The sequence below is a fragment of the Cynocephalus volans genome, chromosome 2 (assembly GCF_027409185.1).
Source record: "Cynocephalus volans isolate mCynVol1 chromosome 2, mCynVol1.pri, whole genome shotgun sequence".
In the NCBI taxonomy this organism is placed as follows: Eukaryota; Metazoa; Chordata; class Mammalia; order Dermoptera; family Cynocephalidae; genus Cynocephalus; species Cynocephalus volans.
In genome coordinates this window covers 185,036,144-185,322,629 of record NC_084461.1, presented here as the reverse complement: position 1 = coordinate 185,322,629, position 286,486 = coordinate 185,036,144, and the positions used below count along the sequence as shown (strand labels likewise).

Genomic DNA, 286,486 nt, shown 5'->3' with positions numbered 1-286,486 from the left:
CAGTGGAGAGAGTGACAGGAAGCAAGCTGCCCTTACGAGGGCACTAACCCCATCAGGTCAGGGCCCCACCCTCATAACCTCATCTGAACTTGATTCCTCGGAGGCCCCAAATACAGCCACACTGGGGGTTAGGGCTTCAACACGTGATCGTGGGGGGACACAAACATTAAGCCCACTGCAGCAGGAATTGTAAGAGAGTGAGAATGAGAGAGAGCAGCACAGCAAGACTGAGCGTGTGTGAGCCAGCCAGGGCCCTAGAGAGCCGTCGCGCTGCTTCCAGAATCTTCTAGGCCCTCCCCAGGAAGAAAGGCCACTTCTGACTGGGTGACTTCCAAAAGCTGAGAAGTTCTAGGTGGGGCCATGTGGTGTCCCTACAAGGCCCATGTGTGAGGACACAGGAACAACGAGGGATACTTTGTGAATCACGCGAGGTGCTGTGCTCTTTCCTCCCTACACCTGCCTGTGGGCCACGCAGGCAGCACGAGCTCTGTGAGCCTCAATTTCCCCACCCATAATGGCAAACATCTGACTGTTGCTTCCTTTCTGGAAAAATCTGCAGAGTTGTCAGAAGAGAAGCAGGGCTGTGCTCCTGAACAGGTGCATAGGAGACTCTCAGGAGTGGCTCAAGACTGCATTGGAGAATCAGTTGTCAGCTTTCTGGGGGAAAGACCATTGTCCTGGGACTGGGACTGGACTTAAAGGACCTGGAAACCTCAGTGGCAAACAGTGCATAGTTTGACTGATACCCCCCCAGTCTGGCTGTGCTCACCCCTCCCCATGCTCCCTACTCCCCTCCCAGCCCCAGCACCCCCTAGACTGACCTGATTTGACCAGCCCTTTCTATGTGCACAGAGAGGACCTCCTCCTCCTCCTCTTCCTCCCTCCCTTCCTCCCTAATCTTTTTTTCCCTCATCCCTCCTCCCTTCTAATATTTCCCCCTCAATATAAATGCAACACATATTCAGTGTAGAAAAAGTAAAATCTACAGAAATGTACAAAGAGAAAACAAGACCCATTCATGTGACTCGCAGAGGGGACACCAACAGTGTCAGGGCTGCTCCCCTCTGTGTGCAGGCCTCGTGCTAAGCCCGTGGCACAAAAACACATGAAATCTCACAGCCATCCAAGAGCAGGTACTGTCACTGCCCCCATTTTTCAGATGATGAAACTGAGGCTTGAGTACTCAGTCTGCAAGTGGAGGAGCTGGAAGGTGGAGCTTGCTCTCTGGTCGCTGCCCCTTTCTGGTCCCTGTCACCACAGACCCAGCAAGACAAAGGGACCACATGCTGTTCCGTGGTGCTCTTCCACTTGGCATCACAAAGCAGGTCTCTCCCTTCTTCATGGCCTCCCTGGAGTGGCCAAAGGCACTGAAAGAGAGCAGACCCTGTTGCTCCACCTCTTGAGGGTAAAGACTTCAGCACAGCATGGGAAGATTGAGAACACAGGAGGCAAGTTTGATCAATTTCAGTGGAAGAGCCAGTGGTCAGCAGAAAGGAGTTTGTCCTTGAATGACCTTCCACTGGAGGTGCTAGAAAGCACTGTGTATATTTTAAGTATACTTGGTGTATATGCTGGAAGTTGACCACTGAAATGCGCCAAAAGGAACAACAGAGCATGTGCAAGGCTAGAGTTACATAAGAGTTATGTGATTGGGCACCATCTCCTTAGATAAATATTCATAGACAGCATGAATATGTATAGATAACCAACTGTAAAGATAGAATCCAGAACCAGAGCAAGGCTGGAGCCAGCCTGTGCTTTTCCTGTGAAGGGTGTATTCCTTACTCTTTGTATTAAACTCCTTTTTCTTTCTACTCTGATTCTGCCCTTGAATTCTTTCCTGCGGCAGAGTAAAGAACTTGATAAGGGACAGGGTCAAAAGGTCAATGACCTAACCTCCCAGACCCTCTCCCCTGGTAACAGTTTCACGTGGCTGGTGGGTTCAGCCCCTTGGGGCTTCACCCACTCCAGGTGGGAAGTTGCTGTAAACACACACAACAGAGACCTGCTTGTGTCTTGGCATTAAATCTTGAAAGTGCTTTTTAAAAATGGAGGCGTAATCTGCACATAGATTAGTGAAGTGCTCAGATCTTAGTGCATACAGCGTGAGGGGTTTTGACAAATGTATCTGGGTAACAAATACCCCAATCAAGATCGGGAACATTTTCCCGGCCCAGAGAATTTCCTGACTCTTCTTGCTAATCTCCCCAGAGGTACCTACTCTGCTGACCTCTATCACCAAAAGTTAGTCTTGTCTGTTCTAGAATTTCATATACATGGAATCACATCATATGTGCCCTTTTGTGTCTGGCTTCTTTCACTCAGCATCCTGAGTCTGAGATGCATCTACGTTGCTGTGTTTATCGACTCAGTTCATTTTTATTGCTGACCAGCATTTTGCTGTACGAATATGAATACACCACAGTTTGTTTATCTGTTCACCTGTTGACAGATATTTGGGTTGCTTCCAGATTCACGTTATTACAAGGAAAGCTGCTAGAAACATCTGTGCACAAGTCTGTGTGTGAACATAGGCATTCATTTCTCTTGGGTAAATCCCTACAAGTGGAATCTTGGGCACAGGGCAGGGGTTTGTTTAACTTTGATACAAAGAGACTTCAGCCTTTACTGTCTAGGCTAATAAAGATATTCGTAATTTAAAATAGCTAGCTTAAAAAGCATTCATTTTTGTCTTTAGGATACAGGCTTTGATATTTTGGGGGGCAGATTGGTCACCCTCTGTATCCAGTTATGTTAGTGCTCAATCACTCGAGACCCACCTACCAGTTGAAGGTGAGGAGAGGGTTTTCAGGTGAGGAAAAGCTCATGTGGAATTTAAAATTTGTATTAATAGCTCAAAGACAGGAAACTGGAGATGACCTAATCAGAGACACCAACTCCCCTTTCTGAGGGGTGAGCAGACCCGGCCCCAGCAAGCAGGAGCACTTCGGTGGTCCAGGGCCCACAACCAGCCTCTTCGTTCAACAGAATCCTGATGAACACATCTGGGCTGCATGCTTGCTGCCTCACTTGGGCTGCACTGGGCAACCAGCTTGCCCGGAACAGGTGGGCTGGACAGACCAGGCTGCCCAGTGGAAGGGCCAGTCAGCCCTGGTTCTCCCAGACTGGATGCTGGGAAGAGGAGACGGGGCAGGGAAGGAGGGGCCCAAGCAGAAAAACAAGGAGAAAGAGAGGTGGCTATCCCCACTTCCATCCCTGTCTCATGCTCACGGAGGAGTTTCTGGTATTGTCACTGTGACCCAGCCCCTCTGGGGACCAGGGTCCCAGGAGCGGAACAGGTTAAACATAGCCCAGATAGTACATCCCAGAGAAATAGAAATAATCGTTCTGAGTGGAATCTAATAAGCAAGAGGCCAGTTTTCTTTCAATCATTACCCATCATATGAGTCACTGAGACACTGGCTGGAGTTTCCGAGGTAAATCAGACTTCCTGGATGATTGTGAAGTCGGGTTTCTGGGGCTGTAGTGGGGGCTGGGGGTGGCGAGCATCCTGTGACCCTCCAGGCCAAAGAATAGCTGGAACTTGACATATTCCCAATGTGTTGTGCAGGACCAAGCATTTTTCTTTTTTACCTGTTTCAGCAAAATCCTTATGAAAAAGTCCTTAAGCTCGTTCCAAATGATTAACTTAGTTCAATGTCCATAATTCCATCTCGTTGGCATGTTTTCCCTATTAAGAGGCTTCTGAGGGTCTTTCCCCTGTAAGCATCTTCAGAGGGTCTTCCTATCTGTGTATTATTTTGGTGTGAGTATTCGTTGCTATTTTTTCCAGTGGCTTGTCTATGGGTCTATGCTATGGTAGAGGGTGAGATCAGATCTCCCAGAGTCGTCCGATAATATCAATAACAATGATAGCAAACATTTGCTGGGAATGTACTTGGTGATGGTTCCCATCATCCCCGTTGATACCCCCCTCCCACGCCAGCCAATATGTCTAAGTATCAATGGTGGGCTTGTTATGTAATGGCCTCCAAAGATGTCCATGTCCTAGTCCCCAGAACCTGTGCCTATATTACTTCACATGGCAAAAGCAACTTTGCAGATGTGCTTAACTAAAGGATCTCCAAGTGGGGGGTGGTTATCTTGGATTATCTAGGTGTTCCTGATGTCACCACAAGTGTTCTTACTAGTGAAAGTGGGAGACAGGAGAGTCTGGATCAGAGAGAGACATGGAAATGCTGAGCTGCTGGCTTAGAAGGTGGAGGAAGGGGCTGCTAGCCGAGGATGTAGGCGGCCTCTGGAAGCTGGAGGCAAGAGACAGATGCTCCACTAGAGCCTCCAGAAGGTACCAGCCCTGCCGAAACCTTGACTTTCGCCCCTTAAGGCTCTTTCAGTTTTCTGACCTCTGGAAAGGCAAGAGAATAAATTTGTGTCACTTTAAGCCACTCTGTTTGTGGCAATTCATGGCAGCAGCAAGAAGAAACTAATACATCACTCAAACTTAACTTTCAGACTAGTCCCTCGGTCCCTTTTCCAATCAAATTGCTGCCCTTGAGCCTCTTTTACGGAGGTTCTAGAACCACCACTCTCCCCACGTGCCAGCAACATAACCAGGCCTTCAGAGTCATTCTGTTTCTTAATCCTCTTACGTCTCTTGGATGTTTTAGGTATTGTTCCCATTTTGCCAATAAGGGGACTTTTGCCTAGGAACTTTGGCTTTATCCAAAGAGGATGTCGCTCTTCTTACCCCAGCAAGACTCCCTGAGTTGCCGCCACTGGAAAAGTTTGGTCCGGGCATGTGGGATCCAGAATCAAGGTGAGATCCCCAGACCTTGGAAAGTGTTTTCCCCAGTCCCATGCCCAGCAACTGGTGAATTTCATCTTCCAGGTGTGACAGGGCAGGGCTTGCTATATTCTTCCTCTGCTCGTCTCGCTTTGCACATATCTGAACTGTAGTACTTACACCAGGCTGTGGGGACAGGAAGTATGTTTTGGTCATTCATTCCACATTGGACCCATATTTATCGAGCATCTACTATGCACCAAGTAGTGTTCTAGGTGCTGGAGATACAGCAGCAGGCAAGAGAGACCACAATAGACCAAAAGTCCTGCCCTTGTGGAGTTATGTCCTAGGAGGGTAGACAGACGGTTACATAGCAAACATAGTAAATAAGTAAATGATATGATATGTCAGAAGGTGAAGGGTTGCATAGGAAAGAGCAGAGCAGACAATGGGGGTGGGCGTGCCACATGGGGGTGGGGGCTATGAACTGAAATTCAAAAGGAGTGGGGCGCAGGCCTTACTGAGAATGTGACATATGAGCTAAGACTTGAAAGAGATGAGGGCACAAGGCATGCAGAGGTCTGGGGGATGGGCTGCAGGTGGGGAGACCAGCAAGTGCAAAGGCCCTGAGACAGAAATGTGCCTCGTGTGTTCAGGACCAGCAAGAGGTGCAGAGAAGCCAGAGCAGCCAGAGCCAAGGGCACAGCAGTCCACTGGGGCAGAGTGTAATGAGGTGGAGCCGGATCTTGCAGGGCCATATGGGGGCATTGTTGTGACTTTGATGTCAACTCTGAATGAAACGATTTAATCCCAGCACCTAGTGTAACTCCAGGCCCCCAGCCACATGGTAAATATTTAAGTAGATAAATAAATGTGTGAGCAAGTAGGACACCAAAATGGAAATTGTTCAAAGACTGATATGAGGGGAAGGTGGTAAGAGACAGAGGTTTCTTTCTTTTCTTTCTTTTCCTGGCCCCTCTGAATGCCCCGTATTAGCTTACTAGGGCGCTGTAACCAATGACCACAGTGGGGTGGCTTACAGCAACAGCATGAACTCTCACAGTTCTGGAGGCCAGAAGTCTGAGGCTGAGGTGGCGCAGGGCCATGCTCACGCAGAAGTTCTCTCTGGAGGGAGCTGTCCCGGCCTCTCCAGCATCTGGAGCAGCTGGCAGTCCTTGGCATCCCTTGGCTCATAGCGACATCGCTCCTATTTCTACTCTGTCTTCACATGGTGGTCTCCTCTGTGTGTCTGTGTCTTCATGGCTTCACGTGGCCTTCTTATAAGGACACCTGTCACTGGATTTGGGCCCACCCTAATCCAGTATGATCTCATTTTAACTTGATCACATCTGCAAACACTCTCTTTCCAAATAAAGTCACATTCCCAGGTAATTGGGGTTATGATTTGAATATGTCTTGAATATGATTTGAATATGACACAATTCAACCCATAACAGGGCCCTTATCTGTTGAACATTTGTCCCTGTGCATGTGCACACGTGTGTGTGTACATGTGTAAATTTGTATTAACTTACAGGCTTACATGTCAGACTGCTTTGGCATGTAATTTGCCTGTTTCTCCAACAGCCAAGCCACAAAGCTCACACTGACTAGTGATGCGCAGGCGCTGGCACAGCACAAAGCCCTAGATCAGAATCTGCTCCATGGCAGGAGTGAGCCTGGAGAGAGAACCCCCCGAGCCTGGCTCAGGGTTGCAGTGGGCTCATTCCTTTCCCAAGCCACAGGCTGTATGCCCCTGTCCTCAGGCAGGGCTCACAGAGTGTCTTTCGACTGCTCCAAATCTCTCCCTTTTCCCACCAGCTCCACAGAAGCGGAGGTCAGAGCTCTGGAGGAAACCAGGCAGGTGATGCGTGTGACGGGGCTGTCTGCCAAGGACCTGTGAGCTGGCCAGGGTGGTGGATGTGAAGCCAGCTCTGCAGAGATGCCCAGAGCAAGGAGCTGGGACGGGTTACCTAGGGCTTCCAGGACATCAGTTCCGATGGGAGGAAGTGGACCAGCCTGGACCAGGGCTCACCAATGAATAGAGTGAACTGTGCTCGGGGACTCAGGGCTGGGGGGTCTTTGCAGCCTGGCTTCCTACCCCCACAGCAGCACTTGGCACACACGGGAGGCTCAGGAACGCGAAGGTGGGTTCTGACGAGCTCACCTGATTCTTCCCAGGCAGTTAGTGGGGATGAAAGTGTTAACCCCCTCAATTAAACTAAGAACCTCTTTGATGATCATTTCTGAAGGATGTAGACACTTCTTTTCACCATGACTACTATGGACTGAATGTTTGTGTCCCCCTCAAATTTCTGTGTTGAAAACCTAATGCCCAGAGTGATGGTGTTTGCAGATGGGGACTTTGAGAGGCAATTAAGTCAAAAGGGTCACGTCCTCATCGCCCCTATAAGAAGAGACAGGAGAGCTCTCTCTCTTCTTCTCTCAGATGCAACAAGACAGCTGTCTGTAAGCCAGAGAGAGAATCCTCACGAGGACCCAACCTTGCTGGCACCCTGATCTCTGACTTCCAGTCTCCAGAAGCATGCGAAATAAATGCCTGGTCTATGGTATTCTCTTACAGCAGCCTGAACTAAGACAATGACCAAATAAAAATGAGTGTACCTGTCACCTAGTGCATCCGAAATGTAAGGGAGGCTCATTGGGTCCAGATTTAGACTGCAGAAATGGAGAGGCCTGTCCCTCTGCTGCTATGTGTGATGGAAGCTCGGCAGGAAGTGCCAGGCAGAGCAGGCTTGGGCATGTCACTGGCTGTGTCTGGGGAGGGCGTGCAGTATGCGTGCATGCCTCTGGGACCTCAGTGTGAGTCTTGGCTCTGCCATTTACTAATTGAAGAATGCTGGACATGTTCTTTACTCCCCTCCAGCCCCTGGAAATGGGTAGGGGGAGTGGGGAGAGGGGGCTGGATGGGGCCTCGTTATCCTGCAGGGGGTCCTCTGCTGGCAGGATATTGGGCAAGGAAATATACTCTCCCCATAGCCTCCAGAAAGGAACAGAGCCCTGTTGACACCTTGATCTTAGCCATTAACTTTGTGGTAAATTGTCATAGCAGCAATAGGAAACTCATACAACGGATTTGAAAGTCCTTGGCAAATGTAAAATGCCAGCAGAGGGGAGATACGACACTCAGTTCAGCCAGCTCTAGCTCCACCGCAATGCTTGGGTAACAGCTTACCAAGAGTGGGACAGATCTAAGTTCAAGTGTCACCTCCCCTCTGATGAGCAGTAGGAACTCTGGCCTGATACTTTTCATCTCTGAGACTCTTTCCTCCTCTATAAAAATAGTCCCTACCTCCTGGGATTATCAGGAAGATTTAAAGAGATAATGCGTGTGAAACAGTTAGCATGAACTTGCCCAGGGTGAACTTCAAAACAGGGAAGGTAATGAAGAAAGGGCAGCCCAAAGAGGAGTTTCCTTGTTCCGTTTATAAGTGACCCCTAGTTATAGATAAGATTGGTAAATGATAGAGATGAGTGGATGGATGGACAGACAGATGGATAGAGAGATATAGATAGAGAGATATAGAGGTAGATGGATGAGAGAGAGAGAGAGAGAGAGAGACTGCGAAGGACTTAGATTAGAAATAGTTTCTTAGATGTGCTAGAGAATATCCATAAGCAGTTTATTCATAATAAGCCCAAACTAGAAAAAACAAATGTGTATTGGCAAAAGAATGGGCAAGCAAATTATGGTACATTCATACAAAGGAATACTATACAGCAAGGAAAAAGAGCAAATGACAAATACACCCAACAATATGGATGAATTTGAAGAATATGTGGAGTGAAAGAAGCCAGACACAGAGAGCACACCCTTTGAGGAGCCCTTTATATTTTACTGAGTTCTACATCTTCATCTTCAGGTTAAAAAAAAAAAAGACGAATCTTAGTTTGTCTTTAGGCACAAGTAATTGTGATGATAAAAGTCCAAATAGTGGTTATTTCAGGGGTCTCTGACTGGAGGTGGCACAAGGGAGCCCTCTCAGCCACGGTCATGTCCTGTGTTTTAATCTGAGCAGTGGTCACACAGGTGTATATATGTAAAAATGCATCAGCTGGACATTTATTTATTTATTTGTTTATTCATTTATTATTTTTGGACTGGTAACAGGATCGCAACCCTCGGCACGGTGTGGTCCGCACCACACTCAGCCAGTGAGTGCACCAGCCACCCCTATATAGGATCCGAACCCGCGGCCCCGGCGCTACCAGTGCCACACTCTCCCAAGTAAGCCATGGGGCCGGCCCCAGCCGGACATTTAAGATGTGTGCACTTTACATGTGAAAATTACACCCCAAGAAAAATGGATAAAAAGAAGTGGTTGACCCTACACCCGGAGCCTGCAGAGGGGCTTAATAAATGCTTTTGTAAGGAATAAAAGGGTGCCTGCTGCTTCCGGGGTCGCCCAGTGGTGGGCTCTGGTTTCCAGACGCCCTGAGTAGCTGAGTTGTCTCCAGTGTCTTGGGGTTTGTCACAGGAGGAAGAGCAGCTGTGAGCCGGTGTTGTTGACTTGGCAAAGGGCTTTCCCCCCAGTCACCCCATGTTACCCCTGTGACCCACAGGCAAGGTAAGGAAGATGGCTTCTTCCATATCTGAGTCCAGCAGGGAAGCCACACCCTCCATGCACTTGCCCCCACCTGGCTTCCCCACCTGTTGGCGTTCAGAGACCCTGTGGTCATACCCAGGGAGTCACCCAGCCGAGTGAGCCACTTCCTGCCTGAAATCTCCATCTCCTCCTCCTCCTCCCCTTCCTCTTCCTCCTTCTCCTCCTCCTCACTGGGGAGGAAGAGAATGCCCAAGTGTCCCCACCACCAGCTGTCCCTTGGTCTCCATCAGCCTAGCGTCCCAGCATATCTGTTTCCTCCCACCCTGCAGCTAGGACTGCTGAGCAGAGCGATTTTCAGATCAGACAGAGCTGGCAAAGGCTCATGCCATGGCAGGGGCACGAGCCAGGCAACCATAGCTTGTAAACCCCACTGGAGTCCCCAAAGCAGCTGTGGTCCACAGGGGGCCTGCCAGTGCCAGTATATCTGGGACTGAGTGGGCTTTACTCGAACACGCATGGGGACTGAGAGACAGTGTCCAGCTAGGGGTACCCTCTGTGTCCCCGAACTCCTGCTGAGCCTCCCTCCCACTGGTGCTGGAGATCTCAGGGTCACTCCAATTGTGGGTTGAAAAGAACTTTCTGGAAGGCATACTCAGCATCCCCCTACCACCCAACCTGGAGCCAGGCATGAAGAACGATGGTGGTCAATGTGGCAGCTGCCGTTGAGCTGACTTTGAACTTGAACTATTTTGAAATCCAGATCATAAATTTCCAGCCCAGCCTGGGGGACGCACCTTAAGGTCTGGGTGTGGAGTTTGCCGAGGAGGCCCGTGGTCTCCAGCACAATGCGGCATTTACAGAGCCGCCTTGCTCGTGGCGGAGTGTGTGCGCGTGCGTGTGTACCTGGGGACAGAATGTTTGTGGACGGTGCCAAAGGGAGGGCTCGTACATCTGGAAAGTGTCAGGTTTAATGCCCAGAGCCACGGGCCAGGTCAGCTAAAAGTACATGTTTGCTCCCAGCCGCAGCTGTGCAAACTCCTGCTGCTCGCGCTTTGCTGGGCTCATGTCAAGTTCCCTCAAAGACAGTGGCCCCTTTGTCAGACTCCATTCCAATCCCCTGTCTCAAAGTCCCTGGCCTGCCACGGACCCCCGCCATAAACAGCTGCGGGGCAGCATCTATCTGAGGCTGCATTCATTCCGCCGTGAGAAGGAAAATAGTGCGATTTAGCGTTGCATGTCTCCGGCTTGGCCACCAGAATGCACCGCCCCCCTCAAGCCTCCCTGTCTCCGCTGATCACTGATCATGCACCCATCACCTGGGTCGTCCTGAGGGTGCTGTGAACAGCTGGGAACAGATGCAACTCTTCCCTGCGGGTAGCAGTCTGCCCCATGTGCTTCACTGTGCTTGTCGCTTGGAAAATCCTTTCCTGGTGGATGTTTGGCTTGTGCTCGGAGGCTGATAGGAGCACATCCCTATGTGTGTGTATGCATGCATGTGTGCGTGTGTGTGTGTAAGCGTGTGACTGTGTGTGTATGCGTGTGCATGTGTAAGTGTGTGCATGTGTGTGCATGTGTGTGCGCGTGTGCAGATGCATGTGCACACACATTTCTGCATAGGAGGTAGGGATAGATTAGGGATCAATGGGAGAAAGCCAGTGCCTGCCTGGGTTCCCCCTGAGACACAGCTTGAGCTTAGGTGTGCTTGGGAGCATGGTCCCAGGAGCAGGAGTGAGGGATGGGTTTGAGGGCAAGGGAGGAAGGGGCACCATGACAAGGATGCCCAGCTTGTGCTCGGTCCTGCAGGAGCTTCTGAGGAGTCTCAGGAAAGCAACCTCACAACTGTCCCTGAGGAGAATGACAAAGGGAAGCTGCTCTCCCCCATTGGTCATGGGTGGCCCTGTGTATGTGGCCCCCACCCCCCAACTCCTCGATTTCTCATGCGAGGGCCTGGCGGGTTCCTGCAGGTGTGATGCACACTGCAGCACCAGAGGAACCTGGAGGAGGAAACAAGGAGGTGCACGGTGCTCACAGAGGTGACGGCCATCCCATCGCACCTGCAGCTGCTCACTGCAGCTGGAGCAAGACGTGGGTTGAGAGGAGTCCAAGTGGCCATGGAGGCAGTGGGTTACAAAGAAGCCAGTAGCTCAGGTCCCAGGGCCGGAGGCTGCCTGCTCTGCCTCATCCCAGGATTCTGCTCTTCCCACCGCCACAGCCCCATGGGAACAATGAGTGATGCTCTGAAATGGCCAAGGGCTTGACCCTCTTCAGCCAAAGGGTTCTGGGGCTTTCCAGTCTTAGACCTTTTCGCCAGGAGAACTGAAAAAGGTCTGAAAAAACTAAGCGGAGACCAGGCCCTCAATGGTTTCTCAACAGTCTTGGGAGGAAATTGTCACAGTTTGCACAGCTAGTTATTTTTCAGGTGGAGAGAGCTTGAAGGTATTGACAATTCAATGTCCTGGGGTTCTGTCTGCTTTGGGGGGGTAGCACCCCAACCAGCTTTTTTTTTCCTCCATTACCCACATTGCAATTGCTGTTTGTGCCTCTCTGGTGGATCCATGTGATGATGATGGCGATGACGATGGTGATGATGATGACAATGACGATGATGGCGATGATGATGATGATGGTGATGATGGTGATGCTGCTGCTGCTGTTGATGATGATGACGATGATGGTGATGATGATGATGATGACAATGACGATGATGGTGATGATGGTGATGATGGTGATGATGATGGTGATGGTGATAATGACGGCGATGACAACGATGACGGTGATGATGACAGAAGCCAACATTTCTACAGCGCTTGCTTTTCACGTATCAACTCATTCCATTCTCACAACAACTCTATGTGGTAGATGCTATTATGATCCCCATTTTGTAGGCAAGGAAACTGAGGCACAGAGAGGCTAAGTAACTCATCCAAATAATAAATAATACATTAAATGGTGATTTGTAGGTAGTCACTAAACACGTACGATGCCCCAGCTGTTTCATGATCTTGTGACAGACCTGAAAGGTAGGCCAGATGCTGTTATGATCGTCCTGTAGTACACGTGAGGAAGCATGAGGCCCAGAGAGGTTCAGTAACTCACCCAGGAACACCCAGCTAGTCAGTGGCAGAGCCAGAATTCAAACCCAGACTCCTTTGGTAGAGCAGGCACTTAAAAAAAATTAATAGATTATTTTTTAGAGCAGTTTCATATTTAGGGAAAACTGAGCAGAGAGTACAGAGAGTGACCATATATCCCCTCTCCCCCATCCCCTTCTCCCTGCCCTACAGTTTCCCCTATTATTAGAATCCTTCATTAATGTGATACATTTTTACAATGAATGAACCCATATGAATACATTATTATTAACTAAAGCCCATAGTTTACATTAGGACTCACTCTTTGTGTTGTACAGTTCATGGGTTTTAAGAAATGCGTAATGGCATGTGTCCACCATTATAGTGTCATACAGAGTAGTTTCACTGCCCTAAAAATCTCATGCCCACCTATCCATCTCCCCCCACCCCCAGCCCCTGGCCACCACTGATCCTTTACTGTCTCCATAGTTTTACCTGTTCCGGAATGTCATAGCTTTGGGATCACACACTATGTAGCCTTTTCAGACTGACTTCTTTCACTTATACTGCTAGTATACGCCTAACGTTCTCCCGTGTCGTGTCACGGCTTGATGGCTCATCTCTTTTCATTACTGAATAATGCTCTGCTGTCTGGACGTGCCACCGTTCGTTTCTCCATCCACCTACTGAAGAGCCTCTTGGTTGCTTCCAGGTTTGGTTAATTGTGAATAAAGCTGCTGTAAGAGCCAGACACTTTCACCCACAGGTTTCCCTGTTCTCCTGGTGAGAAGGGCATTTCAAGCAGATGAAACAACGTGAAAGCTACATGACATAGCAGGGGCTGGCAGATTCAGGGGACAGCACTGCAGCACTGAGGTGAGAGGGGGCAGGAGGAGCATGATAAAACAGAACAGAAGTGGCTAGAATGGGGTCTTGTATTATTAAAATTGCGATAATGGTATTGGCTACCATTTACTGAGCACTTACTATGTGCTGGGGCCAGTGCTAAGTGTTTTCCATGCATGATCTCGTTTGATTTTCATAGCAACCCATAAGTAAGGGCTGAGAGTATCACCATTTTACAGATGAGGGCACAGAGGCTCAGAGAGGTGGAGAGACTTCCCAGAAGCCACACAGATTGTCAGTGGTGGATCCAGCTTTGAACTCAAGATAGCTGCTGTGGAAGCCCTGCTCTTAACCAGGACATTATACTGTCGCCTAAGGAGATTGATTTTAGCCTACAGTAAGGGTAGATATCAAAGGGTTGAAAACAAAAAGAGAGGGACAGCTTTATCCTTGAATTTCAAAAGAGTCCTCAGCTAGCTAGTCGAGGATGGGTTGGCGGCAGCAGGAGGGGAGACCAGGAGTCCAATTAGGAAGTGATTTCACGAGCCCGGGGAGGGGTGATTGGAGTCTAAACTATAGCACTGCTGTAGAGTTGGAGATGAGGGACAGAGCCCAGAGATATTTCAGAGAGAGGGGCTACAGGATGTGGTGGTCAATACAGGGAGGTAGTTGAGGGTGAGTCTGGGGTCTCTGGTTCACCAACTGGGGGGAGAAATGGAATGCAATTCATCTGGCGTGAACACTGTGTCTGCACTCCTGTATGTACCCAGCAGGTCCAGGTCACTCGTAAGTGTCCAAATTATACCCCACAGTTCTCAGAATGTTGATATATGAGATGATTGGACTGTTGTCAGTTTGATAATTATAGAAACTATAGTATTGTGAAAATATCCTAATTTTCTAAAAAGGTAGGGAGGTGTCTACTCTTCATATAGTGGTGGATTATATTATTGTTTGAAATAGCAGCTGCCCCTCCCTATGGGCTCCACCCTATAGCCCCGTCTGTCCATGCTCCACTGATAGCAGATTCGACCATGTGAATTGTTTTGGCCAATAGAGTGTGAGCCAAAGAAACATGATTTCCTTTTAGGAGAAGCCCTAAGAGTGACCACAGGGTCCTCCACTTTTCTCTTCTCTCTATCACAAGACTGGCATGTCCCCAAGAGGGGCTGCTCCTTCAGTCTGTATCCCCAGAATGAAGACTGATCTGCAGAAAAACTTCAGCCAGCCTTCAATGGACATGCAGTGTGAGCAGCACCTTTGCTGTTGTAAGCCACTGATGCAGTGTGAGCAGCACTTTTGCTGTTGTAAGCTACTGAGATCTGGGGGCTACATGTTACTGCAGCATAACTTAGCTTAAGCTGACAGATACAGTTACGAACAGCACCAATTTGAATTTAGAAAATAAAAGAGTGATCTCTGAAAGTCCATATGGGTTCACTGAGAACAAGTCAGACCTGTCGAATGCCTTTTACTTATTTGATAGGGTTACAAGAGTGATAGATCAGAGGAACTCTGTAGCTATAAGGATGTCTGACTTTCAGCAGGGCATTGACAGAAACTTCCAGGTTGTTTCTCATGAACAAGATGGAGACATGTGAGCTCAGGAAGAGCATGATTAAGTAGTTTCATGGCTGCTGGAGTGACAAAACAAGGAGAGTTGATTTAATGTGGCCAATGCCAGCCTGCAGCAAGGTCTGTAGTGGTAAGCCCTTGTAGTGGACTCTGCCCTTGTTTCATTCAGCTCGATATTCTTACTAACAACTTTTCACAAGGTCTTCAAAGTCAGGCTGATTACATTCAAAAGTGATGCAAAAGTGGGAAGAATAGTCTAATAAGCGGTGAAATATTTTTGGCAAGGCAGAACAAGATGAATTGTAACAGAGATCAAACAACAGCTTAAAAAAACCAGAAAGACTGGAAATAGAAGTCATGGATTTATAGCAGCATGTGTGAAAAAGACAGGACTTAGTTGACCATAATGTCAGTGTGAGCTATTATTAAGTGCCAGAATTCACTGAGCATTCACAACGTATCAGACACTGTGCTAAGTACTTCACACAATTACCTCATTGTACTCTTCACCATGACCCTGGTTATTTCATGCTGAGCTTTGCACAAGGGTTACATTCATTGAATCACCTATAGAAAAAACAAACATATAAATTTTTCCATAAAGAAACTCCCAGGAGCTAGGTTCCTCTCCGTCTGGAATGCAACGGCAGTGGTGTTTTCTATCACTTCTTTTTAAATGCTTTTAAGTGAAGGATTCAATTTAATTCAACAAATATTAATTGAACACCTACTATGTGCCAGACACTTTCGGATGCTGGGTATTGGTTGGTGACTAAGACAGATAGAGTCCCTTCCACCATGGAGTTGCCTGCTAGTGTAGAAGACACAAAAAAGTAAACCCCATAATTTCAGGTGGTGATATGTTCTATGAAGACCACAAAACAGGGTGATGGAATACAGATTTACTGGGGAAGGAGGGAGGGGCAATTAGACAGGAAGATCAGGGAAGGTATCCTGAGGAGGTGACATCTGAGCAGAGCCCTGAACCCTGAGAAGAATCTAGTCCTGGGTTTCAAGAAAGACATTTTCTCACACTCCACTTCCCCTTTGATTAGAAACCTAGGTGTGAAGAGGAACAGCAGAAACACTACCTCCTGAGCCCAGGCAAGCGGAGAGATTATAAGAAGCTTCCAGGTATCCAGCTGACTTCTAAGCAGAGGCTTCACCAGGGTGCCTCATCGTGCACAGAGTCCAGCAAATGTACAGAAAATAAGTCTGAAAAGGGAGTATTTTCCTTAGCTTGGGTTATTTTTGCAGCTATCGAGTTTCCTTGGATTTGAAGAAACCCTGGGAAATTATTTGCTTAACAAGAGCATTTGATATTTCTCAGTCTTTTTTTTTTTAACCTTCTTTCCCTTTGCTCTTATTTTTCTTCTCTTTATTTGGATTTTGAGCAAAAACTTCCTACCCACTGTGACATCTTCCTCACAAATGTCACCAAACTAAGTAGGCTAGAAAAACAGTAGTAGGAAATACAGGGAGTGGCTAGGAATCATGGTAAACAGCAGCCTGGGAACCTTCCAGAAGAAAGTAATATCAGCAACTCTGACCTCGGATCATGTCAACAAATTGCTCCAAAGTCAGGTTGGCCATTTAAGTGCCATGGAGGGTAGCCCCTTGCAAGACACCACTTTCTCCTTTAAGTCCCCCAGGATGGGGAGTGGCAATTCCACAGGCCTCACCTGTCATTTCCTTCAGGGAGCAAAGAAAGGGACACTCTTTGGGACCCCTCTTTTGTGAGGAGTTGGTAATAGAGCATTTTGTGTTCAGTAGTCACTTGGGGAACGGTGGCTGATCCAAAATTCACCCAGCAATACTAAACTTGACTTAGGTCTGAACTCATGAAAGATGGTGCTCTAAATTTCAAAGGATTAAAAGAAGCTCCTGGAAAGGGTAATTAAGCCCTTGAGCTTTTTATTTAAAGAAAAGAAAAAGAAAAAAAAAAGATGATTTTTGAACCAAAGAGCTGCAAAAAAAAGTCAAATGTGAAGGGAAGTGTGTCAAATATGCCTTTAGACATCTATTTGGGACAAAATATGAAAGGTAAAAGAAAAAAAGGTCTTTATCATTTGTCTGCTCTAAGAATTACGGCGAACCTTATTAAAGTAAGATAAATTTAGCTTATTAAAGTTTTATCGTTTTAGATCTTTGTTCAAGATGAACTTCCAATCAAATCCCCCCCTACTCTCCTTTTTAAAATATAGAATTGTTGATCCTGTGTCAAGTGGCTTGACTTCAGGTGCCCTTTTTTTGGCACCTATTCAATTACCCTTGGAAAATGAAGCCCTCCTGTCCTTCCTTCCTTCCATCCCCTGCAAGACTGATGCTACAGAGAGAATTCATTCATGTCCCTGTTCCAGCTGATATCTAGACTCCACTGTGTTGAGATCCCCTTCTTCTAGATGCTTCTATATGAAGGAAGAGCCCCTACTTTTCACCTTCCTTGTTTTTTCTCTATTGGTCAGGATAAATAATACCAGCTGCTGTAAGAAACAACCCCCACATCTCAGTGGCTTATCACTCGCCTGTCAGCCAAGCTCTGCTCCACACAATCATCCAGGGACCCAGGCTCCCACCACATTGTGGCTCCAACTTCTTTACACCATTGGAGTCATCTCCCTTCTGCCAGTGGATGGAAAATGGTTGCAAGGGAGGTTTCTAGGAGCCAAGACCAGTAGCAGTGCCTGTCAATTCTATTCATGTTCCAGTGGCCAGAACTCAATCACCTAACCAACCACAGACGAGTCTGCGGAATAGAGGACAGCACGTATGGTCCCCTAGAGGAAGAGAACTTACAAACTGCTGAACATTAGTGATGTTGCTATACTTTCTGCCCTGTTCCTCTTCTCTCTGGTATCACATCTCTGTTCTGGTTCATTTCTGCATTGGTGAATTTAGCTAAGGCCATTCAGGCTGCTGCAACAAATTACCATAAACTGGGTGGCTTCAACGACAAACATTTATTTCTCACATTTCTGGCAGATGCAGCATCTCACGAGGACCCACTTCCTGGTGGTAGATGGCCTCCTTTGCTGTGTCCTCACAGAGCTGCGAGTGAGAGGACGCTCCTGCCTTTTCACATAAGGGCGCTAATCCTATACGAGGGCTCCACCCTCATGACCTAACCACCTCCCAGAGGCCTCACCTCCTAACACCATCACATTGGGGTTTAGAACTTCAATAAAGGAATTTGGGGGAAGGGGACACAGACATTCAGCACATATCAGGCACCCACGTTTTTCCCTAGCAGGTAATCCTCACCTCTCCTACACTCGGTTTACCAACTTTCTGTTCCTTGGTTTAGAACAGCCTGCATGTCAGAAATGTTCTTTAAGTGAGAATCCATGTTCACTTTGGTTTGCTCCACAGAGGGATGTGTATGTGTCTGCATGTGTATGTGTGCAAAATATTCACCCAACCTGAGTGAAATATAAATAACATGGCTAATTTCAGAGACACATTCAAGAGACTGACACTGACAGTGACAATTTGAGATTCCATCTATCCATCCATCCATCTGTTTATCCACACGATAGTTAATGAGCCTCAAAAGCATGGTAGGAAGTACTGTGCAGAAAGAAACATGTACAAGGCACGCTCTCTGCCTTTGAGGAGTTTATAATCCCGGTGGGGAAATAAGAACTAAACACATGCAATGCTAGCAGAAATGCCAGGCCCGTGCATGTGGGGACAAGCAGGAGCCGCTCAGGAGCGGAGGTGGTGTGGGCCGGTCCCCACGCGCCCTCTGCTCCCTTCCTCTCTCCGCCCACGGATGCAGGATGCAGGGAGCCTTTCTGCAGGCAACGGCTTCTTCCCCAGCCCCCTCCACAAATGTCCTTCTTTTTCCTCCAGTTCTGCATAACTGGTCTCTTCTCCTTTTCCCATCCTTTATTCTTATCTGTGTTTCTCTTTTTATTCCTCCCTCTTTTCCCTGTGCCTCCCTTCCTGTTCTTCTCCGTGGAAAGAACACTGCAAGTGTGTGCTGGCCTCAGGGCCTTTGCACCTTCAGCTGGTTTCCTCGGCCAGGAATGCCTTTCCTCAGGTTCTTCACAGAGCTGGCTCCTTTTCATCATTCAGATTCAAGAGCCACCTCTGAAGGCACCTCCATGGCATGGCCTCCCACGCGAAGCACCTCCATCCTGGTTATTCTCCACCCCTTCACACCGCTGTGTTTGTACAGCATTTATAATTCCCTGAAATTACCTTGTTTAATTATTTTCTCTTCTCCCCACACCCTAGACTGGAAATTCCATAAAAATGGAGACCAAGTTTGACTTGTCCCATGCCTACGGTACATACAGTAGGTGCTCAATTAATAACTGCTGATGGAATGGAAGACAGACCACAGCTGCTCCAGGAAGCCCCTCTCCCCTTGTCTCAGTCTCTCAGGATGCGCCAGGGGCATCGCTGTACCCTGGCCCGCAGCACACCTGCCCTCCCTGAGTCTGGTATCCAGATCCGCCTTTCCTGGAGCCCCGGCCCCACGACAACGGCCTGGGACCCTCTCATTTGTTCCTCCCTCGAAACCCTTTGTCTTCACTTTCGGCAGAAAAACCACACGACCAGAATATTTGCCTGGACTTGTGTCATCCTTGAGCAATGAATAGAAATGGTATTTGTTTGTCATACTTTCTGGTGCACTCACCCTGGGGACATGGGAGGACAGTGGGCTCCTGATAACTATGCTCCCTCCCCTCGGTCTCTCTGAGCTACAGGGAAACAGCTCTGTGTTGGCTGAAGCTGCGGAAGACTTGCCCTCGCTCCTGAATGCCTTTCAGCTACTCTGGTCTCCCCCTGCTCTTACCTGGCTGGACTTTGTCTGACATTGTTGCTAATATGCACAGATGTCCTGGCTGCTGATTTATTCAAATGTAGCTCAGAACGACGGGTCAGTTAATGAGTTTTCACCGTAATGGCTCTTGAAAAGCCATAGCACTTTTTGGAAGACTCTTTTTTTTGTTTGTTTATTTCCAATATAACCACTTTTTCATTTCTAAACACACTAAATCAATAACTGATATTTTGGCGCTGGACATTCAGGCAGACATACTCACCAACTTCTGTGACATCATGGTTTCTAGTCAGAGAAAATCATTTGAAACTCATTTGGAGGGTGCACCAGATTGGGAAGAGCCCCAAACATTTTGGTTTGTTTAGATTCGCCAAGTGAGAGGCATGGGGAGGGGGCGGCTTCCATTCTCCTAGTCTGTTGTGCGTGGGCCCCGTTTCCACGTGTGTCAGGCACTGACTGTTGTGTTGGCTTTAAAGGTGTTTGTATTTAACTTTAAGTGTGGCTTGAGAGCACGACAACCATGAGCCCCTAAAAAGTTGGAAAATGGTAAAATGGTACAGAAAGATGACTGTGTTAAAGGGGATTTATTGTATCTCACTGGCATCTCCCGAAAATGGATTTCCTCACCCTCCTCCACAACCCACCACTCACTATCACAGCAGCTGGCAAACTTTTTCTATAAAAGGCCAGATTGCAAATATTCTAGCCTCTGCAGACTATGCGGTGTCTGTTGCAAGAGGAAAATATAATAACCATGGTCCCTAGGGCTGTCCTCTAGTACAATGCACTTCACCGATGATTCAAGCAGGGTTTGCAGAGGTTGAGGCTTGTTAGGGAACAGGATATTCCCACAGTGTCAAAATATCTTTCAGAGATTTCTGATGGGTGGCAAAGGGAAAGGTACCTTTAGAACAAGGAAGTGTGGTGGCTACCACCTCAACCAAGTGTTTGGCCTTAAAATGACCAATGGACCCTGTAAAAGTCCTGCAAAAGTGTTCATCCTAAATCTAATCCTGAGAAAGCAACCAGATCATGAGACACTCTACATAACGACCAGCCTGAACTCTTTAAAACTATCCATGTGGTGTGGGAAAGACAAAAAAAGACATGGGAGCCATCAGAGCAAAGGAGCTAAAGCAATGTGACTATTAAGAACTGTGAAGGTTCTGAAGTTTTACCTGGCGGGACGGCAAAGATGTAGCCTGCTGGTCTCATGGATGCTGGCAGAAGACACGAGACTCATGGGTCAGAGACAAAAGGCGTTACTACTCACAGCAATAGCAGTGGCCAGAGTATAAGCACTTTCTTGTGCTGGTTCCCTGAGTCCCAGTTCCCACAGGACCACTCAGAGAGGGGAGGTGACACCTGCACATGCAGTGGTTTGCACTACAAGGAGGAGCCCTGAGTTTAGGGAACTCAAATTTTTTTTTTTTTTAAAGATGACTTGGTGTTGTCAGCACCATGCTCACTCAGTGAGCTAACCAGCCATCCCTATATGGGATCCGAACCCACGGCCTTGGTGTTATCAGCACCACACTCTGCCAAGTGAGCCACGGGCAGCCCGGGAACTCAAATATTTTATAATGGATAATAGGCCTGCCTGATCTTTTCTCCAGAGGGCAAAATTAGTTTTACAATAGTGGACAGTAAGCATGCCTACACTTTGAGTTGGAGGGAGACACTATCTCTACCTTTCAAAGCTGTTCTCCATACAAACACCCTTGAAATGACAGTCTAGAACAGAGGGCAGCCAAGGCCTCTGTCTGCAAGATGTGAAAAAAAAAACGTGAGACCCATGGGTAATGTCCCCTAACAATGACTACTAAATGCAGTTAGTATTGGAGCCTGGGGTTGAATAAGAAAACAGCTTAAAGGACACTGTTAGGAAAATTGGGGACATTTGGATATGGAATAGAGAGTAGGTAATATCATTGTACCAATGTTAAATTCCTTCAGTGTGATTATGATATTGTGGTTCTGGAGATCATCTTGGGTCTTATAAGGTATTGCTGAAGGATTCGGGGGCTGAGGGTTATGACATCTACCACCAACTTTCAAATGGTTCAGCTAAACAAACAGATAACAAATAGTACACACACACACACACACACACACACACACACCCAGGGTAGAGAGAGGGAGAGGGAGGCTGAGCAAGACTGAGAGAGGTCAGATGCACCAACGTGATTACAATTGATATATCAAGGTGAAGGAGTTAGGGTTTTCGTTGTATTATTCTTTCAACTTTACAGAACAAAAATCCGGAGGGGACCTGGCTTCCCCAAGAACGCACAGTTGGCTCACAGCCAACCCTGGATTGGGGCAGCCTTCTCCTGACTTTAAGGACTGTGTTTTTACTACACTCTGTCACTGATTTTATCCCTGCCCTGGCTTAATTAAGTGCTCCGAGGACATAAGTAGGTTTTTTTGTTTACTCAAGCTTGGGAGAAGCTGGCAGAAAAGGCCTTTTCAGCTAAAAGTTCCTTAAAGCCCAAAGATGTGAAGCGGCAGGTTTGCAGCCAGGGAGAAGCCTCTCGGCTGTGGGTGTCTCTGCCCACAGCTGTGAAGTGAGGCTGTCAGCCCCATTCTGGAATGAGAAAGGGGGGTGGGGGGAGCTGCAGGAATTCCAGGCTGGGAGGTTGGGTGGCAGACCCTTAAAGCCGAGTTTTAATTATTTCACTGAAAGCATTGGGAATCCTGAGGCTGTCCCAGACACACGCATGCAAATGTCAGCAGAAAAATATATTCCCACATCAAAATGCACTTGCTTCTGCTGGTGAGGCAGGTGGTCAAGAGCTGGTTTTATGAGTGGATGTCCAGGGCACGGGCCTCAGGGTAGGAGCCAGCGGGCGGGCCCTGACCCCCAGGCAGACAGCTGCCCAGCAAAGACGGAGATGAAGGCTCAGGGCTAAAAACAAAGAGGTGAGTCACTGTTGCAGCTATGTGCAGGCAGCGACGTCTGTGGCTCACACTGGGGACTGAGCAAGGGCATTGTGGAAAAGTTCCTCAGGTGAGACCATGGAAAATACGATTCCCTGAGGCAGGGTGGGCACCCACTGGCCGAGCACCTCGGCTCAGCCGGGGATGCATGGTCCCCAGCATCATGGCTGTATGGCCACCGCTGGCCTTCCATTAAAAACCAATTTCTCTTGATCACATGCCCTGGTGGAAAAATCAAATAGTAGCTTTAAAGAGCTTGTGATTAAAAAGCCACCATCCCTCACTACCCTTTTCCTCCTCTGTTAAATCTTCCCACATTAAGTTCTTCTGCGGGCTCCTTTCAAACACTGTTGACTGTTATTTCTGGGTTCCCGAAATATAGACAATTTCCAGAGAGTTTCTATATAAAAGATAAAGATTTAGCTCATATGGCACCCTTCTCCTCTTTTCTTCTAAAAAGTACAAAGGGCCTTCTAAAAGTTCATGGAATAATACAAATCTCTCCGTGAACTTTTGGAAGTACCTTTCTATATATATACGCATATGTATGCATATGTGTGCATGTGCATATGTGTGTATATAGGGGTGTGTGTGTGTGATTAAAAATTGATTACCGTGTTACTGCACGTGGTGATTAAAGCAGGGGTCGGCTAAGCCCAGGGAATTTTTCCTGGCATTGTGCCGAGGGCTCAGCTCGTGCCTGGCACATCTAGAAGCATATCCTAGTTATGCTTATATGTAATCCTCATTTAATCCCTATGGTATCACCCCTGCCTTATGGATGGGGATGGTGAGGCACAGAGAGGGCAGGCAAATTGCCCAAATCACACAGCCGGGAAGTGTGCCCATAGCAGGATCCTTTCCTTTGATTGGGAGCTGCCACAGGAGGGTGAGCAGTATTACCAGCTGTGTCCATCACAGAGGTGGGAGAACCTGCACTCTGTGGGCCCTGTTGCTCTGCCCAGGAGTGCACCTTACTCTTGCTGGCAAGGATCCCCCATCTGGAATTTGAGGGAGAGAAACACATGCAGCTCTTGAAACACGAGCAGGTAGCTCTGATCTTTCCGCAGGTGCTGTATGTGCCCTGGGGGAAGGAGAGGTGCTTTTCTGTGGGTATGGATTTTGACTATGGCTCATGAGTAGGAGCACCTGCTTGCTCCAGAGAGGCCCCTGAAGGATAACAAGAAAGACTCTGCCTGAGAGTTTTAACACTTGCCCCTGCTGTGTGAGTTCAGGCAAAACACTTACCTACTCTGTGCCTCTGTTTTCTCTTCTCTAAGGGAGACATAACTCTCCATATTCTGCCAATTTTTCCATTTTGTGATGTCAACCGTTTGGGAACTATGAAGCAAGACAAGTTTGATTAAATGAGCAGCCAGTGACTTCTCCCCAGGAACTGTGTATCAGGTAAGTACAATCCCACAGACCTCACAGCATGGTGGGCACAGCCCACCGGGAAGTAGGGTACCGAGCCCTGACCTCGGGGTACTTCCAGCACAGTGGGTAAGAGCCGGAAGTGATCTGTGATCACCAGGTCGCATGTGCAGGAATTTTGTTTTCTTTCTTTCTTTTTTTTTTAAAGATGACCGGTAAGGGGATCTTAACCTTTGACTTGGTGTTGTCAGCACCACGCTCTCCCAAGTGAGCCACGGGCCGGCCCTAGGATTTTTGCTTTCAATTCAGCCTGGGCCTCTGGGGTCTTTGGCATGCTCCCCAGATGGGCCTGTTTGCTTTGGAGTTTTCTCTGCAGGTCACAGAAATGCCTTGTTGTCAGGCGCTGGGACCTAAGCCCTCCTGCCTCACCCATTTTACGAACAGCATTCCCCCATGTCCATCCTAGCAGCCTCCAGTCTGGCTTTCCACTTAGTAGCTGTGTGACCTCAGGCAAGCCCTATAACCTCTCTGAGCCTCCATGGCTCAATCTGCTTTATTTTAAAATGGAAACAGTATGCACCCATCTTGAGTGTCAGGATAGTGTACAGGGTTCAAGTGCAAGATGATGGGTGTGCAGAGACTTTTGTAAGCTGCCCATGAATGCACAGCTCTACTTGTATGAATGTTACTTCAATGCTGCTTGGAACAAGTGTTTAAGGCTTTCAATGAAAAAGACTTTTTCTCTCTGCGCCCTTCCCCTTGACCCTCTGGCCTTTCTCGCAGCATTGAGCTTCCTTCTCACAAAGCAGCCTAGGAAAACCCCCTGGTACTGGGATACTGGGTGAGGCCCCTAGGGCTTGAAGTCACCTTAGGTCACTTTTCTTTCTCCCAGTTATGTGCTAAGTAAAAGCAGGTGACTTCACAAACCCTTGGATGAAACTCTCCTTTGTCAGGCTGTGTGGTACAGGGTCTCCTTCTCTCTCCAACATGGGACACACCTTCAGGACCTCTTGTCAGGGGTACCCCAACATCCCTTTTCAATTAAATATATTCTTTCTCTGCCTGATTTCTCTCCGTCTCCAAACTGTCTTCTTTTTAATCCAACTTTGGAGGCAACTTGGATCAGATCATTTCTAAAACCCGCTTCAAAACCTCTGCAGATTCCCTTCCCCCAGCAGGTAAATTTCAAATCCCTCAGCACAGCATAAGGGTCTCTGTAGACCTGGTACCTGCCTTCTCCGTCCCTTCCTGCAGCACCTGGCCCAAAGTAGGCAGATCCTGAAACAATCCTTTTTTTGCTCTTCTGACCTCACATTTCAGAGGTTCAAGTCCCTTTTCCCCCTGAGACTGGTCAAGAGAGCCTCCCCACCCACCAAACTAGCCCCTAGCTCAGGCGAATTTATGGAAATTTGGCCTTTCCTCCCTACTCTGACATTTGCAGACCATCTGGCAGTGTGAGAAATAGAAGCTTCCACAGTACTGGCTTTCAGTCAATGGGCAGCCCCCAGCCTGCCGCGGTGGATCTGAATAGATCAGAGGTCACTGTCACTGGGGTCATCCATGTGGGCTGCTAAGTGGGTGTTTGACATTTGTAGCGCAGTCATGTTTTTCCTGCCACTTGGTGTATACACATCTCCAACGTTATTCTGCACAGGGCAATCCATTTCAGTGAAAGTTGTGTGTGGGTGCAGGGAAACTTCCAGAACCCAAGTGCAGAAAATTTGAGAACATGGCCCTCAAACATGGAAATCATGAGAAATCATATTTTACTGCAATATTTCAAGATGAATGCCAACAATTCAAGATGAACAAAATATCAAAAATTTTTAAAAAGTCAGGACAACCCTGCAGTTTCGAAACCCTGCCCCGCAAGCCTCACCCTCATTTCCGCCCTGTTTTCGGGTTGCTGCCAAAAGGCCCTTAATAGTTTCATGTCAAAGGCGTTTCTCCAGGGCAGCCACCCAGTGGAAGCAAACGCTCTCCTGGGGGACCTGGGTGGGTGAGCATTTGGGGAGAAGGTGAATATCAGTGTGCTGATGTTCTGGAAAGAACACTCTCCTTTTGTCCTGGGGATGTCAGCTGTTCAGCCACCCATTTCTGGTCAAGTAGCCCAAGGACTGAAGAAATCCTGTCTTGTCTAAGAATGGAGGCAAAATGAGTTTGTTGTCCTATTTTTTTTTTCTCCAGAATGTTCTAGATATTCATTCTGATTAATATCCGATTAATTCTGTTTGGGCAGCAGACTTCCCTTGTTCTTCCATGGTTGATATGCAAATGGATTGTAAATCCACCTGATAACCTCTGCAGGCTCTTCTGAAGTGTCCTTTGCCCCTGCTGTTCCCTCTACCTGGAATGCTAATTCTCTTTGGCTGTTCAGATCTCCTCTTAAAATGTCACCTCCTCCAAGAAGCCTTCCCTGCACACCCAAGCAGTTAACTGTCGCTCCGATTATTCTTGTTTGCAGCACCTTGTTCAGTTCCTTCAGTCTTCGTTTCCTGATGTACTGACATCTCCCTTGTCAGACTCGCACTCCAGGAGGGCAGGAGCCTGGTTGTCTTACTCATGAGGGTTCCGAGCTCTAACCAAGGCTGGGTGCACCGTGGGGACTTGACCAACCTTGATGGAATGAAAGTGCCCTCCGTTTGGGGGTGTCTGAAGAAGCAAACCCCGACACTCCCCTTCCCAGCCCTCCAGTCTTGGACCCTCACTGCTGGGAAGACAAAGAGTCAAATGGAACTAGTGTAGGGTCCGTACTTTCGCCCCTCCTCCTTCCTCCGCTCTCTTCCCAGTAATATTAGCTTCTTCCACATTCCCACTTTTCAAAGCAATCTGCCAGCACCCCTAGATCCCCTGCTTTGTGAAGGTGAGGCTGGATCCCCGGGTGTGGAGCGGGGTGCGTCTGTGTGGGAGGGAGCTGGAAATGCAAGGACAACTCCTCAGTCATCTGATGTGACAGTGATAAGAAAGGGAGGCAAGTGTCCTCCTCTTTTGGGAGGAAGGAAAAGAGGACAAAGGGGCAAGACGCTTGTCCTTAAGCAAGAACCTGTTTGGAAAAAATGCAGGAACAGCCAGAAGAGTAAAGGATACCAGGAAGTGCTTCTAATCGCTCCCTCGACTGCCCCCACCCCAGATTTCCACACAAAGCTTTCCACCCCAAATGTCCAACGGGTTGCCCTTGCCCGTCGGGATAACCGAGGCACAAGTGCGGTGGCAGGTGGCCCTTTAGGCCGTAAAGAAAGGGATTGGGCATTCTGGAGAAGCGAAGGAGAAGTCTTGAAGGCTCGTGGGCATTTAAACATCTTGTCCCCCACCCTGTCCCACCCTAGATTGTAAATGACAGAGCTTCAAAAATTGAGAAGTTTCTAAAGATGCTGTTATTGGGACTTCAAATGCGATGGAAAAACACCTCGAATAGCCCCACGAAACGTTATTATGATTGCGACCCGCATTACTTCGGATGACTCGGGGACCCCACAAGTCCCCCCGGGGCCCGCGCCCGGGGCGTTCATTGCGGGGACAGGGGACACACACACGCCTTGGCCGCGCGGTGCCCTGGGCGCAGGAGGGCCTCGGCGCCGGCCCGGGGCGGTTGCCCACCGGGGCGGGGAGAGGAAGGGGGAGGGGGAGGCGCCTAGAAAAGGAGGCGCGGGCCGGGGAGGTGCGGAGAGGGCCGGGCGGCGGGAGCGCCTCGGGGCTGGGCCGGCCGGCGGGAGCGCAGCGCGGCGCCGCGGTGGGCGGAGGGCGGCCGGGGCTGGCTGGAGCGCGGCCCGCGGCGGCGAGCGGGCGGCAGGCCCGGCGGGGCAGCGGGCGGCCGCGGCGATCGGGGGCGCAGGGGGCGCCAGGCCTGACCGCCGCCTCCCCGCTCTGCCCGCAGGTCGCCGGGCGCGCGGCCCTCGCCCCGCCGCCGCCTGCCCCGAGCCCCGGAGCGCGGTGGAGGAGCCCCCCGAGGAGCCGGGGGCCCGCGCCCGGCGCCCCCCAGACATGGTGGGCCACCTGCATCTGCAGGGCATGGAGTACAGCCTCAAGGAGCAGAGCCGGGAGGGCTTGCTGGACAGCCCCGACTCCGGGCTGCCCCCCAGCCCCAGCCCCAGCCCGCCCTTCTACTCCCCGGCGCCTGGCATCCCCGACGCCCGCGCGGGGGGCGCCGGCGCCTCCTCGGAGCCCCCCGGACCCAGCGAGACCAGAGCGGTAAGGACGCACCCTCGCGCAGAAACCGGGGCCGGGCCGCGGGTGGGTGCGGGCGGCGCTCGCCGCGCCCCCAAACGCGCTACTACTGCAGGAGCCAGGACTGGCTTCCCTCCTTCTCACCCACAGAGGTGGCACAGTGACAGCCACGCTCCCCAGGTGGGGATCAGGGCGAGTAGGTGGGGGTGGTCTAGCCTGACCCCAGGACCTGCAGACCTTTCCTTCCAGGGGGCCTCCCTCCAGAGTGATTCGTTTTATCATCAGCAGTAAAGGGGGACTAGTGGGCAGGGGGTGAAGGAGTGTTTGAAATTCCCAAAGAAGTTGGCTGCTCCTAGGTGGGCTTGAGCCCCACGGCCGAAGCATGCTGCAGATGTCTGTACCCAGGTCCCCCTGCTGCTCCTGACTCAAGTCCTTGTTTGCTGTCCTGGCGCTGCCAACATGAAAGTTTTTTTTTTTTTTTTTTAAAAACCAAACCCAGACAGGAACCCTTCCTTCCCGGGATGTTAAGGGATGTTGACGTGGAGCTGAGGCGGTGCCTGGGGAAGGCTGGAACCCCAGGTCAGGAAACTCAGGAGTTTTGTCTCCTGCCAGACTCAGCGCAGGGTTTGGGTGGACTTGGTAGGGACCCAGCTTGGTGGCTGGACTGAGGCTGGATGCCCTGGAGGCCCGGCGGGCAATGCGGGTAGAGCGGGCGCCTTCGAAACTTGTGTAAGTGACAAGTCGAAATGAGTGGAGGTTGCTAGCAGCCCCAGTGGCATTTCCCTGTTCCTGACTGCTCCCTGGCCTGCTTGCTGCAGCCTTAACATCTTTTCTGCTGGGACTTGTGTGCTAGCACGACTCAACTTTCCGGGGGCCCCAGGGATGTTCACCTGGTACTTCACAGGACAGGAAATGGCTCCCCCAGCTGAAAATCCTCCCTCCCCACAGCCGACAGGAACTAACGAACGATTTCCCCTGCCTCAAGCCTAATGACTTGAATTTCATTTGTGCCTCCCTTGTTGCTGAGTCCAGTGGGTCCCAGACTTGGCTGCCTGTTGGAATCACTCAGGAAATCTTTAAAAAAATATACCCATGCTTGCCTCCCGCCCCCAGATATTACAGGGTACAACTTGGGCATCAAAATTTTTAAAATTTCCCTAGGGAATTCGAATGGGAACCACTCTCTTAGACCAAAATCATGCAGTGAATTTGAACTTTGATCTCTCTTTTGTGGGGCTGGGTGGTAGAAGGGAAATTGAGGACTTCCAAGAGTTGATAGAGGTGACCGAGGCTGTGTGTAGTGAACTTGATCTGTTGTCTGAACAGGCCAGTTTTCCTGCAAGAATGTCCCAGACTTGGCACAGTTAATAGAGGGTTTTTGGGCTGCACATGCTGGGAATAAGTCCCTGTAGTGTCTTACACAGTGGGGCTCCGAGAAAAGGGACAGCCTTCTTGATTCTTTGCATGACCCAGAAGCCTCCTAAAGAGGATTTCTGGATGTTTTCTCTGCCATTCAGGTCAGCCAGCAGCAGCCACAAGAACAGTGCGCCTGGCTGACTTGTCTTGGCTGTTCTGTTTGACTTTATTTTTTCCCCTTTCTTGCTAACTAGATGCCAGGTATGGAACTGTGCTGCCCTGATCTTCTAATTTGGCTTGAAAGCAAAGCTTGGTGCTACTTCCACACAGATAATGATACCTGGCATTTAGCTAGCCCTCACCATGTGCCAGGAACTGTCCTAAGCCCTTTACTTGTATCAGCTCATTTAATTTTCACAATATTCCTATAAAGTATGCACTCCTATTATCCCCATTTTCCAGAGGGGAAAGCTGAGGCACAGAGGTTAGCAACTTGCCCAAAGTTGCCCAGCTGGCTAGTAGCTGTGCTTACGTGCTAAAATAGAACCCAGGGAATCTGGTTCCCTGAAATCTTACATTATCATCCTTTTCACTGTGGAGCTAATTAACAACTCGAGTGGGGTTTTTTTAATTGAAAAACAAAATGCCTCTGTACCTATGGGGTTTGAGGTGCTGCTTTTAATAAAAAGAGAGGAAGTGGTTGCCAAGGACAACCTCTTCTCAGCTTTGGGGCCTGCAGCTGTGGCCCCGCCCACCTACCCCATTACTAGCGGGGCAGGATGCCCCACCTCCTTGTTAACCCATGCTAAACGATGCTAATCTGGTGTTTAACAAGACCCTGCTTGCCTATGACTGGCCAAGAGTGCTTTGCAGGCACAGATGTAGGCGTCTCAGGAGCAAGAGATGGAAACCTTTTGTGCATCTTGGGGCTGATGGTTTCAAATGCCTCAGGGAGAGGCTGACGGGTAAGCTGGGCCAGGTTGCCTCTGGTATCCTCTCAGCTTCGTGTGTCATTCCATACTGGTCTGGATTTCAGCCTGCTTTGTGCAGGGTGGGTGTCTTTGTTCTGACACCCAATTACCAACACTGCCTTCCTGATCATAGTTGGTGGCATGCACCTCAGCCAGGGGGGTGGGCTGCAGTCCTTTCCCCAAACCCTAGCTGCTGAGGTCCTCACCAGCTTGTCACCCTGTCTATTATGCTGGATGTGCATGTCAAATTGGCCTACACTTCCCTTCATCAGAGGTCCCATTCCTTCCTAACCCCTGCAGCTTTGTTTTGATAGGCTGGACTTGCCTTCTGGACAGTCCCCCATTGGTGCAGGGTATCTGGGCAGAGGCTGGCTGCAAGGTTGCCTTCAAGATGTAAAAGGCATTGGGGACCAGGCTGGGAATGAATTAACCCTCCTTCCTCACCTGACCTTGGGTTTTTCTCGCTCACTCTTGGAGCAAAGGTGGGGGAAATGTCCCGAAGACTCCCAAACCAAATGAAGATCTGGGAATCAGTCATGTGTCCCAACAATATTTATTGAGCACCTACTGTGAGTCTCCCACTGTTTGGAACCATGGGGGACATAGTAGTGAACAAGATATTCAAAGTCCTTGCCCTCATGGAACTTAAATATGTGATGCAGTAGCAGGTGGATTGATAAATGCCCTTAAGACAAAAAGCTGGGTGAGAGGTGGAGCAAGTTTAGACAGGATGGTCAGGGAAGTGACATTTAACAGAAACCTGAAAAAAAAATCAGGGAGTGAACTTTACGGTTCTAGAGCTGAAGTATGTCTCAGTCCAAGAGAACGGCAAGTGCAAAGGTCCTGTGGCAAGAGCAAGACGGGTATGTTCAAGGAGAGAATGAGGGGCAGAGGTAGGAGAGGCCAGGACAGTGCTTCTAGGCTAAGCCAAGGCTGGGAATTAAAATTCCATTTGGTCTCTTAAAAATGTACTTGTGACTTACATTTTTGTTTTTTAAAATCATGAACTCCTCCAGCTCCCAAACCAGAAACCCAAATCAGAGACTGAACTGAGGGGTGCCCACCAAGGACACAGAAAGTGGCCTTTTGCATCTGTGCAAGACACGTCTCAGAGCAGGTGGGGCCCAGCTGTCCAGCATGACCCAGGACAGCCCAGGCTGGCTTCTGGGCCTGGGGGGGAGAGGGTTGCCTGTCACCTGCATTCATCCCACAAATAGTTAAGCCAGGCCAGGCAAGGGACAGAACCTTGAACGAGACAGACACAGGCACTGCTGACTTCCAGCTCTCAGGGCCTGGACTGTCGTTGTGGGTGTCCTTCCTCCCTCCTCCCCACTCTGCCTTGCAGCACTGTGGGCACTAGGGGGTGGAGAGAGTAAGGATGGGTATGTGTGGCAGACACCCTCTCCCCAAGTTAGCATGGGCAGTTTGGGGAACCAGCCCTGTCCTAGCTTACGGACCTTGGGAAGACCTCAAGTAGCATTTAGGATCTTACCTTGTGGTCTCTGGGGTGCATGGGCAAGAGAACAGCCCCGTGTGGCAAGCGAAGGACTCAGTCTACTATGGAGCGATGACAGGAGGGGACAGGTCTGAGCTTTTAGCACCTCCCCAATACAGAGATGGGGGTCCTCTGGCTCTGGGCTCTACCTGCAGCTGGTTTGCCTGGCCCTTGTCATCATGTTGCTCCTGTCACACACAGAGCCCACCTCTCCCCATCCCATCTCTCCTGGTCAGGGTGCATTTCTGAGTGACACATTTGAGAATTTCCCTAAGAATGATGGGCTGTCTCCATGGACCCAGATTCTGAGAGAAGCCCGTGTGGGTCAGATCTAAGCAGAATCAGTGGTGAGAGTGAGGTGTCTTTACCCATTCTTAAAAATTTCTCTGGGGTGCCTGGCCCTTTGAGACCACCTATGGTCACAGCTACCTATTAGGACCTTGGCTGTCACCCTCAGGACTCCTGGATTGTCTCATTTCTCTGTTTCTTGTCTGTGATGGTGAGTGCAACCGGTTATGAGAGAGGAAAGTGAAGGGAGCTAGGGAGGAAGTTCCCCGGGGTTGGGAAGAACGGATGAGTGAATGAGTGGATAGATGGATGGATGGACGGACACATGGATGGATGGATGGACAGACAGATGAATGGATGGATGGATGGATGGACTGGAGAAACAGGAATCAGCCCCCAGGGCCCCCAGCAGGCTCACAGGCATGTCTCTGCAAAGGTGTCTAAGCAAGCTCAGGTGGAAGAGAGCCAGATGTGTCAGGCCAAGGTGGGAGGAGCCCATTTGCAGAAAGGGAGGCTGTGAGGAGAAAGAGGAGGCAAAGCCAGAAACGCTGGCGCCTGCTTTCAGCCGGCATCTGCTTGATCCTGGATGAAGTGCCCTCCAGCGGAAATGTACAAAAGTCTCTGACAGCCCCAGGTCTCCAGGCGGGCTCACGTGTCTGAGTAATTCAACTTTATCTGCAGCTTTAGTGTGAAAAGACAACAAATAGGCCCACACCCTTCCACGTGCTCTGGAAAGCAAGGATCGAGCAGGAGCCACTTTCATGGGGAAAATGTTGCTAGACAGGACCTGGCATCGACTGTCCTGGGGGCAGGTGTGGCCTGTCCATTTTGCCCCTCGGTGCTCCTGGCCTCCCAGCTGGGAGATGGTACATGAAGTGTGACATTTCCTTAAGTGACCTTGAATCTTAGGATGCACAAAAAATACACAGGGAATATCTGTCTACCTTGCAGCAGATCAGGCCTCTGTAAGAGCAGGGTTTGGGCACATTATTCTTTGTGTACAAAGAGCAGGTCACTTTCTTGGAGGCACCTGGTCATTGTGAACTGTGTCTTCCGGAAAGGCCCGTTTTCTGCATCTTCAGGGGAAGTGGGATCCCTTCAGTCCCCCACAAGGTGATTCTTGTGCCCTAGGATGGTGGCCTCACTCCTGTGGCTGGCTGGCAGAACCTAGCAGGTACCTGAACCAGCTTCCTCGGCTGCTGTAACCAAAGTCCCACAATGTGGGTGGCTTAAAACAACAGAAATTTATTCTCTCACAGTTCTGGGGGCCAGAAGTCTGAAATCAAGGTGTCAACAGGGCCAGGCTCCCTCTGAAGTCTCTGGGGAAAAATCCATTCCATGCATCTGTCCTGGCTTCTGGTGGTTGCCGGCAGTCCTTGGCATTCCTTGGCTTGTAGATGCATTACTCCATTCTCTGCTCCCATCTTCACATGGCCTTTCTCTCTCTGTGTGTCCCTGCATCCAAATTTCCCTCTTTTTGTAGAGACACCAGTCTTTGGATTGCATCCACCCTAACCCAGTGTGACTTCATTTTAACTTGATCACATCTGTAAACACCCTCTTTGCAAATAAGGCCACATTTGCAGGTCCCTGGGTTCAGGACTGAACTTGTCTTTGTGGGGGACACAGTCAGCCCACAGCAGTCAGTTCTGCTCCCTCGAGTCCATCTGGCTGACCTGTCTTAGGGAGGGAGCCCATCCTGAGCACAGCGTCCGATCTGTGCTGTGTGTTTGCTCATGGTTTCACTGTTCCAGGGGTTACACCTTGGGCCTGTGGGGTCTGTGCTGGGCCCTTGATACTTTGTGGCTCTCCAGGGCTCCCCGTAAGCAGGCTGTGTTCTTTCCATGGCCCCACTCACCACCCTGTTGTGCCACGTTGGGGAAGAACAACAGGAAAGAGCCCCTTCTCCACTGCCCAGGACTTGCCAGCAACAGTCAAGGGCGGGAATTCTTGGTGCTTCAATGTCCTCTTCTCGGTTCACTTTCCTCGTGGATGAGGGTCAAGGTCAACCTTAGCCCAGCGTGTGAGCTTCTGGTCTCACATTCCAAATGCATGCTGGAGATAGTCAAATTTAATTCTAATGGCACGAAAGCCATCACCAGCCAGCGAGGTTAATGTCCTTCAGAAAGGCCATTTTAGCCATTGCAAAGGTTCCATGTGGCTTTGGCAAGGATGCCTCCACCCTAGCCAGTGTGGGGTCTCCCTGGCTGTCTTTCTCTCTCCAGGAACAGCAGTAGGAGGCTCTGGACTTCCCCTGCCACCCACTGCTCCATTGATGGGGCGCTTGCTGGTGCATGGTTCTGTGGACTGTGGCATGGCCTCAGCCATATCCCATGCCTTGTGTCATCCAGGCTCTATGTGAATGCCGGATGCCTTTCTTGTGGGCCCCTGCCCAGGTAGGCCAGGATCCCCAGTTGGGTTGGGTGGGGCAGTCACCGTGTGGCACTGAGCTCTCTGAGCAGAGTGGTTATCTTTCTCTGCCACCTGTGGGCCGTGGCCTGTACAGCAGCCAGGACAGGGCAAGGCCTCCAGAGCACCTGCGTGTGCCGCTGCTTCCAGCCAGCGAGTGTTCATGCCTGCCCCACGGCTCCCAGGGAGGGCAGGTGAATCACCGGGCCCAGTGGGCGGGGCCGGGAGTGTGGCGGGCAGCCCTTGCCCGCTGTCCTCTGGACCCCACTCCCTCTGAGGTCTGCCGGGGTCCCCCCCCACACCCCTGCTTCCCCAGGAGACCCAGGGAGTCAGCCCAGCCACCCCAGGCTGAGATGGGGTGTGGACCAGCCATCAGAGGGACGAGGACAGGTGGCGTTGGGGAGGGGGTGGTCCGGCCTTCTGCTGTCAGCTCGTCTGTGCCTGGGACACATTTGTTCTACCCCACCCTGTATCCCTGAGCTGCGAGGGGACAAGAAGACCCTCAGGACACTGGCCAGAGTGTGTCTCTCCTTCCCAGCCCCCTGTGTGGGCCTCACGGACAGCACCGACTCATCTTACAGATGAGCGAGCCGGGGCACCGTGAGCAGGCAGCGAATAGAATAAGCACCTGGGCCTGGTGAGAAAAGAACTGGGTGGGCCTCCCTGGATGGGGCTGAGGAGACCTGGTCCATCTGGGGGCTTTCTGGGTACGACGTGGGCCTGGTGACCGGCCAAGCAGGTGCACCGTCGGCAGGTCCCCTGGTGTGCGTGTGTACCCGAGCTCCCTCCTCAGTCCTCCCCTACCCTGGTTGCCCCTGTGGGACGGTGACCCAGTCTTTGAGGAGCACCTTGTTCCAGTGTGGCTGGGAAGTCACTCTCCCGGGGCCTGCAGCTGCTTCTTGGCTGCGAGAGGCACTTTCCTGCCTGCTCTCCAGGCTGGCGGGACTCCACGGCCAGCGCTACCATTTTGATGTTAAAATAACCCTGCAGCCAGAGAGACACAGATCCAAGCTTCCGGATGGCCCGGCGGCTGCCACCATCTGCCCTCGGTGCCTGTCCCTGGAGCCTGGTGGGAGTGTCCTCAGCCTTAGCTGGGGACTTCCCTGCCATCTTGCCACCCTGGTTGGCCCGCCTGCCTGCCTCTGGGCTTGCGCTGGCTTCTCGAATCTCCCGTGTGGCACTTCCAGCTTGGGCGGATTTTAGATGTTTTTCCAGTGGGGCCATTTGGAAAACGGTGCCCAGAGCTTCAGTGTCCAGCCCCAGGCTGTGAATTGAGCCTTGTCTGCTGGCCTGGCAGCCAGTTGGGGAGTGAGATCCGGCCGGAGCGGGGCTGCCGTCACGTTGGCCCCAAGGTCCTGTCGGGGCAGCAGCAGGAGGGTTTGGCAGTTTCTTTATTCTGGGTAGACCCCAGACAGATAGCGGGGCTCAGCTCTGTGCCAACAGCACTGAAGGCTTTACTCCCAAAGAAGTCCCCCTGCTCACTAGCTTGAGAATTACTCTGTCTTGGGCAGGCATGGGTGGTTGAACAGCAGCAGGCTGCTTCTCTCCCTCCAGCCTCAAAACACCTCCCCAAACCTTAGCACCCATGTTCATGTCCCCTCCCACATCGGAATCGTCCTTTCCTCTTCTGTGGCCAAGGTCACCCCTTCTTGTACAATAAGCATCCTGAGAGGTGCTGGGCCTCATCCTACCCAGCGCACAGTAGGTGCGTAGCAAACCCCTGCATACGTCTGGGAATATGCCAAGCTTCAGATAAAGTCTTTTGGGGAGAGAATATTATTTCTATAAGCATCAAGTCATGGAGTTTTGCAGCTGGGGTCAGTGTGGACTTAGTGGTGGGCCACGGAGGATGCTAGATATGCCTAAGTCTTGTCTCCTGAAATCATGTGTGATTGCTCCTGGAAGGTAGGAGTAGTGTTATCTAAGGCTCAAAAGGGTGTGGATCGTACGTCTCTCCAGGAAGGTCACCAGCCCAGACCTGCGGGAAAAAGGAGCATGCCTAATACAAGCCAACTCTCATCCAGTGCTAACTGTGGGTGAGGCTCTGTTCGCCATTTACCCACTTACCGAAGCCTGTGGGGCAGGAAACACCCCACTTCAGACAGGAGGAGGCTGTGGCCCAGAGAGGGGAAGTCATTTGGCCCAAGGCACACAATTTATTGTCTCTTATGGCTTCTGTAACAAATTACCACAGATAGTGTGGCTTAAAACAACGTATTATCCGACAGCTCTTGAGGTCAGAAGTCCTAAAATCAGAGGGTCGGCAGTGCTGGTTCCTTCTGGAGGCTCAGAGAGAGTCTGTTTCTTTGTCTTTTTCAGCTTCTAGAGGTGCCTGTGTTCGTTGGCTTGTGGCCCCTTCTTCTTGTCCAAAGCCAGCAGCGCAGCATCTTCCAGTCCCTGACTCTGACCCCCTGCCTCCCTCTTATAAGGACCCTGTGATGACCTAGGGCCTGCCCGGATAATCCAGGATCATGTCCCCATCTCGGGGTGTTTAACCTGATCCCATCTGCAAAGCCCTTTTGCTATATTCACAGGTCTCGGGGGTTAGGACGTACATTTTGGGGGGCCATATTCAGCCTGCCATACAAGGAAGGAAGTAGAGGCTGCCTCTTTTTTGGGCCACTTGCTCCTTATAAATGCCAGGGAGAGACAGGACCACCTTGAGGACAGCAGCTGGGGTTGTGAGGAACCTTCTCCTCTAAGCCTTGTATCCTTTCTCCCTGTGGACCTCAGACCTCAGCCCTTGTTCTGGGGACACCATGACCAACAGGGATGGGGCTGCTGGTGGTCCTTGTCCTCAGGCTGCTGCCAGACTTGAAGACAAGCTTGAGCCTGGCCTTGGGGGACTCGGGGAGGGGACTGTTTTGCTGGTGTGAGATCTCACCTCTTGATAGTGCAGGGTCTGTGAGATGCTGGGCCCCGGGGTTAGAGAGGTGATCAGGTCTCAGACCTTAAAGGACTTGTGGTCTGGGGGTGACAGACACACACAGAGTGGCAGCAGTGGAGGCTGGCATATGGGTGCTCTGGGGACCCTGCAGAGGATGGCACAAAGACAGGGAGATGACACCTGGGTTTACTCTTATGGGGCCAAGTGAGAAGGAACCAGAAAGACATTCCCAGTAAAAGGAACAGCATGGGCCAAGGTACAAATGCAGCCTGGGACACAGCTGGGAGGGGGTGGGGGGTGGATAACAGATAAAGGGGCAGAGGCCCAGTGGGATGTGCCTGGGGGGCGGGGAGGGAGGGAGACTGGGGCCAAGCACAGCAGAGACCGGGCAGGGCCCCAGGCATGGGAGGCAGCGGAGGAATGTGGGTAAGGGCACACAGACTCTGGAGGCCTGGGGTTTGAACCCCAATCTGCCTCTTCCTAGCTGTGTGACCTCGGGCAAGTTACTTAGCTACTCTGGGCCTCAGTTTCAGCATCTAGAAAATGAGGATGCTGCTAGCAGCTCCCTGCTGGGGTTGTTGTGAGGACTGAGTGAGTGAATATGTGCCCAGAACAGTGCCTGGTGCCATGAGAGCTCAGGAAGCATCGGCTGCTGTGATTGGTCCTCACTGGCCAGGTGAGGATGAGGAGGCCTGGCGGGGAGGGGACAGATGTAGGACATCTCACGCTGGCAGGTGGGCAGACTTGGCCCTGAGTTTATGATTTCCACCTTGTCTGACTTCAGCCCTCACTCCTCTGCCTGTGGTAGGTGTGCATGTGGTTGCCATGGTTATGGGCTCAGCCCTGGAGTGTGCCCCAGCTATGAAGGCAGGAGCCTGGAGAGAGAGGGTTCCCACAGCCAGGTGTCCTTCGTGGGAGCCAGGTGCCCCTCTTCACTCAAGAACTAGGGGTTGAGCAGCACCCATGTGCTAGATGCCAGGGTGTCAGGAGGGCCACCTGCCTCCCCACCCTCGTGGGGGGGTCACGATCCCACCCTCACAGCTGGGGTTGGGGAGAGCAGACAGCAGCAAACCTAGAAAGATGCTCAGCGAGTGCTGAGTTATGAGCGTGACGGGGGCGGGCAGGGCAGCGGGAGCTGTGGACAGTGCTCCCCTTCTCAGAATCACACGCAGCCCCCGCGCCTGGGGCTCCCCTTCCTCCAGAGCTGTCCCTGGGGTGACAGGGAGTTTCCTCTCCAAGAAGGTTACTCCCACCCCAGGGGGCAGCCAGCAGCCAATGGCCAGCCCTCAGTGGTGGGACCAACTTGGGTGCAGTTCACACTCATGAGCTCCCGTGTGATTGGGGTCAGGCGGTCACGGCTGAGCCCCTGTCGTTGCTGGGCTATCCCCTGCTCAGTCCCTGTGTCCCTGTCCCCTACAAGGGCTCCCCCAACAGATTAGGTTCAGAAGACTCCCTGTCTCCAGTCCCTGATCCGACTCTGGTGGCCAGAATGAGGGAAGGAAGCCAGGCTGGGGACCCGCAGGACAGCCTGTCCCATCAGGCCCTGGCGTGTTCACGGGGGCAGGGGCGCGCCATAGGCCTTGGGATCGCACTTCTGTTTTGATTCTTAGAATTTGGCCTTTTTGTATTATCTTCCTCGGTCTGATGTAACAAAGTACCACGAACTGGGTGGTTGAAAACGATAGAAATGTATTGTCTCACTGTTCTGGAGACAGAGGTCCAAATTCAGGTGTGGCCAGGGCCACAGTCCCTCTGATGGCTCCAGGGCAGGATCCTTCCTGCCTCTCCCAGCTCCCAGTGGCTCCAGGCGTTCTTTGGCTTGTGGCTGCGTCGCTCTGGTCCTGCCTCTGTCTTCTTCCCTCTATGTGTCTCTGTGTCCTCTCCTCTTCTCTCAGAGACACCGGTCATTGGATTTAGGGCTCACCCTAATCCAGGATGATCTCATTTCAAGATCCTTTATGTAATTACATCTGCAAAGACCTTATTTCAAATGACGTCCCATTCACAGTTTCTGTGTGGACGTGAGCTTTAGGGGACAGGCTTCAATCCACTGCACATGTCCTCAGAAACCTGACTGTGGCTGCACTTTCCGTGTCATCACTTTGCCCCTCCCCGCTGCTCCTAAAGACCCCCGTGGGTTCACCAGGACAGCCCGGGAGAGGGGCTGTTCCCCATGCCCCAGGGAGAGGGTCCACTGGTTTCTGATGGGTGTGTGGCCTCCCTTCGGTCCTTGCAGAGGCAGCAATGGCCTCTGCCCCTGTCCCCAATGTCCCATCAGCTCCCTCTCCCAGACCCCAGGCATCTCCAGCTCCACTGCCCCAACACAGGCAGACACAGAGCCAGGAGCAAAGCCGGGACCCAGCATTTCCCCAGCCAGGGGGTCTGAGTGGTTCTGAGCCAGCAGCAGGGGTGTCCTGGGCCTGTCCTTTGAGAGCTTCCAAGCACAATATGGAGCAGTCATTTCGGGGGTGGGGGCTGGCCTACAGGGTGAAACCTCACCCTTGTGTATGAGGACACTCTGGAAAATAAGTAAAATGCATATGCCTTAGGACAGCACTAGCACTGTGCAGTAGAACTTTCTGTGACGGTGGGAATGTTTTGGATCTGTCCTGTCCAGGACGGTGGCCGCTGGTCACAGGTGGTAAGTGCAGCTGAGCAATGGAATTTTTATTTTGCTTAATTTTAATTAATTTAACTTGAATGCCCCATGTGGCTAGTTGCTTCTGTGCTAGGCAGCTCAGCCTGGTAACACTGTCCCAAGGTGAGGCGGGCAGGGCCCAGGGGATGCTAATGTCCTGGGTGCTGTCTGGGGCTAAGGTGGCCCCAGTACCTAAGAGGGTGGGGGTCATAGGACACACACAAGTGCAGGGCCTGTGACTGTGGGGCCACAGTTAACTCCTCTTCACCCTTCAGGTCACATCTCAGGTGGCACTTCCACAGGGAAGCCCTCTTTGATTATGTAATGGTCAAGGCCCTTGTCGCTCCAACAGTCATGGCCCTCACCACAGTTGGAATTTTAGTCCATTTGTGGAATATTGGAGAGAGTAAGGGGGATTCGGGCAGCAAGCTCCATGGGAGTGGGGAGACCACCTTCTCTGTTTACCATGGTAACCACAGTTCAGCTCCCAGAGCCAGCACATAGTAGGTGCTCAGCAAATGAGTTCAATAAAAGACCCACAGCTGTGTCCCCCTGAGCTCACTGAGCACTGGTGTGGGCACATGTAGTTACTGGAGAGGTGGGTGGGGGGAGTGGCCTTGCTGGGACAACTGCTACATTAGCAATGCTAATTGGACCAGGTGATGCTGCTTAACAAACATCCCCAGTCTCGATGGCGTCAGATAACAAAGGTTTCGTGTCTCACGATGTGTTCACAGAGGGCTAGCCGTGCCGTTGAGCGTTCTGCCCTTCAGAGGCACTGAGGGTCTATGACTGGCTGAGTACCCCATCTTGAATGTCAGACCAGAGGCAAGAGGGAGGTCTGGGGCATCTTTCACTGGCAGTGAAATCCTTGCTGGGTGGTGACACGTGTCACCTGCAGAACGAGTTGTGTGCCCCTCCCCACAGGGGCCAGGATGTGTGGTTCCCACCCTGTGCGTGGAAGGCAGAGAGCAGGAACCCACTGATGACCGCTGGTGTCCAGGAAGGAAAGTAGGAGGAAGAGCTAGGGGCTGGCACAGATGCGGGAGGACCTCTAGCTCAAGTCCCCGTGTGTCTGACCGAAGGAACGGGGTGCATTGCAGGGTGGAGTCACAGTGGCACCGCGAAGAGATCCCCTGGAGCTACCTCAGAGGCTTCAGAGGAAGAGTCTCTTGGCCCTGTCATGCTTGTGGAATCTGTGCTTCAGAGCAGTCGCTTTGCTGGGCTGTCCCAGGGCCTAGTGTCACTGAAGGAAGAGCACAGATGGTCGGGGATTTTCCTGGGATGGTAGGGGAGGGGAAAGGAGGCCCCTGAGGCTGAGTCAGGAGGGGAGAAAGGGTGGGGGAGGGCAGAAGTGTCCCCACAGTGGCTTGGAGCTGGGCCACAGGAGAGGAAGGTCTCTATATTTGGCACGAGTCTGGGGGGAACCAGCAATGAGCTGAGCTGGGGAAGGTGGACCACAGGGTGGGGTGGGGGCCCTTCGGCCACTTCTCTCAAGGAGAACTAGAGATGGTGGTCTCTGATGGTTGATGTTTCCATAAGGAGTAGAACTTTGGGGACAGACTTTAAAAGACACCTGTGGGATTGGGTCAGGAGGGGTCAGGAGACACTTTCTTTGCATACGTCTGAGGGGCTCTTTCTGTCGGAGCTGTAGATGGCTTCTTTCACCAGAGTATTCTGTTTCCCCACCCTGCCAAGATTTTTCTGGTTACAAGTGTTGGGAAGGTAGCTCAAATTATCTTAAGCTACGGCAATGGATTTGCTGGTGCCTCGCTGAGGGGCTAGCTTCAGGCATGGCTCGATCTAGGCGTTCAACATTGGCAGGACTTGAGCTTTCACCACCTCTGATCTTTGCTCTCCTTGGCGTTGTTTTATTTCCAGATGGGTTTCCCTTAAGTGGTGGCAAGTTGGTCACCCACCCCCCTACATGCTTAGCGACTATTGGGGGGCTTTTCCCACAGCTCCAGCAGAAAACGTTGGCAGGCCTTTCTTTGGCCCAACATGGATCACATGCTTATGCCTAATCCAATCCTTGTCCTCAGGAAGATTCTGTGCTGTTTCCAGAAGAGGTGGACGCTGGGCAGGCAAACCAAGGGTCTGCAAGCCCCCGCCAGGGACGTTTGCCATTCTGACTGGCTTCCTGTACCTCTCCCCTCTACAGGCCTAGGCAGCTCCCACCTGTGTGTCCCTTCCCTTACAGGTGTGTCACAGACAGGTGGAGCAGGGTCTCTCTACCCAGCTTTGGGTGGCATCGGGCAGGGCTGGACACACTTTCTTTTTTTTTTTTTTTTTTTTTTTAAAGATGACCGGTAAGGGGATCTTAACCCTTGACTTGGTGTTGTCAGCACCACGCTCTCCAAGTGAGCCATGGGCCTGCCCTTGGACACACTTTCTGAAGGATGAGCGTGCTGTTCAGCCCTTCACAGAAGATGAAAGAGGAGACCCAGTTCTACAGGGCTCTGAGCCTGGCTCCAGGGGCTTGGTGTGGCCTGGGCTTGTGGACAGAGGCCATTACCACTTCCCCTTATTGAGATGTCTGGGAACTGGGTGCGGCTGGTGGGTGGGGAGCTGTGGGTGGATCCAGGTGGGTGTGCTGGGCAGGTGCCCGATTGCCTGGATTCCACAGAGGGGTGCTGGGGTGGGCTTCCTGATGGACCCTGCAAAGCAGGCTTCTAGACCAAGCCAGGGCTGGAAGGCTGTCAGGTGGTCCTGATGTGCCCAGCAGGTAGCTGAGGCCACAGTGCCAGAGGGCTGATAACTCCATGTCCGTGGCTCTCCCCACAGCCTCTTTCTCTCCTTCAATCCCCCCTGGCTCCTGAGATGAGGCCCCGGATGCTGCCAGTGTTCTTTGGGGAGAGCATCAAGGTGAACCCAGAACCTACACATGAAATCCGGTGAGTGGGCTGCTGGGCTTGGTGGGGGTGGGGCGGGTGCTGGTCCTGACTCGCTGTAGGGTAGGGCTTGGGGCTAGCCAGGCTGGGGTCTCAGTGGCCTCTCCACCCTCTGGGCAGCTCCTCTGGGTACTGCTTCCTGTGCAGGGGTGGCCATGACTTAGCCAGGGGTAAAACTGATTTTAAAAGACTCTGACCCCAGGGGACCTTCTGTCTCCACCGCCACTTTCACCCCAGGCATAGTCCCTGTTTACTTTCTCCCGCAATCTCATTGATTTTTATCTTAAATCCAACCTCCCAGGAAGTTTGGAAAATGATCAACATAACCACTTGCACACCCTCCCTTCTGGTCCTGCCGGATTTCTAGATGTCCGTAACCAAACCATACAGGCAACTGGGGACCCTCGTCCACACGGCGTTCCCACAAGGGTTGAGGAACACTGAGTTGCTCTGTGTTCTTGTGACTGTAACCTAGGCCCTTCATGCCACCATGGTCGCTGCACTGTTCAGTACATCAGGCGCCCTCCCAGGCACACAACATCTTAGGTGGAGTCTGGATTTCTGAGTGAAGGTGGCCCCTCTGGGAACCTCCCTGTATCGATTGGCCCTCCGCTGGGGGCGGCTGGGGCTCAGGCTCCCCAAAGGTGGTCTTGGATCTGTGGGTCTCACCTGAATATCCACAGGCTCTCTGGATCAATTTGTCTGTGTTGAGCTGGAACAGCCAAGTGAGTGACACTCACTGCCTGCTGCCCCCGCCAGCTCGATCTGGTCCCAGGAGACAAGCGGGTCCACTTAGAAGTTTTTTCTCACTGCACAACCCTCGTTTTTAGTTTTTTAAATGCAGACCACAATTAGGTGATCGGAAGCCCCAGCCCAGGGCATGAAGGATGACTTGACTCTTGGGACCTCTGATTCCCATCACAAGGATTTATTGATCATCTGTTGGGACATGGCAGGGAACCAGGTGGGAAATGAGATGGGTCAGGTTCCCCCCCTCCTGGAACTCCTGCTTCTAGTTTGATTTCCCGAAGCTCGGGAAGTGGAACTGGGGGAGACTGGTCAGTCACCTTAGGGAGGGGTCACTCATCTAGGGGCATTGAGGGGACTTTTTGGGATGCCTATTTTGATAATTTCAAACTTATCGAAGAGTTGCAGGAAGGTATAAGCCGCCCTTGTGTGCCCTCGAGCAGATGCACTGGCTGCTTACATTTTGCCCCATTTTTCAAGCATTCACACGTGCTCTCTCTTCACATGGGTAGGAACTTTTTTCTGAACCCTTAGAGTAGATTGGTGACATCCTGCCCTTTAACCCTTACATACTTCTCCATATTTCCTAAGAACAGGGACGTGCTCTTCCCCGACACCAGTACAGCTGTCACAATTGGGAAATCCATGTTGCAACACCCCTGTCTCATCCACACTTAGTATTTATACTTCATTCACTATCCCAATAATATCCTTTTATGGCATATTCCCCCCCCCCAATTCAAGACTAAACCAGGGTCACGTGTTATTTTTAGTTGTCTCTTCTCTTTCGTCTCCTCTAAACTGGAACAGCTCCTCAGCCTTTCTTTGACCTCCTTGACCATGACATTTTGAGGGAGCCCAGGCCCGTGATGTTTAGGAATGTCTGCAGAGGGCCCTTTTCACGTTCATGGTGAGGGTGAGGGACCAGGCTGCCCCCATCCTGAGCCTACTCCTGCTTCCCTCTGCCCTCCCCAGCTGCAACTCTGAGGTCAAGTATGCCTCAGAGAAGCACTTCCGGGACAAGGTCTTCTACGTGCCCGTGCCTACAGTCACAGCCTATAGTGAGACGATCGTGGCCGCGCCCAACTGTACGTGGCGCAGCTACCGCAGCCAGCTGACCCTGGAGCCGCGCCCGCGGGCCCTGCACTTCCGCAGCACAACCATCATCTTCCCCAAGCACACCAGGAACACCTTCCGGACCACCCTGCACTGCAGCCTGGGCCGGCCCAGCCGCTGGTTCACCTCCAGTGTGCAGCTGCAGCTGTGCCAGGACCCTGGCCCTGGCCTCCTGGGCCCAGCTGCACTCTAACGGGGCTGGGGCTGGCACCTGGGCTGTGGTCAGGCCAGGAGCCCCGGGGAGGACAGACTCGATGGGCTTGGCCTAGAGCCTGGGCGGGTGGGAGGTGGGGAGGCCGCAGGGCCAGGGACCAGCGTGGAACAAGGAGGCTGCTCTTGGCTGCCCTCCCTGGCCCACAGGCTGGGCTGTCTGTGACCTTGTTCCAGTGCAGAAGACTCAGTAAATGCATCTATTTTATTAGCACTCAAACCGGCGAGGCAGGCTGGGCATGCACCATTCAGTGGTGGCCGCCTCAAAGGGGAGGGAGGGAAGAATGAGCCTGTGGTGTGCCCTTAAAGCTGGAACAGCTCCAGTGCTGGAGGGACAGAGGATCCCAGCCTTGCCTGGGGTGGGGGTACCTCAGCTCCTTGAGACCCCTGCCACTCCACGTGTCCAGGGCTGTGGCCGGCTCCAAGTCTGCGTGCGAGGGAAGAAGAATCCTATCCAGACATACTCTGCTCCTGGAAAGGGGTGTCTCCAAAATGGGCCTTTCAAATGTGTGCAGCTGGCGGGGAGAGGCCCAGCATCCAGAGTGCTGGATGCAGCAAGTGCCGTGGCTGAGCCACCTCGGGTGCACACTGAGCCGGGAGGTTGGGCAAAGGCTGGATTTGGATGCCAGGCCTGATGTTGGTTATACTGGGGGTGGCAGGGGGGACCATCTGGAAAGTACTTTGCACCATAGCTGTCCAGTATCCTGTGGCCTCCAGTGTGGAAGATTCAGGACACAGCCCGTGGAGGTGGAGGCCTTTGGGCTCAGTGTCCAGAGCCTCACTGCAGGGTCCCCGGCTGATACCTGTCCACACAACACCTTCAGGACTAGAACACTTGAACGTCAAAACCTTGGTGCCAGCTGCCATGGGAGGCGTTGAAGCTCGGAAATGTTGCTGTCACCTGCGTGAGGCCAAGTCTGGACTCAAACGGCCTCTGAGCTCAGGTGTGAGGCCATGTCTGGACTCAAGGGGCTCTGAGCTCAGCTGTCTCCTTAAAGAGAGACCGTAGAGGCCAGGCTGCCCTCCCTCAGGACTCCGGTTCCTACATGTGATCAATTCTACGACAACGTGTTATTATTCCTTAATGCTGCAGGTTCACCTTGCATATGTGATATCAGGGGAGGAAGACAAGTGAGATGGAGACAGGGCTCTGGGCTCCCTGGGACAAGCCAGGACGTGCTGGGTCTGGGGTGACCACAGCCTGATGCTTCTAATGGCTGCCTGAGCCGCTGCATGAACACCCCCAAAGCCTCGCTGTGGCCATGGAGATGCCCCTTTGAGCCTTCCTCCCTCTCAGACCCAAGTGCACCCAGCCGTTGGGGGCTGCCCCTGCCACCCCCTTGGTAACCGCCAGGGAAAGGCTATCTGGGCTTTTGCTCCCTCCAGGGATATGAAGACGGACTACCTGGAGCTCATGTCCAGGAGACGCAGAATGACTGATCTATTTTTGTATATCTACACAGATAGTGCATTTTCTCTCCAGAGATGCTTTCTGATCAACAAAGAAATAACTTAAGAATTGATTATCTTAATAAACTGTGCAAGCCCAAAGGGACTTCCTTTTCTGTTTTAAGACCCTCAGGTCCCACTGCAGGGGGAAACTTGGTGTTCACAGGCCTATGGTACTCTGTGGCCACCGCTTTTCTTCCTACCCAGAGCTGGCTTCCTAGGGGACAAGGAGGAACTTAACCCCCACCCTCACCCAAGAGCTAGCTAACAAATGCAGAGGCTCAGGCCCCACCCAGGGACTTGGGCCTGGGGGGGTGGGTCCTTGGAGGGGCCTGGGAGTCTGCATCCCGATGCCATGCATGTGCATCTTGCCCTCAGCACCAACAGACCCCCGCAGCCCACCTGGTCCCTGGAGAACAGTCCCAGGTCTGCAGAGCAGGCAGCCAGGATGCACCTTGTGGCTGATTTCTCCCCATCTTGTCCTTGGAGGGGCCCGAGGGGGCCCGGGTTGTGAATGCATTAAAGGAGACACTGGGTGCCACAGGACAATGTCCTTGAGTCAGAAAATCAGACTGGAATTAGCTCCGGGGCTCTGGAGTTGCTGGGGGCAGGGGACAAGGGGGTGCCTTTTGATATAGAAGCATTTTGCTGGGGACAGACCCTCCAAGGGAGTGGTCACAGGAGTGCAAACCCTAGCCTGGCAGTGCACAAACTAACAACAGAGACAGCTGTGCTAGTGAGCTGAGGGCATTCACTTTGCTGACTGACTATGCTCAGGCACTGCATTAAACAGTTCATTTGATTTCACTTACTTCATCCCTACCCATGGAGATGGGTACTGCTCAATCTCCATTTTCTAGAGAAGTAAGGCACAGAGAGGTTAAGCAACTTGCCCAAAGTCACACAGCTAGTACAAGGCAGAGACTGGATGTGAACCCAAGATCTCTGGCATTCCTGACCACTCAGCCATCTGCCTTGACAGGGTGAGCCCTAACCAGGGAAAGGGGCAGTGAAAGCCAGGAGAGGCCAAGTCAAGAACAGTTTACATTAACATGAGGATGAATCTTGAGGCCTCTGCTGGCCTGTGTGGATGAGCAGGACACAAACACAGCCTTAGCAGCCCCAGACCTCAGTCCTGCTTTAATGATGGGATTCCACGCACGCACACCCTGGGGGTATTCTTTGCACTCTCCTTAGGCCATGCAGAGTCCACTCCACAAGCTTAACTTCTATTCACATCGTTGATCTCGGACCACTTTGAAGGAAGAATGGGTTGGACTTTCTGACATGTATAATTGGGTGGCAATGTATCTAGTGACCCCGGAGATGCCCCTGGGAACAGTGTGTGCTCTGGGGCCCCGGCTGGTTTGGCTGAGACTGTCAGATCCGCACAGAGCCTGAGGCTCTCCCTGCCCAGTCCTGTTCCTCTCCCGTCTTTTATGGGTGTCACCCCCAATAAACCTTTTACCCTCCTACATCCATCTCAGCGTCTGCTTCCCAGAGGACCCAGGTAATGCACGTGCCTCTGAGAGTCCAGTGAGACTTCCTTTTGCTCTTGGTGGGCCTCCTGGGACCGTCTGACCATGCAGATAGTTTTTGGCTTTCCTGGTGAAGTCAGACCCCCATCCTGCCTGCTCATAGTGCAGGGCTCAGTGAAGCCCAACCCAGGGGAGGAGGAGGTGGGGGACAAGTGCTCGTAAGGCCCCCAAGCATGCCTTGGTTTTCCTCTGAAGCAGCTTGTCTGTCTTTCGGGAACCCAGTGGACCTAGAGACAGCCAGAAAGAGGTGCCAGTTTTGTCTGGATTGTGTCCCATCCCGTGGGGATTTCCACCCCCAAAACAGAGATTGGATGCTAGTGATCCCAGCTGCCTGGCCTTAGGGTACTGCTTGTGAAAGGTCCTTCACCCTCCCCCTACCCTCACACACCAGATGTGCAAGATCTCAAAATGCTAGGTGGTGCCCCGGGGATGCCCCCAGAAGGGCAACTGTCACTCACTGGGGAGGGGGACACTGATACAGGGCATGGGCTGCAAACCACCCACATCAGAATCGCCTGGGCCACTGGTCAAGACACAGATTCCCAGGCCCCATCCTGGATCTAGAGAATCTACTCTCCAGGTGGGCTCAGGAATCTGCCCTTTAACCAACTCCTCAATGTCCTAAGACATGGTGACATTTGCCAACAACCGTCCTTTACAAAACATTTTCTAATTTTCTATTGAATCTGATCCTCGCAGTGTCAGTTCAGCTCAACACAGATGCCGGGAAGGTTCAGGACCACAAGCAGGGTCAGGAGGGGAAAGACCAGAGCTCTGCCTCCAGGGGTTCTGTCCTGAGACATGGGCAGCTTGCTTTGCGTTAATAGAGACCGAGAGGAGAGAGAAGATGGGATGGTAGTGAGTTTTCAGAGGAGGTAATGCCACAGCTGGGTTTTCAAGTGTGTGTAGGAGTTTTCCAGGGAGGTAGGGTTCGGGGAGGAGCATAAGCCTTCATTTTAAAGATGGAGCAGTAAGAAAGCTAAACGAGATGTGGGTGGGATGACCTCTTTGGGGTTGAGGACTGGCTGGTTATAGCTGGGAGACAGAGTGGACCGTTTGCGGGTTCCATGAGCCTTCTGTCCCTGCACCCTGCAAACGTCTGGGCCACTGGCGCTCGGAGAAGACAGTCATAGGTGCCAAGTGGTGCCAACTCTGAGGCACAGAGGTAGGGGGCTGGTGGGTATTACCATGTGGGCTGAGACCTGTGGCCTGTCCCCACATAACTCTGGTCTGATCACAGCTTAGAGAAGTGGCACCTGATGGCACCAGCATGAGCAGCCAATCCCTGGCAGCTAATGTGGCCAACAGGACCTGATCCACCCTGGATTCCAGGTGGGGTCAGTCTGTGCCTGGGTGGAGGAAGGACCCACCCAGGACAGGCTTCTGCTGGCCCCACACTGCCACCTGCCCGCCGGCCTCAGAACTACAGCCCGGGCTCCAGGCTGAGCCCTGTCAGGAGGCATCGGAGCCCAGTGCACAGATAAGAATGCAAGGCCCAGAGGGCACCCAAAGCCAAGCCCTCTGCTCATTTCTCCAGGGAGCCAGTGAGGCTGGCAGAATCTCCTGAGGATGCAAATGCCCTTCCCCACCCCCAAATCCTCAGAACTCCCAGGTCTCCGCCCCAGGGGAGGCAGGACCTTAGGCTGGGCACTGGAGGCTTTGGATCCACTGGGGAGGTCCTGGCAGGGGATGGCAGTGCACCTGGTTCTCACCTCCTTTCCCTCCCCAAATCCTGTGGGGGTTGTTGTCTACAGTTTGGAACGTGAGGCTGAAATCAGACATTTGCCCAGGGACAAGGACCCCCAGGCCACAGCCATCCTGCCTGGTAAGTCCCCATCAGAACCCTGGAAGGCTGTTTCCTGGCTATATGAACATCGTCCCTTTGGTGGCCCTGCTCACCAGCTGGTTAGGCCAGGGTGGCCCCTCTCTGGGGATTGGGAGCCATCTGTCCCTGCCTGGCCCTGAGGCTGAGGGACAGGGCAGGCTGGATTCCACGCCCCTGAGACCTCTGGGCTTAGCGTGACTCAGAAATGCCTTTGAAGAAAGAAGAGCAAAAAGAGAACCCCCCACTTTGCAGACTATCTCGTGGGGTTCACCCTCTCAGCCTGAGGCCTGTGAGGGGCAGAGCCCATCTCCCACTTCTTAGAAGTTCCTGGAGGCTCCTGGAGCCTGGGAAGCCAGAGCCGCCCTCATGAACAGCAGGAGGACTTGGCAGGGCAGCTCAAGCCTCCCACAGGTGGCATCTCCTGAATGCCAGCTGTCCACCACTGTCCACATGTCTAGCCAGTCTTGGGACAGAGTGGGACACAGCCAGGGTCACTCACCCCACAATGGCTCCAGAAACACCACCAGGGCAGGACTGACCTCACCGCTTCGTGTTCTCTGACCCCACTCGGGGAGGGGCCTTGGAGGCCATGCTCAGGCCAGTGCAGTCCCAGGGGCCGTGGGGTGGCTGAGAGGGGACTGTGGGGCTGCCCAGACCTGCCTCCTGCTGGGAGCCTCAGGCCAGCCCAGACCAGTGGGAGCAGCTCCAGGGCAAGGGTGGCCTTCCTCCAGGTAAATATGCAGTGGGCACCACCGAAGACCCCAGTCCCACCAACACCTGCTGCACTAAGGCTCCTGCCCCGCATGCCGCCAACACCTGGGGCTGCCACACAGGGGGACAAACAAGGTCTCCCTGACACCCTTCCAGGTCACACATCTCACACACAACTGGGCACCAGCAGGGTGTCAAGCTTTGGGTGAGAGCGTGGAGGCGTTAGAAGAGGAAGAGGGGAAGAGCAGGGTGGCGAGGGTTGGGAGCCAGGCTGCTGGCCTGAGGAACCAAGCAAGAGTGACCTGGACAGATGGCAGAGCCCATCGGCCTTTCCAAGGCTCTGCTCTTCTCCAGGAGGGACGTGGGGAGTGTGACTCTTCCCTGAAAGGTAGGACACCAAAGTGCAGAGGTCAGGTTGGCAGTTGTTTCAACCCAGGCCAGTGGGGCTGTGCTCTCTTCTGCCATGTACTCAAAGCAAGCAGTGACAGCAGAGCGTCTGTCTGTCCTCACATGACAGTAGCGGGCAAGAGTGACATTGAACATACTTCACATTAACAACTGAGACCATAACAGACACCTTTACCATGAGTGTGACTATCCCACAGGCTCACCACAAGTGTGATCACTGGACACCCTCACGAGTGTGACTATCCCACAGGCTCACCATGAGTGTGATCACTGGACGCCCTCACAAGTGTGACTATCCCACAGGCTCACCACGAGTGTGATCACTGGACACCCTCACGAGTGTGACTATCCCACAGGCTCACCACAAGTGTGATCACTGGACGCCCTCACGAGTGTGACTATCCCACAGGCTCACCACGAGTGTGATCACTGGACGCCCTCACGAGTGTGACTATCCCACAGGTTCACCACGAGTGTGATCACTGGACGCCCTCACGAGTGTGACTATCCCACAGGCTCACCACGAGTGTGATCACTGGATACCCTCACGAGTGTGACTATCCCACAGGCTCACCACGAGTGTGATCACTGGATGCCCTCACAAGTGTGACTATCCCACAGGCTCACCACGAGTGTGATCACTGGACGCCCTCACAATTGTGACTATCCCACAGGCTCACCACGAGTGTGATCACTGGACACCCTCACGAGTGTGACTATCCCACAGGTTCACCACGAGTATGATCACTGGATACCCTCACGAGTGTGACTATCCCACAGGTTCACCACGAGTATGATCACTGGATACCCTCATGAGTGTGACTATCCCACAGGCTCACCACAAGTGTGATCACTGGACACCCTCACGAGTGTGACTATCCCACAGGTTCACCACGAGTGTGATCACTGGACACCCTCACATGGGTGTGACTATTCTATTCCTTCACCAGGATGTAAATACTTGATTCCCTCACCACAGGTGTGAGTAGTCGATGCCCTCAGGGTGACATCCTTACCAGGGGTGTGAATACTCACCTTCAAAAGAGAGAAGTCTCTGGTGAGTTGGGGGTATGTTCCCTCTGCCCTCCAGGGTTACACTCCCACCATCCCCCAAATTCTCCAGTTGCCTGCCCTCTTGGCTTCCAGTCCAAGGTAGAGAAGAAACCTTTGTAACTTGAGTATAACCGCTTTTTAATTAGAACGACGTGTGTAAATGACAGAATGCCACCGCCCTGCACAGATGGCGGCCACAGAATACGCATCAAATTCATTCTGCCCAAGGAAGGGAGGGAGGGAGGACGTGGGGGCTGGTGAGCCGGCAGCCCCCGCCCCCTCGGTCCTATGGACGATGGGGTCACTGACTGTTGGCCGGCACACGCCTCTTAACGGTAAGCAGAGATCGAAAGCACAGCAGCAATAATACTGGGTAAGTCCTTCCTTGCGTAAAACATCTGAATTAATTCATTGAAGGTATCAAAAATATACCCTGTAAACCAATACATCATTTACACCTGCCTTTCCTTCCCACCGCTGCGGCAACGATGTGTGAAAAAAACAGTCCAGCTCTTCTGAGCATCCGCTCGCCCCAGGCTGCGCCTGGCCCTTTTGTCTGCCCACCTGGCCTGACTCAGTTTCCAGCAGTCCTTGGCTGAGGCCACCTGTGGGGACCAGGACGAGAGCACTGGGGGCTGGACAGTGCCTGTGTCCGTCTGTCCAGAGCACTAAGCAGGATAGGAGGTGGAGGGAGGGTGTGGGGACTGCTAGCTCAGTTTAGACTTTGGTTCCAAATGCATTAAGCGGGGAGGCAGTGGCGTGGAGGTGCGTGGTCATCCTGCTTTGGGTCCCTGGCCGCCCCGGCCGCATGCTTGTGGCTGCCACACGCTTGCTATACCCCCTCCCCGGCCCTCTCTCCTCCTCTCCCAAGCACCAGGTAAACATCCCCTGAGTAAGGTCACTGTACAGGGCCAGCCTGGGGCGGGAGTCTTAGTTTTAAGGCTTTAGACAGGCAAGGAGGCCGGCTCTGGATGGACGGACAGACAGACGCGCAGGCAGACTCAGGGGCTCCTTCCTTGGTGGGGGAGTTGGTGGCTGCCCCGCTCCTCGCTGGGCTGTTCCTGATGCTTGCTGGGTCCTGGTGCTGCCCCCCACCCCATTCTGAGTCACTCGCTGTCAGAGAGCGTCTCGTACTGTGAGCAGAGCAGTGGCTTGGGCTCCTCATCCCAGGCATGGTGGGGGCCAGCAAGGGGTCCGCTGCCCGCGGGGAGGCCAGGTGGGGGTGGGGAGGCCATGACACCCGCCTGCAGCCGCATGATCAGGGGGTTGTAAGGGAATGGCGTGGAACCTGCAGGAAAGACAGGGAGAGAAACCCGGGAGGCCTCTGTGAGCTGGGCAGCCCCCCACTGGCCCACCTGCCACCACATCAGGAATTGGGGCCTTGGCCTTTTTGTCCAGCAGTTATCCTAGGCCCTTCTAACTCAAGGAAAACTTCTCAGAACTGTCTGCCTGTCTTCACCTCTACCACTTCCATCCCATTCAAGCCCATGTCATCTTTTACTTGGACTGCAGCAATAGACTCCTCACTGTTTCTGCCCTTGCCCCTTTGGTCTGTTCTTCCCTAGGCTAAGGGGCCTTCTGGCCCTACATTAGATCATGCACTTCCCTACTTAACATTCTCCAGGGCTCCTTGCTACTCATGAAAGAGAATCCAGGTTCCCCTGCGTGGCCTGCTAAGCCCGTGTGACCTGGACCCTGCCCACGACCCTGTGCATCTGTCCCTTGTGGCTTCCTGAATTCGCCATTCTCTCTCTGGGCAGGAGCCAGAGGCTGGCTTCCCTGGACAGCCTTAGTCACACCCTTTTCCTCCACCTGTGCCCTTGGAGGAAGCTTTCCAGCTGTAAGTTTGGACTCAGCTGACCGAGTCCCTGGGCAGTGTTTCTCAGAACAGGCCTAACTCCATGCTCTGCGCACAGTAGGTGCTCAAGCACTCAGCTTCCTGATGACACTTGTGTCCTGCCAGACACTTGTGTCCTGCTCAGAGGGCTCAGCCCCAACCCTCAGCTGCCGCCCACCTGCAGATGAGGGCCTGTCCTCCCACACACGGTTGGTGAGTGGTGTCCGGCGGTTGCAATCTCCCTCCGAGTGCACTGAGGAGACAGAGGGTGGCCGGTCCCCAGATGCCAGGCCCGGGGCTGGGGACTTGGCTTTTCGGCTGCTGGGTCTGCCAGAAACTTTGGCTTTCCCACCGCCACCTGCAGGGGGACAAAGTGGGAAGGGGCTGCATTGGACTGTGAAGACAGCACCGACATGGAGGTGGGGCATTGGGGGTGAGGGGAGAGAGGGTTGGTCCACCACGGAGAGGCCACCTGCTTCCTGTGCCCTTCATGGAGGGAGAACAGCATGAACCCCCTCCGCACCCCGACCAGGATGCCAAGGAGGGTCGACCAGATGGCTAGACCCAGGCATGAGCCTGGAAACACTTGTAGGTGAGTTTCTACTGGGGGGTGGGTTGGACTGTTTGCAACACCACCTCAGGCTGTCCTGCAGCCCACCCAGCCACCCAGGGGCTAAAACCCTGAGCATGAAGCCTCGGGTCTCTGTTCACCCCGAGCATTGGCTGTGCTGATACTGGGCAGGCTGGAGGCCCTCTGCAGAGAAGACAGGCTTGAGCCCCACAGAGTCCAGAAACTTCTCAGGGCCTCAGTGTCCAGATTGGACAACTGGGCCCAAGATCTCTTTGCTTGCCCCTGCTCTGAAATGGACGGTGTTGACGGGGACCTGGCTCATTTGACTTCCTGACTCTCGGGGCCGACACACAGACACTGGTCTGTCCCCATCAGTCCCCAGCTGGACACATATGTGGGTCCAGCAGATGCTGAGCCCACAAACCTGGCTGCCATTCCCCCTTGTCCACGTGGTGTGGGAAGGTCCTCACTCCAGCCTGGTCTCCCCAAGGAGACACAAGCCGGGCCAGGATGCTGGCAGGGAGCAGGCAGGGCGGGTGTGGGTGGCAGTGGGAGCATTTCCAGAAAAGCAGCAGCGCTCCGGCCTCAGGGGGTGGGGCGGGGTGGAGGCGGACGCATGGGGATGTCAGGTCCGCTTGAGATTAGCAAACTCCAGAACAATGTCAAACACGCACAAAAATAAAGCTCCAAAGCTTGAGGGGAGTTGTCAGAGAAACGCAGAGGAGCGAGGATTAATGACACCGGGCAGGGGTGGGGACACACGGGGTTGGGGCTGGGGAGGGGGGGCGGGAGAGGCCTGCAGACCTGGCGAGGTGAGTGTGTGGTCACTCCGTCCATCAGCAGCGGTTATGGGCATAGCAGCGGGCAGGCTGGCACTGGCATTCAGAGGGTTAAAAGCATTGGCGCTGAGTGGCGGGGCCTCTTCCCACTGATCATATTTACCCATGAGTGCCTTTCTAATAATGGCCTCGAGCCCCATGTTGGTGCTGGCATGCTCCTGCACCGCCTGGCTCCTACAGGTCATAAGGCCTGGGAGAGAAAGACAACAGACAGGACAGACAGACACACACAGACATGAGGGCCAGGGAGGGGGAGCCAGAAGGACGGCAACAGAGAAAGAGGAGGGGGAGGGGAGGGAGAGAGAGGGAGAGAGGGAGAGAGGGAGAGGGAAGGAGAGAGGAGAGAGAAGAAAGAAATACACAGTGAGCACATTTCGGCAAAGCAACACGTTTCCTATTTCCCTATCCCTCCCCCTCCTTTTTTTTTCCTGAGGGATGGTGATGGGGGGAGGTTTCTTTTAAGGTGGGCCCCAGAAACTTTTGGCCATTCCCAGGGAGGTGAGGCTGGGTAGGTTAGATGGTCCCTCGCCTGCCTCATTCCTACTCTGTCCTCTGGGAAATCAGAAGCCCGCTCTGCACCCCCAATCCCAGCTGGGCTGCTTATTCTTTTTCATACCAAGTGGCCTTTAGAAGAGAGAGTGGAGGAAGGGGGAATCAGAGGGCTGTTCTGTTTGGGAAAGGGGCTGCTAGGAAACTGGATCAAGCCAGAGCTAGGTGCTGGCTGGGGGGCTGGGGAAGGGACTTAGAGAGGGGAGGTGACCACATGGTCCTCCCGCTGCCCCCACTTCACCTGTGAGGCCTGGGACCTGGCACCCCCTGCCTGCCCCCCCACGCTGGGCCTACTCTCCTCCTGCCCACCTCTCCCCACCCAGGAGCCACAAGAAGAAAGAGGTGCAGAGACGGACGGTGAGGGAGGGGGTCGTAGCCATGCAGTTACGATGCGTGCAGGGGACAGGGCAGAGCTAGACAATTGCATGACCGCCCCTGGCCCGGCCTGGCCCCAGCTGGCCCAGCCACCCCAGTCACAGGACAAAGTGGTCGAATCAACAAACTGGTCCCAAGTGGATACTTCAAGACACTCATTGCGCAGTCACATCAAGCCTCTTTTTTTGTTTACCAGATTTTCTTTCCCTTTCTTTTTCTTGTGAACCATTCTGGTGGGAACTTTTACAAACCCCAGGTAGGCGTCTCTTTTCAGCATTTGTGTTAAACCAGACTTTGCTTTCAAAAACTTCCCACACATCCATCCCCAGGCCATCCTACCTGCTGTAGGGCAAGATTTTCATGAATTTTAAAACTTCCGTTCTGAGTGAACTGCATGATAGGAAGTGGGTACGTGGGGAGCTTTTCTGATAGCTCACTTGTGTGTCAACTAAACTGACAGCTTCCGCACAGTGAGAGTGACATAGCCCCTTTTAAAATCACATTTCTGCAGCAACTGCTGGCTAGGTTTTGTTTTTCTTTTCGTCCTTTTGGTTTCAAATACCTTTATAGCTGTGTCTTGGCCGCATTTCATTAGCACATAAAAAAAAATGCCATGTTCATTGAGAAAAAGCAATTTCCAACAGGGGTGAGCACTAAAAAAAAGAAAGGATTTACGAATCTACACATTTAGAAAACACTGGAATGTGGCAATAGCGAGGTGAGCAGTATGGGGCCTGAGGGGAGTACAGGGCCTGAGGGCTTCTCGTTAGCGTAAGTTCCAGCAATCACAGCAGCACCACTGAGCCTTACACTCAAGGTCATGAGTCCCGTCTGATGGAACTGGGCTTGAAGCTTGACCATCTCCATTTATAAAGGCAAAGTCTGACACAGGCTGAGCAGCAGAGACCAGGGCCTGAAATTTTTTTTTTGTGGACTAAGTTGCTTTTGAGAAAAAAAATCAAATATAACATACATACGAGTTTTAGCATAAATCTTCATTGTACCACTCTGTGAATTTCTACATACATATACATCTGTGTGTCTAGCAACTCCATCAACATTTGGAACATTCTGGAAACATTCATTTCGAACCGTCATGTTGTTTCGACCAAATTGTCTTCTTCCCATTGCCTGAGGCTCAGCAAAGACCCAGTGTCTATGCTCTGGGTGGGTAGGTGGCTGTGCCCTGCTGGGACCCCCTTTTGAGGTCTTGATGCCCCCCGATAATATCCAAATGGCTGCCCTTTTGCTCTCCACACTCCTTGGGCTCAAGGACACTGAATGTCCCCCAGGGATGGTCAGCAAGCCTCCCTGGCCCCCTCTGCCCTCAGGCTTCCACTGAAAGACCACAGCGGATCTGAGCACAAACACAGACCCTGCAAATTCCCTAGTCCTCAGCCCCCACCAGGCTGGGCTTATCCCCAGGGGTCTGCTTGGGCTTCAGTCACGTTACACCAGACTCACCAAGGATTTCTCCAAAGTCCCACTACAACTCCTTCCACAGGGGCAGTGGAAATACACAGTGCCCCAGCCAACTAGAGGCCGGGGGCCCAACCCCAAGGGCCTCCTAAAGTCCAAAATATTGTAGAAGTCTTAAGTTTCAGCTTAAAAACTGTTTGTGTATGTGAATTTTACCCTCGTTTCTGTTACACATCTGCATTTGATTTGGCAAAAAAAAAAAAAAAAAAAAGCCACCCTCCCCTGCTCCCTGGCTTGAATTTTTAAGTAAAACGGATGCTCTACCCATAAAAAATGCCCACATGGACCCTGAAGCTGTGTGTGCCAAGCACAGGCCCATTCCTCCTCCAGACACTCGAATGTCCACCTGAGAGACCTAGCAAGGGAGCCAGTGGAGTCTCCAGGAAGCCTCTGTGCACTTGATACTTACTAAACACACAGGGGACCTGGACGTCTAACTCCAAACAGAGACTCCTTGCACAGAGAGGTTGCATCCACAAGGTGAACAATCCTGGCCTGCCTGTTGTATGACACTAGATCCTAGTACAGAGTCAATTGAGACCAGAATAAGGGGGGATACTCGAACTGGGAAAGACTCCTTGTCCCCATGGCTGGGGAAGGGGGTGGGGAGGAGGGGCAGAGGCCTGGGCAGCTGTGCAGCCGGGGCTGGATGGGTTACCTGCTCCGGTGATGGCAGGCATGTTGAAGATCTCTGTCCCAGGCTGGCCGACATCTGGAGGGGGGATGACAAGGTGGGTGAGGCCTGCAGGCCCACAGGTGCTGGGAAATCGACTGTCTCACCTGTCTACCTGGTCTAAGTCAGGTACACCCTCATTGCCTGATATGGCAGGTCAGAGACAGGGCTTAAGATTCTGCATTTTTAACCAGCTTCCTGGGAGTACTGGTCCGCGGAACACACTTAGCCAGGCTCTGAAGTTACCAGCCTGGGCCAGTGACTATTTGCAAGGCTTCTACTCCAGCCCCAGAAAGGGAAAAGCCTCTGCAATGTGCCCAAACTCCCCCAAAAGATGAGGCTTCTTGAGGTCATGGACTGCAATGGATTCTTCGTTCATTTGCCCACCCACTCACACGCTCTCTGGAGGGTCTGATATGTGCTAAAGACGGAGGAGCAAAGCCTGAGGAAGTCATGCCGGCAACCACATTCATGGGGGTAAAAACCACACGTGATGAATACTGGGAACGGGAGGACTCCCCGCCCTAACACGGTGGGACACAATCCCGGGCACCCAGCACGAGCTTAGCACAGATCCATTTGTGTAAGCATCCACTGGGTACCTCCTGTGTGTTGGGTGCTATTCTAGCTGCCACATTCTGTGCCAGTACTTACTACAGAAAGACCCACATGCAAAGAAACTGTCCGGGGCTCCTTGAGCGTGGGGTGAAGGGCCAGGGGCACGGGTAGCCAGCGGGCCCTTTAGCTTTGGAAATCACCCTGTGGGTTCTCGCTGCTGTACTGGCTTCTAGCTGCCCAGGTAGGCCACAGGCCCATGTGTGGCCTGTGCTTCCACGGGGAGTCAGAGTCTCCTTACTGTATTCCAGCTCGCTCCGGTTGTGGGTGTTCAGCTTCTTGTTTATCTCCTGCTTCTTGGACTTGACCATGGCGGAGTTGCTCTCGGTCAGCTTGCTGAAGAAGGCTGGGGGCTGACTGGTATTGCCTGGAGATTTGGAGCCCATCCTGCCAAGAGGATCAGACAGCCAGGGTCAGCTTGCTCGGTGCCAAGCCTGCACACCTCTGGTGATGGATGGAGTGTTCCAACACCTAAGCTGCCTTAGAAATTCAGGACCAAGCCCCACACCTTGAGACTACAGCTCCTGAGATCTCCTCTGCAGCTCACCCATCTCAGGCTCAGGATATCTAAGGAGACTCCCAGCTGCATGGGGGGCCACCCTGAGAACCCGACTCTCTGCAGAGAGCCTCAGGAACCAAAAGTAGGTTCAGACCATTCCCCGCCCCAAAGCCAGGGGCCTGGCTTCCTTCTCAGCCTCTACCCACCCCTCACCCCAGTTTGGTCCAGCACATTTAACCCATTATGCCCCAGATCCTCAATAGATGCCAGTAATAGGGGCCTGGCCTGAGCTGAGATCCCAGCCCACGGTGCAGGAAGCTGCCACTGAAATATGGGGTACACCACCCACCCCCAAGTTTGTGAAATTTGCTTGGTTTGTGAAATTTGCTTAGCAGGTGTGAGATCACCCAGCTGAGCCCAAAAGCCCTTGTCACCCTCTACACTGAGAAGCCCAGGAGGGTGGCAGGTGCCATGAAGGTACCTGGGCTCTGTTGGCTCCCCGTCCCGATACAGCAGCGGGTACACCGCACTCCGGGGATGCCCTGGCTCTGTCATGCCCTCCGGCGGGGACACAGGTTCAATTCCATCCTCGCCGCCTCCCAGGGCTGAAGTCTTGCTTGGCTCTGGAGACCTGGTCAGAAAGAGGGTCCTAGCTATGGACAGAGCTCTCCCTCCTGAAGGGGACGCCCTTTCCCAGCCCAGCACTCTAAGCCAGGGCTCAGCATTCTTTTCCTGTAAATAGCCAAATAATAAATATTCTAGTTGTGTGGGCCACAATTGTTCTCTGCCATGTATTCTTTTCTCTTTTGTATAATGCTTTGAAAATGTAAAACTACCTTGAGCTCATGAACTATACAAAAATAGGCCATGGGCTAGAATTGACCCATGGGCTCTAGTTCCTTGATCTGCTCTGAATCCTGGATGCACCCCCTGTCCCTGCCAAAGACATCCTGTGTCCTCCCATTTCTATGCCTCACTCACACAGCACCCCACCCCCCGCCTCCTCTCTCGACTCCCAGAGCACCAGAGTTAACCAGAAGCGGGTGTGTGTATGTGTGTATGTGTGTGTGCATGCGTGTGTGTGCATGTTGAGAGGTTGCTACCTAAATAATACAGCTCGGGTTCAAATCCCAACCCTGCCGCTTACTGGCCATGCCCCTGTGGGCAAATGAATTCACTTCTCCAGGGGTCTTAGTTTCTTCATCTGTGAAATGGGGATAATGCTGCCTATACCTCCTGGGGTTGTGGTGAGAATCCAACCAGTTAATAAGTGTAAAGCAGCAGATTGGTACCTGGAACCCACTGAGCTATTCTTCATCAGCTTTGTGACTGTGGGCACTCCCTCATTTATCTGAGCCTCAGTTTTTCATCTGTGCAATGGCACCCTGCAGGCCCCACTCCCTTCCTGAGGCGGACATTTGGCTGACCAGCAGGAGGCACCCCCACCCCACACTCACCTCTTGCCCCCTTCACTGTGCGGGGAGCTGCGGGCTGGGGCACCATGTTCTGGGGGCGGGAGGTAGAGATCGCTGGGTGGGCGGCGGAGGTCCAGCACGGGGCAGCTGGCCCCAGGGAAGGAGTAGAGGGGGGCAGGTAGGGGCGCACTGAGCTGCTGCGGGTGGTGCCTTGTGTAGTCCTGTGTGATGACCTCCTGCAGGCCAAAGCAGGAAGGGCGGGTCAGGCACCCACCCTGCCAACACCTTCTTGGGGGGGGGGGTTTAGACTGAGTTTGGGGGCAGAACCCTGGCTCGGTTCTTGGCTTCCTGGGCGACTTAGGACCTACCCATAGACACCTTGGGCCTCAATGCCTCAGTGTGCATGGAGGTGGGAGCTTGATCAGAGGTCTCAAACTGGTGGCCCCCAGATGGGCTGGATTTGTCAGACCAGAGTACATTAAAGCACTTTTAGATACTGAACGTCTTGGCACTCCAGAAGCTGTGGATCATGGGCTCATGCCCCCAGGGCTCCATCAGCTGTAGGAGGCCTGCTATAGCATCTGAGTTTGAGGCTCTGGGGGGGTCTCACCCTCGCCAAACCTCAGGCTCCCCGGCCATACCGCCGGGACCAGGGGGCTGTGTGTGAGCTCCTCCCTTCCATGGCCTGGTCCCCACCTCAGGTGCAAAGGTGATGGGGAGGGACAGAGAATGGGTAGTTACACTGATGTGCTGTGCCAGGGTGACCACCCGCTGGTGACCTTTGACCCCCGAGGCGGTCTGCAGCAGCGGGCTAGATGAGGGCTGGCTCTCAGGCAGTGGCCGCAGGTGCGGGAGGTGGGCAGCCTCACCGCCGAGCTTCACGGGGCCTGCAGGCAGAGCAGAGCTGGTCAAGGGGCGGGCAAGGGGCATCTGCCCAGCCAGGGGCTGCTGTCCTCCAATCCCAGCTGCTGTCCTCCAATCCCAGCTCTGCCCCTTCGAGCCTCGGTTTCCCCATCTGCATGATGGGGCATGGGTGGGGGGCCATACCTGGCTGCTTGTGCCGCATCTCACCCTCCAGATGGCTCTTGTCGACATCTTCCAGGTGCTTGGGGAGCCCCTTGTCATGGGTCAGGCTGGGTGAGCTCACGGGGCTGACAGGCTCCACCCCATCGGGGCTGTAGCTGCCACTGTGGTAACCTGCGACAGGGCCCAGAGTCAGGGTGCCAGGCCTAGGGTCTCAGGGCTGCCCCTCCAGCCTGCCCTCCCATGCTGGCTGGGTCCCCGTGGGATGGAAAGGAACCCAAGCTTGGGGGGGAGTTTTGGGCCCCGGGAGAGGTTGAACAAGTAGGGGTTTGGGGGGCAGGAAGGAGGTAGAAAAAAATGCAGACAAGTAGAGACAAACCAAGGGAGGGGGAGAGCCAGATACTGAGACAAACCTAGAGGAGAAAAGGGACAGAGATAATACTGGGGGGGGGGGTGCTGAGTGAGATGGGGACGAGTGGCGAGTTCGTGATGAAGGCAGATGTGGGTGAGAGGCGGCAGGTAAGGGAGTTGGGGGAGCCCTGCCTGGGCCACAGCCTCGGCACACCCCCTTCCTTCAAAGTGGACCTGCGAGCTGGGGCTGAGGTCAGAGGCTGGACACAGGAGACCCCCTTTTCTCCAGGGCGGCTGGGGACAGGGCACCCCCAAGACTCCCTCACCACCAGAGCAGGATGCAAGAGTCGGGGTTTACAACTCCTACTGACAGTGTGGGCACCCTCTCCTCTCCCCATCTTCTCCCTGCACTGCCTGCCTCAGTTTCCTCCAAACCAAGCTCGATCTACACACAGCAGCGGGCAAAAACCATCAGCCCAAAGCCCTCTGCAGCCCGCTCCCTGCTCCCCAGACAAAGGCGTGAAGGGGAGAGATGGGAGGCGTGGTCGAAGTCAAAATCACAGATCCATTCATTAAAGGAAAAAAGTGAAAATTAAAAAAAAAAAAAAAAAATTATGACAAAACAATGTGCAAATGATGAGGTGCCCTCAAGTCGGGGGTGGACGGCAGCTTGAGGAATCATCAGAGCGTGCAAATCGACAAGGACGGGTTTAAAAACAAAATACCAAAACCAACAAAGAAAAATGGGGGGAAAAAATAAAAAGCAGAGATCTGAAAATATTTGTAGGCCACAGATGGGGTGGGTGGGCGGCAGGGCCGAAGTCTTACCATCGCGAGGGGAGTCGTTGGCCAGCGAACCTCCTTCTCGCGGCCCCTTATCGTGAGCAATTTGACGCATGATTATCGCGTCTATGAAGGTGGCCGCTGTCAGGGTGGTCTTACCCAGAGAACGGAGTTCCAATTCCTGGATGGAAAAGGGTTTACTTTGAGTCTTTTCCCGGTGTGGATCCGAGGCCGAGGTGGGCGGTGCCGGTTGGTCCGGGCTGGTGTGATGGGGTGCGAGGCTCTTCGCTGGGGTGCGGGCGATGGCCGCGTGGGTGGAGCCGGTGGGCGCTAGGGGCCGGGGCTCGGAGCCCTTGCCAGGGGAGGAGGCGGGCTCCAGCCCGGAGCGGGCTGGGGGCTTGGTGAGGAAAGCATGGCTGGTGTCTGCGCGGGGCCGCTCAGGCCGGGCGACCCGAGAGGCCTCCTTGGGTAGCAAGACGGGCTCCATGAGGGTAGGGTAGACCCCATCGAGGGTGCTGCCCAGTGCGCAGTGGGTGGCGGGTGGGAATGTGGCAGCCGGGCGGACAGGGGAGGAGGTGGAGGTGGACCTGGGGGACAAGAGAAAGGGGGTCAGGCAGCTGTAGGAGCCACTCCCTCACTCCCGCACCCATGATGAGTCCCCACAGCCCTGAAATAATGACCACACTCCCTACTGCTCCCAGAGTAAATTTGGCCTCCTGACTGTGACCTGCAAGACTCTCTGTGACACTAATTTCTACCCACTTGTTCATTCATTCACTCATTGCATCATTTCAAAACTTTGTACTGAGCACCTACTAGGTGCTGGGCGCTATTCTAGCCACTGGGAATATAGCAGTGGGCAAAACAGATGAAAGCGCCTTACCTTCTAGTTGGGAAGACAAACTATAAACGTGTTAACACATGAGGAAATAAATGAGCGACGTGAAGAGCTGGAACAGCCAGGGTGGGCACTTAGAGAAGAGCAAGAAAGCCCATTACCAGAGCTACATGCACTGGAGGATGGAGCCCAGCTCTGCCACCCTGGCCACAGAGCCAAAAAATAGCCAAATGGGGGGATACTTTTATGAATGGAAAGTTCACTTGTGAAGAATAACTTGCCTCGCAGTAGGGTCTTGGGGTAAGGAGGGTATTGGGAAAGTCCCCCTCCCCACATTGAAGTAGCTCTGCCCATTGTCCTTGGGGTGTGTGTCACCAGAGGGGACTCTGGGAGCACACAGGGACCTGTGGAGCCTATCCCATCTTAGCAAACCTCTGTACTTTGTCCAGGCAAGAGGGTACTGTCTCCTCCCTGTGGGTCTTGCTGAATTCAGGGAGGCCCAGCAAATCTCTCCTCACAGTCCTCAGTATCTCCCTCTCCACAGACTCTATCCTTAAATTAAACAACCTGTCCACCTACTCATCCACCCAATTACGCAACCCACCATCTACCCACCTGAGCCTTCATTCATTCACTCACCCACAATTATCTATCCACCCAGCTACTCCATTCATCCACCTACCTATTTATCCCTACCACCCATCCACCCACCTACCTGCCTACCCATTCATCTAACCCTACCACTCATCCTCCCACCTACTCAACTATCTAACCCCACCACCCATCCATCCACCTACCCACACACCCATTCATTCAACGCAATCACCCAACCATCCACCTACCCACCTACACATTCACCTAACCTACAACCCATCCATCCATTTACCCACCTACCCATTCATCTAATCCAATCACCCATCCATCCACCCACACACCTACCCATTCATCTAACCCTACCATCCACACATCCACCTACCCACCTGTCATCCATCTACCTACTCATTCATAATCTATTCATCTACCCACCCATCCATTCATCTGTCTACTTACCCATCCATCTCCCTATCCACCCACCTCCCATCTACTCACCCATCCATCCATCCATCCATCCTCTCCTCTACTCATTCCTCTATTTACTCACCCATCATCTATTCAGCCATCCACCCAGCCACCCACCTACCTCCTAACCATTTACCCACCCACCCATCTACTTAGTTACCCACCCATCATCAACCTTCCTTTCTATCTCCCAACCCATCAGTCCATTTGTGCACCCACCCACCTACCCACCCAACCACCCACAGGTCCCCTCCCTCGTGCCAACCTGGCCCACCTCAGGACTGTGGGCGTGCTGGGCTCCACGGAGGTGATGATGCCCTTCATGCCTGTGTTGTGCAGCACACTGGGTCTCTGCTGGAGCGCGTCCTGGGTCCGGGGGGAGATGGGCGAGTGCTGGTGGGCATGGGAGTGGGAGGCGGGGCGGCTGCTGCTGCCCCCTACCCCGCTGCTGCCGCTGCCACCGCTGCTCTGCTCCGTACCTGGCAACAGGCTGTGGTGTCAGAAGGGGGCAGGCCTCACATGGCCCGCCAGGACCCCCGGGGCTTGGGGCGGGGGTCTCTGAGGCCTACCAGGTCTCCAGATGGGTGCATGCTCCACTGTCGTGGAGGATGTGAGGATGGACTTCTCACGCTCCCGTTCCCGCTCCCGATCTCGGTCTCGGTCTCGTTCCCGCTCCCTCTCAGATGAGGACGTGGTGGTCGGTTTTGTCAAGTGAGTGGGACCTCCTGGGAAACCAAAAGGTCAGAGATTCAGCCCCCGGGGCCAGGAAGGGCCTGAACTCATCTTCTGGGGTGGAACACAGAGACTGAGGTATCTGCTTGCCAATGCTTTAGCCCCTTCCTCGGATGCCAGGGTCCCAACCTGGGACGGGTTATGGCATTACCTGGGGATAGTGGGGAGGTGCTGTGGCGGCTGCTGAAAGGCTGGGGTGCCGTGGGGAGGTAGGCGAGGCGGTCCATGGTGGTGGCTGGTGTGCCTGGTGTCGGCGGTACCAGCACAGGCAGGTGTGGCACTTGGGACAAGTCGATGATGCCTGTGGGAGGAAGTGGGGCTGTGGGTAGTAGCCACGGGGTGGAGAGAGACCAGGCTGCTGCTGGCTGGGCTGCGAGCCCCATGCACCAGCCGCAGGACCCCTGTTCTAAATGCCCAGCTTCTTGCAGTCCCACCCCTCCCTGCTCCCCAGCCCTACAGGGCTGGCCCCACAGCTGGCACCCCTGCAGCACCTCGGCTGCCCTTTCTGCTCTTTCAGCCTCTGATGCCTACACACTTGGTTCCCTGGACCTAATCCTCACTGCTTGAAACACCTCATGTGACTTGGCTTTTCCAAGTGGACCCTAACTAGTACTTGGTCATTCCAGAGTGTTTCTGGAATACTCTCCTTGAAAACTCATGTACGAAGTAGCAACAGGCAGTTTACAAGTCAAGCGAATCAAAATTCAAACAGCCTCGTGCTTTAACTTTTTTAAACTCCCAAGGAGCCGTGTACCAAAAGTGCACAAAGGCACCACTGTGTGTGCATTGAGGAGGCACACGCCAGGCACACAACCAGAGGCAAGCTGATGCCTACAGCACACACGAAAACGCACACTCATGGCACACACAGTCCCAAACCACCCAGCCAAGTTGTGTGTGCTGTCTAAGGTGCTCCCACAACCTCATAAGGGGACCGATTCGGGCTACCTCAGCAGGGACACAAAGGCCCAACGGGCATGCATACGTTCTCCGTACACTTGAGTGAGCCAGGGTAAACAAAAAATGAGCCCAAACTGCATGGAGGTGGTCTGCCCACCCATCTGCCTGGATGTGCCCCACCCCACACACCTCGCGGGCCAGCGGCGTAGTTGAGCGCCAGCGAGGACTCCCGGGGAGAGAGGCCCCTCAGCATGTCAGCTCGCTGGGCCATGGCGGTGGCTGCGTTATGGTGCATCTGCTGCGAGGTGATGTAGTCATTGATGATGGTCTGGCGGTTCTCCAGAGCCGCCGTGTCGGGGTAGCCACGGATGAGGTAAGGTGGGTACAGGTGTGGGTAGGTGGGATTGGGAGCCAGGTGCCGGGGCAGGTAATAGGCAGCAGCTGCTGGAAGAAGGAAGCAGGGATTAGGCTGCCTGTGCCTTGGCCAGAGAGTATTGCCCCACTTGCCTAATGCTCCTCACCGGTGCTCAACTACGCTGCCTTAATGCTGCACTGTGACAGCCTCTCCCACTTACGTGCATGGGTCTCCAAAGCACTTGCCACGAAACAGAACTGAGGGCCCAAGAGTAGAAAAACATTTGCTTCCCAAATCACATGGGGGTGCCTTCTACTGATGTTTTTTTGCAGGTCACTAATATACCTAAGGGATGCATCCTTTTAAAAAGGAGACTTTCAGATCATGTCTGTTCAGGAAATGCACATACTCAAGCCCTCATTTGATATATTTGCAATAGTAAAGGTACTGGTAAGTCCTGCAGGAAAATAAAAACACTGAAAAACGTTTAACTCAGTATGTCCCTCAGACTACTAAACTGATTATGATGGTGTTGTTGGGCCTCCCAATCTTTAGGCTTTGGTATCCCTGGGCTGACACTGATGGGGTCCTCAAGTTGTGTACCATTTCCCCATTGCTGCGGGGTTCACCTGCATCCAGAGGGATCCCGCGGGGTATAGAAGTGGGGTCAAAGGCCAGTGGGATGTGGCCGCGGTACAGGTCCACACCACTCACACCCCGAAGCAGGTGCTCATAGGGTGAGATGGGGTGGGGGTGGTGCTCAGGCACAGCGCTATGCGGGGACTTGGCGATCTCACGGGGTGTCGACGTCAGCTTTCGATCCTGGGACGCCTTGCTGGATGAGAGGCTGCCTGTGGGAATGGGCCAATAGGATGGCATTGGACTTCTGTGCCACCACCAGCCTAGCCCCCAATGTAGGGTCACTGGGCTAGTGTTCATGGGAAGCCATTTGGGGTAGGGTCCCTGGGGTCCCAAGGACCAGTCTACCCATTCACTCACTCATTTCTTCCTTTGCCTCTTAGTTCTTTTTCTCTTTCACTTACTAACTTGCTTATGTTTTTAGTTCTTTTTTTTTTTTTTTAAAGTTATTCTTTCATTTATTCACTTGTTCATTCATTCAAGTCAATTGAAAAACATTTATGCAGCCTCTCCTCTGTGCCAAGCACTGATCTGAGAACTGGGGTTACACCAGTAAACAAAACAGACAAAAATCCTGGTCCCCATGGAGCTGACATTTAATGTGGGAGACAGATGATAAACTGGTAAACAAATAAGAATTTCAGAGTGATAAATGCTTTGAAAAAATTTTTTAAATGTTGTAGAATGTGACCAAAATTGGAAGAGGGGGGTTTGGTCATAAGAAGCTCCCCTCTCTCCCCCAGAGGATGTGACATTTGAACAGAGACCTGAAGGAGGAAAAGAAACCAGTTAAGATCTGAAAGGTGAGGGGCATTTCAGGCAGCAGGGACAGCACATGCAAAGACCTCAGGCAAAGAACAAGCTGGGCAGGGTGGAGGAACAGAAGGAAAGGAGTCCCCTGCGACTGAGTCTCCGAGATGAAGGAATGTGGCGACACATGAGATGGGTGGGGACCGATCACGCAGGCTCCCCAAGGCCATGGTGAAAAAATTTGATATTTTTCTAAGTGCAGTGTGATGTTGTTAGAAGGAATGTAAGCAGGAGAGTGAAATAATTTGATTTACATTTTTTAAAAAACTATTCTGGCTGTAGAGCAGATCACAGCAGGACCAGAGTGGGGTTGGGAAACAGGTGAGGAATTGTGATGATCTGGGAGGTGGCAAGGAGTTAGAGAAAACCCTGAATGTGATTCAGAGGCAGAGCCCACAGGTCTGGCAGACGGACTGGACGTGGTGGAGAGAGATGGCGTCAGGATGCCCCCGGTTTCTGACCTCAGCTAATGGTGGACAGTGAGGCAGTTTTCTGAGACAGTGAGCCCACCCCCCACACCCCACTCACCCTCTTGCAGGCGTGGTGTGGGCTCCCGCGTGGTCACGGGCGAGCCACGTGGCAGGTGGCCAGCGAAGGGTGCCCCATGGTCCTCATAGGTCAGTGGGCTTTGCCGCGGCTTGCCCAGCTCAGGCACGATGACTGGGGCCCCACGGGTGATGGAGCCCCCTGAGCTGCTAACAGCCCCCGGCCGGCTCTTCAGGCTTTCCTCGTAGCAGGCACGCTCCAGAGCCCGGGTATCTGCCATCACGTCCAGCGGGTGCACAGGAGGGAAGGTGCGGCCGGGGCTGCCGATGATGGAGCGCACGTCGTGCTTCTTAGAGCCAGCAGAGGACGTGCCGCTGTCATACTTGAGTGGGGTACCCTGGGGGAGAGGGGGTGTGAGCACCAGCCTCGGCTATAAGCCATGAGCCTAGACCAGCTGCATACCTTCCCTGAGCCTGTTTCTCATCTATAAAACAGGAGTGACACATCAGGCTGTGAAGGGCAGGGGTACAGAGCGCTTTGCTAAACTGAAATGGGCACACTGGTTACTCGCTGCTCTGCCCCCAGAGCTACCTGGAGGGCTACAGAAAGGAGCAGAAAGTTCAGTGGCCGGCTCTCCCTGCAGCAAGCAGTGGACCATCTGTTTGCCCCTGGGATTTGCTGGAAAGAGGCCCAACATTCTCATGTGGGCAAAAACCTGCCTCTGTTCAGTCTGGGACCCTCCATGGCCCACCCAATGCCAAGCTTGGAAATTCAGCAGCCAAAATTGGTTCCACCCATCCTGAGGCTACAACCTTGGGATATGGAGGTCAGGGCTGAGGTTTATGTTTCCTCTCTGGCCAGAAAGGGTGGCTGCCTAAATGAGAAGGTCTTGACTGTGAACAGAGCAGCCAGGCCACCTGGGTGAAGACCCCCCACACCACTTGAGTAGGCTCGGGAACACTGGATATGGTGAAGCCCTAGGTCTGTGCAAGCAACAGAGCTCTATTTACTCAGGAATGTTTTAATTACCTTCAAAGAAGGGGAAATGCCCTAATTTTTAAAAAGAATATTCTAGAATCAGATGGCTCCCTACTTGGACCATGGCAGATTCTTGCCAATGGCTCCACAATTGCTGGGAGGCAGAAAGCTGAACTCCTCCCAGTATTCAGTGACCTTCCTTCTGCTTCTGAGCACTTTGATGCCTTTACCAGAGCTGTGACCTCCCCCTCCCAGGATGCCCTCCCTAGTCCTGCCTCGCAGCCTCACAGCTTCCGGGGAGGCCCCTGAGGTGGTTCCCATTGTCCTTCCTCCTTCATATCAGGGAACTTCTGACCATGTGAAAGGACAGTAGCCCTCAGGGGGTTTCCACTGACCAGCTCCTCACACCATTGGAGCAGATCTTCCCCTACTGGGCTGGGGCCTCTTGGGGGGGCTGGGACCTCGTAGGGTGCAACCTGCTGGTGGGAGTGGACACTGAGAAGCAAAGATGTTGCAGATTTAGCGACACCTGGATTTGGATTTCACAGCTACCATTACATGCTGCATGATCCTGAGAGAGTTGCTTAACCTCTCTGAACCTCAGTTTACTCACCAATAAAATGGGAACAGTAAGATAAGTTCAGAGTGCTGTGAAGGCTAAATAAGTCATGTATGCAAAGTCCTCAGGCAGTGCCTGGCTCATAGCAAGGATTCAATCAATGGCGGTCACTTATTACTATGTTCAGTTCCGTGGCCTTGGGCAAGCTGCTTGGCCTCTCTGGGCCTCAGTTTCTCTACCTGAAGAATAGAGATAATGTATACAAACCATATAGGGCTGTAAATACAATTAAATGAGGTCATGGACCTAAAGCCCAGGACCCTGAAACATATGTGACAAATGCCCAGTAACCAGCAGCCGGGTGAACACGGGCAAGTTGCTCAAGGACTGTGGGTTTCCCCACTTGGAGAACAGTGCCTCACAGCCCCCGTCACCCTGCCCCAATCTCGTTCCAAACCTGTGTGATGGAGCCCTCCTTGAGCGGCCGCGGGGTCAGGGGCAGCTCGGGTGTGCGCCGCAGCTCCTCGCGGGGGATCTCGTGGATCGAGCGGCCTGCCTCCTTCACTGTTGCCACCAGGCCCTCGTGCGCTGGCTTCAGCTTCAGGGGGCCCAGGGCCTCCAAGGGCCGGGTCTTGTAGGCCTCCGCCAGGTCCCGTGGGGGTGGCGGGGGTGGGGGTGGCGTGCCCTCACGCTTCAGGAGCTTGGCCTCCCGACGCAGATAGTCCTCCTGAGCCTCCACGTAGGACCGCGGGATCCCTGCAGGGTGGACGGCCCTCAGCACCTGCACCCGCCTCATCACCCCCAACCGGCTCCTCCACACCCGCAGTTCTGGAGCCAGACTGCCTGAGTTCAAATCCTCCCCTGCTGTGTGACCTTGAGCATGTGACTTGACATTTCTGAGCCTCAGTTTCTTCATATATAAAAGGAGAATATTAAATAAAACCATCTCATCAAGTCATACACATGGAACAAAATAATGCTGATAAAAGGCACAAAACTGTGCTCACAGGGACTGGCCCTGCCACTGACTGGCCACCAGAACTTGAGTGAGTCATCTGACCTCTCTGAGCCTCCTACCAACGGTACCTTCTTCACCAAGCCTGCACCATGAAATAACACGAGTTGTACCTGGGCTAGTGCTGAGCACGCAGCAGTTGCTCCGTAAGTGCCACCTACAAAGCAGGGTGCCAATGGGCAGTATTTTGCTTTCTCTTTTTGTTTTCAAATAAATAAGAACTACCCTTGCTCCATAATTCCATCAGCGTGCATCCCCGTCACATCCATCCATGTTACGTGCCTTTCCACATGGCTGTCCTGAGTTCCCAGGGCACTCTGGGGGGGTCTCTCCCCGCCCTTATCCACTTGACTGTACACCCCTTGAGGGAGCCCAGTGGCTGGGACCGTGGTGGGGGGACGTACCTTGTGTGATGGAGCCACGGACGTGGTGCTGCTCTTTGAGATGGTGGGGGCTGTGTCGCTCAGGCGGAATGGCACGGCCCATGAGACCTGGGGGAGAGAGAGCAAGGTTTCATAACATGGGTCCCAGAGCCAGCACTAGGCAGTGACAGGTTCTACAGCCCCTAACAGGAATCCCCATGAAGACGGTGGTGGAATAGGACCTAGCAGGCCAGTGTCACATCTCCTGAGTCCTGATCTGTCTCCAGATTGAACCTCAGAAAACCCAGCCTCAGTTTTCCCACCTGTAATATATGGCCAACCATCCCACCCTCTCCCTCCATAGGACGCTGAGATGAATGCTCTCTTCACTGCTGGGAAGCCCCCCGGGGCAGGTGTGAGGCCCCCACCTTCAATGCTGGCTGAGGAGATGGCCCTGCTGACACGGCCCTCCATCATGTCATAGGTGCGCTTGGGGGCAGCCGTCTCATGGGTGGGTCCTGAGCTGTTCCTGCCGTCCTCCTTGGAGCACTGGGACACAGACATGCTGCCTGGAAACCAGACACCACGCAGGGTGAGGGGCCAGCCATGGGACTGTGTGGACTGGGCTGAGGACCAGTGGACTGGTAGGTGCCAGCAGGCAGGGGTCACGAGGCCCTGCAGATTGTGTGGCTTAGAGCCAGCTGGGATGAGGCCTCCCAAGGGGATCCATGGCCTGTGGTCCAGCCTGGGGCCGGCCAGCAGGACCTTGGCAACCAGCCTCTGAGCTTTCCTGGGGAATTTATAACAGATGGGATGGGCAGGACAAGCTGCCTGCCCCTGTACCCCAAATCCTGCCAGGCTGTCATGTTGGCAAGTAGGTGTGTGTCTCTGACCACACACGAGAATGTGAGCCTGTGTGCACACACCTGGGCGCCAACATGTGACACGAACATGTGTACACACACACATGCATATGGGCACAGATGCACCAGCAGAGCTTGATCATGCAGGGCAAGCAGAACCATTCGCGTGCATCAAGGTGGGTCTGTGTGTATGGGAGTGGATGTGTGTTTGCACACGTGTGCCTGACCACTAAGGACAAAGCGAGTCCATGTACGCAGGTACCAGAGTATGCCTGGTGCTACACAGCTTTGCAGGTTTGTATGTGTGGTCACACCCAGAAGCCTGCCAACATGGACACTTATGTACAAGTGTGTATGCACCCTGTGACAAGTCTGCATGGGAGTAGTATGTGTCTGGGGAGGGGGATGGGGGAAGGAGTCCCCACCATGGAGGTGGCCTTGCCAAGCCAGGGGCAGGCCAAAGGGGCCTAGCTCACTGCTCCCTGGACAGGCCGAGTGTCTGAGCAGACAGGAGGCAGCCCTGAGAAGGCAAAGGCTCACCTGGTGGGTGGGTCCTGTGTTGCTGTTCTAAAATTTTTCCAAATGAACTGCTGTTTCTGTTTAAACATTGGGAGATGTCAGATAAAGTGGAGAGATCGGAAGTCTGGCTGACAACCAGCTAGTGGTGAGCCACAGGCCTCCCCACTCCCTACTGCCTGCCTTGCTCCCAGCCCCAGGAAGCATAGGAGAATCTGAAAGCCCTGATTGAAACTCACTTTGAAGATGATATAAACTCATGTCCTGAGGGCCAGTCCGTGGCTCACTTGGGAGAGTGTGGTGCTGATAACACCAAGGCCAAGGGTTCGAATCCCTGTATAGGGATGGCCGGTTAGCTCACTTGGGAGAACGTGGTGCTGACAACACCAAGTCAAGGGTTAAGACCCCCTTACGGGTCATCTTTTAGAAAAAAAAAAAAAGTAAGCTCAAGTCCTGTAAAGGCTCAAGAACTGGTCTGGGGTCCCAGGCTGCAATTCCACCCAGTGCTCTCTTGACACAGCCCCTTGATTGCCACCCCCCAACCCTTCCCAGGGCTCCTTGCCACATCCCCGGACACTCAGCCCTGGGGTACTGAGGCATGGAGCTGGCACCGAAAATGCAGCTGATGGTCTGTGCCCAGGACTGTCTTTACTTAGCAGCAGAGAGAGGTGCATGCCTAAGCCACAGGGGACCACCTCCAGTTCCCAGGACTGGGGAGGGGGCTGCCAGACACAGGCGGAGACAGCTGCAGAAGAAAGAGATGCCCTCAGGAGGAGAGGCAATTTAGGGCCTGGCAGCTGCCAACCACATGAGGGTGTCATTAGCAGCTCTCATTGCCACACCCCTGGGTGCCCAAGGCTGCCGGGAAATCCACTTTCCCAGCACTCCTTTCCCTTAGCTCCTTCCTGGCCAGCTTCCCTGTTTCCAGAACCCAAACCCAGAAAGGCAGAGGAGGGTGGGTGGCTCTGAAGCAGGGGCCTGGGGCATAAGCAGGGGCTGGAGGGTCACTCTGGCCATCGATCCTTCACAGACAATTAGAAAGCTTGGGTTTTGTCAGAAGTGTAGGTCTGGAGGCCTGGCAGTATGAGTCTGGGCTTCTGCCTTGGCCTCAGTTTCCCTGCTATACTCCTAGCAAGGCTGGCCACTAGTTTGTTTCCTAAATTATAAAGAACTGGGCATAGGTGAGAGGCAGCTAAGGCCAACCTTTACCTGCTGCTGGCTTGCACACCTGCAGGGATGGGGAGGTCACCACCTGTCAGATTGTGCTTCCTAATATCATTCCAGCCCTGCTTCCCCGTGAAGCCACATCAGTGGGCCAAACACCCTCCTCTCCTGACCCTAGGCCTCTTTTTCTCTTGAGGGTCCAGGAGAGTGGCCACACAGAAGGGCCACTGGATGGGGCTGCACCTCAGTTTCCTCACCTGTAAAATGGGAATAAAAACCTTTGCCCTAGTTCTCAACCACACAAGGCTGACAGGAGGGGCACAAACTCCCCCAGCCTGTTTTCCAAAGGCATCTGGCTGCCCTTAACCCACATTACATTTTTCGGAACCTTCCTCTCTTTACCAACTCCAGATGCACCAAGGCCTGTGGCTCAGCAGACAAGCTGAGCTGTGTGGGCAGGTTTCCACAACTCAGAATTAACCACCCATTCCCTGAGAGCTCCCTGAGGGTCCCCATCTCATCTGTGCCCCTAGCCTCTGGCATATGATGAGCTCCCACAAGACCAAATGACTGAATGACCAACCTTCCTCCCAGTTCCCCATTAATCCTCTCACCAAAAGTTTCTTTCCTGGGCATCAGAAATCTCTGTGAATGGGAAGGAGGGTGGGGTGAGGGCTTGGCCACCTTCTGCCCACCACGCCACTGCCTCGCAGCTGTTAAAACAGAACACTCGGCAACTCACCCTCGTAGGACAAGACGTGGCCCTTCTTGCCTTCATAGATGACATGGCCCTTGGGTAGGCCATCTTCCCGGCTGCGGTCCAGGCGGCTGGGACTGTCCTCGCCAATGATCCTGGTGATGGTGCCCTTGTACAGGACATCAGCTGGAGTGCCCTGCAGGTGCAGAGGGGTAAGCACCCAGGGGGCTGTGGCAGAGACCTCTCATGACCCAAATCCACACACACACTCACATGTGTGCACATGTGTATTGGTGTATACAATGCACACGTGTGTACACACATGTGCTGTCTCAAAAGGGAAGCAGGGCCAGTCAGACCACCGTGCAGAACACCACACCTCAGAAATATTAAGAATAAATACCACTTATCAAGTGCTTAGTACATAACAGACACTGCTCTGAGCACTTTCTACATATCAACTCATTTAATCCTTGAAATTGCCCTAAGGAAGGTACTATTTAGGTACTCTCATGCCTATTTCAGATGGGGAAATTGAGGCACAGAGAGGTTAGGGAGCAGAGCTGGGATTTGAACCCAGGCAGCTTGGCCCTGGAGTCTGTGTTCCAGCCACTGTGCTACTGCACGGGCTTGACTTTCCAGCTACTTTCACCTCCAGTGATAAACATTCACGGGTAGGGGTCCTGGGGTTTGGCTGCTGTGCTGTGCCCATGACCACGTGTTGTGCATTTTGGTTTCCCAAAACCAGGACAAGGACTCAGGTATGGGCAGCACACCAGAAATGTCGGCTCTAACCCAGGGTTTCTCACCCTCGGGACTACTGGCGTCTGGGCTGTATCATTCTTTGCTGGCACTGTAGGACATTTAGTGGCATCCCTAGCCTCGACCTGCTAGATACCAGTAGCATGTGCTTCTCCAATCCCCTGCTCCCAAGTTGTGACAATTGTAAATGTCCTTAGACATTGCCTAATGTCCCCTGGGGGGCCAACCCCCCTCACCCCAAATTGAAAACTATTGCCTTAGAGGGAGCAAGCCCCGTTAGGGGATGTGTTCAAGCAGAGAGCCACATGGTGTGGCCTCTTGCCTGGGGTGACTTCCAAGAACACCAGTGTGAAAGGTTACAATATGACTCCAGAGTCAGACCATGGGGTGTCAAACAACAACTTTAGCACCAAGTTGCTGTGTGACATTTGTCAAGTCACCTCACCTCTCTGAGCCTCAGTTTGCATATCTACAAAATGGAGATACTCTGCGTCGATGATTCTCAAAGGCACCCAGCACAGATAAGGTGTTCCCAAATCCTGATGTCCTCTTCTCTATGATTTCAGGAGCAGATTCAATGATGTGGGGTCCTACTATGTGCCAAGCCCTGCACTGGTGGATCTTCTCTGCTGAGGAACATCCCCTGTGGGGGAGGGGCAGCACCTGGCAACCCCTGGGCTATCCCAGATCCTGGTCTGTGAGGAGGGGAAACACAAGATGCCCCGAATTCAGATGAGTCTCCCCAAGCTCAAAACAAATGTTCTGAGTTAGGACCTCCCTGTTACACTTTAAAATACTTGTGCACAAATCATGTGTACAAATGGGTGTCAGGCCAGGGGACAGCTCTGGGGCAGCCACCTCTCTTGTCAGGAGAGCACAGGGTAGTGCAGTCCGTGACATCCTATAGGGAATGGCCCTTCCAGAGGCAGCTGACACAAGTGCACCTGTTTCTGTATCTTGGACAACTTCAGATGGTCCATGCTGGAACTGGGCTTGTACTGGGGAAATTAGTGGCTTCCTAAATGCATGATAAATGATCAAAAGGGACTCTCACTGGTGAAACTGAAGGCATCTGATGTTTTCAAGTTACAGTATTTTAGAAGTGCTATCTTCTGTGGCATGAACAGAGGACAGAAATCCAGCAAGGCTGGTGGCCCCTGCTCTTGGGATAATACGCTGGACAAACTCCTAGGAACATGGATGCTTCTATCTGCCAAATGTCTGCTTCAAGGATGTGAGTCTGCAGATACTTCTGCCAAAGACGATAGAAGGGGCACACGTGACCGAGATGACTTGGGTCACAGACACATGGAAACCTGGGGCAGATGGAAGCCCAGGAACGTCAAATGTCGACCTTTAATCCCTACAACTTCGGGAGAATGACTCTGCTAGGAATGTTTTCACCAAAGAGGAAACTGAGTCAGGTAGGGGCAGTCCCCTGCCTGAGTGTGTGGCAGAGCTGGGACCCCAGTGTCCTCAGCCTGACTTTTGCCCCAAGCATTTGCTCTTTGCACTCAATGAAGCTGCCTTTGAAAGCTCAGGATTTCAGAACCTACTGATTTCAGAGAAATACGGAGCATGAAGGGCCTCCTCTACGGTGTCATTTGAGGCCACTCAGATCAAAAACACCTCACTCTTGCCCAAACTTCCACCAGGAACATGCACATGTGTGCGTGTGTGGGGGTGTGCACAGGATCTCCATTCTCTGGCACGGGGTTAAGGCCCAGACACACCTGGCACAAAACCCTGGGTCCATCACATACTAGCTGCACATGCCAGGGATCCTCCCACCTCTTGGCCTTTGCACATGCTATGCTGTGGGCCCAGGAGGCTGTTCCCTGAGATCCCTGCATGGCTCACACCCTCCGTTTCTTCTGGCCATGGCTGGCACCTTCTGGAGGGGTCTCCCCACTTGCCTGTCTAAGCGACCTCCCTGGTCCCAGGCATTCTCAGTCATAGGGTCTTGCTCACTTCAAAGCACTTGATACCCTGAAACCATCCCGTTCAGTGTTTACCTGTCTACTTATTTCGGCCTGCTTCCCTCCACTACAGTCAGCTCCTTGAGGGCAGTGAGTTTTGAGTCCTGCTCAGCACCCCAAGTGGCTGATTCTATGTAGACCAGATGAATGTTCTCGGAATGCACTGCTGCCCCCCAGGTTGTCACCCTGTCTACTGTGGCTGGTGCTAGGCAGCAGTGATGACAAAGAGAAATAAGATGGGCTGGCCCAGTTCTAGTTCCACCCTGGTCCTTCATGACATCCCCCGGACACCTACGTGGGTAATGGAGCCACGGTACGTGATGGAGCTCTCCGAAGGCATCCGTGTGCTGGGGATACCTTTGGTGATGCTTCCGCCTGGAACTGAACCCAGAGCTGTCCCTGGAAGACATGAGACATGAGGCTTAAGGACTGTGTGTCTGTAGCCCCTCCCCAGGCCCCAGGCCCCAGACCCGAGAGCCATCCTGATTGGGCTCCTGGTGACCCACAAGTCCTGCTCGGTGTCTCAAACCAGAGGGTACCCTTCCCCTAAATGGTGAGGGAGACAATTGTAAAGAGGAGCTTCTAGACCCTCTGAGAGATAATGCTTCTCGGCAGGTTTTGAAACGGGACCCATTCCTGCCTCAATCATCCAAACATCAGTGGGCAGATACCAGGGACAAGGGGCAGAAGGGCAGTCCAGGGCCTGTCGGGGGACTTCAGGCCCTTACCTCTCAGTACAGATGTTTCTTGTGCTGTAGGCACCCCCAGGCTCTCTGGTGGCCCAGCCTGGCCCCGTGGGGACAGCTGCTCCTGCTTCACTCCGCTGAAGGGCGCTGAGGACCAGCAAGAGGGGTGAGCCATGTGCCGCTGGGGCGGGGACACGGGGACGTCTCTCCCACACCATCCGGCCCCAGGGTCAAAGCCCAGGTCGGCAAGTGGATGTGGAGTGCCCCTCCCCCCACATGCAGGCCATCCAGGTGGGTGGGCCAGGCTCCTTACCCAGCTTTTTGGGGTCCATGGCAAGTGGCAGCCCCATGGTGATGGGGCCCACTGGGGCCTTGGCATGCTCTGAGTATGGGACGTGGAGCTGGACTGACATTCCCTGCAGTGGCAGAGTTGTGGGGTTAGGGGGGCCCCACAGTCCTGCTCCCACACGCCCCTGTCAGAGAGACCCGATGCCCCCTTTCATGAGGGCCCACAAGGATGCACAGGTCAGAGTCCTAACCCTACTGTACAGCTGTGTGACCGTGGGCAAGTCACTGCCTCTCCTGAGCCTTGGTCCCCTCACCTATGAAGGGACCATTGCTATCTGGTACAGTTTAAAGGAAATGGTGCACAAAAAAGGTCTGGGGCAAAGTGAACGCCTCGTCCTGACTGTGCCTCATGGCAGGGGCAGGTCAGAGAGTTGAAAGGACAGACAGCCAAGGACCGAGTGCTCAGCACAGGCCAGGTGCCTAAGCCCTTTTACAGAGAGGGAAACCAAGGCACAGAGAGGTTAAGTGATTTGCTCCAGGCCACACAGTCTGTTCCAGAGTCTGTACTCTTGACTGCCCCACAGTGAGCTCCCCAGGACAAGGTGCTGTGTCCTGAGTGCCTGGGGCAGGCTCCAGCCAGCTCCAGCTCCAGCACTACCACGAATGGAGCTGATTCAGGCCTCTGAGGGCCTGGCCCCCTCCCAGACTTCATGGGTCCCACTGCCCCACCTTACAGATGGTAGCCCCCGAGAGAGAGGAAGGGCCGCACTCTGGGCAGCCAGCTGCACAGCTGCCCCTGGGGGCTGCCCCTCACCTGGGAGATGGCGCCCATTTGCCTCTCGAGGACGCTGGGGTGCTTGGTGGAGGAGATGAGGGGCGGTGGGTTGGAGATGGTGGGGGGGCGTGGCAAGACGGGCCGGGCGCTGTCATGCAGGCCCAGGGGCAGCGCATGACCTGTAGGGGACATGTCTGTCTGTTCATCAAGGGGCCAAGGAGTGGTCCTGCTCCTGCTAGACAGTGCCCCCCACCCCCCCAGGCCATTCCCCACCTCTCCCCTGTGCTGCCTACTAGGTGCCTGTCCTCACAGGTCCCTCTGTTGCCTTCCGGCTCTGTCCTCATTAGCAGTCTGAGTCCTGGGTTCAGACACCAACACCCCATCAGAGCCTTCCTCCCTGGACAGCCTTTCACTGTCCAGACCCTGGTCTAAGCCCTCTCAGCTCCTACCTGGACTCCCTACTGTTCTCCCCATTTCCACTTTATTCCCCTCCCCTCACAGGAACCAAAGAGATCTTTCTAAAAGGTCTACTGCTTCACAACCTCCCCACTGCTGTAACCTTTGATGGCTCCCCCCTGCCCTCAGATAAAGTCTTAACCTCCTGACACAGTTTTTAGGTTCACCCGGCCTGGCCCCTGTGGTCTCCCTAGGCTCACTGGGCACCAAGCTTCTGCCATGGCAGCCTGATTCAGCGTCTCAAGCTTCACCTGCTCTTTCCTGCATCTGGACCTTTGCACATGCTGTTCCCTCTGCCTGGTATGCCTTTTTCTGTCTTTCTCCTGGCTTCCTTGGCCCACTCATCTTTCAGGGTCAGCTTTTCATAGCATGGCCTTTGCCAACATCATAGCCAGTATCAGCCCCCAGCTATGCCACTTTTATTGCTGGCAAGGCCCAGCGGGACTGGAGAACCCAGAACAGCTCTCAATCTCAGCCTCACTGTGTCAGTGAACCAAAGCAGCGTCCCTCCTCCCCTCCCGAGGCTTCTCTCTCCACTTGCGCATTCTCTAGCTCTAAGCCATGGTGGAAAACAAAGCTTCCCCCTAAGCCTGCTCCTCACTAGCTCAAGCACCTCCTGTGGCTTCCTACTGCCAGTCACTTCAATCCCAATACTACGGTTTTCCCAAAAGGTCCCCTCCTTCCCCTCCACTGACCAGGTCATCCCTTCTGTCAGGTCCCGTCAGACTCTGAGATCCTCCCGCATGCAGTATTGAGCCAGTGCACGTAGTTGGTGTCCAGCGATTGCGCACTGGCTGATTCAGTGTGGCAGCTGAGAAGCCCAGGCTTGGGTGAGCTACTCACCGGGTGGCGCATAGGAGAAGGCCGAGGGGTCCGGGGCATGTGGGGAGGCCTTGATCACCTCACGAGAGGGCACAGGGAAGGGCAGGCCCGACGTCCAGCAAGGAGGCTCCGCAGGCAGCTTCTGGCCATCAGTCGTGAAGGCCGGGAAGAACACGGGCTTCTCTGCTGAGGGCACAAGGCTGGGCGGTCAGGACGCTTGGCTGCCTCTGGGGAACCCCACGGCCCTAGCCAACCCTGCTCAAACTAGACCGTCCCCACACCTGCATCACTGGCCTTGGGCAGGGGTGGGGGTCCCAACCACCAGTAACAGAGGCCTGTGACAGCCTCTTCCAGGAAACCCCCAAGTCTGCCCACCCAGGCACCGCTCTGTGCCCCCATGATGTCCTGTTCTGTGTGGGAGCGTGTCTTAGGGAGTGGACTGGAGGCTCTCAGCTGCCTGAGACCACCAGGAGCCTCTGAAGACTAGAACAGGACCCTCAGCCCTGGATCCCCTGTGGGCACTCAATCAGCACCAGGCCAGCATGGGAAACTGGACAAACTTTTAAAACAGGGGGCCCGCTTGTCGCCTGATTGTGTAAATACACTTTTACTAGAGCATGGTCACATTTGTGCATCTATTTATTGTCTCTGCAGGGCTAAGTAGTCTAGTCCACGAAGCCTAAAATATTTATTGTCTTGCCTTCTAGGGAAAAAGTTTGCTGGCCTAAGTGTGACACAGAGCTGCTTTACCTGCTGTGATGTGTGCATGTGAGTGCCGCAGCAGCAGGGGTGGCTAGGAGCCCAGATGCTCCAGGTAACAATAATCACAGCATCAGCCTCTTGTTGAGCACGTACTAAGTGCCAGGCACAACGCCAACACCAGTGTGGCCTCTGCGAGCCTCCTAGCAAGCTCACACAAAAGAGACTACTGCGAGACCCACCTTGCAGAAGGGACCCTGAGGTGCAGACATGTCGCTGGACTTATCTAAGGTCACCAGAAAATATTTGGCCAGGTCAGGATTTGAACCTCATGCGGCTACGAGTAAGATGGCTCTCCTAGGGCCTCCCGTGGGCTGACACTAATCTAAGTGTATTTACTTATTTATCCTCACAGTACTCTTCAAGGAACTGACTATGATTATCCCCATTTTACAGGTGGGAAAACTGAGGCTCGGAGAGGTTAAGTCACCTGGTCAAAGCTCCAGCTAGCAAGTGGCAGATGGGAGCTTCAAACCCAGGTGGGGGGCTGCAGAACACAGCTTTAACCTTGGTTAATACACCACCTCGCCCGTGGGAAAAGCAGCAATGATCAGCCCTCGATTCTCAGGCCGGGGGCACCTGTAGACACAGCCGGGGCTGAGGGCTCAGATCTGTCTTCACAGTGTCCTCCCACTAGGTCTCTCACCCTTTGCTGAAATCTGCCCTAAGCTCTGAACCTCTTCCTGAGGATACATCCGGGGAGGAGATAACTGGCTGAGAAGTTGGGCAGGGACACCACCTGGGAATGACAGGGCCCTCCAGCTCCTGGGACAAGAATGACAGGCAGGTGTCATCCCTTGGGCCACCCCCAGATGACCAAAGGAGGTTCTGAAGGCCCATCAGGGTGTGGTGGGAGAGTGTTCAGATTGATTAGTGATGCCTGCTATTGGCACAGCAGGTGGGAGCAGAGGCCTGCATGCTGCAGAGTCTCCATGTCTCTCCTAGGAGAGACTGAACTTGTGCCCTCATGTCAGCAGCCCACAGAAGGGGGTCACAGATGCAGGGAGTAACTCCATATGGGGATTCTCACTCTCAACCAGCCCTACAGGACCTGCCCTGGGCCAGGAAATTCCTCAAACGCTCTAGACCTGGCTCATCCAGCTGCCCAGGCTGCACTGCTTCCTTCAGCTCAGCTCTGGAGAGCTAGTGGGGGGAGTGGTGGGGGGAGCCATTGGTGCTGGAAGGGAAACTTGGAGGTGAGCCAGGCTGGGCGGGCGGCCGGAGCCTGGAGAGACAACCTGTTCCTCCAGCTGGACCCAGGAGAGCCCGAGGGACTGGCTTGGCTGTGCTGCTCCACGTAGGAGCCAGCAGCAGGGGAGGCCTGATTCCTGAGAGACCAGAGAGGTAGTGCTGGGTGTCAGGTTCACACGTGTCCCCGAAGGAGCTGAGCTGTAAGCCAGGCTGCGTGAGAAAGGCATGTGGTGCCTGGCGCCAGGTGCACCATCCCGTGGGGAGCGAGTCCAGGAAACAGCATGGCCCCCAGCCACACCAAAGGGCCAAGTGCCAGCTCAGAGACAGCTGGCCAGTGGCTCACTCTCTCCCAGGACAGGGGCCTGTGACCCAGCCCAGCAGGCCCTGGCTGGCCCCGTGTGGTTTCACCCTGTTCAGATCTGACACTGGCAACGCTGGCTGGGCTCCTGACATTGATATGCAACCCCGCCTGGCCCCCAAACCACACTGCACCCTGGCCCAGAAAAGACCACCCCTCGTCACAGGGAGCACAAATCCCAGCGAGACATCTCTACCCTCATCCCTACACTGGCTTCGTCACCAGGTCCTGCTGGCTTTGCCTCTGAAACAAACTCCCAATCTACCCCTTCTTCTCTACCTCTGTGCCACCTGAAATCCGAGCTGCCTCTGTCCCCTGCCAGGACCAGTGCTGTGGCCTCCTGCTTCTGCCCTTGACTCCCTGTAGCCCTTTCTCCTCAAATGACCAGAGAAAGATCCTTCCAAAATATAAATTGGATTACATACCCCCCTGCCCCAAACACATTCACTTAAAATCCTTCCAGTGGCTTCCTCTGCACCTAAGACAAAATCCACTCTGCCATGGTCCACAGGGCCCTATACAATCTGGTCCCCCATTGCCTTCTCTGACCTCCTATCCTATCTGCCCCACAGCCACAACTGCCTCCTGGCAACTCTTCAAACACCCCTAGCTTGTTCCCTTCCCAGGGCCTTTGCACGTGCTGTCTCTGCTGTCTGGAGCGCCCTTCCCCAGATCTTCCCACGGCTGGCTCTTCTCACCTGCCTGAGCTCGCCTTATTGCGCAACCCATTTTTTCCCTTTGTTGGAGGAACTACTCTAAAATCACCTTGCTTTGTTATGTGTTCCGTGTTTAATGTCCTTCTCACTTACAGAAACAGCAGCCCCTAGAGCCAGGACTTGATCTCTGCACTGCCAAACCCCAACTCGTAACACAGTGCTCAGTGATCATAGGTGTTCAACAGACGGGCTGGCCCTGGGTGCTGGTGCGTCCGCCCATGGGGAGGCCCTTCAGCCTTCTGCAGCAGGGGGAGTCGGGCAGGCAGCTGATTAGACAGCAAGTGTCTGGCAGCCCCTCCTTCTAGGACAGCCCTGCTCTTTGTCCTCCTAGGAGGCCCATGCCGAGGGCCAGCCTGACTTTCTAGAGAAACAGAGATACTACACACAAGGTGCCAGGGAGGGGCGGCTGCTGGTGACACTGACTGCCTGGGCCTGTCCCTGGGCTGTGCTGGTCAGGGAGGCCAGTAAGGGGTCCTGCTGCTTTTAGATTCTTAGAACAGCCAGCAGGAGCCTGAACTAGCCCTGAGTGGGGGACCTCTAGGGGTCAGTCCCCAATGCCCGCCATGTGCCAATTGTATTCACTGCATGCCAGGTGGATCTGGGAAGGGTGCCTCTTTGGGGACACAGGCTCAGATTTCCCTGGGTCCACTGGGGAGTGGGGCAGAGAGAGAAGATCCAGAGAACAAGAAACCACGCCCGCCTATCTCCTGACCTTGAGCCTCACGTGGTGACAATAAAGTACGCCCCAAGCAGTTGCTTTAACACAGCTGCTCAGGAAATCACCCCATGCCTCCCCAGTGAACCCAGCTACCTTGGCCTGGAACAAGGTCAAGATGAGGGCTGGACAGGGCAGCATGTTCTGCCCAGCTCCAGGGCTGCTGCTAGCCGGGCGCTGTGCATCATCTGTGGTTCTCAGAGCTCATGAGTGGACTAAATCCTACCAGATCAGATGCTGGCCCACAGACATGTTTTTGTGGGTGTACAATGCTTTTGAAAATTTTGAAAAGTTGCCAGTGTTGAGAAACGAGATTTCACAAGAAAAGGCAGATTTCTGGCTTCTTGGAAAGAACCACCCCAAGGCCTGACTTGCCAAGTGGTGACTCTTGGCTGAGGCCATTATGTGCCCACTTTAGAAAAAACATGAGTTCTCCAATTTGCCACAGTCCCTACCATTCCCTACTGCCTCACACCCACCTGTTTTACTCATTTACTTTTACTCAATTCTGCCCTGCTGCTATAGACAGAGTTTACAACAGCTAAACACACAATGTCCTTTGTTCCAGACACACAAATATCCCTTATTGTTGCCCATCAGCTCTTCACTCCCCTAGGACCCTTAGATACTGGCACACATTTACCCTCCTTCTCGACGGGAGGCACAGGGCTCCTGCTTTTGCCTCGAGGGCTGCTGCTGGGCTGCTGCTGGGGGGAGTCGCTCTCCGGCTGCAGGTGCTGTGGGGGTGGCGGGGCAGGTGGAGCCGGCTTAGCGGGTGCTGCATCCTCCCGGGGAGGTTCATGGACTTTGGTGACCTGCTGAGGGAAGCAAGGAGATGTCAGCAACCTTAAAGGTGCCCGAAGGTGACAGAAGTCAGAGAGTGACCTTTTGTGACTAGCCTAGAAAACAAGGCCCTGAAGAGGCAGCAAGATGCTCAAGGTCACATGTGGGGGCAGGAGGGGAGGTCCTGGCACAAAGCACATGGGGTTGCCTAAGCAGCATGGGTGTGCTCGCCTCTAAAAGAAGGGCCCATCCCAGCTGCCCAGTGGGGAATGGGAGGCTGGAGCTCCTTCCCATACACACAGCCCCTCTGAATCTCAGAGAAATCAGGACTGAAAAACAGGCCTTGGGGAGATGACAGTGTGGCCTGGTCAGTTTGGGGCCTTTTCGCTCACAGACACCAGCTGCATCTGGGAAGCCCAGGCCCACCTCCTCCAAAGAGAGGGGACACTTCCAAGGGCCCACCTGCTGGAACTGGTGGGGCCCGCACCCTTCTCTGGCTGAGGTGGTACAGCTGGAAGGGGGCTCCCTGTCTCGCCATGTTCCCCTGTTGTCTGGTCTAGGGGCTCAGAAAAACCCTTGGGAGAAGGGAGAGCCGCCCAGCCAGCTCCAAGGGCGCTAGGGGGTGTGGGAGAAGAGAGCGGAAGGGAGACGAGTTGGAGGCTGCAAACTCCGCACCTTCATCTAGAACCCCACCCTGTGCGCCGGCGGCTTCCTGGAGCTGCTCCCGCCTCATCTCCGTGGGGATTTCTCCAGGAAACGAGAGGCCAAGAGGCCGGGAGAGCTGCCTGCAGGTGCAGGCTCCCGCCCTCCCAGAGCTGTTCACCTCAGCCTGGCCCTCTGCCCCATGAACAGGAGGTCAAGGTCAGGGTGGGCTCTGCAGGGAGTCCTGGGGTCAGGCACTCACAATGGGGGGGATGGCAGCCGCCCGCTGCTTCAGCTGTTTCAGGTCCAGCGGCTTCTGGGGCGAGGCGATGGCCCTGGGGTCGCCAGTTGGGGTGAGGAGGCTGGGCCTCGGGGACAGCAGCCTGAAGTGAAGCAAGCGTTAGGTCATTGCGGTTGGGGGCTCACGCTGGACCCTGATGGGGGAGGGGCTGTATGTCTCAATGGGAGGGGGTGGGGGGCAAATGTCCAGGGTCACCTGCGAGGGTGGGGAGCAGGAACACAGGCAGGGCAAGCAGACAGCTCCTCCTCACTTCTCTGAGCCACACAGGACCAAGACCACCTACAAGCCTGGCCCGGAGGCCAGGAAGGTGGGCGTGGCCAGGGGCCCAGACCAGTATCAAACATCCCCCAAGAGAGCCCCAGGCAAGGAGAATCCCAGAGAAGCCCAGACTTGGGGATGACTATACTATGCGTGGCCCTGCAGAAGCTGCCAGAGAGCCAAAGCATCAACCAGGTTAAGAAATAGCGAGATTACGATATTTAGTGAGAAATTATTCATCACTCGAATCTGAGAGGCTTAGGAGCAGGGTGGGGCCTGGGCATGGAGCCAAATCAACTCTGTGTACTGGAGACAGGAGTGAGGGAGCTGCACCTGCTTACTGGAATCTCTCCCACACACCATCTACTTAGGAGAGAAAAAAAGGTGGGCTGCAGGCTTTGTGTGGAGGGGCTGGCATGGTGCGTGCACCGTCCACCAATTAGCCCTATGTGACGGTCCCTTCACCTGCTGCTGAGATGCAGAACCAGGAGATCAGCACAGGTGCAAGGTGGAGTGCTTGGGTAGACCCTGCACTGAAGTGTGGCTCTCTAGCTGCTTAGTGGGTGCTGCCTCCTTCAGGAAGCCTTCGGGGATTTCCAGGACCCCAGCACTGGGCACAGCGCCCTGCCACAATACCCCTTGGGCTCCTCAGCTGGCACGAAGTCTAAGAGGGCAGCAACAGGGTCTGCTCCAGCCAGAGATTCCTTCGCCTGCCCAGTGGGGCTGCCCAATTCTCGGCCCCCTCCTGTGATATCCATTTGCTGAGCACACAGTGGGCCCGGCCCTGTATTTGGGGTACACGGAGGAGACATAGACTCGTCTCTGCACAAGGGCTTCAGAGCCAGTTAAATGACCACAGTGTGTGCATGAGGGCACCAGCCGGGGGCCTGGAATTTGGCCAGAGCGCAAAACTAAGATGGGTCCCAGAAGCTGGCAGGTCCTGTTGACACAGGCCCTACTGTGCACTGTGACTGTACTGGCTAATGCCATATGCAGACTGTAAGCCGCAGCTACTGCCTTCATGGTAAGAGCCATGACAGCCAGGCTCATACCACCTGAGCCCCCAGACTGGATACCCAGCCATAAGGAAAGCACGTCTCCTTCCTGCAGACACCCCACCAGCAGCCCTCTCTCTAGTCTCTGCCATTACAGGACCACAGGCCACCGGCATGTGACAGACCAGTCCTGCGGGCACCAGCCTCCTGCCTGCATCTGCCACACGCTTGGCTGAGCAGGGAGGGCAGAGACAGACTCGGTGACGCCTGCTGAAGCTGCCCAAGGTGCACAGGTGGGGGCCAGACAGATGAAGGTCACCCTGACTTCTCCATGTGCAACCAGCTTCCACCCCCACCCTCTCCACCTGTCCACATCCTGCCCACTCTCCCAGGACCACCTAAAGACTCTCCTTTGGCCTCTGCCCTTTCCTGGACTTGGGCCCAGCCCTGCTTTACCCGCTACCGTCAGGCCAAGGCACCCTGACCCCGGTCCAAACACCGATGTTATCACCTGTCCCAGCTCCAACTGTTGCCACACCCATCCCCGTCCCTCCCACGCATTTATCATCCTCCATTTAAACTGGCTCGTGTCTGTAAACTCAAACGTAAAAAAGAATACTGCAGCCACTTTGGCGGACAGTCTGACAGTTCCTCAAAAGGTTAAACACAGACTTACCCTATGACCCAGGCTTTCTACTCCTAGGTGTATACTCAAGAGAAATGAAAACATATATCCACCAAAAAACCTGCCCATGAATGTCCATGCAGCATTATTCATAGTAGCTAAAAAGTGGAAACAACACAAATGTCCATCAAGTGGTGAATGCATAAACAAAATGCAGCATAACTCAGTTGGTTAGACCTTGGTATTGCAAATCCAATGTTAAGGGTTCAGGTCCTTGTACCAGACAGCTGCCAAAAAAGAAAAAATTGTGGCATAGCCATACAATGGAGTATTATTCAGCCATAAAAAGGAACGAAGCACTGACACATGCTATAACATGGGTAAATCTTGAAAACGTGATGCTGAGTGAAAGGAGCCAGGCACAAAAGACTACATATCATATGATTCCATTTATAGAAAATGTTGGGAATAGGCAAATCCATAGAGATAGAAAGCAGATTAGCTGTTGCCAGGGGCTGGGAGGAGGGGAGCATGGGGGGTGGTTGCTAATGGGTATGGAGTTTATTTTTATGGTGATGAAAATATTCTGGAATCACGCAGGGGTGATGGTCGCATGACATCGTGAAAGTACTAAAAATGACTGAACTGTACACATTAAATAGTGAATTGTATGGTATATGAATTATATTTCAATAAAGTGTTATAAAAAGAAATAAAGCTGTAAAATCAAGGTTTGATGTATCAGCTGTATTTTTTCTCATGAACAGGAAAAATAATGTCATATTTTATGTATGTGTAAACAAAAAAACACTAAAATGCAAATGTTGAAATTGAACTTCAAATGTTTATATATGTGTCAATATAATCCTATAGAAATACAAAATATGTTTTTGTAATACATATAAGACACAAAGTGTCGTTGTCCCAGGCAGACTGTCCCTGAGCTAGGGCCTTCTCTGCAGGGCTTGTGTGCTTGCTCCTGCCTCAGTTTCCCTGGGGCTCCTCACACAGGTGGGGGGCAGTCAGATTGGCAGGGCATGTGGTGGAACAAGGGCTGCCACTCAAACGCTCTCTGCAGGCACCCTCTGGGAGACACAACACGGACACCCAGAACCTTCCTTGGGCTCTGCACTGTGAAGCAGGGTAAGTAGGGACTGAGCCATGGGGACGGCACTACACAGTTTACAGGAGGCCTCCCGATCCCAGCCAGACCTCTCACAGGCAAAGAGGGTGGCATCCAACACAAGGCCCTGGGTTCAAATCCTTGAGGGCCCCAGGGTCCTAAGCCCCAGAGGGAGCAGCAGCCCAGCCCTACAGCAGGAAGAAGGCAGAAGCCACCCCTCGTTGGAACACTGGGTGAGTGCCGACCCCCGGAGCCCTCCTCATGGGCTCTGCCTCCCACACTCACTTGCCTTTGTTTTCATAGAAGACAGTGGCTTTTATTTTCTTCTCTGGAGGCCTGGGTGGGGGACGGGCTCTCGCAGCCTGGCACAGTGCATGTGACCAGGAGGGGCTGGAGGGGCTGGGGCCTGCCCTGCCTACCCACCCCACCCCTGTAGCTGAACACTTGGGCTTCTGGGTCAAATCCTGCCTTCTGCCCTGGGACTTAGCTGACTGCGCCTCAGTCTCCCCATCTGTAAATTAGAGACGGAAGCAGGTGCTGCCTCTCACAGGGCCACCATCTGGGTTGGAGGAGGGGATGCGTGTGGGGCACTGAGAAAACAGCACCTGGTGCTAAGGGTGGCAGGCCACCTTCTGGGGACAGTGGTTTTTCTTCCTACTCTGGAAGGCCAGGGGAGGGGGAAGAGCGATGAGGGCCTGGGAGACACTCATCACCCCCATGAGCCCCTGCCTCGGCTTCCCCATCATCACCAGGCAGGGAGGACGTGGGAAGGCTGGTTTATGAACAGCATCTGTACAGACATGGTCCTGCCACTCCCCTGCCTCCTCAAGACCTCAAGATAAAACCCTGACTCCTGGCCCCGACCCCTGGCCCCAACCAACAGGGCCCTGCCCACCTCTGTGATCTCCCCTCCCGCCTTCCCTTTGCCCCATCATACACTCCACTCCCTGCCACAGGCCTCTTTGTTGTTCACAGAACATAAGCTCATGTGGCCACAGGGCCTTTGCATGCACTGTTCCCTCCGCTTGGCTTTCCCTCCCATGCGTTTCACTAAAGGCTCTGATCACCCTCCAATGTCTCCTCCTCAGAGAAGCCCTCCCTACCTGCCTAGCCCATTCTGTGCCCTCCCTGCCCCCCATCTTTCCATCATCCACTCATCCTGCGAGCAACAAGTTTACTTCTTTGTGCTCTCACTGAGCACCCTGGAGTGAGGGCCTTGTCCATCCCATTTCCACCATCCGCAGCACCTAGAACTGTGCCTGGCACATGTGGGTGCCCAATCAGTCACTTGTGGAATAAAGGAACAAAGGAGAAACTGCTGTTACGATTAGTCCATAATTCCAGGGAGACAACTGAAGAAGCCACATTCCAGACCCCTCTTGGGGTAAGTTTTTGGGGGGGTCCTGAAGCAGATCCAAAGAAGGATGGCAGATCTTTCATTGAGCACCTACTGTGGGCCTGGCACTGGGCTGACATTTTATGGCCATCAGCTCAGTTATTCTCACAATAAGCCAACCAAGTGGGGATGTCCCTACCATTGCACAGATAAGAAGACTGAGGCTTGGGGGAAGGACTCCCTCAAGGCCTGACCTGCCAAACAGCACCCCAGCACCCTCTCTGGGAAATGGAACAGGGAAGGGCAGGCAGACTTGGGGCTTTGCAATCAAAGCCACCATCTCTGGTCGTCTGCCAAGAACATTCCCAGGCAGGGTCTACTGGCAGAAAGTGCCAGAGAGCAGAAGTAGAATACAATTTCCTCTCTCCCAAAGTCGTCCAGGCAAGAGCCAGAATGAGATTCATCTTGCATCTGTCCAGGGATGCAGAGTTCATTCAGCTGGGGCTGCTGGGTGGAAACGAGGGTGGTAGGCAGGTGCCAGGACCAGAGGTCACTCGAGGGCCCACCCAACCCCCTGGCCCTTCCCGGGAGGCCCTGGCAGCGGGGTGTGCTCTGATGCATCTCGCCTGCATCCTCCGGAGCCCGCCTGGCCCTGCACAGTTATGGCCAGCGGAGAAGGGAGGGATGGCAGGCTGCCAACCATGAAGAGGTCAGCAGGCTGGCCCAAGTCCAGCCCTGCTCGCCAAGAGGACAAGGCAGGCCCCAAGGGCGGGGGAGCCGGCTGGGTCACACAGGGCGTGACAGACCAGGTGTCCTGACTCCCAGCCCAGAGCTCAATTCTGGACCTCAGGCAGCAGGGTGGATGGCCGCCAGACCCAGCTGGGGGAGAGCAGGACAGGTCCCCGGGTGGGGCAGTGGGGGCAGAGAGTGGGAGGCTGATGGGATTCAAGCCAACCCTCCAGCCCTGCAGCCTGGGCAGGCCATGTGTCCCCAAAACATAGACTTCAGGAGGCTGTTTATCAGCGTGGCCACCCCAAGAGCTCAGCACTCTTCCTAGGTGTTCCCATGACTCTATCCCCACAGCCGGCAGGAGCAGGGTGGGAAGTGGCCCACCCTGACCCTGTTACCCAGGCACAACCACCCTGGTGGCCCAAGCCATGTGGGAGCCCTGTTTTCTGAGCTGTGCCTGTTGGGCAAGAAACTCGGGAACTCTATGCCCTCAGAAGCCTGTGGACCATCTGTTTCTCTCTGTCTCTCTCTGTCTCTCTCTGTCTCTCTCACACACACACACACACACACACACACACACACACACACACACACACACACACACACACACACACACACACACACACACGAGGTTTCTGCCCCCAGGGACCCTCCCCCTCCCCGAGAGCTAGATGAATCTGAGTTTTTAGTAAACGTTCTAGAACTTCCATTTTAACATGCCCAAGGTGAATCATGGGGCAGAGGAACTGGCTCTCTGCAAATCTGAAGGTCAGATTTTCCTCCCTTGCTCTGCCCGGAACTTTTCTGAGAGACTTGAGAGGAGAGAAAACAGACCACACTGTTTTCAGTCAAAATAAAACGACCCACCCACCTCACTAGAAAACAGTTCCTCCAGCCACCCAGATGTGAGCAGGGACTAGGTCTCTGGGCGTCTGCCCTCAGCCGCCCAGAAAGGCCCTAACTCGGATGGACATCTTTGGTTCTGGATGGGGGGCCTCAGGGTCCTGAAATGTCCATGCAGAAATGGTTAAAAACCAGTGTGCCCAGGGCTGGGGGGAGGGGCACCCCACATCAGGAGAGCACAGACAGAGGGAGGAAAGGGAGGAACACACCTGAGACATCGGCATCCCAGCAGGATGGCACAGGATCCTCTGGGTCAACCCAGCCGGAAAGTAGAGCCAAGGGCCTGGACAAGCCAGGCCCAGCTGGGGGGCCTTGAGTGCCCGAGCCCCGGCCCCTTGGCTGACAGGAGATGAACTGCCAAAATCTTTTCTAATCTCTGGCTCTCCCCTCCCCACCACCCACAGCCACCCTCTGGCACCTCCATCATCATCCCCAGACAGTAGCAACAGCCTCCTGACTGTGCCTCTTACCCCCATTAAACCCCCCATGTACAGCAGCCAGCCAACCAGCTCAGGATAAATCACACCCCGGCCTCCGCAGTGGAAGCGCTCAATGTCTTCCCGTTGACCTGAGAACAGAACGCACCTGGCCCGCCAGGCCCGAGAGCCAGCCCTGCCCACTTCCTGTCTCACCCCACCCAGTACCCGAATCACACCAGGCTCATTCCCACCCCCCTGGCCTCTGCACTTGCGGTTCCCACCATGTCAAGCATAGAAATGTGTCCCCCCCAAAAGATATGTTCAGATCCTAACCCTGGGTACCTGTGAATGTGACCTTATTTGGAAATAGGTTGTTTGCTGATGAGATCAAGTTAGGATGAGGTCACACTGGATCAGGGTGGGTCCTAATCCAATAACAGTATCCTTATAAGAGGGAAATTTGGACACAGAGACACACATGGAAAAGGCCATGTGACAATAGAGGCAGAGATTACAGCGATGTGCCTGTAAACCAACGATTGTCAGAAGCGGCCAGAAGCTGGAAGAGGAAGGGAAGATCTATCCAGAGTTGCAGACGGAGCACGGCCCTGCCAGCATCTCACACCTCAACCTCCAGCCTCCAGAACAGCGAGGGACACCTTTCTGCTGTTTCTCGCCACCCAGTTTGTGGTCCTTTGGGACAGCAGCCACAAGAAGCTAATGCATGCCACCTGGCACACTCTCTCCCTAGAGCTGTCTCCGACTCCGTCCAGGTCTTGGCTCAGATGTAGCCTCCTGGGGAGGTCCTCCCATCACCCCCGCCGCCCTCTCCCAGCGAGCATCAGCCATCCCTGGACTCCTCTGCCTTCCTCACTAGCACAGGGTTCTGGGCACAGCGGCCTGTGTGCTGCTGTCTCGGCATACAGTCAACGCTCAGTAAGTGCTTGCAGAATGAACACACAGAAGACAAAAGCCCGAGGTCAGGGCCACCTGCCCCCTCACCTGTTCTTGTCGCCCCCCTCAGGCTCGTCCACCTCGTCGGCGCTGCAGGTGGCGCTCGAGTCGCTGTCCTGGGGGGCGCCTGAGCCCTTGGCCGAGGTGGCTCTGCTGCCCCCACCCTCCTTCTTCTCCACCTTGAGGGCTCCGTCAGGCGCAGCCTCTGCCCCGGCCTCGGTCCCCTTGCCCTTGTCGGGACTCTCGTCCTGGACCTCGTCCTTGCACTCGGTCTTGACGGGCTCCTCGTGGGGCGCCACTCCTGGCTCTTCCATCTGGCCCACTCCCACCTCCAGTTCCTTGGCCATGGGGGGCTTCTGCTCCTCCCCCTCCCCGTCTGCAGGGGCTGCCACAGCTTCTTCATCCTTCTCCTCTTTAGGGACCACAGGAGGGGGGGCGCCAGGTGATGAGGGTGCCGGTGGGGGCAGGGGTGGGCTAGCGGTGTCGGGGGCTGGGGTGGGCTCGGTGGGGGCCGGGGCATCCTCTGGAGGTGGGGTGGGTGGCTCAGGGGGTGGCCCATCGGTGCCCAGGGCAGGCGGGGGCTTGGGTCCATTCTGCCCCGTGTCCTTGGCGGCCTCGGTGTGTGGGGAGGGGATGCTCTCTGTGTCGGAGCTATTGTTGACGGTGGCTGTGCAGAGTGAGAACAAACAGGGGTGAGCAATGCCTGGGGGGCTTGGGTGTGAGGCAGGCAAGGCCTTCCCCAAAGCCCCCTGACCCTCCATCATCTGACGCCAAAACAGCCCCAGGGCTCCTACATCCCTCGACACCTTGCCGGGAACCCCATCCTTGAGGCAGAGCCCCAGGTCTGGCCCTTCCTGAGGCCCACTCCTTCCTGTGCTGACCCTGGAGCCCATGACCTGATTAACTCCCAGCATCTGGGATCTCCTGGCAGCCATACCCTGCTACAGAGCCAGAACAAGGGTGGCTGTGGGCAAAGGCCTTCATGGGGGGGGGGGGGTCCTCCATGTTCTCATATGAGCTCTGTCCCTGGCTCTGCCCATCCCTGGTGTGCACCTATGGGAAACTCAGGTTGCACCTCTGGGCCTCAGTTTTCCCATCTGTACAATGGGAAGAACACTAGTTCTCACCTCACAGGGTAGATAAGGCAGGGAGTGTGACAGCAAAGGGTGACTGCTTGTGACTATTTGCCTTTATATCATTGCCATCAAAATACGGCGACATAAAATGGGACTAAGGCATGCAAGGAGGCCACGGGGAATGGCCCACACTGACCGCATACCCATCAGTCTCCCACAGCAGGTGCAGAGGTGTTGACAGAATGGCAGGAAGAACATGTGCACTGAGGGAGGGCGAGGGGACCTTGGCTCCAGTCCTGGCTCTTTAGCCCTAAAACCTACTCCTGCCACTTCTCTGGGTCTCAATTTCCTCCACTTTCTGTAAAATGGGAACACCTGAAAACCCTTGCATTTGCTGTTGGAGATATCAAACCAGGTAAGAATCCCAGGTGCACATACTAGTGAAAACCAACAAAACAGCCAAGCCGGGCACACTGATCTCTGGGAGTGAGCTAGAGAACAGCCTGGAGAACGGACAGTGCACTGGGAAGGGGGCACAGAGGTGGCAGCAGCACAAATGGTGGTGCTCCCTAGCAGAGGACAGGTGACCTCGGGATGACCTCCCTGACCCTACCCCACCCCACAGGCCAGGGGCCGCCTTCGTACCTGGGCCACTGCATTCCCCTCTGGGCACCTCATTCCCAGAGGCATGAAAGGCTGGAAGGAAGTTAGAGAAGAATTAGAAGCAGGGTGGCAGCAAGCAGCAGATGGGGAGGGAGGAGGCGGGTGTGGCTGGCAGAGCGGCCCAGGGCCCAGCAGACAACAAGGAGGACCTACAGCAGCTTCCACTGTCCGCTCACCCCGCCCTGTCCTGACAGCCCTCATCCTTGGACCGCTATGCCCTCCCAGCAGGCTCTGGTCACCAGCAGCCCCATGCAGGCAGGTGCAAGGGCCTATCCAAGGAGCCATTCAAGGTGAGAAGCAAGTCTCAGCCACTCTGGGTGTCGCTGGCCAAGTCACTGGCCTCCTGCAATTCCAGGTTCCCAGAACCCCTGGGTGCTGACTTCAGGGGTGGGCAGGGTTGGAGGGAAAGGCTGTGGCCCTTGACAGACACTTCCTTCAGCCTTTGCTGTCCCCCACTGACCCGCCAGCCTCTCCTGCCTCTTGCCTCCCTCAGGGCCAGAGCAAGGGCCACCCATTCCAGAAGTAAAAACACCAAGAAGAGCAACAAAGGGCTTGCTCTTTGCCTGTTGAGCTCCAGGCTAAGCTCTTCACATGTAGGACTCAATCCTCTACCACCCCCGAGATCAAAAGAATCATCACTCTCATTTGCAGGTGAGGAACTGAGGCACAGAGGTTGAGCAACTTGACCAAGGCCACACTAAAGGGGGACAGAAGACTTGAACCCAGCATCTTACGCCCCTAACCACTGGCCTTCCTGCCCCTGCCTGGTGACTTTAGCAGTGTCTTCCTTTCACAAAGCCAGACAACAGAATTCAGTAGGCAGCGCTGAGGTCCCTTGGACGAGTGGCTAAATCTCCAGAGTCTCAGTTTGTTCATCTGCAAAATGGGCAGTTAACACCTTGCTCACCATTATCATGAGGCTTGTCTACCCAGTGGCTCCCAGGCTTAGACTGTGCTGGAAGCCCCAGAGGGCTTGTGAAAACACAGATCACTGGGCCGCACCCCAAAACATTTGATTTAGTAGGTGGGGGGTGCCGAGAATCAGCACTTCTAATGAGTCCCCAGGGAATGCCGCTCCTGGTTGGGAGTCTGCACCCTGCCAGCCTGTGCCCTGGAACATGGGTGAAGTGCTCTGCACAGTGCCTGGTGCACAGCACATACTTAAACCCACTGATGGCCTCCTTTCCTTTCTGCACACCCAAGGTCTCAGAGCCCAGGGGTGTCCAGAACCACGCTGCCTGAGTTTGAATCCCGGTCCCCAAATGGACTGTGGGTAATCCTCATGCCTGTCTCCTCATCTGTAAAATGGGGATAATAATAGCAATAATAACAATTAAAGGAATTAATTCAAAGCTGCTGTTGTTAGTATGACCATTATTACTGGAAGCACTTCGGCCAAATGGATTCTTCCCTACTGTGAACTGGCTGATCTCCAGGCTAGATGCAACTAAGGCCCTCATGGAGGGATCTGTAGCACTGTTGGCTGGGCCTTCCAGAACATTCCATCAGGGCAATCTTGGACCCCAACCCAGCTCCTACTTCGCCTCTCCAGTCCTGGTCACTAGGCACTGGGTCACAGAGTAAATGCTGGCTGACACCCTGGGTGATTCTCCTCTCCCTGAGCCTCAGTTTCCTCATTTGTAAGATGGGTATAACCCCATGGACCCCAGGGTAGGCACCAGGAGGCTCTAATCAGGGCCTTCCAAACTGTTGTCCTCCATCTGCTCAGAGCCACCAGAGGACCACTGGGTGATCTCAGAAGCCTCAGCCCTGGCCAGACAGCCTTGCCTCTGTCCCCATTCATCAGAAAATTAATGGGGATGTGTGAACTCTGTAAGTGACAGGGAACTTACTACCACACAGTGATTTTGCTGGGCAGCATCTTCTCCTATTTTAATACTGAGTCTAAGTTTGGCTTCCTTTACCTTTCCTACCAAGCCTACACCCTGCCCATACAGACAGCTGGGAGAATATTTAAAGAGGGATTGTGTTTCTGCTCCCGAGGTCTTCTCTTTTCCTGGCTACAGAAGCAAGACACAGAATGAGATGACCAGAGGGACTGGCAATCCTGGTCTTTCGTCAGACACTGACTAGGCCTCTGGCTGACTTGGGCTAGAGAGACCCAGATCTGGTGAGGAGGCCAGACTCGGTACCCCAGACCCACACCCAATGCGAGACAACAATACCTGAAGGGCTCGATTATCCATTTTCAACCAGGAAATAGGAGTCAGGAGGGGGAAAACACTGAGGGCTGGTAGCGCTTGAATTTATCTGCAGGCCTGACTTATGGAACCAGGAGGGGACTTGCACCTCCCTTCCTCCCTGTGGCAGAAGCCTGCGAGTGTCCGTGCAGAGAAGGAGGCAGACAGGAGCAGCAGGAAGCAGCCAGATAGGTGGCAGGAGGAAGGCAGGCTCCACTTACAAGCACTTGCGGGCTGCCGAGGTCAGGTCCCACAGCCCTGCCAGCCCACCCTGCCTGAGGCCCCTTACCTTCTGCCTCCTCCGCCATCTCCTCCTCATTCCCACTCGCGCCCGAAGCCTCCATCTCCTCGTCCTCCACCACGGGTGGGAAGGCGGCCTCCTCGCTGGCCGCGGCCGGGGCTTTCTTTTTCTTCCTCCGTGCATTCCTCTCCTTCTCCTGGAGCACAGGGACAGCGGCGGGTCAGGAACCAGGCCTGGGCTGTCAGCCCAGGGCCTCCCTATGCACGAGGCCTCACCGCAGCTGTGAGGGACAGTGATCCTGGCCACGTGGCTGTGAAGGCAACCTCTCCCCCTCACACCCCACTGCAGTGGCCAAACATACCAGTGGTTATTTTTACCGGGGGCTTTATTCTTCCATCATGTCCCAGATACACCCTGGGCACAGCCTGGCCCCTGGTGGCCCTGACATCCTTCCTGAACAGGAGAGAACTTGCCTCTGCCTGAAGAACCCCCATGATCACTCCAGCCCGACTCCCCTAGCCAGACGGTAACGACACTCCCCAGGGGACATGCTGCTGGCACCCCTGGGGTCAGGCCAGCTAGGGAAGCACACCGCTTCATTCCACAAGTCTTACAGAGTACCGACTGTGTGTGGGGCACCACGTCAGGGGCTGTGGGCACATAAGGAATGAGGCGGACAAGGTCCCTGGCCTCAAGGCTGGCCAGGTGGGGAGGTCAGCACTGCACTCTTAAAAAGAAGGAAAACTCAGAGGTGCTGACAGGGCTGCGCAGGGACTACAGGGGTGGGGGGTCCTCGGGACAGAATGATCAGGAAAGGCTTCTGCAAGGGGGTGACATTTGAGCCAAGATCTGAGTGGTGGCAGGGAACTGGCCAGCCAAGAACCCAGATGAGAGTGGCAGGTGCAGGGAACAAGCTGGGTGTGTTCGAGGAACAGAACGAAGCCACACTGCAGAAGCTTTTACTTACCTCCAAATTGCACCCCACTTCCCGGAACCCCTGACTCCTCATGCCCACATGGAGCCAGACCCTCAGGGGCACAGTCATCAAACTGCTTGTTGACAGCTCCCATCTTTGAACCCCCCTGGGCCGGACGTCTCTCTAATCCCCATTCTGAGCTGGGCAGACTCAGAAAGTGTTGACTGACTTGCTGAATACACAGATGGCACAGAGTGAAGGCAGAGTCTGCTGGGGGTCTGGAGGTGACTAGGGATTCCCAGGGGGGAGTGGACTGGACCCCAAGAGGGGACCGGCCCAATCTGGTGTGTCAGGAAGGGTCACAGCTTGAGCACTCCGAGGTCTCTGAGAAAGGAGATGGACCCACCCCTATAGTCACTGCACGGCCCTTGTCAGCACCTATGAGTCTTCCTTCTTTTTAAGAGTACGTTGCTGGACTCACCACCTGACCAGGCTTAGAGGTTCCAACAGTTCTCTGAGCCCCTTGTACAGGGCTGAACGGTGTCTCCCAAAATTCATGTTCCCCCTGGAACCTCAAATGTGACCTTGTTTGGAAATGGGGTCTTTGTAAACATAATTAATCAAGATGAGGTCATACAGAAGCAGGGTGGGCCCTAAATCCAATAAGACTGAAATCTTTATAAGAGGAGGAAAATATGAATTCAGACTTGGGGAAGACCATGAGGGGATGGATGCAGCGTGGAGTGATGCATCTGCAAAGCAGGAACTGCCAGCAGCCACCAGAAACTGGAAGAAATTCCCCAGAGCCATCCAAGTGAGCATGGCCCTGCTGACACCTTCATTTCAGATTTCTGGCATCCAGAATTGTAAGAAAATGAGTTCCTGTTGTTTTAAGCCACCCAGTTTGTGGCACTTTGTTATGGAAGTCACAGGAAACTAATACTAATACACTCCCCTCTACTGGTCCCCCGGATTACAGGAAAAAGCCACCCTACATCAAAACACAGCACAGCCCACTCTTGGGGCAAATGCCCCCATCACCCCCAGCGCCAGGCAGGCCAGGCCCCCACTGTGGTCAGGATGGAAACAGCTTCATGAGAGGGAGAGGGTGGTCTTATGCTCCAAATGTGCCGTCCCCAAACCCCTGTCACAGCCCCAGGGGGGATTGCTTCCTGCCCTGCCCTTTTCCTGAGCACACAGGGGTCCTCTGAGCACAGCCACTCGGATTGCTGGCAGGAAAAGAGAATTGTCTGCTTGCCCGTTAGTCAAGGTTTCCATCATCAACACTTGGCCATAGGCCCCAGTCCCCCCCTGCCGGGTATCCACAGGGCCTATTATGGGAATGCCCAGCTCTACCATCCCTTGTGTGTCCCAGGGCCTGGCCCAGTCCTGCCCCAAGCCCCAAGCATCTCCCAGGAGTGCCCCAGCTCAAGCCCATGGAAGTGAGAGAAAGTGGTGGCATGTGGGTTCAGTGGGTGTAGCCAAGGGTTCCCCCTTCTTTCCCAATCTATTTTCAGCAGACAGAGACTTGGCCAGCTCTTGTGGCTAGAGAGGCAGGTGATCACTGCCTGCGGGGTGGGTGAGGCATGAGGGACACACGGAGCCTCACAGGGAGAAGGAGTCTCCTGCCAGCCGGGCCATGATGCATGCCTTTCTGATCACTTGAGACTCTCTGAGAAGGTCTGGTCTCTGAGACCTGGTAGAAGGTGAAGGTAATGCAAGCCCCCCAAAGCTGGGACTTAGCAAGCGTCCTGGGAATTGCAGCAAATCCTTCCACACACAGCCCAGCTCCTGAAACCAGGAGGTGTGTGTGGAGCAGGAGATGCCAGTGATACTAGTGTTAATCATTACAGTTTAGCACCTACTATGTGCCAAGCATTTGCAGGTATTGATTCACTGGATCCACACAGCTGCTCTGTGAATCAGAGCACATCACTCCTGCTTCAACGTTTCCAGGGTTTCCCCAACACCTGGAATAAAACCCCAAGTCCTCCCCCATCTGTCTGGCCCTACGTGATCTAGATCTGGACACCCCTGACCTCTTCAAGTTGCTCTCCCCACCTCCTCAGTCCCCCCTCTAGGACACACCACCCTCCTTCCTTAGAATGCCCCAGACACGGGGCCTTGTGCTGGCTGCTTGTGGACACCCTTCCCCCAGATACTCACTTCCTCACCCCCTTCATGGCTTTGCTGAGATGTCACGTCCTCAGAGAGGTCTTCCTTGGTTACCCTGTCAACGTTAGCTAACCCCCTCCCTTCCCCCACCATCAATTGCTTTCTACTTTATCTTTCATCTCAGCATCTTCAGACCGCAATCTGGAATTATGTGTGTGTTAATGTGTCTCTCGCACTAGACCCAGCAACTCAAGGGCTAGGATCTTTGTCTGTTCTCAGCTGTATTCTTACCACACAGAACAGCGTCTGGCACAGAATAGATGCTCCATAATTACTTCTTTATATGAATGAACCAGACAGAGAAGGACATGAGCTCAGAGAGGCAAAGACACTTGCCCAAGACCACACAGCTCATGAATTGAGGAGCCTAGATATATAGTGGGTCAGGTTCAAACTTTTCCCTGCCTGGAGCAGCTCTGTGCAGCCTCAGATGGAAGAGACAACAGATGAACACAAGGCAGGAGGGGCCAGGGCTGAAAAGGACAGAGACTGAGAAACGCGGAAGCTGAGGCCTGGATTCACAGATGGGAGAAAAGGGTAACCTTCGGCCATGAGGAGGGGGAGGGGAAACCTCACAGAGGACACTGATGCCAAATGTTATATAACCCCGGGACATGCTCTGCCTGCCCGCCTGCTCCTGCTTCCTGCTGATGTCACCCGTGGCCATACTCAAGCCAGGCCTGGGGCGAGATGGGAAGGGAGGCCCACTGACCCTCTGCTCCCCCCACTCCTTCCTTCACTAGCCAAGGGTGACATGTCCTCCTGCACTTCAGACAGGGCCGGGCCAGCTGCTAGAGGTGGCTACCACTGCTTCAGGATTCGCAGGGAGTTGCTATCTTCCCTGGGAGTAGAGGTGCAAAGGAGGGGCGAGAGGCAGAGGTCACCAAGTTCAGTGGTATCTAGTGAGGCCTGCTTGCATGCTTCAGTAACTGGGAGTTCACCCCTGCACCAAGGCCAGCCACTGTCAAGACGGAGGGCCCCAGGCTGAGCCCGCCATCCTGGGGTGGTCCCTGCATCCGCTCTTTAGAGGTCAGCTGGGGGACAGGACCAGCCCCATCCTCCCATGCACCTGTTCTCATTCGGGGCCCAACCTGGTCTCAGGTCTCCCCTGCTGTCCACGCCCCCTCCACAGCCTGCTGTTGGTGCAGCCCCCGCCACCATAATGTTCGGGGTCTGTTTGCTTTGGCTGAGCTCTGGCTGTGCTTTCACGCAGAACAGAGTTGCTTTCACTGACATCAGGACAATCCAGCCATGGATGGGTTGCTCCTCAGATCAAAAACCCTCAGTGACTCCCCACGGTCCACTAAAGAAATGTCCAGCTCCTCAGCTCAGCAGGAAAAGCCCTCCCACACCTCTGTCCTCAAGCCACCTGCCACTGCCTCCCTGAGATATAGCAGGTGTTCAGTAAAGGTTTGCTGAATGAACAATAAACACAGTATCCAACACTTACTGAGTGCCCATGGAGGGCAGGGCACCACCCTCTACAAAAAGGAACGCATTTGCTCCTCACAGCCACTCTATGAGCACGCCCAATTCTTATCCCCAATAAGAACAGAGGAGGAAACTGAGGCACAGAGAGGTGAAGCCATGTACTCTCAGGCACCAGTCACTAAGTGGAAGCACTGGGGTACAGACCTGCTAGTCCCAGGACCCTGCTCTACAACATCCTGCTACGTTGCCCCTTTGAATGAATTTATGAATGAATCCATCCAGCCCTCCATCCAGGAGCAGACACACTCCACAGCCACCAGGAGCCACTGCCAGCTCCATCTTGGCTCTCACTAGCAAAGCTCTTGCGACATGCCAGGCCCCCTTCTAAGCGCTTTACAGGCATCCACTCAGGTCATTCCTGCAACAGCCCTTCAAGGTGGGCTCTATTATTATCCCCATTTCACAGGCAGGGATACTGAGGCACAGAGGACAAGTCACTTGCCCAAGGCCACACAGCCAGTAAATGGCAGAGCCTAGATTCACACCCAGGTCTCCTGGGCCCAGTCCTTACTCTCAACCTATAACAAGCCACGGCTGTTCCTGCACACGCCCTTCAAGGAGAGGCCTCCAACATCCCTGAGGAGAAAGGGGGTGGACAGCTTTAATGTAAAATAATAATAGTAATAGTAACCAGGGCAGTTAACCCTCATGGAGCAATTTTCCTCTGCCAGTCACTAAGTTCCTTGTAGGTAATAACTCATTCAATCTTCACATGAGTGAGAACCATGATTTCCTACTTCACAGATGAAGAAACTGAGGCTCAGCAGGTGCATGAAGTTACTGCACAAGGCCCACAGGTGCCAAATCGACAGCTGGGTCTTGACCCCACTCTGGCCCCCAGCCTGATCCTGCTCTCACAAGTTGGGGTCCCTGGGAGTGCCTCTGAATGCACCCAAGGAAACCTGCAAAACCAGGCAGTGGGACCAGCAGGCTGGAGAGGAGCAGACTGAAACCTGATAGCTGGTTTCATGTGGATACTGAGTTGCAGTCCTGGGGGTGGGGCTGGGAGGAGCAAGGGATGAAGAGGAGGGGGAGAGGCAGGAGGAGGAGGGAGGGGAGGGATAGGAGGAAGAAGATGGAGTGTGGTGGTGGGGAGAGCCTTTTTTTGCGCCTGGGGAGATAGTCAAGGCCAGCCCCCCTGCCCCTGGCCCATCCTGTGTTGAACATCTCAGACTCCTCTGGGTGCACAGAGACACTGGCCCCGACGTCCCCCCAGCCCCAGCCCCCTGGCTTCCTTCCACACCACAGGCCGCTGTGGCTCAGTGGACCTCTTTGCTCTCCGGGATTTCAGCAGGTGTGAAAGACAGGTACACCACATTCAGTCCCCCACTGAGCCTTCCTCCCTGCAGAAACCACAAGTCCTGGAAAATCCAGAAAATGAGGGGTCACTGCCTGATGCCCGCGGAGTGCTGGGGACAAATTCCAGGGGCCCCACCAAAGCCTGAGGGTGGACCTTAGCCCTGACACAGGGCTGTGGGATGTTTCTCTGCTCAGGCCTCTAGCCGCCAGCAGCCACTGGCATACACACGATTCAGGAAGAACCCACTCAGGAGGGCTGGGAAGGGAGCCTCTGAATTCTTCACGGTACTCAAGGGGAGTTCAAACAGGTGATGCTCTCTCTGGCTTGCCCATGCTGTGTGACCTAGGCAGCCTGCTCAGCCTCTCTGGGCCCAGAGGGTTGCATGGAGGAGCAATTCAGCATTGCCTGCCCAGAACACGCTGCACATACTGTAAACCCAGCCATGGGCAGCTGGATGGGTTGGGGGATGCAAGGAGTTTTGGGGGAGGGGAGCTGTGCACCCCTTTCTTGTGCCTCTTTATCTACAAGGAAACATAATGCAGCCCGTAATTAAGGGCAGGGGGCTCCAGTCACACAGTCATGGGTTCAAGCCCCAATCCTGTTGCTTACGGGCCTGGCTGATCCTCAGTTTCCCCAGCTCTAAAATGGCAACAATGCTTAGCAAGTATATCAAAGGAAGCGAGAGGGCGAGGAAGTTAGAAAAGGCAGCAGAGGCCTCCCCGCAATGGTCCTCGATTCCCAGAAACAGCTGCGGAGGAAGCAGCTGTTCCTGGGAGACCATTTACAAGCTCAGCGAGGCGAGCCCGCCCCTTCTGCACTCCAGGAGGGGGAAGGTCTCAGCCTCAAGCCCTTGGGAGGCCAGGGTTGAGCCAGAGCTCCCCTGACCTGTCCTTCCCTCCCCACCGTGGCCCTAAAACTGTGAGGTCACATGGGCGGGGGAGCCACTGGCTTGGGGGTTTAGCTGCCTCTGGGTCTTCATTCCAATGCGCTGACAGCCGCGAATTCCTGGCTGAGTCAGGGCCCGATCCACCAGGCTCCTTCCCCCACGCCTGCCCGAGCCCCGCGAGCAAGTGCACTCTGAAGACCCTCAGAGGCGACCAAGCGAGTGAGCAGAGTGAGTGAGCGCTTAGCTGAGGCAGGGAGGCAGAGGGCAGGCCTGGTTCACGTGGGCTCACAAGGGAGGGGACGGGGTAGCCCTACCCATCCCCAGTACCCATGAGGGACACTGACAGCAAGAGTCGTTTCTTATAGCCATCTGGGGGGTACCGCTGGGCATTGACCCCAGGGGCCAGGTCTTAACGAGACCTCTGGAATGACACCCTCCCCAGCCCTGGGCTCCGGGGTGCAGAGACCCCCTCCAGAGGCAGCTGAGGCCCTTCTCACAGCCCCCGCAGGAGGTTGAGGGTGGGGTCTGGGGCCTCACCATCTTCAGCTTGTGCTGCTGCAGGATCTCATCAAGGTTCTGCCTCTTCTTGTAGTTGAAGTAGAAGTTCTTACACTGAGACACCGTCTTGGAGCCCACCATCCGGGCGATGGCCGACCAGTTCCGGCCGTGTTCCAGGAGACCTGCAGGGGGAGAGGATGGTAGGTGAGGGGCAGCAGGTGCCTATGCCCATGGCCTGGAGGACAACCAGAGCCTGGGCTCACTGCTCAGCCCCAAGACCTCTGAAAGGAGGCAAAAGTGATGCCACATGTCACACGGAGAGGGGAAGGCATTAAAGGGTAGGGGGCTGGCCTCTGGGGTCTGGTTTCGAGTGCGGACGCTCAGGAAAGGCCTGGGCTCAAGGAGCAGGGAGTGAACAGGTAGAGAGACCCCCACAAGGCCGCTGTTAAGGCTTCTAGGGGCCAAGGGCTCATGTCCAGGATGCAGACCCCACCCGGGCCCCACCTCTCCCGCCTTCCCCTGGCTGGGCGGAAGAGCCGGGGCTGTCGTGACCCAGCCCTGACACTGGCTCACAGCTGCAGATGAGGCCTCAGGAGACGGGGTTGTTTTCTGGTCACACCGGGCCAGGAAAAGGAAGGAACGTGGTGAGCAGGGGGCGGGAGAGTAGAGGTCGGGGTGGGGATGAGTTGGGGCCAAGAGCATCCGTGCCCAGGTTAACTGGGGCACTGCCAGGGCCCAAAGCCCCCTACAGACACCTAAAGGCCTACACTGAACTTGGGGCCCACCTGGCCTGGTTCAGGGACTGGGAGTGGATTTGCCCCCAAATACAGCCTCTATCTCCAAGAGATTCTCATGGCTTAACAGACCTTCTGGTTCAGGAAGAAACCCTCCAGGAATTGGCAGATCCTATGCCACAAAGCCACGTAGGCCCCAAAAGTTCCCTCCATGCCCATAAGCTCAGGCCAGAGCTGCATGCCGCCTCCCGGGCTCTATTTTCAATGCTGTGAATCCCGGGCTCAGCAGAAAGGCAGCCTCTGCTGCATCCAGAGGAGCTGCGGGACGCCAGCCCCGGTCTCGGCCCATCTGCCTACAAGTTCCCGGCACACAGGCACAGGCGGGCATCTGTGTTTATGCCTTGTGTCCCCAGCAGCGTGACTCTATGTGTCCCCAGTCGGTTGAGAAGGTAGGGCCAGCCCCCTTTCCCATTGCTGGGGGTGGGGGGGGAGGAGGATCCTAACTTCCAGGGGCTGCAGGACAGGATGGCGCCCCTTGGAGGGCAGCAGGCCCAAAGGCTGAATTATGGTGCTGGGACCATGACTGCCTCTGAGCCCCGGAGCTACACTTGCAATGACTTTAATGAAAGATTTCCCTTAACGAAGTTTAAGGCCATTTCCCTTCAATCAAATCAAGCTGCAAGCAGGGCTACAATTGACACTTTGCTAGAGTGTGGGAGCCTGAGAGATAACAGCGTGTGTTGGCATTTTCTGTCGTTCATTCATTCATTCATTCATTCACCCATTCATTCAAATACATGCCAGCAGCTTGTTACATATAAGGTTCTAACAAAGATAAAATAGCAGCAAAAACATCAACAACCCCATCGTATGGTTAAGTGACATGCGGCGTTTGCAAAGCCCTTTAAAGACTTGGTTCTGTCTTATCTCTGCTGTCAAGGCTGTGACCATTTATTTCCATCCCCAGGTTGGGGGAAACAAGCTCAGAGGGCTCTTCCAACTCACCAAAGCTTAGAGGACAGGCCAAGGGGGCAAAATGGGTGTGGGGCTCCAGGCTTCCCACTCTCCTGGCCCTCTGGACCCCTGTGGGGTAGGGTGACCTGACAGGCCACCTGCTTGCCTGCCATGGCCATGGGAGCCACGTGGCTCCACGGCTGGCTCCTCAGGGTTCCTCAAGGACAGGCACGGAAGGGGAGGGCCAGGGCGTGGGATCAAGTGTAACCCGGCCCCCTGACCTTTCCCTCCGCCTGCGCCAGCAGCAGCTGCCACTTCCAGAACCTGGCGGACAGCGACGTGCGTTTATTTATATTTCCCCCGCTGGGGCCAAGAGAGCCCAGGCAAACACGTCGGGCCAGAGGGATCACAGGTCCGGAACCAGGCGGGAGCGGGTGGTAGGGTGCGGGTTTCCCATTTGGGCCTGCTGGGGGTGGGGTGGGACATGGAGAGACTAGGGGGTGGCCCGACCCTGAGGAGGTTGACATTTCCAAACTCAAAAAATAAGGAGGTGGCTAGGAGTCCAGCTGGGGGTTGGGGGCCCTAATTAACTCCACTCATGGGAGCAGCAGGAGCTGATGGGTGGGGGTGGGGGCAGAGGGGTTCCCAGCCCTTCCTGCAAACGTGTGGCTCATGAAGGAACACTGGACAGAGCATGCTGTGCAGTCACGGCCATCCCATCTGCTTTCTGGGCCTCAGTTTCCCTAACTGCTGTGTGAAGGGCTAGGGTGGGTGTCCCATCGTTGCTGGTCCTGGGGTGGGGGCAGCTAGCACAGGCTTCCTCTCTGGTTCCTGTTCTGGGAACCCGAGGCTGAGGGTGCAGGCACAGGGAGAAGTACTTTCTACCACACCATGCCGTGGAGCCCGCCCCACCAGACCCAGCTGCAAGCCCGTTCACCTGGAGAGACCACCTCTGAGCACACTCCAACAAGAGCCTCCAGCGGCCCCCCAAGCACAGACCCAGGTCCTGCCCCTCCTTCCAGGACAGCCTCAGCCCAACAGCCAGAAAGACGGGAAGGGGGCACCAGGGAAGAGGGTGGGGGTGGGATCCATGTCCACAGGGTCCAGAATTCTGAGCCCCTCCACGTGCCCAACTGCCAAGCTGTAATTTCCTGAGGGCCATGTCGTGGTCCCTGTCACCAGCACCCGCAACCCCGCCCCCCACCCCATCCCCTCCACAGTGCCACTCACTCACATCCTCTCATCTGTGTCTCCCTCTCGGCCAAGTTTTCCGGAAACATACGACTGGGAGGATGCTCCAGGGAGTGGAGCTGGGAGAAGTGGGCTAGGAGGCTGGGCAGCCGCGGGGCCGGCTCTGCTGAGGCTTCTGCTGGCGTCTGCTGGCGGCTCAGCTCTGCTCACATCCTTCTCATCCAACGGAGAGGGAGGGAAGGAGGGAGGGAAGGAGGGAGGGGGAGGGACGGCGGGTGGAGGCTGGCTCGAGAAGGGCGGGGAGGAAGCTCCATGCGCCCGCTGTGGTGGCCCAGGGTTCCTTGGGTGGCGACTGCCACCCTGATGCTGCCCCCCCCCAGCTGCTGTGGGCGTGTGGTGCCCTTCCCCGAGAGGGGGCAGGCAGCGTGAAGTTGTCAGTTGTATGTGTGGGGTGCCCCTGTACCAGCTGTCACCAGGGTGCAGTGTCCACAGCTCCTCCAGCACCAACGTGACCAATGTGGACACTCAGCGAGGAAGCCCCCAGATCCCTGAGCTGGGCAAAATCCAAAGACCCAAGCCCACTGGGGCAGCCATGTCCCCAAGCAGCCTGGCTGTGCCCCTGGGCTCGGCTCTGATCTTTCTGCTGCTTGCCTGACCCAGCGAGACGCGTCAGGACTGAATGTGACCTCCAGACGGAGGCTCGCGGGAGCGGGCGGCGGGCGGGGGAGCGTGGCAGAGGCCCAGGTTCAGAAGGGGCGGGCCAACTTGGCACTGGCTTCCCCCTCCCTCTCTCCCCATCCGTGGCGGTGGCGGCGTCAGCAGTGGTAAGAACAGATGAGGGTTCCAGAAAAACAGAGCTTCTCCACCCCCAGCAGACAGGGAGCAAACAGCCTCTTCCGCTGTCATCGCCCATCCTCCGTGCCAGTTCCACCTGTGGTCTGCCCCCCACCCAGCCTGATGCTGCCACGCCTGGCCGGGCCCTCTGTGGGGGACTGTGGGTGGGCAGGGCTGGCTCCGCATGCCAGGGAGGAAGCTTAGGATTTGAGGAGCTTCTTCTGAGTGCAAATGACAGCTCCAAACCTTTACAGTGGGTGGGAGGGTTTGGGGTCCCCAAAAGGCTCTCTGCTTCCTGAGGGTCTTGGGACCATGGCTGCCTCTCTTCTCCCTCTCTGAGACAACCCCAACAGCCATATCAGCCTGCTCCCCATAAACACCTGCAGAAATGTCCCAGGGGCTCCCAGGAGGTTGAAAGTTAACTGAGCTGAACTTTGGAGCTAGATCAAGGTCACGACCGATTTCTCTGACTCTGGGATCATTAACCTGCTCTTCCCTTTAACCCTCAGCCTTTCCAGCCTGCCCACGGAAACCTGGGGAGCAACAGGCATCTCCAGGGCTCCCCTGCACCCCTGGCCTGTGCCCCCAGCCCTCGCCCTGGGGCACAATGCCAGGGGAGGGCAGCAAATCCCCACTGTCTCAGGGATCCAGGCCTTTCTGCCCAAGTCCCGCAATCCTTTCTCTGCAGGGGAGGTCTGAGTGAGCTTTTAAGGATGCCAGTCCAATCATGTCACTCCTCTGATTAAAATCTTCCAATGATGACCTGAAGCTCTTAGAATAAAATCCAAAGGCCTCAGCATGGCCCATGAGGCTCTGCAGTACCAACCCCACTCACCTGTCCTGCCACCTCCCCCCTCGCCCCTTGCTCATTCACTGGAGCCATAAGGGCCTTTTATTCCGAGCCTGCGAGTGTGCCCCAGGGCATTTGCAGTAGGTATTCCTGCTGACTGCATAGCTTTCCCTCAGATCTGCCTCTGTTCTCCTTCCAGTCTTGGATCAAGTGATACCTCCTCCGAAAAGCCTTCCTTGATCACACCCTCCAAAGTGGTCCCGCCAGCCACCCTGCTGTCCTGGGGTTTTAGCAACTCAGTAGCACTCGTTGCCCCTGGCACTCGCTCCTTTCTTCCACTGCTCACTGACCACTGTGTCCCTCCACCCATGGGGTGCTACATGTGCAGGAGGCACTCGGCAAATGAACAAAGCTTCAGACACCCCAAGCATCTGGGTCTGGGGCCTGCTGGGTGTCCTACAGGCATCTCTGCCACCTCTCTGGGGCTCCTGGGAAGAAGCTCCCAAGGGAAGAGGGGGCTGTGAGTTTAGCCCTGCAGGGAGTCCCAGGCCCTCTCCACAAGGGGCTGGAGTGCCCCCCTTGACACCCAGGAGCATGCTCCACACACGCTCTATACCAGGGCCAAGACTGCAGATTCTGCCAATGTGCCCTGTGGTCTGGATTCCCCAACCCCACTTCTAATTTCTAAGGAAGGCATTTCTCCTGAAGAGTCAGGAGGCAGGAACTAGGAAGTGAAATTGAGACCAAGATCGGAAGTCAAGGTCTGAGTCACAGACTTGGAGTAGAGAAGGAGGCAACAGAGCGTGGGGGGCCGCAAGGGTTGGGGCAAGAGGGGTGTCTCAGTGTGGTGGCTTGGGGGGCTTGGCCACTCACAGGGATAGCTTCCCACGCACCATTCAGGGCCCATGATGAGGTGCTCTCGTGGGAGCTCTGCACCGGCCGCAGAGGCCTAAGTTCCCACCCTGGGTTCTTCCCCAAGCTACTACCCTCTCATATCTCTGCAAACGTGCACCAGCAGCCAACTAGCACTCTCAGGCACTGCATCACCCTCCATCTGTGTCCCAGGAATGTCACAGATGCTCTCTCTGGAATCCAGCCCCCACCCCAGAATGACACTCACTCTTCTGAGTCCAGCCAGCCACATCCAACCCTGAAGTTTCCTGCTCCTTCCATGAGGAATCACAGGCTGCCTGTGAGAAAAAACCATCCAGCCGTCTTAGGCCTGAGTCATGCCACTTCCTCATTTCAGAAACCCCAAGCCCTGGGTGGGTTCCACAGGGACGCAGCCATCCGGTTGGCATCCTTGCCAAGGACCTACTGCATGCTGTGCCAGAGCTTCCAAAACTACTGCCAGTCCTGAAATCCCATTGGGATGTTGGCTAGAGAACTTCACAGCTGAACTTTATAACTTGCCTACCATCTTCCCATCTACTCTTTTTAAAATTAGTCTTGATACCTGCTTTAACCTCAGCTTCAGCAATTATATCTGCAAATCATAGATATGATGTGTACTGGCTACACATTTTCCTAGTACATGATACTATATATACTCATTAAGATGAACTAGAGCCACTTGTATACGACCTAGTGCCGCCTTGCCTACCGCTTCGGGAAAATGCCACATTATACTTTCAACGTCAGGATTTCCTGCAAAGCAAAGGAAAGTGTAAACCCCCGAGGCTGAGGGATCAGACTGCCTCCTCCACTTGCCACTTCCACTATAACATGTTCTGAGAGCACAGGCTGTTCACTCAGCCTCTGGGCCTCAGTTTCCCCATTTGCAAAGTAGAGGTCACATGCATATGCCTTTGTGCATGGGAGTGGTGCAGACCCACCGCACCAGTGGGCACCGGCAATGTGATAACAGGCATTGCTGTCATTGTGCCAACTGCCATATGTCTCTTTCCGAGTCAGGACCGATGTGGATGCTGATGGGTGGGTTTCCCCTGGAGTGAGGGTGGGCTGGTGGATGCAGACCTTATCTTCAGGGGTGCTGATGAGGAGCAAGGGCATAGTCTAGAGCCTGCCCCTGTGTCTAGCTATACTCCCAGTTCATGCAGAAACCCCAACTTTTTCCTCCTTCTGAACCATCACACCATACTGTTTTCCAAACAGTTGGTCAGGTCAAGGGGCCCCAGACACGGCTCCTCCACAGCGATCCCTCTCCAGCCCAAAGGTGGTAAAAGCCCTGTGGATGCTAGCCCTAGGGCACAGCACTGTCGTTTCTAACCACCCTGCACACCAACCCCACCTAGAGGCATCAACCCTCCTCAATTACCCACTCACAGCATTGGCCCCCGCCTCCTGCCGGCTCCCAGGAAGTGGCTCGGTAGACCTGAATGCAGGTGCACCAGCCTCCAGTCCTGTGCACTAACCATGTTCTCAGCAGGTGTGCGTACTGCAGTCCATGCCAAGCACACAGGCCATTCCTCTTCTATGGACCCCATGGTGGAGGCATGGCAAGGCTTTGGCAACGGACACAGAGTTGGGGAGGTCCCACTTTCCCAGGCTCCATGGCTGGGGCTCACACCTCTTCTCCCCAGCCTTAGACACTGCATCCATAAAAGTGTATTAAACCAGCCCACCTGCATGGCACGCAGTTCCTCCCTCGCTCCTCACAAGAGGGAAGGTAGCCACCAAGAAGAGCTGGCCTGGAGTTGCTGGGGACGACCTCTGGAATCTGTCTGGGCTTGCCTGCCTCATGCTCTCTCCCCTCACCAGGCAGAACCTGGGAGGTGAGGGAAGGTCTGGTACCACGGAGGTGGGCCAGAGCCTATTCCTGGTCTACACTGGTGTGACAGGGGCTTCCCTACTCCCTCCACAGCTGGTTCTCTGCCCACCAGAGAAGGGGGCTGGAGGCTGGGAGAAGCTGCTGGCAGAGCCCTGGGCCTCCAGCACAGCTGGGTCAAGACTCCGAGTCAGGCCAGGCTGACCTTTCCCAGGGGAACTAAGTCCCTCACCCCAGCCTAGTGCCTGCCCTGCCCCTCCCTCCCAGAATGGCGCTGGGCCCAAGGGCAGGCAGCCAGTTTCCTGGGGCTGCCCAATTCCTGGGGAGGCTGCTTCCTGTACATGCTCAGTCCACACCCAGTGTGAGCCACAGGGCAGGCAGCCCTGACCACATGCACAGAGAAGGGAAGGCCCCCACTGGCCCACCTGTGACCCTGTGGCCATCATGTCCCCTGCTCCTCCCCAATGGCCCCCCATGCTTTTAGAATAACATCCAAACTCCATCCTATAGCTGGCAAGGCCAGGCTCCCAGTGGCTGCTCTACTCCCTACCTCTCTCTCCACATTCTCCAGGTTTGAACCCATGACCACGCTGCCCCTGCCATGTGGAACACCTTTGCACATGCTGTTCCCTCCAGTGGGATGTCCTTCTCTCCCTCACTATCTGGTTAACAGTTGCCACGCCCATGGACTAACTTATTCAGTCCTCACGCCAGCTCCATTTCTACTCTGCAACTAAACTGCCTGGTTCAAATCCCAGCTCCAACACAGCTCCACAGCTATGTGACCTTGGGTAGCTCACTAAACCTCTCTGAGCCTCAGTTTCCTCATCTGAATAAAGGAATTAATAACAGCACCTGCCTCATAAGGTTGGTGGGGATGAAGTGACTTGATCCATGTAAAGCATTTAGTAGTTCCTGCCACCCAGAAAGTGCTTGATAGTGTTACTAAGTGTCACTCATTAGTATTTCATGCTTTGGATGTCAGCCCAATGGCCCCTGCCTCAGGGGAGCCCTCTCGGACCAGGTGGAATCCCCTCCAATTGTCATTGTACATTTGCATGGCAGATTACTCACTCCAACCCCCTTCCTGGAGGTGCAGATGCGGTGCAGTTACCTACACTGGGTCAGACCCCATAAGAGGCAGAGCCGGGACTTGAATCCAGGAAGAAAGGCGCCACAGCCTGTGTGCTGAACTGTGGTCCTGCCACTTCTCAGTGTCTTCTATATACTAAGGACTGTACATATTTATTTGGCTCATTCCACCCTTATGACACTCCTGGGAAGAGTGTTATCCCAACTTCATTTTAGAGAATAAGGGAAACTGAGGCTGAAACAGGAATGGGCCAGGCCAAGGTCCCGGGGCTAAGGAGCTGACTGTAGCTGCAAATGGTGATGGAGAACTCAGTACTCATAAGTCATCACTACCCTGAGCTCTTCTTCTGTTTACTTTCACCAAAATCCAGTAAAGGTGGTTGTGCTGGGTTGGCTAGAACCTATGGATGTGACCGTATTCGGAAAAGGGGTCTTTGCAGATGTGATCAGCTTAGGTCAAAGACAGATTGGATTGGGGCGGGTCCTTATAGGAAGAGAGACTTCTGGACAGAGACACTCGGGAGGAGGCCGTGGGAAGACACTGGCAGGATGGGGGTGATGCGGCTACTAACCGAGGCCATCAAGGGCTGCCGGCACCCACCAGAGGCTGGAAGAGGTGAGGCATGGTCCTCCCTGAGAGCCTCTGGAGGTGACACAGCCCAGCTGATACCTTGACTTTGGACTTCTGGGCTCCAGAACAGTGAGAGAATAAATTTCTGTTGTTTTAAGCCACACAATCTGTGGTCCCTTGTTACGGCAGCCCTGGGAGACTAATACAGTAGGTGCTTTTATTCCTACTGTACAGATCAAGAGACGGAGGCACAGAGAGGCTGGCTGACTTGCCTGAGGTCACAGAGCCAAAAAGTCCAGAGGCTTAGATCTAATTTCTCTCTGGGGGTGGGGGACTCTATGCAGCTCAACTTTCAAGGCCATGCTAGCCTTCCCAGATGCTTCAGGCAGGCTCAAGGGTCTAAAGGCCCTGGGGACACCTGGCTGCTTCCCTCCCCAGGCTCCTTGAGGGGCTGAGCTGGCTCATTCCTGAGTACCACTACCCCATGCAGGGCGAGTCACTATGTCAACTTAAATGACACACGTAAAGGACAGGTGGATGCCATCTGCCTTGGCACAGCTGGTCCTTGGGTCCTTTTCCTGACTCTGGGTTTCTGAGGTCTGGGCAGGGGGCTCCAGAACATTCCTAGCTTCCCCACCCCCTGCCGTTATGGAGGAGTCGCAGGGAGCAGCCAGCACCTGCCTCCCCGCCCCCGCCTCCTCACAGCCATTAACAGCCACCCTGAGCGGTAATTGTCCAGATTGCTGTAATTCACGGCAGACGGGCACGCTGGCGCTCCTGGCATTATTACAAATGTCACTGAGCAGGGCCTCAGTGCGTGCGGCCCCCAGAGGACTCTCTTGCTGCTGTCTCCGTGGGCAGGACCTGGGATTAGCTCACTGCCATTGCTGAGGACCCACCTTGAGATGGTGGGGCACACTCCCATCCCAGCTGGTGAGTCATCCCCGCATCCTCCCAACCTCCGGATCTGCCCTTCCAGAAGGGAAACAGAGGGCGATGGGGAGGGCCCCAGGGACGGGGCTGCAGTGACAACATGACACACGAGAGGGGACTGAATGGCAGTGGGACCATGGGCCAGACATGCTGGGACATCCATGTGGAGTCCCCCAGTGGGTGGATTCTTGGGGAATCTCATGCCAATGGGCTGAGATCCCGAAGCCTCATGAGTGGTTAAAAAACACACAATTTTACATGAATGTTCACAGCAGCACTATTCACAACAGCCAGAGGTGGAAATAGCCCACATGTCCATCAACAGATGAACAGGTAAACAAGAGTGGTCCATCCACACAACAAAATATTATCTAGTCACAAAAAGCTATGTGGATAAACCTCAAAAACGTGATGTTACGTGAAAGAAGCCAGGCACAAAAGCCCACACATGATATGATTCCATTCACAGGAAATGTCCAGAACAGGCCAATCCACAAAGACGGAAAGCACGTTGGTGGTTGCCAGAGCTGGTGGGGCTGGGGGCAGAGGTGGCGGGGAGTGACTGCTGACGGGTATGGGATTTCCATTTGGGGTGATAAAAAGTTCTAGAACTACATATGGTGATGGTTGCACAGCATTGTGGATGCACTTAATGCCACTGAACTGTTCACTTTTAACTGGCTAAAATGATAAATTTTATGTTATGCATATTTTACCAAAATTAAATAAAAGGGGGGAAAATCATGCACTTTCAATAAAGCCTCTTTTATACCCACAGTGAGATCCACACCATAAACTACAAAGTGGACATGAAAGAGAAAAAAAAAAAAATGACAGTGTGGTCCCCTTGGGGCTGACAGCACCCCCCATGCCCTGACAGTAAGAGACAATACTCCCAGACCCCTCTAGTAGTGCCCCTCTCAGCCACTGAGAACAGAACCTCAGGCTGCTAGAGGAGCCGGGTCACTCCCCTCTCCCTTCAGAATGATGTTGAGGGTCCCTCTGGGTCCTTCCTCCAGGCCTACCTCAGCCTGAGGGCTGGGGGCTTCAGAGGAAAGAGTCTAGGTAGATAGAGGAGAAGAATGTCTGGAAACAACCCCGAGGTAAAGGGCCAGGGGTCCCAGGATGAGGGCCAGGGGGCGAGAAGGGTCTTCTCAGGTCAGTGGCTGCTCCTGGGCATTTCTGAAATCCAGGGCCCAATGTGTGGGACCCCCAGCACCCCATCCCCACTGCAGGGTGCAGGGTGGGGGCAGGGCCCAGACAGCCTGAGGTCCAGCTGCTCTCTCAAACACACCTGCCCAGTGCGCCTGTACCCTCCACTGTAAAGGCCGTTTGTTCTCTCTGAGTCACAACCTGGAGCTTCTACACAGAGAAATTGCATGTCAGAGATGGGGCCTCTGCCTTGGTAGAGCCCTGAGGACCATGAGCGAGGAAGCCCCCCCAACACCAGCTCCAGGACCAAGGGTGATCCCTAGCCTTGGTTCCTCCTCCATACAACAGGGAAGGGGATGGGAACAGGCCACACCTCTCGGGGCTGTGGTCAACGTAAACGAGAGCAAGCAGGTAAGATGGGGTCCCCCCGTCTCAGCATCACTGTGAGTGCTGCCAAGAGCCCTGCACTGAGCACAGGTGGGGAAGGGGGACAGGCTGGTGCATGTCCCAAAGACACAAAGGAGAGAGAGAGGCAGACAGTGAAACTGACACAGCTCGGCCCTGACGGAGGCCCAGCCCACCCTCAGGACCCACAACACCTGGTTCCCTACGACTTCTCACAGCCAACCTGGACGCCCCTGCCACTTCACAGATGTGCAAACTGAAGCCCAGAAACGGGTTACCAGCTAGGAAGTGAGGGACTTGGCTCTTCCGGCTCCAGTGAACATGCCTGGGCTTCCAGGGAAGCGGTGGGGTCAGCACCGCAGCACCTGGCTGCCCGCCACCCTAACCCTGCCTTGCCAGAGACGGTACAGCAAAAGGGGTCAGGCTGGGGAAGCACTGGACAGCCCCAGCCCAGCCGCACGGCACGTCACAGGTCACCTGCAAGCTGTCAATGGCTCTGCTCCCAACACCAGTACCATGCGCAGCTACCACAACTGTCCCCAACAGTCCAAACACCCCCATCCACTCTGGAACCCGTCATCTCGATCGGGATATTCAAACCTGAGATGGATATCCAGAGCCACCAACACATTTGAGCTCTACATAGGAACCTTTGGGGCTCCACATAGGAGCCGGATACCTGTGTGAGGACCAAAAACCCTGAGGAACTCACAAACCCAATGACCCCCCCATGGTGCCACGTGTGAGCTCTGACCTCTCCTTGAAGTGCTCAGATGTGCTGCCACCACAGAGGTCACCCAGAGCCACTCAACCGACTGCAAACACAGCATGAGCTACATGTCTCTGAGCCGTGCCTGATGTCACCCAGACCAAAGCCCAACGACATGGCCATACAGATCCATTCTCTGGAAGGTAACACTGAGTCTCCAAGAAGAGAAAACCAATCTGAGAAGACCCTGGAACCAGAGCCTGGCCCTCCCAGACTGCGCCACAGCTCTCCATTCAAGGCCAGGTGTGTCAACAACATTCTCCTCAATACACAAGCTTCAGGCACCTGGGACGCAAACCGAGGATGCCCCAAGTCGCTGGAAATCCCTCACCTTTCTTGGCTGTTTCCATTTCTTCTTCGGTCCAGCGAGAGCTTTCATTCATCTCCATCGAAGCTGAAAAGAGAGACCCAAACTGGCTGGCAGGGCCACGAGAGGCGGCACTTTCTCTGCCTCCTGTGCTGACAGGCTTTTCTCTCCCCCGAGCAGGGGAGGGAATGAGCGAGGCCTCAATGGCATCTCCGCAGGGCTCTAAATCCCACAGAGAGGCCACATCTCAGACACCCCTTTCTGGCCAATACCCGCTGCAGGCCTGATTCCAAGCCCTCACGCCAGGCTGGACAGCATGCTAATAAGCAGTTCTACACACTCAGACCCAACCTCCACATGGCCCACAGAGGTGGGAGGACATGTAATTGTCCTGTTTTACAGATGGGGAAACTGAGGTGGTCAAGGGCCTTGGCTGTGACAGCTGACTCTGCATGTGCTTTGCTGGGAAGGGGATGGCCCGCATGGTGACAGCGTGAGGGAGGGGGGGCGAGAGATCTGAGCTGCGGATGGGCAGGGATCTTGTCTAACCGTGGCCTCCTTTGGAGCCCAGATCATCTTTGCCATGGGGAGGAGTGGTGGAGAGGACTGTCCTGCACTTTGTAGGATGTTTCTCAGCATCCCTGGACTCTGCCCACTAGATGCCAGCAGCTCCCACTCCAATGATGACAATGAAAAATGTGTCCACACAGTGCCAGTTGTCCCCTGCGGGTAAGTCCCCTGGTTGAGAATGTCTGCTCTGGGTGTTAGTTACTCTATTTTCTCCCCGATTCATCTAGTACAAGGATGGGGCTTCTGTTATTCAGAAGGGACAAGGCCTGGCCATGGAGTTGGGTAGAGGTGGCCAGGTCTGTGCTGTGAGCTATCTTCTGAATCCCCCTAGATGTGAGCCCTGGTCCTTCCCTTCAAGTTGCTTAAGACCCATGAGGGGTGGGCACGAGAGAAGTCAGCTTCATGGACTCAGTACCTGCAACAGCGCTGGGCACAGAGCATGTGCTCCACAACGTCTGGCTGAGGAGTGGAGGAAGGTTCCGGCAGGAGGGACAAGCAGCTCAAGCCAGGAGAGGGAGGCAGTGCCCACCCCCACGGGCAGCCTCCATCGCCCCTGACAGGTGAGAGCCACCCCAGCCTCCCCCATCCCTGCTGCCCTGGTCTGGCCCCTACAGGATCTCTCCAACTCCCCCTTCCTTCCCATGGCATCCCAGAGGGAGGCTGTGAAAGCCTGAGCGGGAGGTGGGAGGTGCTGAACAGCTTGGGGGAGGCCCAGGGTTGTGCTTTCACCCTGCAGTCCAGCTCCAGCATCGGCCTGGGGTCTGAGAGGACCATGCCCAGAGATCAGGCACGCTAGATGCCGCCAAAGGGAGCCCTTCTGCTCTGGGCCTCCAGGTTCGCCACCACCAAGGGGCAGCCACCAAACGCCTACAGGAGCTTCATGGGATTTATGGCCAATGGGGCTGGGTTCGAATCCTAACTACTTCTGGACTTTAGGGAGGCAACGTACCTTCTCTAAGCCTCAAGTAGCCCATTTAGGAAATGGGTCCAAACTCTCTCTCATGGTAAGAGGGGATGGGTGCCTGGCCCCAGGGGATGGTGGGGTCTGTGAGCAGGGAACCATCACCTCCCTCCTCTCCATCCCGGGACAGAGCCCTGGTGGCTATGGCCTCAGCCCCGTGTCCTCTGCCGAGGGCTAGCCCCAAAATAGGTCCAGAGACACATTGGCTACCCCCTGTGGCAGACCCTGGGAACTGCTATTCCATTCATCTCTTTTTTCTGCCCCCCCTATTTGGGAGAGGAGTGGGGGCAGAGTACCTGGGGATGTACACTCCTCTCAGCAGAAGGAGAAACTGAGGCCCACAGACGTGAAGGTACAAACTGAGATGCCTACTAGGGCTGGAGACAGGTGGGGACAGTTAGCGTCCAGGTCCTTCTAAAATAGGGTGGCTGCTACTCAACTCCCAACAATTGCTACCTTGTGGAAATGTGGGCCAAGTGTGACTTTTTAAAATTTCTGATTAAAAAACTAAAAAAACAGAACTAGTGGTGGTCTGGATTTTTATGTAACATCTCCCAGTTCTGAAATCATGACAGCTGACAGCCACCAAGCTCTTCCCACACCCTAGGCACCATTCTAGGCTCTCTGCACAGAGAAAGTCACTTAACTCTCCCCCTCTACCTTGGATTGAGTGTCCCCCCCAAAACTTGATCCCCACTGTAACTGCTCAGGGTGGGAAATCCCATTGTGGTAATTGAAAGGTAGAGCCTTGAAGAAGTGATTAGATTGTAGGACCATGCCACAGTGAATGGATTAATAATGGTGGTCATGGGTGTGGTGTGGGGGCTTAAAAAGGAAAGTGAATGAGGTTAGTCTCTCTGCTCCACCATTTTTGCAATGTGATACTCTACAGTCACTGTTGCCACCACCAAGGCTCTCACCAGATGTGTTCCTTGGACTTTGGACTTCCCAGCCTCAGAAACTGTAAGCAACAAATTTCGTTTTCTTTATAAGTTACTCAACTCCAAGTATTTTGTTATAAACAATGGAAATGGACTAATACACCCTCATCCTGTGGTTGAAGGTAACCACTGAGATTTCTCCCACAATGCAGATGAGGACACTGAAGCACAGAGAGGTTAAGGAACTCACACCAGATCACACAGCAAGTGCATTAGCTAACGCTGGGATTTGAACCCCAGTCGTGCCTCAACCCACCCATCAGCTGCTGCCAATTAACATGAATTTTATAAAAGTTCCCTGCAGGCAAGTCTGCTGTGCCTGCAGCCCCCTCCCTAAATCCCTGGACCCCTGGCTCACCCAGCTCGGCACTCTGTTGAGGGGTGACGGTCTCCTCATTGTTGGCCTCATTGGCCATCGAGCGGGTGATGCGGCCCTTGCGTCTCCCCTGGCTGTTGGCGGTTTTGCGGCCTTTGGAGGCCGCCGCCTCCTTCTCATCGTTGTCCTCCCCAGAGGTGTCGTCTGCCTTCTCCCTGAAGGCAGAGGGAGACAGGGATGTCTGAGCCAGGGAACCAAAGGGCAGCTGGAAGAGACCTTTTCTTTAGCTCGAACTGCTCTGGCTTGTAGCTATTTATTATGTGCAGTGAGATGCCAGGAAAGAGGGGTACAGCTTGGGATAAGGGCTGGCCAATAGCAATCTGCAAGGTTCTTTACTCACCAGATGAGAGAGTACAGCAGGTAGCTGTCTGCAATGCCATTACATTTATCACCAGGGGGGTGTGAGCTAGGCCATCAACCACTGTATTCACCAAATAAGGGGATGTGGGCTGGTAGTTAACTGGATGGCCATTTTATTCACCAAATGGGAGGTCCTGAGAGCTTTTCTGCAAGGCTGCTTTATTTGCCCAGTAACGGTTTGGGCTGGTGGCTCCCTGTGTGTACCAAACAGACAGGTGCTCTCTGCTATGTGTCTGTGAGGCTATCTGACTAACTGAGTGGGCATGTGGGCTGGTAGCAATCTACAACGGCACTTTATTACCCAAAGAATACAGGTCAAATATCCCTTATCTAAAATGCTGGGGACCGAAATATTGCAGATTTCAGATTTTTCAGATTTTGGAATATTTGCAGAACACATACTGGTTGAGCACCCCTAATCCCGAAATCCAAAATGTGAAATGCTCCAATGAGCATTTCCTTTGAGCGTCATGTTGGTGCTCAAACAGTTTTGGAGTTTAGAGCATTCTGAATTTCAGTTTTTCAGATTATGGATGCTCAACCTATAATTCCAGAAGGGCTCTGTAAAGGGCAATACCTTTGCTTTTGTATCAGCAAGGGGCCCTGTGCCTTGAGGAGTATGCAAGAGGAAGGTCTGCTGGTTTTGTGCAGGCCTGAGATGTGTGGGGGTGCACGTGACCTCAACACCCGGAGCCAGAGCTTTCTCACAGGCCGACTCAGGAGAGTTCACAGCAGGAGGCTCAGATTTATCACCTCCGCCTTCCATTCATCTTCCTGAAAGGCCCTTGCTGGAACCGTCTGGGAGACAGGGTAACAAAGCCAGATGTTCTCTGAAGCCACATTCCTGGGCCCATTACAGTACCTGGCACTGCTAATCGTGCCCGCCCCCCCTTTCCATCTGGCTGTGTTCCCGCAGCCCCTGGCAGGCACGGGAGGCTGTCATGGCCCCCGAGGTGAGGCTGTGCCTTGATCTGCAAGAACTCACACTGACATCGATAATTCTAAAGGTGAGAACAGCCGCCTGCTGCATACCTAGCCCTTCTCAAGCTCCTCTAATACCCCCCTCCTGGCCCCTCAGGAGACTCTGCCAAGGAGCGGGTGGAGGCAGAGAGTTCCAAAGTCATTGCCTGGATTTATTAGCTCAAGAGTAGAGCTCAAATGAGCTATCAGTCTCTAAAGTCTCTGGAGGGGTTAGGAAAGAAAGGGAGGGCGGGGGGGAGGAAGGGGGAGCGGGAGGAGGAGGAGGGGGATGAGCTGGCTTCTGGAACGGGGGCTGTCAGGGGAAGACAGAGCAGAAACACCTCCCTCTCCCTGGCAGGGAACCAGCAGATGCCACATCGCCCTGTCCTCTTGCAGCTCTACAAAGCGTCACCCCACAGGGTCCCTGAGCACCAACCGTGGCATTTAGACTACAGGGGCCCCGGGGGGCAGCCAGGCCCCAGGGCTGGTCTTACTTGCTGAGCTCCTCCTTGTCCTCCTTGTTCTCCACATCGGGCTTCTCCTCCTCCTTCTCAGCCTCCTTCTCCTTCTCCTCCTTCTCCTCCTGGCTGCTCCGGGGCATCTGCTGCTGCTGCTGCTGCTGTTGCTGCTGCTGTCGGGCCCCAGGGGAGGGCAGGGAAGTGGGGAGAAGAAAACCGTAAGGCAGATGAACCCGTGCACCTGGGCTCAGCGGGAGCCAGGAGAGAAGGAGGGGAAACTTAATGGAGCCAGCCCAGGAGAGGCGCCCAGCACTGCAGGGAGTGGGGACTCTGGGAACCTAGGGCCCAGCTGGCGTGAGCTGGGGACAGGCAAGGGCCTAGGGCAGCAAGAGTCAGGGGTGAGGTATAGGAGGTGCCGGTATCAAATGCTCTGGGTTTGATTCATGCCTTTTCCACTTGGTGGCTGTGTGACCTTGGATGAGGGTCTTAACCTCTCTGTGCTCTGATTTCTTCATCTTGAAAACAGGGTATTCGGCATGCTTATGCCTCAGCCAGGGGCTGGGAGGTTGAAATGAGATAATCCTTACTGAGCATTTAGAACAGCGTCTGACACAGATGTTTACGTGAGGCAGAAGCAATCCACACCAGAAGGAGGGGCCAAGCAAACATCGGGAATCTGGGCACACACCCCTGATGCCCCAACCCTGCCCTGCCCTTGACAAAGCTCAGGCCCCCTCTCTAAGCCTCAGTCTCCAACTCTGTAAATTGGGCAAGTGGAGGGGAGGAGATGGCCCCAACTCCCCAGAGCTACTGGGAAGGCCCCAGGCCTGTCTGAAGGCAGATGCTGCTGGGCCAATGGCCCATTCTTGCTGCCTGGCATGGTCTCCCTCTCCTGCCAGCCCTGAGGGGAGGAGAACCAGCCCATTTTACAGGGCAGATCATGGAGGCTAAGCCATTTCCTCACGCAGGCTCTTTCTTTCCCGTCCTTCCCCAGCCTACCCTGTCACACTAGACCCACGGACCCTCCCTCACTAAGACAGGGGAGGAAATGTGAGCAGCCAGTGCCTTCCAGCACCACCTCCTGACTTCCTTTCTGTCTCGCCTGATTTCATTTAAGGCACACACTGATTTTCTTGGCCACCCCAAGGTCCTCCCTGCAGGCAGCTGCCAAACCAGACCATCTTTCCATCCCGCTGAGCCAAATGAAATAAAAATAAACCCATCAAAAAGCCTTTTAATGCGTACCAGGGGCACAGTTGTACCAATTTCCAAACCAGGGAGAAAGAAATCCAGGCAGATGAAAAAGGTGGGGGACAGGGGGTGTGAGCAAGAGAGTTCCCTTCCCCCATCCTTCCTTCCCTCCAGGAGCTGACATCCGTCCAACACTCAGGCTACTTGATCTCTCCTCACATAGGATGAAGCCAAAAACAGGGAACAGCCACAGCATTCTGGGGACACGGGACCTTCACAGGTAACCACAGGCTCTCCGAGGCTGTAGCCACAGCCACCCCAGAGCCTCCTGGCTTGGATCTGCTCCCTTTTGGCTGAGAATCCCCCTGTGGTCTGTAAAACGAGGGGGCAAGGGGCAGCACGGCCTGGCTTGGAATGGCCCCTGCCCCACCCATGTCACTGCTGACTCCCTGACAGGTGGCCTGGTGTCCTCATTGAATGAGCCTATTCTCCCCCTCCTGACCTCAAACTCTACAGTTTAACCTTTAAACAACCAGGAGCAGTGGTGCCTTTCACACACGATGGGTGAAGCCTCTTTTGGAGCTGGCCCAGCAGGTGAGAGCTGAGGCAGGAAGCTTTTCCAGTTTGTCCCAACAGTGTTCCTTCCTCTCCACAGGTGCTCAACATGAGCAGAGGTGGCAAGTCGAAAACCAGAACCCAGGGAGGGAGGGGATGGTGTGGGCTGCCTGGCGAGGATGCCGTCTCCACCAGTCACACCTCCCAAGTTTCAGCACAGCAGGGACCCCATGCCCAGGGCTTTCCAATCACAGTGGCTTGGTGTCTCCTGAGTTCTTGGCATCTATGCCAAGCACTCCTGACCTGGGCTGCAGCATCACTCTCAAAGCTTTTCCCTCCATCCCTCTTCAACCCCTGGATCTAGGTTGGTCGGGGCTCCATGACCCCTTGGGGCCTCACCCATGGACCACAAAGCAGGCTAATTAATGTCTGCCCTTGCACGTCCAGTGCATAGCTCTATATCCACCGAGACTGTGGGTAGCACCCTCCAGCCCTGCTCAACAGTCCTGGTTGCAGACGGAGCGGCTTGGGAGGGTGCATCTGCCGGGCCCTGAGCTCAGCACTTGCCTGTTGCAGCCCTCCTCTGAGTTCTCTGCAAAGCTTTACTGAGGAAGGATGCTGCCATAGAAGAGAAAATCTTTACAGATACCTGAGGCCCACATTGCCCACACGCTCACTACACTCCTGACACTGTGCTGTGTGCTTTATATCAATCGGCTCCCAACCCCCCAGAGTCGATGATGAGAGTAATGATGAAGATGAAAACACCAACATCAATGGTGACCTGGAGGGATGTCCATGGGGGCAACCCCATCCCCTAAACCATGCCAAGCGCTTTGCATACAGTATCCTGTTGAATGCCTTGAACTAACCTGAGAAATAAAGGGACAGTGATCATTGCTCCCATTTCGCAGAGGAGAAAACAGGCTCAGAGGGGCACAGCCTCAAGGTCAAAACAAGGAAGGTTGATGACCCAGGGTCTAGGGGATGTGATCCGGCCATCCCCAAAGCTTTGGCTGAGAGTCTCACCCAACCCCCTGCCCAGGATCTGGGATCCAGGTTCTACGGGCATGCCCACCCCACAGTATTCCACTTGGCACCCTCTCAAGACTCTTCAAGCCTCTGCCTGGGCCTGCTCATACCCCCCTCCCCCAACAGTCACCATCAACATGGCATTATCACCATTATAATGGCTGAAAGCACTCTGTGCCAGGCAGTATTCTATGTGCCTCAACTGTCTCTCTCTCCCTCCCCCACCAGTCAATTTTACAGAAGAGGAAACTAAGGCATAGAGAGGGTAGGCAATGAGGCTGCTAAACAGCCAGGTCAGGATTCGAACCTGGGTCCCAAGTTCTGCCCGAATCCCAGCTATGCCTGGCCCCCTTCCCTGGCCTGCCTCCCTCACTCCTGCCTGCCCCTGTGCCCTGGGGCAGACTCCCCCGAGCTTGTGTCATCTCATGGGAGGTCAGAGGTCCCAATCAGCACTGGAACCCAGTCATGATTTCCGTCCTTTCCCCACGAGGCATGCAGCCCTAGCAGCAGGCCTGGCTACTGCTCTTCCTCCTCCTGACACAGTAACGACTCCCACCATGCCCTCTGGGAGGAGCAGGCACAGCGACACCCATCAGCCCAGCACCTTCCAGGCCACACTGGAGCTGTGGCATAGAGCCGTGGATGGGTTCCTCGTGTCTTGTGGCCTGAACTCCATCCCCTGTGGAGAGGCATCCCTGCACCCCCACCTGAGTGACTGGAGAGGAGGAAGATGAAAGGGAGAAATACCAGCGCAGCCCTGGCCTTAAAATGTGCTTTCAAGCAGGAGAGACCTGGCAGCCTTAACGACGAACATCTGCCCGGTCTCGCAGGGGTGCGTGGAGGAGGCCAATGGACTGATTTAGGGCCGCTCCTACTCACTCCTGGGAGATTTATGCAGGCAGAGGAGGCCCCAGCTAACAGCTCCCCACAGTCAGAGGCTCAATCTCATAAAGGCTTCTCTGCTGTATGGCAGCAAACACGACATCCCGCTCAACACAGGATTCACACAGACTAGGGCGCACTTCTGGTTCTCAGGCCCATCCACATACTTGCAGAACTGCACTTGCTGGATGTCACAGGCATTTGAGAGCCCTGGTTCTCAAGGCTGCACATTTGGATGGCCTGAGGAGCTCTGCAAATCCTGACACCCAGGCCACACTTCGCACCAGTGACATCAGAATCTCTGGGTGGAGTCTCAGACATCAGCATTTTCAAATTCCAGGTTATTCCAATGTGCAGCCAAGTTGGAGAACTAGTGCTTTACCAAGGGCTGGCAAACTTTTTCCATAAAGGCCAGATGGTAAATATTTTAGGCTTGGTAGGCCACATGGTCTCTGTTGCAACTACTCTGCTGTAGTGTGAAAGCAGCTATCACATACACAAGTGGACATGGCTGTGGGCCAATAAAGCTTTCTTTACAAAAGCAGATCATGGGCCGGATTTGGCCTGGGGGCCATCATTTGCCCAACCTGCTCTGGACCAATGCTACTCAACTCTGAGGGTGCACATTAATCCACTGGGATCCTGGTAAATGCAGATTCCCATTTGATGGCTCTGGGGCCAGGCCTAAGACTCCGCATTTCTTTTTTTTTTTTTTTTTGACCAGTAAGGGGATCGCAACCCTTGGCACGGTGCGGTCTGCACCACACTCAGTCAGTGAGCATAACGGCCATCCCTCTACAGGATCTGAACCCACAGGCTTGGCGCTACCAGCGCCACACTTTCCCGAGTGAGCCATGGGGCTGGCCTAGACTCCGCATTTCTAACCAGCTCACAGGGGAGACTGATGCAGCTGGTCCAAGGACCCCACTGCACAGCAAGGCCTTCGGGGTCCTAGTCTCACAAAGCATATAGGACCCTTCCCACTGACAGCAGATGACACCTGTGGAAGCCGTTCCCACAGCTTGCAGGACAGAATCAGAAAGAACTAGAAGCCTTACTCCACCATCTCAGATGATGGCAGAGCTCATGGTGGAGGTCTATCTCTCCTTTTCAGACATGTCATCAGTCAGGCCAACAATGGGCTGTGTGCCCAGAGCTTGGTAGGGAAGTCCCCCCAAACCACAGCACAACTCTGCGGAAAACCTGACTGGATCAATGGTTAGCCAGACCCATTGGTTCAAATCCCCAAGGGACCCCTGCTTGCAGAGTAATGAGTGATGAGTGCTGGACAAGCAACCTGCACCTCCGAACCTGTGCTAAAGCCCTGGACCTGGGGATGTACAGAAAACAGTCTTAATGAAAACGAATGCTTACCGAGCACAACAAACATTTGATGAGGCCTTCTCCTCATTTCATACGTGTTGGTTACTTTAATCCCCCACAAAACCCTGGTATTACCCCTGTTTTACAGATGAGAACACAAAGACACAGAGAAGTTAAGCAACTCACCCAAAGTCACACAGCATTTCCTAGCAAGACCCTACAAGCCAGGTGCTCTGCCTCCCACTCTAGGCTGGGGGATCACGGCTCCTCTCTACACCCATTTAAGCCAAACTGCACAGTTCATTCCTTCCACCAGCGTCTTATGAGACCCTAAGGGGGACACCAAGCCACAGAAAGATGCTGACCCCATCTGTACAGAACTTGATGTAGACAGGAACTATGACAGGACAGATGGAGGCTCTGGTGATGAGAAAACATTTAAAAGGCACAAGCACATCACAGATGTGGCGGCGAGGCGTCCTGACCTGCAGGGAACCAGGGATGAGGCTTTGGCAGAACAGGAAGCCTCTGAGCCATCTCTAAAGGCTTGTGGTAATGAAGGATGAGAAAAAAGGACCTATGTGGGCAAAGGCATGAGGATGTGAAAATGCCCGCTGTGCTTACCAAGTGACACACTGGGACACGGCTGGACAGCCTGGCCAGGTCTAACACCTACGCTCAGAAATATACAGGCAGCACCTAATGGTAGCGGGAGCGACTGGGAGCTTTTTTCGGAAGGTGGATAGGGTGGGTGAGCAGGGGGCGCCGTGATCCGCCTGATGTGGACAGGCAGTTCAGTAGCAAGTGGAGGGAGGGTGATGATGGATCCCAGGAATGAAAGGGAAGCCCAGCGAGATGGTAGTGCCGACCACTCAGGTAGGAGCTGTGAGTTTAATTCTTGATGAGTCCTTAAAAACATGTTACAAGACCTTTCCCACATGCAGCAACGCTGACATTGGCATAATCTCATTCATTCATTCCACAAACACTTTACTGAGCATCTACTACGTGCCAGGTGCCCCCAGAAAGTGAGTCCTAGAGAAGTATGCTCTCATTACACCCTCCATGTCTTGGCAGTTGGGGAAAAGGGATCCAGGGGCCTGAGGTTGGTGTGAATAGTTGGGTCATGGGTCAGGGGTCAAGTGCCAGGCAGAACAGAGTTTTCTATTGCTGGCAGTCCCTTCCCTAACCTGGCCTTTGCCCCTTTAATCAAGTTCCTCTGTCCCTCCTGGGGAAAATGCAGTCAGGGAACACCATCTTCGTCCAGGAGAGGCGTCTTTTTCTAAGACATACAGAGGCGTGCTGGAGCCAGCGCGTACCAGCGCATGAGAGTACACTTAAATTTCTAGCTATTTTGAAGGCCAGCTATTAAACATGGCCATTATTAAAAACTGAAACACATAACCTTATAATCAAAGGAATTATAATAAAAACAAAGGATATAAGTACTCGAAGTGCATCACTTCCTGATTATTTGACTCCATGTGGCTATTATCTATGCTCTTGAGGTTATTTCCGCCAACTGTATCCGTATGGTGGAAATGGGATATAACAGCATGCCGTGGGCATCCCTTCCCAATTCCATGTTGGTGACATCATCACGCTGGGAACCTGGAATCAGGCATGGAGGGAGTATTTATTGACACCACGGCAATTGGCATCTGCTACCAACTGGGGCCTCCCCACACAGAAAGCAGGGTGTTAAACATTTAGCAGCATTCTACTTACATATAGATGTGGGTCAATAGAACATCAGCAACATTTAACACACACTGTGCAAATCTATTCTGCCTACACAGATGTGTGGTCGTGGCAGCCAAGGCTTTGTTTTAAATCCTAAAACAGAGCCCATAAAATCTGTGGCCCTCACCACAAGGCCAGAATGATCTAGCCCCTGCCTACCTCACCCACCTCCCATAGGGCCACTGCCTCCTTGCTCAGCATTTGCCTCCCAGAAGACACCACACTTGTCCCTACCTCAGGGCCTTTGTATGTGCTGTGCCCACGGCCTGGGATGCCCTCCACCCACCTCTGCCTGGCCGGTTCCTCCTTATTGCTCACATCTAAGCCCACGTGACACCTCCTCAGAGAAGCCTGGGGGTCAGCTCCCCCAAAGCTGCCCTGCCTCACATCAGCTGCCTTCTGATCCTGGCTTGCTGTTTTGTAGCCCTTAACTGCACCTTGAAGTGTCATGCTAACTTCTTTGTGCATCGTCCATGATCCACATGGAGGTGTCAGCTTGTCTCATCCACTGCGAAGGCACTACAGGACGCACTCAGACACAGCCAGTCCCCCCAAGACAATCTGCTGCCTGTGAGCTATGGGGCCCTACCCTCTGCCGCCTGGGAACTATTTCCTGCCTCTTAGTAGCCCTGCTTGAGATGCCCCCTCCTCTTGCCACTGGAGTCCGATGGATCCACTGCCTGGTCAATGCTCACATTTTCCATCTCCTTCCATCCCTCTGATGTGGTCTGCCTCGGCTGCGGCTGGCGCAGAGCCAGTCCCCCCTGTTCTGTGTCCTGGCCAGTATGGAGGCCACATGCATCTTCTCCCAAACCAGCGACTCAGCTTCCAGGGTCCTTGGGATTTGGTCTTCTCCTGCGTCCCTCCTGGGGGTCCACCCACCAGCTGCCTTCCCTGAGAACAGCATCCCCCGGGGCATGTCTGGTCAACTGAGGGCCTGGGTAAGCCCCTGCAAGTCTCTCCCCTCTGAGCACAAAGCTGGGCAGGGAACTAGAGATATCTGCTCCTTTTAGCCCTAAATCTACACCCAAATCCTTCCCAGCCCAGCTTGCCCTCAGCAGAGTAGAAGTCGGCCACCTCTTGCAGGCCTGGGCCACCTGGCTGGATCCCCAGTCTGGAGGCCCATCATGGCTCAGCCCCAGACATGCTCACCAGGTGGGCCTGGCAGGCACAACCCAGCCTGGGGCAATTCAGCAGACTCTGGCCTGCTACAGTCCACGCCAGACTGCACCAGCCAGACCACACTGCAGAGGAAGGCCAGGCCCTGGGAACCAGCACCAGCCCACAGCAGCTGTCCCTCCCCCGCAGACCTTGCTTGGCTGGTCCCTCCCTGGAATGGCTTCCCAGTCACACTGTTCTCCGTGCAAGCTGCCCAAGCATAGGGGTTGCTGGAGTGCCACAGCAATGGGGACAAGGTCACCTGTCCCTTGGCAGGGAGCTGGGAGAGGAGAGAGATGGAAGCGGCAGTGTGGGAGAGGGAAGGGGAAGAGAAACAGAGACAGAGAGAGTATTCTAAAGACTTAGGGAGAGATGAGGAGAGAAACAGTCAAGAGACACAGACACAGGGATAAAGAGACAGAAAAAAGGGAAACAGAAGAAAAGACAGAGGAAGAGAGAAACAGACACAGAGTCATGTGTACATACACAGAGAAACAGGGAACCAGAAAGAGAGGGAGAAATGGAAACAGGAAACAGAAAGAGAGAGATCAATCTAGAGAAACACAAGGGACCTGGGGCTGAGGGGCCTGGTCAGAGGGACAGAAGTGAGGAAGTTGGACGGGGACCCAGAAACCAAAGAGCTGCAGAGAACGTGCAGGCCAGACAGCGGCGGGACGTGCAGCCTCCCCCTCCCTGGACTTCCTCCCTTGGGCTCCTGCTGGCCGGGAGGGGCAGACCAGGACACGTGGAGACCAGGACAGACTTTTCCTGTCCCCAGGTCCCGTCTCCTCAGGAACAGAAGGCAACAGGCAACACTGGCCCTCAGGAAACCCTGACCCATCCCCACAGTCCCAGCCACCCCCTCTCCTCCGTCCCCTCTCCTCTGTGGTCACATGGCCCTGGCAGATGGATGAGGAGCACTCACCCTTGAGGACACGCCCCCTCGGCTGCATGAGCCCCCCATCGCTGTGCGAGGGCCGCGGTGGGCGGGTGGCTGGCCCATGGTCACTGCTGCCACGGGTCGGGCCCTGCTGCCTGGACTAGTCAGCCTTCCATTCCCAGCTCCCCGACGATTTGCATAGTTGGGCCATCTACTGACCACAGCGTCCCTGCACTCTGGTTTTGCAATTAACTGGGATAACGTGGCCCCTCCGCCTATGAATCATGAACTATAAACCATTGTGCCGTCACCCAGTGCTTGAGCCAGCCCCCATCATGGCCTGTGATTCACCCAGGGCAGGCGGCAGGGCCGGGGAGCCCAGGAGAAGATGCTTGGGCTACAGCCCAGCCCGCACGCTCACTGGCCGCTCATGGCCAATTACAGGGGCCAGGCTCCAGGAGGTGGGGGCTTGGCCCTCTTCTACCAACGGTCAAGCATGTGGGCTCTTGTCAGGGTGGGTATGAAGGGACTGGCATTCTAAAAGTCTATGCCTAGGCCTGCATCTCCCCCTGTCAGAATACAGAGAAGCTTCCGAAAGGTGGATGGCACCCTCCACTAAAAAAGAAGGCGATCCTGCCAAATGGCCAGAGCATATCCCTTCCCTCCAGCCAACCACAGGGCTGGGCCAGCACAGCAGACACCAGGGTGGGCCTTGCTCTTTGAGGGACAGAGTGGAGGCTGCCACAGGCGCTACAGATCTGAGGGTCTGAGACCAGAGACTTCCAATGGCCAGCACTTTCAATCAAGGAGTTTTATGTTCCACTTTATAACCATCCATGTTTTTGAAACTAGCTGCTGCAATGGTGGACAAATAAACAGCTCTGGTAGAGCGTGTGCAGGGTGGGGGTGACGGACAGGGAAGGGCCAGTCACTGAGGTCCAGGTCTGGCCTGAATGCTTCAGACAGGGTAGGTGTCCCCTGAATGATGTGGTGGCGTCTCACTACATGCTGTGGTTAAGCATCTGGGCAGGTCATGACATCTATAAAGTGTAGCTTTGCAAATATGCAAATGTGAAGGCTACCTCCCTGGAGGGACAGGCCAGGTCTCCCTTCTAGAAGAAACTTGCTGCCCAGCCACGGCGAGTGCCTTTGGCTGGCAGCCTTGCAGGCAGCTACATGGCTCAGAGTGCCTTGCCCAAGTTGGGCCCTGGCCTAGGTTGTCAGAGACCAACTTGGGACCCCTCAGACAAGCCATGTAGCTCCAGTGCACCCCCACAAAGCTCGACTGCCCCCGCCGCCTTCCTGCTCCCTGCTCAGGGGCTGATCCCCAGGGCCGAGACTCTCAGTGCCCGACCCGTGCCTGGAAGCTTGGTAGAAATGCAGAGTCTCAGGCCCTGGCCCCGTGATCTGTGTTTCCACAGCCCTCACATCCCCTGAAATGCAGACCTTGGATAGGACACCCAGGACACCAGGCTGCAGCGTCTGGAGGAGGCAGGGGGTCTAAACGCCAGAGAGAGCACATGGCCCAGATGTCCCTGGAGAGTTGCTTCTTACCGCCAGTGCCAAGGGCTTCTGCTTCCCCTTCCTCTCAGAGCCCACCACGCCTCCCCTCCTTGCCTGGACTTTAGTCCCACTGAGGCAGGAGTGGCAAGGGGAGGGACATCCCCATCTCTGGGCCTGGGCTATGAACCAGCCAACTCAGGAAATGCACCTTCCACAGGCGGCACATAGAACCCATCAGGCCTGAGAAGGGCAGTTGTGCCCACTCTCCAACGCTCAAAGTCCCACCTGGTGTCTACCTCTGAGGCTGTTAATTGAGACAGTCTGGGGCGTTGAACAAGCCAGGCTCAGCTGATCCCTTCATGCCAGTCTTCTGAAGGATTATGGTCTGATTCACCTCCAAAGGTCAAGTTTTACAGCCCTGGCATGCAGTAGGCACGCTATAAATGCTCCCTGCATGAACACACACCTCTTGGGGTGAGCAGGTGGGCAACCTTGGAGAATGAGGTGGGAGGGCCCATGCGAGCAGTATCTGTTGTGCTGACAAGCCGAGCGGCCATTTGTGGCTGTCCTTAGTGACAGTGTGGCCCAGAGCCACAGGAACTGCGCCAGGACCACAGGCACCACAGCCTCTCTGCGGCCACCCACAGCAGCCTCTGTGGCCGTCGGCCACCCATGAGAGAAGGGGGACGTGCATGGGGATTGGGGCACTGAGAGAGAGTGCAGGAGAGACAGAGGGGGAGACAGAGAAGAGAAAGAGAAGGAGAGAAAGAGGAGGAGAGAGAGAGAGGGAGGGGGAGAGGGAGAGAGAGGAGAGAGAGAGAGAGGGAGAGAGAAAAGAGACAGAGAGAGAGAGAAGGAGAGAGGGACAGCCCTCAGTGACTCCCTGGAGACATATATGGTAACAGGGTGCGAAGGAGAGCCAAGAGAGACAGAAAGAGACACTTACTGGCTGCTGGCCCCAGGAACTGAGGGACAAGCAGAGGGCCGGGGACAGAGGGGGATTCTCAAGGAGAATAGAGAGGCAGACACAGGGTGGGGTGGAGGCTGAGCTCCGGACACAGGATCAGTTGGGCAGGTCCCACCTGCCACCCCCATATCAGGGGGTGCCTCCACGGCACAGATCGAGCCCGGCCCACTTGGGTCCCCCTCCTGTATCCACCCCCCTCCAAAATGGAGCCTCACAGTGAGCCCTGTCTGCCACCTTGAACTAGCAGAGTTGGCACAGACCAGAGAAGAATCCACAGGCCTACGTGATCAATTAGGGCCAGCTTCTGAAAGACTGTCTTTGTGGCGAAAAGGGGACCGCTGGGGGGCCCTCCCTTCAGCTGCAGTGGCTGAGCGTGCTGGGTTTGGATGCTGATCTGTCGCTTCACAGCAGATGCCTCTAAGTTCCTTCACTTCCCTATGCCTCCACTTGCTCATCTATAAAACGGGGATAATTACAGTACCTCTGCCACCAAGCTGTTTTGAGTTAAAACCCATCAAGCTCTCAGCATGTACTTACGGTTAGTGCTACCATTACGATCATCCTTGTCATTGCCACCACCATCACAGCAGTCAGCAGCACCCCCATCCCCATGGCACTTCAGGGCCTGGCACCCCTGAAGTTTCCACAGGGCTCCCATGTCTCCCTGGGCTCCCAATGCCCCCTACCACGCTCCAACAAATATTGTCTGAGACCACCTAAACCTTCTTTCAAAACCAGGGGCCCCAGGACGGCAGGGAGAACCTGACCCATTCTTCCATCCGAGACCTCCCCAGGCTCATCTGTTGGGAATGACCCATCACCCATCTCCCTGTGGCTGTCTGGGGAGAGAGGGGGCGATGTCCTGGCTGGAGGGAAGGGGCTGTGTTCTGGAGGGTTGGGAGAGATGCGTGAATGAATGACCCGGGACAGCAGCCAGGGAAGGAGTGCAGGGCGAGGGGGCATGTGCTCTGTGGCCTGGGATTCCTGCCTGATCCCAAGGTCCCCAAGATGCCAGGGGTGGACGCGAATGTGTGTCAGAGAGAAGGATGGGACAGAACAGCTGTCATCTGTGTCTTGGGCAGAGGGCGACGGCCCCCCAGCCCCTGGTCAGTCACCAGCCCCATCTGGCCGTTTTGGCTAAACGGAGGTAGGGTGGTGAGGTGGGGGGGGTCTCCGCTTACCCCGCCTCCCTCATTAAGAAGCTGCAGGTTCCATCCGCTGACAGTATCAGCCCACCTGGAGCCCACCTCTGCCTGCACCCACTTGTACCCTCCCAAGCCCACTCCACACCAGGCTACGGGAAAGGCCCATCCTCTTCACTGGGCGATTTATCAGCAGAGTCACAGGTTTTAGAAAACCAACCAGAGATAAAGAAGCTCAGGCTGGCTCCCGGAATTGCATCTCGAACTAACAAGACAGGGTGTGGGGCCTCAGTCTGCCATTTATTTTGCTGACACGGGGCAGAGAGAAGAGTTTTGGCTCCAAAGTCACCACTTGGGAATGTCCGCTTTATTCCATGAACTGGGCCAGCAGGTGGTGGCAAGGGCTGTGGATCTGCCTGGCAGGGAAGTTGTTCTAGGACTCAAGTGTAAATCTCCACCCCTGGCAGGGCCCGGGCCACAACAGCACCTCGGTAGCAGCCCCACTGATCAGAGGAAGGGAGGTCCCTTAAGATATGTCCCATCCCCCACGGAGAGAGATGGGCAGCTGCCATGCTTTCTTCTGTCTTTCTGGGACAGGCAGAGCAGAGGCATCAATTCTCCAGCCTGGGAGCCCCAGCCTGAGACACCAGCTTGAGAAGAGGGTGAACCTCACCAGAGAAGCCCCACAACTCCCAGGCGCTACAGATACCACAGCTAATCCTCTAGGACATCTTGGATGAAAAGAGGGGCATGCTCTCCTCTGCTGTAAAACATTCCAGAGCTTCCCCAGTGCTCCAGCCTGGCCTGACCTTTATTCCAAGTCATATAATCCTCTCTTTACCTCTCTGCAGCTTTACCACAGTCTAATCCAGTGGTCTTATACTTGGGACTGGGGACAGATTTCAAGAGCAGATATGTGTTGTTTGGCCTACATAGTACGTGGGGTTTTTTTTTTTTTTTTCCTTTCTTTTTTTTAATGCTACTTAAGATTTAATAATCAGGAAATTTCATATAAAACCAGACTTCTAGCTCATCAGCAAAAACCAGGAGATTTGGCAATTCAGGGCCACGTGGCCAAGAATCAGCTGGAGCTGAGTTGGGACACAAGCTCTCCGGTGAGCCACAGGCCTCATCATTCCCTATTGCCTCCCATGGACACTAAAGTCAAGTGTGAGCTACCATTTACCACCGAGTTTTCACTTCTATTTCCCACAGGGTAAAGAAACATTTCTATTTATCCAGCAAGAGAAAGAAGGTCCCATGAATTTCTCCCATTTCTTCATTCATTTAAGGTCCTGGAAGGGACGGGGACCTCTCTTCCAAAGACTCTGGGATCTCTGCTGTTCCTGAAGATGCCACGCTCTCTCTCATGTCCCCATGCCTTTGCACCAGCTGTTCCCTCTGCCCAGGACACCACAGCTCCACCCCTGTCCACCAAAGTGGCTGCTCCTCAGCCTCATCTTTGGGGCCCTTTACTCCGAGTCTTCAAGGACCTTCCCCAGCCCCATTCCTGTTGGGCAGGCTTAGCCTCTTCGGGAGACCTATGCCTGCTCTACACAACCAGCATGGAGCCCCCAATGCCCAGCGCACATACATGTCCCTGAACAGATGAGTCTACAAACAGGGCACTCATGCCACAGAGTGAATGGCCAGGCACCCAGGACAGGAGGAGCAGGGCACTCACAGCCCCGGCCCCAGGGATACTCCCCTTCCTAAAATGATATCAACACACAGTCTTTCTGCCTCCCTCTGTGCATATATGGCTCTCAGCACAGGGGGAGGAGATGGGCCCTCTCCTTTTCAGAGCCTCTAGCCCAACCACCAGGAAGCACCCCTGCCATGAGCATACCCTCGGCGCCCCCACAAAGGCAGTGGGAGGGGGACATGGAAGACTAGCAAGAGAACTGGCATACAGTGGGTACTCAACAAGTACTTGATGACATTTTCCAAATACATCTAAAGGCCTTTAGCTCCCCTTCTATTTGCCACAATCCCCACCACTCCCTATCGCCTCTTACACCTCAGCATATTCATGTTCCCTAATGGCATTTATTTGACCTTTTGCTTCTTAGTCTAGAAAATTCCTCAATGCACTTAAATTTCTAAAACATCTTGGGAATTACACAGTTCCATGCCACTAAGCCTTGGTTTTACACATCTATCAGAAGGGCAAGTGGGCAGCCAACTGTGGCTACATAAAATGAGACAGGAAAACCCTATCCGCAAACCAAATGCAGCCACCCTCCAATGATCTGGGTAGACAAGTCAATCCCAGTCATTTCAGCCTGATGTTCAGAATGCAGCAAGGGTGGTTTACTCCCCTGTCCACAGATCTCTTCCCTAACTAGATTTTGCTTAGGCTAACAGGAGAGTGGTAATTTCACAGTGGACACTGCGACAGGACCCCACTGGTGATGGCTGACCCTGACGCCCTAAGGGTGCTGACCTCTGTCAGCCTGGGAAAGGGAGGGTGGGCGGGCAACCCTGGGGAGTCGGGGGCTAGAGGGTGCCAATGTCAGGGAGCACCAACCTAAGAAAACTGCAGGGTCCTACCATCCCAGCTTGTGCTGCTCCTGGCCTTTGTCACTCTCCCCTGGGGTCACCAGGCCACGGAGGCCCTCAGAGAGGAAAAGCCTCAGTGGGTGTAATCCAGCATCAAACAGAAGCACCCACCCTAAATCCTGGGAGGAGGCGGTCCCAGCATCTGCTCTGAGCTGATCCTCAGCAGCCCAGCAGCAAAACCAATCCATCCCTTTCACTCTATCTCCCGAACACCAAGTACCCAGGATCCCCTTTCAACTGTGTTCTCCCGAGCCCATCATCTCTACCATTATTTACTGAGTATTTCTTCAAACCAACTCCTTTTTCCTCTAACTCAGAGGTCAGCAAACTTTTCTATAAAGGGCCAGAGAGTAAATATTTTAGGCTTTGCAGGCCATACAGTTTCTGTCACTATTGCTTAACTCTGTAGCTGTAGCATTAAAGCTGCCATGGTAACATGCAGACGAATGGCCGTGGCTGTGTTCCAATAAAACTTTATTCACAAAAACAGGTGTCAGGCTGGACTTAGCCCACAGTTTGCCAACTTCTGCCCTCATGTAAATAATACTTCAGTCTCATCCTAAGCAATGATGTCTGAAAAACGGTAGGTTGAGGTAGTAGATACTTTTCCTTTCAAATATGCATTAAAATAAACACACAAAACTATTGAAATTTAAAATACGTTAAGTTTGTGGACCACCCCAAGTCATCCTGGGAAACCCTTGCTTTGAAAATGTGGCCCTTTAAGCACAGAGACCAAGGATCAACCAGCCAGGAATTCTGGAATTTTCCAGGCTGAGAATGCAAGTGGCCACTTCTCCCCAGCTCTCTTCTCTGCTGCTGGGGGAGCTTACCACAGCCAGGCAAGGCGAACAGCCCCAGAGAGGGTCTGTACTGAGGGAGCCAGCTCCTGAGCAACATCAGCGTGGAGATGGTTACTGCCAATCATGTGGGATGCTGACCACCAAGCGAGGATGCCTAACCCCACCCCGCTTCTCACCTGGCTCTTGCCGCGGCGCCGATAGCTCCGCCTCACCAGGCTCTTATAGTTCTCATTCTTCTTGGTCAGGTAGTAATAGAGGACACACTCAGCCACCGTCTGCGAGACAAAGAGAAGAACACTGAGGAGTGGACAGTGTGGGTGTTCAGAGCAAGGAGCCAAGAGCCAGCAGGTCTGCGTTCAAATCCTGGCTCCTCCACATACCAGCTGGGTGACCTTGGGCAGGTTTCCTAACCTCTGTGTCTCAGTTTTCTCATCTGTAAAATGGGAATGCTAATAGTACATCACAGGGCCGGCCCGTGGCTCACTCGGTAGAGTGCGGTGCTGATAGCGCCAAGGCCCCGGGTTCGGATCCCATATACGGATGGCCGGTTCGCTCACTGGCTGAGCGTGGTGCTGACAACACCAAGTCAAGGGTTAAGATCCCCTTACCGGTCATCTTTTAAAAAAAAATAAAAAAATAAAAAAATAAAAAAAAAATAATAGTACATCACAGAGTTGTGAAGATCAGGTAAATTAATATGCATGCAAAGTATTAGGACAATGTCCCGCACAGAGTAAACACTATAGAAGTGTTGCCTGTTACTACTATCACTGTTGCTGCTGCTGTTAATGGTATTGATGACATAATTATATGCCATCCTCAGTCCTGATGAAAAACAAGGACTCCAGCACATGGCTGGGCAAATGCAAAGCCTTCCCCAAACCCAGGTGTGTAGTCCTTCCTCTCATTTGAGCCTCCTCTTCCCTAGTATTTGGGGTTCCAAACAACCTGTTCCAAGCTTTGTGCCACAGGACTAACCCATGTCCCCATGTGACTCTTCAAGGTTTACTTCTTTCTTGGCCATGGCCTTTTCCAAGTGGATATGGGTCTGAATGCTGGTACTGCTGCCAGCTGGGTGAGTGACCAGACCTCCCTGAACCCCCACTGCCTCCTTGTCCACATGGGACTAATAAGAGTGGCACCCTCAGAAACCAATGCCATGAGTCCCCACCTGCAGGCACAAAGCCTGGCTCCAGGCGGCAGTCCGCTAATGCTGGCAGCCTTCTCTAATAGGATATAAAATGTTTCCAGGATGTTCGAGCCAGTGCCAAGCCAGGAACCGCTGTGAGGGGCATTCCATGAGGCCTGTCTAATGCAGAGGTGGGCTGGGCCTCTACCCTCCAACTGCCCTAAACAAAAAGCCACCAGAAACACACCACTAACAGAGGCTGCTCTTAGGCAGCCCCCAGCAAGGCTAAACCTGGCCCACTACCATGACCTACAGTTGAGAAACACGTTTTATAATCAGATGCCACTATTTGCAAACCAGGTGATGTGGGTGCCCGACTTATCCTTGAACAACTCAGGAGAGCTGCTTCCTGTACTGAGCAAGGACAGGCTGACCCTGCAGCCGGCATAGGCTGGCCGTGCACCTGGCTCCCCACCCGGCCCACTCACTGTCAAAACCCGCCTGTCCTGCCGGCCTCTCACTCGGCACCTGCTCCTCCAGACCCTTCTGGAAGCTCTATTTAAGTCTCATCCTGGGCCACCTCTTAGCCAGAGAACACCATAAAGTTCTCTCCAGAGTAGGGACTTCTGATCCCCTCGATCCCAAACAGGATTACTCAATTACCAAATTCTGAAATGCCCTGCCTCCATCTCAGGGAGCCCTATCGTGGAGTCGGCTGGGCTGGCCACACCCTTCGGGAGACGGCGTCACTAACTCAGAAGACAGGCTATTTATAGGGCTCATTGCTCCACACTGGTTTTTCAGGCACGGAGAGATTTTTTCCCCTTACGCAGGCCCATCTCCCTCCTTCTATGGTTATCATCTCATTAGGGGCAGACATAGGAACAACTGTTATCCTTTAAAAGAACCGCCTGGATCCTGTACCCGGCCTCCCTCCCACAATCAGGAATCCTGAGGCCTCCACTAGGGGTTCAATAAGCTGGAAACTTTTGACTCAGGAGAATGCTGTTGGAAGTACACACATGGCAGCCCCCAGAAAGTGAACCACTGCTGGGGGCCCTTCTCACGCCCTCCCATGATGCTGCGGGGCTCCAAGGGCACAGCCTTGTCCACTCACGACATCTCCTCCCCCACCCATGGTCTCTCCGGGCACTGCTCAGCCAGCCTTAGGGGTGTCCAAGGAGGGGCTTTACCATTATCTGGAGATGCTTTCATCTACCTGCCAATGGGAGCCAGAGCGAAAAGGGGGGCCACCAAGGCTTGGGTGTGAAGGGCAAGATGGGGTTCAAGAGTCAGTTCTATGCGAACGTTTGTCCAAAGGGGATGGGGACTTGCCAGCCACATGCCTGGCTTGGCCTCAGGGGCATTAGAAAGCACACACTGACCATCAGAGGGACCTAGAAAGGTCACTTCATCCAGTCCCCTGGAAGCATGCCATTCTTGGCCACAAAGCCTTAATTGGGATGCTAGGCTTCCCACGCCCATCACCAATTTGCCAGACGCTTGCTGGCACATCTGAGGAGCTGGCAGGAGAGCCGGCACACGGGGCTGGGGGAAGCCTGTCTGGTCCCCAGCTCTCCTGGGTTTCCCAGCCACTCAGGAACCTGACGCTCCTCCCCCAAGGGCCCGGGAGGCCGGGGCGGGGCCTGTGCGCTTCTCCCAGAAGGGAAGAAGCAGGGGAAGGACTTCCAGAGGCAGCTGGAGCGAGGGGCCAAGCAGGCAGAGGCCTCCTGGGCAGGGAGGGAGGGTCCCCTACCCCAAGCCCAAGCAGAAGTGCCTACGGAAGTGGATGCCAGAGGGGCACGGGGTGGCTGCTGGCGGTGGGCAGCGACTCACCTTCCTCTCCAAGAACGACGCGATCAGGCCAAAGTTCTTGGGATGCTGCATGAACCTGCGGGAAGGGAAGGGTGGACGTGAGACACAGCCGAGGGGGGCTTCCCTTTGGGCCGGCCGGACGGTCGGCAAGCTGCTGGGCGCTCGCCACCTCCACAGGCCCGGCCTGACGGGCACCGCCCCACTCGGAGCAATTAAGCCCAGGGGGGTGTGGGAAGGGCTGCGGCGGGCGGGGTGGGGACCCAGGGGTAAGAGAGGGCGTTCCTTGGAGTGAGTCACTGGCTTTAGCGCCTTTGAAAATATATTTGTTTGTCCTGCTGGAGGCGGCTTCCAGGAAAAATGAGGACATTACATGCAGCTCTTTGGTGGGGTTCCCCCCCTTTTAAAATCTGCTTTTGTTTCTCTCTCCAGCTGGGTCTGGGAAGCTGGGCCTCGCCCGGCCCACACAGGGCCTGCTTGGGAACACAGTGGGGCCCCTACCAACGAGGTTGCAGCCTGCTGGGCTGCTGGGCCTCCCCGGGAGAGGTGGGAGCAGAGGCTCCAAGTGCCCGTGGGGAGGCGGGGAGGCCAGCCAAGGAGTCGGCAAGAATGGACTTAAGCTGACAGGGGTGGCGGGGCGTTGGCGCCATACCAACTGGCTTCCTGCGGAGCCAGGAGGATTACTGGGAAACCGCTCGGCCAGGCTGAAATGTCAGGGCAAAGGAGCAGGCAGCCAGCAGGGGCGGGGATGTGGGTCATGGCCTGCTCGGGCCCCAGGGATGCTGGGTGGAGTCACTGGCTCCAGTGTCCCCACGACGTGCCACCACCCCATGGCCTTGCTTGGGGACAGCAGTGGCTGCTAGCAAGGCCAGGGCCGTGGGTGTCCACCCAAGGTGCTTGTCCTGCTTGGCCCTCCAGATGGCTGGGCAGGGGTCCAGGGGTCGCTCCCCTGCTCCCCAGCCAGACACTGAATCCGGAATGGCCTCTTCTCTCTTCCTGGAGGACGCGGCCCAGCACAGAGTGGCAGGCTTCCCTGACCTGAGGTCCCGCCTAAAGCAGCTGGCAGAGCTGGTGCTGTCCTAAAACCTTCTTTTCCAGACATAGAATCCTGCCCTTCCCCTCCCTTTCCTTGTCCTAGTGACATTTCCTCCCACCCAAATCTCTTCCACGGGTTTCCCAGGCAGATATGGGTTTCCCAGGCAGATATGGGGGCACCAAGAGACCACGAATTAAACTAGGTCACCCACCCACCCCCAACCCTTGCCTGCATCCCCTGCAACAGGCACCTCATGACAGCTGAATGAGGGAGGCACTGCTGCCATACCCATTTTACAGGTGAGGAAACTGAGGCTCAGAAAGGGGTGGCTTGCTGGAGGTCGAACCACCTGTGTGGTGGAGCTCCACGTCATCTACACATGATTTTCAAAGGCTCTGATTTCCATTTGCTATCGATTCCTCTGCAAATGAGACCTCAAACCGAAACCATACTCCTTAAGAGACACATGAACTGCCAAGCCACTCCTCACACAGGACCCCAGCTAAGCCAGCCCTACAGGCCAGCAGACACCAGCCCTGCCTGGGCCCCCGTTTGTCAGCTACCGAATCAATAGAGTAAGAAATCATTAGGCCTGAAGAACAACATGAAATCTCCAGAAAGGTTGAAGACACAGCAATCAACCCAGAAACAACTCTTTCTATTTCTTTTAGAAAACATAAAAAAGTTAAAATATCAAATATACCAGGAGGAATTTAAATAGCTAATGCAACAGTAATTCTTAGCATCTGTCACTATCCTGCTGTCACCTCCCTGGTTTAAAATTGTAAAATAAGGGCTGGCCAGTTAGCTCGGTTGGTTAGAGCACAGTGTTCTAATACCAAGGTCAAGGGTTCAGATTCTGTCCAAAAAAAAAATCTCATAACATTGTATGATACATTACAATGGAACCTGATTGGACAGGAGAACGTTATGTCCGCTATCATGGGGACCTAGGCACGTGCCACGAAGTAACAGGGTTTTTCTGTCCCCAAGCAATAAAACCCAAGCATGCCATGGGAACCACTCCCCAAAGTGTCGTTTCCTACTGACGACTGCAGGATCAGTGCTATGGACACCCAAGGGCTCATTATATCATCCCTCCTTTTTTATGTGTGTTTTAAAATTTTCATAATTAAGGGCCGGCCCATGGCTCACTTGGGAGAGTGTGGTGCTGATAACACCAAGGCCACGGGTTTGGATCCCTATATACGGATGGCCGGTTGCTCACTTGGGAGAGCGTGGTGCTGACAACACCAAGTCAGGGGTTAAGATCCCCTTACTGGTCATCTTTTAAAAAAAAATAAATAAATAATAAAATAAAATTTCCATAATTAAAAGCTATTCTTAAAAAATGTTATTTTCCACCTAAGACCCTCTCGGATCGCCCCTCATGTTGGATCCAAGTCCTGGTATCTGCACCAGCTCATCCCACCCTAGCCTTGCCCAGAACCCTGGGTCACCACAGCCCATGGGCCCCACCTGGCACTTTGTCAAACACTCCTCCCTGATGCCCCAGCCAGAGCAGAGACAACCCCAGTCCTCGGGCTTAGGCCCCAGCAGGTGGCTTTGCTACTGACAAGGCCTTCTCCAGAGGGGAAGGCAGTGGCTCAGCAGCTGAGCCTGTGGGGACAGATTAAAAGTCTGGTCCCAACGTGCCCTCCTGGCCAAGCACTGTCTGTGCCTCAGTTTCCCACTCTCCTGCTTCATGGGGCTCCTGGGTCTTGAGGAGGCTCTAAGACCTGGGGAGGGAGCCCAGCCTATAGGTGGCAGTCATTACAACATACTGTCTCCAGGGTGAGGTGGCTCAGCAGGACCAGACATGGGGACCCACCATCTCCTCTGGGGATCCTCGACCAGGAAGGGAGGGTCTCCTTTTGCCTGGATGTCACATCCCAGGTCCTCACCATGAAGGGTGGTCCCTCAGACACAACTCTTCAGTTTTGGGGGGGATGGGGTCTTTCTCCACCTGGAAGCTCCACACTTGTCTCCCCCAAACACTGTGTCACTTAAGATCTCCCCAAAGCTTCACCTCTTAGTACCTAACTCTTGTCTCTGCTTTCCAAAGCCCCCTGCTCCCTGGATCCCTCCTCCTACCCCACACAGCCTCTCCATTCCAGCTGAGGGAGTCTGAACCCTACCTCTACTGCATGCAAGCTGTGTGGCCTTTGCTAAACGTCTTCACCTCTCTGGGCCTCTGTTTTGTCACCTGTGTAATGGGGACAGCCTGGCTGGGCTGTTCGGAGGGATAAGAGGGACAAACATACAAAGCGTAGAAAATACTGGCACTGCACCTGGGATCAAGGAGCTGCTCAACAAATTGCCACCTTTTTTTTGTTTTTGTTTTTCAAGAGAAAACCAAAAAGCCATTGGCCAGCCTCAGATCCCTGCCCAGGACTGCGGCCCAGCCTCTAAGATCCTCCTGCCTTGTTCATCCGTTTCCCATGAGGCTGCCTTTGCACTTTGTACTGGGTCGAACAGTGTCACCCTCAAATCCATTGTCTAGCCAGAACCTCAGAATGTGACCTTATTTGGAAATAGGGTCTTTACAGATATAGTTAGTTAAGATGAGGTCATACTGGAATAGGGCAGACCCTAAATTCAATACGACTGGTGACCTTATAAGAGGAGAGAAACACACACAAAAACATCACGTGAGACCAAGGCAGAGAATTGGAGTGATTCATCTACATGCCAAGGAATGCCAGGGAATGCTGGTGGTCACCAGAAACCAGGAGAGGAACCTGGAACAGACAGATGCTCTTTCACTTCTTCCAGAAGCAGCCAACCCTGCTGACACCTTGATTTGGACTTCTGGTCTCCAAAACCATGAGGAACGAACTAAATTCCTATTGTTTTAAGCAACACAGCATGTGGTCATGAGTTGCAGCAGCCCCTGGAGAGCTTTCGGGTTTCTCAGCCAGGCCAGGCAAGGGAGGACTCACTTCTCCCGGAAGGTCTCCTTCTCCTGCTCGCTCCACATGTTCATGACCTGGCGGTCTTTGTACACCTTCATGGGGTCGTCCATGAGCCCATTCATGTTGATGAACTTGATCCGCTGTTGGTCGGCATCATATAACATGGGTGGGATCACAGCCAGCTGGCGCATCTGCTTCTCCAGGTTCTGGAAGGAAATGCAAGAGGCAGAGGGCAGGGTCAGGGTGAGCAGGCTGCGGCAGGAGCGGAGGAGGGACTCCCGCTGGTGCTGGAGACGTAGGTGAGGTGCAGAGGGTACAGATTCTCTCAGCCAGAGCGGGAATATTTGAAACCAAAGAGAAAGAGAATGATGAGTTAAAAAATAATAAGAACTCGTGTTGGGGGAGAAAGAATTTAAAGGTAGCCCAGACAGGTTTATGGTGGGCAGGGCTGTAAATTAAATGCAGAGAGCAGCAGCCGCCTTATCTACGGGAGGGGAGCAATGAATCTTCCCTTTGGAAATGTAAAGGCCATAAAACACTACAGGAAAGAGGTTCAACCCAGCTGGGCCAAACTCGCTCGGGGAACATGCCCTGCCACCCAGGATCAGAGGGCAAGTGGGGGGGCCCTCGGGGTAGGCAGGGAGGTGGTGGCAGCCCAGGGGCATGAAGACAAGTCGGTGGAGAGTCTGGTGAGACTACAGAACCATTCCCCACCCATCTCCTCCCCCAAGCCTTGGCATCCAGCTCTAGGATCAAGCCCGCCCAGCCCCACACATGACAGGAGTCAGGGGGCTTGTTCCTAATGCATCGGGGTGTCTCTTAAGAGGCTCTGAGCCGCCACTCAGCTGGGCTCACTTCCCCAAATCTCTGCAGCCAGCCAATTACTGGTGATTAATTACCCGTCTCTGGAGGCAGGTGAGGGCTTAGCATGGCCAAGGTCAGCTAGTTCAAACCAGCCGGCTGCCCAGCTGCCTACATCCAACCTCTTCAGTCAGTGTGAGGACTCCCAGCAGGGCACGGTCAGGGGCACAGCTCCAACCCCCAGCTGGGAGAGGAGCCTCTCCCCTCCGAGACCCAAGTCTCCCCAGCACGTGGCGCAGCCCTCCAGTCCATCACCTCCGACCTCCCCTGGCTGTCCCCAGAGCCGCAGTAAGGGCAGAACCCCAGGCCTGGTCACAGGCAGCCAGACCCCCTGCTCTTCCCTTCTGGCTTTTTACTAGGTGTTTGCTGTCTGCTCTGTCCAGTGTGGGAGCCGCTAACCAAGAGTCACTACTGAGCACTTGAAATGGGCTTAGTGCGACTGAGAAATTGAATTTTTAATTTTATTTCATTTTAATGAATTTCAATTTAAATAGCCACGGGTAGCTCAGCTGTACTGAGCTGGAGCTACAATAACCTCTCATTTGAATGGACGAAAGCTCTCCTTGGACGAAAAGTCCCCAGGGAAGAAGAAACATGCCCCCCTCCATGTGTGGCTCTCTCATGTCTACCATGGTGTTGGGAACATGGGGGTGGTGAATGTCATATTGGATGCTGGACCCATAGACCTGCAGGGGGGGGAGGGGAGACAGGCTGGTACCAACCCCTTCCCCAGGAGAAAAATGCCTCGTCTCTGCTTCCTGGCCATTTCTGCACCCACACCCCTATGACCACAGCCAGGGACACTTAGGCTGACTCTCCAGGTGTCCAGGCACCCCTGGGGAGGCCCCAGGGGAAACAGAGGCCATGCTGAGCAGGAGGGCTGAGGTTCCTGTGAGAAGATCCCAGCGGGGTAGTGGGATGGGAATTCTCCATCTGCCCCTGGCATGCTGTCCCAAGCCCCCCAGCCCGCCAGGTTCTGGACCCGGGAGGTTGACCCTAGAGACTGCATCTTTCAGGCACTCCTGCCCACTGACTGCTGCGTGGGCTCAGCCAATGGTAAGTGAGGAAAGGAGGCAGGAGGTGGGAGGAGCAAGAGGTAGGGTCCTCAACCCTCAGCTCCCTCCTCACTGTGATGTCCAGGATCCATCCAACAGCGGGCAGTGGCTGTGACCCTCCCTGGTCTGCTGCCAGGTGGCCCTTCCTCCATGGCCCCATTAACACCCATCTCTCCACTCACCCCTTCAGGCCCTGGGACAGGTTATGGCTTCCCACGACTCCCAGTCCTGAGTGACTTGATATCCCATGTTGGTTCTGCCCATGCTTCCATAACACACCCCTTAATTTAAACCATCCTGGGTGAATTCTGTTTCCTGCTGGACCCTCCCCCTGCAGCAAGGTGTGTGGGAAGTGGAGTTGAGGCTGGAGTCAGGGCCACGGACTTACCTCCTGCTCCGAGAGGCCATCGATGATCTCAGACACCTCGTGCTCACTGCGGGCAGCCGACATGGAGAGCCCACTGCCACGCTGGCCCACCCTGCTGGGGACCAAAGGGACATACTCAGGACCATCCCCTAGGCAGCTAGGGATGCTCAGCCGGCACCTGAACCTACAACTTCCCCAGAGGTGGAATTCGGGTGAGCAGGGAGGTGGCAGAGGGGCTGGGCCTCCCACCCGCATGGCTAGCCCTAGGCAAAGAGGTCCAGGGGAGGACATGAAGCCCCCTCCCCAACCCAGGAATGGCAAATCCTGAGAACTTGTAGGGGCTCAGCCCCTTCATTTTTCCTAAGGCACCCTGAAAAGCCCAGCCACAAAAATCTGGGTTCAAATCCTAGCTCTATCTTTTTGGCCCTGTGACCATGTGTTACTCTCTGTGCCTCAGTTTCCTCCCCTGTAATATGGGGACAAAAATGTAACAACCAGCTCCCTGGGCCTGTTATGAGAAATTCAATGAGATATAGACCGTGAGGTGTTCGGTAAAGAGTAAAAGTGTTTATTATTATCACTAATGAACCATTACCTGGTCTACGTAGCAAAAGAAAAAATGACATTGAAACCACGTCTTCCTGTCACCAAGCACCTCCCTGCATAGGATCTCACTCGATCCTCACAGCCACCATATGAGACTGGAACCTGATCCTGGTTTCCAAGCCAGGTCACTACCCTTTTATAGCACACCAGGGGTCTCAAATTTGACTGCCTTCAGGGGCTGTGCAAGCACAAGCTCCTGGCACACTGGAAGGAGTGCTTGTCCCACCAAAATGTGTATAAGTTCCAAATAAGCGTGATGCCAAGCAGGCTCTAAGTGACACATCCAAGGGCCTAATGTAGCCCCTGGGCCACCAGTTTGAGACCCTGCTGTGCTTTAGTGTTTCAGATGGGCCTGGCCTCCTCTGCTGGGGGTGTCTCAGCTGACCAGGTCCCCGATATGTCTCAAGGGGGTGGGGGCGGGAGGATGGCTGTGCCTGGCTCACCTCTGCACACGCTCCTGCAGCTCCCGCTGCTTGCGGATCTCGGGGAACTGCTTCTCGTAGTACTCGCGCACCTTGCTCTCCTTGGCCCGCCGCCGGGGGTTGTTCTCAATGCGTTCCACTTTCTTCTCCCAGGCCTCCATGAGCTGGTCATAGCGCTGGCAGAACTTTTGCTCCTGGAGGTGACAAGAGAGCGGGCACTGGTGGAGCAGCTCCACCACCCAGATGCCCAGCTGCCCCGCATCCCACACCCAGCCACTCTGCACTCTCACAGGCAGAAAGACGACAGACAGACACACAGAGACATACAACACACGCCGTCACACAGGCAGACAACAGACAGACAGACACACATGGTCATATAGGCAGACAGAAGACAGGTAGACATATACATAGTCACAGGCAGACAGATGGCAGACAGTCACAGAGGCAAATGACAGACATACAGGCAGACAGGACACACACAAACACACACACACACACAAGTGGTCACAGGGAGACACAGGGCAGACCTGGGCCCTAAAGAGAAGCCCCAGGCTTCCTGTGAGTGACGTGGCCACCTTCCTTCCTGGTGAACCAGCCTCCCAGTCCTGGCCCATTCAAGAGGATACAGAAGCCACCAGCCACACATGACTGTTAAACTTAAATCACATAAAATCAAATAAAATTTTAAATTCAGATCCCTAGTCTACCAGACATATTCTAGCACTCGGCAGCAATAGGTGGCTGGGGCTACCACCTGCAGTGGACAGCACAAAGACCATCTCTGCTGTCACAATAAGTTGTACTGGGCAGTGCAGCCCTGTGTCTGCCAGGCCCACAGAGGGGCGCTCTCTGAAAAGCATTGCTTTCTGAGCAGCTCCTCATTCCCCAGCCTCAGGCTCAGCCACGCTTCCCAACCCCAAGGACTGGGTGTAAGGACTGGAACAGCTCCTGGAGAGGAGGCTGTGCCCTACAGAAGTCCTTCTCCACATCTAACCACACTGATGCCTGCTGCATGTCCTTGGAGAAAAGACCCGAAACCAGCCCAGAATGTAGCTGCCTGGCTTACTCATCTCCAAGATGACATGAGCCTCGAGCAGGCAGGGAGTGTCTGGTCACCCGTGCGACACCAGTCACCCCATCTCTAACAGCTGCAGTGGACAGATGGCGTGGTCTGGAGTTTCCCTGAACACCCACTTGACACTTCAGAGTAATCAGAAAACTCCTCTCTGGTCCTGGTGCCCAGAAATCCCACCTGTCCCGGATTTCAGCCTCTGACCAAGGGCAACCTTTGATCTCCATCCTCGATAAACCCAGCAGCACAATGGTCCCCAAGAGGTGGTCAGGCTGGTATTGAGGGAGCGCAGGACTTGACCCCATGTGTATGGGCTGTTCCAAGAACCCGCTGGAGACCAAGATTCAGTTCCAGTGACAGACAATGGCCACATCAGCCACCAGCCAGGGATGGGGAACAACAGAGCCAGCCCACGCCACATCCCAACTGGGCCAGAGAGGATCCAGTCTGATGGGTGAGTTCAAGAAAATGTGTCAGCTGAAGAAAAGGTAAAAGTTCACAACACAGCCAGCCAAGGGAAAAAACGCAGTTACTGGTGAGGACCAGCAAGAACCACTGATCAGCCCGGCTTCGGCCCACCATGAGTCCCACAGACCACACGTCCCAGCTCTGCCGGGGGCCCTTGTGGAGAGCAGGTGGAACAAAAGGACCTCCACGCATGTGCCACGACCCCAGGCCTGAGCAGCTCCTGAGGAGGAGGCTCTGCTGTCTGCCCAGGACAAGGAAATCCCCACTCCAGGTCTAACCACAATGCGGCCTGCTGTAGTCTGTGCCTATGTCCACTGCGCTGGGTGTGCACTCAGTCCACTGGGCACCTGGGGACAGTGCAACACTGCAGGAGGCACCAGCCTGTCCCCAGGGCAGCAGTGACACTGCTCTAGGGGGTGGACCCGCTGGCCAGAGGAGGAAGCAGATCTCTCCATCTCTCTCTTCCTCTCTCACACACACACCTCCCCTCCCCACTGGAGGCCAGTGTTGCCAGTCTGCGGGGTGCTGGGACCAGAGTCTGCCAAGGAGAAGGCGCAAGATGGACTTGCCCCTGGGCCCACAGTTTGTGTGTCTCATGGAGCCAACCGGGCCTCCTGAGGGGCTGAGCTCAGCCTCCCAGGGAGAGAGACAAGGTCGGCCTGGGCAGGGAGGCAGGGACGAGGCAGGGATCCATGTTGGTGCCGAGCATCCCTTGGCAAGGAAAGGCAGGCCCCAGTGACCTGCTGAGGAGGTCCTCCAGTCGGACTGAGGGCTGAGGCACCCTCTTGACCAAGTCGCCTTCCCAGGCCTTGCTGAAAACAATGAAGTCAAGGGCTTTGGGCTTATTCTATAACAAGAATGAGACAATTCCAAATTCACTCCCTATCACAGCCGCTCTCCCCATCACAGCCTCTGTAGGTTCTGAATACATTTTACAAGGGCCTCTCCTTAGGCTGCAAAGCCACCCCAAATTTCTTAGAATTCCCCGTTCCTGCCTGCCTGTTCTCTATCTTTAAATAAGCCAAGATCCCCTCCAACCCCTCTGCAGGCCTTCCAAAGGAGCTATTTGAGATTTTTTTTTTTTTGAGAACTGAGAAGCCCGAACTCCAGCTCCAGCTCCAGCTCCAGCTCCAGCTCCAGCAGCCACAGGGATCCTTTTCAACTGCAAATCGGATCTCCTCCCTCCCCCAAGCAGGGGCAACTGGGGGCAGGTCAGTGTGACCCAGGCCTGAAGATCATGGTGAATTGCTAGTAATTCCTAGATGTCATCATAAGAGAATTTCCTTCCTCTCAGGAGACAGAGACGGAAGTGCTTATTAAGGGCCCTACTTTCTAATAGTTCTGGGCCTCTGTACCTTTTTTTCCAATAGTTCAACAACAAACACGTTTATATTTATATTACACTCACACAAACACACACACACACCAAATATAAGGAAATGTTAACCATCACTGATTCTAGGTGGTGGGCACATAGGTGTTCATGGTATTCTTCTGTCAAATGTTCTGTATGAGTGAATACTCTTATAATAAGGACTTTGTATTCCTTACTAAGAATACATTTATTAGGAATAAATTAAGTATCCACTGTGTCTAGAATAAAATCTAAATGCTCTATCTGAGCTTGAGGGCAAAAGTTTCTAGGCAACTTGGTTCACTGATCCCACTCCATTCTGTCCCTTTGCCCCAAGCTGATTCTTACCTCAGGGCCTTTGCACCTGCTGTGCTCTCTGCCTGACACTCTGACCCCCAGATCTGCACACAGCCGCTCCTTTCTTGTCATTCCCACCTCAACACTGAGGTCCCACCCCTCTGCACAGGCAAATCCCAACTCTACCATTTCCCAGCTGTGTGATCTGGGGCAAGTTACTTAACCTCTCTGTGCCTCAGTTTCCTCAGCTGAAACATGGGGCTAAAGAAGTGCCCATTGCACAGGACTAAATGCACTGATGTATAGAATACAGACGGATCAGAAGAGTGGCTGGAACACAACATGCACCCAAAGGCAGTGTTTGCTGCTATCACTTGTTTGTAGACATGATCTGTCTCTACAGCTTGCAGGTCTGAGGACAGGGCCTGTGTCTTAGCAATTGCGAGCCTCTCACATAGTAGGTGCTCAAAGATTGCAAGCAACCAGGGCCCCAAAGACATCAAATCAGCTAACCCACTCTGTCTCTCTGCCTACTACTCAGTCACCTGCCCATTTCAGTTTAAATAACACTCAGTCATCACCTACTGTGTTCTATAGGTGTACACGCACTGGACACGACTGAGCCAACCCCGTGGGCGGGGAGTGCTTCTCTGGAAGCTGGTGCCCAGTGGACCTGACCCTGAGAAAGGAACCAGGGGCCACCTCACACGCTCCTCCTCAACCCAACTGAGGAAGGGGTGACAAACCCAGTTCCCGCCCACAGAAACCCTACGTCAGGAAGCAGCAGCCCCCATCCTTACCACCTCTCCCCCACAGGGCAGACATTCTCAGGCATCCCCAAGTCTCATCCCATCCCCCCACCATCTCCTAGCAGCCAGTGGCTTGGGTGGAGCCGATGACATCTTCCCCAGCTCTAGAAAAGGCCTGGATGGGCCAACACCAGTCATGTAATTCCATCTCCCTGGCATCGGGCACTGGTGCAGAGGGACCCATGACCTCAACTGGCCTCATCAGAGCACTTGTGAGAGGGCCTGAGAATGGGCAGTTCTCTCTCGGGCTCTAGAAGACTCAAATCTGCTACAGGAATTCAGGCACCACAACAGCAACCAGTTTGTCAATGTCCTAACATATGAAATTGAAAAACCTGCACAGAAATAACCTGATCAAACCATTCCTGAAGTCCACCCCAGCAGATTTTTTCAGCTACACCAATTCCTTTTCAGTTTAACCCTATCTGAGTCCATTCTTCTTCCCCCGGCAGCCAAAATAACACTAACAGGTAACTCCCCCTCCATCACTCAGCCCCCATCTCCTCCACTGAATCAGAGACGCACATGGCCACTGAAGACACACCCACACGTGCTCCCACACATGCCTCTCCCTGCTGTGAGCTGAGATGCCAGAGCCCCTGCCCACCAGCGCAGGCATGGGGGCCTCAGTGTCCTGCACCTGGCTGTGGGCCTGGGGGCCAGGAAAGCCTTATTTATAAGGGAGCTCCCTGCGGCCCCTGCCCTGAGCACATGGCCCACCTGGATCCTCCACCTTTCCCCAAAACCTCTCTCCTTCTGCCTGAAAAGCCCACGATGGGTCCTCTGACAAGTGTTTAACAACCAGTTCTCCAGGCCAGCACTGAAAACTTTCTTCCCTTCCAGGTTGGAAAAGGAGTTGCAGACACCCCCGCCCCCCACCACCCCCAGCGAGGCCCACTGGGGCAGCTGAGCCCCAGGCCCACTGATGCAGCTGCTGTCTCTCCTCACTTCTCGCACTGCCCCTGGCTTTCCTTGCCCAGCCTGGATGCTCAGGAATGAGACAGGTGTGGCCTGAAGTGGCCTCATTCTCTCCGGATGTCGAGGAGAGCCACATCGGGGCGGGGGTGCGACTCACCCATTGCTTCCGAGCGTGGTTCCTCCTCTTGAAGTACAGGATTAACTTCTTCCGCATTGCCTGGTTTCTGTGCGGGAGGGAAACAGCAGACAGGCAGGTCAGCAAGGCCGGCCTCAGCTTCGTCCCTTGCCGTCCTCTCTGTTGAGGGTGGGCCCTAGTGTGCCCCGTTATTGGTTGTCGGTATATAAATAAGAGATACCTGTACCCGTCAGAGTCCCCCATGAACTGCCAATGTGTGTCCTTCCTCTCCCCCACCCCAAGGTGCCCTTCACCAACATTCAGGCTGAGTGTGGTCTATAGGAAAGGGGGCTCTGAAGGGGGCGAGGTGTCTGGCTTCCTCCCTCTCCTTGAGCTGCCATCACCACCCCTCCCCCCATGCACCCAGGCTCCCCTGTCAGCCACACCTGACCGTGGAAAATGGGCCACAGAGAAATAGCCATAGCTTTAGACCAGCCACGTAGGCCTGGGAGCAAAACCCCAAACCTGCCACTGCACAGGGGCAAGCTGCAGGGTTTGGCTTTGGGTCCCTGGGGCCGGCTCCACCAGGTGCTGAGCTCCGGTCTCCAGGGCACCCTGTCCTGCTGGGGACACAAGCAAGTGAACCACACACAGCACTCAGGCTCTGAGGGAAGCAGGCGCTTCCCGGGGAAGATACGGCCAGTCAGAGAGAGAGAGAGACCGAGATCCAGAGGGAGAGACAGAGAGGAGGAGAAGGAAAGAGAGAGAGAAAGACCCAGAGCAAAGCAAAGACCCAGAGGGAGACAAGACTGGGAGAGACAAAGAGAAACAGGGAGGAACAGAGGGACAGACAAAAGGACAGAGACCAAGAAAGGCAGGCAGAGAAAGACAAAATCTAAAGAAAAGGGGACAGAGACCCAGAGAGAGGCAGAAGGACAAAGATCTAGAGAGACAGAGGAGACCCCACATGAGAGAACTAACACAGGGGAAACTATAAGACAGCCCCCTGCTCCAGCTGCCCACAGCTCTAAGGATGCCCCTTCCCAGGCCTCTCCCCACAATCTCCACCACATAAAGCAGGCTGTCGCAGCTGGCATCCTGGGGCCTGTGGGGGTCACAGACAGGCCTGTGAGCCTGCTGCACCCCTCAACTTGCCCTCCACTTGGGGTACGCAGCAGCATCAACTTCTCTGTGGAGGTGTTCGCCGATATCCCCATATTCTCAGCAGTGTCCAAAACCCACAGAAAGCTCAAAAACCACTGACTGGGAGCCATGCTCTGTCCAACCTCCAGGAGGTATGATGTGGGTCACCGCCAGGACCCCAAGCTCGGAAAAAGGAAAAGCGGGGAACACCGTGGGCAGCGACGGACATACAAAGCTCCCCCAGCACACGCCTCAGAGCTGGAGGGCTGGAATCAAGCTCAGCTCCCTGTGTCATTCCTGTCCTGCCATGGCCGGGGTCTCCCCACCTCAAGGTCTCGCAACTTACATTAGCCCACCCTCACCCTGGCCATGGTGGGCACTGGGGGGGGTGGTCATCCCACGACAGAATGTCTGAGCAAATCTCAGGAGCTCTCTGAGCCTGTTTCCTCACCTGAAAAAAGGGACCCAATGGCATCATGTACTCATCTCCTCAGTTACTCCACGATTGTTTCCTGAGCATCTACTGTGTACCAGGCACCCGTCTCAGGGCTGGAGACACCATGGGGAACAAGACAGATGAAGTCCCAGGCCTCATGGGGGCGATGCTTAGAGGAACACATGGACAAGAAGCAAGATGAGCAAGATAATTCTGGATTTGGGAACTTAAATAGGGTGGTGGGCTAGAAAGTGACCAGAGGGATGTGTGCAGAAAGGCCTCCCAGAGGAGGCAGCCTTGAGCTGAGAGCCTGTCACCAGAAGGACCCAGCTGTGGAGAGATCCGGAGGGAAGGGAATTCCAGGCAGCAGACCCCATGGGTGCAAAGGCCCTGAGGTGGGACCAAACCTGGAGGATTGAAAGAATAGCCAGAAGGAGGCCCATGAGGCTGGAGAGCTCTGGGGAGGAGGCGGGGGAGTGAGGGCTGATAAGCAGGATCGGCAAGGCCGGTCATGCAGGGCCATGTGAGCTCGGACACTGCAAAGGGTTTGGAGTTTTATAAAGAAGACAGACAGCTGAGAAGGCAGCAGAGCACACCAGCACCGGCACTGTTCTCCAATAAAAGGAGCCACGGCTTCCTGGAGAAAGAGATGGTTCCCAGGCGAGGCCAGGAGACACACAAGATGAGCCCAGAATGACTTTCAGTAATAAACTGCCAAAAAGGAAAAAAATAAAGTCACAAAGACACAGGACCCAAACCTCAGAGTTTCTGATTGCCAAAGGTGGAATAATTTGAGTATCAAAATAACACTAGTACCAGATTATAGCCCAAAGAATAAAATAAATAGCCACGTTGATATGAATATATAAATATTGATTAGATAAATAAATGGTGGAGAAGGGACAAATGCTCCTTACAGAATTCTAATTAATAGCAAACACAGAAGGAACAAGGGAAATAAGAACATCACTGTTAGAACCCACAGAAGTAGCTGCCTCAGGCAAGATCTGGGATGGATGCTAGATTAGTTGGCCAAACTTTGAGACGCAGGAAATTTGCATAGCCTTGAAGCGTCGCCCCCCGGGTATCTATTAGTCATGGTGGTGGTTTCAACATATATCCACAAATTCTTTGCTATTCCTCCCTCTAGGAGGTGGAACTTAAGTCCCCTCCCGTGAAGGCAGGCTGGATGTGGTGACTCCAGGGAAACAGCACGTGACGGGGAGAAGACCACCACCTGTGGACCGCGATCCAGGTAACATCGCTTGTCATGCTGGCATCAGGCATTTTTGACAGGACATGATGACAGGGCTCCTTACACACCTCTCCGTGGTTTTCTTCCCCCAAATCCACCATCCCAGTTTCATCAGGAGAAAACACCGGCCACACCCAAACTGAGGGTCATTTTACAAAATCTGTGACCAGTACTCTTCAAAAGTGTCAGGGTGATAAAAAACAAGGAAAGGCCAAGAAACTCACATTGGAGACCAAGGAGACATAAAGACTAAATGAAAAGTGGGAACCTGGATTGGTTCTGGGACCAGAAAATGGACACTGGTGCAAAACCTGGTGAGAATCCAAAGACAGTGGTAGGTGAGTTAGGAATCCTGTGCCCATGTTTCTTTCCTAGTTGTGATAGACGTACCGCAGTTACAAGGTGTTCACATGAAGGAAAGCTGGGTGAAGAGGATGTGGAATTCTCTGTACTATATTTGCAACTCTTCCATAAATCTAAAGTTATTTCAAAATAAACAGTCTCCCCCACCAAAAGAGGGACATAATCTACCTTGAAATGCCATGGTGAGGATCAAAGGTAATTTACTTTGGAGCTTGCTGGGGGTATGTTGCCCATTACAAGTAAAATTGAGTCGTCCTCCCGCAAACCCCAGAAAAGATATGTTGACATCCTGACCTCCAGTACCTCAGAACATGACCTTGCTTGGAAGTAGAGTCTTTAGAGAGGTAAATAGTTAGAACAAAATCAGCAGGGTGGGCCCTAATCCAGTGACTTATTAAAAACGGGAATTTGGACACAGAGACAGAGACGTACAGAGGGGAGATGATGTGAACAGACATGGGGAGAAATGCCACATGAAGGAGGAGGATCAGAGCAACGCAGCTACAAGCCAGCAGCTGCCAGAAGCTGGCAAGGACAGACCCTCCCCTGGAGCCTTCCGGAGCGTGGCCCGGCCAACACCTTGATTTGTGACTCCTGGTCTCCAGAACTGTGAGAGAATGAAATTTGTTGTTTTCAGCCACCCAGTCTGTGGTCGTTTGGGACAGCAGCCTAGGAAACTAGCAGAATGTGTAAGAATCTTCCACAAATGGTGATGCTATCACCGCAAGCAGAGACGGATTCCATGACGATAAAGCCTCACAGGCAGAGGTGACGCGTGTGCAGCCGTCTGTTCACCACCCAACAGGCAGCAGCCGGGAGGCGTGAATTCTGTCTGGCTGATCCAAGTTTCCTTCCAAAGCAAGCACAGTGCCTGGCACCCAGAGACGTCACTCACTGCCAAGGAGGATGAATGTTGAGTCTGTAGGTTACAAACTGGTGCAGTCCATAGGCTGGAGCCGCCTGCAAGTGTTGTGTTTGGACTGGGGTGCTTTCTAAACAACTCAACTCTTTGCCAGCACTGAAAACCAGAAGCTGTTGCACAAGAAACTAAACTTAAAGCTTCTCTTGAAAAATCAGGTGATTTTGCCCTCTCTTTCATGGCCACAGGCTGGGAAACTGAGGTTTGGTTGCCCCTTTAAAAGGACTATAAACTTCGCATTCACCACAGTCCCCACCACTCCCTACTGCCTCACTCCAGTCCTCTTCATTCTAACTTTCCTTCCTGCCCCTGGAGGCATCCATCTGGGTTTGCAACCCCTTAGACTCCTGGCTTACAATGTCCACTTGGTTCAACATTCTTCTGGCAAACATTTTTGAGTGTTTATATTTTGTTCCAAGAAGTGTTTTGCCAACGGAGATACAAATAGCCTATCGCAGACAAATCTTTTTCTCTGAGTTTTTGTCCAGCAAAAATAAGGAACACAGTCTCTAAGAGGGCTCTGGTGGGGTTGGCCAAGCAGCGTGATGAGTTCACTGCTGGAGGCATTTATGGGTATCGACAGTTTCCTGGAGAAGTCAAGGCTTAGAAAAGTACAACCTGTAAGAATACAGAGGTCTCATCATCTGATGGTGCACTGGGAGGAAACAAGAGGGACGGATGAGGAAATGAAAATTATGTGAATGCTGGAAGAGAGTCTGGCTGGACCCTGGGTGGGACTGGCCTTGGGGATTATGGGGTTCTGGAAAAGGAAAGCTCAGGGCAATCAGAGGAGTCTTCCTGGAGGAAGGGAGGTTTGAGCTGAGGCCTGGCAGAAGCAGAGGAATGGGGTGGGCAGGAGGAAGTGAGAGCGCTGGCTTCCAAAGAAGTAGGAGATGATGGCAAATTTGTAGGGGGAAGAAAGGGTTCAGGGAGAGGCAGACCCCTGACTGCTGGGGAGGAGTAAGATGGAGGCAGCCCAGGATGGGCCCTGAATGCCTTGGGAAGAGACTGCTGGGTTGGGGTGACTAAGGATCCAAAACCTTCTGCTTACTGTGTGCCAAGCAAAGGAGACCAACTCCCTGACAAGCAAAGTGATGTGACTTGTCCAAGGTCATCCAGCTTGGGGGCAGGGTGGACAGAGGCTGGACTAGAGACCCAGGAGAGAAAACAGGACGAATGTGCAGATCAGGCTAGACTAGGGGTTTGGCTGTGTGACCCTGGGAAGGTACTTAACATCTCTGAACCTCCAGAGCGAAACCCAGTAACCTGGGTCCTGACTGATTGCCCTTTCTGCCTGCACAGCCCCAGGACTGACTGTTCCAATCAGCCAACCCCCAATGATGCAACAAGAGGGAAGAAGTCCAGCTAAGACAAGAAAAATGGGGAATGCAGGGAACCAGCAGGCTTTCAGGCCCAAGGGCACCAGAGGAGCAAAGTCAGTGCCTGCCAGGGAAGACATGGCCAATACCAGGGCCTGGGCTCCAGCACCAGGTGGAGGCAAAACACACCGGGCACTAACTGCCACTTCACACCTGAGTCCTACACTCTTTCACCACATCACATATGGGCTCCACAAGACCCCAGTAAATTCAGCTGTGAACTCTCCTGGCAGGTCCTGCAGAGCGCTGGGCCAGTCCCTCAATGGAGCACCCACATTGTGCCCCTCTGGAGTTCTGCCCTGCTTCCCAAAGCCTCAGAGGTCTGAGCACTCACTCCCGAGGCCAGGGCCTAAGATCCTGCAGCAATGACTCTACAGAGCATGGGCCGCTGCCCCCAATGCCTCCAGAGGCAGGTGGCACAGGGAGAGCAGCAGAGGTGTGTGCAGGTGACTTCGACACGTCTGAAATTGCCCGTGCAGCCAGAAGTCAAGCGTGAAATTAACTTTAACTCTACAGCCCCAACACACAGACACAGAGAAATTAAAGTGACAGGGCCAAGGTCCTTGCAGGGGCAACAACCTCCCACCTCGTGGCAATTACAGCAGCGGGAGCCAGGCGTGCACAGCAGGCAAGGCCCAAGGCAAAGGCACTGCTGCTGGAAAGCAAGATGCCCCCTCCCCCACCCCACTTGATTTATCCTATTGTCCGTTTTTCTGTCATATCTCACAGATGTATTTATTTTGTATCTGCCTTCCCCACTGGAATGCCAGACCTCATGTACTGCTGTCTCCCCAAGGCCCAGAATGGTGCCTGGTACATAGTAGATGCTCAGTAAATGTTTACTGAATGAATGAGTGGATGAATAAACAAGGCTCGATCTCTATAGATAAAATAAGAACAAACAGAGCAAACACAGAATGCTCTCTATGTGCCCAGCACTGATCTCAGCACATAAGGTATACAAGGTGTTTTCAAAAAGTTCATGGAAAGATTCGTATTATCTTTTAATTCAATTTTTCTGTGAATTTTTGCAGTAGCCCTGTATGAACTCTGTGAATCCTCAGCAACCCTGAGACTGGTCATTATTATTCCCATCTGTAAGATGGGAAAACTCAGGCACTGAGAGTAAGTGACTCACCACAAGGATACATGGCTAGTCGGACAGGCAGACCGAGCCGCGGTCAGGCCTGAGACCCCTATGTCCAGCCATGTGGTAAGACAGGGCTTGACACGGGCCTCCCTCCTGGTACCATGCGCTGGGCAGTTTCTGAAATCTGGCACAAGCAGGGTCACAAAACACTAGAGCCAACAAGGAGTGAGAGATTCAGAGTGCAGCTGCCTGAGCTCTTCCAAGTTGTACTATCCACCCTCAGCTTGCATTCCTCCCAGGGACAGGGCACTCACTACCTCCTGCAGCAGCTTCTACAAGAGTCTGCCCTCTGATGTGACTTGCAGGTCTTAATTCCACCTTCCAGAGTGTTCCAAAACTTTCCCTAATGACTCCTGTCCTCCCTCTCTTTGCGCCAAACATTCTTTCTCATTTCCCCACCTGGCAGTACTGTGAGGCCGCCATACTGCCCCTCATAATAAACAGTGTTACACAGGGCCCAGCAGCCACCACCCTCTACCCAGGAGCACAGGGCCTCTGCCTTCCAGAGCCTACTGGGGCCAGCGTGGTATCTACCACACCTGTGTTTTACAAGGTCCGTCCAGGGCCTGTCTGTGAGTGCTCAGAGACCAGATGGCTTATCCCACACGCTTTGCAGCCAAGCATCCCACAGAGGCTCGGGGACACTGACACCCACTTGCACCCATCCCAAGACCATGAGCCGTTGGACCAGACCAGCCCCTATTTATAGGAAATGTCCAGAACAGGGAAATCCATAGAAACAAAAAGGAAATTCATGATTGCTTAGGGCTGGGAAACATGGGAGTTGGAGAGGGAGCTGGAAAGTGACTGCTAAAGGGTAAGGGGTTTCCTCTTGGGGAGATCACAATGCTCTAAGACGGATTGTGGTGATGGTTGCATGACTCCATGAATATACTGAAAGCCACTGGATTATATTCTTTAAATGGGTGAACTGTATGGCGTGTGAATTATGTCTCAATAAAACTTAATTTTAAAAAAAGACAAGACTCCTCCATCCCCACCCTAAGCTTCACTGTCCCTCAGGCTCCCAGCAATGGACCATATCCAGGCAGCACAAATAGGGTCTCCACCAGCCACAGGGAAGTCTGCAGGTACCCAGACACCGGCTGGTTGCCGCTAAATGCTCATGGTCCCTAACCTGGCCCTGCGCAACTGCCCCCACCTCAGGACGTGGCTTCACTGTCCTCGTCACTGCCCAGGACCCCCCTGACCCTCCACACTTCACCCCTGGAAGCTCTTGCAGGGGCCTCCCCATGGTCTCCCCTGACCCCACGTCTTTTCTCCCTGCAGCCACCAAAGCAAACTTTTTAAAAAACTCTGATCACATTGCTCCATAGAATAAACTTCATAGCTGGCTTCCTTCTGCACAAATAATAAAACCCAAACTCCTTACCAGCCCTGGGTGATCTGTCCCTGACCTCCTTCTTCCTTGCCCACCCCAGAGGGCCACGCTGGCTTTCTCTGTGATCCCTGCCAGCTCAGTGCACCCCCGGGGCCTTTGCGCTGCCTGTTCTCTGCCTGGGATACGCCTGCCCTGGAGGTCCACACACCGGCTGCTGCTCAGCCCCAAGTTTCTCCCCACTGTCATGTCATGCCCTGACCTCTCTGGCTAAAGTCACCCCTCTTTTTCTCTCCCATCACCCCTTTTACCATGTTCACAGAATTTTTAAAAAGTAAATGACTGCAGTGATTTAATGATGTCCACATTGAAAATAAAAATACTGAAGTGAGGATGATTTTAGTAGAAAAATACGACCAAAAAAACTAAAGCCCTAAGGACCAATCAGTTCAAATAATTTACATGCAGATATATTTTTCTAACATAAAATCGACCACCTGCTGTGTGAGAAATCTTACTTATTCATCTGTATGTTTTAAATGTAAACATGTTCATTTGTGATTTAGATTTGGAGCAAACCCAGCCAGGTGGTTACCTACTTAATCAAAATGTCCTCTAGTAGACCAGAGCCACTCTCTGATGAAGATTATGAGACAGCAAATAGGGAATTGGTTTCAATAAGCTTATAGTTTTATTTTACTTAAAGATGTCACTTTGTCTTATTTGCTAATATTTTCTGTATGGATATCTTATTCCTCTTTTGTTTAGATTCTATGGCTGTTTTTATTACCTGAAGTCATCCACATTATTCAGCTTAAAATAGTACTCGCTTTAAGTGATGGAACCTATGTAAAATTCTGAGTATAATAATATTGCTATCAAAAATTGCTATGTCTAAAGGAAAACACAGCTAGGTATATGAAGGCATAAAAGAGCTTAAGATAATTAGGCGACCATAGTACTTTAGATTAGCTGATGTTTTCTTGTTTACTTAACTCATTTATTTTCTGTCTCCACTGCTAGACACAATTTGATGAGGGAACAGTCATTGTTTTGTCCACGGTGAGTCCCCAAGGCCTAGAACAGGGCCTGGCACACAGTAGGTGCTCAATAAATATATGATTAATGGATGAACTCCATCAATGCTCCATACAGCCTGACTCAGCCAAGAATAGCCCACTCTCATCCGCTAAACCAGCGGTGATGAGGCCGCCCCACCCCCGTCACTCCTCACCCCCAGCAGTGGCTCCAGACAAGGCAAGTCCCAGGAAGCTGCAGAAAGGACTGGGGTGGCCTGATTGGAAAATAAACTGTGTTGAGTACAGAGCAATTTGGTACCTGGGCAGTGAATGCACCTGCAAAGCTGACAGGAGGCACAGGCACCCCACGCCACACCAGTGGCCCCAGTGCAGGACACGTGCCCCCCTTCGTGACACTCTGCAGTTCTGCTGACCACAGGCAGAGAATGACTCCACACCAGCAATGCTGGTGAAGCATCCTTGGCAGGCATTCCTGAACCAAAACAGGCCAACTGCCTCAGCCGGCAAGTAAAGATTTTCTAAGTTGCTCCAACAGTCACTGGGAGCCCCAAGACAGTGGCTGAGTTGGTCACCTGAGCTTGGACCAGTTATATATCCCCAGAAACTATAGAAGGAAACTCCCTGCCAAATAATCCAGCACCAGCAGATTCGTGAAAACCAGCAGTGGGTTTGCATGCCTCCAGGAAGGGGCAGCTCACCACTGCACGTGCCCTCTGCACTTCCATCCTTGGGAAGCACAGACAATCAGACCAGCCCAGCCTGCCCACTAAAACAGCTAAGTACCACCGTTTGAGGTCACACACAAACACCTGTACCCTCTCACAGTGATGAACCTTGAACATTGCAAGACAGAGATCCCAAAGAGTCTTGCCTCCAACCTAACGCCCCTGCAGCACTCACGACCACATGTTCCTCATGGGACAAAGTCTGTAGCCCCTTTGTAGTGGATTGAGTTATGTCCCCCCAAAACTCACTGAAGCTTGAATTGTGTCCCCCAAGTTTTACGTATTAGAAACTCAGCCCCCACTGTGACTGTTAAGAGGGTGGGAAATCCTATTATGGTAAATGAAAAGTGGAGCCTTGAAAAGGTGATTGGATTGTACGATCGTGCAGTAGTGAATGGATTAAAAATGGTGGTCAGGGGCGTGGTTCTGAGAGCTTTGAAAGAGAGAGGAGAGTCTGTTTTTTCCTCTCTGTTCTCTCTGCTCTCTCTGCTCTACCATTTTTTGCAATGTGATACCAAGGCTCTCACCAAATGTGTTCCCTGGACTTTGGACTTCACAGCCTTAGAAACTGTAAGCAATAAATTCCATTTTCTTACAAGTTACCCAGTTCCAGGTATTTTGTTATAAGCAACAGAAACCCTTTTACCTTTTAGGTTTCTAGATAACAACATGAGGTAATGTCCCCTCCTCAGCCCAGGCAGCTAGGCTCTCATTAATGCATCCCAAGAAAAAACCAGCTCCCCTGAAGCAGCCATACCTCCAATGCCTCGCACCCAGCTTGGAAACATGATGCCACCAGCCTCCAGCACAGCCTTGGTACCCCTGCCATGCTCAAATGCATGACAGTTTTCCCTGCTAACATCTGTCTGGGAGAAGCTCCCATCATTGGGATACACCATATTGGACATCTCCAAAGCCTCTGGGCCTAGATCAATGACCCCAGCTGTCTCACACTGGGCTGGGCCATAAAGGCACCTCTGTGCAGACCCCAGGACACTCCCAAATATGCTCACATAGAAAACCAAAACACGGGGTCCCTGCTTGCCCTGGGACCACTCCACCTCATCGTGAGCCATCTCCCCTCTGCCTAGCAACAGCTTCCCCCTATTCAAACTGGAGGCAGACTTGCAGTCCCCACCTCAGTCTCTCCAGGCCTGCACACTTCCTCACCCACACTCCCCACCCTGAGGTCTGTTTCCTGAAGCTTCAGGGATCCCCCCCCACCCCCAGGCATGCTCTGACCCCATTCTAAGCCCTGCCTAGCCCAGAACTCTTGCCCAACTCTGCCCCGTTCTATCCCTCCTCCAGCATGTGGCCCTGGCTGAGAGCCCCTAATGGGAACTGAGAACCCACGTCCCTGCCCAGGCCACCGAGAGCCTGTCTCCCTTCCTGCCATGTGTCTGCATAGCTGCCCACAAGTACTCACATTTTGATGTTCTCATGATACTGCCGGGTGTCAGAGGGCTGGTTGTACAATGGCTGGAGAGGGAGAGAGAAAAGCACGTCAGAGCCAGGCTTGCCCACTGCCCCACTGCAGAGCCCAGTGGTCATAGCCACAGCATTGGGCAACCTCAGCCTCGGAGCCTGAGGCCCTGGCACCATGGAGCTGTCTGCAAGGGTGAGAGATCAGCCGCTGGCAGGCGTGAAATGGAACACAGAGACCCAGCACACAGCCTCAGCCAGGAACAGGCTGTAACCAGCTACTCTGGGCACAGTTGTGGGCACTGTGACCCCCTGCCAAGGCCATCATGGCTGCTCTGTGGGGCATTAGGGGACCATAGGCCAGCACCCTCCAGGGACAAGCCCATATGCACATCCCAGGGGAGCTGAGGTCATCCATAGCCACTGCCCACAGAAAGCTGCTTAGCTTCCCTCATCACCACGGAAACACACGTCCAAAGCAATGCCAGATACCATTTAATCCCCCTGACTGGCAAAAGACAAAAGAGTCAAATAATGCCAAGTGTTGGTAAGAATGTGGGGAAACAGAAAGGTATAGGGGCACACATGCCCAGAGAAGCAACCCTGTTAAAGGTGGAAGATCCCTGGGCTGGCCCGTGTCTCACTTTGGAGAGAGTGGTGCTGACAACACCAACCCAAGGGTTAAGATCCCCTTACTGGTCATCCTTTAAAAAAAAAAAAAAAAAGGTGGAAGATCCCTGTGCCATGCAACCCCCATCCCCTCCTGCAGATGTCCCAGAAGGGCCCAGGCACTGTGCTCCAATAGGAACTGAGGGCAGGGACGTCCACACAGCATGGCTCACGACAGCAGCAACTAAGAAGCAAGTTAAGTGTCCACTGTCAGAAGAACCAGCAAGGAAATGGGGACTCATTTACACTGCAATTACTACACAGCTGTGAAAAATGCACGAAGCAGGCCCACGCGCGTCCACAGGACAAAGCTTCAAAAGGTGCATAGTACAAAGCCGTGAGCTGCCGTGTCTGAATTGGGTCGGGGACTGAGCTAGCTGCCATGTGGCCCCCTCTGGGATGGTAGCACCGAGGTTAGAAACCATGGGCACAGCCTGGGTTCACTTCCTGGTACTGCCCCCTCTCTGGCTGGGTGTTCCTGGGTACATTATTTAATCCATCTGTGCCTCAGTTTTTCCTCATCTGTAAAATGGCGTTAAACGCATAGGGTTGTTGTGAAGATCAAACGTGGTAGTTCCAGCCAAGCTCTGAGCCCAGCGCCTGGCACAATGAAATGCCCAGGAAGTATTCAAAGTCATCATCACCATCAGGGCACAGCGACTGTGTTAATGGCGCCAATTTTTCATGTCTCCCTGTCTCCACCAATGCCCTTGCTGTGGCCAATGGGACAGTTGCAAACTTAAGAAGAGAGGCTTGAAAATGCAAATCAACACTTCTGTCTGCTTCTTCACTGTCAGGAGAACAAGCTCAGCCTGGCCTGGAAGCAGGTGGAGAGACGAGCTGGGGCAGAACAGCCCCATCCCAGCCCAGGCTGAGCTGGAACCACCCACCGCCTTCCCGGCTGACCGCAGGGGTGAGGAACTGAGCCCACATCAACAGAAATGCTCAGCCGACTTCCGGACTGGTGAGAAACAGTAGATGGTTGCTTCTTCGGGCCACTACATGTGGGGCTGCTTCGTTATGCAGCAGTAGCTCACTGATATAATCCTCATTCCCATTTTACAGATTGAAAAATCGAGTCCTTGAGAGGTTACACATGTGCCGAGTTTGGAAAGAGATGAGCTTGAACTAGATCCCTGTCTCTCAACTGCAGCATGGAGGGAGGAGCTTGCTCCCTCTCTGTCTGCCTGAGTCTCTCTCTCTCTCTCTCTGTCTCCCTCTGTGTGTGTTCCTCTCTCTCTTCCTCTCTCACGTGCCCATGCACACAGCAGAGCCTCCGGGGCAGCCATGGATGGCAGTGGTAGGAGGACTGGGCACAGAGCGTGAGAGGTCATGCAGAGCAGGTGAAGGATGGAGACACGGAGTCCTAGGGCCTCAGGGCAGGGCTGCCAGCTGAGGAAAAGGGACACACAGGGCTCCTCCCCAGAACTTCTCCCTGTGGTGGAGCTGAACACACCTCCTGCCACCCAGAAACATCTCGATGATCCCAGTGAAGGGGGATCAGGGGCAGCAGGGTTCCAGCCAGCCTCTGACCCACTGAGGGTGGAGGGGAGTGAAGTCACTTCGATGGCCTTCTGCACTACTTGGGAGGATGGGGACAGAGCAGCCTGACCCCTCGAGGTGGCCTTGTAATTGTCCAGAAGGATTCAGAGAATACTGTGGGGTTTTGCTGTCTCTAAACAGAGGGGCTGCCCAGGAGGCATTCGTCAACCACTGCTTGAGGCAAACTGAGTCCTGGGCACCAAGCAAAGCCTCAGGCCCCAAGCAAAGCCTCAGGCCCAGGGCCACCTTGGGGAGGCTCCTGTCGCTGGGCAACAGACCCCTCAGGCAGCCATCTGGAAGGCACCCAAGGAAGCTGGGGGGAGGGTGATGACGTGTACAGCTGGAGCTCTGCTGAGGGGAAGGCAGGGCCTGAGGAGATCCCCCCAACACCTCTCCTCACCCTCTGCAGAGGGGCTGCACCAAGGCAGGCAGCTCCTCTGGCCCAGGCCTGTCCCAGTATGGCGGCAAGCCGGCGGGCGCGGTTTTCCCCTGCCTCTCACTACCTTGCAGGTTTCATCCTGAGGTCAAGGGGACACAACACCTAGGAGGGAACAGTCCCTCCCACAGCCCCCAGAGGAGTGAGGAGAGCCCCCTGGGGAAGGCTAGGGTATGGCACCCAGGAGTCCTCTCTAAATCTCTGTTTCTTCCTCTAAAAGTGCACACACAGCCAATCACTCAGAGGGCAGAAAGAGCACAGAGGGGGAGAATTGCAAGATGTGAAGCCCTGGGCAGAAATGAGGTATTACCATGACTAAGAAAGGGTTATGGGGAGAAAGGAGGGGGCCTCCCCTCAGGCCTGACTTCAAGATAGCTATTGGGGTGACCGAGAAGAGCCAGCAATCCCAGGTGGACTGAGCTGGTAGTAAATGAAGCATCAGCCACAGCCCTCAACCCTCTGGTGACACCAGGTTCTTAAAATAACACCTTCGAACAGGAAGGAAGCACATGACTCAAAGTAGCACACCCTCCCCCACCCGCCAGCTCCTGCTCCCTCCAGGCCTGGTCCCACAGTGCCCAGGGCCCAGTTAGGAGTGGGGGCGATGCCATAGGGTCTTGCAAGCCCTAGAGCCCTGGTGAGTGCCTTCTGTGCTATTTTCTTCCTTTCTAATGAATGCAAATTCCTCCCTGAAGTCCGGCCTCCCTCCCAAGGTGGTCACAGAGCAACCAGCACTGGGCAGCGGCCACAAGGACTCCATCTCCAAGTGCAAGGGCATCAGAAAGTGCCCACCATGGCCTATTCATGGCTGAGCACTCCCTGGCTGCACTCCGTAGCAGTGGATGGGGGGGACCCCTAGGGAGCTGGATTCACAATGGAGTGGCCCAGTGACCCACAGCTGACTTGAACTGCCTTCATTTGGGGACACCTCTGACCACTTGGACCTCGCAGGGACCAAGACAGAGGGCAGATCTGTGCAGACCTTGCCAGCTACACCCCCATGAGCTCAACACACATCATCACCTCATCTTTTGCTGTGTGACCCTCAGCAAGGCACTGCCCTCTCTGAGCCTCATCCAGAAAATGAGGACTGCCACACCTCCATGAGATCTAACACACAGTAGGTACCCTGGTAATACCAGTCTCTTCCCCATCCCCACTGAAGGCCACCAAGCCAAAGGCCTACTGACTTCGATGGGGCTCTGAAGACAGCCATGCAGTCCCAGCACTGCAGACCTTGGCCTCCTGGGCCACCAGCCTTGAGGAAGCCTCTGCTCTGATATCCCCAAGCAGGAGACAACCCTCTTTCCCCCAAAGAACCAGAAAAGAATTATTCTGATGCCCCGTGGTTCCAAAGTTTCTGAGACCTACAGACACCTCCCGCCCTTCCACGACTGGCCCACACAGACCCCGTCCCTGCTTCCTCACCTGCATCCCTTGGGTCCCTAAGACACAGTGGCCTCCAGTCACTTCCCCCCAGGAGGCCCCCAGAGACTTATTAAGAAAAGAGAGAGGGCAGGGAGAGCCTAGAAGTCTGGAAATGGTTGCATACCACATGCAATCCTGCCATTCCCATTTGGCAAAAAGGGGAAACCAAGCTTACATAAAATGGTGTAGCCACTTTGGAAAATAGTCTGGCAACTCCTCAAGAGGCTAAACATAGAGTTAACATGACCAGAAATTCCACTCCTAGGTATCTACCCAAGAGAAATGAGAACATACGTCCACATAGAAACTGCACACAAATGTCACAGCAGCTTTATTCACAACGGCCAAAGAATGAAAACAATCTGCCATCAGTTGATGAATGAAAAGCAAAACGGTATAAACGTGATGGAATGTTATTCAGCCATAAAAAGGAATAAGGCACTGACACCTGCTACAACATCGATAAGCCCCGAAAACATAATGCCGAGTGAAAGAACACAGGCACAGAAGGCAACATATTATGTGATTCCATTCATATGAAATGCCCAGAATAGGCAAATCCATAGAAATAGAGGGTTTCTTTCTGAGGTGACGAAATGTTCTAAAACTGACTGTAGTGATAGTTGTACACATCTATGAATAAACACCATGGAATTGTACACTTTAAATGGGTGAATTGTGTGGCATATGAATTGTGTCTCTATGAAGTTGTGAAGAAGAAGCTGCTGCTAGAGACGTCTCAGAAACCATGCCCAATGGGGAAGCAAGAGCCCCAGCAGGGAGCCCAGCACCCATGCCCAGGAATCTTGAGGGGGAGGCGCCCAGCAGGGGAGGGAGGAGCCAGGTGAGGTTTCCGAGCCCATCCCAGGCTCATGCCCCCTCTCCTGGGGCTGAGGCTTCTGCTTCTACCACCCCCAGGTCGGGGCATCCATGAGGCTCAGGGTCTGCTTTCCAGCTCTGCTGTGGACACAGCCTCTTCGCCTCAAAGAAATGGCACTGACAACAGTAATAATAATCGTCATAGCAGTTAACATTCAGCACTTACTGTTCCCCAAGCTGGCACCATACTCCATGCTGTACAGAAATGAACACAGTCATTCCCGACTGTGACCCAGTGGGATAAGTGTTGTTATTTTTCCCATTTTACAGATGAGGAACGTGAGGCACAGAGAAGTTAAGAGACCTGATCAAGGTCACACAGCCATGAAGTGGCAGACCTGGGAGTTGAACCCAGATCATCTGGTCCAGAGAACAGGCACTCCACACAAAGCTGGAACAAATGGTTTGGACTCTAGACAGGTGACTCTCCTTGCAGCCTGACTGGCTGGGCTTCAGGGCATGAGCAGCAGTGCATGGGTGGCCCTAGCATGGTCTGCCCCCCACCACAATCTGCCAGTCTTCTTATCAAGAGGGTGCATTTCCGGCTGCCTGGGGCAGACTGGGCAATAGCTGACTTCCTCCTTCTCCTCCGCACCACTTGCTGTCCTGCCCACACCTCTAGCCATCCCCCCACTCCCAGCTCCCACCCTGTACCCCAGCTCACCAGCTCCACCTGGGGCCCCAGGCCTTCCAGAATCCGGTGTGCAGCTTCAGCCTTCTTCTGCAGGGTGATGGAGAAGAGGAGGAATTAAACACACACACATACACACACACACAGAAAAGATTATAAATAGAGGTCTCATGGAACAGCAGGCAGCTGCCCAACCCGGCATGCTGATGCACAGGGGGAGGGAGGCCTGGATCCCCCTCCAAAACCTCCCAGGCTGGAAAAAACACAGAGGGACCTCCATACCCTCGCAGTGGCCCTGGCAAGGCCCCCAAGTTTCGATCTGAACCAATGTGCCGAGCCCCCTGGTGCCCGGCTCCCCGATGATGTGGGTGCAGCTCCTGGCCAGCACAGCAGACAATGCCAGGCCTGAGATACCTTCCTTCACCCTGGAAGCTAGTTAGGTTGTCTACAGTGACCTCAGAGCTAGTGCAGCCAGCAAGGGAGGAGGAGGAAGGAGGGTGAGCGGGAGCTGCTCAGAGATACCCTTTCTAGGATTCTTGTGTTTCACAATCATGTGATTATTTCTGGGCTGCCCCAGGGCCTCCCCACCTCCCTCCCCACTCACAACCGAGACTTATTAGGAAAACAGGAACATGAGGCAGAAAGGGTTCCAGGCCTGCTCATTCAATAGGCTGGGCCCTGGGGCCCCCACGCTGGGCTGTGAAGGCAGACATTGTGCCCAGCCAGGCCCTACCGGCCCCCAGCCTGGGACCACCAGGGCCTGATCTGAGGAGTCTGGGAAGGCAGCCCAGGCCAGCCAGGGGTGCAGGGAGCCTGTAGGACAGGTGGACAGAGGGGCTCTGGAAGGTGGCTTCATCAGGGGCTGTGTCCCAGGACAGGGGGCAGAACTTGAGCAGATTTGGGCCCAGAGATGCCTGCCCTGTGGAGCACACACGCAGGCGGATGAGGCGAGTCCCTCCAGACACTAAGCTGAAATGGGGGAGACCATGCGATGTGTGACGTGGGCTGTGAGGACAGGCTGTGTAAGTCACCGTCATCATATTGAAAACGTCCCCCATGATCCCCAAATCCACACCCGCTAAAAGGAGGCGACCCAGAGCCCCGGGGAGTGTAGCTGACAACGGAATTGGGGCCAGCTCTCCCAGAGCTTCTCACAAGGGTGAGGGGCCCAGGCTCCTAGTGTCGCAGCAGAGAGGAGTGGTGCCAAGGGCCAGACTCACCACCCTTCCCCGCACCAGCCCGTGGAAGAAGAGAGTGGGCATGTAGGTGGGCTCAAGCTGGCACCTAGAACTGCCTCTGCCTAGAGCCCAGGACCCAGCCCACCCAGGAGCAAAGCCATGCTCTCAGCCCCCTTTGTGCAGAGCTGAGACCCTGAGACCAGCAGCCTCAGAGTGTGGCTGGGGGCCGGAAAATCAGGGACAAATTATGGTTATAATGATTCCCATTTTACTGAGCACCTACTAGGAGCCAAGCATTGGGCACACAGCATGCATTATTAAAATATAAATTACACATAAGCACGATGTGAGGCACGTACCAGAAATATCCCCATTTTACAGATGATGAAACTGAGGCATAGAAAGATGATGTAGGAAGAAGTCCTTCTTACAGTCTCCAGGCTCCAGGAAGGGAGAAAGCCAAGGGCCAGGTCCCATGCCAGGCCTCCCCTAGGCTTGGAACTGGCATCTCCTGTGGAGTGGGGCAGGTACCACCCCAAGAGTCCACAGACCACCCCTGCCCCAGATGCACCCTTGAAGCAGCAGGAAAGTATCCACCCTGGGGTACTGAAGACAGAGAATCCCCAAGCCAGGTGGAGTGAAGGACAGGGTATGGGGTGGGCTGGGGAGCAGGGCAGCTCCCAGAACATTTTCTGAGCACCCACTCCATACTGAGCACCAGGGAGACACAGAATGAACTAGACCCAGACTGCCTGCAGTAAACTTAGTCTAGTGGGCAGTCCGTCAAGGGAGGTAACGGCAGATTAGTAGGCAGCTTAGTACTCTCAGGCAGAGAAAGGCACATGTGGCGTACAGGAGAGGCACAAAGCAGGACACAAGTCACTTCTCTGGAAAGGTAACAGGAGGGAGACATGAGCGAGGTTTTGAAGGATGAACAGGAGTTTGTACATATTACGAGGCTCTGTTGGCATCAGCAACAAATGCCCATCTAGATAAAGGACTGATACCAAACACAGAAAGGGCAGGGGTGTAGTGGCCAGGCCATTAGACACCACAGCATCACATAGCTGGGTCTTGGATCTGGCCCAGAGCCCAGGGTCGGGGCTCCAACAGCCTGTGTCCTATGAACTATGGTGGATTCCATCTTCAACCATACCCTTACTCTCAGGGATTTGGACACCTGGGGAGGGGGCTTCCTGAACCCCTGGGAGAAAAGAGCAGGGAGCAACCCCTTTCTGACCTGCAGAAGCCAAGGGGAGCCCCAGGCTGCTGGATGGGTGCACCTGAGAAGCCAGCTCACCATTCATACTTCACCAGGGCAATCCTAGGGCATTTTAAGATGTGACTTGATTTCTAAAAGGTGGCATACTTATGATGCACCCAGAAAAAACTGTCATGAAATATTCCTAAAGATGCTGTACTACTGGAAAGACAAGATAGCACAGTGGTGAGAGTAAAGGCTTTGAAGCCAACCTGCTTGGGTTCAAATACACTTACTAGCTGTATGGCCTTGGCAAGTCCCTTCATCTCACCGATACTCAGTTACCTTGTCTATAAAATCGAGATAATTGTAGAACCCACCACATGCCCTGAGACAAGAATCAAATGAGCTTACACACCATTTAAAATCAGGGTCGGGTACCCAGGGGGCACAGCATAAAGGTTGGCTGTTATTACTGACATGTTAACGAGAGTGACAAGGGCCACAGCCACACAAGGCACCTCCCTAGGTGTACCCTGCCCTGATCCTCTACATGTTCCAAAGCTTGGATTCTTGCAGGAGCCCTTTGCAGAAGGTTTTGGCTTCAGCCTGTTTACCCTTGAGGAAGCTGAGGTTCAGTGAACACGACCAGCCCAAACTCAAGTGGCAGGTCAAGGCTGGGACCCGGCAAGCTCTGAGCCATCCCCACCACCCCCGCCCCACCTCCCAGGTCTCTCTGGGGGCATTTCCTCTACATCCTACCACCACACCCCTGCTCCCCGGCTTCTCTGGTCCTGCTCCAGCAGGGAGAACCTGCTTGTTGGCTTCTGGGGAGCTGGGGGGATGTCCTGTGTGTTGGTCCCTGCCTCCCAGGGGCCCCTACACAGGCAGGCCTTTCTCACCACATCTGCCCATCAGAGGCCAACATCTGGGAGTCGGTCAGCTCCACTCTAACCCATAGCAAGAGCAAGCTGCTTTTCCTGTCTAGACCTCAGTCTCCCCATCTACAAAATGGCCACGCCCACCCAGGTTCCAAACTCCCAGGACTTTTGCAAAGATGTTTTGTAAGGAACAAAGTGATGTGCATGTTGTCACTTCTCTCATTAAGTGGAGGGGAGACACCTCCCTAGAAAGGTGCATGGCCAGGAAACGTGGATGTGGGGCCCCACACCAAAAACTCTCCTCACCTCGTTGGCTGCCAGCTTCTTGCCACCCTGGGAACCAAATCCAAACTCCTTGCCAGGTTCAGCTGGGTGTGACCTCTCTCACTGGCCCTTGATCTCCATGGTCCCCCGGCTATTTCCCGCACACTGAAAGCCACTACTGCTTCTGGGCATTTGCACCTACTGTTCCTCTGCCAGGAACGCTGCTCCTCACATCTGTACATGCTCCCACCTCCTCTCCCCAGAAAGGCCCTCCCTGACCACCCTGCAGGGCAGTCCACCTCCCTCAACTACTCTTTCCTCAGCCGGCTGTCTTCCCAGCACACATGTGGTCAAGAGTGGCGGTCATCATCCTGCTGTGTATCATACTGACTGTCTCTCTCCCCTGGACATTGACCCATGAGGAGCAGGACTCTGTATACTCTGTTCTCTGTATCCGCGCCTGGAACAGTGCCTGGCACAGAGTGGGCGCTTGGGAATGGTCTACCCAGCTGGAAACGGAGGGTGGGCTGGCTCCTATGCTCAGGCTTTCTCCTCAAGCCAGGCCATTCTTACTCTGGGAGATGTGTACACCCCAGACTACACAATCACCTCCTGGAGTCCTGTCCTTTCTCAATGTCACTGGCTGCTGGTCCAATGCTTCCCCGCTTGGACAAGAAAAGGCCAGTGCCAGATACTTGGCTGCTGTTGTCCAGCAAGGCCCAAGCACAGGAATGACGGGCTGAGGGCACTTTCTCCAGGGCCATGGGGGAGGCACCCACACCCCTGGAAAGTCTGCCCTTTCCAAGGACATGGGAGGGCCCCTCTGCCCCTCCATAGAGGTGGGGCAGGAGGGCCCCCCCCCCCTGCTCTCTGCACCACATTAGGATCTCTAAGCCTCTCAATAACCTGTTTGTGGAGTGTGTCACTGCCCCCTTTCTACAGATGGGGAAACTGAGGCTCAGAGAGGACACTCAGCTAGGAGGAAGCCAATGCACGCAGTTCTAGGAAAATCCCAAACACTTCTCCCTGAGCTCCTCTTTCTGGCTCCTCCAAGCCCCCTCCACCTGGAACATCCCCCACCCCAATATTCCCACAGCTAATACTGGTGTATCCTTCCTGCCCCCTCAAAGGGCACCTCCTGACACTGGCTCCCTGATTGTCCCCTTCACACTCTGGTCTTGGCATACAGCAAGCACTCAAACACTGGAAACTGTTTTGCATCTTCCTGGCATGGGTACAAGGCCCAGCGTGCAGGGCACACCAGGACATGCTTGTCAAAGATGCACCCCACACTCAGGAAGTGAGCCAGGAGGACTGGGGGCCGCTGTAGCCCAGAGGGCTTCGGGCTGGGCAAACATCTGCCAGCCAGGTGGGCAAAGGTCAAGGGGACCCAGCATCCACTCAAGGGGAAAAGGAGGAGACAGGTCCTTCTCAAGATACTGCTGGAATCCTGCCTCCTGCTTGTGTGCCCAGACATGGGAAGCAGAGGTCTCTGCTCTGAGAACTGGGGGGTGGACCCAGGTCTGAGGCCCTGACCCTGCAGATGAGGGAGCTGCTGCGCACAGAGAAGCCATGGCCCGAGGTTACTCGGCTCACCACTAAGAAGACAAACCCAGGACTCAAACCAACATGGAGCGGGAGCCAAGCTCACCCTCAGCATCCAACCCCTGTGGGGCTTTGCCAAACAAGTGGGGGGTGGGGTAGGGACTCCCTTGAGCGCTGGCACTCCTGCAGGGATCCTGGGGCCATGTGGCCAGGCCTCCTGGCAGCCAAAGAGCCTGGGGAACAAAAGTCCTCAGTCTCTGCACACAGGTACACATGAGCACTGGACCTACATGACCACATACATGTGACTAGATCTGTAAACGCACAAAGATACACACGTGGACTCACATATGTACCTGAGTGGACACAAGTGCATGCATGATATAACCACACACTCCCTCACGCACATCCATCTGCACACACACACACAGCCTAACATGTGTACCCCTGGGGACACATGCATACGCACACAGGTGTACAGAGCACAAAGCACCACAGGTGTCACACATGCTGACTCGTACATGTGTGTGTTCACACATATGCACCCAGTATCCACAGGCACTTGCACACAGGAACTCGCACACATGCACATACGTGCCCGCATGCATGTGCATGGATGTATAAAGGCATAAATAACTTTGGGCCCCACACACTGACTCCTACACACACTCACACATATGCACACAGCTGTCACTAGGGCCACACACACACACACATGAACACACACACACTTGTGGTGTGTAAATAATATACAAATAACCATACATGCCCCACATAAACTGATCCATGCACACAAGCATCTCGAAGCCTCTCAATAACCTATTCGTGGAGTGTGTCACTGCCACCTTTCTACACACGTGCACACAGCCATCACAGGTACACGCGTGCATCCTCACACACACACGCACACACAGAGCTCTCCTCTAGGACGGAAGAACCAGAGCCTCACATCGACCCACTCCCTGGCCTATCCCTTGCCTGGGGACCCCATTCTAGCTCTGTCACTGCATCCTCTGCCCTGAGCACCAGGCTTCCCCATCCTCTACGGAGTGGAGGCAGCAGCCACCTACCCCAGGAGCCCCGAAACCCCAGCAACGTACTGAGCTCCTCCACCAACCACTGCAGCACTTTACCCCAAGGCTCAGTGTCCTTGTCTGTACAAGGAGCCCAACTCCCACAACCTAGTTCAGGAGCCCTCCCAGGTGTGTGAAGGAGACTCAGTGGGTGAGAGAGGTGGGGGGACTCACGTACCAAATTCAGGAGGCCAACATAGACCATGTGCAAAGCATGGACCTGGAAGAACCCCCAACCCCAGGGGCAGTTATGACAGCCAGGGGGGACCTGGCACAGGATGCGGGGCTGCAGACGGGGCCTGAACACTGCTCCGAAAGCCCTAACTCACTACCCGGGGCAGCCAGGGCACCGGGACCCACCCACATGCTCTATGCTTCATGTTTGTGGTCATTGCTGATAGTATCATTCGTCTTTGCCCTGCTTGGTTCTAATCACACTGCGTGAAAATTTAGTCTTAATCACGTCGCATGAACACTTTCCTACTAAGATGCCTAAAATCGAAGACGAGGGTTTCAGTCTCCTGCTCTGTTTCCTCATCGCTCAGCAACTGCAGGTCTATTCTTGCATAAACTGCCTCCTCACCAGCTCGTGGACGAGCCACAGCCATCTCCACTAGAAACAGCTTTCTACCTTTCCCCCGCCATAGCCATTTCTTCAGATGTGGCTCAAATCCCACTTCCTCCATGAAGCTCACCTTGGTTGCCCCACCTTCACGGACTCCCCACCACCCAGAATCCCTGCAGCATCACAGCCTGTGCTGCACAAATGGTCTCTTATTTACACATACTTCACTAGTGTTAACTGTGTGTGTGCGTTATCCAAACTCAAAGTGTGGGTTTCCTCCCAGACCCATGAGGCCTCCTCCTCCTCCTCCTGACCCCCCAGATCCCCTTTGAAGATCAAAGGAGACCCCCATCCCCTCTCTGGGCCTTTGCCTGCACCGTGACCCTCACCCAGCCCACCCACTGCTCCCAAGAAGCCTTTCCCAGCACCCCGCTTCCAGATCACGCCTCTGCCCTCCCGTGCCCTGGCCCACCCGCCTGCTCCTGCCTCTCAGGGCTCGTGGCGACTGCCTGCTATCCTGCCATCTGCGCACACCTGCCCAGCCCCCGCCCACGCAGTCAGCTCCTGGGAGGCAGGAAAAGCCTTGCTCAGCAGGCACCTCGCTGATGTGCTCTGAATGGATAATAAGCCAGAGTCCAATACTCAGAAAAGCCAGGCGGGCCCTGCCTGGCAGGGAAGCTGCGTTTTCCAGCTGGCTCAGTGTTTAGAGACAGACCCTTGTCCTCCAGCTCTCAGAGGAACCAGCAGGGAAGGAAGGAGGATTAAAATTTAATCCCATTGATCCCCCAAGGGGCAGTAAGTCCTGGCTGCTCCTGCCAAAGGCGGATGAGGGGCCTCCAGCTCGGCCCACCAGGTCTCTAGCTTCTGAGCCTCAGGCCAGACAGAGGAACCCCACCAGTCCCCACACCCCCAAACCAGAGACTCTTCCAGAGGGAAGATCTGGCTACTCACCCTCCACCTGCCCTCCCCTCCTGCTATCAAAACATTCATTCAACAAATATTTAACAATCACCTACTATGTGCCAGGCACTGTTCTGGGTGCTGGCAACACAGCCAGAAATAAATCATAGGCCAAGAATTTTATTCCCTACCCTCACGGAGCTTCCATTCACAATAAATGGAACAAATAGGTAAAATATAAATCATGACCCATGGGGACAAGGGCTAAGGGGGGACACAGGTGTTGAAGCATTATCAGGATTCAGTAGAGGGTTGGAATGGGCCTCGCTGAAAAGGGGACATTTGAGCAAAGAGAGGGAAGTGACAGAGAGAGCCATGCGGGAAAAGTAGCACCAGGCAGAGGGCTAAGGGTGCTGGCCACATCCTGGGATGCTGACAAGCCTCCAAGGCTGCTCTCCCACCAAGAGTCAGCGAGGACAGGTAGAGGTGCTGCCTGAAATGACACTCCCAAGAGCCCTGCTCAAGTCCCCTCCACCACAGACTCCTGGAGTCAGCTCCCTCGTGACTCAAAGTCCCAGCCTCAAAGCTTGCTTGCCATGCAATCTCAGGCAGGTCACATTCCCTCTCTGAGCCTCGGTTTCTTGATGAGTAAAATACAGAAAATAATAGTACCTACTTCACACAGGTCTGGAGAGGATTAAATGAAATCATGCAAATTGTAAACAGTAACAAGAAAAAAAGAATGACAAGTACAATGACAACAGTATAATAGCACCAGCCAACACTTCTTCTATGCTAGGTGCTGCCCTGAGGGCAACACGCAAGGAGCTCATTAAATCCCCACAGCCACTGTACAAGGCAGGTGCTGTCGTTACCATCCATTTACAGTCAAGGAACATGAGGGAGGTTTAGTGAAATGCTCCAGGTCACAGAGCCAGGAAGTGGGAGTGACGGAATTTGAACCCAGGACATCTGGCTGAAGCCGTGTGGCTCCTTAGCTCTCCTATTGTTGTGACCGGTGTTAGTGTCACTTGGGGTGGGAGGGTAACCCGAGCACACACACCCCAGTCCCCCAGCAGGCTGGTCCCATCCTGTGTAGTATCACTGCCTCGAATGGTGGAGGTGTAGCCAAACCAGCTGATCCAGTGGTTCCCTGGCTGGGGCTACTGCCACAGGCTCCAGAGCAGCCATCCAGGGCACAGGGACACCAGAAGCCCCCCAACTCAATTCGGAGCACTGATCTGGCCAGAGAAGATCTCACAGAAGACACAGCTGGGAAGGATGACCAGGCCCTGCGCAACAGGGGGACCAGAGGAGCCAAGGCAGGGAGGGGAGGTCCCCCATCTGTCACACTTTGCTGTGTGAACTCAGGCAAGGATGGGTCCCTCTCTGGGCCTCAGTTTCCTCATCTATAAAACAAGGGAGGGGACTCAACATCCACAGGTCCCAAGTGCATTTGGAGAAAGTCGACTGTAAATCACAGGAGCTCAGCTCACAGCAGCTTGACTGGGATGATGGGGAGCTCACCACCTCACCAGATACCTGGTTCCACCCTGGGACAGTGTAGACCTCTGGGGTCCAGCCCCTGGAGACACTCTGCTGTGGGCACTCTGAGCCCCTCCCCCACAACCAAATCCCCTCCAGACATTCAGCAGCTGCCCTTCCCAGGATCCCCAGGGACCTCCCACAGCCTGCTACAGACCCTGTGTCTCAATCATCCCAAAGGCCCCTTCCAGGGCCAAATGTCAGTGGAGGCCAAATGTCACTGAAGAACCACACCCTGCGGTCTGACAGCCCACAGGTTCAAATCCCAGGTCCACCATTTCCTGGTCATGTGACTTTGAACAAGTCACTTGACCTCTCTGGGCCTCAGGTCCTCCATATGTAAAATGGAAACAGCTACTGTACATACCCTCCTCCCAGGGTTACTACAGGGAGGAGCTGTTGAATGAATGTTAGTTGTTATTGTTAATAACAATATCGTCACCTTCTGCAATACAGGAATTTCTTCTGCAAGAGTGCCCAAAGAGATCGTCCTTCCCCTCAACGATCAACTGGCCCCGAGGCCCTCCCAGAAGCCAATGCCTGTGTGTTCACACTGCATCCACAGGCCTGCCGCGGTCCACTACAGTCTGCCCGTCTGTGCAGAACCACCCAGAAGCCACACCACGCTGGGTTGCCACCGGCTGCCCCTTCCTCCACCCACTCACAAACTGAGGTCTGGGGAGGGAGCCAGGTGCTTGGAGGTGCCCCCGCAATGCACAGAAGGTGGCTTCTGGGGGGGTAGAACCCTGCAGGGTGGGGCAGGCATACCCGGTTCTCGTCGTAGATGATCTGCACTAGGCTGCGATGCTTCGACTCGATGGGCGGCGGCGACACGGGCTTCTCGGGCTCGGGCGGCTTGGCAGCCTCCTCCTCCAGCTGTTGCTGTGGGAAGGGGCAGAGTGGGGGTGAGCGGGGGCCGCGGAAGGAGAGATGTGGCCCCCACGGTGGTGGCGGCAGGCGGCCCCCTCGCAGCCAGGGCCACGGCCGCACACAGGAAGTCAGGCTGCTAACCATTTCCTCTGAGTCACCCCCAGGGACTCCACGCCCTGGAGAGGCCCCAGTTCCCTTGAGGCCAGCTGCAGCTTCCCGGCTCTGGAGCCAACCTTCCCAGGTTCAAATCCTGCCTCTGTGACTTACCAGCTAGGGGAGCATAAGCAAGCAGCTTAGGCCTGCTGGGCCTCAGATTCCTCATCTGTAAAATGGGGCTAATCACCGTACCTCCCCATTGCAGGTCGAGGGGAGGACTGAATGAGTTAACACATGTTTAGCACTGAGTTGGGGTTCCTAAAAGCTGGTTATTATTATCCATTTTGATTATGAGTACCACCAGCATCAGGAGGGGCTGTGAGGACACTGCAGCCAAACTGTCTGTATTAGAACGCTGCTTCTACTGATTATTTGCTGCATAGCCTTGGGAAGCTGCTGAACTTCTCTGAGCCTCAGTTTCCTCATCTGGCAAATGGGGATAATGAAAGCTTCTACCCTAGAGAGTTGGTGTGAGGGTTAAATGAGCCCAGTGCCTGGCACACAATAAGCACTCAATAAACAGCTTTTCATCACCACTGCCTGTGGTCTTCATCCCGGATCCCCTCCTCCAGACACCTCTGCAACGGGCATCCCTTTGTGCCACTGTCTGCTTCATACCAAAAAGGAAAGCTAAAGACCAGAGAGCGTAAGGCACTGGCCTAAGGTCTGCAACCTACCCTACATGGTGCTACTCTGCTCACGATGCTCACACAGCCTGCACATGACATTGGAGCAGACCGTTACAAACTCAAAAAGGCAGACGAGAGGCAGGCAACACGGTAAGTGCCAGAAAATTCAGAGTCTGCTGGCCACAAAGCCTGGGTGGTTGAGCCAAGCTGCCTTGGTCCCACAGCGACTCCTGGTGGTGACTTCCAGAAGGGCATCCAAACGACCCCAAAAGTGCAAAACAAAGGAAACCAAAAAATGGAAGAGGTGGACAGCTGGAAAGGGTGGACGGGAGGGAGACTCTCTCCAGACAGTGAAGGTGGCCTTCCCTCAGGCACCAGAGAGAAATACGACCTGAGACATGTACAGTGACTCAGCTAAGAAGGCAACTCAACTCTACCAGGTCTGGAGTCAAACCATAGCTTCATCACTCACCAGCACTGTGGCCTTGGGCAAGTCACTTCACCTCTCTGACCCTCAGTGTCTTTTTCAGTGAAACCTGGGAGCAGCAGTGCCTACCTCATAAGGCTGTTTGGAGAATCAAAGAAGATAATGCACAAAAAGTACTGCTGTGTAGCAGGGACTCGACAGAAACTGGCCATCGAACGCAAATCAAACCACAATGAGACAACACTGTACAACCACTACGAGAGATGCAATCAAAAAATTTTTTAAATGAAATTAACAACTGTTGGCAAGGATGTGGAGAAACTGGAACCTACATACACTGCTGGTAGGAATGTAAAATGGTGCAGCGCAGTGGACAACAGCCTGGCAATTCCTCAATAAGTTAAACCTAGAGTTACCATATGGCCCAGCAATTCCACTCCGAGGCATGTACTCAAGAAAAGTGAAAGCAGGTGCTCAAACAAAAACTTGAAGACAAACATTCAGAGCAGCACTATTCACAATACCCCAAAGGTAGAAATAACCCAAATGTCTGTAATAAATGACTAAATAAACAAAATGTGGCATACCCACACAATGGAATATTACTCAGCCATAAAAAGGAACGAAGCACTGATACCTGCTACAACATGGATGAGCCTTGAAAACATGATGCTAAGAGAAAGAAGCCAGACACAAAAGGCCACATACTGTATGATCCCATTTATAGGAAATATCCAGAACAGGCAAATCCATAGAGACAGAAAGCCAAGAGGTAGCTGGGGGTAGGGAGAGAAATGGAGAATGACTGCTTAATGGGTACAGAGTTTCCTTTTGGGGTGATGAGAATGTCTTGGAACTGGATAGAGGTGATGGTTGTACAACATTATGAATGTACTAAATGCCACTGAATTGACACTCTAAAATAATTTTATACTTGGGAATTTTAGTTAAAAAAAAAAAAAAGCCAAAGTGAAATTTAGGAAAAAAGAAAAATCTCAAAACCAAAAACCTGAGAATTGGGGGCTGCCCTGAGCCACCTCGCTTCCAGCCACAGCCCCAAACGTGCACATGACCTGTAGCTTCCGCCTTGTCCCACAGCCAGGCCCAGAGGAACTATAGGTACCGGTCCTCCACGGGCCTTGACAATGCCTGCCTGGCCCCAGCTGGGGTCCACCTCTCTCGGAATGCCTGAGCCGCCATCCTGGAAACCCACCTTCTGCCCCCTGAGGTCTCGGATGCTGGCCGAGCCTCAGTGACCAGGCCTAGATGCTGGAATATCACCAAATCCCAGCTCTTCCATGCAAGTGACAGCACCAATGCCTCCTTGAATAGATGCCCGCCCCCCCATACATCCTTCAAAGCCCAGCTCACACAGTGCCTCTCCCAGGAAGGCTTCTCTTATCAGCCTTCACCCTACTGGCCACAGTGGCTGGGGTGAGCCCTTGATCCTACACAGAGCCCATACTTCCTTGTGTGGAGGGGATCAAGGGTGAGCCTGCTGTCCCCATTAGCCTAGATGCTCCCCAGGGTCAAAATAGTGTCACACTGACTCAATCAACAGTTTTAATGAGCACCTAATCTGTGCCTGACACCACAAGGAACACAGCAGTTAACAGGGAGACGAGGACCCTGCTTTATTTTGCAGTGGGGAGAAGACCAATCTATAATAAAACAGGATCTATATTAATTCAAAGGATGATGCCACCACCAGGGTGATGGGACAGAGAGGGGTCAGCAAAGTTTTCTGTAAAGGCCCGGATAGTACATATCTTTGGCTTCGTGAGCCACACGGTTTCTGTCGTGACCACTCAACTCTGCCACTGTAGCACAAAAGCTGCCATAGACATATATACATAAAGAAATGTAAACAAATGGGCATGGCTGTGTGCCAATAAAACTTTATCTACAAAAACCGTCAGCAAGCCATATTTGGTCAGACTGGCTGACCCCTGCGATAGAGGATGCTGGGGGTGGGGACTCCTATAATAGACTGGGGAGGGGGGGTCCTGTCTATGGAGAGAACATCTAAGCAGAGACCTGAATGATACCAGGAAGGGAACTGTGGAACAGCTGGGAAAAGGCAGATTATCAATCAAGTTTATGTTAAATAATATTTAACATAAAATTATAAAATGAATATCATGTTTATATCAATTTTTTTCTTTGCAAGTCTTTGTGTGGTTTCAGCAAAGACATGAGGATTTATTTTTAATGGTATGATCTTGTTCCCTCCTCAGAACCCTATGAGGTGGGTGTTACGTTTGTGCCCATTTTACAGATAAGGAAACCAAAGCTCCAAGAGGTGAAGTTTTCAAAACCACACAGCTGGTGAGGGGCAGAGTTAGGAGACCCCACCCGTTCAGATTCCAGAACCTGGTGATATTTCCCGCAGGTTATAGATGAGGGAAGTGAAGCCCGGAGAAGTAATTGCCCACCCCACATTACCAAGAAGTGGTAGAAATGGGATCTGAACGTAGACAGCCTGACTGGAAATCCTGAACTCTCACCCACCATTTCTGTGCTGTCTAGTAGAGCAGCACATGTGGCTATTCAAGTGTTAATTAATTTAATTTAAACTAAATTAGAAATTCAGTTCCTCAGTTGTACTAGGCAGGTTTGAAATATTCAATAGCCAAACATGGCTAATGGCTATCATAGATATAGAACATTTCATCATTGCTGAAAGTTCTACTAACAGTGCTGTCCCATACGATACTCTTATCTAATAAATGTAAAGGGCGTAAAAACCAGCTAGCACAAGAGAAGTGCTCAGCATATTGGATGGCACTGCCCCATATAGTACTCTTGCCTAATGAATGTAAAGGGCATAAAAACAAGTCAGCTCCCAGGAATTTGGAAGTGCACAGTGCATGTTCATGATTACTGTTACTAGTGTTATCTTCGCTGTTGTCACTGCTGCTGGGTTGGAGGCTCAGAGCCACCATTCTCCAACCTACCCACCCACTCGCACCTGTTTTTTCTTCAGCTTAGAGATCTGCTGCTCCACCATGGTGATCTCACGGTCCACACGGTCCATGTTCTGGATCAGCTCCTCCTTGGAGAGCCTTGGAGGTACCAGCTCCAGCTCAGGGTCAGCATGCGGGGGGCTGGGGGGAGACACTGGCTCCAGCTTGCCCGTCAGGCTACGGTCCTATAGTAGAGAAGAGACAAGTGCAGGGTCAGCTCAGGGAACTCCCCCCAGACAGCAAACCCCAAATATACCTCCAGTTTCCAGCTCTGACTTCAGGCCTCAGCACACTGGACATGTGTCCTGACCTTTGCCCTTGCCAGTGCTCCTGCCAGGCATACCCTTCCCGGACCATTGCCCACTTTCCAAAGGTCAGAATCCTTTATATCCTTCAAGATGAGGTTAAACACTCTTCCTACATGAACATTTTCCCAACCTCCTCTCAAGACATGATGCCTTCCCCCATCACTTTCCCCATAACACATCTCTCTTGCTCCATTTACCCCATCTGTGTCCTCCCACCAGACCAAACTCTCCAGGAACATGAACCAAGACGCACAGTCTCCATTCTCCCAAGACCTGGGCTCTGCAGACCCACCGTAAACATTCATTCACAATGTCCAGTGCACATAAACACGTTATAGAACCTCACATATAGCACAATCATGGCTTTGTAGAAAATATACATACATACACAAACACACAGAAAACAAACAAGAATGGGATTCAAAGAGGTCAAAAGGAGTTATCTGGGCAGTGGGGCAGGAGGGTATTTTTTACTTTCTTCTTTTTATTACTAGAATCTTTCTGATTTTCCTTCATTGAGGATTACTCTTTGTGTAATAAATTTGTTTTCACAAAAATGTGTTGAACAAAGCAACCCTGCATTTGTTTATTCATTGACTTCATTCGTGGAGCATCCAGGCTATGCTAGGAACACTCTGGAAAAAAGGTGGTTGAAAAAAAAACTCCGTCCTCACCCATGCAGCCCTGGGTTCAAATCCTGGCCTGCTCTGCCACACCCCAGTTCCATGACCTCAAGCAGCTTACTCAGTTGCTCTCTGCCTCAGTTTCCTCATCTGTACAATGGGGAGAATAATAGTTCCTACTTCGCAGGCTGTTGTGAGTCTTGAATGTGTGAATGTGTGCCAAGCACTCAGCTCAGAACCTGGCATACTGTAAGCACTCAATATGCGTTGGCTGGGATGGTACTATCTCAGAACTTGGGCTCCAGGCCTGGCAGCTCAGGCGTAACCCAGCCCCCGCCCTGTGCTATCCTCAGGGTCAAGCCAGCAGCCATTGGCAAATAAAGCCATGGAGCAGCGCCGGACTGCTACTTCCCCACCCCGATGGCAGCTGCACCCAGAGGACACAGGAGACATTATCCCCCAGGACAACTGCTGCCCCCACCCCCGGCCCCAATCTTGAGACTAGCAGAGTCCATGTCATCATCTGGCCACCCGTCCCATCCTCAGGGCCCCTGTCCTCCCCCTCATCCCCCAAAGATCCCTAGCAAGGTCTACAGGGGACAAGAGTCTCAGGATCACACTCAGTTTGCCTGCAGGACTCACTGTCACCATCTGAGACACGGGGACATGGGGAGCTGGAGTCTGGACAACCAGGAGGGTCCCTCCGCAAACACAGAATCCTCAAGGGAAATGCACGAAAGTCCCTCAACCACCCTGGTGAGGCCCTCCACACCCCTCAGGCCACCTCCACCGGGGACACCCTAGAAATTACACCCGGGACCACTCACTGTTCGGCCCACTCCAGTCCTCAGCACTCTCCATCCACTGTCCCTCAGCAGGCCTACGAGGGGGCTGCTACTTCATCCCCACTGTACAGATGAAGAAACCGAGAACCTCGAGCCTGCAGGGGCTACGCTTTTCTGTAAAGGGCCAGATGGTAAACATTTCTGGTTTTGAGGTCCAGACAGTCTCTGTCCTGAGTACTCAGCCCTGCCATTGTACTGTGAAAACAGCCACAGGCAATCCATAACAAATCCATAACAAATGGGCATGGCTCTGTGCCAATAAACTTTATTTACAAAAATAGGCTGAGAGCCAGATTTGGAGCTTGCTAGAGTTTGCTGACCCCCTGCTCTAAGCAATTCACAGGTCTTGATTCATGCCATTGCCACAACTACCCTGGGAAGGGCTAATAATGTCTTCCCCATTTTCCAGATGAGAAACGAAGGCCCAGTGAGGTTCAGCGTGCCCAAGGCCACCCAGACAAAGAGTGATGAAGCCTAGGCTTCGAGGGTGCAGGAAGAGGGAGGCTGCAGAGGCTCCCAGGGCAGGAACGAGGTCCCAGCCACACATCTGCTCACCCCACAGAACTACTTGGCTGGGCAGAAGAGCCAAGGACCCCCTGAAATTAGAAGCAAAACTGTGTGTGGAAAAAAATTCCTAGAAAAATACTCAGAAGGAATGCACATGAGTGTGTCAGTGGGGGTGGGGGCCCTAACTGCTCCCCAACAGGAGGTTGAGCAGGGGGCCGTGGACTCCTGACCCCACATGCGGCAAACCAGAAGTGGCTCTCGAATCTGGCACCCCGGGGCCTTTGCACAGGATGTTCCCTCTGCCCAAAGCACTGGATGCCACTTCTGGCCAGCTGACATCAGACGCCTCTCCCAACACCACCACCCCGGTGAGGCTTGCTGAGGCTTGCCTTCCCCCCCGTGCTCCCTGGGCTTAGCTGGTCTCTCTGTAGCCTCAACCATTTCTCAGGGCTCCTGAGACAAAAGGGAGCAGCAAACATGGTTCCTAGTCACATTACCTTCTGCAGGGATGTCTCCCCTTTCCCCCTCTGCTCTCTCCCCTGGACAAAGAAGAGACGAGAGAACGAGAACAAGGATGTGCAAGGAAGGGCTATATGGGATCAAGGTCACCCCCAAACTGTAAGACCAAACTGTTCACCTACCCCAGGAGTCATTCTCAACAGCAACATCAGCAAAACGGGTTCCATCCCCAGAGCAGGTGGGGGCAACACCAGGACTAAAAGCAGTAGTCAGCAACCACTAGAAACTGTTGGAAAAGTGGCTAGAAACTTATATCCCTAAACTCTCAATGGGTGAAAGCAAAGCCCTCTTCTTCACCGGGTTCTTCCTTACTGTTCAGGCTCCACTTTTATGCTCAGTAAAAATGCACAAGTAGGTCCATCAATTCATAAACAGATAAACAAAATGTGGTCTATCTGTCCAATGGACTGTTACTCAGCCATAAAAAGGAAAACAGCATGACACCTGCTACAACACGGATGAACCTTGAGAACACGATGCTGAGTGAAAGAAGCCAGGCACGAAAGGCCGCATGGTGTGTGAGTCCACTGATGTCAAATGTCCAGAACAGGCACATCCACAGAGACAGAAGGCAGACTCGTGGTTGCAGGGGCTGGGGGAGGGGGAAAGAGGAGTGACCACTTAATGGGTATGGGGTCTCCTTTTGGGCTGATGAGAACGTTTTGGAACTACAGAGGTGTCGGTTGCACACTGTGAATATACCACCCACCAACGAACTGGTCACTTTAAGACGGTTCATTTGATGTTGTGTGAACCTCGCCTCGATTTCAAAAGAAGAGGCACACCCACAAGGAGTGCTTCCCTGTGCTGAGTTGCCCAGGACTGGGGCTGAGGGGCCAGGCAATCAGGTCTTCAGGTGGCCCTCCCGAAGATGGCTGCCTGCGTGTCACCCAGAGGCCGAGGGAGGAAAACGAGCCGATACCCCCAACTCATTGCCCTGGGAGCGGCAGGTGCCATTTTCTTCACCAGATGCCCTTGGTGTGAAACTTCAAGCCAGCATTGAAGAGAAAAACTTACTATGCAAAATTAAAAGACAAAGAAGGAGCAAAAGCCCCCAGGACTGAGGGGGAACCCCTGAGGCTCCCCACGTCCCAGCTCCAGGAAGAAATGAGCCAGCCTCAGAGACTCACAATCCCCCCTACCCTGGCCACAATGACAGGATCCAGGACAGGCACGGACCCACTCAATGAGAAGAGGAGAAGCAGTTTGGGGCTGAAAATGTGGAGAGAGGAAGGGAGAGCTCCCTCTTTTTTCTGGACTGGAACCTGGGAGAAATCATAAGCTGCCTGCTTGTTAACACACCAAGACCACGTGAAAGATGGTAGAGACACAAAATGGACAGAGATGGGGTCCTGATGACATCATGTCACCTAGATCAGGCTTTGCATGAAGCTAACAGACCCCTGAACTTCAGTTATGTGAGCTACGATGCGTGCTTAAGCCAATTTGACAGGGGCTGTCTGTCCCTTTCAGACAACAGAGCCCCAACAGCCGAAGGGACTTTCAGAGGTGGTGCTGTTTATGATGCTTTGAAAAGCTCCTTAAGACAAAGTTTGGTGACCTCCAAAGGAAGCCTCTGATGCCATGGGATACCAGAAGCTCAAGGGCAGGGAAGCATTATAAAACAGAGAATTTTTTACAAAAAATGAACACACCGGGGCAGAGGGGGACTATGCTAAAAACCCCATCGAATTCCTGTCTCATGCATCCAGAGAATTCCACACAGCAGATGCAAAAAACATCTGAACACTTTCCGAGCTGTGTTCTCCTCTCCCCAGCTTCTTCTCTTGCCCAAAACTTGCTCAAACTTTCCGAAGGCTCTTAACAGCCTGAAGCAATTACAGTGGTTGGTCCAGGCAGGCCCCAACGCTGGGCCCACTACTCCCCTGCAGGGTCCAGGAAGCAAGGAGAGAGAAACACACAGACATAGAGACAGAGAGAGACATAGAGACAGACAAGACAGACAGACAGAGAGATGTAGAGACAGAGACACACACAGTTAGGCAGAGAGAGACAGAGACAGAGATGGACAGAGAGACAGAGACCAGAGACCGATGGCAGGCAGGGAGGGAGGACTCCTGGCAGAGGGAGCCCCAACAAAGACAAGGAAAGTGCAGGCCAAGCAGAAAGACTCACAGTAACTGTGAAGGGTGGAGACCTTCAGGGGAAGGTGCGGCCCTATTCTGGAGAGACCAGCTGGGGGGCAGCAGAAGCCTCTTGGGGAGCCAGCCTGAAACACCCTTTTAACCTGTTCTCTGGGCAGAACCGGATGTGAGTGGGCTGGGGGACAACAGCCCACAAAGGTCGGGTCCCCACAGAGGAAAGAAGCCGCCTGGTTGGGCTCTGAGCTCCCTTCTCACACACTCTGACCTGCTGGCCATCCAAACCCCACTTTCAGGAAGTTTTTCAAATGGAAATGTCCCTCCCAGGAGGTTGAGCTAAAATTCCCTCCTGCCTTTTACAAAAAAAGGAAAAGGAACAGACTCAGGTGTTAATGGGGGATCCAGGCAGAGGGAGTAGGGTAGCCTCCCCAGGGAAAGCAGAGGGGGAGCCCTGAGTGGTGGAAGCACGGGGGAGTGGGGGGCTGGGCTGCAATCCTGCTCCCCCAACTCTCAGCCTGGGGCCTCTCTCTCCACTTCATTGGGCTGGGAAAATACAATGGAATGACACTCACTGGACTTGGCACAGTACCTGGCACATAATAAGTGCTCACTTAATGTTAACTGTTGTTATCATCATTACCACCACGTGAGTGCCTCCTTCATACTATCCTCCCAATGAAGGACCTGCCTCAGCCTGAAATTCTGCCATTTGATCCTATCCAGAGGTGTCAGGCAGAGAAGAGGACACAGCAGGCCTGAGTGGGCCACTTTCCTTCCCTGGCCTGGCTCCCAGTCCCCACCCCACCCCCACTAGTGCTGCAGTAATATGATCACTGACCTCACCCAGCAGCTGGGAGGCCTGTGAATGAGCTAATGTGTGTCCCCACGGTCATGAAGGAGCCTAATGGAATTGCTCAGCACTATGCAGGGAGGGGCATCCATCACTCAGCTGGCCAGGCACCAGGCCGGCACAAGGACGAAGATGTCACCTGGACATGGTCCCCACCCCAGCACCGGTGGTCAGATACAGCTTCTGGGTGACCCTGAGGAACAAAAGCTTCTGGGGCCACTGCCTGCAATCCCTCATTAGCACTGCAGTCAACTTCCTCCATGTAAATCAGAGACAAAATGAGCTTCTAGCCTAGACTGTCCTGAGTTTTACTGAAATGAAGGAAGGCAGGCAGGAAGGAAGTGTTGGAGGTGTTGAGTTTAGGGGGAGGGAGGCTGGCTGGGCTCCCAACAGCCAAGGAACCCCCCCTCCGACCCCCAAGGGTGCAGTGCTGGAAGGAGGGTCCTGGCACTGACACTAGTCCCAAGCCCAGACTCAAGTGCCGGTGGCTGGGGCTCCAGGCCACAAAGATCCCTTCAAGGCCATCAGGGACTCTCAACCATGGCCCAATCTCATACCCTGGGGGACACAGTGGAGGCACAACCTCAGCCATGAGCTGCCTTAAGGGGCCCTGTGGGGCTGGCCTTAGGTCTCCCAGTTCCAGGCAGGCCCTGGCAGAGCAGTCAGGGCGTGGAGTGAAGGAAGAGGCATGTGCCTCACTGAGGGGAGGGCATTCCTGGCTGAGGGCACAGCTGGTGCAAAGGCCCCAAGGGGGAAAGCACCGGTGTGTTTGAGGACCCCCGAGGAGGCCTGCGAGGCTGTAGCTGAGGTGGGTGGGAGAGGGGATGAGGTCACAGAGGTAACGGGCTGGATCATGCCAGACCTGCAGGCCACTGTGAGGACTTGGGCTTTTTCGCTCCCCTGTGACAACCTCAGGGAGGGGGCCTGCCCTGGTGGCAGGGAGGCTAAGCCAACCAACATCCACACGGACAACCCTAGCACCTGCCTTCCCTGGCCGCAGGTCAGCCCTGTGGCACCTGGCAGGTGTGCAGGTGTCAGGTCACAGCCAAGCAGAGCAGGAAGCAGGACCGTCCCAGCCTCCTGCCAGCCCAAACCCATCCCAGTGAACATTCCAGGGCCCACGCTGGTGTCTTCTCTCCCCAACAAGAGCCTGAGTCTGGCCCAGGTTGCCTGGCTTTGGTATTGCACAACCTCCAGCTGGACCAGCTCAGAGTGCTGGGCACTTCCTGTGTGCGGCTCACAGCCAAGCCCTCTACCTAGATGACCCGGCTGACACCCTGTGCATAAGGACACAGAGTCAGTTCTGTTACTGTCCCTGGATGAACAAGGAGAACACAGGCTCAGTGAGGCACAGTCACTAGCTGAGGCCACACATCTGTGGTGTGGGGGTGGTGAAAATTGCACCCAGGTCACCTGAAGGTAGATCAACAGAAGGCCCTGGGGTGGGTGAGTGCACAGGTGAGGCCTGGGGCGAGGGCAGCCTGTCACTATCTGGAATGGCAGGCAGCCCCCATGGAGACACGGAGGAGCCTCTAGTTGCCCAGCTCCCCTGCCCAACACTGGCCCCATGGTCGCTCAGGCATGGGTGGCTGCACTCAGCACAGCCCCACCTTGTGCTACCTGGCGCCCCAAGGAGTGGCCAGACTCTGGACAGCAAGAAGGAGTGTTTGTTGCCCCCTACCAGGGGCTCTAGGGTTCCAGGCCATGCCCTGACCAAGATCCGCCCCCTTGGTGCTGAGCCAACTCTGCCCCATGTCACTTCAGGAGTCTCTGGAGCATCCCCTCCCTGCCTCTCAAGAATTCAGGAGTCTCAGAGGCCCTGCAGATCCCTGAGCTGGCTGCCTCACAGGCCAGGGTTCAAGTCCCAGTAGCCGCAGAGCTTGAAGGGGTCACTGAGTATCGTGTTCCAAGCAAGCAATGAACCAAATAACCCAACCCTAATCAAGCACTCAGTGTGTGCTAACGGCTGAAAATAAGGGCTGTCATAACACCCCTTCAGATGGCAGCTCTCTGCTGCGTGGCTCCCCAGGGCCCCCATCTCCCCTCCAACCCCCAGCCAGCCACAATGGCCACATGTCAGATCCTGCCTCAGGACCTTTGCACTTGCTGCTCCTGCCACCTAGAATACCTTCCCCAGTTCTTGCTCCTCCTGCCGCCCAGCCTCTATATACCCTGCATTCGGTCCCACCTCCAAGGCTTTACCCAAGCTGTCCCCACTCCCTGCACACCCACCCCTTCCCTTCCACGCAGCACAATCAGCAGAGGAGCTCCTGGCTGGAGCCAGGCATTACCTTGGTGAGGTCCTCGGACCCGCCAGGCTGGCCACTGGCCAGCAAGGGTGACGGCCGGAGCAGCGGGTCAGGCAACAGCTCCAGGCGAGGGCGCTTGCTCTCAATAAACTCCATGTCTGACTTGCCCAGCTCCGGCAGGTACGAGTGGGACTCTGGTCGCAGGTGGAGCTCCTGGGACCTGCGGGAAGCAAGAACATGTGGTGTCACACAGAAGAACAAGGCTCTGAGACCCCCGAGGTTCCAACTGCCTTCCCGGCTGAGCACTTACTGCGTGCTGTGCTCAGGTGACCCTGAGAGAAATGTGCTCATAAAAAGCCCGCCTGTCCAAGGCCGCACAGCGAAGCAGGACTCCCACACAGCTTGGTCTCCTTCAAGCCCACACTCACTGAGGACGTATGTAGGAAAGGAATGTGCCAGAGCTGACACGAACACCTGCTGGTGACTGCCACTCCCTCACTACTCAGTGTGGTCTGAGGGCCGGCAGCATCAGCCCCACCTGGAGCTGGCTAGAAATGCAGAATCTGAGTCCCACCCCAGCCCTACTGAATCAGACCCTACCTTATAACAAGATCCCCAGGTGACTCATGGGCACAGGGAAGTCCAAATAAGTGCTGAGGGTCCAATGCAGACAATAGCACATGTGATACCATTTCCCTATCACCCACCATGGCAGACACCACCAGCTGATCACAACACACTTGCTGCTACCCCTGGCGTAGTCATCTTCTCAACTCAGCCCAGCAGCCCTGTGCAGAGATGGGAGCTGTCCAGCTTAATCGCTCCTGACCAGTTCTCCTAACCCTCCTCCCCAGTTGGCCCACAGAGGGCATGGCCTTGTCTAAATGAACCCAGCAGAGCTGGGACTCCTGGCCTCTACCTTCCAGGCTCCAGCCATCAACCACTAGGCAGAGCCCAAACGCTGCCCTTGCTGAAATGCTTCTCAAGTTGTGCCTCTCCATACACTCAGAGCAGAATACAAATTCATTCCCTTCACCCACAGGCCCTGCCTGATCTGGCCCCTGCTCCCCTCACACACTGCACTCCTGCCTCAGGGCCTTTGCACATGCTGGGCCTGTGCCTGGAGCCCTTGCACACCAGTACCTTCCACACTACCCCTTCTCCTTCATGTCTCAGGGCAAAGGGTGCCTCCTCCTCAGAGCGGTCTCCTTGCCCCTAGCCGCCTCTCCAGCCTCTTTCTTTCTTTCTCCACAGCCCTTGCCACCTACTTGGTGGTTCACAGGTGTGTGCTGGCTGCCTGCCCCGCCCCAGAAGTTCTGCTCCACCAGGGAGGCACCATCCACCTGTCTTGTTCACTGTCGTACCCCAGTGACTGGCACACAGTAGGTGCTCAATCGTGCATGCAGACTGACCGAGTGCTACTACTCGCCACATGGGCTGGCGCCATGCTGCCAGCTTCACCTGGAGAACAAGGCTCTTGCCCCTCTGAGCTCTCTTCCCTGGAGGACCCTCTAACCTTTTTCTCACCAAAACTGGGTCCCAGGACGTCCATCCTGCATGTCTCAGAACTGAGGGCTTCCCCATTACAAGGTCCTTGGGAGGAAGCTTGTGGCTTTTTCATTGAAATGTGAAAAAGGCACCATACTGGCTTAAATAGTGTCTCCCCAAAATTCATGTCCACAAGAACCTCAGAATATGACCTTGTTTGGCACCAGGGTCTTTGCAGGTGTAATTAAGCTAAGATGAGGTCATACTGGATTAGGGTAGGTCCTAAGTCCAATGATTGGTGTTCTTATAAGAACAGGAGAGGATAAAAAGACACAGAGACACAGAGGAGATGGCCATGTGAAACAGAGGCAGAGACTGGAGCAATGCACCCACAAGCCAAGGAACGCTGGGGACACCAGAAGCTGAACAAGGCAGGAAGGATTCTCCCTACAGGCTTCTGAGGGATCGTAGCCCTGTAGACACTCTAATTCCAGATTCCTAGTCCCCCAGAACTGTGAGAGAAGGCATTTCTGTTGTTTTAGCCCCCCAGTTTGTGGTTCTTGGTGACAGCAGCCCCAGGAAACCAACACAGGCACCTCCTCCACCAGCCCCACCTGCTCCAGCAAGACTGCAGTGTGGCCCTCAGCAGTGGGCTCCCTTCATGGCCCTGGGACACCTCCACAGGTACATGGCACCATCAAGGGCTCAGGCCTGGTCTCTTGAGTTCTAATCCCAGCTGAGTTAACACAGACCCATCCCTCAACCTCACAGCCTCAGCTGCCCCTTCTGAGAACTGGGCACAATTTCCCACACTTCAGCTGCCTCCATAGAAGTTCCAGGAGAAAGAGGGAGAAAGAGGGTGGCCAAATGGCCCAGAATCTGTACACTGAGAGCCCTACATGGCTCTCCTCTCACTAGGGTCCCGCCAGGCTGCCCTGGCCTGTTCCTCTCCCATTTGGCTTAAGGGAAGGCTGGCCCAGCATGGGGCAGACATGAGAGGATCTGGACTGCCAGCTGGAGAAAAAGGGAGAAGCGAGGGAAGGAAGGAGGTTCTCCATGTGCACCAGGTGTGAACATGTCCCTTCCAACCAGCAACTAGCTCTGCTCCCTCTCCTGCCCAAGCCGCACACCCACAGAGGCCACTGACAGTCCACACTGGAAGTCCAAGGGCCACTTGGCTCTTCCCTGCTTTGCCCAGAGTCACAGCCACAGCAGGACAACAGCAAATGCACAGCCTAATGCTCCCTTATTTAACACCAACCCAGCCAGTTCCTGTTCCTCCACGGGCCTCTACTTGTCCATCTGAGAAATGGCTCTGTAGTGCTGAGCAAGGAGGCGAGCAAGCCTCTCCTCACCGTTCATTTCCGGGCTGAAATTCAGACAGCAGGGAGGGTCTCCTCCTTTGGGGCTGGATGATGGAGCCGGCCGACAGGTGCGAGGCGTAGTCTCGGGGGTGGTGCTGGTACTCGAGCAGCCCGACATCCTAAAGAAGGGGACAGAGCAGTGAGTGAGCACAGGTGGTGGGTCCCCGGACAGTCATGGACATGGCAACGGGGTCAGGCCACAGGCTCCCTGCCCAGTGCTTGCTTCTGCCCCAGGCACACAAGCCCATGTCCTCACCCAGCCCTCTGAGGACACATCTGGCCAGAGGTCACTCCTGAGGCCGATTGCCAACAAGGAGAAGTAATACATACTGCTCAACAGGCACTCTGCAAGGACACTGGGCTGAATCCTCCCACACAGCCTCCTTGGAACCATAGCGCTCTATGATTGTGCCCACTTTCCAAATGACACAACTGAGCCTAGGGGGTTCTGTTGCCTATCCAAGGCCACAGACTGGCAAAGGCCCAGGGCCATCTGTCTGCAAAATCTGCTCCTCACCACTATACCTGTCTGCCAGCCACAGTGGCCTTGAGGAGGGGCCACCCCCACCTTCCCACCCTCCCACCCCACCGCTGCCAAGCAGATTGTGGGTGGGTCCATCCAGGCAAGAAATTCTAGCTGGGAAACACAGCACAGCAAAGACCAGACTACAGATGCATGAGGGGCGGCATTATTTGTAAAAAACAGAAATGCGTTAGCAGAGAAAACTGGAAAAAAGGAGCATCCAAGACAGGGTTTCAAAACAAAGTGTCCAACTTAGGAGCATCTCCATCCTGTCTTGTAAAAGAAAAACTCACACACGTCTGGCACATCTACAGGCACAGATCAATGTCAGAGGACAAACATCAGGCAAAATGCTCCTTCTTTAATAAAATGCCACCCATTGGCAAACTTGAGTCAGACTCCTCTGAGCCTCCTTGCAACTCAGCCTGGAGCAAGGCCTGTCCTTGCTGGGCCTGCACAGCCCTCTCTGCTCATCAACTAGAAATCCCAGCTGTCTCTGTTGTGCTCAGAGTTGAGCCTGAGCTCTCTCTCCTACTGCAACCGTCTTGACCCCAATTGCAATAGTTCTGAATAAAGCCCTCCTAACATTCGAACAAGTGCCAGAATAATTTTCACTTTAACTCATTATCCATTACCATCCAGGGATAAACTCAATATTAACAAATTAGATGTACACCCTGATTTGGGAAATGTTAAAATGTTTAAAAAAAAAAAAAAAAGATAGTTACAAGCTGCTCAAACAAGAAGACAATACCAGTCTCACTCATGTGCTGATCCTAATCAGTTAGTTCTGTCTGTCTGGAACATTCAGTTATACAGTGTGTGGCAATCAATTAGTGATGTCTGACATGGGTAAGGCTTCAGACAGAGCGCAATTGCAAGTGTCTTAGTTCCTTCTTGGCACCTTTTCTTAATTTTCCCAATTTTCTGTAAAAATCTAGTCATTCTTTTGTTGTCTGGCTTTTTTTTTTAAAGCAGTTATTTTTGCAAAGAGAATAAGAGATGGATACCAGGTAGGTGAGTTGAGAATTTATCTGTTTCAGACCCTACAAAACAAGCATGTAAGAGGCTGGGAGCCAAGAGGCTAGAAAGAATGAGTATCTGGAATCAATCTCAGAGGCTGGAAAAGATGAGGGACAAACCTCCCTGGGCAGACGAATGTGGACACAAGAAGCTGCAAGGCCTCAGGCTGCATGTTTCTGTTGTTCCTATTACATAAACTCTATGGGCCTCAGTTTCCTCACCTTTGAAATGAACACACTTCCAACCACTAATTCCCCGTAACTCTCTAAGGGATCTCCCCAAGGCTGAGGGCAGTTTCCAGAAGGCAGAAAGGGCTGAGCCTCCTCTCCCATCCCACAGCGTCAAGCACAAGACACCAGATGCTCACAAATGGGGAGGAGGAAGAAGATCGAGGGGCTTGAGGGAAGGAGGGAGGGAGTGGAGGAGGCCCCTGGACTGGCAACGATGAGACTGCCAGGCAATGGTCTCCCACGCACATGCAGAGGCGTGAGGAACTTAGTGAGCCTCGTGTCTGTCTGCCAAGAGGAAAACTCCCTCCACTCTGTCGCACAAAGCAAAGTGAGCAAAGAGGCAAAGAGGCAGACAGTCCCCTCCCTCGGGAGAGGCCTCCACAAGACGGTGCCTGCAGCTGCCAGACGAAGCAGGAAAGGGCACAAGGCAGCACGCAGCCCCTGTGGTTGGACTCTGGAGTCTACTGCACAGACTCTGGCCTCAGTTTCCCAATTTAGGAGTTCCTCCAAGGAGCATCTTGGGGGCCATTTCTGCAGGTGCCCACACTGGTTTCCACCCCGGGGCTTGAAACAGATCTCCAGGGCTGAATAGCCTCCATGGGTAGCTCCACACAAAGATGAGAAACTGAGGCACAGAGGTTAACGAGCTTGTCCAGGTCACACAGCAAGGAGGGGCTAGGTTCTGAGATGCAAGATGGAGGCTAAGCTTGGCTTTCTGCAGAAGGGACAGGCCACAGGCTCTGAATCAGTCTCAGCAGGTGACAGCAGAAAACCCGATTTGGGGAGAGGGCTCCACCCTGGCCTCTCTGCATGTTTCCAGGGCTGCTGCTCAGAAAAGGTGGGGAGGAAAAGCATATCCAGGTGAGACAGTCTCTCAGACTCTGTGGACTTTCCCTAAGCCATGGTGCTTCTAAAGCTGGAAATTGAAGCTGCCAAAAAATGATGCCCTTAAAACTCCTCGGGTAGGTGACAGGCAGCTGCAGCAAAACAATTTACCCAGGAGGGAATCCCGGAGGGCCTGGGCATCCGGTCCTCAAGTCAAATACTGGAGCCAGGTTCTGGGGGACATTTGAACAGGGCTGGGAGGAGGGTTTGCTTTGGCTGGAATGAGAGGGTGGTGCTCCTCTCTGGCCCCCCAGACAAGGCTCCTTACCCCAGAAGGGGTCAAGAAAGTATCTGGGGCCACATGTGGCTGCAAAGGAAGAATTCAACCCATTCCTGGAACCTGGACTCTCCTGGAATGATGGGGGCTACAGTCAAGAGAGCTCCCACCACAGGACCTTTGCATGTGCCATTACCTCTACCTGGAACATTCCTTAGCCAGATTTCCACATTCCAGCCCTCTCCCTTCCTTCAGGTCTCAACTTCATTGTCAGTTTCTCAGTGTGGCCTCCTCCCCTGACTTCCTACTTAATTTGGACTCCCCCAACCTCAACCCTCCCTCTCTCCTCCTTCCCTGCCCGTTATTCCCCTGTGAGAATGTCATCTCCCTGAGACAAGGATGCTTATCCCTTTTGCTCACAACAACATCCCCAGGGCCTGGAAGAGAACTGGCACAGGAGATGCCTGGTTAGTATTTGCTGAATGAAAACTGGATGAACAAATGAATGAATAAATGAATCTCCCCGCATGGGGCCTTCAAAGAGGCTCTCTCTGGGGGGCCAAACCATACCACCAGAGCCTCTCCTAAGAGCTCTCCCCAGGCACCTGGAACCGTGCTGCAGAAGAGGCCACATGGCTAACACCCACATGGCACTCAGGATCCAGCCTCTCCCCCCCCCCCCGCACATCGACTTCCCCCACCTGGCCCAGGCAGGTCCCAGGTCTGGGACCCTTGGCTCGGAGCAGTGCTACTCCCTGAAAGGTCCATAACATTGTCAGTCTGCAACAAGGTGGTCACAGACCACAAGAGCATTCAGAACCCTTTGGAGCTGCATGACCATGACATCCACATGCACGGCCAGCATGCTGGTCCTGCTGGACTCAGCCTGGGCCAGTCCCTGTATCTGTGCAATAGGACCTCATATCTGTTTGTGACAAATTGGAAATTAAACAGACTGGTCCTTCCCAGAGAAAGTCTGATAAGCACTAATCTAGGGCAAGAGGCAGCAAACGAGGTCCCAAGGCCACAGCAGGCGCAGCCAGCTTCGTCCCCATCCTGTGTGGCTGGCGCACAGCTTCACCCATCCCCTTGCGTATTGGCTGGGCGGCTCTCACACTACAGCAGCAACATGGAGCAGCTGCATGGCCTGCAAGGCCTGAAATATTTACAGAGAAAGTTCACCGACCCTCTGTTCTGGAGGAAAAGCCCAAAATGTACACTTGGGGTGAAAATGGACAAGGATACTAACAGCTATGCTGTTACAATAAAAATATCACCCTTGTCGTCATTATTACACTATTAATTGTATCAGCCACCTGCTAGTAAACAGTAGTGTCATGCACTGTGCGAAGGGCTCTGCACAAATTAACTAATTTGATCCTCACAATCTTATAACTATTCTTGCTCAACTGACAGGGGAACTGAGGCATGGGGAGGTAAGGCCATTTGCCTGAAATTTCATAGTGAGGACATCAGTGAGGCAGGATGTGAATGCAAGCAGCCTGGCTCCAGAGCCTGTGCTCTGAAACGCTCTTCTATACTAAGGCACAGGGAAGTTAAGTAACTTGCCCAAGGCCACACAGCAGGAAGGGGTAGCTCTGGGATTCAGACTCTGTGTTGCTGCTTTTTTTTTTTTTTTTTTTCTGACTGTTAAGGAGATCACAACCCCTCAGCACAGTGTGGTCTGCACCACACTCAGCCAGTGAGTGCACTGGCCATCCCTATATAGGATCCGAATCTGCAGCCTTGGCACTACCAGCACTGCACTCTCCCAAGTGAGCCATGGGGCTGGCCCTGTGTTGCTGCTTTTAGCTGCATTCATTCAGCCCAAGGACTGGAGTTGCTCAGGAGAGCTCAGGGGTCCCAAAGGACTTGAGGGGAGAAGGCAGAATTGAGCTGGGCCACAGAAAGCCCGAGAGGAGGCAGGGAGGGAAGGCTGCATCAGTCTCTGGCAAAACAAAATCTAGGGGTGTTTTGTTCACAGACCCTCAACCCTGGGAGACTCTCGATTCCCCAGGACCCTCAGGGGAAAACAAGGAGTCCTGATACTGTTGGGGAGGGAAGGTGGGACCATAAGGATGAAAAGAACTTGGCACAGAGAGATTCTGCAGGTTGGACAGGGAGACCAAGGATAATAGCCAGGGTCCCGATGTTGAAGAGGCCTGCAACACAGCTAAGGCTGGGTCAGGGGAACCCAGGGCTCTCCCCGGTCTTGGGGTCCAGGCCTGTCTGCAAGCACTCCCCAAATTAAACCTTCCAGCCATGCTGGGCATAACACAGCAACAGCCTGAAGATAATGAGGCCAGAGCACAGGCTGGGGAGACAGCGTCCCTGCCTGCACCATTCTGTCATCCCCGCTCAGAGGCCAGGGCCTGCAGCCCCAGAGGGAAAGGCCCTCCCTGGGCCTCCTGTCACCCTGCCAGGAGGAAAGAGATGACTACTGCGTGCACTTCACAAACATCCCATCATGACACCCATACTGCAGATGGGAAAACTGAGGCTGCCCCACACAGTTAAGTGAGCAGCCCAATGTCACTCAACAAATTGGGGATGAATAAGCATTCAAAGCCACGCTAAGGTATTCTGAGCCCCAAGGAAGACATGCCATCAAAGCAGCCCCCTGCCCAGCATGCCATGGAAGAGGCTACCACAGCCAAGAGGTGCCACCCCAGGAGGTGCTACACAAGCCTGTCAAGGGCTTGTGTGACAGGACCCAAATCCAGGAAGGTCACAGGTCACTGAGTCCAGACCCTTCTCCTGGATCCCAGAATACCTGCCTCAGCTACTATACAAGGGGCCAGGACACCCATGTTCCTGCCACCAACTCACCCCCTAGGAGCTGTGCCCTCAGATGAGGCCTTTGTCTTTCTGTGCCTCAATTTCCCCTTTTCTCTGTCCTCTGTCTCCCCAAGACTGAGGAGATCAGGAAAAGGGCAGCACCTCCTGAACTGCAGCATGCACATCAAATGGGTCAATGGGAAGTGTTTGAGGAGTGAGGGGCTACCCAGGATGGGGGTGAAGATGGCCTCCAGATTACAAACCCTAACACTCACTTCAAACAAGCCATAGGAAAGCAAATCCAGCCATGGACGCATGACTAAGACAGCAGACCCCCTCCCCAGGGTGCCCAGAATTCTTGTTCCTGTCATTCAAGTGATAAGTAGGGGTCCCCAGGTGGACCACCCCAGCATGAGGCAGGGTGGACAGGTATTGGGAAACTCCTCCGAGGAGGGGTACATGCTGGTGGGCCATGCAGCTGCCCCCACACAAGGACAGAAACACTCCAATCTGTGGCTGCCCAGCTTGGGCTCCCACTCAGTTCTGGCCTCAGCCTCCTGCCTGGAGGGGGTGGTGACTGCTCAGTCCTGTCCAGCCACCTCCTGCATCACTGACGGCCCTGCAGGAGAGTGGGAGGTGTTTGGGGTCAGCTAGTGATCCTTGACAGGGCCCAGCTGGGGCAAAGGGCAGGAGGGAAGGCAGGAGGGCAGGTGCCACAGGAGCCTGAGGGCCCAGCCTCAGGGAACAGGGTGGGAGAGGGGCGGAAATCCAGAGGGCAGGGCAAGAAACAAGAGAGAAGCCAGAGACAGTGACCTCTGAGGGGAGGTGACACCTGCCAGGCAGCTGCAGGAACAATAACAATAACAGTAACAAGAAGAGCAGTGGACACACTGGGCTGAGCCCAAGCCAGGCACCATCCTGAGGACCATAGACAGATCATGACCTATAACCCTCTCGGGAATCTAGGAGCTGGTGATTCATTACCCCACTCTATGGATGACAAAACTGAGGCTCAGAGAGGTTAAGCAACATGGCCAGTTTCCTCACCTGCAAAACAGTCCCCCATGTACAAAACAAAGAGCGTAACAGTCCCTGCTGGGGGGCAGTTAGCGGGGCAAGGGCAACTGTCCCCATAAGGGCTGTGAAGAACACTCGGCATGTAGAAAGTGCTCAGTCAGTGAGAGCTCTTCTTTCTGTTGTTGTTGATGGTGATAATGATAAAAAATGATAGTAATACATAACAATAAATCTCCCCCAAGGAGCGTATTGCTCCACACTGGCACACACGAGGTGCTCAGTAAAAAGAGGTGTGCGGACACCGGGGCTCAGAACCCTGCCGCTACAGCAGGCTGCCCTTTCACAGGCATTTAACCCGAGGCCTGTTATTAACCTCCTGGGCCTCAGTCTCTTCATCTGCAAAACAGGATAATAAGACAAGCTGCTCTTTCATGGGGCTGCTTGTTGAGAATCCAAAGACCCCAGCCGGGGAATGTCCTCATAACAGCGATCATTTACTGCAGCTGGCTCTGCAAGCATTCTGGGGACCTGAATCTTCAGGAGGCCGCTGTGTCTGGGACTCCCGCAGCTGGGCCAGTGAGTTCATATGCAAAAAACACTGTGCTCGCTGATGGGAATACCCTCCCACTCCACCTCCTCTCTGTGTCACATGAGGAGGGACCACACCAGCCAAGCAGGACAGACACACAATCACCCACACTCCCACACACAAAGGTGAGCAGAATCAGCTCCTACCCCAGCTGTGGCTGCCGGGTCTCACACACCCTCACCAAGCAGCCAGGAGGTCAAATTGGGGAGGGCCAGGACTCTGAAAGCCCTCTGGCAAGCACCCAGAGATACAGTATACAGTAGATACGCAATAAATGCCAATGGAGCATGGCATACCATGCAGCAAGAGATGAGACAGGGAATGGGCCCCCACTTGGAGGAAGGGGGTGCAGTTAGGAGAGCCAACTAAGGGCACACCCCAGCCACAGGCAGGTCATCTGGGATCCAGCCACCAACCTGGACCCCCCTATCAGGATTCAGAGACATGCATGCTAGACTTCATCATCTCAGAGCCATGAGCCTTGCTGGGGCCATGACGGTCAGGGAAGGTGGGAGGTTGTGACCTATGGCCCCAGGAAGCCACCCCAATCCTAAAGCAGAAAGGGAGCAGAGGTGAGGCTGGGCTACAAGGAAAGTGTATACAGCAAGCACTCCATGTTTGCATGCAAATTCCACTGCCAATCAAAAGAGAGGCAGAGCCCCAGCTCAAACTGACCCCAGCCTCCATCTTCCCAGTTTTAAAATGGAAGCTAAGAGATTTCATCAGATGCCCCAGGGCCTGGGAAAGGCCTCCCACCTCCCCTGGTGTCCACGGCAGCCACACTAACCTGGTCAGAGGTGAAGAAAGGAATGGGGTGGAGACTCAGCAGAACAGAAGAAGGGTCACAAAGGTGACCCTGGGCACACACACACACACACACACATGTCCCCCTTACCGTGTGAGGCCGGGTGATCTGCACTGGGTAGGAAATGCCGTGGGGTGGGTAGCGGGGCTCAGAGGCTCTCCACGTCTGCGCCACGGGCTGTGTGGATCCCGACATGGTAGTGGAGGTCCGGGAGGGCTCTTGGGCCCCAATAAGTTCTCTCTCAATCACCACCAAGGATTAAAAGCTAGTCCTCGTCATCTGCTCTCGAGCCGCCACGTCACAGGCACCTGTGAGAAAACCAGAAAAAAAAACACAAAGATCAGCTACAGGGCAGCTGGCTCCTCACAGGACCTGGTGAGGATCCGTAAGTCATTCCTGTGGCCCTGTGAGGAGGAGTGAGCACACAGGGGTCTGCCTGGACCCTTCCCCATCCTTAGCACACTTGTTTGGGGATCTTCTGAGCCACAAAACTAGGCCAGCACCTGCCACACACATCACATGAGGGACAAGCTGTCCCCCTCCCCACTGTCAAGGCCCTCACTCAGCAGGCACAGGAACTCCAACTCTGCATCGTGCCCGCACCACCGAGATTGCTCCCAAGCCCCCCTCAGCCTACCCAACTTCATTTCACGGCCTCCACGGGTTGCCGAGTCACTGAGGCAAAGTTCTGTGAAAGCACCTGGCAGCTGCCGGGTCTGTCCTAAGAGGCACATGAGTGTCCTGGGCAGTGGTAGCCAGGGTCAGTGCTCGGGCAGGCCACAGGTCACAGTGTAACCCCTGGCTTTGGACTTCCTGTTACCCTCTGCAGGAGGATGACGCTATGATGTTGGGGACAAGACAGATATGAGGTCAACCCAGATACAAGCTGGGAGGCGGGGAGATTGGGAAGCCGAAGGCCACACTGGGGAAAGAGCCAGGGCAGGATGAAAGCCAGTGGGGCCCTGCATCCTGGGCAGGAGGGCCCTAAACGGCTCCTGGAGGCAGATAAAGGATGCTCTCCACGGGAGGAACCACCCACAGCCACGCTGGAAAGAATCACAAGAAATGGTCCAGTGGCTATAAAGATGGAAAAACTAAGACCCAGAAAGAAGAAAAGACTCAAGTCAAGCTAGTTGGAAGTTGCCTTTGCCAAGTAATCTCTGTGAACCCCCAGCCCCCATGATCCTTCTCCCCTTTCTCTGTGGGCCACTGCACTAGGAATTACAACTGGCTCCCTCCCCCACACTGAGGCCTCCACACTCCTCTGAGCCCCCACCCCCAAAACCTCCAGAGCTGAGGAAAATCCAAGATGGTGCAGGGGCCCAGCACCTGGTGTGGCCATCTGATAGGGAGTGCTAGGGCTGCATCACATGTGGTCAGGGGTAAGGAGGGGAAATAGAACCCATCCCCAGCTCCCTGCAATTTCATCACAACAACACTCTTCCCCTTGTCCTCAAACTGGTAACTGTCCTTCTCCAAGGGGGTGGATGCCCTGGTGGTCTGCCCACTGGTAGTCTAATGTGGAGGAATGTTGGACTGGAAGATTAAAATCCCAGCGGCCAGAAAAGGAATGAGATCCCTGCCTGAGGGACCTGACTGTGTCCTATTCTCCCTCCCCTGTCTTCTACTATATAGACTTGACTTTTCTTTCCAGAACCATCCTCCCTCCCCAGGCTCCAGGAATAGTCATTTGATCAAGGCCTGGCCAATCAGATTCCTGCATCCCCTGAGCCAGTGATTGGTTCAGGGATGAGCGTGTGGTCCAATGTGAGCCAATGAGAGTCAGTCTTGAGACTTTTACTGGAAGAACCATGAAGAAGGTGCTCTGTGCTGGGGATCTAAGCTGGATGAAAGCCTGGGGCTCTCCAGGGCCAAGTGGCAGAGGCCTGCCCAAGGACACTACCAACTGGCAAGAAGGCAGAGCTGAATGGTGGAAAAAGGGTGCAGTCATGTCCTGACGATCAGCCATGTCTGAAGGCAGATGGAGCCTGCTCGTTTCATTTAGGGGAGCTGAGGCACTCTTGCTGTGCATTTTGCCTTCACCTGCCCATGCTGGATTTCTGTCACTTACCACCAAGAGGAGTCACAGAGGAGGTGATCCTTCAATTGGATGCTATCGATCCTTCAAACACTGAACAGCCAACGAATCCCAGAGCCAAGACTGACATACCTACAACCACCTCAGGAAGGTGCCCATGTGGGCTTTTCCCAGCCACTGACACAGGATGTACCTTGTAATTCTTATGACCATGGGAACAAGTCCTGCTCTACCATCTTTAAGCCCTGTGGCCTTGGGCAAGTCACTTCCTTTCTCTTTTTCTTCATATGCAAAACGGGGGCGATAATAGTCCCTCCACCTCAGAGTCTACATGCAGACAACACACATGCATACGGTGTTTCCCAAACATCCCACATTCACATGCCACCCTTGCTACCATGGCCACACCTGCCTAGCCCTAGTCCTGCCACACACTTAAAAATGTTCTTCAGTGGGGCCGGCCCGTGGCTCACTTGGGAGAGTGCGGTGCTGAGAACACCAAGGCCCCCGGTTCGGATCCCATATACGGATGGCCGGTTCGCTCACTGGCTGAGCGTGGTGCTCACAACACCAAGTCAAGGGTTAAGATCCCCTTACCGGTCATCTTTAAAAAAAAAAAAAAAAATGTTCTTCAGAGCAAGTCACTTGCACTCAGGCAGAACTTTACCTACAAGAGAAATTTACCAGCATATACAGAAACCCAGCACCATGTAGAATAAGAAAGAATCAGAAAAACAAATGCATAACCATGCACAGGAAAACATTTATCCATTTACCTACCACCTAAATCCTCCTGAGAGTGCATGCGACACCACAGGGAGGGCCGGGGGTGACAGCCATCAAGACTCAGCAGGTGCCTCACACACAGTAAGTGCTCAGCAAACAAGAGCTACTTTTATTACTGTCGCTAGCACCATCAATAAAGTAGCAACACCCCAGTCACAAGGGATGCTATGATGTGTAAGAGAGGAAGAGCTGGTCCTGCCTGGCCCCACTAACAGCAACCTGGCATCTGTCCTACAGCCAGAGACAAGAAACTGGCCTCGGGAGAAGGGGCAAGCACAGCCACTGGTGCTGGGCCTTGTTCTAGCATCGCCCTTGTTCATCTCAAAGCAGGGCAGACCCTGCTCATCTGATGCATCGAAGCAAGTTCTATTGAGCAGTCCCTCCCCTCTCCAAGGAGATGAGGCCGTCACTTCAGCAGCGAGATGCTCCTGCTGCTTGCCTGCTTCCAAGGGCACTGCGGGCACCTTCTAAATTGCTATTTGATTTTCAGTTGTGTAAGGCAGCTGAGAGGTCTAATTTACCCATGGCTTTTCTAACCTCCTTTGCCTAATGAAATGCTGACTGGGGGAGACAGGCTCTGGTACGTGTTCACAATGGTGCATGTGGGATCCATAGGCCAGGGAGGCCGGCACCTTTCTAAACCACCCCTGGGGAATCCTCAGTCATATCCCGTGCCTCCTCCCACCAAGGCCCGGGCCTGGCTGGCCTCCCACTCCCTGAGGCTCACAAGGGGTCCACTGCCACCCCCACCTACAAAGGGAAAACCCCACTAGCTCCTTGGCCCAGTGTCCTCACATGCAGGTGGACCCCAAAGCTGGGGGACTCTGGTGATCCTGTGCCCCCCACATTCACCATGAGCTTAGTAAACCCAATTTCCACCCCCGCCCAACCAGAACCATGTTTGTTGCCAACTCAAAAAAAAAAAAATTTAGGAAAAGAGTTTGGCAGTTCATCAAAAATTTAAACATAGAATTAGCATATGACCCAGCAATTTCACTCCTAGGCATATACTCAAAGAACTGAAAGTGGGGACTCAAACAAAACATGTTATAACAAAACATGTTAAAACAAAGCATGTTTGTAACAGCACTATTCACAGTAGCCAAGAGGCGGAAACAGCCCCAATTATGGCATGTCCACAGCATGGAACATTATTCAGCCATAAAAAGGAACACAGTTCTGACACACGCTACAACACAGATGAACCTAGGAAACACCACGCTGAATGAAAGAAGCCAGACACAAAAGGCTGCATAGTGTGCGACTCCATTTATGTGAAATGTCCAGAATAGGCAAATCCACAGAGACAGAAAGTCAATTAGTGGGCCCAGGGATGAGGAGAGAGAGGAACGGGGAGACACTGCTTGATGGGTACAGGGTTTATTCTGCAGGGATGGAAATGCTCTGAAACTAGACAGACAAGGTGGCGACACAACACTGTCAATGGGAAAAAATGTTAAGCTTTGACTTTTTTGTCAGCAAGATTTACTGGTGAATGCCAAGAAAAAAAATGACAAGACTTCCTTGGAGATGGGGCAGGAGAGGCTGAGGGAGTCCCCGAGGGTGTCCGGGGTCTGGTCTTGCCCCCAGAGGCTTTGAGGACAGGATCCAGGCTAGAATGGAATTTGGACACAACGGCCCTAACATCACCACTGGCTCCTGCTGCTTTGGGGTCAGGAGAGGGCGGTCAGCATTCATTTATTTACAGACATTTTGGGGTCACCACTGTGTGCTAAGCCCCATGCTAGGTGCTGGGGACTTAATGTGAATGGGGCAGAGTGCAGGTGCCAGACGGTCTCAGTGTCCCGCAGGGTGGCATGGGGAGCCAATGACTACTGAAAAAGGACAGGGGCTCTGAAAGCCCAGACCTATCCCAGCCTTGCAGAGAGCAAGGGGGTATGAGGGAGAACTTCCGAGCATCACCAAGAGGTAGCCAGGGAAGGACAGAGTGCTCCAGGTGGAGGGCACCACCTGAGCAAGAGCCCAGAGGTGAGACCAAGCACCATGTTTGAGAAATTCATTGAGTGAGTATCAGGGTTGGGCGGCTGCATCACTCAAGGTTCCATGGGCCATGGTAAGGATGGGCTTTATTTTAAGGGCAATGGGGAGCCACAGAAGGTGGTTGAGGGGTAAGAGTAAAGTGTTACAGTGTTTTACAAACAGGCACCGTGGGGAGCAAGAGCGGAAAACGGAGACCTGGAGAGGCTACTGCAAGCATCCAAGCAAGAGATGACACTGGCAGGATCAGGGCAACAGTGACAGAGAAGGGGAAGTGGGCAGATGGTGTGAAGGCCAGGAAGCAGGCTGACTCTGTGGGCCTCGGAAATTGCTCACCGCAGGGGGAGGGAGGACACCCTCAGACACCACAAGGCTCTGAGCCTCAGTTTGCACGGCTGCACACCAGGGGCATGAGTGTTCCTGCTCCATAAGCCTGCTGTGAGGACCCTATGACTGTGAAGCACTGAGCTAGGTGCCTGGTAAATAGCAGGTGCTCAGTAAGGCAAACTCAGCAAGGTCTGGCCTCTGTGGCAAAAAAGACTGTGCTGCAGCAGGGTTAAGGGACTTGCTGGGCCCAGATGGCATGGGACACCAGACAGGGACACCAGAGACCCAGCCAGGCCTTTGCACATCCGAGCTGCAAACCACAGCACCAGGGAGCCCGCTGGACCCATCAAGCCAGCAAGCTCCATACATGGTCTGCTGCAGGGGCTCCCGCGGCCAGTGGCGCTCTATCACACCAACCCAGGAGGCAGCACACACAGGCTACAGTTCTCATAGGGAGGCACCTGACAACCCTGTTGGCCCCACAGTCTCTGGCCACGTCTGCTGTGAATCCACAGGGCAGCTTGGAGTATGGGCTCTGACTATCCTGGTTCACTTGCTTCCTGATGCATCCCAGCCCCTGGCACACAGTAGGTGCTCAGTGAATGAATCTGCCCGGCAGTGGCGTGTGCTGGCAACAGCGATGCCTGAAACCGCCACACCTGCGTCTGTCCCACCTCCCAGGCCAGACAGAGCCTCTTTCCTCCTGCCCCCACATTCCTCTCCAGCTCTGGACACAATGAGACACATTCCGGAGATTTTCCGTGTTGTAAGGGTGGAATCACAGCCGCTGGGATGGCCTTTGGGAGCGGGGACAGGCGGCAACTGAGGGAGGCACAGGCGGCGGCTGGGGGAGGCTCAGCCGTGGGCTGCAGGGATGAAAGGCGAGCAGAGCCGTCTGCACCATGCGTGCCTGAAATTTTCTTGGAACTAATGGGTGCTGACATTGGAACCTGTGGCAGGTGCAGGAGCCTCAGAATTAAAAATCAGTCTGCCAGGCAGGAGGGAGCTCACTGCACGCGCACACGCACGTGCACCAGAACCCTCCCTGTGGATGCTCAGAGAAGCTGCTGGCAAAGAGTCTTGGGGTTTGGGGGGGCGGTATCAAAGAGGGAACATGGCCCATTACCCCTCCCCCACCCCCACCCAGCCTGTCCTGTGCCACAGACGCGCAGTCCCCAGGAGTCCCTACGGGAGGTAACCGTGTTGATCTACCTCACTGCTCAGTAAATATTTGTTTGACTCATGGCTGAATCTCCTGTGCGTGGCACATCAAACAGTAGGGGTATCAGTTTCCTGGGACCGTATCACCACAAGCTGGGTGGCTTAAAACAACAGAAATTCATTCTTTCTCTGTTCAGAGGCCGGAAGTCCAACATCAAGGGGTCGGCAGGGCCATGCTTCCCCTGAAGGCCCGAGGGGAGGACCCTTCCTGCCTCTCCCAGCTTCTGGAGGCTCCTGGCCATCCCTGCCTCCCTTGGCTTGTGGACACATCACTTCAATCACTGCCTCCATCTTCACAAAGCCTTTTCCACTCTGCGTCTGTTGTCTTGGTGTGTCCCCTCCTCTTCTTAGAAGAACACCAGTCATATCGGATTTAGGGCACCCTCTAACTCAGTAAGAACTCATTATAACTAGTTACATCTGCAAAGACCCCCTTTCCAAATAAGGCCACATTCACAGGTTCCAGGTGGACATGAATCTTGTTCATCTCACTACGGTAGGTGCTCAATAAATGTTTGTTTTGTTCACAGTTATATCCCCAGAGCCTGGCACATCATAGGTATCTAACAAATATTTACTTAACAAAATTGCCCCAGCCAGCCTGGCCCCAGGAGAAGCCTGTACTGGGGGGACTCAAGGACAGAAGTTGCCCTGGGACGTGAGGCTAAGATGCTGCAGAAAAACCAGCTAGACTGACTCTGGCTTCTTACACCTGGCATTTTGACTTTCTGGCAGACTGTAGAAATAGGGGCACCAGCCAATTATTTGGTGGCTGCCTTCATCAGGGACTCCTGGCTCAGAACAGACGCTCAGGAGTCACACTCTCAAGTGAGTCTTGAGACACACAAGGCCCCTAGGATATGGCACGAGTGAGCCTCACCTGGCCTGACACAGAGGAGTCCCTACAGCTGATGCAGACAAGGGTGGAGAGAGAACTCCTGCTGCCCACCTGATGGCTCACCACGCTGTCAACCTCCTGTGTGACAGGTGCTGGGGATGCAGCAGTGAATGACAGACCCCAAATCCCAGCCCTCATGGAGCTGACATTCTAACGGACAAGACAGGAGTCATAACAGGATGTCAGAAGGTGTTAGCGCTATGGAGAAAAACAGAACCGAGAGATGGGCAGGCATGGCATGGGGTAAGATGTATAATTTTAAACTGGGTGGTCAGGGGTGGCCTCTCCAGAAGCTGTCATTTAAGCAAAGACATGGAGGAGGAGAGGAGTCATGCAGATGTCCGGGAAAGACAGTTCCAGGCATCAGCAACAGCATGTGCAAAGGCCCTGAGGTGGGAAATGCCTGGTGTGAGAGAGGACAGTGGGGAGACCAGGATGGTGAGAGTGGGGTGAGCAAAGGTCGAGCGAGCAGTTAAGTGAGGTAACTCGGGGCGGCCACTCTGAAGGAGATGGGAAGGACACTGCCGATGCACTCTGTGCAGGGTGGATGTGCACAGGGTCTCCTGTACCAAGCCTGCCTCTGGTGTCTCTGTTTTAAAACTTTAGCTTCAGCCTTTGTCAGGAAGTGACAGCTGCAGACCTCTGTGCCTGGGGCACAGGTAAAGGGCCCTTTGTAACCCGAATACAATTAAAGTCACAATCACAAGGGTCCTAGAGATATGGACCTCCACCCATTCACAAAGGCAGGCCTGCAGGAGTGAGACCCTCACTGGGAAGAAAGGTCATTCAGCTCCCTATGGAGCCAGGTACCCAAACCAGCCTGTCCTTTGCTCTGCCCAAGCGGCCGAGGGTCACCATACTCAGAGCTTAATCCTGGGTGCTGCCCACAGGGGTGTGACCTGCATACCCCCCAAGCTAGGACAGGGCAAGACACACCCATCCCAAACCCTGGTCTCTACCCCATTCTCGTCAATCAGAAAATTATTTGAGCATTTATTATGCACAGGCACTGAGCTACAGGAGCCACCAAATCAGACAAGGAGGCCTGTTAAGCAGAGCCAATGACCAGTGATAGGTCTGTCCCAACAGCTGGACTGCCCAGCCAGGTACTCCATAGGATGGCTGGATGGAGGAGGGATGGATGGAAAAGGGGTAGAGATGGGTGGATGGGGGAGGGAGGGAGAGAGGGAGGATGGGTAGATGGATGGATATCAACTTAACTGTTCCATTTCCCAGGGTTTTTCAGCCAAGCCCCAGGGCCAAGGGTGCCTTCATCACATTGATACTGCCAGGCCCTCCCACGGGCCTTGCTCTGTGAGGGACACAGAGGGGCACCGTCGCCCTCATCATCCCGCAAACCACAAAACTGCTCCCCAAGCCCCAAGGTGCTGGGTACGGAGGGCCCTAGGGAAACATCTTCCTCTGGAGGTGGGTTAGAGAGGTTAGGAAAGGCCTAGCCAATTCCAGCCTTGGAAACCTCCTCCCCATCACGGTGCAGGTTTACAGACTCGGAGCATCACAATCCATCTCGCCGCATGGCATCAGGTAGGCACCACCAGAAAAATGGAGTATTCTCTGAGCCCGGAACATCATGTCCAGGCCCAGGTCTGCTTCCCGCTGGGCGGTTTTCCCTGGGACCTGCTTTTCCCTCCTTGTTCAGCTCAGGAGGAGACATTATAAAGAGGGATTTCCTAGGAAAATCCCACTTCCGGCTTCTCTTCAAACCAGGGATGCTCACACATTGCCAGCGTGCAGCCACTGTGGAAAAAACTGTCTGGCAGTTCCGTGCTAAGTTAAACACAGAGTTACCATATGACCCAGCAATTCCACTCCCAGGTATGTGCCCCAAGGAACTGAAAACAGGTGATGAAACAAAACAAAATGAACAAGAATTTTATATATATATATATAAAGATGACCAGTAAGAGGATCTTACCCTGACTTGGTGTTGTCAGCACCACGCTCTCCCAAGTGAGCCACGGGCTGGCCCTAACAAGAATGTTCTTAGCAGCTGAAAAAAAACACAGCCGAAAAGTGGAAACAATCCAAATGTCCATCCACTAATAAAATGTATAATAAAATGTGGTTTATCCATAGAAAGGTGTGTTATTTAGCCATGAAAAGGAACAGATGAAGCATGATGCTGAGTGAAAGAAGCCAGATACAAAAAGCTGCATGTTGTATGATGCTGTTTATGTGAAACGTGCAGAACAGGTGAATCCAGAGGTGGAATGAAGATTGGTGGTTGCCAGGGAGGGCGAGGAGGGAGGAATGGGGGGGGGGGGGCACTGCTTAATGGGTACAGGGTTTCCTTGGGGGAGGATGAGAATGTTTTAGAACTAGATAGTGGTGATGGTTACACATTGTGAATGTACCAATTAACTGATCACTTTAATATGGTTCAAATGGTAAATTTTATATATATTTTACAGCAACAGAATTATTTGGCGGGGGACGGGGACTGAGGTCTGTATCCCACACAGCCATGACTAGCTGGGGTGGGCAGGGGATACCCACACTGGATGGACCACCCTCCTTTATTTGCTACATCCCCTCCCCGTCAGCTACCTTTGTGTATATGCCCTGCCTGGCTGATGGGATTCAATGAGAGTCCCATGTTGTACTGGGCTGGGTTGGCCCCTACTGAGCCTTTAAGTTCCCACCTCCATCGTCTTCTCCTGGGAACCTCCCCCCACCCTAACTCGCCCCTCTGGGTTCCATGGTGCTCTCGCCCTGTCACTCCCATGGACCTGACCCGATATAACACAACCATCTGTTTACTTGCCATCTACCCACAGTCAGAGCTCCTCCTGGGCAGTTTTAGCCCCACCTGGGATCCAGTGCATGTAGGAACGATGGAGGCTGTGGGCCGAGTCACAGCTCCTCAGTTCCTGTAGAAAAGTCCTCCAACAGCCAACCTAATCCTAGAGTTACGCGCTCTCAACCAAGCCACCACCTGCCCACACACTGCCATCCCAAAGGTCTCCTGCTTGCAGAAAAAGACCAACCGGTTTAAAATGCTAACCATGTCACTTTTGTAGCTGTGTGACCTTGGTCTAGGTATCAATCTCTCTGGGATTCACTTCAAAGGACTCAGTGAAAACAGATCTACGGAGAGCTCAGTGCAGTTCCTGGCGTATAGAAGAGCTCCCAAAAATGAGAGCTTGTGGCTATTACTACCCTACAAGACACTGGATACTGGCGGGAAGAGAGGAGGAAGGCAAGTGAATGAGGACAATGACAACGTTAATAATGAAGGTGGTTATATCACTGTCCCCACTTTGCAGATGAGCAAACTGAGCCTGGGATAAGCATATCCATGATTCCCAAGCATACATTTCCTGAGCCAAAATGCCCCAGCCCATGACTCCTGAGACCCCCAATGCCACATCCTGCACCTACTTCCAAGGAAATACAGAGGCCAGGTGCAAAACACACCCTGGTATCTTCCCTATCTCTCACCTCCCCTAGAAAAGATACCCAGTCACTGGGAGAACCTCCACCATCCCACCCCAGATTCTGCTCCAAGCCCCCCCAACTTCTTCATCCCTCCTCCCTGGTCTCAGCAGTTCCCACCAGCACAAGGGAAGGCTCCGATTTCCTTCATCAAACATGATTAGGCCCATTCAACAGACTGGAAAGCTGAAGCTGAGAGGTGAGTTCAATTGCCCAAGGTCACACAGCCAGGAAGCTGTCAGGCTTGATTCAGACCCCAAACCCCGGCCCTCCCCACAGCCCTGCCTGCACAGGTCCTGCACCCCCCAGCCCCCACCTAAGTGAGCAGAAGGGAAGTGGCGCTGGTCGCCCAAGGAGGCCCATTGCTGTTTCCAATTTAATTGGCGCATTTGTGTTCGCTGGGCTGTGGCCAGCTTGGCCCCGCTCCCCCACCAAGCCAAGGTCTGCTCAAAATCACTTCCTCCTCCACTCCTTTTTTTTTCCCCCCATTTAATTTTAAAAGGATAAGAGGGAGATAAACCACAGCATGACAAACCGTCCCTGCACACTAGGTTCCTGGGGTTCCATCCAAGAAGCCTCAAGCGCAGAGTGGCCTCCCCCTTAGGTATTTCACAAACATTACGTCTGATTTTGCCTGGCTCTTCCTCATTAAGTTCTGGGTGCCCCGGGAGGGACGTGTTTTCCATTACACCCAGCTCTTCCATCTGGCCTTCCAAACAGCAATTTTCTCTGCAGAGAGAAGGTGGGGGATTCACAGAGAGGCTGGTGTCTGGGTGGTGGGGAGGGGGATGCTGGCACCAGCTGCATGACCTGGGCAAACTGCTTAACCCTGTGCCCCTGGGGCTGTGACAGCAGGAGGGAGGCTGGTTGCCTCCAGAGTGGGACTCAGCGGGTTGTGCTGGGAGCTGGGTACCCAATGCCTATTTGACTAATCCAGGATCCCAGGTTCCTAAAGGATGAGGGCCTTGGGGTCCTGGGTCTTCGTCCTTTTCACTGCCTGGACAGGAATGAACCAACATCTCAGGACTAAAAGGGCCACAAAATGCAGGTCTCAATATTATGCTGAGTGACAGAAGCCAATCACAAAAAGGACAAATGCTGTTTTATTCCACTTGTAGAACAGTCGAATTCATAGAGACAGAAAGCAGAATGTGCCAGGAGCTGGGGTAAGGAGAGAATGCGGAGTTATTGCTTAATGGATATAGAGTTTCAGTTTTGCAAAATGAAGAATTCTGGAGCTTGGTTGCACAACAATGTAAATATACTTAATACTACTAACCTATAAACTTGAACACAGTTGAGAGGGTAAGTTTTATGTTCTGTGTATTTACCACAATTTAAAGTTAAAAAACTAAAATAAGAACAAAAACCATACACCCACCTCCTCCACAGAGGCCACCCCGATTGCTAGCCATGAGCTCTCAGCTGGGCTTGTGTTGCTCTGTGGTAGCTCCAAATGCCAAGGCTGCCCCATGAAAGAGATGGTGTTGCCAAGGGCCCAGCACTCAGCAGACCCTCACAGCCAAGTGTGGAATGGGTCAAGACCTCATCTCCAGCCCACTTCATCTCAGGACAAGGCATGGCTAGGCCTGCTGGGCAATGATTCGCAGCTCTGAACCCTCACAAGTGACCAACAAGCTGAGCTCTCCAACCCAGGCAGCCCGAAGGAACAGCTAGAAGAGCCTGGATCCAGGGAGGGGTTTACCTGAAACTCTCTGCTCTTCAGATGGGTCCCTGGACCCCCAAACCCCAGGCCAGACCCAGGGCCCGTCTGTCTGCCCACTGGCCTACAGTCTCTGCCCCACCGCTCACCAACCATGCCCAGGCTCTGAGTGTGAGGGAGGCCGCCCCACCAGTTCGCACTGACTTCCCTACATCACCAACATCTGGCAAACGCGTCCACAGCTGTGCAGCTGCCGGAAATGCCTCCTCCACACACACACACACACGGGCCCTCAAGGACGGTTTTCTGAGGAATTTATGGGGTCGTCCCTAGTATTTCAGGGCAGATCTCTGGGGGACGCCAGACACATGTGAACGAGGACAAATGTTTCTGCTGCTAAGAATAGCTGCGCCCAGCAGCAGCGTCCAGGACAGGGTGCCTGCCCACTCAACGGCCTCGCATGTGTGGGGTGGGGGCTCCCACCCCACATAGCCCCCAGCAATCCATCAGGCTGGACCCTAAGGCACCCACATCCCACAGCCTGGCTGGGAGGTCCCTACTGCCACCCAGATCAGCTTCACCCAACACTCACGTGTGGACTCATCTGGATCATTCACTTGCCCCAGGGGCATTGATCAGTAAGTGTCTGAGGATAGGCAGTGATCAAGAATCCAGAAGGTACTACGGCTCCTGCAGCCAGGAGCTCCAGACAGTAAACAGATGCTTCAAGACCTGGGAGTGGCAACGGCTGAAGGGAGGAGTCCACCTGGGACTGGATTACCAGTTTGTGGAGGATGCAAGACTAACGAGGCTCCAGGGGACAGCATTCCCACCGGAAGTAGGGCAGAGACAAAAAGAGGAAGGAGAGCTGCAGATACCCAAGGCCCTGCTTGACTTGTCAGGACCAGGCAGGAAGTGTGCAGAGGAGAGGGGCCCCGAGAGAAAGGGCACGGGCCCTGCAGGAAGCGGGTGGCCGCAGCTCAGCCCCAGCCAAGACTGAGCCACAGAAAGGTGGCCCGGGGGCGACCCAAAACGTTCAAATCTTCCAAGCGAACCCGGGGAGCTCAATATGAGCTCTCTCCCAATTTTTTTAAAAAGCACTCACTACAAACCCAACCCAATAAATCACTGACACCTGAATACAGCCCAAGGGCTGCCAGGATGTGACCTATGGCTTATGACGTGTGATCACTGGAAGCCATAAGAGAGGGCCTAGCAAAGGCAGGGGGAGCTGGAAGGAGGAGACAATGGTGAAACAGTAGGCAGGAACCTTGTAGGACATAAGCAAAGGCTTGGAGGTGGGACCCAAGAGCCCCTAATTATAACAGGGATGAAAGGCTGGGACCACTTACCTGTGAATCATCAGTGACACCCTCTCCACCCCAACAAGACACACACTAGCTGTGAATGGTGGGGCCAGGCAGGGACCCCGGCCTGGCTCTGTCTCCAACGCATGTGGTAAGCCAGCCGTGGCAACAGCTGCTGTCTCTGCCTGCTCAGCACCCACTCCAGCAAACCACACCCTGATTTCCCTTGGGCAACCACCCTTCCTGCACCCTCAGTCCTGGGGTCTGGATGAGGCTGACCCTGCCCTCCAGGTCTGGTCAAAGTGGCACTGGCTGCAATGATTAGTTTACGGAGGGGCTTAACTCTCAAGTTGAGCCAATAAAACGCACTCCCACAATTTTGGCTGGAATATCAGGAACAACAGGCTTTCCTTCCACTGGGGCTGCTGAGCTATGATTATTCTCAGGCTACCGGGGACTGAACATGGGGAGCACCTGGATCCAACTGCGCCTGAAGCTTCCCCTGAGGATTTTAGTTACTTCAGCCTTTTGTGCTAAATGCGGGAGGAATAGGGAGTCTGCCAGTCACAACCAAGAGACCTAAGATAGCAACCCCCTCCCCAAGACCCAAATTCTAAGCACAGATCTCCCTGGAATCAGATCTTCTCCACCCTCTGGGGCCCTTCTCTGTACAGGTAGGGAGAGATCCAAAGCCAGCCAGGATCAGGCAAGAGACATAGGATGGGAGCCCCGGGACAGACTCAACCTAGGAGGAAAGGGCCAGGCAGGAGCCTGGGACAGGCCTGTCCTGCTGCTCACCCTAGAGAAAGAATGGGTGCTTCCTGGCCCATGTCCTGAGCTGTCAGTGGCCCTACTGGGGGACACAGCAGGCAGTGGCACTGAAAATAAACACTGGCCCACACAGCCCAACTCAGATCTGGGTCACTCCTCAGCGGCAGGCACACCCCACCCACGGCTGCCCCCAGTGGTAACCAGAGCCTCTGGCCTCGGTTTCTGGAGGAACATCCCGATGTCTGTCTCGGAAGGAATATCTGCTACCCGGGCCACAGAATTAAACACGCCAATAAAGGGAGGCCAGGTTGGGCAAGTCCCTGCTGCCCCAGCCGGACCAGAAGAAAGTGGCATTGTCTGCAGCCAGGAGGCCATGTGGGCCATACCCAGGGACACGCTTTGGGCCTGTCCCTACTGGGGCTTCAGTTTCCTAGATTGTAAAACAGGTGGCTGCTCCTGGCCTGGAGGGGAGGTGGCTGAAGCTTCAACCTGGAACGGGTGGAGATCCCAAGCCCCCCGCCGCCAGGTGTTGCCCTCTCCCACCATCCCCTTCTCCTCCGTGTGCTTGTTACAGCTCCCATTTCCACCAACCGGACACAGAGGCTCTTCCCACAGGCAGGGGCAGGGTGGTGAGAAGAGCAGCAAACGCTGCTTCCATCTCCCGGGTCCTGTGCAGTCGCTTTAATAGACCTGAGGTGAGCACCTCACAACCCCCATCACAGCCTGTCGCTAACACAGCCCTCGCCAGCATCAGTCAACTCATCATCGCAACATCCCTGTGAGGCGAGCTTTGTCGTTATTCTCATTCTACATGTAAAGAGGTCGAGGCACAGAGAGGCTAAGTAACTTGCCCAAGGTCACACAGCTGGCAGGTGGCACAGCCTGGATGTAAACCCAGACAAGCCCCCTCCAGGGTCCACGTCAACCACTCTGTCCTGGAACCCCATCGCCAGTGCACCCCCACCTCCCCGCTCCATGTCCACCCAGCCAGCCCCCAGAGCCTGCTGCAAACCACTCACACTGAGCCCCTGGAGGAGAGGGAGGGCCCATCCTCGACCCCCTGACAGCCCCTGGCTCGTTACTTCCCTCATCAAGATCCAGAATCCTGGTTCCAATCCTGTTGCTTTACTTCCTCTGTCCCACATCCCCAAACGTAAGGCCTGTGAAGGCAAGAGCCTTGCCTGTTGTGCCCCCTGCTGAGTCCCAGCACATCGCACCCAGCAGGCACTCGACAAACACTCTTTGAATCCGTGAACACAGTAAGAACAGAATCACAGACTCTGAGTTCCAAGATCATTTTGTAAACAGAAAAACTGAGGCCAAGAACACAGGGTCTGCTTAAAGTCAGATTCGGGGATGCCGTCTACACCAGGCTGAGCTTATCAAAGGCAGCCGCGTGTCCCAAATATCAGATAAATGGTCCCACGTTGACACCGTGCATCCACCATAGCTCTCAGTGCAGCCACAGGCTCTGATCCCTCCCTCCTGGAAGCTGCAATGCCAGCCCATCCATTAGCCGTGGCTGGGGCCCTGAAGGCTGTCTCTGCCACTGAGGAGCTGTGTGGCCTCTGCCAGGTAGCCTGCCCTCTCTGGGCTCCAGTTTTTCCATTTGTCATGGGTGCCTGGCAAACAAGGGGCTTGACAGGGGCTTGCAACCAAGGGAGGGGCCCAGTGTGGAATCTGTGGAGCCTACTGCCTCCAGAGTCCCATCCTTACAGGGCTGCCCAAGGTGGGACAGCCAGCAGCGGGTAGCAAGCAGGGTTCTAGGGATCTGTGGATTTGGGTTCTCAGTGAAGGAGGCAAGTTCCAGCAATACTCCTGAGACAATGCTCCCTGCACCACCAGGCACAAAGGGGTCCTCTCAGACACCCAAACTTGTCCTTGACCCTCAGGCTTGTGGTGGGGTAACAGAACCACCCAAACCCTTCCTCAGGGCTAGTTCCCCCCACCTGCAGAGATGGGATTGTATTAGTTTTCTAAGACTGCCATAAAAATGATCACAAACGAGGTGGCTTAAAACAATAGAAATTTATTCTCTAACAGTTCCAGAGGCAGAAGTCTGAAACCAGGTGTCAGCAGAGCCCCACCTCCTCCAGAGGCTCTAGGGGAGGGTCCTTCCTGGCTTCTTCTAGCTTCTGGTGGCTCGAGGCGTTCCTTGGCTCACAGGTGCATCACTCCACTCTCAGCCTCCATCTTCCCGTGGCTTCTCTGTGTGCATCTCCCCTTTTCTCTTATAAGGACACTGGTTACTGGATTTAGGGCCCACCTGGGTAATTGAGGATAATCTCATCTCAAAACACATCTGCAAAGACGGTTTTTCCAAACGCCGTCATTTTTACAGGGCCTGGGTTATGAGGACATGGACATGTGTTTTGGGGGGTTACAAGCCCCAGACTTTTCAAGATGCTGATCATCTACTGGGAGCTTGTTCTCTGCCTCGCCCCACAGCCAAGCCCCACCAGAATCCCCATTAAGCAGATGAGAAAACTGAGGCACAGAGAGTTAACCCACATATCCAGGAGCTGCAGTGGGGCCTGGGTTTGAACCTGGCTTTCTGAGCAGTCTTGACACCGCCACCTCTGGGCACAAGGGCCTCCCTCAAGTTTGCGGGAAGCAAGGAACTCTCACACCCACGCTTCCAGGGGAGGGCCAAGCTGGCAATGAGTCACCCCCATGTCACAGGCGGTTTGTTGAAAGGGACCAGACAAACAGATGGGAGCAAGGGCCACTTCTCAGAGCCTCAGTTTGTTGCTGTATCAAGTGTGAGCAAATGGGAGCAAATCCTACCCCCCAAGCCCTCTGGTATGATTAAACAAGGTCCCGGAAGGAGATGGCTTGGCACGTGGGCCCCTGCTAGTCACCACCTCTCTATTTATGACCAGTCTTGGCCCAGCCCACACAGCTGCCCACCAGCCTCTGACCCCAGCCGCAGAAAGGGCCCATTATGACATCACAGGCCAGGAATTATGTTATTAGGCTGGGAAGGAGGCTGGACCCAGGGACAAAGGGCCCGTTGTCATGCAAATGACTGGCTCGGCAGGAAGCGGGTGGCCCCTCCACTCTGGGGTGCTCCTCCTGCCTTCCAGCTTCTGAGCCACTCTACAAACTGGCTCCCAGCCTTCTGGAAGAGTTTAAGCATCTCTGGGCCTCAGATCCGGGTCACATGGGGCACTCTCTCAGCCTGGGAAATGGGCCCCTCCCAGGTCTGAGCCAAATCCCCAGAAAACAGTACCTGCTCCTAGACAGGGATAATAAAAGGGCCTTCTGGGGATAAAATAGGATAATCCACGCAAAGTGCTAAGCATCACCCTGCGCACAGAAATGACTGCGTTCGAAAAGCCATTTACCTATCGCTGTTGTTTGCCTGCAGCTGTGTGTCTTTCAGCATGCTGCTTAGCCTCTCTCTGCCTTGGCAGGAGAGGGTGATTGCGTGCCCACTTCACAGGGTTGTTGGAAGGACACGATGAACTAAGGCGTGCAGAATACGTACATCGCCTCAGTCCTCAGCACACAGAGCTGGCAGGTTTGGCACCCTACTCTGCACCCTGGCACCCAGGTCCCCCAACTTTCCTTACTCATGCCCCCACCTCCCTGACTTTATCTAGGAGCAGACTCTGGGGATGCTTGGTGGGTCCCTATGGGGCACTCAGAGCAAAAGCAAAAGAACTTTTCTGAGTTTCCCAAGAGCACCCCCAGAATGCATTCTCAAGGCCCTGCTGCAGAACCTTCAGCGTGCAGCAGGTGAGCTCACTGTGAATTCCAGCTCAAATGCCAGCTCGGGTGGCCTGAGCTCCCCAGTCAAAGCCTGCAGGGCACGACTGTCCCAGAGGCACGTAGAAAGTCCCCACTCACAGGGAGGGGACAGGCACCAACCCACAGCCCTTTGAGGACACTGAGTCAGGCACAACTGTTTACTAAGTGGGAAAATAGTATTGAAAGATAATACAAATCTTTCCATGAACTTTTTGAAGTACCCTCGTATATCCCCAATTCTGGGGACCCACTGATAAACAAGATGAACAAAAACCAGGCAGAGGGGTGTTACGGTATGAATGTGTGTATCCCCCCAGAATTCATTTGTTGAAACCTAACCACCAATGTGTTGGAATTAGGAGATGAGGACTTTGGGAGGTTTAGGTCATGAGGGTGGGGTCCTCAGAAGTGAGAATAGTAGCCTTATGGAAGAGACCCCAGGGAGCTGCCTGGCCCCTCCACTATGTGAGGACCCAGCGAGAAGCACCAACTGTGAACCAAAAAGTGGTCCTCACCAGACACGGAGTCTGCCACACCTTGATCTTGGACTTCCAGCCCCCAGAACTGTGAACAATGACAAAAACTGTTGTTTCTAAGCCACCAAGTCTACGGTGTTCTGTATAGCCCGAACAGACTAAATCAGGGTAAGGGGCAGACAGGGAGAATGGCCACACAACAGATGCCAGGTGGTGATGGTGTAATGAGGAACAGGCCAGCAGGTGACAGGGAGTGACAAGGCAAGGTCAGGCCTCCCTTGGGTGATGCCATTTGAGAAGGGGTCTAAATCAGGGGCTGCGAAGATCTCAGAGAAGGGTATTCCAGTTAGAGGAATGCCCCCACCTCCACCCCCCTCCCCGTGTCTGTAGGCTCTGCCCAGCCCAGCGAAGCCCAGACCTGAGACCCTACACTATGATAGATGTCCCCCAGACTCAAGCTTCCATCACTCCAGTGTGATGACAGAAACTCCCTTATAGCAACTAAGCAGTGGGCCCTGCAGGTAACCACTTGTCCCCCAACCTCAGATGTTCTAGAACCCTCTGGAACCCTTAAGCATAAAGCAAACCCAGCCTGGACCTCCTGGGATGTCCAAGGGACCAAGATCAGTTACAAGCCAGCTTTAACAGGGATGATCATTTGCAAGCCTGTCCATGGGAGCCCCTGGAGAAGCTCTACCTGAGGATCAGCTTGAGCAGGACAGAAACATTTCTCAAGCTTAAGCACCCAGAGATAACCCAGCTCACACAAGGGTGAGCTTGTTATAGCCCAAAGGCCTTCTCTCCACTGGTGGAGGCAGGGAGGGATCTGAGGGAAATTGGTACAGTGAAGAACAGCAGGGAAGGAAAAAATGCAGCCCAGAGGACAGAGCAGGGAGGAAAAAGTGCTCAGAGAGGAAACGGGTTTGGCTGTCCCTTGAATTACCACAAAGAACTGGAATCCTCTACGATCCTTAGGCATAAAACAAGCCCTGCCTGCATCTCTGGTGATGTCGAGTCTGCCTGGCTCTCACAGGTCAGGAGCCCAGCCTCCTGTCCCAACCCCCTAGCCCAGCCTACAGGTGGGGCAAGAAAGAGGAGGGGACTCAGAGGGCAAGCAACCTCCCAGGGCCACCCATCCAGAGAGTCTTCACGCACAGCTTCTGGCCTGGGTGCCAGTCCCAGCTCCAGCCCTTGCAAACTGTGCCTTCAGGAGGGTCACCTGAGCACTCGAGTCTCACTTTCCTCATCTGAAAAGGGGGGACCATATAGCACCCTCCCTTCCCATGGCTGATGTATGAGATGATACTGAGGCAGGCAAACCAAGACCATCACATTCACAGTGACACTAACAGCAGCAACAGCAGACCCATAGGTAGTGCTGGACACAAGCCAGCCCTGTCCTTAGTGATTCGCATGCTTCAGCTCATTCTATCCTCATGCGAGTCCATTTTACAGAAGAGGAAACTGAGCCTTGGAGGGGTCAGGGCACTTGCTCAAATTCACCCAGTTACAGAGGAGCAAACTTGGACTCAAACACAGAACAGCATGGCTTCTGAGCCTATGCACTTTTTAAAAAAAAACTTTTTATCTTGAGATCATTGTAGTTTCACATGCTGTTATAAGAAATCATACAGCAAGATCCTGAGATCCTGTGTACCCTTTACCCAGCTTCCCGCGACGGTAACATCCTTAGGTAACTGTAGTTCAACATCAATAACATAACGAGGAAAGTGACATTGATACTACTGGCCTTATTCAGAACTCACCAGTTTTACATGAACTCACATGGATGTGCCTATGAGTGTGCGCGTGTGTGTGAATTTAGTTCTATGCACTCTTATCGCATGTGCAGATTCCAGTGACCACCACCAGTTGATACAGAGCTGTTCCATCACAGGGGTCCCTTGTGCCAACCTCTGCTCTGAACCACCACGCACGACTCTCTTTCTCAGTAGATAGGGAAATTGAGTCACTGAGATTCTCAGTGCAGGTTAGGGGCAGCCACAACATAGCTCTGTGGCCGACCCAAGTGGACACCAAGGCCTTGGGGGTGGCAAGGGAACATGCATGGGTCCCTGCTTCAGAGGCCTTTCCCAAGGTCCCAGGAGAGGCCCGAAGACATCAGACAACGGGCAGCTGGTGTGGGTAGCCTGGACACCCAGGGAACTCCCTGCTGGCTCCTGCTGGCCCGAGAAGGGAGGCCTTAAGCCAGCCACCAGTCTGGCATCCGGTGCCACTTACAAACACAGGACCGCTGCCACCATCAGCAAGAAAACTGGCCCTCCTGCCCAGCCCCCGGGCCTCACCGGGCACTGTTGGGGGTGACTGATCCAGGGCTGGCATGGAGGGGCCCAGGCTCCATGGGAGGCAGGCAGAACAGGCACGCATGGGGGAGCCCTAGGGACCCCAGCCGAGGCCCAAAGGAAGACAGAGCCTGGGGCCTGGGTTGCCCCCCACCACCTCCCATTATCTGGGCCTCAGTTTCTATAAAACAGAACAGGGAAGAAAAGAAAAATGGATGGAGACCAAGATGTAACTCAAACTTAAAACCAGCCTTGTGGTTTACGTTTACGGAGCCCAACATACCCGCATTGTGTGGGGCCCCTTCAGGCTTCTCTTGGCTACACCTGCAGGCTGTGTTGCTACTCATGCTGTCTGGACAGGGAAACTGAGTTTCTGTGAGGTTCCAGGACTTGCCTAAGGTCACACCATCCTCCAGGGGTTGAGCTGAGACTGGAACATCAGTCTGACCACTGCAACCGCATAAATACTATCACCCCAAGATGCCAAGATCTCCAGGGGCCCTTCCCACCCTCAGTCCAGGTAGGGCTGTGACCATCATCACTGTTAAAACAGTCACTGCAGCACCAGCTAATGCTGATTGCACGCCTATGAGTGGCAAGAAGGCTCATTTGATTAGCTTCCTTAAGCCATACAACCTATGGGGTGGGGACAGACAGAGTATTCATTTGCCAGATGGGAAAACAGGCTCAGAGACATGAAGTGAGTTGTCAAAGGTCACACAGCCAGGAAGTGTCTAACTGGGATATAAACGCAGGCAGTTGGCCCCAAGTTCACCAGGAAGCTTCAGCTCCTCCCGTATTCCCCATGCCTGTATGGCCCCCATTACTGCCCCATTTTACAGATGAAGAAACTGAGGCTTGCAGATGTGAGGAGACATGTCTGGACCACACAGTGCAGAAAGGGGTGGGACCAGGACTCAAACCAGGGTCTGGGGCAAACAAGCAATGCCACCTGGAAACCCAGCCTCCCAGGCCTGAGCTAAGAGGCCCCGCAAGATGCTCCTGCTGCCTCCCAACGGCCCAGGCGCACCCAGACCTCAGGACAAATCACTCCCTCATCCCCTGGGCTTGCAACTGAAGGCTCCTTGTGAGCTCAGAAAGCCCTTCCAACTTTCCAGTGTTTATCCCCGCTCCTGGTGCCAAGTCTCTGGGCAAGACTGGGCCGGTGGCGCTGATTTCAAACCAGACACGGGCACCTAGCCAAGCACCACCTCAGTGGGGAGCCGGGCATTGGGGCCGGGCCACAGTGCTGCCTGCACCTGGCTCTCCTCTGCCCAAGCCCACCCCCAAATCCCAAGGCTCCCGATCCCACACCCTCTTGTAGTCAACGCTGAGAACAAACACGTGGACCCCCCAGATCCCCCGCAGCTCACCACACTCTCCTGCCAGGACACCGGGTGTGTGCCCGGGCTCCAGAAGAAGGAGCACAATGCCCACCCCGTGTCCACTCCCACGGAGGGCGGCCGAGACGCCTCTACCCTGGCTGGGCCAGCCAGCACCTCTGAGCACTCTTTTCTATGACTTCAGCAACTTTGTCTGATAAGACGGCTGGGCCATTGTCCCACCGCATGCAGGCCTGACCAACATCCGCTCAGCCAAGGGAGTGTAGACCTCCCCTAGCTGGTAACCTGTGCCCACACGGCCCCCAGCCCTGGCCTGGGGCCACCATGTCCAGCGGCAGAACTGGGGCTCCTTCCAGATAACTGCATCGGCCCCGAATCGTCGCCCCCTGCACAGGTCCTGAGAGCCACGGCCCCCCCCAGCCTGCGCCCACCCTCCCTGGGCCAGGTGATACAGCCACCCCTTGCCTCCCTGCCCATGCCGAGCCCGCAACTTCTGTTACCTGAGCACATGACCACCTCGCTCGCGTCAGCTCCAAACACAACTTGAAGTAAGTCTCCCACAAAAAAAAAGAAAAGGAAAAGGTGCCAGCAAGTGGGTCAGTGGAGTCCACACACACAGATCGTCTGCTGGCTTCCAGAAGACACACCGTGTCCAACGTCAAACCATCTTCCCCCAGGACTGACACCGGGACGGGGCGGCCTGGCTGCCCGCTCCGCCTTCCCGCGAGACTACGGCTCCCACCCAGCTGGGGAGGCCCCGCGGGCACTGGTGGCCCAGCAGCCAGGCCGGGCCCCCAGGCTTCCGGCCCAGTGCCCCCCAAACCAGGGCGGGCCCAGGCCCACCCGGGACAAGCTGCAAGGCCGCCCGACCCCACAGCGGGGCCGAAAGCGAGACGTCGGGCCTCCAGCGATCCGATCTCGCCTCCTGCCACTCCGGGCCTATAAACACAGAGAATTACATAAGTCCACTCCTCTCGTTTGGAAGCCAAAAGTACGAGCTTTTTCTCCCAGCCTTGGCAGTAAGTAATAATTCCTCATCGCCATGGTAACCCTGGCGGGCTTCCAGCCGACACTCAGGAGCTGAAACACTGTGAGGCCTTTTTATAGCTCGGCTAGAAAAACCTCTTCACTCTTGCTCGCTGGCGGCCGAAAGCAAGCTCCAGCCCCTGCTTCTCCTCCTTTAACCCATTTCCTCCCACCCAGCCATCCACCGGGAGCCCCCACCCGCAAGCCCCCTTTCCAGAGTGCGGCATGGCCCCAAGCCCCTTCCCCATCCCTGCCCCATCCTCCAATCCCCCAGGATCCAATGGACGGAGGAGCAGGCTCTGCCTTGAAAACATTTCTGTCCTTGTTTTAATCTCAGGAAAAGAAAACATGACCCCCTCACATTGATGTTCTAAACTAGGGTCATCTCGGTGACAGGCCTAGGAAAAAAGACAGCCAGGGACAGACACAGACACACACACACACACACAGACACACACACACACAGACACACACACACACACACACAGACACACACACACACACACACACACACACACACACGCCAAAAAGATGGCTTGGCGGTCAGCCAGGAGTCTGAATCTTGGCTGCAATTAGCTGTGTGACTCAGAGACAAGTCTGAGCCTCTCTGGTGTCAACTTTCCATCTGTAGAAGGGGCAGGCTCAGCTCTGCTTCCGCAGAACTCCCCAGGAAGATGCTGGAGCTACCAGGAAGCAGAGCGGGCTCCACAATGGGCCCCGGATTCACTCCCGTCCCCTGCAACCAGGAGTTAACCCCAAATGGCATCTTGCATGATGACAAGGGGTCCCCTGGGGTGCAGATGCAAGGGAAGGCACCACCGGCAGGAAGCATGGCAAAGGCAAAGGTCTGGAGCTGGGCCCAGGTGGGGCATTGTCGAGGCAGAGAGAAAGCTGGTGTGGCCAGAATGCAGTGGGGAAGGGGCAGAGTTAGAAGATGAGGTCAAAGAGGTAACGAGGGGACAGGGGGTGGGTCTGGAGACTCCGGGCAAGCCCCTTAACTCCAACAATAACATTGCTGTCGTTAGCACTCTCAGGAGCATCTTGAGAGTAACCATGGTCACAACAGTGTCACACATGGAGCCCAGCAGGTAATACTGGGTGCCCAGCACTGTGCTAATAAATAAACATGTCTCCTGGTTAACAGCTGTCCTCGCAGCACCACAACAGAAGGTAGGCACAATTCTGAGCCCCAATATACAGAGAAAGAAGCAGGCCCAGGGATGTTAAGTGGCTTACCCAAGGTCACAGAGCTGTAAAGCAGCTGAGCTGGGATTTGAACCAGCTGAGCCTGTCTTGTATCCACCATGCTACATGGTATAGTCAGCAAGGAGCCACAGGAGGGTTTCAGGACTAAGATCAGATTTGCATGTGACAGAGGTCTGTGGCCACTGGACTAGCTGTGGGCCTGGAGTGGCCACTAGGAGACCAGGGCAGAGGCTGTGGAGGCCCTCATGGAGGCCAGATGTGTCTCATCAGCTCACCCTCCAGCTGTAACAAGAAAACACCCCACGGCATGTTTTCAAAGGTTTCTACAGACCTGCCCCAAAAGCCAAAGGTGGGGATTTTGCTATTCTGAAGGCTTCCTTTATAGGTAGGGAAACCGAGGCACAGAAGGAAGTGAGAAAGTAAAAGCCATCTATTTAGCCCAAAGATCCAGGCACCGTCTTCCCGTCCACTGACTCTCACCGTGACCGCCAAGAGACCATGAAACCCAGGAACAGGCCAAACCAGCCCCATCAAAACACTGCCAGGAAGCAGGGCTGAGCACAGCCGGGTCAGGACTCATAGCCTTCTTTTGTTCTTTCTTGTTTGTTTTACATACAGACCTACACCCAGACCTTCGCCAAAGGCTGGCCCTGGAATCTGGAGTAGCTCATCCAAAGCCCCACCAGAGCTATTATATGCTCTGGACAGGTTCGATGCTGAGTGGTGTCATTCCCCAGTCACTCATTTCTGCTTGAGTCTTTCCCACAAGATGCCATGCAGTGGACCGTTTGTTGAGTGACTTAATGTAGAAGACAGATCACCAAAAACCAGAAACAGCCACAGGCAGCACCTTCTAAACAGAGCCCGTCACCAAAACTGAGCTTATGTTCAGAATAAGTGAGCATGCACTTATATGCTCAGTAAAAGAATTACCCATGCCCCCAAACCTCTGATGGTGGCCCTCTCTCGATACTTTGCAAAAGCATCCCCTGACCAAAATTTACCAACGTGCCACTTCCAGGAATCTGTCTGCTGAGCACAGCTTTGGATGATAGGAAAGGTCAGTGAAAATGCTCCAGGATATGACTTGATAGGGGCCACAGAGGCATGGGTGGCAAGGAAAAGGGGTTCTGGAAAGAAGGAGGGGGGGACCCTGAGGTCAGGGCCCTGAGCAAGGCCCCCAGCCTCTCGAGGCATCGGTCTTCTCAGATGTCAAATGGGGACGCATCTCCCTGCTGCCTTTCTCAGAGGCAACAGAAACCCACATGCAGGGGATGGGGGGAAAATCTCGGAGGACCAGATCTGGAACCACAGTCATGGCTACTGTCCAGCATCCAGTGTCCAGCCCTGGCTTGAAGGGACCCCCACTCCCTCCCTCACCACACAGCTGCTACTTAGCGAGAGCTGGAAACATCCAGTGCTTGTGCCCCCTCCTCCCCAGAGCTCTGTGACTGGGGCAAGGGACTCCCTGGGTAGCCTCAATTTCCTCATCTGAAAAGCCACCTTACAAGATGGTTTTATTCATATATGACCATACAATGGAACATGACTCAGCCAGAAAAAGGAATGCAGCACTGACATCTGCTACAACATGGATGAACTTGAAAACATGATTCTGAGTGAGAAAAGGTAGACACAAAAGGCCACATACCGTATGACTCTATTTAAATGAAATATCCAGAATAGGTAAATTTATAGAGGCAGAAAGCAGGTGAGTGGTTGCCAGGGGCCGGAAGAGGGAACAGTACGGAGTGACCCCTAACTGCGATGGGGTTTCCTTTTGGGGTGATGAAAATCTTTTCTAGATAGAGGTGGTGGATGCACAACATTGAGAATGTACCAAGGAATTGTTCGCTTTAAAATGGTAAATTGCATGAGATGTGAATTTCGCCTCAATTAAAAATAAAAAGTTGGTTTTGTGGAATGGACATCACTCCAGCCCAATTTCCTGACTTTCTGAAAGCAGCGTCCACCTCTCAGCTGGTAAGAGTCCCTGACCCCAGGCCTGGAGCTGTCAGACATTCAACAAGCATTCATTGAACACAACTGTATGCACTGGGCACTGGGAATACTGCAGTGAAATAGAAAAAAAAAAAAATTTAGTTTTAAATTTTAAGTGTGATTAAGTTAAAATTCACAATTGTATTATTTTCCTGTGGTTGCTATAATAAATTAGTACAAACTGGGGTGGCTTAAAACAATAGCAATTTATTTTTTTGCAGTTCTGGAGGACAGAAGTCCGAAGCAAGTGTCATCGGGGCCGCCTTCCCTCTGAAGACTCTGCAGAAGGGTCCTTCTCTGCCTCTTCCAGCTTCTGGTGACTCCTGGCCTTGCACGGCTGGTGGCTGCATCACTCCAGTCTCCGCCTTCGTCTTTGCATGGTATTCCCTGTGTGTCTTCTCCTCTCTTAGAAAGACAGTCGTCATTGGATTTAGGGCCCACCCCAATCCAGGATGATCTCATCTCAAGATTCTTAACTTAATTACATCTGCAAAGATCCTTGGTCCAAATAAGGCCAAGGTCACATTCGCAGTTTCTGAGTGAACATATCTTTTGGGGGCCACGACTCAACCCCCTACCACAATCAAGACTCTCGATTTGGCATCAAATGCCCAGAAATGTCCTTGGCCTCCCCTTTCCTTCCCCATTGATTCCAGGAGACCAGGCTGGAAGCTGCAGGGGCAGGCTCTGGGCATCTCTAGAAACCCACCCAGGGGGCCCTGCAGCCACTGGAGATGGAAACAGGCCACGTAGACCCCACAGCCAGCCCTCTCCTGGCCTGAGCCAGCTACACTCAGACCCCAAAGAACCCAAATCCCCTTTCCTCAGAGAAGCACCCATGAGCCACTCATTGGCAGCTTGCAGGAAAGGGAGCTCCTTGATGGAGAGGGCAGAAACAAGCCACAATCTGTGCCCCCAAACGGAGTTTTTCCCCAGACCAAAGAGCATCCTATTTCCCCCATTACTTAATCCAGACACAGGAATCTCCCCCACAAAAGCATCCAAGTTAAGCCCATGGCCATGTAGGCTAAAGGAAGCAAATGGTACTCTAGGGCTGTTTTTCTGTGTGTTGTTTTTATTTTAAAATGGGGCCGCCCCCACCCGCAGCAGCTGTGAGCTGGCAGCTGGCGGAGCTAATCGCTCACTCAAGACACTTCCAACTGCAGCACCATCCGGTGACAGGGATGCCACGGCACACAGCAACTGGCAGGGATGAATGGGGGCAGGGGGCAGGCGGCTGCCTGTTCTGGGGACACACACAGGGGGTGGCGGCAGCGGAGGGAAGAGCAGGTACCCAGGAATGCTCCCGTCACCGCCAGCTGGACCACAGGGACCCAACCAGGCAATATTGCACTACACCAACCAAGCCAGCCAGTGGGCTAACGGGTCTCACATGGTCACCCTGAAGCGGCCTCGCAACAATCCTAGGGGGTATCATATCCCCATTTTATGGATGGGGGAAACTGAGGCACAGAGCCATGAAGTGATTTGCCCAAAAGCATGCAGCTAGGAAGCACCAAAGTCAGCATCTGAACCCAGGGATTGTGGTGTCCAAGTCTATGTCAGTAACCATCAGGACTTACTGTCTCTGAGAGCATGTCAGGCCCTGCTGGAGATGCAATATTGTTCTCAGAGGAACGGCTACAGACTTGGGCCCTGACTTTCAGAAATGGCATCTCCAGAATTGTTAGACATGATTTCCCAAAACGTGGGACCTTCTGGTACATTCCATAGGACATTCTGCCCAGATCACAGGGGGCAAATACTTTGAAATAAAAGTCACAGTTAAGAATGGAGGCTATAAAAGGGAACAGCAAGTTGTGGCCACCAAGGAAGCTCTTTATGGCTCACAAAATGTTTTTTAAAAACTGGGACATTTCTTATAAAATCCAGATTTCAAGCTTCTCTTAGAAAATAATCAGAATATCCAGCATGCTAGTTAGCCACAATCCCCACCCTCCCTTTTCTCCTACACTGATTCACTCACTCACTCCCTTCCTCCCTGTGTCTGAGTTTGGGATATCCCCTTACTGCCACTTTGGCCACCTACCCCTGCTGCTGCAAACAGCCAAACAAGTGTTGAAGGCATCACTCAGAGAGAAAATGAACAAAAGAAAGGAGTGTCACTCCTGGGGATCCAGATGGCTCTCCTTCCCGTTGGCTGGCTGGACTGATGGCATGAACCTGCCTGAGAACAGGGCCCACAAAGAAGTAAGCAGAGTTGAGACAGAGTCAGCTCCCCAAGGCATGGTCTGAGCTCCTGGATCGAGCCATGCCTGAAGGTGTCCTACCCTGGACTTTGCCATTATGAGCACCAATCAATTCCCCACCATGGACTAACCCAGCTTGAGTATGTCTGCCACAACTCAGGAGTCCTAACTAATTGCCCCTAATGAATCGCCCTTGAGTCTCGCCTCAAACAACACTTGTCCCAGGAAGCCTGTCCTGACTGCAGACAAATTCAGATCTTGTTCTACTCCAGCGACTGCCTGAACTTTGTCCTCCTGACCCTCACCACCCTCAATGGCACTTGCTTGTTTAACTGACACTCTCCCCCTGCACACTAAACTCCTCAAAGGCATGAGCAATGAGTGACCTTTTCATTATTCTGATCCCAGTAGCCTACAAGAGTCCAGAACACTCCATGTGCCCAATAAATGTGAATTAATCGACTAGCAGAACAAGATGGAAAAGCCAAGGTCATTAAACTTGATTTCTGCCTTAAATATGAAAAAGAGCCCAACCCCGAAGTCTGTAAATCACCCTAAGATCCAGGGACCCATTCTGGCACCCCTCACCCTGCTCAAGCCACGCAGACCTCCTCAGCATCCCCAACATATAAGGCTTCAGGGCCTTTGCATCTGCTATTCCCCTTAACTGGAATGCTCATTCCTCTTCCTTTCACATAGATGGTTCCTTCTCATTGTCCAGGTCCCAGCTCAAACGCCACCTCCTCAGCGACTACCCTTGATTCCTCTACCTAAAATGAGCTCCCCAAAACCAGAGCTGCCCTTTCCCCCCCACCCTGTGTTATTCCGCAGGCAGCATTTGCCTGCCTTGCAATATAGGATTTGTTTTTCTTACACTGCTCATCTCTGCATCAGCCCTTGTGATCCAAAAGGCAAGGCCCTGTGTCTCATTTGTTGTGTGTCCCTGGGAGGCCATGGGGACACCAGGCTGGCTCAGGGAGGCAGGAAACAACCTCCCATATTCTGCCCATCCCACCCAGCCTGGAGCAGCTGCTGCATGCCTGAGGGCCCTATGTGACATATGGAGCCTGGCCCACGGCTGATGTGGCCCTGCCAAGAGATTCAGTCTGGCTGCAGCAGTGACTGGCACACCCGCAGGGCTCAGGGAAGGCTGCAGGTGGCGCCTGCACAATCCCTACAATTCACAGCAGGTGCCATGGAGTCAGGCTGCCTGGGTTCAAATCCCAGCTCTGCCAGCTGCCAGCTATGTGACCTTGCACAAGTCACTTAACCTCTCTGTGCCCTCAGTTTCCTTACCCATACAACAGGGCTGATCATAATAGCACTTACCTCACAGGGCTGCCACGAAGAGTATGTGTGTACATGTATGTGACACACTTAGAACCCAGCCTGGCATATAGTAAATGCTCAGGAATCATTAGAAATTACACTTAATGTTAATAATGAAGATAATAATGGCAAACTCATACACAGCACTAAGGCAAGTAAAGGGTCAAGAAACATTAGCTTTTGTATACAGAATTCGCTCTGTGCCAGGTCCTGTTTGAAGCACTTCACACATATAAATTCCTCCAAGGTAGGTTCGTTATTACTTTTTTTTTTTTTTTTTTTTTGGCATCTGGCCAGTGTGGGGATCCAAACCCTTGACCCTGGTGTTGTAACACCGTGTTCTAACCAGCTGAACCAACTGGCCAGCCCCAAGTTCATTATTATTCAATGCACTTGTTCCAGCTCTTCTAGGCAGCCTCTCTGGATTGCTCCAATCCCCAGCAGCACCATGAACACACAGTTCTTCATGTGGGTCTGTCCTCAACTTCCCTCTCTACCCAAGGCTACAGTGAGGGGCAGGGGAGCCTTCAACCCCATGAGCCTGAAGTCAGTCCAGGGTCTGCATGGACAGCACATGAGGACAAGACTGCCCCCCAGTCACCCCCATCCTTCTGTCCTCAGCTCTCTTCCCCTCATGCCTGGCACAAGCTCAGGTTTTGAGAAATGACCACAAGGTGGGCACAGCTGGTCTCCTCCTCCCACCTGACAGACAGCTAGGGCAACCAAACAGGCTGGACGCAGTCAACCCAGCATGGCAGGGACCCGGCAAAGCCAACCTGTGGTGCACAAGGCCTCTGCGCTTCTTGGACAGGAGAGGGAGCCCCCTCCATGCTGGGACCTTGGCCTCTGCTCCCCAAAACAGTTGGTAAGAGCCAGTTAGAATCCCAGCTACACCAGCTATCAGTTGTGTGACCTCACTCAAGTCCCTCCACTTGCACAAGCCTTATTTTCCTCATCTGTAAAATGGGTATAATGGGCATTCTCATAGCATCACAGGTACGACAAAGAGCCAGCAAGTCAGGACCACCAAAGGAGAAAGAGAAGATGCAGAAAGAGCTTTTTAATTTCAGCAAATGGGCTTGCTTTGTCATTAAGTGAAGCACAACTTTATGGTTCAGAATGGTTTCTGTTTGGATTTACAGCAATTGCAGAAGGAATGACAAGGTTGTTTCAGCATGTAAGCCTCTGGAGGCTTCGAGCCATCCTGAATTAGCATCTCCCCCAACTGGCCGTACTGCCAAGTCGGCGATCAACACAACGCCCAGCACAGAGACAGTGCTCAGATGTCCCACACGGAGTGACCTGGAGGCTGAGCCAGGAAGGACACAGGCCCTGGAACAGTCAGCCTGGGTTCAAAACTCACTGGCTGTGTGACGTCAGGCAAGACACTAAAACTCTCTGTGCCTCAGTTTCCTCATCTGTAAAGAGGGGGTGATGATAATCCTACTTCACAGGAGTTTTTGGAAGACTAAATAAATTACATGTAAAGTGCAACATGATTTCTATTATAAACCCTGTTATTATTATGGTTGTCATTGTCATCATTTGTTCCAAATTCAAAACTCGGGTAGGTTTATAAAACCAGCTGCAGGGTGGGTAAACACAAGTCCGCCTGAATCCCTAAGGCCAGGGGGACCAGGCACATGGCCCTCCAGAGACCCCAGCACCAGCCGCGCTTGCTGGGAGCCCCTAAAGCAGCATGTCCCTCCTCCCTGCAGCTGGGGGCAGGGATGACTATCAGATGGAAGAAGACACATGTCGGAGCCGAAGATTGAAAACAAGTACAATTATCGGGCAGGCATCCATCTATAATTATGAATTTGATGTAATTAGGCACCCCACTAACTTCATTACTTATTTATTTACGGGATTGCTTATTCAATTTATGGGCCTCCTTCCCTGAAAAGTCATCTCAGCTGACACCCCTCAGGCAAGGAAGGAGGAGGAGAAAGAGGAGAAGGTGGCTCCCTGTTCTGTCCCCACCCCCACTCCAGGGCCTCGTTTGTCATGCTCACGTCTTGGTCCAAAATAGCTGCCCGGAAAGCCTGCATGACTGTCCAAGAAACAGGATCAAGCAAGGCAGGCCCTTGGCCGAGCCAAGGCCTGACATGCATTCGAGAGTGCTCGACCTGGCACAGAAGCTCCTCCACACCCTCATCTCCAGCAGAGGAAACCCTAGGGAGAGAAGGGGTATTCTGGCCCAATCCAGCAGCTAATTCTTGGCAGCAAATGGAGGTGGTACTTCCAAGCTTGGAGGAGAAAGAGCACACTGCTCAAAGTCACAAGTTTCCATTCTCATTGTATTGAAAGTCACCTGACCTCTCAGAGCCTCAGTCTCCTCATTTGTCGAATGGGAGTGTTAAGAACAACACCCACAGCCAGCTAACCACAAAAAACACAACTGCTATGACCCAACACTACACTGTGGTCTCAGCCCATGCAATAAGACAAGAAAAAACAATAAGGAGCATAAAGACTAGAAAGGAAAAGACAGAGCTAGCATTATTAGCAGACGTGTGATCATTTCCCACAAACCAGGAGAGTTCCACCAGGTGGCCAGACACATAAAATGAAAATGAAAAGCCACAGCCTTTCCCCAAATGCAGCAAACACTGAAGTGTAATAGAAAGTGCAATGGAATGCACTAGAATGGCTAACATTAAAAGACCGACAATATCAAGTGCTGACAGGCATGTAGAGCAACTGGAACTCTCATACTGCTGGTGGGAATGCAAATGGGACAGTCACTTTAGAAAACAGCTGGGCAGTTTCTTACAAATTAAAACACACACTATAACATGACCTAGCAACCCGCTCCTACATATTTACCCAGGAGAAGAAAACATACACAAAGATTTATACAAGAATGTTCAGAGCAGCTTTATTCATAATAGCCCAACACTGGAAACATCCTTAATGTCCACCAATTGGTAAATGGAAATACATTCACACAATGGATATTACCCAGCAATAAGAAAGAATGAGCTATGATACATGCAACAACACAAATGAATCTCAGAAACATTATGCAGACTACACATAAAAAGTACAGACTTTGTGATGATTTCATTATGAAATTCTAGAAGACTCTAGAACTTCTATGACAGCAGATCAATGGGTACTTCTGGTTGGGGGCAGGGACTTACTGCAAAGGTAATAGAGGAAACTGTTGAGGGGTGATAGAAAACTATTGTTGGGGTTATGAAAATGTTTACATTTGTCAAAACTTATGGAACTAAATCCTTAAGATGGGTACATCTTAGTACAGGTTAATTATATCTCAAAAAGGTTGATTTTTTTAAAAAGTGCTACAGAGAAATCCATGCATATATATTGGCACTACTAAGTCCAATCCCAGTGCCCAGGGACTATCTCCCCACTTCTAAGTTGGGTCTGTTGGTTCCTTAACTGTCCTTCAAGTTTCCCAGAAGCCTCTGATTTATGAGCACTGAACAAGATAGGTCTGGGTTAAATCCCAGATTTGTCCCATCTTTGCTAGGTCATTTAGGGCAAATCAATTTGCCTCTCTGTCCCTCAGTTTCCCCATCTACAAAAGCAAGGTTATAAATACCATGTTCCTCAGAAAATTGTAGGGTAAAATGAACCAAGCTGAAAGTCCCAGCCTCAGGTTCTGGCATACGGCAGGGGCCTCATTATTGCTGCTGCAAAGTGATGAATGGGCAAGCACCAGGCTCAAGCCAGGATTTTCATAACCATGACAAACACAAGACCCTCCCCCACCAGACAAGACCCCAGGTTCAGGTAGCTTCCCCCATCCAGCCTCCAGGCCTCCAGAGGTTGGGCTGAGGAATTTAACTGATGCCTGCTGTCCAGAACAGAACAAGGTTCCAGGGCTCCACCAAACCATCACTCCCAGGAAGACAAAGGATGGGGCCCTGTGGGGAGGGGCTGGTCCTGAGGGCAGCACAAGCGCACAGTGAGAGTTCATTTCAGGACAGGAGCTGGCTGCAAACAGGACGTCCCTGTGGAGCAGGGCGCCTTGAAGGCTCCTGCCATCACACATATGCTAACTGGTGCAGGACAAGGGTCACGCCAGAGCTCACCCATTTATGAAAGAGAAAAGAAAATAATAACGGAAGGATGGGGAGGGAGCTGGAGGGGTCGGGACGGGATTCCGTGCCAGCTCCTGTGGGCCATCCAGGGCGGCTCCTGCTACCCTGTGAGTGATGGGAAGGGCAGGCGGCATGGGGAGCCACACAGGCGGGGGCGTCCCCTGGGCCCGATTAGTGGCTGCCGCAGGCAGACCCGCTCAACTGTCAGCCTCCTCTCAGCCTGCCATCACAGGCACCATTAATTGCTGTCATTTGAGGGTGGCCTGTGGGAGAAGGAGGGGGAGGGAGGAGGAGGAGGGAAGGGCAGGAGGGCGAGGGGCAAACGGGAAGGGCAGGAGGCGCAGGGAGCACTTGCCCCCCTAGCTGAGCATCCTGAGCTGGGAAGGACAGAGAGGGGGCCACCCCACATGGAAGGGAAGGAGAACCCCCCATGCTCCCTGCTGACCCAGGGAAGGCCCAGAGCCCCCAACCAGGCACACAGCCAGTCTAGCCACTGCCCAGGTGAAGCCCACAGAGCCCCTAAGTGGGGTGATCCTGCTGGCCAAAGCCCTGGAATCTTCCTTGTCCCACACACCCCATCATCTGTCCACCTGAGGGTTGGCTCTGTGGGCTCCACCAGACTATCCAGAGGCCTGGCCCCCACCCATATCCCACCCCTTACCCCAATTTACATACCAAACACCAACCTCCCTACCTCACTACCCAGCTGAAGAAACCACCTGGGCAGGTCCCCATCAGGGGATTACGCACTCCCCCCAAGGGCCCAGGCCAGCACAGAAGAACGTGGAGCTCACCCTCTGCCACTGCACCCTGGGGCATCACATCACCTCCCTGTGCCTTGGTTTCCTCATCTATAGGATGGGGTAATGATGGTGCCTGCCTCATGGGGCCACGCTGAGGATTCAGTGAGAGAAGTCCACGAGGTGCTCAGAAGAGGTGTGCAGCGGGTGTTTGCTGCGATTGTTACTATTATTATCCCAACATCTGTCCCCTCTGACTCCCACACATATCCCCTTCTTCCCTTCATCATGGTTGCTCCTCGAAAATGGCTGCTCCTCCCTCCCTCCTACCCACCCCTGGCCTCGGGCCTCACCAGACCTCCCAGGTGAGGAGGGTCCCAGAAGGGCCCCACAGAACTGACAAGGTCCATGCGGTGCCTCTGACTCCTGGCAGGGGAGCCCAGATCATCGCCCTGCCTCAATGTCCACCAACAGCCCGACTCCCAGCTGCCCCTCCGGCCCCCAGACAGGTCTTGTCTTTGGGCCGAGGAGCCACTTGGGTCCTGCCAAGGGTGCTCCTGGGAGCACTGGGCTCCCTGGGCAGGGGGAGGAGGAGGAGGGGTCCCTCACCCCATCCCCCGTCTGTCTGCCTCCCTCCTCCCTCAGACGTGATGGATTGCCCCAGCAGAGGAAGCTAAGTGCTTGCAGACAAAAAGCCCTTTTATCGTCCTCGGGTGGGCCGCTGGCATGACAGACAGATAGCTCAGCGGCAGGAGGAAGGTTCCCCATTAGGGCGGCCATGCAGATTGATGAAGGACCAAGGGGCAGGGGAAGACAGAAAGGGAAAAACACCCCGGGCAAGGCTGCCAGGCAGAAAACTGTGCTGGGCAGATCACCTGGGGGCCTGCCCCCACCCCTTCTCAGTGTCACCCACCTCCCTACCTCCAAGATGAAACACCACAGTGCGGCCCAGGGCCCAGCTCAGGGAAGCAGATGACCTGCAGGGCTGATCTCCCCTCCTGCCTACTGTGGGGCCCCAAAGGCTCAGGACAAAGGAAAGAGGCTTCTTCCAAGGAAACCCCACCCAGGAAACTCATTCAGCATCCTGCAAACCAGGAGGCCCATTCCAAACAGCCTCAGAGCCTTTGCATGGGCTGTTCCTTCTGCCTGGGACACCCTTCCCCCATACCTACATGCTCCCTTCCTCTCCTCCTTCAGGTCTTTGTTCAAATGTCACCCCACAATTTGGAATTGCAACCCCTGACACACCCTCACACTCCTCAACCCCTTCTCTGCTTGTTCATCACCCCACCGCTTACCACCAACAACACACTGTATGTCGGACTCATCTGTTGGATATGGTCCGTCTGCCCTGGGAGGAAGAAACACTTGTCCTCTTGTTCATAGCTCTAGCTCCAGCACCCACAGCAGGGCCTGGCACACAGTAGGCACTTTAGAAAGAATTGTTCAATGAATGAATGTATTTAGAAGAAAAACGAAACATCCTGACAGCAGCCAGAACATACTGAGTGCCACCGGGTGCCAGGCCCTGCACTCGCACCAGCCCTGGAATGCCCTCAGGACCCAAGCAGGACGCCCATTTGAGAGATGAGGAAATCAAGGCACAGAAGTGTCTCAGCTCCCTGGGATTCACACCCAGGTCTTCCAGAGGCTCACCCCTTGGCAGAACCACCTCGGGAGGATGTGTAACTCTCCAGGAATGTAAGGGCAGCTGCCAAGGCCAGTCCAGGGTTGGGTGGGTGTCAGGGATGAGAACTGAAACTCACCCCCGACTTGCCTCTCAGCTCTGTCGCTTCAGGGAGCCCCTGTCACATATCTCAGCATCAGTTTACCCTTCTGCACAATGGGGCTAAACAAGGTGACCTCACTGTCCCTCCCAGGACATTGCCCCAGTCCCCACCTGCAGCAGGTGTGGCCCCCCCATGGGAGGACAAACAGTGAGAGGAGCAGACGGTGCTGGCCCTCAACCCATTGTGGAGGGTGAAGGTCAAGCAAGGGGGCTCTGCTGGCTGCTCCTGGACCCTTCTTGGGGGCCTGGCCCAACTGACACCCCTCCCCACCCTCGGAAGAACTACTCCATAAGAGGTAGAGAAAAAGGCTAGAGTGCTGCCCTAGTGCTTAGTCCCTGCGCAGTGCCCACGGCAGCCTGCTCGAGGGGGCCAATGACGTGCTCAAGGCACTGAGCTGGACAGGAGCTGCACAGGCAGGCTGGACGATCACCCCATGTCCCAGGCTCTCCCCTCCCCCCACTGAACACCCCCTCCCACTGCTTCCCCAAATCACACAACTCACAGGGGGAAGTAGAGTTTCCTCCTCACACCCACTGGGGTCTCCAGGGACATGGCCGCTTTCCCGGACCTGGCTCGGCTGGCCTGCCCACCCCCAGCTGAGCCCCATGACTCTGGGGACAGGATGGACACAGGGAGAGGAACCCGAGGCTTCAGTTCTGTCCTCTGCAACATCTCCCGGCTGCTTAAAAGAAATACAAAAACACTGAAATCGTAGCCAGTCACTCCTTGCCGACACACGCAGCGCCCACGCTGTCTCATTCTATCCTGACACACCCCGCTGCAGGGATGTGATTATGTCCCCATCTCATAGATGGGAAAGCTGAGGCAGGAGCTCCAGGTGGGGAGGTGAGATGTGGGCATACACCCACCCAATACCTCAGTCTGCTCACTGGGGAGAATCGGCTGGGTTCTCTGGGTGGGGTGAGAATGTGTTCTTTGCTTCCAGTTGGGACTTGGGACAGGCGGCCAACCTGTGCCTCAGTTTCCACACTTGTAAAATGAAAATAAGAGCCCATATGGGAGCATTACTGTGAGGGTCACAGAATGGGGTGACAGGTGAAAATCGCTACCTGTGATTATTAGTTGGCCAAGCACCTCTTCTGTGCCGGGTGATGTTCTATATTAGATCATTTCGTCGTCACAGCAACCCTACAAGGGAATACTGTTATTCCCCCCAGGTTACAGATGGGGAAATGGAGGCACAGAGAGATGAAGCAAACTGCCCCATGCCCAGCACAGAAGCAACACTGCCAGGACCAGAACCCAGGCCACCTCGTCTCCCCCTGAGCATGGTGACCACGGTGGGGGCTGAGCCTGAGGGTTTCCTCCAGCACCCGCCACCCAAACGCCTGGGCCCATCGCCAGGCCCCACCCTGCCCAAGCCTGCAGGACCACCACCAAAGCACAAAAGCAATGTGCCTATAAACCCCAGAGCCGAGAGAAAACCCACCAACCCAACACAAACTCTGTCAGGAATTTCCCCTTCTTTCAGGGTGTCATCAAAAAATCACTGCACTCTCTCAGCCAGGAAATATCCCCAAGAGACCCCACAAACTCCCCCAGCTGCCTCCTAGCCTGGGCAGCTCTGAAGTGCCAGACCCCACCCCACAAGGCCATGCTGAGCAACCCCACCACATCTGCCAGGTGGAATCTGGCTTGCCCAGTAACTCCAGACCCATTTCCCACAAGAAGGTCCTGGTAGTATGAATCCCCTGCGGACAGCAAATGAGGACAGAAACGAACCTAACAGAAACTGCCTCCGACGAGGCCATGTCCTCAAAGACGCAGAGAGACCTGAAGGAGAAAACGTGGGTCTTGTTACCAAATATGGCAGCTCCCATACACAGTGTTTGGCACAATGACATCCATGTGTAGGCAGAGATGACAATGCCCGCGGATCTGGGTCCCGTGTATTGTATACATTAGGCCAAGTGTTTTTCCACGATAATCCTGTGAGGCAGGTACTGCCATCCATTTGACAGAGGAAGACTGAGGCTCAGAGAATCAAAGTCTCATGCCCAAGGTCCCAAAGCTAGGAAGTATGGTTATAAAGGCAGCCCACACCCTGGCAAAGCCACCAAGGGGCCTGGGCCTACATCACAAAGCTGCTGGGAAACTGCCCTGCTAACTTCCCAGACGACCCTACAAACAAGTGAATGGACACTAGAAGCATGGGTGTGCCTACTATTCTCATTCAAGGATTTGGGAGCCACCATACAAAGTGGAGAACAGTGCACTGACTGCTAGTACCCAGAATATATAAAGAGCACCCACAAATAAATAAGACCCAGTCAGCACAACAGAAAAACGGGCAAAAGACTTGACACTTCGCAAAAGAGAATCTACAAGTGGCCAATAAGCACAGGAGGAGATGCTCATTATCACCAGTTATCGGCAAGGAGCAAATCAAAACCACGAGAGACCACACCCCCCACCAGGATGGCCAAAATGTGCAGACAATCTCAAGTGCTGACAAGAAGGTGGGGACGACCCTCCTGGAGGGTGCAAAATGGTGAGACTACCTTGGAAAACAGCTTGGCAGTTTCTCCTAGAGCTAAACGTATGCTTACCATATGACCCAGCAATTCTACTCCCAAGTCTTTCCTCAGAGACATGAAAACATGTCCACCCAAGACTCGGACACGCATGCATGTTCACTGCAGCTTTATTCATGGTCACCAAAAAACTGAAACCACCCAACTGCCCATCAACAGGTGAATGGATAAACATAAGTGTATTCATACTGTGGAGTACCGCTCTGCAATGAAAAGGAATGAACAACAGATGCGCACAGCCACATGGAGGAATCTCAGACTCCTTACACAAAGTCAGAGACAAGCCCACATGATTCCACTAACAGGATTCTGGGAAAGGCAAAACTGCTATCACGTGTAGAGGCCCCCAGAGGTAGTCAGACTGTAACAAAAAGAACATGATTCCCACAAAAGTTAGGATGCTGATCGCCTCTGGGGAAAAGGCACCAGGTGGCTACACAGTGTCTCCTTTATAATTATTCATAATCTGCACCCATGTGTTTATGCACTTATTGTGTTCATTTCTGCAGGAAAAAGAAGGAATTAAAAAAATAGTACTATGGGCAAAGAACTGGACAGAGAATCCAAAGACCCGGATGTGCTCCCAAATCTTCCACTGACAGCTGGGACCAAGGGCAAGACCCCAGCCCTCTCTGAGCTCAGTCTTCCCATCTGGAAAACGGGTCCAGTCCCCAAGGCTGTCTCAACACCTTGGTCTCATGTGGACCTTTCTCCAGTGCTGAACCCTGGAACTGCCTGTTCTCACAAGGCTGGGGGCAGCTGCATGTGGTGCTCAGGCTCTGAAGCCAGTCCCCCTGGGTTAAATTCTGACCTCTGCCCCTTTCTAGCTGTGCAACCTAGGACAAGGAGTTTCACCTCTCTGAGCCTCAGTTTCCTAATCTCTTGAATGAAAACAATGACAAAAACGCTGACCTCGCAGGAACGCTGTGTGTGCACAAATACTGCTGGGCGTTACCATGACCCCTGGACAAGGGGCTGGTGGCTGAGCTCCAAGAGTCGCCCCCCCCAATGCCCGCCCGCCCTGCAGTCCCCTTCCGACCCTGAGAAGCCTTTGAAGGGGCAGCTGCAGGCGGCTCACGGGAGAACAATCCAGCCGCCTCTTTCCTGCCCTTCTTTCTTTTTTAAGCTTTTTGTTCACTATGATGCCCCCAGGCTTGGCACTTGGTCCTGCCATCTGCGGCAGCTCCAGAGACAGGCCCCTGCGGGAAGGCTGGAAATGGGGAGGGCCCGGGCACGTCTCCACCGCCGCCCGGCCTGGCTCCCGGAAGCCTCGGCAGCCAGCCACCTGCAGCACGTCCCGTAACGGGCTCCGGCAGAGCCAGGCCCGGTTGGCGTTCCCTGGGCACCAGCAAGCTCCCAACCTCCACCTTGGAGGGACAGCTGGGAGCTCAGAGTGAGTTCATCTCTACACCTTCTCCCGACTCCATCTAGCTCTGCCTGCAATCCCCACGCAGGCACAGAGCACCAGCAGCGTGTCCTGGCAGCCTGGGGTCAAACATCTACCAGCAGTGACTGAGTGACACACAGGTCCAAAGAGGGGTTCCGAGTACAGCAAACTCAGCAGGGCTTCCTGGGAGAGGTGACTGTCCAGCTGACCAAAATCGGGAAGATGACTGATGGGGCAGCGAAGGGGGACAGCTTGGACAAAGGCTCTGAGGCAGGAAGGAACCCGGGCCAGGGCTGGAGTACAGCGAGGGCAGAGGGGGAAAGGGAGGAGGCAGGTGCTGAACACACAGGGCCCTGTATACGGGGGCTTTACTCCTAGAGCAGGGAGACCATTAGGAGGGTTGTGCCGGCCAAGGAGGGATCGAACTTGGAGAGAGCATTCTGCTGTCAATGCAGAAGGGTAAGGGCGGAAGCCAGCAGCCAGCGGGGAGGCTACTGCACCAGCCAGGCCAGTGACATGGTGGACAGCCAGGATGAGGGAATCTTGGGGGGAGAAGTGGACAGGACGGAGAACATGTAGGCAGGCAAGGGACAGGTGAGAGCCACAGGGGACATGTGTGGCTTCACAGGGCAGACATGGGACAGGAAACCTAGACAACTCTGGGTAGGGAGTGAGGGGAGAGGAGAGGGTAACAGCAAACACATCCTGCACCCTCTCTGTGCAGGGGATGTGGCCATCCCCATTTCCCAGACCTGGAAGCCAAGGCTCTGGGAATGGTGGCAACTCACCGGAGCTCACAGGGCTAGGAAGCCAATGAGCTGCGATTCGAACCCAGGGCCAACCTCTTCAGGCCAGAGGCTCGGCTCTCCCCACAGCGATCACTTCCCTGCAGAGGGCCGGGCCCCCAGCCTCAGAGCACACACTCGCCCATCCACTCACACCTACCTGTGCTCACTCCCACCCTTGCTCACTAACACATACCCAAGGCTTCAATCACATTCACTCACACTGGCTCACCCTGACTCACACTCACACACACTGGCCCGCTGTGGCTCACACTCACACACACTGGCCCGCTGTGGCTCACACTCACACACTCTGGCCCGCTGTGGCTCACACTCACACACTCTGGCCCGCTGTGGCTCACACTCACACACTCTGGCCCGCTGTGGCTCACACTCACGCACACTGGCCCGCTGTGGCTCACACTCACGCACACTGGCCCGCTGTGGCTCACACTCACGCACACTGGCCCGCTGTGGCTCACACTCACACACTCTGGCCCGCTGTGGCTCACACTCACACACTCTGGCCCGCTGTGGCTCACACTCACGCACTCTGGCCCGCTGTGGCTCACACTCACGCACACTGGCCCGCTGTGGCTCACACTCACGCACTCTGGCCCGCTGTGGCTCACACTCACGCACACTGGCCCGCTGTGGCTCACACTCACGCACACTGGCCCGCTGTGGCTCACACTCACGCACACTGGCCCGCTGTGGCTCACACTCACGCACTCTGGCCCGCTGTGGCTCACACTCACGCACACTGGCCCGCTGTGGCTCACACTCACGCACTCTGGCCCGCTGTGGCTCACACTCACGCACACTGGCCCACTGTGGCTCACACTCACGCACTCTGGCCCACTGTGGCTCACACTCACGCACTCTGGCCCGCTGTGGCTCACACTCATGCACACTGGCCCGCTGTGGCTCACACTCATGCACACTGGCTCAATCACACACTCCCCACCTACACCACACCCCCTCCTTCATGCTCACTCACCAGCCTGCAAGCTCCTGCACTCGCCCAGACAGGCTGGGGGAATTGGCACCCCTCACCCCTTCTGTATCTGCTCTCCTCTGCAGCCTGTTTCTGGCCCGTGGCCCTGTCCTGGCCCAGTGCACAAATGGCTGGAGAAAATTCTGATCCTCCCAACCTCCTATTGACCCCTGGGGCTGACCAGACTTGTCTCCCATTCAAGCAACATGTGGAGGAGAGAGGAATGTTTCCAAGTGTTTCCTCCCCCAAGACCACTGTAACCACCCACAGCCCACAAGCTGAGACCTGCCTCACCTGGCACCAAGCCCCTTGCCAGCCCCAAAACAAGACCCATGAATCCCACCTCAACTCTGCCAAATGCACTCCCAACCTCCTCTCTGCCCCCCTAGAGCCGGCAAAAGCACCTCCTTTTCCTCCTCCAGGAAGCACACCCAGATCACCCCAGCCACAGAGGCCAACCGGCTTGTCCATCCACCATTCTCAGGGATGAAGCCATCACCAAGCCGCAAGAGGGTAGAGCCAGCAGGGACTCAAATATAGGGGCTGCTGTCTGGCTTCAACCGGAACACAATCAACCTTCAGCCACTGACAAACGTGACAGAGCCCTAACTGCAAGCCAGGCACAGGAATGCAGACAGGAATAGAAAAGACAAGAGCCCTGGGGGACACAGTCACACATACACACACCCAAAAGCCCCACAGGCACACCAATAACCGAGCAAGATGACTTCAAACAGTAGCAATTGCAGTGACAGACACAAACCAGAGTGACCCTGTTCTGAATGAAGAGGGGGCAGGGAGGCCGGGGAGGGTCTCCCCCAAGCGGTGACACTGGAGCCAGGCGCTGAAGGTCAGAGAACAGCTGGCCATGAAGAGAGAAGGGGAAGAGCTCTCCAGGCAGAAGGCACGGCAAGTGCAAAGGCTGGGGGGTGGGAACTGGCTGCAGGGTTTGAGAAACTGGAAGCTGGAGGAGAGCTGGAGAGTGGAGAGCATGGAGGGTTGTGGGGGCACCTGGGTTTTATTTCTAGGCTGAAGCCCAGGCAGGGAGTGGCGCATTCTGAACTGACATACAACTGAGTAGGAAACAGCAAGGACACCAGGCCAATCCCTGAGGGCTCCACGGAAGTGTGGACTTCTCCGCAAGCCCAGCCTCAGCCTCTTCCTGCATGAAAGATCAGAACCCAGGGCTCCGGTCTCCATGTTGGGACCACGCTTGGTGGCTGGACTCCAGCACCTCAGTGCCTTTCCCACTAGGCCTGCTGCTGCCACCCAAGGGAAAACCCCAACCCTGGAGGGCTCCCATGCCCCCAGGGCAGGAGGTAAAACCCACCTGCCTGTGACCACACAAGCCAGGGCTCAGCAGACATCCTCCCTTTCAGCTTGACCTCCTCCTGGCCAGCAGCCACTCCGGCCACTCCAGCCACACCCTCAGCAGGGCCCAGAGGAGGCAAATTTTTCAGGTGTGAGAAGGAGACGGGTGCTGATGGAGCCCACACTGCCCATGGATCACAGACAAGGCAGGCGACAAAGGCAGGCTGGATCCCAATCAAGGCCACTTGTGCGCTGGGCATTGGGGGCAAGTCCCTGAGCAGAGTCCCCACCCCAGATCCTCAGTGGTTGCCCCAGCACTTAAGCTGGCCCTCAGAGAAGACATGCTCCTTCACCCGCAGCTCCACCTTCCTGTCTCAACACCCTCCAGGGCACAGTCCAAATTCTGTAAAATCACTCAGGGCCCAGGGGCTGCTATGTCTGCCACTTTGAGAAAAGGGAGGGAGCACCCACATGAGCCCCCGCCTGGCCGCCACATCCAGCAGTGGGAACTGCGAGAGGCCAAGATGAGTGAGGCACAGGACATGCTCTACAGAAGCCCTAAACTGGACCCCAGGGTCCCCTGCAGATCTGACAGTGGCCCTCAAGGGGCAGGCGTGACCCCCACAAGCTGTCCCTGCAGGCTGGAGTTTGAGGGCTTCAGACACAGCATGACCCAGATGCCCAGAGCTGGGGCAGGCAGGGGCTTGAGGGCCCACCACCCTCCCAGGGTGGGCCTGGGCCCACGTGGCACATCTGTCCATACCACGTGAATAGGGAACTTCCCTGTCTCCTGGGGCTGGTGTCAACTGTTCTCATCACTGTGGCAGTGACCAGCCAGACAGCCAAAGCAGACGGGAGGCAGGCTCTACAGCCTGTCCATTTAGAAGGCACCGGGATATTTCATTCTCCTTCTCCAGTGACAGGTGAGGCAGCCTGCCCCTTGGCCGGCTCTCCTTGAAGCTGCAGGGAGACAATCACAGAGAGCTCACCAAGGTCTCCAGTCCCACTGGGCTGAAGCTGCCAGTGACCGCCTGCCTGAGGGTGGGTGAAGCGGTGTGGGAGCCTCGCCTACCATCCCCCCGTCCCCAGCCGGGCAGGGGCCGCCAGATCAAGGCCAATGGAGCCGGAAGCATAGATGTGAGTGGACAGGGCCTGGGGTAGGATGAGAAGGGGAGGTGGGGCTGTGGCCCACCCAATGTGGGGTACACAGTCAGGGCGAGAACTGAGGGACAGCCTTGCCCCTGCCCATGAGCACACCCCAGCCCCCATGTCCATTTATCCAGGATCCCAACAGGAGTGGCCTCGCTGACAGCAGGCACAGTGACAGGGAGGAGTCTACACAGCAGAAACGACAGCAATGATCATCACGACAGCAGTAACAGCCCGTCCCACATGCTCACTTCATTCCAGGCCACTGCTATCTCCACAGCCCTGTGAGGTGGGCACTATCCTGACCCCATTTCATAGATGGGGAAACTGAGGCCCAAAGAGGCTCACCCATCTGCCTGAGATCACACAGCCAGCGAGAGGCAGGGAGAATGGAACAGGCGTCCAACCATCTGCCTTTAGCTGCCCCATTCGCCACCCCCTACACCCCAGTTTGGCCCAGAACATGCTCCTCGGAAACTTCCCAACCCATCTCCTCGCTGCAGGGCGTGGGGCCATCTGTGGAGACAGCAGCCAACTGGAGCAATTAGAGGCCAGGAAGGAGCCAGGATATTGACCACTTTCTGCAGGGAAGGGGGGGCAGCGCGGGCCTGGCTCCCGGCCAACACAGGCCAAGACAGTGCAGGGAGAGCAAACCAGGCCAGGAGGCCTGCACAGGCCCATGACAGCCACATGAAGAAGCCAGGGAAACAGCCATCCTCCACCTCAGCAGTCCCCAGGGGGCCTCCTGAGGGCCTCGCTGTGTCTGGCACAATGCTGTGCCCTTTATGCTTATGAACTCATTAACTCTTGCAAGCACAATACATCCTCCCCTTTTACAGATGGGGGCAGTGAGGCGAGAAAGCTCACCCAGAGTTCCCACAGTCAAAATTCGCACCCAACACCTGCTATAACTACACCATGCTGCCTCTGTCAGACCCCCTGCCTTGGGAACCCCAGGTTCTCCCGGGTGGGAGAGAAGAGTGTGGGAATGGTGCGCCAGCGTCTGCTCAATGGGGTAGATGCTTCTGGAAGCCTCTTGATGTCTTCAGTGGCCCCATTTGTAAAAGGGGAACAAAATAGCACCTACTCATAGGCTTGTTGTAAAGATTCATTCAGGTTTAGTCCTACAGTTGCACAGAGCAAGCGCCCCAAAATGTGAACTATGGGGATTTCCCTGGAGGAGGCTGCCTAGCCAGGAGCTCCCATATCTGCAGCCACAGAGAAAAGGCCCCACAGATCCTTCCCAGCCTCCAGTCCCAGGCTCCCTGCCCAGAAGCATGGTCTGGGCTATTAGAGGCTGCAGGTGGGCGGGGGGGGGGGGGGGGGGGCAGCCTGGGAGGGCAGGAGACCATCGATTGCCATAAGCAATTAATTGCCTGGGTCAAGAGATGGTGAAAGAGATTTGTCACTGGGACCCAGGGGACATTCCAGTGAGTCCAGTGAGTCCAGGGCAGGAGGGGTGGCTTGCGCTGACTTGGTCATGGTGGGGGGAGGTGGCTGGGACACTTGCATGCTTCCCCCAGAATTCCCTCCCCACCTCCCCACCTCACAAGGCCCCCTCTGCGTGCTCCCATTCGACCCTCCCATGGTATCCTCCACCCCACCAGCCACTAACTCACTGCACGTCAAGGACACAATCCGGGCATCATAACCTGTCTTCCAGGAGGGACCTGTGCCATCCTTCAGCTGCACCCTCTGCACAGACAGGGACAGGGAGGCCCAGAAAGGGGCAAATGTACACAGAGTCCCCGGCCAGCCTGGGTCTATCCTGAGACCAGATCAAATCCCAGCTGCCCCAGGTTCTAGTCGGGCGATACTTTGGGTGTTACCTAACTTCCTTGAGGCTGTTTCCCTTGCTATAAAATGGAGATAGTAACAGGAAGGCTAAGATCACCCAATTCCGGCTCAAACCCCAGAGCTGCCCCTTTTCAAAGCCTGGTGGCCTTGCTCCTCTGAATCTCAGCATCCCCATCTGTAAAATGGGATGATGCCAAGGGCTAACGTGCAGAGAAACTAATGGCCCGGAACAGCAGTGCTCAGATGAAGCTCACTGTCAGGGTTCATCGACCCCTCCCCAGGGCCCTAACCCAACTTGGAAGCCAGTCAACGCCCCCAGCACTTTGGACACCCAGAATCAGGGCCAGGGAGAGGGGGCCCAAGCCTTGGAGGCCCTGATGAGAGGATAAATGAGCCCGCCCCCGTCCCCCACCTCCAGTCACCCACAAGGCTGGGGCCTGGTTGTAATGGAAAACAGAAGCACCCAGACACAAAGCAGCCCCCCACCCAGATCCTCCACAGACAGGGGCTCTGCGAGAGCCTCAAATGTGGAGGTATATGGAGCACGGGCTCCCCCGTGAGTCCCCACCAGCTTTCAGCCCCTGGTGTGTGAATCCCTCCACACTAACCCCACAACACGTGCAGCCCCTCACTGCCCCCACCACACAGACGGGAAAAGCGAGGCCAGAGGAAGCCAGAGAAAGGTACCCTCAAACCCAACTCTTTCTGAGGTCCCATGTGAGCTCAGCTCCACTCAGCAGGTGTTCAGAGACCAAGGTCACCGGGGCTGGAGAGAGGGCACTGAGTCAGAGCGAGAAACCCAGCAGAAACTGAAAACAGCCCCCAGAGTGAGCCGCGCTGATTCACTGCAGGGCCCCATGCTGGGAAGTTCCTGCTTCTGTGGCTGGGGTGGGGGTGGGGGACAGAGGCGTGAAGCAGCCTCTCTGGGGACCCTCTCCCAGCCCAGTAGGTGACCAACACTCCATGCACACAGACTGAGATGTCCCAGATCATGCAGGACACACACAAATTCACCTGCCCCGGGGCAGCACCTCAGGGGTGTACGGAAAAGGAAGTTAGGGGGACTGGCAGGAGGGCCCCATCCCAGGCACAGGCTTTTTCTGGGCTCAGCCCACAAGCAGGCCACGGGGAATGAGCCCTCTGTCCAGCATCTCCACGCGGTCCACACTGCCTGCCCTGCACGCCCATTAGTCCACTTAGCGGTCATCTCAGTTATCAGATAGACTGTTGTGGTGTCACAGTGCTTGTGTCCAAGTCACCCTCATTTTACTTCATAATGGCCCCAAAGCACACAAGGAGTGATGCTCGTGTATTACTGTCATCCTTCTACTTTATTATTAGTTATTGTTGCTATTCTCTTACTGTGCCTAATTCATAAATTAATCTTTATCACAGTTATGTATGGATGGGAAAAAACTTAGTCTACACAGTTCAGTACTATCCATGGTTTCAAGCGTCCACTGGCGGTCTTGGAACGTATCTCCTGAGGTGAAGGGGCAGCTACTGTATGTTTTTCACATTCTGATTTTTTAATTGAGATGAAATTCACATAACATAAAATTAACCACTATAAAGTGAGCGATTCGGTGGCATTTGGTACACTTACAATGCTGTGTAACCATCAACATTATCTAGTTCCAAAATATTCCCACCATCCCAAAAGGAAACTCCATCAACACTAAGCAGTTTCTCTCCATGTCCCCTCCTTCCCACCTCTGTCAACCACACATCTGCTTTCTGGCTCCCTGGATTTGCCTATTCTGGACATTTCATATAAGTGCAGTGATGTACCATGTGGCTTTTTGTATCTGGCTTCTTTCATTCAGCATCATGTTTTCTGGATTTACCCACAGGGTAGCATGTATCAGTACTTTATTCCTTTCCATGGCTAAATAATATTCCATTGCATGGACATACAAATCATGTTTTCAAAATGAGAAAAACAAGTACAGAAACACAACATGACAAAGTATATGTAAATGAGCATACACGTGGACGTGAGATATAATCTAAACATTGTAAAATTACAAAATGACCATAACGACTGTGATGATGTGGAATCTGGCCAGTGGGAGGAGCCAGCTGGTGGGAGGGAGGCCACCACAGGAGCCCTGAGCTGGGCAAGTCCCCTCCTGCTGGGCCTCTCTTCTGTTCTAACTCCCCTCACATCACACTGGACCTCTTGATGGTGCCAACTGGGCTGAGACCTGAGCTGCAGCGAGGAGAAGCCATGCCACTCTCTAGAGGAAAGCCTTCCAGGTGGGGGAACAGCAAGTGCAAAGGCCCAAAGGTGGGAAGGCACTGAGGTGGCTGAGCCCAAGCAAGGAGATTCGGCCCTCACAGACCGCAGTAGCCTCTGGACTTATCCTCAGAGCATGCGAAAGAAGGGAGAATGTGGGACCAGAGGCTGGCCAGTCTCACTGTCCTTCTGATAGGAACCGTCTGGCTGCAACGTGGAGACAGACAGCAGGGATAAACGTGGATGCCCCGCTGGGAAGAGGCTACTGCACATGTCCAAGCCAGAAGGTGGCAACAGGGTAGGGGGTCCATCGTGGTGCCCGGTCTGCTACTCTTGTTCTTTTTGTCATTCTTATTGATACGAAAACAGGGTCTCAATGGCAGTGGTCCCATCCCCCTGAGCATACTATTAGTATTATTGCTGTTTTTACTGCAGAGAGTCCCACCCCACAATAATAGTATATTACCATTGTTATTGCTACTGTTATTTTTCATGTGTTGTTCAGGCAGGGGTCGCCACCCCCGAACATCTCAGAAACGTGCAGAGATGTTTTTGGCTATCCCATGACTGGCACTTAGCCAGTGGGACTGTCTCATGCCCTAAAAATCAATCCTCCCCACACAATTTCCAAATGACCTGGCAATTAAAAAAAACTGCCAGAACCAATCCAAACCCTGGCTTTTTAAAAAACATCACCTTCCTATACTTCCAGCAGTTAAACACTCTGATCACTTCCCCCGAATCTCCACTACTCATTCAGCATCTCCTTCCTGTCATTTCCCTTTATGCAACAGTTGGGGCATTAAACTGATTTTTGTTGTTAATTCTGTGTAAAGTCAAGATCATATTGAGGAGGAATTTCAGTGCCAAAGAGAATTTTCCAAGTACATGCTGTAAATATTTCAGGGGTTGTCAGGAGGCTGTGTGACCCTGGGCAAGTTGGGTAACTTCTCTGAACCTCAGCTGCCTCCTAGTCACATGGGGAAAGTGACGATCGTGCTGGCTCACAAGACTGTTGAGAGGATCAAATGAATTAACACAGTATGTGCCTGTCACTATTAGACATGCATGAAAAGCATACACAACTCATCCAACCCCTCTAGCCTCGGCACACAGCAGAAGGGGCTGGAAGTGGGAGAGGCAAAAGCCCCCAGCCCAGGGCTCGACTGGGCAAGCAGGTGGAGGGTAAAATCCCGCTCTCCCTGCTTGGGCCAGGTGGCTCATCGCCTGCCCAGCTTTTATCTCTGAGGAGATAAGCTGCCTGCTCAAGTTCTCATTCAGGATCAAATAAACCCACTTAATCCCCTTAGGGATCTCAGCTGAGCTGGCTCCTCCAGGCCTGCAGAGAAGGGCAACTGAGCTCCTGGTAGGTAGAGACCCGCATCCACACAGCCAGGACTCTCTGCCCTCCTGAGAACCCTAAGATCCTGTCATGTATCTTAAGGGTCTGTAGGGAGTGACTGTGCCCCCAGGACACTGGGCAATGAACGTGTGGAGACATTTCTGGTTGCCACAAAGGGTGTGGAGGTGTTACAGGCATCCAGCGGGTAGAAGCAAGAGATGCTGCTAAACATCCTACATTGCACAGGACAGTCCCCCATAACAGAGAACGACCCGCTCCCCCAAAACATGAACAGTGCCCAGCTGAGAAACCCTGCTGTACTGCATTCACTCGAGCATCAGTTAGGCACCTACTGTGTTCAGGGAAGGAGACAAGGTCACAGGGAGCAGAGAGGCAAGGTTTCCTGCCCCAAATCTCACAGCTAGTGGAAGGCAGAGAAGGAACTCGAACCTGGGTCTCCCTGACTCAAAGCCCCACCCGAGAGCCGCCAAATACCTGTCCCATACTTGAGGACTGCGATCTACCAAGTCCTGAGTGGGGGCTCACAAGCCCTCCCCCATGGTCACTTCTGGGGGATAGGGGACCGAGGTCAGATCTGCTCCTTTGCATCCAAAGCAGCATACACCCAGATGCCCACAGTCTCTCTCTGGGGGGTGGGAATGTGGTTGTATTTTTTTTTTTACGTGCAGGCTTCTTGTTTCTTCATTTTCCAACTCACACAGAACACATTTGTTCTGCTTCTAAAAACCAAATAAGTCTTTTTTGTAAGGCAGCTGCCAAACCACATGCCCAGCCCGGCCCTGGAGCAGCTCCCACGGGTGAGGACTCAGCAGGGGGGACCCACACCTTGATGCCGAGATGGCTGACCCAGTGCAGCCCCCCCGGAGCACCTGCTGGTGTCATCTGGAAAAGCCGCAAGCAGGCAATTCAATTTGCAACAGCACATGGGCACCCAGAGGTGCTCAAAAAAGGCCCATGGCTGCCTCTTCCTATAGCAAACACTGGAATCAACCCAAGCAGCCATCTCCAGAGACTACAACAATCACGTGTCATGTGCCTCATGACAAAATACTACACAGAAGTTAAAATTAGCCAACTGGATCTAACTGTAGCAACACATGTCACAAAACCATGATAATAAAGATAATAATAATTATAGCTAATGACACGATTCTAGATGCTGTATTACCCTAATTCTCAAAACAATCCTAGAAGGCAGGTACTATTTTAGTCCCTGGTCTGCATATAGGGAAACTAAGGCACAGAAGGATGTCATAACAAGCCCAAGGACACAGGCTGGCAAGAGGCAGTGGGAGGAGGGGAACCCTGGCCATCAGATCCCTACTAGGAATCACCAGGGTCTGCGATCTCGGGTCTGCCTAACCATGGAGAGGAAATTACTAAGTTGAATTATATAAAATGCTGTTGAGATTCGACCACTTTTGACCTACAAAACTGGCAAATTCATATGGCTCACGCTAATAGCAAACTACACATAGAAGGCCATGTCCAAGTGAATTTTGCCAGCCCACAGCAACACAGGGCCCCAAGCTGTGCAGGAATCCACAGAGGCCTGCGGAAGCATTAAAAACGTGGATTAGAAAAGCCCACGTCCAGTTGAGAGTTGGTGGCCTCCAGAGAGGGGACTCGCAGCAGCCCCGAGCCGGACTTCCTGGGCCAAGCTGATGCACAATACCACCCTCTCCTCTCCCTGTCCCCCCCCCCTCGGCAGCGGCCCCTTTGCCCCCCAGACCCCACACAGTCAGCCGAGGAGCTGCAGTGCCAGAGGCCTGGTCTCTGGAGCCTCCTCGGGCAGGCAGGAGAAGCTCTCCCCATCTAAGGATCTAGTTTCACTTAATTGCAGGCTTCAGGTTTCTGGACGCAGGCCCAGAGGCCTTCGGTGCAGGAGGTGTGGGCCATTTTCTTCCTCTTTTCAATAAAGCTGGAAGGAAGCAGCGTGTGGCATGGCCCGTCTATTCTGAGAATCTGGAACACCTGCCCCTTGGGAACAGGGCCGTGTCACGGGAGACCCTGCCTTGGAGAATCAACCGTGGCTTGTCATGGGACATGCTGGGGATACATTTTCTTTTCTGGTCATCCATTGGGACTAAGTACCCTCACTGGATCTGAAGGAATAAAAAGAAAAAGAAAGCACAAACATCTCAACCTCACGTCACCCTTTTCCCCACTCCGAAGCTTTCAAATGGTCCTCTCTCTGCTTCTGAGCATTTCCTTTGCATTTCGTTTTTTCACCAGCACAGCCCTTTACAGTTTGCAGGTCCCTCTCTGTGCTCCGTGTCCTTCAGCCACAAGCCCCAGGTCAAAGACCAAGAAACTGAGCAGTCAACTGATCAGCAGCAGGGACAGAGCCACCATCTAAACAGCCACGTCACCCCCTGGTCCTGCTCCAGGTGCCAGTTCATGAGGAAAACACAGACTCTGTATGAAGCTCTTCTTGTTGCTGTAACAAACCACCACAAACATAGTGGCTTAAAACAGCACACATTTATTATCTTACAGTTTTGAGGTCCGTATTTCAGAAACAGATCTAACGGCTAAAATCAAGGTGTTGGTAGGACTACGTTCCTTCTGGAGGCTCTAGGGGAGAATCTAACCCTTTTCCAGATTCTAGAGGCACCTGTACTCCTTGGCTCATGGCCCCTTCCTCCGTCCTCAAAGCCAGTGGTGTAGGATCTTCAAATCTCTCTCTGACTCTGACCTCCTGCCTCCTTATAAGAACCCTCATGATGACATTGAGCCCACCCAGATAATCCAAGATAATCTCCCATCTCAAGGTCAGCTGATTAGCATCCTTAATTCCACCTGTAACCTTAATTCCGCTTTACCATGTAACATAATATATTCACAGCTTCTGGGGATTAGGACATCTTTGTGGGAGACCATTATTCTGCTTACCACAGGCTTCAAAAACAATAATCTCTAGGCTTCGATGGAACTCCCAAGGCCCCACCCCACAAACCTTGATTTCCAACAGGTGGTTTTCGGGGTCCATATGACTCAGTCTCTCCATTCCTACGCAGATTGAGGCGGCACGCCCAGTTCTGTCACCTGCATGGTGAATACACATCTCCAGTGCTACAGAGTCTAGCCTTTCACAAAAGTGTGCATCAGGCGGAGCCCCACAGCCTATCACTAGAGATCTCCCTCTCTAGGTTAACAACAAATAACTCATCCATCAGTAATCTTGAGCAAGGTTTTTTTTCTGACCAGTCACAATTCACCCTATTGTTCATCACACTCCAGCAAGATCCATAAGGAGACACAGGAAATCACCCTGTTGAAACCTATACTTCCCCATGTCCATGGAATCTAGGCCAAGAATGACGCTGGCACCAACCAAGCCCAGAAGTTCTGTGAAGCCTAAAGGAGTCACCAGGAATCCCAGCCACAGAAGGCTTTGCAAGGTACAACTGAGCTGCAGCAGGACACTCATGTTTGGAAATATGTCCAGAAGTCCAAGCTGCACTAGCCCTTGCTACACAGCTGGCATTTGTCAGAATGGGGAGTGGGGGAGGTGGCTAGCGGGGTCTGGGGAATCGGGGGCCACCCTAAGCTGCTCAGACGTCCTTGGCGTGGGTCAGCACCTCCCCAATGACCAGCTCTCATGAACCCCCATGCAGGAGCAGGGCCTCCAGGGCAGTCCAGATAGGAACAAGGCAAGCTCTGCTCCATAACAACATAATGCCATCAGCAATGTTAACCATCGCAGCACTTAAAGATGACCAAGGGCACAATGAAATGCTTGCTTCAAAGCCCTGCTATGCCTCTTCATGTTCTGGGTCAACCCACACCCCACCTTGGCATTCAGACAGGGCCCATCTCCTCTGGGAAGCTCCCTCCCCAGTCTCCCTGAATGCCTCCCTACAACACAACTCCTCTCTCTCCAAGGCAAAAACCATGTGTCTCTTCTCAATGTCAAATTGTTCACTGCACCCTCTGCACCTCCCTCGCTGCCATCCAAACACCCAGAGGCACTCTTTACAGCACAGCCAGCACAGAGAGGGCAGCAAGATCCTGAAGGTCACACAGCAAACCTGCAAAGCAACCCCTGGGTGCACACTCGCTTCTGCCTCTGTGTTCCCACCGGGAGCAGCACAGTTCCTGGAGACACTGCAGCAAGGGGGCAGCAGCTGGAGCCCAAGTGCCAGGAGATGCAGCTTTCTGCCCGCCACTGCAGCTGCTATTTATAGCCAAAAAGGGAGAAGCCAAGACAGATGGGGTCAGCTTCCTGCACAGCAGAGCCAGCTGCAGCCTGGGAGCCCACAACCTGGACCCCAAGGGGTACGAGATGGGTCAGGACAGAGATGTGATGCCCAGGGCTGGTCACAAGGTAGGCCCAGGACTGTCCCTGGCCATGCCTGAGGGCCCAGAGTCCAGGAAAAGGGATGCAAAGACAGCCGAGGCCCTGCCCATGAAAGCTGCCCACCATGGAGGGAGACTATGAACTGCGTGTCCTGAACCAATGAAATCGCCATTCTGTGCCTTGGTTTTCCCATCTATAAACAGAGAAACTAACAGTTTTGGACACACTGGGTTATTCTGAACCTTAAATGAGCTACCACACGACAGAGCCAGAGAGCCCCTGCAAGCAGCAGGCACACAGGCACCCCACCCAAACCCCTGGGCACAGGCCGCTATGATGACACCCATGACGTGTGTGTGCACACCTGCATCATCATCACAGCACCCACTCTCTTACAAGGCAGGGAATGCAGTTACCCCCATTTTACAGGTGCAGAAACTGAGGCACAGAGTGACAGAAGAACTATGCTCAAGAAAGGTAGAAGGGGTCCCCCGGGCCCTGCGTTTCCTGGAGTTAACTGGGGTCTCCTCTCTCACCAAACAGCCCAGGAATCCTCCAGGAAAGCTGACCAGGGGAAGCTGGTTTGTGCCCCACAGAGCTCGCTCCCTGGAGCAGAGAAGCATGGGCCCAAGAAGGAGCCATCTCAGGCCATGACAGCATCAGGGGAACGCACCTTTAAAATCCCTCAGTGGCACCTGGGTTGCCCACCTGTGATGTCCCAACCTTCCTCCAAAACAAGTCAAAGGAACATCCACCCGGCAAACTGAAAACAACCAGCAGTGACCTGACCCTACTGAAGAAATAACTAAAGAAGGGAAGGAAAGAGATCAAGGGAGGGGAGGGTGAATTTTAAGTAAGATATATCAGATAAGGTGACATCTGAGCAAAGGTTGCAAAGAAATGAGTCAAGTCAGAGTCACGAGGGAGAAGAGTGCTCCCAGCACAGCAAGTGCAAAGGCCCTGGGGTGGGACACTGTCTGGTACATTTCAGAAGAAACAGCAGGGAGGCCGGTGCAGCTGGAACAGAGTGAGTGAGGGGAGCAGAAGGAGAGGGAGTGGGGGCACCGGGGACAGCAGGGGCAGACTGTGTGGAGCCTCACGGACCAAGGTAAGGACCTGGCTCTTAGGCCACTGAGATGGGGAGGCTCTGAGCAGCAGCAGAATGGAACCTGATTTGGGTTTCAAAGGCATCCCTCTGGGTGGCGGGACAGATCTCTAGGGTGGCGGGTTAGCCCTGACGGGAGCTGTGTCCATTTCCCAAAACTGCTCTAACAAAGCACCACGCACAGGGGGGTGTGAGAGTTTGTTCTCAAACACTTCTTCGGGAGGCCTGAAATCTGAAATCCAGGTGTGTCGGCAGGGTCAGTTCCTTCTGGGGTTGCTGTTCCAGGCCTCTCTCTGAGAGTCCAGTGGTTGCTGGCAGTTCTTGGCATTCCTTGGCTCGTAGACACATCACTGTGTTCTCTGCCTCCAGCGTCACTTCACCATCTTCTCTGTGTCTTTATGCCTGTGCATCTCTCCTCTTCTACGACATCAGTCACGTTGGATACAGGGCCCACCCTATTCCAGTATGACCTCATCTCAACTAATTATACCTGCAAAGACCCTATTTCCAAATACAGTCACATTTCGAGGATCTGGGGAGGATGTAAATTGGGAGAGGTGGAGGGGAAGCTCTATTCAACACAGTATGGTGCGGGCCGGCCCGTGGCTCACTCGGGAGAGTACGGTGCTGAGAACACCAAGGCCTCGGGTTCGGATCCCATATACGGATGGCCGGTTCGCTCACTGGCTGAGCGTGGTGCTCACAACACCAAGTCAAGGGTTAAGATCCCCTTACCGGTCATCTTTTAAAAAAAAAAAAAAAAAAACACAGTATGGTGGCCTAGACTGGGATACAAGTAACAGAGGTGGAGAAAATGAAACTGGTTGACAAATGTTTAGGAGGGTGGAAGACGGTGGTGGAGGGTGCATGCGGCAGGTAGAAGTGGGTTTCTCCCACCCCCTCCCACTTACATTCTCTCCGGTTCAACTGACCCTGAGTCACCTAGGAGCGACTACTGCATAGAATTTCCCCCAAAACCCCACCCTGGGGACCTGGCCCAAGCCCCCAGGACCCGGGAGAGGGCCCCTGACTCTTGCCAGTCTCCAGAGAACAACACCACTTCAGGCCCCCATGATGGCAGTGATGGTCCCGGGCCTGGGGAGAAGCCCAGCAGAGGCCGGGGCAGCAGGTCCCATGTCCCCAGCTCCCTACCTCGCCCAGCAGGCTGGCCTCATTAGCCCAACAAGCAGGGCCAAAGTACTGTGGGGAGTGGGCCAAGGGGACGTCAGAGGGTGCCAGTCACTGGATACACAGGTCTCCATGGCGGTAAAGGATTCTGGATTTCCCTCAAGAAGTGGTGTGAAGCCCTGCAGGCTCTGAGTAAGGCCATGTCACTCCACCTGCTGTGGCTCCACCGACTGCCGGTGGAGAAGGGACGGTGGAGCAGAGAGGACGCCAGGACCCCAGGGAGGAGGCTATTGCAGGCGCCAAGCAATGGAGAGGGCGGCCAGACGAGCCCCAGGTGTCTGGCCCGTGCCCCCCACTCATGGAAGAAGCCCAGGATGGGAGACTGGGGTGAGGGGGGAATCATGGGTCTAGTTTTAGACAAATTGGAACTGAAGTCCCTTTGGAACATCCCTGAGCCATGCAACGAGGTCACTGGGTCCACCCACGTGGCCCCGAGTCAGGTCCATGGTCTATGAGCCCTGGACAGGAGGGAGAGGGGCTAGAGGCTGGCAGGAATGGTCGTGCCTCAATTGCCCCTTTAGCTCCCTTTGCTTCAGCACAACCTGAGGCCACATGTCGTTCATCAGCCCATTTCACTGCCGGTAAACTGAGGAATGCATAGAAGCTCTGTTACTTATCCAAGGCCCTGTAGCTCACATCATGGTTCCCGCCAGTTATAAGCATTAAAACATAAACACAGGCCATGGAACACCAAGCCAATCCCAGGAGAAGAGAGGCAGAAAGCCTCAGCTACCTGGCCCCCAGGAGAAATGGACCCCCAGGTGCCACCCATGCCCAGGTGCACACACACTCCAGTGGCAGCCAGTCACCAGGTCTTGTCAGATTCCAATTCCAACAGCCTGTGTCAGTGGCTGACTTCTTCCACCACTTCCTTTCCAAACTCAAAGAAATATCCCAAGGTCATCAGGAGGAAGCAGAGACACCTGAAAGCATCAGCAGTGAGTCCAGGTTGGACTGAGATGCCGCAGGGGTCCCTTTGCAGCACTGATTCCAAAACAATTCCAAGGTCCCTCCAGGGCATTCCCTCAGGCCAAGTGGTTCTCAAGAGCCCCGACTGGGACACCTTTCACTGTCCAAGTTACTCACTGTCATCTTCCCAAGTCAGACCCAAGATGGGCATCCAAAGACCCTGCCAGTTCTCATCTAGGGTGTGACCTTGGTTAAGACATTCCTTGGGGCCTTGGTTTCCTCTACAGAATGTCCATCAGAAGAACACCCACCAACGACCCCACACTCAGGGGAACAAGCATGAAAACATCTCACAAAGTGTTTTCCTTTTCTTTGCTCCTGCCCTGCTCTATACCACCACCCCTCAAGAGCTGAGATAAGTCTGAAGAATGCATATGACAAGATAAAATCAGAGAGCAAAGTCAGAGCAAAGGGGAAAAAAATCAGGGACAAAGGAATCCGAAATCAGATGTAGTAAGTAAAACCACAACATGGAGCAGTGATTGCTGAAGGCAGGCTGCAAATTTGGCTCTGAGCTTCTTAGCAGCCAAAGCAAAGTTGGAAACAGGATGGATTATAAGTGACCCTGAAAATTGTGAAAACTATGTAGTACCGTCCAGAAGGTGCTACAGCAACTATTTAGCACTCTAAAAAAGGTATTATAGTCTCAGGCATCATTTGAGAGGCAACAAAAATTGTGCCAAATGTCAACCCAACTGCCAGCTGCCTTAACCAGCACCCCCTTCCTATTGCATTCAACAACAGCAAATCATAACCATGAGCATCAACCTAACTCAGCAAGAACAATGACCCAGGCAAGAAGGAGGGGTTTGAGGGCCCCCCATGTATGACCTTCAAACTCATAGCCCTCTCTGGGCCCCAGTTTCCTCAACAGTGAAAATCCTGGAGAGCTATGCTGAGGTTAAAAAGAATGAGGTAGCTCTACATTAGGGATCAGCAACCATTTTCTGTAAAGGGCCAGAGGGTAAATATTTTAGGTTCTGCAGGCCTTCCAGCCTCTGTCACAACTACTCAACTTCGCAAAAGTTGTAGCACAGAAGCAGCCACAGACAGCATGTAAATGAATGAGCATGGCTGCGTTCCAATAAAACTTTATTTAGGGACACTGAAATTTGCATTTCGTATAATTTCACATGTCATAAAATATTATTCTCCTTTTGATTTCTTCCAACCATCAAAAAACGTAGACACCATTCTTAGCTCATGTGCTGTATAAAAACAGGAGGTGGGCCAGATTTGGCCCAAGGGCTATAGTTTGCTGATCCCTGCTCTCTGTGTTCCAGAATAAGCTCCAAGACATATTAGAATTTAAGATGTGAATATGATGGCAAATATAAGATGTAAATGTATGGCATGATACCATTTGTGTTTGTTTTTCAAGGGAAGACACACACACAAGTCCATCTAAGGCCAACATATGCCCGGAGTATCTCTGAGGGGAAATTTGAGATGCTTTAAGCTGTGACTGCCTCAAGGGACAGAAACCAGGAGGGCAGGAACCACAGGAGACCTCCTCTAACTTCTGTGCACTGTTTTAATTTTTTTTTTCACAGATCCATGCATTTTCTTTCATTAAAAATAAAGCCCAAAGCAATTAGCAGGCTTTTGAATGCATTACTTTTTTTTCCATATTTTTCAAATGTAATATAAAAAGCAACATTATCCCCAAAACATGAATCGAGCTGTATCTATATGGAAAGATGTCTGTGATGTATTAATTCATATCATAAAAGAATAAGTAGGATCCCACTTATGGGAAGCAGATCTTCCCTAGGTATCTGCACGAGCAACATAAATGAGGGAGGCTGAGAGGCTGGGAGGTCATCTCTACTAACCCAGGAGTCCTCCTGGGTCTGCAGCCTACACACCAAGGTTTTCCACCTAAGCTCAGCCCCCGGAAGTGAGAGTTGCCCACGCTTCGCACAGACCTGGAGCTGCCTCCTGTGCCCAGGAAATGACAGCTAACGAAGTAAGTGGGGATACTGGCCAAAGAGCTTCCTGGTCTCAGGGGCAGTGGCCTGGCAGGGCCAAGAAGAATGAGAACCAATGGTCTGAAAATTGGCCTCTTGGACCTAAGTCAACAGAAAAGGTTAGTCACTATTGCCACACTGCCCAATAGGGACAGTGGCTGCTAGCCACAAGTGGCTATTCAAATCTCTTACAGTTAAGTAAAAACTAAAATTCTGTGCCTTGGTCACACTATAGCCTCACTTCAAGAACTCAATGCCACACGTGGCTTACGGCTACAGTACTGACAGATCTAAAGCATTCTCACCACTGTAGAAAGTTCTACTAGATGGCACTGCCCCAGGCTGGTGGAAAAGGAAGTGGGGGGGGGGGGGTGATGAGATTAGGAGTGTGGGTGAGGGGAGGTAGGCAGACGGTGGAGGAGACTGGGCCAGCCCTGGGGACAGCCCTGGATTAGGTTTGGGAAACAAGACCCCTGAAAGGGGAGGACCCCCAAGATGGCACCATGCAGAGAAAACACACACAAAAAGGGAAAAAGTTAAATACTAAGAGCCCAGTCCCTGCTCCCAAACACAAAACCTTATTTAATTGTCCAACCCTTTGTCAGTCTGACTAGGTAGCCATTAGCCACGGCCACAGGTGGCTATTTAAATTTAAATTAATTTAAATGAAATAAAATTACCAGTTCAGTTGCTCAGTGGCAATTTCAAAATTGCTAAAACTACAGGCACCTAATGGCTATGGCATTGGACAGGTAGGACAGGGCAGCTGTAGAACATTTTCCACAATCACAGAAATTATATTGGCTGGCACTGCCCCCGACTACCCTCTAAGGTAGGCATTATTTTCTTTCCCTCCCTTTTAAGGATAAGGAAACTGAGGCTAGAAGGTCAGAGACTTTGCTAAATTTATTAATGAAAGCACGATTCAAACCCAGGTCTGATTTCAAAGAAGCCCTTTCTAGAACCCCCATGGTCCCTTTTTCACAAGTGGAGGGAAAGCTCAGCCCTCCCCCAGGAGGCCTCCCTGTCCTCATCCCAGCCCTCCCCCACTCTCCAGGCTGCCTATGACCTCCAAGCACTCCAAGTGGCCCCAAGTGCCCGACAGATACTGGGTGATTAAAGGCAGAATGAAAAACCTCAGCTTTCAAGGGCAGAGAGAGGGAGCTGAGCACATCTGCAAATCACCAACAGGAGAGGAGCCTGCTGTCTCTGGAGGGCAACAAGCCCAAGCCTGGGGGCTCAGGTAAAGAGATGGGACCATTAGAGGATCCTTCCCAGCAGCCCTTAAGAGAGAGGAATGGGTGGTGTCCGACCAGCCCATCAATGAGGACCTGAATTCACACAACTAATTCTACAGGGAAGTCTTCGCTCTCCAATGACATGAGCCGAAATGATAACAGCAGCTCCTGTGACATACATGGGCTCACTTAATCCTCACAGCAACCAAGTCAGAAGTACCGTCATCATCCTCATCATCATCCCCATCTTAGACATGAGCAAACTGAGGCTCAGAAAAGTTACTTGCCCAAAGTCAAACAGCTTGAAGCTGCAGAGCTGAGCATCATACTTAACATTCATGCCTTCTGCCCCCTTAATCCTCTCCACTACCCACGGGTAGGCAATGTGCCCATTTTACAGATGAGGGCACCCAAACTCTGAGAGGAGCCGGGACCAGCCTGGGCACACTGCTTGTAAATGGCTAAGCTGGAACTTGAACTGGCCGGAACTTGCAACGCTAAATCGGCTGCCCTCTTGGGAATCACAGATAAAACGAACCCAGACCATCCTCTACCATTTGTTTAGGGTGAATCTTTACAGACCTAAGATTCTTCCTCAAGGCTAGCTGGAGCCCACGTGGGTGGGTGATATAGAAGCGCTCGGGCTCAGATGCCTCATCATACTCTAAAATAGAGATAGTAATAATGATGATGATGACTTCGATCATCATAATGACAAGTCCCACCACTGTGCGACCTTAAGCTACTCTCACCCCTCTGACCTGTGCCCTCATCTGTAAACTGGGAATAAAGCTGCTGTCTGCCCCAGGATCTCTCTGGACTCAAGCAAGTCTCCAACTACAGGTACTCCAGGGCTACGCACTGGCAGGCCGAGCTCATCTGAGGCAGCTTTCTGGAGCCCCTATACACCATGCTAAATAATTCAAAATGATGTTTTCATTTCAAAATAAACACAGCCCTGTCGCCAAGGCGAATGCCAAATTTGCATGAATATTTAAGATAAAGTGAGACTTCAAAGAAATGCCAGGCCTGCCACTGGCACCATCCCCCTTCCCAAACTCTGGAGAGATAAGTTCTCAGTCTCCCACCCCCTGGGGCAAAGATCTGTAGGTGCGGCTCAAGTAAGAAACACAATTTCTTTATTCTATCCTCTATGGCAGCTCTGCAAAGCAGGTCTGCAGTAAATTCTTGCTGCACCAACACAAGAGTGACTAATCCTAGGTCTTAATACTTAGTCTCACACCCTAGATTTGTGACCTTGGGCAAGTCACTTAACCTCTCTGTACCTCAATTTCACCACCTATAAAATGGGATAATAACCACACCGACTCATAGAGTGGTTATGAAGAGTAAACAAGTGGATTGGTACTGAGTGCAATGTCTGGCACACAGTAGGCGCTTTCTAAGTGCTGGCTGTTATTACTGCATTATATGCAGTATTTTCCGGCACCAAGACTAAGAGTTCACATGACAGGTTATAAAGCCCATTCCCTGACTCCAAGCTTCCTCAAAAGGACAGCCAACTGATCTTTCCTAAGCATCAGTTCCTTGGGGACCTCATATACCCACCTAGGGGACACAGGCCTTCTAAAGTGACACCTTTGGCCTGGCCCTGAGCAGCCTGGCCCTCCCCAGGTGGTAGCCCAGGCTCGAACCCCTCCCAGTCACTCCCTCTGGGCACCATGGGCAGGAATTACCAGCTCCTGCAAGCTGCTCCCCTTGCAGGGAGCTGAGTCCCAGAGGTGTCACCTGGGGTGGCTGCTGTTTGGCGTTTGAGACATGAAAAGGAAACAGAGAAGGGAAAAAAACACACACAAATAAAAGCTCTCAACCCTCTATTGTCAGAGGCAGCATTTGATGTGGGGGATTTTCGGTTCGGAGCTCTGTGGGGAAGCAGGGGAGAGAGCCCGGCTACCCTGCCTGACGATATCTCTTCTCACAGAGGAGACAGCGGAGACCCTATGGCTGGGTGATGCGTAGGTGCCACCCCCCAACCCCCATCTCAGAGTGAAGCCCCAACTTCTCCACCCACAGGCCTCAGGTGGGGGGTGGGAACACAGACAAGGGACGCGCCCCCTCTCAGTCGGGGGGAACCAAACCAGGCAGCCTGCACCTCCATCCTGAATGGCAAGACGTGGGGGCCAGGCCTCTTGGGGCCGCCTTCAACACCAGCCAGTGGGTGCCAGCGTTGCCACCCCCGCCCCCAAACCCAGAGAACAATCGAGCCCTCCCCAGCTCCGAGCTTTCATGCAGCTAAATTCGCATTTGCGGAGCTCTGGGAAATGTTTAGGAGGTGGCATGAGTATTATTAATTGGGGGAAAAGAACGGATTATGCCAAATAAATCCTTCCCACGTAGCCAAACCCTCGCCAAGAGGAGGAGGGGGATGCGCGCAGCCCCACGAGGGGTCTCCATCCCTCACTGGGCCTGACAGCCACATTACCATTTACATGGATTTATCAATAGTATTGATCCCCGAGCGAGCGTAAATAGCTCAGTGGGAAGAAGCCAGGGCTGGGGACCGCTCGACTCCCACCCCCACGTCTGGGCACCGGCACCACAGACTCCCCGGGCACCAGGCGGCGGCGGTAAATTTCCAAACAGGGACATGGCAGGCGGCACGGGGAAGCCAGACAGGGCCCGGGATGCCCCCGCCGCAGCCGCCGCCGCCTCCGCCGATCCACCACCGCTCCCCGCCGGCTCCGGACCCAGCGCGCTCCGCACAGCCCGACTCAGCCTTTGCATCCGTTCAATGGGCTGAGGGCACCTGGCCTTCTCCATCCTCACGGGAAAAAGCAGAGGGGGGTGGAAAGGCGGCCCCTCCCTTCACCACATCCCCCCACCACCCCCTTCCTCTCCCGCCAGGCAAACGTGAGGCTGCCCCTTTTCACAATGTTTCCAGGTGGTTGGATTAAAGGCCAAGTTTTAGAACCCAGTAATAATAACAACAGTAGTCATAGAAACACATTCAATTACGTCTATGTATTATGACTTTCAGCTCTCACAACCCTATGAACTCGGTACCATTTTTACCCTCACTTTGCAGATGAGAAACCTGAGGCACAGACAGGTTAAGTAATTTGTCCGGGGTCACACGGTCACACTGCTACCAAAAGGGTAAAAGTAACATTCGAACCCAAGTTGCGTTGCAGAGCAGGACAGGCCCGGAACGCCGGGGCTAACCCATCTCGCATCTCTCCCTTTCTCAGATGGCTCTTCCCCCTCCTCACCAAAACAATAAATAGATAAAGGGCCCCCACGACGTATACAGCAGTGCCCCGAAATGCCCTCCCCGCACGCGCCCGGCCCTGAGAGTCCCTCATATCAAAGCAGCCGCAGGGACCCAGATCTGATTTTAAAAGGGCAAAGTCAAGGCCACCGATAACACAGCCCAAGGTGCCCAGAACTCCCCCACCCACCCCACAGGGATCCTCTCCCTTCTCCCCGCTCTTTTCCTCCTTCCCTCCCTCACACATCCTTCCTCCAAATCTGCAAAAAGGAAAAAAAAATCATAATAAAACCAGTTCTCACCAACAGGGGGGGAGGAGGAGAGGGAGGAAGGGAGGAGGCTGAGCCGACAGAACAGATCCGCCCCCGCTGCCTGCACCAGAGCCTCGGAGAGCCGGAGCGCGCGACAGGCGGCGGGAGGACATTCGCTTCCCAAAAACTTAATCTACAATGTAAAAATAAAGCCGGGCGCCCCACGCTAATTGGGCCCCGGCGACAGCAGCTCCCAGGTACAGCGTGTCTCCCTCTCCCGCCTGCCTTGCTCTCCCTCCCTACGGGCTTTTTCCTGCAAGTGTCCCCACGGGTGTCCCCACGCCCCGCAGGTCTCTGGTCACGCTCTCCCCAACACTAGGGCCTGGGGCTTCCCGGTCTAGCCCAAGTGGAATCAGCTATGAATTCCAACTTCCCAAACTAGTGGCATCCCAAGTATCCGCACAGCCCGGGGGAGGGACCAGTAGGCGGCCCAATGAGGCGTCACCAGCCTTAGGAGGCAGGCCCAGACACCAGGAACACCGGCCCGCGGGGGAGGGGGGAACACGGGGCGCCTCTCCCGGGGGACCCCGCCCAGCGCCCTCTGGCCCCTTGCCCACTAGGGGCTGTAGCCAGCTCCTCCCCACCACCCGCTGGCGGGAACCCCCCACGCTCCTCTCCACAGCAGCCAGGCCGGGGAGCTGGGGGGGGGGTGCCATCTCCAAGGGCTCCCCCAACCCCCGCTGCCCGCTGGAAAATAAGGCGCAGTGTCGCCCCCCCAAGTCTGGGGCTGCTGGGGGGACAGGGGGTACATGGCGGCCATGCCCCCAGGGCTGGGGCACACTGAGCAAGACCGCCCTGCGCGTTTCCAAGGCGCCCCCCTCCCGCCTCCACGCCACTTCCCTCCTTCCCGCCCCCTCGCTGGGGAGCTGGAGTTCCCCTAAGTTCCCCGGCGCCCCGAAGCACGCGGGCCGCAGTGTCGATGGGGCGCCTGGCTCCCCAGCAGGCCACCCCCTGAGAGCGCCAACTCGGGAGTGCAGGAGCCGGGCCAACTCCGCCGCGTGCGCCGCCCGATCTTCTACTGATCCCCCGGAAGCGCGCCCCGCGCCTCCCCCCGCCCTCCGCGGGGACCCTCGGCCCCAACTCACCTCTCGGAGGTGGCGGCTGCGGCGCCCGGGCTTGGGGCACGCTCCGGCCGCCCAGGCGCTCAGGCAAGTGGCGGTGCCGCTCGGGCTGGGGGCGCGCAGCAGGCCCGGCCTCTGGCCGGGACGCGATCCTCCCGCCGCCGCCTCCTAGGGGGCCGGCCCCGGGTCCCCGGCCCGCAACTTGGCGCGCATCGCCGGGCGCAGGGCGCGGGCACACGGCTCGGGCGGAGCGCAGGCGGACGCCGGGCTCTGGGGCGGCCCGGCCTGCCCGCGGCTCCGCGATCCCCGGCGGCGGCGGCGGCGGCAGCGGCGGCGGTGGCGGCGGCGGCGGCGGCGGCGGCGGCGGCGGTGGCGGGAGGGGGAGGAGGGGGCGGGGCGGGAGCCCGGGGGGCGGTGGCTCGGCCTCCCAGCTCCCGGCTCCCCGCCCGCAACGACGCTCCCCGGCCCGGCCCCCTCGGGCTCCTTAAAGGGCCCGCACAGCCTCTTCTGGCCCTGCAAGCACCCACTCGTGCGCGCACACGCTGCCACACACACATACGCCCACTTGGGCGCGACGCCGAGTTTCTTTTTGGCGGCTCCCGGAGGAGGAAGGAGGGGGAAAGCGCCTCGGAATCATTCCCCCTCCACCTCCTCCCGCGGGCCGCGCCCCCTCTCCTCCTTCCCAGCCGGATACTTCCCTGGAATCGCGTTTCAGCTATTAAATTGTAACTCCGGAGTGGACAGCGGATGGGGAAGGAGCGCACGGGAGGGCCACACACAGGGCCTTTTAGGAAAACACACAGATGCGCAGGGACAACGCGGTGGAGCTCACTCAGGGGGCTGTAGCAGACAGTAGGGTGCAAAACTCCCACCAGCTGACGTGAACCCACCGGGCCTCATCTGACAGGAGAGCTAGTCCAGGTGCACACACCGCTAAACTCACACCCGCCGCAGACCTGAGTGGACCCTGGGACACAGGCTCCATTATAAGACTACACTCAGATGAACTCTGGGACGCACGCAGGAGTTCGCTCACCCCCACAAGAGGGTAACACACCAGAATGTCAGTTTCATGAGGGCAGAGATTTCTCCCTATTTTGTTCACTGCCCTATCATAGTAGAGACTCGATAATGTGTTGTTGAGTTAACACCCACTTGGGGACATTCAGGGAAACAAATGCACAGAAAAGGCGTGAACCTGTGGTCCGCACACACAGACACACACACGTGCCCTTTGGGAGTCACACAGTCCTGGGCTGCGTGAGCATGCAGTCACAAGCACACATGTGCATACCCACCGTGCACTCGTGCACTCACCGACACAGCTCCAACAGGAACCGGGCTCTACTGGCTGCCCTGACAACCCAATGTCCTCATTTACCCCCTCCCCTGCCAAGTTCACCCTCTCAACCCTTGGGAGACCTCTGTAAACAGCAGAGGGCCCTGGGGGTCCCAGACCTGGAGCCTTCCTCCCCCTCCTCCTCTGCTTTTCCCTAAGATGTTGGAGAGTTTGAATTTTTTTTTTCTTCAGTTCAACTTTCCTTTTTTGGAGTGACATCTCAGCAGATTCAGTTCTGCCATCTGCCAACATCTGAGAACCCCCAGGGAGAGCGGGGAATGGTTGCGGTGGGGAGGCCGCCATGCGGTTTCCAGGGGCCCCAGCATCCTGCCTCCACCTCCTGCCAGGCGGCTGGGGTTGCCTGCCTCCCCTGTAGCAACCAGTCCCTCTCTGCCCCATCAGGCTTTTTTTTGTGTGGGTTCAGGAGGAGGGGGCAGGGAGCATCGGGGCTGACAAAATCCGAAAAAGGGAAGTGTATGTGGAGGGGGAGCAGTTTGCAATTTGGAACAGGAGAGGGTCATAGATCAATTACCACTCCCCTTTCTGGCCCCACCAGCTCCAGTGCTGCCCAGCCAGACCGTGGGAATCCACGTGCAAAAGGCCAGACTTGCAGAAGGAAGGCCTGCCCCATCAGAGGGGCCTGGGGGAGGAAAGGGAGGGCGGGAAGGAGGGAGCACTCCTCAGCTAGCCCAGCCCACCAGGCAGCCCTCCCCAGTCACCCCCAGAGTCAGCTGAGAACACTCCCAGGGATTTGCATCTCAATGAGATTCAGCTCTGGGACTTCGCACTGTAGGAGAAACATTTGGGGTGTCTTCAGGGCTTCCTTCTTCCAGCTTCTGACTCCCAAGGGTTCCCCTTAGGTGTAGGAGGGGGTCAGGCAGGCAGGAGGGCTGTCAGCTTTGTAAAGTCCCAGGCGTCACCTGGAAACCCCTCACAGAGAGCCAGGTAGCGACTCAAATGTCAATGTCCTCTGGACTGTCCATGATACAGATGGGAACACTGAGGCCAGGAGAAGGGGAGGCATTTTTTCTCAATAGGATTTGACATTTCCTACCCACTCCTGTTTCCTCAGCTGTAAATTGGGGTTACTAATCCCATCCTCGTGGGCTACAGGGAGCAATACAAGCACACTGAACATCGCTTAGAGTATGCTCTCAGGATCTCCTGAGCTGCCCTCAGAAACCCTCAGAGGGTGGTCCTGGTATTGACCCTACATTACAGATGGGGAAACTGAGGCCCAGGGAGATTAAGAATTTAACTTGCCAGTCTCCCTCAGATGGTGATTGCACATGGGTGCTCTGAATCCTGGCTCTGAAGGGAAGAGCTGGAGGGGTCTTAGCTGGGCCCGGCCCCCCACAGACTGGACCCCGATTGCTACTCTGTTTACAGCACTGCACCCTGTTAGCTGCTGGGCTCTATGTGGAAACTCCAGGGATCCACCTGCAACTAATAGGAACAGCAGCTTTGAGAAACTGCAGAATACTCTGCCTCCAAACAGCCTCTCTGGGGAGCCCCCAACCCCCCTGGATTGCAGGTTTGTAGTAATAATAGCTAAGAGCTGTTGTTCCCAAACATGTCAATTAGCCTTTTAATATACCCATTTTACAGGTGAGGAGGCCGAGACTGAGTTAGGGAAGTCACCCAAGGACATTGGGCAACATATAGTAAATGGCCCAGACCAGATTGAAACTGGGTGGGGGATGTCATATACATTCAGGGGGCTCTGGCCCAATGGAGCCAAATTCTGCCCTTAGGCTATGTCTCCACTGTCCTCCTTCCAGCTGTTCAACCATTCCTTCCTAAGTACTCAGCAGTCCTTCCTGCCTCAGGACCTTTACACTTGCTATTCTCTGCCCGAGACCACAATCTTCTATCTTCAGGTCCCAGCTCAATGTCACCTTCTTAGAAAGTCCCTCACTGACCCTCTATCTAAGAAACCCCCAAGGCACTTGCTAACTCAACACCTATTCATTTTCTTCACCATCCATCACCACATGAAATTATCTTGGGCATTTTTTTTTCACATATTATATATATATGTGATATATATATATATCATATGTATATATGTGTGTATATATATGTATATATATATATGTTGTCTTTTTCACCAGACTATTAGCTCCATGAGAGCAGAGAGTTCATTTGTCTAGCTCACTGCTGTACCCCCCAGCACATAGTAGGAACTCAATTAAAATATGTGGAGAATGAATGAACAAATGCATAAATGAATGCATGTAACAGAGTTGGGAAGGAGGCTGGCTGGTGGTCAGGCGTTAGACCCAGGAAATCCAGAAACTAGTGGGAATGGCTGACTCTGTATCCCTGTTTTCTAGCACTTGCTCCTTGGGCATATTGCAGGGTCAAGCCTTTACCCGTCCATTGGTCTCAACCTTTGGGAAGGCAGGGGTTCCCTGGACACCAGCCTGACACCCAGGAGATGCCCATTCAGGCTACTTGAGTTCCTGTGGACAACCACGATGTCAGATGAAACTTCCAGCCACTCCAGTGGGCCTGTCCCGAAAAAAATCACCCCCTAGGCAAGCCTGGAGAAGTAAGGCATTGAGAGGGTCAGAAATACTGCTGAGGGGCGTGGGGCCCTGAATAGCCTTGACTCCAGCCACCCCAAGAGCCCTGGGTTGGCCATCAGAGTACATGCAAAGGGCCTGTGTCACACTGTCAATGACAACCCAAAAGATGCCCAAATGAGCATCCCTGGGGCCGAAACTTGTGTGCATACCCAGGATTCTATCAGTGCAGGAAAATCTTACATATGTTTTTCATACTTATCACCCACTTTAAAACAGAGATTGCAAACTCAGAAGCCCACAGGGCCTGGCAGGAACAGGCAGCCTGTGACTGGAGGAAAGATGAGTAATATGGCTGGGTAGGGCCTGTGGCACATCCCACACCTGGCCCAAACCAATCAGTCATCCTTCCTTAAAGTGGAGAGGGGCTAGGGGGAGGGACTCAGTTGGGCCGGACTGTTTGTGACCCCCAGAGCATTAGCTCCAAAATGAAGGGATTGGGCAGGGCTGGAAGGCAGAACCTCCCTTAGTTACAAGGGGACCCTCTTTCAAAAGTATAAGTGAGAGGAGGGAAAGCCTGGTTTCAATGAACACATCAGAGCCTTATTCATTCAATACATAGTTACTAAGCACCTACTGTGTGCTGGGCACTGTGGGATTGAGCAGTGAAGAAACCAAGCTCAGCCCTCAATAGCAGAGGAGAATTGACACTTGAAATCTGAAGTTATCATCACTCTGTGAGCAAAGCAAGGACTCTCCTGGACATAAAGAGGTGGGCCCTTGAGCCAGCCCTTTGAAGGGTAAGAAAAACACCCTGGCTTTCAAAGTGAAGTTAAATTTCAAAACAAGGGGGATTTGTAGGTGATAGGATCTCCCCAGACCCCGTCCTTTCCACCACAGAGGAGTCCAGGGGCTCCTTCCAATCTTACAGTCCTGCGAAAGCATCATAAAGAATGTCCCTTGGGGCCCCCAGCCTCCCCCAACCCTTGCTGCAAGAAACTGCACAGTCACCCCTGGCTTTCTCTGACATCTGAGCCTTTATTTATGACACCGTTTGCAGTTCAGAAAGAACAAAGGAGGGAACCAGATCAAGCCCCTCTCTGACAGGACAGATGATCTCTGCAGATCAACAGTCTTCTCCCAGGGCTGCATTTCTGGGGTGCTGTCCCAGCTGTGGACATCTATTTGATCTTTGCTCTCAGGCACTGGTGGGGCAGGAACACAGAAGTGCACCACTTTGGGGAGACATCCAGTGAGGACAACAGTCCCTGCAGTCTTGCTCTCGGTGGCCAGAAGCCAGGGCCGCCCAAGGGCTGACAGTAGAGCAGGCTGCGTGGCTCCTGGCCATCACTCCAATGGAACAGTCTGCAGCTGTGAACAAGCCTGAGAACAGGCTGTGCATTCTGATACGGGCAGATCTCCAAGATACCTTGTTTAGCACAAAAGCAGATACAGAGCCGGGTTCAGAATGGTACCTTTTGTGCAAAAAAAGGAGGGGGCACTAAATGTGCTTACACATGCTGGTCTATGCATAGATATTTCTGGAAGGATATTCATTAATTCAGGAGTGCCTACTGTATGCTAGGCACCATGCTAGGTGGAGGAGATACAGCAATGAACGAGATTGGCAAAGTCTCTGCTTTCATGGAGCTGATGTTCTAAAGGGAGAGATGCACAATTAAAACTGAATAAATATGTCATACACTGGACTAGAAGGTGGTAAGTGCTCTGAGAAGAATAAATCAGGAAAGAAAGACTTTGCATACAGGGGTGAGAGGTCAGGGAAGGAAGCATGCAGTATCTGGGCAGCAGTAGAACAGGCAGAGGAAAGAGCCAGTGCAAAGGCCCTGGTGTGGGAACATGACTGGCCTAGTCAAGGAACAACAAAGAGACCAGTGGGAGAAGAGTGGATGGAGTGAAGAGGGAGGACACAAGGTGGGAGCTGAGGTTGGGGTTGAAAAGGACGCAGGAAAAATTGATACCAGTGTTTGATTTTATTGATATGGTGTATCACATTTATTGATTTGCATATGTTGAACCAACCTTGCATCCCTGGGATGAATCCCACTTGATCGTGGTATATAATTTTACGTATGTGTTGCTGTATTCTGTTAGCTAGCATTTTATTGAGGATTTTTGCATCTATATTCATCAAGGATATCGGCCTGTAGTTTTCTTTTTTAGTTGTATCTTTACCTGGTTTTGGTATCAGGGTGATGTTTGCTTCATAGAATGAGTTTGGGAGAATTGCCTCTGTTTCAATCTTTTGGAATAGTTTGTAGAGAATTGGTGTCAATTCCTCTTTGAATGTTTGGTAAAATTCTGCTGTGAATCCATCTGGTCCTGGGCTTTTCTTTGTTGGGAGCCTTTTGATCATGTCTATAGATGCTGAAAAAGCATTTGATAAAATTCAACACTCATTCATGACAAAGACCCTCTATAAGTTAGGTATAGATGGAAAGTATCTAAACATAATTAAAGCCATATATGATAAACCCACTGCCAATATCATCCTGAATGGGGAAAAGCTGAAAGCTTTTCCTTTAAAAACAGGAACTAGACAAGGATGCCCACTCTCACCACTCCTATTCAACATAGTGTTGGAACTACTAGCCAGAGCAATCAGAGAAGAGAAGGAAATAAAAGGCATCCAGATTGGAAAAAATGAAGTCAAACTGTCCCTCTGTGCAGATGACATGATCCTATATATCGAACAGCCTAAAGCCTCTACAAAAAAACTCTTGGAGTTGATAAATGGTTTCAGCAAAGTAGCAGGATACAAAATCAACACACAAAAAATCCGTAGCATTTCTTTTCTCCAATAGTGAACATGCAGAAAGAGAAGTCAAGAAAGCTTACCCATTTACAATAGCCACGAAAAAAATAAAATACTTAGGAATTGAGTTAATGGAGGATGTGAAAAATCTCTATAATGAGAACTAAAAACCAATGCTGAGAAAAATTACAGAGGATACAAGAAGATGAAAAGGTTTCCCATGCTCTTGGATTGGAAAAATCAACATTGTGAAAATGTCCGTACTACCCAAAGTGATATACAAATTCAATGCAATCCCCATCAAAATCCCAATGACATTTTTCTCAGAAATGGAAAAAACTATCCAGACATTTATATGGAATAACAAAAGACCATGCATAGCAAAAGCAATTCTGAGCAAAAAAACAAATGAATAAATAATAAAGCTGGAGGCATAACACTACCTGACTTTAAACTATATTGCAAAGCTATAATAACCAAAACAGCATGGTACTGGCATAAAAACAGACACACTGATCAATAGAATAGAATAGAGAATCCATAAATCAATCCACACACCTACAGCCATCTGATCTTTGACAAAGGCACCAAGCCTATACACTGGGGAAGAGACTGCCTCTTCAGCAAATGGTGCTTGGATAACTGTATATCAATATGCAGAAGAATGAAACTAGACCCATGCCTCTCACCATATACTAAAATCAACTCAAAATGGATTAAAGAATTAAATATACACCCTGAAACAATAAAACTTCTTAAAGAAAACATAGGAGAAGCACTTCAGGAAGTAGGACTGGACACAGACTTTATGAATATGACCCCAAAAGCACGGGCAACTAAAGAAAAAATAAACAAATTTATATCAAACTAAAAAGCTTCTGCACAGCAAAAGAAACAATTAACAGAGTTAAAATACCACCAACAGAGTGGGAGAAAATATTTACAAAATATACATCTGACAAAGGATTAATATCCAAAATATACAAGGAACTGAAACAACTTTACAAGAAAAAACAAGCAACCCAATTAAAAAATGGGCAAAAGAGCTAAATAGGCATTTCTCAAAGGAAGGTATAAAAATGTCCAACAGACATATGAAAAAATGCTTAACATCACTCAGCATTCTGGAAATGCAAATCAAAACCACAATGAGATACCATCTCACCCCAGTTAGGATGGCTATTATCCAAAAGACTCTGAACAATAAATGCTGGCGAGGTTGTGGAGAAAAAGGAATCCTCATACATTGCTGGTGGGACTGCAAAATGGTGCAGCCTCTATGGAAAATGGTATGGAGGTTCCTCATACAATCGCAGATAGATCTTCCATATGACCCAGCTATCCCACTGATGGGAATATGCCCAGAGGAATGGAAATCACCAAGTCGAAGGTATACCTGTTCTCCAATGTTCATCACAGCACTCTTTACAATAGCTAAGAGTTGGAACCAGCCCAAATGTCCATCATCAAATGAGTGGATATGGAAAATATGGTATATCTACACAGTGGAATACTACTCTGCTATAAAAAAGAATAAAATACTGCCATTTGCAATGACAAGGATGGACCTAGAGAGAATTATATTAAGTGAAACAAGTCAGGCATAGAAAGAGAAATATCACATTCTCACTTATTTGTGGGAGCTAAAAATAAATAAATAAACACACAAACAATGGGGAGGGGGAAGAAGACACAACAATTACAATTCCTTGAAGTTGATATGACAAGGGAACAGATAGGAGGTTGTTGGGAGGGAGGGGGGAGAGGAAGGAGGGAAGGAGGTTTCAGTAATTGGCCACAATAATCTACCACATTGTATATTGACAAAATAAAATAAAAATTTTTTAAAAGAGGATTAACATTATAACTTCCCAGTAGACAAAAATAATAAAATAATAAATAAAATAAAATAAAAATTTCAAGAAAGAAAAAAAATGCATGATAATAAAAGATGTAAAATAATGAAAAAAAATTGATACCAGGGGTTGCCACTGGGGGCGTTGTTACAAGTGATGGGGTTGGGGGAGGGCCTGGGAACTGGGGGTTGAGGTGGAGGGCAACTTGTTTTGACCATGTACCATGTGGAATGTTAAAAGATACATAATGAAAATTCTTTCTTTCCTTTCTTTTTCTTTTTCCAAGCTTGGACATCTGGTTTTGGACATCCCTGCATGCACTTCTGGAGTCTTTTGAGATTAAAGGAGGTCTCCTTTCCAACATCTTTGCACCACATTTGCTATTTCTCAGCCTCCCCGAGAATGTCAGGAATTAGCCCCTGGGTGGCCTGACCTCCCAATTGGGCCTGGGAAGCTAATAAAAGCCCCTGCCTTCCCAGGGCAGCTGTGCAAGATGTACAGATGGCGGAAGAGTCCACAATGCATCTTTCACCACACCCGGGGCTTGCAGCTGCCCTAGCCCAAACCTCTTGGAGGTAGGCTTGTATGTCCCTCCTGGGTCTCCTCTGGCTTCTGCCTGACAGAGCCAGTGATCATTCTCATTTTTGAAATGTCAATGCAGTGAGTCCCTCTGGCTCAGAAGGGCTCTCCAGGCCTCTCAGGCACCCTGGAGAATCACTAAAAGGCCAGCACTGCACGTGAGAAGTTTACAGGGTCCATCTAACAAGGGAGAAACAAGTTAACATGGAAAGGATCCACAGATTTGAATCAGACAGATCTGGATTTAACTCCCAACTCTGACATCTCATTCAGTCATTCAACAAACATGTGTTAGGCTTGTCCAGGACCCAGCAGTGAGCAGGACTCACAAGGAGCTAGTTTCCTGGCAGGGCAGAGTAGGGGATGCTGGCAAGTCTTGCTCCACAACCATTCCCCCTCCTCCTGGTGTGTCTGGCTGGACGGCAGAAGCCAGCAGTTGTGTTTTCCAGGCTCCCTTGCAGCTAGGGTTCTGTAAGGATTCTGGTTGCAGTAACCAATTTGCAACACTCAAATTCAGAACCAAGTCTGAATTTGACTCACATTTGACACAGGGTGGAAAAAGGGTCTGAGGAAGCCCTTGGGCTGGGTGGGCTGCAGCGGTGGGGGCAGGCTCTGGAATTGGCATCTGTAGGGACCATGTCTTATTCAGAGGGTGGCTTCCTGCCTGGGGCGGGGGTAGCAGCTCCCAGCCACTCAGTCCTGCGTCTCTGAGCATCATGACATGAATTGCCGCTCAAGTGCAACCCTCCAACCACCCAGAGTGGATTCTCTTCCCTGCAAGACTGAGGGAGTCGGAAAGCAAACAAGCAAAGTAATAAAGAATGTTGTTAAAAAAGGTGATGGGTGCCCAAAGGAAGCCAGTTAAGGACCGAGAAAGCTAGAGGGAAGAGAGAATGACAGCTTTGAGATTAGGTGATAAAGGAGGGTCTCCCTAAGGAGGTGAGATTTAAGATGGAGGCAGCCAGAAGGTGAGAGAACAGCATTCTAGGTGGAAGGAACAGCAGGTACAAAGGCCATACTATGGGAAGTGACTTGGCATCTTTGAAGAATGGATAAAACCCCAGTGGGGCTGGAGTATAAGGAAGGGTACATTGTTTTACCTCCTTGAGCCTCAGTTTTCTTCATCTGTAAAATGGGGCTGGACTCCCTGCCCAGCCTCCTTCAGCAGCTGGCTCACCAGGTGGACAAAGAAACAACAAATAATGGTATGTTGTAATTTCAGCAGCTGTCATAGGAAGAAGAATACAGCAGAGGGTGATGGGGTAGTCAGGGAAGGCCTCTTTGGGGCGGTAACAATGGGGCACAGACCTGAATGAAGGGAGAATCAGTCATGAGGGTACCCACAGAAAAGGCATTTCAGGCAGTGGAGCAACAACTGCGAAGGTCCTGAGGTAGGTTGGAAGAGCTTGGCAAGCACAAATGTTCTCGTATGCTACAACAAGGAGTCCAGACTTCCCCTGTAATCTCCAGGGAGGCCCCGAAGGGTTTTCAGTGGGACTGTGGTCAGGTCCGTGTCATGTTTCAGAATGATTATTTCTTTGAGGTGGGAGGCAGGGAGGTCAGATGGGAGGCCATCGCATTGAGAAATGGTGAATGTCAGGACAGGTACAGTGCAGTGGGAGGAGGAAACAGATGCTGTAGAGGTGTTCCAAAGGTGAGATGTAGAGGACCCACCCCCCAGGTATCCCAGCTCAGAGAAGGGGTTTGCAGGGGCTGGGCATGGAGACAAGTCTGGGCCAGGAGAAGGGAGTGGAGCCTGTATGTACCTGGGAAACAATTTGCTTTGGCAGCAGCATGGAAGAAAGATTCCAATTTGAGTTCCCTGTGACTCCTTTGAAGCTATTTGTAGTAAGGCACACATTGGAGCTGCAGGGCCCGTACTGCTCTCAAGGTCTTTGGGGCCCAAGCCAAGCCAATGAAGAGTGTAGGATATAGGCAGGTCAGGCGTGGGAGGCTAACCCTCCTCTCCTAAGTGTCCCATCTCATTACCGTTCTTAACCGCTCCAGGCCTCCGTTTTCTCAACATAGGATGGGTGTCATACAAGCCCCTTCTTCATGGGGTGGCACTGAGAATTTAATGAGATACTGGGTGTAAAGCTATTAGCACAGTGCCAGGGCCACACCAATGTCAGCTGTTAACTGAAGATGTGGGCGTGGGCTAGAGGAATCAGGGATGACTTCCTGGCAGAGATGTGACTCAGAGCAGGGACTGGATAATAACAGCTAAGGCTGGCTGGGTGCTCACAACATGCCAAATTCATACGTGAACTTCTGGAATCTCTGAAAGAACTGTTGGAGGTAGACACAATCATCAGCCCCATGGTATTAGTCTTCCGTCGCTGCTGTAACAGGTCACCACAAATGTAGTAGGTTAAAACAGCAAAAATTTCTTACCTTACAGTTCTGGAGGTCAGCAGTCTGAAATGGGTCTCATAGGGCTGAAATCAGGCTGTAGGCAGGGCTATATTCCTTTTGGGGGTTCTGGGAGAGAACCTGTCTCCTTGCCTTTTCCAGCTGCTAGAGGGCCTGGCATTCTTGGGCCTGCATCACTCCAATCTCTGCTTCCGTTGTCACATCTCGTCTCTGACTCTGACCTCCTGCCTCCCTCTTATAAGAAACCTTGTGATTACATTGGGTCCACCCGGATAATCCAGGATAATCCCCCCATCTCAAAATCCTTAACTTAATCACAGCTGCAAAACCCCTTTGCCATGTAAGGTAACATATTCACAGTTTCCAGGGATTAGGCTGTAGACATGATTGGGGGCCATTATTCAGCTTACCAGATCCACCTTATGCACAAGAAAATGGAAGTGAGAGAATTAGTTCAAGATCACCTGACTCAAGAGTAGGGTGCTGAGCCCTGAACCCGGTCTGTCAGACTGCAAGGCCCAGAGTCACCACCATGTCGGGACTCTGGCTTTTGCTGTGCTTATCATCTGAACCTGCATTTGGGCACTCCAGCCACTCTGCCTCATCAATTCATTTTACAAGTATTGATTGAGCACCTATTATGTGCCAGGCAGTGTTCCAGGTGCTGGGGATACAGCAGTGACCAAGACGAGAGAACACATTTCTGTCTGCACGATGCTGACATCACTAAATTATATCCATTATGATGCAAGTAGCAGAAACCCTAGCTCAGATCAGCTTACACCAGAAAATTGCTTACTAGTTCACATAGCAGGAGATCAGGAGTTGTAGTTCTGACTTTGGTTGATTCGGTGCCATTGTCAAGGACCCCAGGTTCTTTCCATCTTTCTAGTTTCCCACCATCAGCTTGGTTTCCATCCCAAATCCCCTCATGACCACAAAATGGCTGCCACTGCTCCAGCTAATACATCCAGATACAACAGCCAGTGTATGAAGATCAATAAATCTTTCCCCAAAGTCCACTGCAGCCCTTCACTCATGTCTCATCAGCCAGAATTGGCTTCCATGCTCATGGCTTAACTAATATCTGGCAAAGGAAATGGAATCACAGCAATTGCCTGGGACAATTTGGATTTCCCCTGGAACTGGAGATGTGTCATGCTTTCCTGAGTCATGTGAAGAGCCATAGGCCCCTAACTAAAATCAGGACTCCCACAGCAAGAAAGAAGGAGATAGTTGCTTGTGCACCAGATGGCCTGGGTTCAAATCCTGGCTCTTCCACATTCTCTCTGGGCCTCAGTTTTCTTATCTGTAAAATGGGTATTAGCAATGGGACCTAGCTCACAGGCTTGGGAGAACAGAATGAGCAGGTACATCCAAATCCCAGCTTTCAACAAGGCTCAGCTACTGTTACCTTTTCTATAGCCTCAACCCCAGGGCAGAGCCCAGAACACAAACTCTTATTCCATTGACTGTAGAAGACTTTTTTTTTAGTTTCTCTACTTATCAAAACAGAAACTGGTCCATATGACTGCATTTTAAGATCCCATTCTGGAAGCTGGTGGGAGAAGGACTCCTGTGAGCCCTCTGTTCTGTGTCAGTGGGGCATCCCCAAAGGTAGCTGAGTAAGGATATGCCCAAAACAACAACAATTTGAGAAGAGCTTGCTAAGAGTTGGGTGCTGTGCTAAGTGCTTGGCACACGAGACCTATCACCCTTACCTTTGCCATCAAATGGAGACTTAGAGAAATTGAGCAACTTGGTCCAGGTTACCCAGAGCGGAGGTGGAGAAAAGGAAAAGGATTTGAACCCGGGTCTGGTGGGCCCAGAGTTTCCGTCAGAGATGTTTTTGTGTGTGCCACCCAGCGATTTAAATAAACATCAGGATAGAGTTCATTAAAGTATGGCTTCTCTTATGTACAAATGGCCAACAAACACATGAAAAGATGCTCAACATCATTAGTCATGAGGGAAATACAAATCAAAACCACGATGAGGGACCACTTCATGCCCATCAGGATGGCTTTAATTAAAAAAAAAAAGGAAAATAACAAGTGTTGGCGAGAATGTGGAGAAATTGGGACCCTTGTGCATTTCTGGTGGGAATGTGAAATGGTGCAGCCACTATGGAAAACAGCATGGCAGTTCGTCAAAAAATTAAACACAGAATTACCATCTGATCCAGGAATTCCACTTGGAGATATATACCAAGAGAACAGAAATCAGGGATTCAAACAGTCACCTATACATCAATGTTCATAGCAGCACTATTCACGATAGCCAAAAGGTGGAAACAACCCATGTGTCCATCAACAGATGAATGGATAAACAAAAAATATGGTTTATCCATACAATGGGATATTATTCTGTCATAAAAAGGAATGAAATATTGATAGATGCTACAACATGAATGAACCTCAAAAACATTATGTTAAGTGAAAGAAACAGTCACAAGAAAGGCTGCATACTCAATTTATATGAAATATGCAGAATAAGCAAATTTACAGAGAAAGAGAAGTAGATTGATGGCTGCCGGGGACTGGTGATAAGGGAGTGAATGTTTTTAGGGTCTGAGGTTTTTATTCAGGTGATGAAAATGTTCTGGAACTAGGTAGTGGTAATGGTTGCACAGCATTGTGAATGTACCTAATGACACTGAATTAAAATACTTCAAAATGGTTAAAATGGTCAATTTTATGTTATGTATATTTACCACAATTTAAAAGAAAGAAAAAAAAGGAAGGAAGAAAGAGAGGGAGGGAGGGAGGGAGGAAGGAAGAAAAAGGAGCTTCTCTTGAAGAAATCCGGATCCAGCTGCACTGTGCCCGTAGATGGGTCACAGCTGAGTTTGCAACCCCTGCTCCATGCTCGCAACTGAGCACAACACAGCAGCAAAGTATGTGACTATGTGAAGGTGTTTCAGGAATGACTGACATCTGGGAATCGCCTGAGGCCATCATTATTATCATGCCTATTTTGGGTGCTTGGAATCAAATGAACAACAAACACCTGTTGCTGATAAAGCAAACTACAAAGAGGCTTAGGAGAACAGAGGCTGCATAAAGAGCACTATTTGCCTAGAGATGATTTCATCTCATGCCTGATGGAAATAAATCTGTCTTCAGTTGCGGAGTGGCCTCTTGACATCCCCTCTGTTTGGAATGCCCAGTGTCAGCAAATATGAGGCTGGATACTATCTTTCCATCCTCCACTCCCAGGGCAGACATTGCTAATCGATCCCAGCACTCTTGTCCATTGATTCTGGATAAAGCCTTAAATTCTTTGCAGCATAGTGTCAAAGGCAGTTGCTGCCAACAGTTGCAGCTGGCACTTGGGTGACCTAAGCATTGACTCCTGTCTTAATTGGGATGATGCTAAGCCATGGGTCCTACTCTGCTGGGTATACCCAGGAGACTCCCCATGCATAGCAAAGAGGAGGTGGGTAGCTTCTGCTTGGGACCACAGCTCACACTGTGCTTCCTGGACACCATCTCTCCAACCCTGGTCCTACCTGCCCAGCATGCAGCTACCTTCTCCAATCCCCCTTCTTCCTCTCCTCGCCTCAACAGTACTCTCAGGAACACAGCCCTCACTTCCAGACAGAAGGGCCTTACCATGATCCACCTGTGTGGCCTAGGTGCGACACCATAAACAAACACATCCCACAAAAGCGCCATCTAGTTTTCATGGGTCACAGTACTATCCATTAGTTAATTCTTACTTGTTTTCTGTATAAATGGAGGGATGGAGCACAGGGAGATGATAGCAGGTTCATTTTGGCTTTGGGATGCTATTAAAGACTCTCCCCTATATGCAATATTTGCATAGCTAATCATAATTCGATTATGCCTTGTTTTTGACCAGTATCCATTCCTTTTTTTCCCAATAACAGCAACTCAATTTTCCTTGATGAGTGATTAGGGAATCTTTCCTCTCTCACTCCCTAAATTAAATAATCTGTAATGTGATTTGTGTGGAGGATATGTCCCAACCTAGGCAGAGTCACAGTGATTGGTTCAGGAGTGGGCATAAGACCCAGTTGGGCCAGTCAGAGCTGGCCCAGATAACTGGAGCTATCAGTCAAGAGGCACCCCCTTTCTGCTTAGGTTGCCAAAGTGATAGAAGATAATCTAATAGCCTTTGGGGCCATCTTCCCTCCACTTGAGGAAATCCAACCTTAGAATGAAGCCAACATAAGGAAAAGTAGATCCAACATATGGCAGGTTACAGATTTATCATTTAAACACCTAGATCCAGCCATACCTGAAACTGTAAACCTCCAGACATTACTGCTTTAGACTATTTGAACTGGATTTCTTTCCCTTGCAACCAAAAGACTCTTGACTAATACAGATTAGTCAGATAAGTCTGAGCACCTTACAAATAAACAATTATTAGGGAAAGTTACCTAAAAACATGTGCAATAGGAATAATATTGCCAGTTAAATGCAGATGCAGAAAACATCCAGGAATTGATAACAATCCCCACTATAAAGATAATGAAACCACTATCCTTTAGGAGGGTAGGGTTCTAAGTGGCCATCTGGTCTACCATGGTGGTCTCCCTATGAAAACAGGAAGTCAACATTAGTAGACACAAGGTAGTTAGTGAACCAGTGTTAGCCTCTCGTGATTATCATGTTTTCTTCTAAACAGCCACAGCCATCTGTGTGATGCTCTGTTCCAGAATTCTGTTAAGAACTGTTACCATCAGACATACTCTGTCTGGGGTTTCCAGAATCCATATTACTTTCCCTTTTGGAAAATTGGGACCCTGGCCCATCTTCCAACTCTACTTACTTTCCAGCAATTTCTCCTGGGTCCTTTTTTACTGTCTCCTGGCCAACCATGAATTCAATTCTCTCTTCAGAACATATCTTCCTCCAGTGGGATTTGAAAGAACATTTGTCCTCAGTGGCGAAAGCAGGGCTTCATCAGAGATGAGTGATTTGTGTTTTTCCCATTGTCTAACCACATGACGCATCTCCCCATGCAGGGGATCTGTCTTTGACATCTCATTGTTTCCTCCGAATTTCTTATATTATTATTCTTTTAAAATGCACATAGGGAGCTTATTCACTTTTTAAAATAACACATGCATATGATAAAACACTCTAAGAGACCCAAAGGGTTACAACAATCCAAGTCTCCCCTCCCTGACTCCCAGTCCCTGGTTCCCATTCCCAGGGACAGCAATGGTTATCAACTTTTCCTTCCAGAGATATTTTGTGCATATAACAGGATACATGTGTGTACATATATGCGCTTGTATGCGTCCTCTCCTGCCTTTTGTGTGTGTGTTTGTATAGTAAAATGGACATAACATAAAATTTACCACTAGTGATACTTAGTACATTCACAACTATCACTTCCATTTAGTTCCAGAACATTTTTATTACCCAAAAGCAAACTCATACCCATTAAGCAGTCACTCCTTATCTCCCCTTCCCCCTCCAGCATCTGGTAACCACCAGTCTACTTTCTTCATGCATTTGCCTATTCTGGATATTTCATGTAAATGAATCATACAATATTTGTCCCTTTGTTTCTGGCTTCTTTCACTTAGCATGATATTTTCAAGGTTTATCCATGTTGTAGCATGTGTCAGTACATCATTCCTTTTTATGGTCAAAAATTGTTCATTGTATGGATGGACCACCTTTTGTTTATCCACTCACCCACTGATGGACATTTGGGTTGTTTCTACCTTTTAGCTATTGTGAATACTGATGCTATGAACATTTGGGTACAATATTTGTTCGAGAACTTGTTTTCAGTTCTTTTGGGTATATACCTAGGAGTGAAATTGCTAGGTCATAGGGTCATTCTATATTTAGCATTTTGAGAAAGCACCAGACTGTTTTCTGTAGTGGCTGAACCATTTATATTCCTACCAGCAATGCACGAGGGTTCCGATTTCTCCACACCCTCACACTGATTATTTTATTATTATTATAATTTTTACAACCATCCTAATGCGTGTGAAATGGTATCTAATCATGGTTTGATTTACATTTCCCTGATAACTAATGATACTCCCCCTATTTCTTCACAAACATAGCCTACTATACACACTGTTTTGCTTCTTGAATACTCACTGAACAATCTGTACTGGAGCTTGTTGCATATCCGTTTCATTTAGAATCCATATTCTTCTCGAGAGCCACAGTAGTCCACTGTATGGATGGACCCTTATCACCAGCCAGTCCCCAACTGATGGGCAGTGTAGAGTGTATCAGTCTTCTTGTTCCACATAATGCTGTAACAAATATCCCCGTCTTCGTGTACATCTTCATGTACATTCCTCTGATTTTCTTAATTTCTACCCTGAAGTCAAGGGCAGCCCCCT

General features: G+C 53.3%; 2 protein-coding genes across 17 annotated transcripts; one reads left to right on the top strand and one right to left on the bottom strand.

Annotated features, from left to right (window-relative positions):
• The first annotated feature begins 27,747 nt into the window (after positions 1 to 27,747).
• Positions 27,748 to 48,006, top strand: RFLNA (refilin A). The gene is made up of 3 exons (XM_063086270.1): positions 27,748 to 28,098; positions 42,903 to 43,012; positions 44,732 to 48,006. Exons 1-3 carry the CDS (start codon positions 27,892 to 27,894, stop codon positions 45,063 to 45,065), a joined length of 651 nt encoding a protein of 216 aa, XP_062942340.1. The 5' UTR covers positions 27,748 to 27,891; the 3' UTR covers positions 45,066 to 48,006.
• Positions 48,007 to 52,179: 4,173 nt separating this feature from the next.
• On the bottom strand, positions 52,180 to 268,988 carry NCOR2 (nuclear receptor corepressor 2). Of its 16 annotated transcripts, none has more exons than XM_063086064.1 (48): positions 268,711 to 268,987; positions 203,105 to 203,322; positions 194,939 to 195,066; positions 192,138 to 192,315; positions 184,098 to 184,277; positions 179,813 to 179,926; positions 169,926 to 169,982; positions 164,312 to 164,364; positions 153,179 to 153,245; positions 148,122 to 148,294; positions 147,094 to 147,187; positions 144,817 to 144,995; positions 140,863 to 140,917; positions 138,074 to 138,172; positions 122,193 to 122,329; positions 120,361 to 120,533; positions 117,555 to 117,617; positions 105,110 to 105,252; positions 97,853 to 98,000; positions 95,345 to 95,395; positions 93,672 to 94,290; positions 86,243 to 86,363; positions 85,199 to 85,370; positions 80,838 to 81,002; positions 79,578 to 79,717; positions 78,789 to 78,891; positions 78,518 to 78,622; positions 78,085 to 78,188; positions 75,094 to 75,244; positions 72,237 to 72,377; positions 71,851 to 71,937; positions 70,889 to 71,187; positions 68,937 to 69,291; positions 67,589 to 67,810; positions 66,794 to 67,048; positions 65,856 to 66,005; positions 65,542 to 65,697; positions 65,238 to 65,451; positions 63,235 to 63,662; positions 61,966 to 62,115; positions 61,660 to 61,805; positions 60,961 to 61,154; positions 59,985 to 60,134; positions 59,246 to 59,391; positions 58,375 to 58,428; positions 55,279 to 55,503; positions 54,082 to 54,261; positions 52,180 to 53,354 (listed from the first exon to the last, which is right to left on the bottom strand). In XM_063086064.1, exons 2-48 carry the CDS (start codon positions 203,207 to 203,209, stop codon positions 53,173 to 53,175), a joined length of 7,611 nt encoding a protein of 2,536 aa, XP_062942134.1. In that variant the 5' UTR covers positions 203,210 to 203,322; positions 268,711 to 268,987; the 3' UTR covers positions 52,180 to 53,172. The 16 variants fall into 16 exon arrangements, with proteins under 16 accessions (XP_062942134.1, XP_062942136.1, XP_062942135.1 ...); XM_063086066.1 differs by having other exon boundaries at positions 122,193 to 122,326; XM_063086065.1 differs by having other exon boundaries at positions 147,094 to 147,184.
• Between the last annotated feature and the right edge of the window lie 17,498 nt (positions 268,989 to 286,486).

Bases quoted from the DNA above. Each gene is read 5' to 3' on its own strand.
- RFLNA (XM_063086270.1), top strand. From the start codon at position 27,892: ATGGTGGGCCACCTGCATCTGCAGGGCATGGAGTACAGCCTCAAGGAG. The intron at 28,099-42,902 runs GTAAGGACGCAC...CTCTCCCCACAG, and splicing joins GACCCAGCGAGACCAGAGCG to CCTCTTTCTCTCCTTCAATC. The intron at 43,013-44,731 runs GTGAGTGGGCTG...TGCCCTCCCCAG, and splicing joins GAACCTACACATGAAATCCG to CTGCAACTCTGAGGTCAAGT.
- NCOR2 (XM_063086064.1), bottom strand. From the start codon at position 203,209: ATGTCGGGATCCACACAGCCCGTGGCGCAGACGTGGAGAGCCTCTGAG. The intron at 78,189-78,517 runs GTAAGGGCCTGA...CATGTCTTCCAG, and splicing joins AGAAACATCTGTACTGAGAG to GGACAGCTCTGGGTTCAGTT. The intron at 66,006-66,793 runs GTGTGTGGGGTG...TTCCTCCCACAG, and splicing joins CTACGCCGCTGGCCCGCGAG to GCATCATCGACTTGTCCCAA.